Source organism: Phyllobates terribilis, unplaced genomic scaffold (assembly GCF_046119375.1).
Source record: "Phyllobates terribilis strain yellow unplaced genomic scaffold, ASM4611937v1 Scaffold_11__3_contigs__length_659146591, whole genome shotgun sequence".
Classification (NCBI taxonomy): domain Eukaryota; kingdom Metazoa; phylum Chordata; class Amphibia; order Anura; family Dendrobatidae; genus Phyllobates; species Phyllobates terribilis.
The window spans coordinates 80521396-80809753 of record NW_027362771.1 but is presented as its reverse complement, the minus strand read 5'-3'; the positions used below and the strand labels follow the sequence as shown (position 1 = coordinate 80809753).

General features: G+C 45.3%; 2 protein-coding genes across 2 annotated transcripts; both read left to right on the top strand.

The window, feature by feature from the left end:
• Positions 1–124812: 124812 nt before the first annotated feature.
• ERGIC1 (endoplasmic reticulum-golgi intermediate compartment 1) lies at positions 124813–225971 on the top strand. The gene is made up of 10 exons (XM_073651309.1): positions 124813–124971; positions 145862–145923; positions 154792–154864; positions 185055–185149; positions 189493–189617; positions 192846–192950; positions 198359–198419; positions 198924–199024; positions 200134–200256; positions 219856–225971. Exons 1-10 carry the CDS (start codon positions 124952–124954, stop codon positions 219961–219963), a joined length of 873 nt encoding a protein of 290 aa, XP_073507410.1. The 5' UTR covers positions 124813–124951; the 3' UTR covers positions 219964–225971.
• A 32300-nt stretch (positions 225972–258271) lies between these two features.
• RPL26L1 (ribosomal protein L26 like 1) lies at positions 258272–270885 on the top strand. Its single transcript, XM_073651307.1, has 4 exons — positions 258272–258387; positions 258766–258938; positions 264586–264726; positions 270720–270885. The coding sequence occupies exons 2-4, from the start codon at positions 258771–258773 to the stop codon at positions 270846–270848; spliced, it is 438 nt and encodes a 145-aa protein (XP_073507408.1). The 5' UTR covers positions 258272–258387; positions 258766–258770; the 3' UTR covers positions 270849–270885.
• Positions 270886–288358: the final 17473 nt, after the last annotated feature.

The following is a 288358-nucleotide window of genomic DNA, read 5'->3' as shown; positions in this document are numbered from 1 at the left end:
TCCAATTTTCATTTGGAAATCAAGGTCCTAGAGTCTGGAGGAAGAGTGGAGAGGCCACAATCCAAGCTGCTTGAGGTCTAGTGTGAAGTTTCCACAATCAGTGATGGTTTGGGGAGCCATGTCATCTGCTGGTGTAGGTCCACTGTGTTTTATCAAGACCAAAGTCAGCGCAGCCGTCTACCAGGAAATTTTAGAGCACTTCATGCTTCCCTCTGCTGACAAGCTTTTTGGAGATGGAAATTTCATTCTCCAGCAGGACTTGGCACCTGTGCACACTGCCAAAAATACCAATAACTGGTGTAAAAACAACAGTATCACTGTGCTTGATTGGCCAGCAAACTCACCTGACCTTAACCCCATAGAGAATCAATGGGGTATTGTCAAAAGGAAGATGAGAGACACCAGACCCAACAATGCAGACGAGCTGAAGGCTGCTATCAAAGCAACCTGGGCTTCCATAACACCTCAGCAGTGCCACAGGCTGATCACCTCCATGCCACACCGCATTGATGCAGTAATTTATGCAAAAGGAGCCCTGACCAAGTATTGAGTGCATTTACTGAACATACATTTCAGTAGACCAACATTTCGGATTTTAAAAACATTTTTTTCAAGCTGTTGTTATAAAGTATTCTAATTTACTGAGATCATGACTTTTGTGTGTTCATTGGCTGTAAGCCATAATCATCAACATTAACAGAAATAAACACTTGAAATAGATTACTGTTTGTAATGACTCTATATAATATATGAGTTTCACTTTTTGCATTGAAGAACGGAAATAAATTACATTTTTGATGATATTCTAATTTAGTGAGATGCACCTGTATATATGGATGGGGCCCAGAATAAGGGATATATACCAGGATGGGGGATATACTGTATATATCAGGATGGGGCCCAGTATAAGGGACATATACCAGGATGGGGAATATATATCAGGATGGGGCCCATGATAAGGGATATATACTAGGATGGGGGATATATATCAGGATGGGGCTTAGGATAAGGGACATATACCAAGATGGGGTATTTATATATACCAGCATGGGGCCAGGATGATGGACATATTTACCATAATGGGGGATAGATGTCAGGATGGGGCCCAGGAAAAGGTACATATACCAGGGTAGGGGATATATATTAGAATGGGGCTCAGGATAAGGGACATATATCAGAATGGGGGATATATATTGTAATGCAGCGGCTTGCTGCATTGCTAAAATGCCCAGGGGGTGTGTTCTGGCTGACTATTTACCTCCCCCTCAGGTGACTGATCACATGACTGTGACATCATCACAGGTCCTGTGTGCACAAAAGGATATATAAATCCTGGTTTTGAAACAGTTGGAGAGAGAGAGGACTGGTGAGGCTTGGTGAGGCCTGGTCAGGCAAGAAGCCTGGTCCCTGTGTCTGGGACTCCACTAGCCTGGAAGGCAGAGGCTGGATCCCTGTGTCTGGGATACCAGTAGCCTTGGAAGACACATGGCCTGGAGACCACGTCTGGGAGCCTTAAAGCCATGGCTGCGGCAGAACCGAGCTGATAGAAGCAGCTGAGACTGGGCAAAGGTAAATCGGCGCTTTAAGTGAATATTGATGCTGTACCTTGCTGAAGTCTGTATTTGAAGCCAAGCGGGCATAGCTGCTACTGAAAAGGCTCTAGGATATTACATGTGTAACATTCCTGCGAGCCACTGAGATGGACTATGTTATAAGTGGTTTATGATGTGTAATAAACTGCTGGTCTTCATATTACCGGAAAATGTTGCATGTGTGCTTTAATTGATCCGGTGAAGCGAGTACCCTCCAGCGTGATGAATAGCGCTACCTTACAATATATATATATATATATATATATATATATATATATATATATATATACCAGGATGGGGCCCAGGATAAGGGATATATACCAGGATGGGGGATATATATACCAGGATGGTGCCAGGATGATGGACATATATCAGAATGTGGGCTATATACACTGCTCAAAAAAATAAAGAGAACACTCAAATAACACATCCTAGATCTGAATGAATGACATATTCTCATTGAATACTTTGTTCTGTACAAAGTTGAATGTCCTGACAACAAAATCACACAAAAATCATCAATGGAAATCAAATTTATTAACCAATGGAGGCCTGGATTTGGAGTCACCCCCAAAATTAAAGTGGAAAAACACACTACAGGCTGATCCAACTTTGATGTAATGTCCTTAAAACAAGTCAAAATGAGGCTCAGTATTGTGTGTGGCCTCCACGTGCCTGTATGACCTCCCTACAATGCCTGGGCATGCTCCTGATGAGGTTGTGGATGGTCTCCTGTGGGATCTCCTCCCAGACCTGGACTAAAGCACCTGCCAACTCCTGGACAGTCTGTGGTGCAACGTGACGTTGGTGAATGGAGCGAGACATGATGTCCCAGATGTGCTCAATCGGATTCAGGTCTGGGGAACGGGCGGGCCAGTCCATAGCTTCAATGCCTTCATCTTGCAGGAACTGCTGACACACTCCAGCCACATGAGGTCTGGCATTGTCCTGCATTAGGAGGAACCCAGGGCCAACCGCACCAGCATATGGTCTCACAAGAGGTCTGAGGATCTCATCTCGGTACCTAATGGCAGTCAGGCTACCTCTGGCGAGCACATGGAGGGCTGTGCGGCCCTCCAAAGAAATGCCACCCCACACCATTACTGACCCACTGCCAAACCGGTCATGCTGAAGGATATTGCAGGCAACAGATCACTCTCCACGGCGTCTCCAGACTCTGTCACGTCTGTCACATGTGCTCAGTGTGAACCTGCTTTCATCTGTGAAGAGCACAGGGCGCCACTGGCGACTTTGCCAATCATGGTGTTCTGTGGCAAATGCCCTCATACCACCCTCATGGAGTCGGTTTCTAACCATTTGGCAGACACATGCACAATTGTGGCCTGCTGGAGGTCATTTTGCAGGGCTCTGGCAGTGCTCCTCCTGTTCCTCCTTGCACAAAGGCGGAGGCAGCGGTACTGCTGCTGGGTTGTTGCCCTCCTACGGCCCCCTCCACGTCTCCTGGTGTACTGGCCTGTCTCCTGGTAGCGCCTCCAGCCTCTGGACACTACGCTGACAGACACAGCAAACCTTCTTGCCACAGCTCACATTGATGTGCCATCCTGGATGAGCTGCACTACCTGAGCAACTTCTGTGGGTTGTAGAGTCCGTCTCATGCTACCATGAGTGCGCAAGCACAACCAACATTCAAAAGTGACCAAAACATCAGACAGAAAGCATTGGTACTGAGATGTGGTCTGTGGTCCCCACCTGCAGAACCACTCCTTTATTGAGGGTGTCTTGATAATTGAGCAGCGTATATATCAAGATGGGGCCAGGATGATGGACATATATGCCAGGATGGGATATCTATAATATAACCGGGGATGCGTCTCTCTGTCTGAAGCCTCGATAGACTGCGTGACGCGCAGTCTGGCTCCAGACAGAAGCAGGCATCCAGCCGTTACAGGTAAGAGGAGGTGTATGGCGCCGGAGATCACGGTATGCGTAGACACTGAACGCATACCGCGATCTCCGGCGCCATACTTGCATACTTACCTGACCAGGAGGAGCGTTGCCGCGGCGCCTCTCTTCTGGACGGAGACCGGGGGCGAAGTGAGGCGTCGGATCGGCGCGTGCGCATAGCGCTATCCTTCGCCATTTTACTGAAGACACATTTAGGGTGTGTCTTCAGCAAAATGGTGCCGGACAGCGCGGTGCTCCGGCGCCACTCTCCTCCCCCGGCCTCCCGCAGAACAGGACGCTGCAGCGCTGGAGTAGAAAGGTGAGTATAACTGTTTATTTTTTTTTGTATGTGTGTACAGTGTGAAAGGGATGAGAGGGCCACACATACCAGGATTGTGGGGTGAGGGGACCATGCATATACCAGGATTGTGGGGTGAGGGGGCCATGCATATACCAGGATTGGGGGGTGAGGGGTACCACGCATATGGGGATTGGGGATGAGGGGAGCCACGCATACCGGGATTAGGGATGAGGGGAGCCACACATACCGGGATTGGGGATGAGGGGAGCCACGCATACAGGGATTGGGGATGAGGGGTGCCACGCATACCGGGATTAGGGATGAGGGGAGCCACGCATACCGGGAATGGAGATGAGGGGAGCCACGCATACCGGGATTGGGGATGAGGGGAGCCACGCATACCGGGATTGGGGATGAGGGGAGCCACGCATACCGGGATTGGGGATGAGGGGTGCCACACATACCGGGATTGGGGATGAGGGGAGCCACGCATACCAGGATTGGGGATGAGGGGAGCCACGCATACCGGGAATGGGGATGAGGGGAGCCACGCATACCGGGAATGGGGATGAGGGGAGCCACGCATACCGGGATTGGGGATGATGGGTGCCACGCATACCGGGATTGGGGATGAGGGGTGCCACGCATACAGGGATTGGGGATGAGGGGTGCCACGCATACAGGGATTGGGGATAAGCGGTGCCATGCATACAGGGATTGGGGATGAGGAGTGCCACGCATACCAGGATTGGGGGGTGAGGGGACCACGCATACCAGGGTTGGTGGGTGAGAGAGCCACGCATACCGGGATTGGGGATGAGGGGTGCCACGCATACCGTGATTGGGGATGAGGGGTGCCACACATACCAGGATTGGGGATGAGGGGTGCCACGCATACAAGGATTGGGGATGAGGGGTGCCACGCATACCGGGATTGGGGATGAGGGGTGCCACGCATACCGGGATTGGGGATGAGGGGTGCCACGCATACCGGGATTGGGGATGAGGGATGCCACGCATACCGGGATTGGGGATGAGGGGTGCATGCATACCGGGATTCGGATGAGGGGCCATGCATACCAGTATGGGGATGAGGGATGGGGTACCATACATACCAGGATAGGGATGAGGGATGGGGTACCATGCATACCAGAATAGGGTTGAGGGGTGCCATGCATACCAAGATTGGGGGTGAGGGGTGCCACGCATACCGGGATTGGGGGTGAGGGGTGCCACGCATACCGGGATAGGGGATGAGGGGTGCCACGCATACCGGGATAGGGGATGAGGGGTGCCATGCATACCGGGATTGGAGATGAGGGGTGCCATACATACCGGGATTGGGGATGAGGGGTGCCATGCATACCAGGATAGGATGGTGGCAGCACAAATACCAGGAGGGGGGCAGCACATACCAAACATACCAGCATGAGAGACCATATACCAATAAAAATGCTCACCACCCGGGCATAGAACGGGTTCAATAGCTAGTTTATAATATAACGTTACAAGCGTCCCTCTGTCTGAAGCCTTTATAGACTGCACAAGCGTGACACGCCTGCGCAGTCTGGCTCCAGACAGAAGAACGCATGGAGCCGTTACAGGTAAGAGGAGTGTATGGCGCCGAAGATCGCGGTATGTTTAGACACTGAACGCATACCGCGATCTCCAGCGCCATACTTACATACTTACCTGACCGGGAGGAGCGTTGCTTCGGGTCCTCTCTTCTCGACGGAGACCGGGACACAGGAGTGAAGGCGTCGGAATCGGCATATGCGCATAGCGCTATCCAGCGCCGTTTTACTGAAGACACATTTGCAGTGTGCCTTCAGCAAAATGGCGCGCGATATGGGCACGCACGTACTCTGGCGCCGCACTCCTCCCCTGGCCTCCAACAGAACAGGACACAGCAGCGCTGGAGCACAGGGAAGAAAGGTGAGTATAAGTGGGTTTTTTTTGTATGTCTGCAGCGTGAAAGGGATGAGGGGTACCTAGCATACCAGGATTGGGGGAGGAGGGGGCCACCCATACCAGGATTGGGGGGATGAGGGGTACCATGCAAACTAGGATTGGGGGATGAGGTTTACCATACATATCAGGATTTGGGGGTGAGGGGACCATACATACCAGGATTGGGGGATGAGGGGTACCATGCATACCAGGATTGGAGGTGAGGGGTACCTTGCATACCAGGATTGGGGGATGAGGGGGCCACACATTCCAGGATTGGGGGATGAGAGGTACCATACATACCAGGATGAGGGATGGGGTGCCATGCATACCAGGATGAGGGGTACCATACATACCAGAATATGGATGAGGGGTGCCATGCATACCAGGATTGGGGGATGAGGAGGCCATACATACCAGGATTGGGATGAGGGGTGCCATGTATACCAGGATGAGGGGTACCATACATACTAGGATGAGGGATGGGGTGCCATGCATACCAGGATGAGGGATTGGGTACCATACACACCAGGATTGGGATGAGGGGTACCATACATACCAGGATGATAGATGGGGTGCCATGCATACCAGGATTGGGATGAGAGGTGCAATGTATACCAGATTTGGAATGAGGGGTGCCATGCATACCAGGATTGGGAATGAGGGGTACCATGCATACCAGGATTAGGAGTGAGGGGTGCCATGCATACCAGGATTAGGAATGAGGGGCGCCATGCATACCAAAATTGGGGATGAGGAGTGCCATGCATACCAGGATTGGGGATGAGGAGAGCCATGCATACCAGAATTGGGGATGAGGGGTTCCACCCATACTAGGATTGGGGATGAAGGGAGCCACGCATACCAGGATTGGGGGTGAGGGGTGCCACGCATACCAGGATTGTGAATGAGGATGCCATGCATACCAGGATTGGGGGTGAGGGGTGCCACGAATACCAGTATTGGGGACGAGGGGTGCCACGCATACCAGAATTAGGGATGAGGGGTTCCATGCATACCAGGATTAGGGATGAGGGGTTCCACGCATACCAGGATTGGGATTGAGGGGTACCATGAATACCAGGATTGGGGATGAGGGAGCCATGCATACCAGGATGAGGGATTAAGTGCCATGCATACCAGGTTTGGGGGATGAGGAGGCCATACATACCAGAATTGGGATGAGGGGTCCCATGTATACCAGGATGAGGGGTACCATACATACCAGAATAGGGATGCGGGGTACCATGAATACCAGGATGAGGGGTACCATACATACCCGGATAGGGATGAGGGGTACCATACATACCAGAATAGGGATGAGGGGTGCCATACATACCAGGATTGGGGGATGAGGAGGCCATACATACCAGGATTGGGGGATGAGAGGTGCCATACATACCAGAATTGGGATTAGGGGTGCCATGCATACTAGGATGAGGGGTACCATACATACCAGAATAGGGGTGAGGGGTACCATGCATACGAGGATGAGGGATGGGGTGCCATGCATACCAGCATGAGGGATTGGGTACCATACATACCAGGATAGGGACGAGGGGTACCATACATACCAGGATGAGAGATGGGGTGCCATGCATACCAGGATTGGGATAAGGGGTACAATGTATACCAGATTTGGAATGAGGGGTGCCATGCATACCAGGATTGGGGATGAGGGGTGCCATGCATGCCAGGATTGGGGATGAGGGGTGCAATGCATACCAGGATTGGGGATGAGGGGTGTCACGCATACCAGGATTGGGGGTGAGGGGTGCCATGCTTACCAAAATTGGGGGTGAGGGTTGCCACGCATGCCAGGATTGGGGGTGAGGGTTGCCACGCATACCAGGATTGGGGGTGAGGGGTACCATGCATACCAGGAAGAGGAATTGGGTGCCATGCATACCAGGATAGGGGGATGAGGAGGCCATACATACCAGAATTGGGATGAGGGGTGCCATGTATACCAGGATGAGGGGTACCATACATACCAGAATAGGGATGCGGGTACCATGCATACAAGGATGAGGGATGGGGTGCCATGCATACCATGATGAGGGGTACCATACATACCAGGATAGGGATGAGGGGTACCATACATACCAGAATAGGGATGAGGGGTGCCATGCATACCAGGATTGGGGGATGAGGAGGCCATATATACCAGGATTGGGGGATGAGGGGTGCCATACATACCAGAATTGGGATAAGGGAGCCATGTACACCAGGATGAGGGGTACCATACATACCAGAATAGGGATGAGGGGTACCATGCATACCAGGATGAGGGATGGGGTGCCATGCATACCAGGATGAGGGGTACCATACATACCAGGATATGGGGTGATGGGGTACCATACATACCAGGATGAGAGATGGGGTGCCATGCATACCAGAATTGGGATGAGGGGTGCAATGTATACCAGATTTGGAATGAGGGGTGCCATGCATACCAGGATTGGGGATGAGGGGTGCCATGCATACCAGGATTGGGGATGAGGAGTGCCATGCATACCAGGATTGGGGATGAGGAGTGCCATGCATACCAGGATTGGGGATGAGGAGTGCCATGCATACCAGGATTGGGGATAAGGGGTGCCACGCATACCAGGATTGGGGGTGAGGGTTGCCATGCATACCAGGATAGGATGGGGGGACAGGATGGGGGCAGCACAAATACCAGGAGGGGGGCAGCACATACCACACATACCAGCATGGGAGACCATATACCAATAAAAATGCTCGCTACCCGGGCGTAGAATGGGTTCAATAACTAGTACATATATGTATCAGGATTGGGCCCAGTATGAGGGACACATACCAGGATTTTGCCCTGGATAAGGGACATATACCAGGATTGGGGAGATATATACCAGGATGGGGCCCAGGATAAGGGACATATACCAGGATTGGGGAGATATATACCAGGATGGGGCCCAGGATAAGGGAGATATATGCCAGGATGGAGGACATATGTATATATCAGGATTGGGGGCCCCGGTCCAAATTTTGCATCAGGGCCCCTCTGACTCTAGTGACACCACTGCACCTCACATCAGAATATTTCCTTTTTTGGGATTTGTCACTTGACATTAGAAAAAAAATATTTCAGTAAGATTCTATTGCGTGATAAAAATGTGAAATTAATGACTTTGTCATGGAAAATATTTTTATTTGATAAGAAAATGAATAAAACAAAGCTAATCTTTAGTTGTTTTTTTTTCGTTTTGCTATTTAGTTTTTCTGTAACCAGATCTCATCCTTCTTTTATTCTAAGAGTCCAAGAACAAAATATGTCAGCTCACCGAACATTTGGATATATTTTACAAATGAGGCAAAAGTTCCCAGAAAACATGAGGCTTTGTTGCTGAGCTTTGGGGTTTTTTCTCGTTTTGAACTTTGTGTCTCCAGCGTGTGGTAATAACAGTACACGTAACCGGGCTGGGCCGTGACGGAGCGAGCGCTGGACTCCAGCGTGTCATGTAACCCTTGCCATGCCGTCACTAATGCAAATTACGGACTTGGAAGCACGCTTGTTAGCTCGACCCCTTGCTGACAAGACTTGCATTGTTCTTCTACGACTAATTTAGGACACACAACTAGTTGCTGATCAGCCTAGAGAATGTTATATAACTTTACACAGTTTAGGGAAAAACCTAACACTTCCTCTTACCTGTACTCCTATGTAATATACAGTATATACTTCCTCTTACCTGTACTCCTATGTAATATACAGTATATACTTCCTCTTACCTGTACTCCTATGTAATATACAGTATATACTTCCTCTTACCTGTACTCCTATGTAATATACAGTATATACTTCCTCTTACCTGTACTCCTATGTAATATACAGTATATACTTCCTCTTACCTGTACTCCTATGTAATATACAGTATATACTTCCTCTTATCTGTACTCCTATGTAATATACAGTATATACTTCCTCTTACCTGTACTCCTATGTAATATACAGTATATACTTCCTCTTACCTGTACTCCTATGTAATATACAGTATATACTTCCTCTTATCTGTACTCCTATGTAATATACAGTATATACTTCCTCTTATCTGTACTCCTATGTAATATACAGTATATACTTCCTCTTACCTCTACTCCTATGTAATATACAGTATATACTTCCTCTTATCTGTACTCCTATGTAATATACAGTATATACTTCCTCTTACCTCTACTCCTATGTAATATACAGTATATACTTCCTCTTACCTGTACTCCTATGTAATATACAGTATATACTTCCTCTTACCTGTACTCCTATGTAATATACAGTATATACTTCCTCTTACCTCTACTCCTAATGTAATATACAGTATATACTTCCTCTTACCTGTACTCCTATGTAATATACAGTATATACTGCCTCTTACCTGTACTCCTATGTAATATACAGTATATACTTCCTCTTATCTGTACTCCTATGTAATATACAGTATATACTTCCTCTTATCTGTACTCCTATGTAATATACAGTATATACTTCCTCTTATCTGTACTCCTATGTAATATACAGTATATACTTCCTCTTACCTGTACTCCTATGTAATATACAGTATATACTTCCTCTTATCTGTACTCCTATGTAATATACAGTATATACTTCCTCTTATCTGTACTCCTATGTAATATACAGTATATACTTCCTCTTACCTGTACTCCTATGTAATATACAGTATATACTTCCTCTTACCTGTACTCCTATGTAATATACAGTATATACTAATATTTGCCTCCTGTACTGCACGTTTCCCCAGCACATACAGTAGATTAGGCCACGTCTACATTTGTTATATGAGCTGGATTTCAACTACATGCGGACACTTAGACCCCGGCCTCACTATCAGTATTTGGTCAGTATTCAGTCAGTATTTTTTCTCAGGAGTGGGAGCCAAAACCAGGAGTGGGTGATAAATGCAGAATTGGTGACTTGTGTCTATTATACCTTTTCTCTGATTGTTCCTCTCCTGGTTTTGGCTCCCACTCCTGAGAAAAAATACTGACCGAATACTGACCAAATACTGATAGTGGGGCCGTGGCCTAAATCTGACTTGTTGTCTTTTAACTTCTTTTCTTTTATACCGCATTAATAATAATGTAAGAATAGCGTACGCTACATTTTCTAGCAAAATGTATTTTTCTTACAAAAAGGGGAAAAAGTTGCTTAACTTTTTGCAATTGCGTTTTAAAATACAGGCTCAGTGTTTTGCTATGGCAATTGATTTCTCCAAGGGTTGTTCAGGATTGGAAAAACATTGTTGCTTTCCTTCATAAAACAGCATTCCCCCCCCATTGTATAGGGTATTGCAGTTCAGCCGCATTTACTTTAAAAGAGCCAACCTGTAATACTCAACACAAGCCACGGACAGATGTGGCGCTGTTACTGTAAAGGGAGCGGACATGTTTTCCTAAACCTACCAGCATTTTACAAGACACACATGAAACGTTGATCCTGTTCAATATCCTCCAAAAAGAGGCTACCAGGCAATTGAAATGTACTCACCTACCTTGGTCCAGACCAAACTATTCTCTGCAAGTTTACGATCATTAACCCCTTCACGACCTTTGACATATAGTTACATCAAAGGTTGTGTCCCGCATCTGTCCCCGCAAATGACAGCTGGTCTGATCAGCTGTCATGTGCCTCTAACAGCCATGGGGGGATCCAAGATCCACCTGCGGCTGTTAACAAGTTAAATGTCACTGTCAATCACTGACAGCTGCATTTAACACGCGTCGGGCAGAAGCACATCACAAGTCCAGCCTATCGGTGACACTGTCACGTGATTGGGGGTGCTGATGAGTCATGACAACTGAGGGTCTGCAGAAGACCCCCGTGCCTGTCATTATGAATCTCGTGGCCGGCATTCATAGGAGATTTTGATTTTTGCTACATATAGCAGTGCTGAAGCCTTGCTATGTGTAGCACAGGCGATCATTAAAAAAATAAAAAAAACCTCAGAAGTTCAAATCACCCCTCTTTTGCTCCATTGAAAATAAAACAATAAAAAATACACATATTTGATATCGCTGCAATCTATCAAAATATGAAGTCAATTAATCAGATCATTAAATGGCGTAGCAAGAAAAAAAATGGAAATGCCAGAATTATATTTTTATTCCAATAAAATGCAATAACGGGTGATCAAAACATTGTATCTAAACCAAAATGGTATCAATAGAAACGTCAGTTCGGGGCACAAAAAATAAGCCCTCACCCAGCCCCAGATCATGAAAAATGAAAACACTATGGATCTTGGAAAATGGTGATATAAGCAAAAAAAATTTTCTTACAAATTTTGGATTTTTTTTCCACCACTTAAATAAAAAAGAACCTATACATATTTGTTATATGCGCACTCGTAATGACCTGGGGAATCATATTGCCCGGTCAGTTTTAGCATTTAGTGAACATGGTAAATAAAAAACCCAAAAAACAATTGTGGAATTGCTCTTTTTTTGCAATTTTACCAAACTTGGAATTTTTTTTCCGTTTTCCAGTACACTATATGGTAAAATCAATGGTGTCATTCAAAAGTATAACTCGTCCCACAAAAAAACAAGCTGTCACTTGGTCATAATGACAGAAAAATATAAAAGTTATGGATCTGGGAAGAAGGAGAGCAAAAAACAAAAGTGCAAAAAGCGAAAATCTCAAGGTCGTGAAGGGGTTAAAACCTTGGATACCTGACTATTCCTCTGAACTAACACGTACCACTAATCACTTTGCTCAAGCTACTTTACCAGACCATTGGCTCTACCAACTTTGCTGAGGTCTCTTCCCATTACTGTATACCTGTATTTGCAGAATTCATATTGCTGACTTCTGGGCTCCCTGACCAAATTTCTGTTTCCCCATCTCTATTTGATTCCCTCCCTGGAAGACTTAGAGACTTTTTATACATGTTGTTGCCCATATCTTTACTTCCATTAGGTCTGAGTCCACTTCTGATAAGTTTTATTGAGGAAATCAATTGTCAAAATCAACAGTTAAAGGCACCTCAGTGACATGTTGTAAGGATTTAAAGGGAACCTGTCAATAGAGTCATGCTGCCCGAACTACAGTCAGCCTGAATCAGGGCCTTGCAGCGCCGTCCAATGACGTCCCTGGCAAGCTTCCCCCCCTCCCGCTCCAGGTGATTGACAGGTTTCTATAATGTTTATACATGAGTAGTCGGGTCTCTCCCTATAGACACTGACCAACATATGAAAGTACGATTTCTCTGAAAGGCAAATCAAACTAAAACATACCACAACCTGGAAATCTGCCACCAGGTTTTTGCCACCCCATCTGAGAGCACATGATTTAGGGGCAGAGAACCTGATTCTAGCGATGTGTCACTTACTGGGATCCTTGCTACAATTTTGATAAAATCATTTTATCTGGCTGCAGATTTACCAGTTCTCTGAAAACTGAGCTCTGTATAACCCCGCCCATACCACTGATTGGCAGCATTCTGAGTACACTGTGCATAGGCAGAAAGCTGACAATCGGTGGTGGTGCAACGTTATGCAGAGCTCATGCATTTAGAAGACTGCATGGCAGGTGGTTTACTAGTCCCCTAGTGATGATTTCCTGTTGATGAAGTAATTTTATCAAAACTATAGCAAGCAGCCCAATAAGTAACATATCACTGGAATCAGGGTCTCTGCCCCTACATTATGCTGTTCTCAAACTACATGGCAAAAAAACTGATGACAGATTCCCTTTAATGCATTAGCTGAAGGCAGACAAATTTATAGCCACCTCTTATATTGGCCATCATATGTGAGTGAGAACCAATAACTCATACATACAGAACATTGATAGCAGCTTGCAGGTTGTAATAAATCTTTCTTACATACTACTACTTTACATGGAATATACAACACATTTTAGACCTGGCTTGTTTATTAGTAAAGCTTGGTGTATGGTGGAGTCCATCTCTTATGTTTTTTATTGTTTGATAATTATATACATAGAGATGGAAAGAAAACATAATGCGAGAATGATATAAAAAGGGAGAGAGGAAAGGAAGGAAAGGGGGAGGGAAGGAATAAAGAAGGAAGAAAGGGAGAAAGAAAGAAAGAAAGAAAGAAAGAAAGAAAGAAAGAAAGAAAGAAAGAAAGAAAGAAAGAAAGAAAGAAAGAAAGAAAGAAAGAAAGGGAGAAAGATAGAAAGAAAGAAAGAAAGGGAGAAAGAGGGAGAAAGAAAGAAAGGGAGAAAGAAAGGGAGAAAGATAGAAAGAAAGAAAGAAAGAAAGAAAGAAAGAAAGAAAGAAAGGGAGAAAGAGGGAGAAAGAAAGAAAGAAAGAAAGAAAGAAAGGGAGAAAGAAAGAAAGGGAGAAAGAAAGGGAGAAAGATAGAAAGAAAGAAAGAAAGAAAGAAAGAAAGAAAGAAAGAAAGGGAGAAAGAGGGAGAAAGAAAGAAAGAAAGAAAGAAAGGGAGAAAGAAAGAAAGGGAGAAAGAAAGGGAGAAAGAAAGGGAGAAAGAAAGGGAGAGAGAAAGAAAGGGAGAAAGAAAGAAAGAAAGAAAGAAAGGGAGAAAGAAAGAAAAAAAGGGAGAAAGAAAGGGAGAAAGAAAGGGAGAAAGAAAGAAAGAGAAAGAAAGGGAGAAAGAAAGAAATTAAGAAAGAAAGAACGAAAGGTAGAAAGAAAGAAATTAAGAAAGAAAGAAAGAAAGGGAGAAAGAAAGGGAGAAAGAAAGGGAGAAAGAAAGAAAGAATGAAAGACAGAAAGAAAGGAAGGGAGAAAGAAAGAAAGAAAGAAAGAAAGAAAGAAAGAAAGAAAGAAAGGGAGAAAGAAAGGGAGAAAGAAAGGGAGAAAGAAAGGGAGAAAGAAAGAAAGAAAGGGAGAAAGAAAGAAAGAGAGAAAGAAAGGGAGAAAGAAAGAAAGAAAGAAAGAAAGAAAGAAAGAAAGAAAGGGAGAAAGAAAGAAAGAAAGAAATTAAGAAAGGGAGAAAGAAAGAAATTAAAGAAAGAAAGGGAGAAAGATAGAAATTAAGAAAGAAAGGGAGAAAGAAAGGGAGAAAGGAAGGGAGAAAGAAAGAAAGAAAGAAAGAAAGAAAGAAAGGGAGAAAGAAAGGAAGGGAGAAAGAAAGAAAGGAAGGGAGAAAGAAAGAAAGAAAGGGAGAAAGAAAGGGAGAAAGAAAGGGCGAAAGAAAGAAAGGGCGAAAGAAAGAAAGAAAGAAAGAAAGAAAGAAAGAAAGAAAGAAAGAAAGAAAGGGAGAAAGAAAGAAAGGGAGAAAGAAAGAAAGAGAGAAAGAAAGGGAGAAAGAAAGAAAGGGAGAAAGAAAGGGAGAAAGAAAGAAATTAAGAAAGAAAGAAAGGGAGAAAGAAAGAAATTAAAGAAAGAAAGGGAGAAAGAAAGAAAGAAAGAAAGGGAGAAAGAAAGGGAGAAAGAAAGAAAGAAATTAAGAAAGAAAGGGAGAAAGAAAGAAAGAAAGGGAGAAAGAAAGAAAGGGAGAAAGAAAGAAGGGGAGAAAGAAAGAAAGAAAGAAAGAAATTAAGAAAGAAAGAAAGGGAGAAAGAAAGATTCTTGTGTAACTAAACATCATTTGTTTGCATGACTATTTTAATGGACACTTGTAGATGTTAGAATGCACTATGTAGAGAAAAGTATTGTGCCCTTACACATTACACCTACAGGAGCTTTTATGACATCCCCTTCTCAGTCCAGAGTCATTAATATGCAGTTGGTTCCCCCTTTACAGTTCTATCAGCTTACGCTGTTTTAGGAAGACTTTCTGTAAGATTTTGGAGTGCGTCTGGATTTTTTTTCCATTCATCCAGAAGAGCATTTGGGAGGTCAGACATTGATATTGGATGAGAGGGACTCGTTCGCAATCTCTGCTCTGGATTTCATACAGCGGAGACAATGGGACCGAATGAAAAATCTGAATTCAATGATTAATCGGTTTGCAACGGCTTTGTGCAGTGCAGCCTTATATTTACGGTTGGTATTTACCCGGCAATTAGGTCCCCCACAGATCTGACACCTCCAGGATCCCACTGCTACAGTAAATGCTGATTTTGAACGGTGACATCATAGAAATTGGTTCAAAACAGTCATCTTGTTCAATAGTTTGATATGGAATAAGACTATTGTCAATACCAGTTGTCCAAAGGCAAAAGAGGACCCTAAATTGCCAAGTCATTTAAGACCTAACTTTTACTAGAGATTATTAAAATGAGAATCTATTGAATGAATGTGAATGTACAAGGTACGTAAATTAATAAGTGCAATTTAAAAACATGCATACCCTAAGAGTCAATATTATGACTTTCACTATTAATATTATTACCAGCCTAGCTGTCAGTGTTTATTTCCAATTTACACCCGACTTTGTGGGCCGAACCCCAGGGTCCCGGAACAGTGTCTGCAGGTGGCACCATAGCTTCTTCCGCTGTTGTGCATGCAAGCCAATCCCCTGTCCATGGTGCAATCGAAGTTGCCTCCTGCCCTGCACCTGTCATTGCACACTCTCAAGTAGCAGCATCAGGAAGCACGTCCATGTCCTTGTCGCAGCGCAGCGTTCAGTTGTCCATACCCCAGGCCTTGGAACGCAAGCGCAAATATGCAGCCAATGCCCCACAGGCCACACTACTAAATTCCCACATTTCACGACTGCTTGCACTCGAAATGTTGCCTTTTAGGCTCGTGGATTCCGCAACCTAATAGTGGCGGCCATCCCTTGGTACTCGGTCCCCAGCCGTCACTATTTCTTCCGGTGTGCCATCCCCACATTACACAAGCACGTGTCCCAAAACATTAGCCATGCCCTCAACAACGCAGTTACTGAGAAAGTCCACCTAACCACGGACACGTGGACAAGTGGTTGTGGGCAGGGATGGTACATCTTGCTGACGGCACACTGGGTTAACATAGTGGATGGTAGCGGGGACCCAGTCGGACCTTGGGACGGAACACGTCCTCCCGACGCCAAGGATTGCAGGCCCTAAGTCAATCAGGGTTGCCCCCACAGTCTACAGCTCCTGCATCTCATACTCCTCAGCTTCGTCCTCCTCTTCAGCCTCCATCTCCGAAATGACCACATCAGTCACAAGCTGGAAGCACTGCGACACTGCCTCGGCCAAGCAGCAACAGGCTGTGCTGAAGCTAATATGCTTAGGTATCAAACCGCACAATTCTGAAGAGTTGTGGACAGCTCTGAAAGAGCAGGCAGATCTGTGGCTCACACCGCTGAACCTACAGCCAGGCATGGTCATGTGTGACAATGGCCGGAACCTGGTGGCGGCTCTGAGGCGAGCTCACACAAGTACCATGCCTGGCCCATGTGCTTAACCACGTGGTTCAGAGGGTTCTCAAATCCTACCCGGAGCTGCCGGATCTGCTTGTTAAAGTATGCTGCCTGTGTGCCCATTTTAGAAAGTCACCTAAAGCTTCTGCCGCCCTTGCCGTGTTTCAGCAGCGTTTGCAGCTTCCGGCTCACAGACTGGTGTGTGATGTCCCCATGCGTTGGAACTCTACACTACAGATGTTGGGAAGGATTTGTGAGCAGAAGAGGGCAGTTGTTGAGTTCCAGCATCAACAAGGCCGTCAGTATTCAGTTCAGACTACACACATAAGACCTCAGGAGTGGACATGGATGTCAAACATATGTACCATCCTCCAAAACTTTGAGGACTCCACCAAGATGGTGAGCGGCGATGACGCCATAATTAGCGTCACCATCCCGCTTCTCTGTCTTCTGAAATGCTCTCTGCTCACAATCAAAGAGGATGCATTGCAGGCGGAGCACGATGAGATGGAGCAAGGAACCATACAGGGTGATTAGACACAGCCCAGCCTCATCTCATCCCAACGTGGATTGGGTGACAATGAGGAAGAGGAGGAGGAGGAAGAACAGGAGCTAGTTTCATGCACTATAGACACTACTACCTGCACAACTGTCATACCGTCTGTTCAGCGTGGATGGCCAGAGGACAGAGAGGAGGAGGAGAGCATGGTCAGTCATCCTCTTGGTGAGGACACGGAAGTCTTGCCTATTAGCAATCTGGCACGCATGGCTGAGTTTATGTTACACTGCCTTTCCCATGACCCTTGAGTTCACAAAATTTTGGGTGACAGTCATTATTGGTCGGTGACACTTCTAGACCCACGCTACAAGGAGAACTTTATATCTCTTATTCCTGAGGCGGACAGGCCTTCAAAAATGGGCTGTACCAGAAGGCCCTTGTTGCGGAACTATTAAAAAAATTCCCAACGGAAAATGCTGGTGGCAGAGGTCACAGGTTGTTGGACAACCAAGGAGTACAGGCGAGAGAGACACAACTTCAATCCAGCAGAGGCAGGGGAACACTGTCAAAGTTCTAGGAGAATTTTCTCACCATGTCCCATTGCACAAGCCCTGAGGCGCGGGGTACTTTGACAATGAGTGCAAAGTTTGGGAAGATGCTGAGGGAGTACCTTGCCGACTGTATCAACGTCCTCCGTGATTCCTCTGTGCCTTATAATTATTGGGTATCCAAGCTGGATACGTGGAATGAACTGGCTCTCTACGTCTTGGAGGTCCTGGCCTGCCCTGCCGCCAGCGTTTTATCAGAGCGGGTTTCTAGTGCCGCTGGTGGAATTATAACTGATAAGCGCTTCCGCCTGTCAACTGAAAATGCTGACAGGCTGACTCTTATAAAAATGAACAAGGGCTGGATTGGGCCAGACTTCTCAACACCACCGAATGATAGCAGCGTAACATAAACTCAAATCCAGTGTCTTTTTTTGGAAGGTGTATTATCATGCACCTCTTCACACTCACACATGGGTATACGCTTCCTGATTTTGGCTATTTGCTCTTGTCCTCCTCCTTCTCCTCATCCTCATCCTCCACCACCATATCACCAGGGTGACCGTGGTCTGTGATGCAACACCCACATAATTTTTTTAAAGGGTGTTTATGATGCCCGTAAAAAAAAAAAATTATACAGTATGTTCATGTATACCCCCCAGGGGTAAATGTTTGTCGCCCATACACTTAGTGCATGAGCATTACAAGTATAGGAGGCCCGCTCCTTTCTAATGAGAACATTTTTTTATGAGGCCCTCCTCCACGTCTCTTCCAAGGGGCATTGAAGTGCCTCCCAATTTTTGGCAGCCCTTGCATTCACTGCATAGGCCAATACTATGGGAGACCCACTTCCTAATAATGGGAACATTTTGATACTTTCCTTGATTATCAGGAAAAAGTCATTGAAAATCTTGTTTGCAAATAAAGGTTCTTTAAATACATTACAGTCTGAAGATATCAAAGGACTCAATGAGCAACACTTTATTGCACTAATTCTCTCAACAGAGACGAGAAAGAACCCCCCAGAGAAGATGTGTCCATACAAAGCGAGGAATACTATGTGATACCTGTTATTATTGTCCAGATTGCCCATCACTGCCAGCCTTATGTTTTATTGACTGCTTTAAAATCTTCCACACGTACCACGTATGTCCTATTTCAGACACTCAAGCATATGATTTATTTACTAAATTATTACATAATTAATCCTGGGAATAGAAATTTATTTTACATCCATCAGCCATTTGCTCCATAAAGAACCCTGGCCAACAAATATGAAATAAAAATGACAAAATGCAAGCTAAAAACCACAATGCACACTTACTGTCGTAGGCCCTGAAAAATGCCCAAGTATTGGATAATGTGGACATATGGGGTATCCCCATGGTCAGTACAAGCAGTTATTTCACAACATAGTGTACTGAAAAATGGGAAAAAATTTCCAAGTGCGGTGAAATTGTGAAAAAAGCAATTCTGACATTGTTTTTTGGGAATTGTTTTTACGGTGTACATTTTGTGCTAAAAAGGACCAATATGATTCTCTTCATCAATACGATTACAGTGATAACCAACATGTCCATTTTTTTTTATTATTTTAGTGTTGAAAAAAAATCTGAATTTTGCCCAAAAAATGTTTGTGTTGTGTCGCGATTTTCAGAGACTCGTAATATTTTTATTTTTAGGCCGATGGAGCTGTGGGATATCTTATTTCTTGCAGGGCGAAACAACGTTTTTAATTACTGCCATTTTGGGATAGATGTGACTTGCTGATCACTTGTTACAACATTTTTTGTGGAACTGCGGTGACCAAAAGACCACCATTTTGACATTCTTTAATTTTTTTTATGGTGTTTACAGATCGGATTCATTGTACTTATATTTTGATTGATCTGACTTTTCTGAATGAGGTGATACCACATATGTGTATTTTTTTCATTTTTTTTTTATATCTACTTTCAATGGGGGAATAGGGAAGATTTGATCTTTTATGTTTTTTTAATTTTTTTTAAAACCTTTTTTGTTTACTTTTCATTACAATTCTTAGCAGCAGATCCTGGCTGTAAAACACAGCCATTACCTGCCGGGTATGGGGCGAGCTTGCTGCATGAGCCCGCTCCATACACCTGCTTCCAACTTTGTGCCGTATACGGCGGATGTCGTGGTGGGGTTAATTACTTTTTCTTCCTTTAAAAGCCATTTAGGAAAACAAGAGAAGTACCAGATAATAACCAAGTACAGTAAAATTATGGCCCATGGTCCTGGGCTTTATCCGCTCACCATTGTAAATGTATGGAGCAGGGTTAATGTTCCTGGACTCTAGCAGGAGCTGGTCTGGTCCCTGGCTGTCAGACACAGCCGGGACCCTGGGGAGAAGATAGAAGAGGTTTATTACTGTTGTTAAAATTTATGGGGATGTAGCCCCTTTATTTGGCTGACAGAAGGGGTTCCCTTGGGGGCTGAACACTACAATAGAAAATTAATGGTCTATACTAATCACCCCGAACACATTAAATAGCAGTTCATTCATCTGATCATTCGGCCGGCAGCTATCTTGTCCTCGCTTAGCCAAGTGCTCCTGTCTTCTCTCTAAGAGAGTATCTGCCAGGCATCTCAAACCAGGGCTGTGGAGTTGGTAAACCAAACCACCGACTCCTACTCCTCAATTTCCCTGACTTCCGACTCCAACTCCAACTCAGCGACTCCACAGCCCTGCCTCACTACTGAGCGTGTACATAAAGTGCAGCACAGATTCATCTCACTGCCTCACTACTGAGCGTGTACATAAAGTGCAGCACAGATTCATCTCACTACTGAGCGTGTACATAAAGTGCAGCACAGATTCATCTCACTACTGAGCGTGTACATAAAGTGCAGCACAGATTCATCTCAACTAAAAGCCAAGATCCTTAGATCAGGAATAGGACAGACATTTAGAGGACATTTATAGGACAACTCCAACTCCGACTCCACCAAAATGAACACCGACTCCATGACTACGACCCCGACTCCACAGCCCTGTCTCTAACGGCTGCTTTTCTCTTACATAATAAAAAAATGGGCTGTCTGAAATCGGACATGCTAGATCATTATCTACCCCGACATCATCACTCAGGGGAGAGTCAGAGGCCCCCATACACATAAGACTGCAGATATCAAGCTTAGCTGATGCTAGTTCAATATGTATGGGGCCTTAAAGTTAGGGAATCAATGTTTAACCCCTTCATGACCTTGCACAGCCGATTCTTTTTGTGAGGTAAAACATTATCCAGTCTGTTTTTAAAAAATTCTTTACCTCAAAGAATTATTTGTGATCCCCTGCTGTAATGTCTGTATACTTTTTTTCTTCCTCCCCTGCCCAGGAGCTGTGGTATGATCAGACCATGCTCCTGCACGATCAGACACAGCCATTACACAGTACACAGCAGGGGCATAGTTATAAGATTATCTCAGGACAGGGACATTTTATTTAAACACATCCAATTGTGGAAGTTATTATTATTCCAAGATCTATTGATTAAAATTAACTTTATTCGTAGGAAACCACTTTAAGTAGTGAAAAAAAAATCCAAAGTTTGGAAGAAAAAAATGGGGCAATTTTCCGAGACCTGTAGCGTCTCCATTATTCGGGATCTGGGGCTGGGTGAGGGTTTATTTTTTGCCAAGATGATGTTTTTATTGATACCATTTTGGGGTAGAGAGAATGTTTTGATCACCTGTATTTTTGCAAAAATATGTAATTCTGGCATTTCGATTTTTTTCTCGTTAAGCTATTTACCAATCTGATTAATTTAGTTTATATTTTGATAGATCGGGCGTTTCTGAACGCAGCAATACCAAATATGTGTATTTTTTATTATTATTATTATTATTATTGTTGTTTTATGAATGGGGCAAAAGGGGGTTGATTTGAACTTTCATATGTTTTAAATTTTTTCCCTTAGGAGACTTGAAGCTGCGATCATTCAATCGCCTGTGCTACTCATAGCAGGTCTTCAGCCCTGCTATGTGTAAGCCCTGCTATGTGTAGCAGAAATCAACATCTATGAACGCTGGCCATGGGCTCGTGTTCAAAGGAGATCTGCAATAACAAGCTCAGGGGTCTTCTGCAGACCCCTGGCTGTCATGCCAACCCATTGCCCCCTCGCGATCTAGTGACAGGGGTGTCGATGGGCTGGTCTTGTGACGTGCTTCCGGGGCACTCCAGTTAAATGCCGCTGTTAGTAATTGACAGCGGCATTTAACATGTTAACAGCCACAGGTGGATCACTATTCCACCTGTGGCTGTTAGGGGCATATGACAGCTGATCAAATAAGCTGTCATGTGCCAGGAAAGATGCGGGCTCAGCACCAGGGGCCGCATCAATGGGAGAGACACAACCTATTATGTACCTATATGACCCCTTTAAGCCCTGGATAGCACTTTGGGACTCCAGTATCTGCCCCCCTGCTGGAATGTGCAGTGGTGCACCGCTTACTGGTTGAAGTTGTCAGTGGTGCCTATATTTATCACTAGGTGTGAATAGTTACCACTTTTTTTTGCACGTCGCACAATGCTATGCTTTAGAGCCAAACTGATCTTTACCCTGCAATTAATGAGGGCTTTCCTGTTAAATTTACAGACTAGACCAGAATAAACTGGTGAAAAGTGATGCTTCCCCCCTAAAGGCCAGAACTGGACCCTGTCCTGGAAAACGCACATCCATGTAAACACGTATTACCGGTAAACAGGTGATAGAAATAATAAAGGAGTTGCTGGGGAAGGAGGTGCAATGATCCAGAGCAGGACAACACTTCCAGTCCTGTTCCTTTATAGAAAGAGATACCTCTGGTTCCCACACAGATTAGTGAGGAGGGGCGGGGGGCAGGAATTGCATGATATTTCCTATTGCGTACGAAAAAAAGCACATTTCGTTCTGATGGCAAACATAAAGGAAACGGGAACTGTGATGATATCTAACCTTTTAGTAAATGCAAAGTGTAAACAATGTGGCTCTGTGAAGACTGATGGGTTTACAGTCACTTGTGTGTACAGCTGCTATGTGGATTATGGCCGGGCAGCAGACGTAAATGCTAGTGCTGCAAACAAGATACACTGCTGGGGTTATCATACTGAAGTTTAAAGGGGTTATCCACCTTTGGAAACGTTGTTTTCTTATTTAAATGTATGTTTTGTAATTGAATTTTATTAAGAAAAATGCACAATTTTCCTTCTATGGACTGTGTTGCATTGTGTAATGCTGGCTGCAAAATGAGTTAACTGAGAATGTGTCAGTGAGCTCATTCTGAAATCTAATGGGATAGTTTTTAACTATTTTATCTTTATTTTTTCTGAGCTCCTTTCAGCTGATTTATGACCACAGACCACATTAAAGTTGAATGTGCAGGTAAACAAGGAGCCTGCAAAATTTTTTATGAATCTGAACTGCATAAATGTTCCCAGCAAATACATGAATTTAATTTAAAAATAAATACTTAACCTGTGCTATACAATAACACAGGAATATCTGTTGTGCTAGCCCATCCCTGCTAAAATCCAATAAACCTCTACTATTTCTGGGATTTTGGGTGAAGTGACTGACAGCTTTCTTTGTATAAGTGTGCATACAGAGATAACTGTCAAACACTGATAGAACAGCCCACTGGGCCGAAAATCCCAAAAGAGCAGAGGAATAAGTGATTAAAACACAGGTTATACTAAATATTTTCTCACAAATCTATCAGTATATATCATTCTGCTCAGTTTCCCCTGCTCTATAACATGTTACCTGCAAATTGGATGGCATTTTCAAGGTGACAGGTTCCCATTAATGTGTTTAATGTGTCTAATCACATATAAATGACTTATACAATAGAGAAAAGCCAACCATACTGCCATATTTCAGACCGCTCGACCATTTAATATATACAGTGTTCAGCATAAATGAGTACACCCAAACAGATTTGTCAGAAAACCTTTAGTTTCCTTTCAGAAGCAACATTTTCTATGGGATGCCGTACTACAAAATACTCCCACTTATATAGGCTACAAAACTACAAATTTCTAAAGAACAAGAATTCAACCACAGGTAAGTTTAATTATTCATTAAACAGGTGTCCAGCAGACAATTGAATATAAAAGGGCATTACTTAACAAAGAAAACTGCTTCCCATTTCATGCTGTCAGAAATGGCACCACATGGAAAAGAAACGTTACAAGATCTGAGAAAGAAAATAATGTCTTTACATAAGAAAAGTGAAGGCTACAAGATCAGCAAAGCTTTACTTACCATGACTGAGGAATGGCTGACCCGTGCCTTTTAACCACCCAAACAACCTCCCCCTTTCCAAAATTCCCTTAACTCCAACTTACCCTCCTCCAAAGAATAATGACAGAAACTGTGACTTTGATGAAAATGGCCACAGCAGCCTTTATTAAATAACATTAACATTATCCATAATATATTATCAAAATTGACTCATTCTCTGAATCTCTTCTCCCTCTTACAGTCATAAGTTCCTTGCACAGTGCAGATGCTGCTGCCGCTTTATATAACACCACAACAGCTGCAGCTCTTGGATCACACATACCAAAGCTTGCACAATCAACAGACAACCCTGGCACACAAGCCTCACTAAAGAACTGAGACGGGCTTCCAGGGTTGCTGAGTGGAGATGGAAAAGGTCCCACTCCAATGAGCACTTCATCGCATTCAAACAGTCCCTCACGACTTTCAAGCCTGCACTCACTGCAGCAGAACAAACATACTTCTCATCTCTCATATCCTCCCTGTCTCACAACCCTAAACAGCTATTCAGTACTTTCAATTCTCTCCTCCGTCCCCCAACGCCTCCTCCCTCTCCTCTCATCTCATTTGATGACTTTGCCTCATTCTCCAAGCAGAAGATTGACAACATAAGGCAAAGCTTTTGCTTAAAGTCCACACAGCCCCTCCTCATAGCTACTCAACCCTCCTGCTCCAAAACCAGCTTTTCCACCATTATGGAAGATCAACTTTCCTCTTTGCTCTCTAAATCACATCTCACCACCCGTGAACTTGACCCAACTCCGTCCTACCTCATCCCAAACCTTACCACAGTCTTCATCCCAACCGTAACCCACCTCTTCAACCTATCACTAACAACTGGTGTCTTCCCTTCATGCTTCAACATGCCTTGATCACACCCATCCTCACAAAGCCCTTCCTTGACCCATCCTCTCTGTCTAGTTATTGCCCCATATCACTTCTCCCCTATGCCTCAAAACTACTGAAACAACATGTCCATCTTGAACTGTCCTCTCACACTCTCCTTCTGCTCCCTCTTTGACCGCTTACAATCTGGGTTTTGACCCCACCATTCTACTGAAACTGCCCTGACTAAAGTCACCACTGACCTACTAACTGCCAAATCCAAGCAACACTACTCTGTCCTACTCCTCCTGGACCTGTCATCTGCTTTTGACATAGTGGACCATTCCCTCTTACTACAGATTCTCTGATCTCTTGGCATCACAGTCTTGGCCCTATCTTACATCTCTTCATACCTAACAGACCGAACATTCAGCGTCTCTCACTCACACACCACCTCCTCATCTCACCCCCTATGTGAGGGTGTCCCCCAAGGCTCAGTTCTAGGACCCTTTCTCTTCTCCATCTACACCTTCGGCCTGGGACAGCTCATAGAGTCTCACGGCTTTCAGTATCACCTCTGTGCTGATGACACACAGATCTACCTCTTTGGACCTGACATCACCTCCCACAATGTCTATCCGCTATTTCATCTTTCTTCTCTACTAGATTTCTAAAACTTAACATGGATAAAACTGAATTCATCATCTTTCCACCATCTCACTCAACCCCCCCAACTGACATATCCATCAAAGTCAATGGCTGCCCACTCTCTCTTGACTTTGATCTCTCCTTCAAACCTCAAATCCAAGCTCTTTCCACTTCCTGCCGACTCCAACTGAAAAATATCTCCCTGATCCACACATTCCTCAACCAAGAATCTGCAAAAACACCAGTGCATGCCCTCATCATCTCCCGCCTCGACTACTGCAACCTCCTGGTTTGTGGCCTCCCCTCTAACACTCTCACACCCTTCCAATCTATAATAAACTCTGCTGCCTGACTAATCCACCGATCCCCTCACTATTCTCCGGCCTCTCCTCTCTGTCAATCCCTTCACTGGCTTCCCGTTGCCCAGAGACTCCAGTTCAAAATCCTAACCTTGGCATACAAGGCCATCCACAACCTGTCTCCTCCATATATCTGTGACCTAGTGTCCCGGTACTTGCCTGCACTCAACCTCCGATCCTCACAAGATCTCCTTCTCTACTCCCCTCTTATCTCCTCTTCCCATAATCGCATATAAGACTGCAGTAACCCTCATTCAACCATACCACTGCATGACCAGCTCTGCCATCACACACTGTATCCTCACCCATCCATTATAGAATGTGAGCCCTCACGGGCAGGGTCCTCTCTCCTCCTGTACCAGTCGGTGACTCATTTTTGTTCAAGATTATTGTACTTGTTTTTTTGCTATGTATACACCTTTTCACATGTAAAGCGCCATGGAATAAATGGCGCTATAATAAATAATAATAATAAATTGACCTGAATATGAGTAACGGGTCTTTGAAAGCCAGAGTATAAAACCTGACATGATCAGCTGCTACTCTTTTGCCCCCAACCGCAACGTGCCGATTCGGGGGCCCTCCTGCTGAATGGTGCCCATACATTTTCCCTCTGAGACCTTAGCACAGTAGAGACCCTGAGTATTTTTTACGATTTGCCAAAGGAGGGAGGTGACCCTCCCAAAACAGCCCCCCCTTTACCATACCATCACTTGGCTTTCCAGATACCGGATCCCGCAAGCTGCTATGACATGAACTGTAACCCCTAGCAGTTGCACCATTCCTAATTCTAAGCCTTAAAGCTGAATACCTATAGAGTCAGCTAAATGTAGAGGCAGGGAGGATGGGACAATGATCTTCCAACTGGCTGGCCCAATACCGCCCAGGGAGCTCTATATACCCAAGACACTGTAGCCAATCAGGTATAGCCATGGCTACTCAATTTGCCCTCTAGTGGATGTCCCCACCCTTCACTTTGAAAGTGACCCCAAGGATACTGCCAAAATGCCATCTTCGGGTTCTTAAAATTCAATACCACTAAATGGTCTCCTTAACATTCCCGGACTCTAGCATACATCTCAGTCATCGGGGCCCTGCTTTTTAGACCCTTTGGGTCACAGTACGGGCCTTGTGTCAGAATACTGTAGTGATAGTGATACAAAACTTTTACAAAGATGGAACTGCAAACATATCACAGTGGTGTCCAGACTGGTCACAGAAGTTGACATCAAAACAGGAGCATCTTCTGATGAGAAGGATTGAAGAAAATCAACATACACGTTTACTGGAGTTAGCTAAAGAAGTAAAAAGCCAAATCGGGGTGAGTGTTTCCTGCAACACAATACAGAGTACAGTGCAGAGGACTGGCATGCATGGGTGTTGTCCATGAAGAAAGTCTGTTCTAAGGCTATGTGCCCACGATGCAGAAAAGCTGCATATTTTTTCCGCTTTTCCCTGGCAGGAATAACGCATGCGGATTTTACATGCGTTTTTCCCGCCAGGTAGAAGCGTTTGTCAAGCGTTCTTCACATGCATTTCTGCATGCGGGTTATCAAGCGCTTTTCCAAGTGATTTTAGCATCACTTGGAAAAGTGCTTGACAACTTGTTCACACTATATAAATCCATGCAACCGGCATGGATTTATAGTAGTGTGACCAAGTTAGTTTGAAAAAAAGGATAAGAATGGTAAAAAAAAAAAAAATAAAGATTATACTTACCTTCCGATGTCCTCCCGGTGTTATCTCCGCCGCGTCACATGACTCAATGACGCCTTCACAACAGCGCGAGCAGTGCAAGAGACCGGACGCGGCAGAGATAACACCAGGAGGACATCGAAAGGTGAGTATAATCTTTATTTTTTATTTTAAATTCTTTTTTTTTCAGTTTCTATTGTACCTGGGTCTGGATGAGAGTCTCCTCTCCTCCAGGTCTGGGTACCATCCGCACATTGAACTGTGTGATATCCGCCTATCCACATGTAGTGATGCGGATGTCACGCGGTCCAATGCAAGTCAATGGCGGCGATTACGCTGCGTGTCCGCAAAATTAATGGACATGCTGCGGATTTTTGAGCGCAGCACAAACGCTGCGGAAAAATCCACAGCATGGGCATTGACATTGCGGCTTGTCATTGGGGACCATGGGGGGCGGATTACCAAGTGTTTCCCAAGCGTTTACGCTGCGTAAATTCCACAGCATAAACGCTTGGAAAATGCTTCGTGGGCACGCAGCCTAAAGCCCATGCACAAAAAAACCCACCTCTAATTTTCCAGAGCCCGTGCTGAAAAATATGAAGACTACTGGGATTCTATATTCTGGAGTGATGAGACAAAGATAAGTGTTTTGGAACTGATGTCAAACTTTTGGAAACTGGTCTTGTGTTTAGTGAGATATTGATTAAATCTTACTTTTAAAAGGGGGTGTACTCATTTATGCTCAGCACTATATATGTAGGGGCATCCTGAAGCCCCCCATACACATTAGACTAAGCTGATAACGATGTGTTCGTCCAACACTTTAATGTGTATGGGAGCCCAAGACCATTTATTTCGGAGGAGTTAACTATCCAACATGTCCTATTTTGGCGTTCTGATCATTTTGTTCTCTTTAATATAAGCCTTCGCCAGAGTCTGGTAGCGGTTTTCTCATTGAAAATACAGGAGCACTCGGACAAATGAGCGCTCCTGTGTATAGGAGAGACAGATGAGATTTGTGACAATGGTGGAAAAAAACTGGACTCACGTGCAAAGTATACCAGCTTCTCGAGGTATGGAGCTTATAACCCTCACACATGCTTGGAAAGTTTTTTTTTCTTAAAGCTGTAATCCTATATTATGTTACTTTTGGATCAATTAATTGTTAATCTCTTTTTTTTTTACCACCTACTGCCAGGATTACACGAATGTCATTTCTTTTTCTCCAGGTGGCTGAAATTGCAGGCATAACTGTTGCGTTTGTAGATTTCCACTGCTGTACGTGCAGTTTAGTGGCCGTCCTGCAGCAGCTTCTCTTGTATGGACTCCTCCAGGACATAGCTATTGAGTGGCATGACCTCACTCCTGGACTAGAGTGCTCTTCTGATATTTTGGTCATCAGCCCTTCTCCCCTGCACAGAATGGTAAACAGTCTCTCTTGACTTTCCTTTCTACGCTTAAGGACTGTGTTATTTTTAGGCGTGACACTCAGCTGTCCCTATGTCATCTAAGCAGACCAGCCTGCGCCAGTCCATTTGTTCAAGCTGGATATCTCTGGATCCCTTACAATAGCAAACACATAAAAGCACAGCACAACTCATGTTGTTTTCTCTGGTCTGTCACTTGGATCGCCTTATGTCATCATTAATTTATGTTTACTTGTCAACCTTCACAAAATTTATTACTAGGTTAAAGCCACAGGGATTCCTTTTTGTACATAGACAAAAAAGGACTTAAAGGAGTCGTAAAAACATATTTAATATGTTAATTAATAAATCCACTGCATTTCTGGGTTTGTTCCGACACATAACGCGTGAGTTTCCTCTTTGTATCAGAAAGCGTTATGTTTGTAGAAGGGACTGAATGTCTGAGCCAGCCCACTTCTTTAAGGCAGAAACAGAGAAGTGGACTGGTCTAGGTATTGCACTGCACCTAAAGACCCTCATATATAATAAAGTAGTCCAAACCCTCTGATTTTGGTGGGATCGGCCAACCATGTACTGTGCATAAGGGTTTCCCGACTGTCACTAGATTATGTCAGGGGACATAAGAATTGGGAGGTTGGAATTTAATCGCTGATCCTTTTGTTCGGTGGAGAATTAAGCCACTGCCATATGATTCTGACACAATGTCTCTCGTGGAGAACACTAAACACAGAAAGGCCGAGCAAAACTTTGCAGTGTTGGGGGGGAGTTTGGAGGAACAGCTGTCAGCAAAAAAATTAGTTCAGAAGACAGCTATCTAATGCGTATGGCCATCAATGGTGTAACTTGAAGCTCATGGTCCCCATGGCAAAATTTCCATCAAGACCCCCAACAATCATGGGTCTTTAATTATATTTCTCTTCTCATATGGGCCAAGGGGACCTTCTGGGACCCCCTAGGTTTCAGGGCAATCCTTGAACTTACTATAGTTATGCCCCTCATGGATAGCTTAACAGCAAGCTCCTTTCATCATTAGACATGTGCCAACTCATAGAGGCTGGGAGAAGTTCTCTTTCTGTGTTGGAATGAATTTCAAAATGCATCAGGACGAATGGAGAATTAACATTAAAAAAGTGTGATAGTACATTTTACCAATTAGCATTTTAAACATATTCCTTTCCCTAATTTTTACAGAGTTTCTACCCTGCAAACACAACAGGATAAAGATCTCTCATACAAGTTGCCTTGAATCACATGCCAATTTGAAATCCAGTTAGTGGAATATGGCTAAAATAGAAAATGACCTGAGAAGGAGACGCAATGGGTCAGCAGGGCTTTGGGTGTTACCAAAAGAAACTTTTTGAAATAATTTGTAGATTGCTGTTAGTCACTTTCCTTCTATTAGCAAATATTTATTTGTTATAAACATATAATTAGTTCTGCCACTGTTGTAGATTACTTTAAGAAAACATTATTTAATAAAATTATATTGAAAATAGAGAAGGGCAGCTGTGTAATTCTAGTTATATATCCTTGTGGGCCATAAGAGACTTAGTCGTAAGCATATTCCAATAAAACCTTAGCCTTTATTAGATATACAGCATATTACATTTCTACTAAATCCATAATGGACCCTGACATGATAAGTAATAACCAAAATATATCAGATTGAAATTGTAGGGTAAGTGATCAGGGATAATAGTGTAAGCAAAACATAGGACCAGGGTTCAATAGGTAACATACATGTAAGTCTAAAAATGTGTGCGATATGCACTAAAGATACGGACATAATAATACACAATAAGGAGAAAATATAAAGGTGTCTCACCTTGTTATACCCTAAAAATGGCCTTCCTGACCTCGGAGATTGGTGCCCTAACAAAACTTAATGTGGCGCACCCGCTCAAAATTTTCTTAATTATGAATGCACTTATTAATCATTGCAGATTTATTAGAATATTAATAGACATCTAATAAAGGTTAATGTTGGGGATTTCTTGCTCTAAGTCACATTACTTTTGGCCCCCTAGTGTTCTTTATCATTATTTTTTTGTGGTCTTTTCTATATCCTTGTGGGTTCCTGGAGCTATCATTTACTCTATAGTTTATTGATAGGCTGTCAGAGAAACTCCTATGAAATCTCCTTACTGTCCTGCCTATCTCTAGATCAGTCCTTCGGCTAATGCTGGAGCAAATACTTTAAAGGGAACTTGACAGCTGATACCTGCTGCCCTATCCAGGGGCAGTATGACTTCAACCATATATGTTTAACTCTGAAACACTGTGGAGATTCAGAGACAAACTTAATTTTAAAACCCACCGAGCCGCAGGGGAGACTAGTCAGACAGGTGAGTCCCTGGCTGCTCCTTCCTGCCGCTGCCCTGGTGTGACAGATCTCTCCCTATACATGTATGCAGGGAGAGACCTGTCAGTCACTGACAGTGGGCGGGGACAAGCCTATCCAATTAGTTTCCAGTGCGGCTTGGTCCCCGGCGGCTTCTAAAATAAAGTCTTTCTCTGAAAACTGTTTCAGAGGTAAAGACATATGGCTGAAATCATGTCGCCAGCTTCAGGCAGCATATATCAGCTGTCAATTTCCCTTTAATATCTAGAAAGTGCATTTACTTAATATGTAAATGTATTTATATTTGGTTTTATAGGGCTTGTTTTGAGAAAAGTTACTTATGTGACATAACGTGGAATACTGAAGCAGCAGCGCTAAATACAGAAGTGACCATGACCTCACCATCACAGGTGTGTGGCTGGATGCCCATATGATATAAGCCTAGCACTGTATGAGCAGTGACAACTTTACAACCTCCGCTGATTATATGTTCTTAACAGCACAGTATATGCTATCAACATGTATAAATCTAGCACTGAAACATATCAATCAGCTCATAAGCCTGAATGGGACAGTCAATGTGGGTGAAAGCATGCTGACCATTAGCTAACGCATCGCTTCACATGAATTGGATTTTAGCCCTAAGCTCTCCAAACCATTGTACTTCAAGGAATTCACTCCAAGCCTGACACTGCTGTATATTGGGAGACTGAACAAGCCTTAGCACAACATGACTTTTATAACTTTCTGTTTGCTTATACAAATATACTTTTCTACTAATTTGTTGTTTTTTCCACTACTCTTGAATAGTTACCCTCAAAATAATATTATTATGAACGCATACTGTGCATACGAATTAACTAGTGTTGCGCGAACATGCTCGTATGAGGTGCTTTTCGAGCATTGTTGCTATTATTGATTGGATTAATATAGTTATATCCAGTACATACTACAAAAAGAACACAGAGAAGAAACCATAAAGAGGTGAGTTGAAGGGTTAATTCTAGTGTTGCGCGAACGTGTTTGGATAAGGTGTTTTCCAAGCACGCTTGGGTGCTAACAGAGTATCTTCGGCGTGCTCGAAAAATATGTTGCTGTTGCCGCGGCTGCTAGACACATGTCGGGATTGCCTGTTTGTTAGGCAATCCCTGCATGTGTTGTGTCTGTCTAACAGCTGCGAGACATGCAACGCCGGAGACTGGAATATAGTTTTCGAGCATACCGAAGATACTCTGTTAGCACCCAAGCGTGCTCGGAAAACACCTTATCCGAACACAATCGCACAACACTAGAATTAACCCTTCAACTCTCGTCTTTATGATTTCTTCTCTGTATTCTTTTTGTAGTATGTACTGGATATAACTATATTAATCCAATCAAAAATAGCAATAATGCTCAAAAAACACAATATATATGAGCATGTTCGCGCAACACTAGTTAATTCGTATGTACAGTATGTGTTAATAATAATATTATTTTGAGGGTAACTATTCAAGAGTAGTGGAAAAAAAAAAACAAATTAGTAGAAAAGTATATTTGTATAAGCAAACAGAAAGTTATAAAAGTCATGTTGTACTCGAAAAACACCTTATCCGAACACGTTCGCGCAACACTAGAATTAACCCTTCAACTCACCTCTTTATGGTTTCTTCTCTGTGTTCTTTTTGTAGTATGTACTGGATATAACTATATTAATCCAACCAATAATAGCACCAAGTCAATGGTCATAGTAATTAAGAATTCTAGATCCATTATATACAGATTATCTGGCTGCATAGAATTTTTTTTAACCACAGGTCTCTAAAGTGGAACTTGGAATTAGACCCGAGACCACCACAACCACCAACCATAGCGAGTTAAGTTTACAGTCACTATGGTTTATAAGTCCCGTGAGTCTTTTTCTTTTTTATTTTTCAAGTGACTTACTTGGATATTTCCTATGTCTGCTTTCACTCTCCACTTTTATTTGTTTGATGAGTGGAAACTGGTACAGTATGTTCGATTGCTGCCCTGCTATGCCTGCTACACTGGTAGTTATGCCATGAGACAGCTGTGTAAATGGTTATTGGAAGGAAAAACATAGGATTGTTTCTTGTGTATTCAATGGTGATAGAGAAGAAAATTGCAGCCAGACAGCTTATCTTCCTGAAAACCCCCCCAAAATATCATGTCTGGGGGGAGAGTCGAGAGGTGACCGTATACATTAGATGGTCGGCTGGTCCCACCGAAACCAGCAGGTTCAGTTGACTCTAAAGCCTCATTCAGACATATGTGATTTTTATTGTACATGACAACATGGACCGTTGTTCTTCAGTATTTTGGATCCAAATTTCATCTAAGACCCAAAGACCTGTGTGGGTAATTTTGATCCATTACTCAGATTAAAAATGGACATGTCTCTATGTTTTTTTTTGGGGATAAAAATGGGCTGCAAAAAACACAGAGATGTGAATAGCACCATTGATTTTAATAGGTAGGTGTTCTACCTGTGAAAATCATGGACAGAATACTTACGCGATTCATGGATATCTGAATGAGGACTAACTTGAAGTGCTGTCCAAAATATGATTTAATTCTCTGTTCCCATGCATACCCAGCCTCACTTATTAATGATATAAGACGCAAATTCTTCTTATACATTTTTATTCCTCCTAAATTCACATTTAGATTGTATGATTATATGGAAAATCTCCATCTCACTTCTCTTACCACTTGTTGGTGGCTTGTACTTTTTTCCATGTTTATTGGAATATATTAGTATTATATCTGTAAATGTTATAAAAAGCCTAAAATTATTGTTATAATTCTTAGTCATTTAAGTGGGAATTCTGAGCAAAAAAGGCCAGAAATGCCGCCTTATATATTTCTTAGTATGACCATTGTCCCATAAGGGACTTTTTACCCTTTGTGTTACAGACTCCTCTTACTTCATGTCTTGGTCCTTTCTGAAACTGGATTTTACCAAGTCATTGTACGGCATAAAGTTAAGCAAAATATTTTTACTTTCCCACAAGATAGTCTAATATTACGTTAGTTCCCCTTTTTGGTGACTTATGCTAAAACGTGTCATCGTTAAGAATATTATACCGTGACTACATTATATTTCCCAGACAAGCTATGGAAAATGATGATAAAATCACAAGGTTATAAGACTAAGATTTCAACACCTACTTTTAAGACAATTAAGAAAGTTTCAATGAAGTAATAGGAAAAGGAGCAACACAACTTGATAGATCATGTATGAAAAAAAGACAGTATTCTCCATTACATTTAATATTGTCTTAGTTTCATCACAAAATACAAGGCTGCCACATAGAGTGGACTAAATGTGCCTTAGAGTGGACTGTTGAACACTTGTTCGGTCAACAGCTCTTTTCCTCTCCACACGTGAATACTTGGCTCTTGGCCCACTATTTATGTGTTTTCATTGGGGAGAAAAACTTTACCAGATATTTTTGGCGTTGGCTTATCTGTTGGGACGTGGAGCACTTGATATCATCTGTTATAGGAGAATCTGGAGACCTCCTTACACCTTAGATGGCTGGCCAGTCCAGCTGAAGAAATCGGTGGGTACAGTCGACTTTATTATGTACAGATGCTTTTAATGATGAAGTGACTGTGTAGTTGTGTTGGGATTTAACACCTACGATAGTTATGAAAACAGCCAAGTAGAACCACCTATCATTCTCATAAGTGAGACAATATTTGTCCTTTAGATTTGCCATAAATGTATAAGGTGGGAAAACTTCTCTAAATATCATACCGTCTAATGCGCTAGACTTGAACATGATATACTCTTAAACCATTGTTGGGCTTGTATTCAGGTTTTGTCATGAGAAGGTTAACGGGAAGCAAAAGGAGGAAGTGACTTCAACAAACCACATATTTGCATCATAAGCGCAAAATGAGTTTATTTACATCTCGTGAGGATGACGCATAGGGGAAACATAGGAAGTCAGTGTCGGGTACAGTAAAGACATACACATTGCTCTCACATACCAAACAGAATCTCTTTTTATGTTATACATGATTTATAAGTTATACATCATGGTGGATCTTGAATGGTATGAACATTTATACAAGCACCACATCACATACTTATCAGACATTTATATTAGGTAATGATCATATCTAGATATGTTATCTTAATGTGATAGTTCTATTAATTACGACAACGTCAAAGACTTTTTAGCATACAAAATTTAACAGTATTGGATCTTGATGAATTAGGCAACAAGGGTTCTATATGTGTATGAATAATAGAGTTATGGCAAAGACTAGTAACATTTCCACTGGCTCACAAAGGGAACTTTAGGCTAGATTATTGAAATGAGTCTGTGAGTCATGGAATTAACTCTTCCTGCTTATACAGTGGGGAAAATAAGTATTTCATACACTGCCGATTTTGCAAGTTTTCCCACCTACCAAGAATGGAGAGGTCTGTAATTTTTATCGTAGGTACATTCAGGGCCGGACTGGGACTAAATTCAGCCCTGAATTATGGCCAATTTAGATGAGCCAATAATCATGAAACACCGGTATGTGTTGGTAGGAGCCTTCCTGATTATTGGCTCATTTAAACAGGTCAGTAATCACCTGATATAAGAGCAAAATGGTTACTCGTCACGTGCGACGATTTTTAGCCAGCTTAAAAATCATGGTTCTTGGTAGCACATTGCTCCCGGTAAACAGGACATGTGCTCCTGAGAACATGACATTGTACGTGCACACAACATGTTAACAATCGCTCTGTGCGCAGAGAAGTGCGGACCTCCTGTGTGAATAGGCCCTATAGGACGATGACTGGCATGTATATAGCTGATCGGTGGCCATGTACATGTTATAACAACCAGGGAGACTACAGCTGCAGCGCGCGCCGTCCTGCTCTACTCCTGGCACATGTAATGACGGTCATGTCTCATTCAGACATCTGTTTCTCATGTACATGTTCCATCTGTGGTTTTCATGATTTCATTTCCATTATAGTCTATGGTCCTGTTCATATGCCCATATTTTATTGCAGACTGTGTCTCCCCCAAAAAAAAATCAGAGACATTTTCGTGTTTTATCAGCGTCCCAGAGAAAATCACCTCTACAAGTCTATGGCCCTGCTGTGACAGTCATGGACAGCACACGGGTAGCACAGTGCACAATCCGTGTGGTCCGTGATTAACACTGTAATGTATAGGACATGCTTTGTAATTTATTTATTTTTTTCATATGTGAAAATCACTAATGAAATGCTGATGGTAAAAACTGAAACGCTGATTAAACTAGGACCATTTTTGAGTACATGAAAAATCAATGATACCTGAATGAGGACTAAGTGGGGGATTGAGATGTAAGCTAAAACCCCCATAATGGAGAGGAGAAATTAAAAATATATATGTTTTATTTAGATCTTCAGCCTCTTTATCATGATGTGGCCAGTCTAGGATGTAAAAATGGTGAAACATCCTCTGTAAAGGGGTTGGCCCATGGTTTTTGTGAAAGCCTGCAGTTACACTATGTGACTGCAGACTTGTGAAGCCTCGCACCGTGCACAGCACACTGTCAGGATTCTCCAGTGCCGGGAGCGAGACCGAGCAGTCAAGTGACTGAAAGTAGGCGATATGCATAATCCTTGCCACATTCTGACTAGAAAAACAAGCCGGTGCCTGATACACCCGGCCCACAGATCGGTACCATGTATCTGCTGTCAGGTGTACGTAAAAGGAGCAGAGGCCTCTGTGATTGGGTGAAGACACAGGAATATAGTATATTACATAGTAAGGATGTGTCCCACTGCCTGCTTGTCATACAGGCAGACATGCCTTACTGTTGACTCCACATTTATCTATATAATTGTCTTATCCCATCTGTCTGTCTGTCTTTCTGTCTGTCTGTCCTGGAAATCCCGGGTCGCTGATTGGTCCGACGGCGGCCAATCAGCGACGCGGCATTTCAGAAAAACATGGCGGCCATTAGCGGCTCATGTGTGGCACGGAGGTCAGCGGCGATGCATCCGGGAGATGCTGCCGGCTGCTCGCAGCATAAGTCCCCCAACCGCAGGCGCCGCTGACCTACATGCGGCTATCGTCGGAAGATCAGCGGCTTATCTCCCGAGGACAAGTGTGACGCCCCTCCCCTCCCCTCCTCTCCCCTCCCCTCCTCTCCTCTCCCCTCCCCTCTCCTCCCGTCCCTCCCCCCGCTCGAGCCGGACCCCGGCGTCATACTTACCCCCCTTCTCCCCTCCTCTCCCCTCCCCTCCTCTCCCCTCCTCTCCTCTCCCCTCCCCTCTCCTCCCGTCCCTCCCCACGCTCGATCAGGACCCCGGCACCCGGCGTCATACTTACCCCTCCCCATGCCTGCGCAGCAGCTCCTGTGTCTTCCACTGCAGCTCTGTGACGTCTCAGGTCAGAGGGCGTGGTGACGTCTTTACACCGCGCTCTCTCCTGACCGGTCACAGCGCACAGCGTGAAGATGCCGGCTACGCTGTAGTCCAGAGAAGCAGTGAGGTGAGTATTGGATTATTTTTTTTTTGTATGGGGCCATAGGGGACCTGCATGGGGCACTATGAGGGGATGGGACATCCTGCATGGGGTATTATATAGGGGGGATGTGACAGCCTGCATGGGGCATTATATGGGGGGAGAGGTGACATCCTGCATGGGCCATTATAAGGGGGGAGAGGTGACATCCTACATGGGGCATTATATGGGGGAGAGGTGACATCCTGCATGGGGTATTATATAGGGAGGATGTGACATCCTGCATGGGGCCCTATAGTGGGATGTGACTTCCTGCATGGGGCATTATATAGGGGGGATGTGACATCCTGCATGGGGTATTATATGCATAGGGGTATTATATAGGGGGGATGTGACTTCCTGCATGGGGCATTATAAAGGAGGGTCGGGAGACATATGCTAGAATACCCGATGCGTTAGAATCGAGCCACCATCTAGTTAATCATAAGCAGCTCTACTATGCTCAGATTAAGACCATGTTCACACGTTCAGTATTTGGTCAGTTTTTTACATCAGTATGTGTAAGCCAAAACCAGGAGTGGATCAGAGGAAAAGTATAGTAGAAACTCGTCCCCACTGCTGTATTTATCACCCACTCCTGGTTTTAGCTTACACATACTGATGTAAAATACTGACCAAATACTGAACGTGTGAACGCGGCCTTACATTCACACTTGTGTTTCCTATTCACACAGAGTTTTTTAGTGTTCAGATTGCTAACAAAGCTCTGCTTAAATTTCTGTAAATGTATTGCATGTTTTTCCAACAAAGGTTTAAAGAAGTTGTCCACTACTTTTTTCAATTGCCACAATGTCCCCCAATGTATTGACCATGTGCCCGTAAGTCTTTTTGTAATTACCTTTAGTTGTATTTTTTGCCTGTAAGTGGCGCTATTGCTGGCCGTTCACAGGCATCACGTGACCCCTGGCTGTAGCCTGCTCTGACATCCGCTGATGTCACGACAAGTCAGGTATGACCCAGTGACGCGGTCCCCGAGGTGGATGCTGGGGTGTAGGTGGGGTTACCCCGTGCGTCACATACGGCATCCACCGCGCGCTCTCCCTCTCCCCATTCATTGGGAAAGCGCGTGGTGGATGCTGGATGTGACGCACGGGGTAACCCCACCTACACCCCAGCATCCACCGCGGGGACCCCAGCGCTGAGTCACGCCTCACTTGACGTGATATCAGCGGAAGCAAGAGCTGGCTGCAGCCGGGGGTCACGTGAAGCGGTAAAATACAAGTTGCAGAGATAAGAGGTGGTTGGCATCCTGGGGGTCTGCAGGATTAGAGTACATACACACACATATACAGTACTTAAACACATAAGGTACATATATACACATACAATACATATATATTTTTATAAATACTGCATATATACACGTATACATGAACTACAGACATGACTTGCACATATACACACTTTACACATTGAGCACATATATACTCACTCTTTTCTGCAGGCAGCTGGATTTCTTCATCATGTGATATTACATCTGATGCGCCCCCTGGGCCGCGTGGGGAACCCGGAACCGGGCCTTTTTGTAGATGCTGGCAGTTGCAGTCACCGTGGCGGTGACCCGGTCCCGTGGCTCAGGGTGGTCATGTGTCACCCTGGCCTGGATGCCACAAATTGTATTAAAGCTGTGTCTGAGAGCAAGGGGGAGGTTCTCTAGTCAGGGGAACATTAGCATGCAATGCCTCCTGTCTCAGGCCAGTAGGGGGAGCAGGCTGCCCCTATAAAAGCTGGTGCTGGGGGCAGGGTTAGAGAGAACTTGATGGCCTGTCTCAGCACTGAGACTTGTCCCAGAGCAGAACAGGGACAGACAGTTGCACTGCACCTAAGAGGAAGTGTGGCAGGAGGAGAGCCACAAGCCAGAGACAAGAGGCGAAGAGAGCCTGTCTTGGCAAATCAGAGACTGACCTTACCAGACTTTGGTGTCTGAGGCTGGAAGGATTCCACATCCCCCAGCAGAGAACCAGTCCGCAAGGGACTGTATATTCCTTGGCCTAAGAAGCCTGGAGGCCCTGCCACAACCGAAGGGACCAGTAAAGCCGTACAAGGCTGGGAGCAGAAAGGAACCCACGTCGCAGGCCATACAGGCGAGAATTACACGGAAAGCTTGGAAACGTGGGCTGTTACCCTATAACGAGGAGATAGCCAGAAGGAGCGCAGAAAGCACGGTAGGCCTACACCCTCACCCTGACCAGGGCCAATTTCCCCGTTGCTCTCAGACATCCAGGTCCCCTCCTAGCTGGGACTGTTTATGGGTCAGTTTACCTGTTTCAGTAAAGACCCTGGACTGCAACTTGTTGTCTGTGTGCTCCTTGCTCCTCCAGCACTATCAGCACCGGGACTCTCACTACCATCACTCCCACCATCCACTATACTGCCCTGGGGCCGCACTCTTCCCGTGGGGAGTCACACTACCCTAGCTGCACACCTCATCAGCCCCAGCGGTCTGCATGCAGCGGCGGTTCCTAATAACCGCAAATCCACAGGTGGCGTAGTCGGACATAAACCTCAGCACATAACGGACTACCATTGGCCTGACCACCCTGAGCCACGGAACCGGGTCGCCACTACTACCCCCATCGTCTCCCTATTGCCCGGATCCGAGTGCCCCACGGCCCAGGGGGCGAGTCAGCTTTGGCGTAGTCGGCAGGATTTCGTGCCCGCAACCACCGGGTACTGCGTGCCTGAAAAAGACTTTTGTAACTTACCTGTGGCGAAGTTTCCCGCCATCCAGAGCCGAATCCCACCATCAGACGCCATCTTGGACCATTTCCCGCCGTCTTCTGCCGTCTTCCCGCCATCCGCAGCTGCTTGACGCCATCTTCAGGACGCCGCGGGGAAGAAGAGGGGCGTGGACGTCGAAACCGCGCGAGATCCGAAGCTCCGCCCCACGCACCGACGCTGCGCAAGGTCCTGGAAGGGAGAGAGAGCGACGCTGACGTCATCAGGACGCGACGCCAGGTCCTCGTCCATAGCAGCAGCAGCGGAGCCGCGGCCTACAGAAGAGGATCGTCGGAAGGTAGGCCACGCTTAACTAGGGGGGAGGAAGATGTCGGACACAGAGGCGCCCACTACCACCAACGCGGCTGCAGCAGCGGTGATGCCCTTTTCCCTGCCCTACATCCCTGGAGCGGCCTGGCTGCCCAAGTACTCAGGGGAGCCCCATGCCCTAACTGACTTTAAGGAAAGGCTGTACAGTTTGTTCCAGGTTTACCCCCTGACAGAGGAACAGAAGGTCAGCATATTGACAGGGCAGTTAACTGGCGCAGCCCAAAGGGAGGTAAAATCATGGCCCACTGAGGAGAAAAGGACTGTGAAGGGTATTCTGGCCCGGCTGCGGGTTACCTTTGATACACGTACCTCCGCTGAGATTAAAATGAGGTTCTATGGATGTAAGCAGCGGGCACAGGACAGCATCAGAGACTATGCCCTAAATATGCAGGAAGCCTTGAGGGCTATTCAACAAACTGACCCTGGCAGTGTGCAGGAAACGGATAAGCTGCTAACAGAACAATTCATAGAAGGTCTGCTGTCTAGCGCCCACAGGGCCCAACTGCGCCTCATGTTCTTTCAGAACCCTGACCTGACCTTTGCCCAATTTAAGGACAGGGCCATAAGGGTGCTCCGTGAATCTGCAACCAGTGGCGCTATAAACCCCCGGCGCCCTGCTCTCACCTACCACCAGGAGGCGGCGCCCTCCTCTATGGACCCCGTGGGGGCTGATGCACAGGCCCTGAACCAAGCCCCGCCGAAAGACCTGCACCACCAAGTCCAGGAGCTGACCAGGAGCGTCGCGGCGTTGACCAGGAACGTCCAGGCGTTGCAAGTGGACCCGTCAAGACCCATCGAGCTGGCTTCAAGTCCGGAGGATGTCCCGTGGCTTCGACAGAGGAGGATCCCGTCGTTCCGAGGGAGGCCCACAGACCGCTACGCAGAGGATGGACAGCCCATTTGCCGTCGATGCAACCAGCCCGGACACATTTCCAGGTACTGTAATTTAAACGGGTCCAACCTGGGGCAGAGGGCCAACCCTCAGGCATAAGATCACCAGGCCCTTACAATTGGCGTAATAAGTACGTTGGGGGGTGCCCGGTTTTACCCGTGGTGCTGGACGGTATCCCCATGAGCGCCTTGCTGGATACTGGGTCGCAAGTAACCACTATCCCTTATGTACTTTTTAAGCAGTATTGGACTGATGCTGATATCACATGGTATCCACACAGTAACTTGAGCATCATCGCCAGTAATGGCTTACCCGTGCCGCAGATGGGGTTCAAGGAGATGACCATTAAAATTGGTAAAGTTGAACTACCGGCACAGGGAGTGATTATTGCGGACATTGACCGTTGTGAAAGTCACCCTAAAATAACTGTGGGTACTAACGTAATTGAAAATTGTCTTTCAGAGGTAATTGTAATCTTACAACAGGTGGCGGTGAATGCTAGTTCCAGCCAACAGAGAGTCCTCAACAAGGAGATAAAAGCCCTGATGAGACGGCAGCAGGTAGAACTGTCTGGTGGTGAGATCGGTAGCGTAAGACTGAGTGACCCATTCCCCATTTCCATGCCTCCCAAAAGTGAAATGATGATCTGGTGTCGGACTGCAATCGGGTTGAGAGGTAGAGACTACCAAGCCATGGTAGAACCCGTGTACTCAGACAGCAGGCCCACCATTTTGACAGCCCGGGGGGTGGTTGATGTCCATCATGGGAGGGTGCCCGTCCGCATCCTCAACATTGGGGAGAGGGAAGTACACTTACCCAGGTACGCTACACTCGCCAAACTGTTTGTTGTCGAACACAAAGCTATCAGGGCCATGGAACCCTTGCCTCCATCTCCTCAGGCGGAGGGTAATGGCTCCCAGAAACAAAAGGAGGACTGGTGCCAGAAACTCCATGTGGGTGCTGACTCCACTCCCCTGCACCAAAAACAAGGAGTCTACCGGGTGGTACAGGAGTACGAGAGAGTCTTTAGTAAGAACCCGCTGGACTTCGGCAGAGTAAAGGGGATAGAACACCACATCCCCACAGGGAGCCACCCACCGATAAAAGAAAGACACAGACCTGTACCCCCTGCACATTATCAGAACGCAAAGGGCATGCTAAGAGAAATGAAGGAAGCTGGGGTTATTAGAGACAGCTGTAGCCCCTGGGCAGCCCCCTTGGTTCTGGTCAAAAAGAAAGACGGCACCATGAGAATGTGCGTCGACTATAGAGAAATCAACCGTATCACCCACAAAGACGCATATCCGCTGCCTAGAATAGAGGAGTCTGTAGCCGCACTAAAATCAGCTAACTTCTTTTCTACTTTGGACCTTACTAGCGGGTACTGGCAGGTTCCTGTGGCAGAGGCTGACAAGGAGAAGACCGCCTTCACCACCCCGATGGGACTGAGTGAGTTCAACTGTATGCCCTTCGGGCTCTGCAATGCACCAGGGACCTTCCAGCGGCTGATGGAATGCTGTCTAGGGCACCGAAACTTCGAGACGGTCCTCCTTTACCTGGACGACGTGATCGTCTATTCAAAGACCTACGAGGACCATCTAAAGCACCTGGCCGAGGTGTTCGAAGCCCTGGCAGGCTACGGCCTGAAGGTGAAACCATCGAAGTGTCACCTGTTGAAACCAAAGGTCCAGTACCTAGGGCACGTGGTAAGCGCGGAAGGAGTGGCCCCCGACCCTGACAAGGTCACAGCAATCAAGAGCTGGCCAAGCCCCTCGAACATCAAAGAGGTGAGACAGTTTCTCGGGTTGGTAGGCTACTACCGAAGGTTCATCCCCGGGTTCTCCAAGATGGCAGCTCCTATGCAGGACCTCCTGATTGGACAGTCTAAGTCCAGAAGTCAAAAGCCACCCTTCAAGTGGGATAAACCGGAAGAGGAGTCCTTCCGCCAGTTGAAGATGGCCCTCACTGGGGATGAGATCCTGGCCTACCCTGATTATGGCCAGCCTTTTATTCTCCACACGGACGCCAGTAATGTGGGACTGGGAGCCGTACTGTCCCAAAACCAATAGGGCAGAGAACGGGTGATCGCATACGCCAGCCGGAAGCTGAGGCCCACCGAGAGGAACCCGGAGAATTACAGCTCCTTCAAGCTAGAATTCTTGGCGGTGGTGTGGGCCGTGACGGAACGCTTCAAGCATTACCTGGCCTCCGCAAAGTTCACCGTGTACACGGACAACAACCCGTTGACACACCTGGACAATGCAAGACTGGGTGCCCTGGAACAGCGGTGGATGGCCCGTCTCTCCAACTATGACTTCGTGATCAAGTACCGGGCAGGCAAAACCAATGCCAATGCGGACGCCCTATCAAGGATGCCTCACTTACCTGAAGGTGACGAAGACCCAGAAGAGCTGGAGGAGGTAGAACTCCCCGCGTTTCACCGGTATGGAGCCGCTCAATACTCTCACCGCGTGAAGGAGGAGGATCTAACAACTGTGATGATCAATCCCCTACCTCACCACAGCTGGGCCGAGACCCAAGATAGTGACCCTGCAGTCCGCCTGGTGAAAGATCTGCTGACCCGGGAAGACGCCCGCTTAGATCCAGATGCCCCAGAGGAAGCCAAGCAGCTATGGAAGGAGAAGAGCAAGCTGTTCCTCTATGAAAGCAAGTTGTGCAGAAGGATTGTCAACCACCGGACGCACGAGCTGACCTGGCAAGTCGTGGTCCCAAGGCGGGATGCAGCTATGGTCCTGGGGGCTTACCATGACAGAGCGGGACACTTCGGTTGGAAGAAACTGGAGTTCCTACTAAGAGGAAGGTTCTTTTGGGTCGGCATGAGAGGAGCTGTAGAAAAATTGTGCAGAGACTGTGGCCCTTGTCACCTAAGGAGGAAGGACCGTGCCAGCCAGAAGACACCCTTGAGGCCCATCGTCACCACGCAGCCTCTTGAGCTGGTAGCTCTGGACCACGTCAAATTGGCTCCAAGCCGGTCTGGATACATCTATGCCCTGACAATCGTGGACCACTATTCCCGTTTTCTAGTGGTGGTCCCGGTAAAGGACTTGACAGCCCAAACAGCGGCCAGAGCCTTCCAGCAATATTTCTGCCATCCACACGGGTATCCGGAACAAGTCCTGACAGACCAGGGTCCAGCGTTCGAGGCTGAAATCTTCCAGGAGTTCTGCAACCTCTATGGCTGTAAGAAGATTCGTACAACGCCTTACCACCCCCAAACCAACGGGATGTGTGAGAAGATGAACAATATAGTCATTGATCTCCTGAAGACGTTGCCCCTGGAGGAACGCAGCCTGTGGCCAGAAAAACTGCCGGAACTGATAGACCTATACAACAATATCCCGGTGAATGCTACAAACTGCACCCCGGCTTACCTGATGCGAGCTAGACCAGGTAAGCTGCCCGTAGACCTGGAGATGGGAGTCCTAATACCTGAGGACACCTCCCCGGATGCGAACTGGGATACGGAAAGGCAACTGCAGTACAAGAAGGTACAGGAGAGTGTGGAGAAGAGCCTGGCCCAGGTGAGAGAGAGGCAAGAAAAACTCTTCAACCAACACGCCCCTGCTGGTCCCCTAGAACCTGGTGAGCAAGTCCTAAAGCGAAAAAGAAGGCTACATAAGTTGGACGACCAGTGGGAAAGGGAACCCTACACCGTACTGCAGTCTGACCACGACAACCCAAAGGTGTGCGTAATCACCAAGGACGGAGGAGAAACCACTAGTGTCGTCTCCAGAGACCACCTCAAAAGGTGCCCCGAGCAACTCCGTAGTGCAGAAGGGGATCAGAGTGACCTTGAACCCGCAGAGGACAAGGAAGAAATGATCAGCACCGTTCTCGGAGAGTTCCCTCAGTCCTGGACTCGCATAAATGATGCCATAGTGGTACCCGTCCTGCATTTCCTGCAACCGGCACAGCAACAACCAACACCAGAGCCGGAAGGTGAAGAGGAGCAAGCGGTTCCAGAGGCAGAAGAGCCTGTACCAGCAGCCCAGGAGAATCAACCCTCTGCTGACAGTGAGCCTGCCATGCCTGCGGTAAGCCAAAGGACCCGCAGACAGCTGCCTGCCTTACCTGTACACCCAGCTGGTAGCTGTGCCCCTAACGCTAGTGGGGAAAGCCAGGTTGGTCCACCACCAGACAGTGGGCTACGTAGGTCAACCAGGAGCACAAAGGGGCAGATACCCGCTCGCTGGAGAATATAGGATGTACTAAAAGTGTAAATAACCCTGTTGCAAAATGTTGAAATGTTTGCCAAGTTACCTGCGTGATTATTAATAGCGTGTTTCAGTTTCTTGCAGCTACCGTAAGGACTCAAAGGTTATGGACTTTTTATAACCGGGACCTTGTATGGACTGCGTTCGGAGCCTAACCAAGGAATGAACTAAGACTGTAAAGGACTTGGGGTAGGACAGACCCCCACCTGGTTAAGGCTCCCCGTTGTGCTGGTGATATGGACACCCGGTCACAGGCCACACTGTGACCTTAAGAACTCAATTTGTGCGTCGTCTGTCTATTAATGTTTTATTGTTATGCATATTGTCTTTGTTTACTGTTTAGTCCCGGAATACTAAATTTCACTAGGGGGGAATGTGTCACCCTGGCCTGGATGCCACAAAATGTATTAAAGCTGTGTCTGAGAGCAAGGGGGAGGTTCTCTAGTCAGGGGAACATTAGCATGCAATGCCTCCTGTCTCAGGCCAGTAGGGGGAGCAGGCTGCCCCTATAAAAGCTGGTGCTGGGGGCAGGGTTAGAGAGAACTTGATGGCCTGTCTCAGCACTGAGACTTGTCCCAGAGCAGAACAGGGACAGACAGTTGCACTGCACCTAAGAGGAAGTGTGGCAGGAGGAGAGCCACAAGCCAGAGACAAGAGGCGAAGAGAGCCTGTCTTGGCAAATCAGAGACTGACCTTACCAGACTTTGGTGTCTGAGGCTGGAAGGATTCCACATCCCCCAGCAGAGAACCAGTCCGCAAGGGACTGTATATTCCTTGGCCTAAGAAGCCTGGAGGCCCTGCCACAACCGAAGGGACCAGTAAAGCCGTACAAGGCTGGGAGCAGAAAGGAACCCACGTCGCAGGCCATACAGGCGAGAATTACACGGAAAGCTTGGAAACGTGGGCTGTTACCCTATAACGAGGAGATAGCCAGAAGGAGCGCAGAAAGCACGGTAGGCCTACACCCTCACCCGGACCAGGGCCAATTTCCCCGTTGCTCTCAGACATCCAGGTCCCCTCCTAGCTGGGACTGTTTATGTGTCAGTTTACCTGTTTCAGTAAAGACCCTGGACTGCAACTTGTTGTCTGTGTGCTCCTTGCTCCTCCAGCACTATCAGCACCGGGACTCTCACTACCATCACTCCCACCATCCACTATACTGCCCTGGGGCCGCACTCTTCCCGTGGGGAGTCACACTACCCTAGCTGCACACCTCATCAGCCCCAGCGGTCTGCATGCAGCGGCGGTTCCTAATAACCGCAAATCCACAGGTGGCGTAGTCGGACATAAACCTCAGCACATAACGGACTACCATTGGCCTGACCACCCTGAGCCACGGAACCCGGGTCGCCACTACTACCCCCATCGTCTCCCTATTGCCCGGATCCGAGTGCCCCACGGCCCAGGGGGCGAGTCAGTCAAACTGAATGGCAGTCTATATACTGAATGTCCGACTACGCCACCTGTGGATTGCGGTCAGAGTGAACCGCCGCTGCAGGGCAGACCGCTGAGGCTGGTGTTGTGGGTGCAGCAGAGGATAGTATAACTCCCCACAGGAGGAGTATAGCCTCAGGGCAGCAAGTGTGGATGTTGGGGGTGATGGTGCGCGGGAGCAGCAGTAACGACACAGAGTCCTGTAATGCAGTCCAGGGTATTTACTCACAGTTCTTTATCCACGTTACTACAGCTGGTCATAACGTCCCTCATCGCACTGTGCTCACCAGGTGAGGGGCTCGGCCTATTCCCAGATAACTTTGGAGCGTTTCACAGGACTCCCTTTGTGTGTCCTTTCTCTGGCCTGTCGTACCCCGCCAGTGACCTCGCTTCTGTCCGGCTGCCTCGGGCCTTCTCTGGTAAACCTTGGTGCCAGTTTCACTGACCCTATATGGTGCCTTCCTAGCGGGTGTAGCGGGGGGCTGCGCCACGTGAAATTTCACAGCCTCCGGTTTCTAGCTGAGGGTAGTTCCCCGCCTCCACTAGTTTCGGGGACCGGTCTCCCCCTTTGGCCTGACCCTTCTACGCAGGTAGATTCGGGCGTGCGGTGGCGACTCGCCGGTCCACACCCCTGGGGTCCCTTCGTTCCTTGTTCCTGGAGCCTCCTCCGCTCCTCTTCCTTCCTTCTGCTTCCTCCAGGCTCCGGCCTCTCTCTTAGGCCTGCCTGTGGAGCAGAGCCCATGCAGAGCCTCTGCTCCGGCCTCTTGCTCCCTCCTCTTCTCTGTCTGAACTTCTCTACTTCACACTGTCTCTAAGATGGTGCCCACCTTTTATACCTCCTTCTAGGTGCACCCAGGAACTGCCCTCTCCCTCCTATTCACTACAGGGTTCCCCCTTCCTCGGTGTTCCCTCCCCCCACTCCAGCCAGGGACAGGGACGGTCGTGCTCTACTTGGAGCATATCGGTCGCACTGTCTCCCGGAAATGTGGTGTAATGCATTCAGGTGTCGGGGTCCTGATCCACACTCCATCCTTACCTGGAAGTGAGATATCGCACATCTGGATGAGATGCAATACCTCTGTAGCAACCGAACCCTCAGGGCGCTACACATCCTATGAACTGGGGGTTTCAGGGCAGTTGCTAGGGTGGTGGTTGTGCACACAGGCCTGAGCCCTCCTGTCCTGCTCTCAGCCCTCCCGTCCTGCCCTGAGCCCTCCTGTCCCACTCTGGCCCCACCCGTCCTGTCCTGAGCCCTCCCGTCCTGCTCTCGACCCTCCCGTCCTGTCCTGAGTCCTCCTGTCTTGCTTGCGGCCCTCCTGTCCTGCCCTGAGCCCTCCCGCTCTGCCCTGAGCCCTCCTGTCCCACTCTCAGCCCTCCCTTCCTGCCCTGAGCCCTCCCGTCCCGCTCTCGGCCCTCCCGTCCTGTCCTGAACCCTCCCTTACCGCTCTCGGCCCTCCCGTCCTGTCCTGAGCCCTCCTGTCCCGCTCTCGGCCCTCCCGCCCTGTCCTGTGCCCTCCCGTCCCGCTCTCAGCCCTCCCGTCCCGTTCTCGGCCCTCCCGTCCTGCCCTGAGCCCTCCTGTCCTGCTCTCGGCCCTCCCATCCTGCCCTGAGCACTCCCATCCTGCTCTCGGCCCTGCATCCTCCAGCCCTGACCCTCCCTCACTCTCTCTCACCCGTCTCGACTGCTGGTGCCATTACAGCAGAGGGGGGTTGGGCCGGAGCTGCTATGGGAAGAGCTCAGTGCTGGAATCTTCCATAGTCTTGTTCTCCTCACAGCACTGGCCCCACCCACCTCCTCTCATTGGTTTCTGTAGCTCCCCTGCTTGATTTCATTGGATGGGAGCTACAGGCAGCAGCTGTGCAGGAGATTTGTATCTGATGCGGCCTCTTAGTGCGGTGAGGTATGTAAATTAGCCATGCCGGCCCAGAGCAGGAGCTGGGAGAGCAGCCCGCCCCTGCCCCTCTTCCTTACTACCGACTTCTGTCTCACTGCTGGGACCAGAGAGGTCTCGCTACTGTGGCGCCCTGCTGCGCATTGGTGCCACAGAACCCAGAAGGGTGCACAGATGGACTTCTCCACAAGAGGCCCTCACACATTCACACACCTCCACCCTACCACCTCAGACCAGCAGAGGGAGCCCGTTAGGGATATATATATAGGGAGGGTGGAGCCAGGCAGCTCAGTTAGAGTTTAGTGTGCTCAGTGAGAGAGCAGCACGCAGGCTGCTGTGTGAGGCAAGTTGAGGCCTACAGCACGCACTGAAGCCTAGTGAGGGCCCCTAGAGTGGCCGAAGGCAAAGAGGAAAGGAGAGAGGAGTTGAGGGGGCAGAGGAGCGTACCAGGCTCACCCGAAGTATACACCGGACACCGGGTCCACACCTACAGGGACCCTTTATACCCAGTAGGGACCACCGTAACCCCTGGAGTACTACATGTCCCAGGTTTACCAAACGCTGACTACAGTACCAGGGCTAGGAGTCACGGAGGCCCCAGCGTCCAGGGAGAGTGATCTTTAGGAGAAAGCCCTACCACCAGGTCAGCAGGTGCAAGGGAGAGAGAGACAGTAACCAAGCTAGGCCTAGCTCCAGGCCAGAAGCTTAGCGAGTAAAGCAACGGATCAGGAGGCCCTATACCCGCTCACTGGGGAGAGTCCAAAAGTGAGCCCTTCGTCCGGAGTACCCTGGACCGTACCTGCATCATCACCAGTAAAGGTACTGAAGCTTACCCCCGTGTGAGTGTCCGTCTTTCCTCAGGGACCATCCTGCCGTCTCTCCCCAGCATCCACCATCTACCCCTACACTATCCTGGAGCTAGCTCTACCTGTGGAGAGCCACACCATCCCTGCTGCCGTAACACCAGCTCCAGAGGACTGCTCCGCAGCGGCGGCACCCTTTAGCCGCAGTCCACAGGTGGCGTCACGAACACTTTCCAAATCCCCTATAAATTATTCCCCCTTTTACTGACCACCCTGGGTCAAGGACCGGGCTAGCTACCGTGATATCTCCCAGCAACCAGAGGCCAGGCTGCCGAGTACCCCACGGCCCAGGGGGCGCATCACTACTGCTGCTGCTCAGATGAGAAGACACGTTGAGGCCGCGCCTCCTTCTCCTGAGCTGCTCCCTTCCTGAAACCACATCAAAGGGGATCAAGCAGAGTGAGCGGCCCACAGCAGGGGGCGGCCCCTCTGGCAAATGCCAGAACTACCAGATGGGCAATCTGGCCCTGGGTACACTTCACCTGTGAGAGTCAGAATTAAAAAAAAAATCCAGAAAATCACATTATATGATTTTTACATAATTAGCAGTTTATTGCATGAGATAAGTATTTGATGCAATAGAAAAACAGAACTTAATATTTGGCACAGAAACTTTTGTTTGCAATTACAGAGGTCAAACATTTCCTCTAGTTCTTGACCAAGTTTGCACATACTGCAGCAGGGATTTTGGCCCACTCCTGCATACAGATCTTCTCCAGATCTTTCAGGTTTCGGGGTTGTCACTGGGGAGACAAGATATTCTATTGGGTTCAGGTCTGGAGACTGGCTAGGCCACTCCAGGACCTTGAAATGCTTCTTACGGAGCCACTCCTTAGTTGCCCTGGCTGTGTGTTCTGGGTCATTGTCATGCTGGAAGACCCAGCCATGACCCATCTTCAATGCTCTTACTGAAGGAAGGAGGTTGTTGGCAAAATCTCGTGATACATGACCCCATCCATCCTCCCTTTAATACGGTGCAGTCGTCCTGTCCCCTTTCCAGAAAATCACCCCCAAAGTATGGTGTTTCCCCCACCATTCTTCACGGTTGGGACGGTGTTTTTGGAGTTGTACTCATCCTTCTTCTTCCTACAAACACAGTGAGTGGAGTTGATACGAAAATGTTCTATTTTGGTCTCATCTGACCACATGAACTTCTCCCATGCCTCCTCTGGATCATCCAGGTGGTCATTGGCGAACTTCAAAGGGGCCTGGACATATGCTGGCGTGAGCAAGGGGACCTTGCGTTCCCTGCAGGATTTTAATCCATGACGGCGTAGTGTGTTACTAACGGTAATGTTTGCGACTGTGGTCCCGGCTCTCTTCAGGTAATTTATCAGGTCCTCCCATGTAGTTCTAGGCTGATTCCTGACCTTTCTCAGAATCATCCTTACCCCACGAGTCGAGATCTTGCATGGAGACCAAGGAAGATTGACAGTCATCTTGTGTATCTTCCATTTTCTAATACTTGCGCCAACTAATACTTGCCTTCTCAGTAAGCTGCTTGCCTGTTGTCCTGCAGCCCATCCCAGCCTTGTGCAGGTTCACAAATTTGTCTCTGGTGTCCTTAGCTTTTTGGTCTTGGCCATGGTGGAAAGGTTGGAGTGTGATTGATTGAATGTGTGGACAGGTGTCTTTTACACAGGTAAAGAGTTCTAACAGGTGCAATTAATACAGGTAATGAGTGCAGAGTAGGAAGGCTTCTTAAAGAAAAACTAACAGGTCTGTGAGAGCCAGAATTCTTGTTGGTTGGTAGGTGATCAAATACTTATTTCATGCAATAAAATGCAATTTAATTATTTAAAAATCATACAACGTGATTTCCTGTTTTATTCAAAACTCATGTCGACAGAAGTGTGTTTGCAATATAAAACCAGTAAAACTAGTGAGTGGTTTTGGATATACATTACATTTTTATTTATAGTAGTGCCCTCTAGAATATTGTTCCATGTTCAGCGGTGGATGCAAATGCTCAATAGCTTCCCTGCCCTCTCCCTCTCCTTCATGATGTGTAGTGATCTGGCAGTGAAGAGGCTGATACTATGTGGTAATGGAAGAAGAAATGCAGCATGTTAGGTAGCTCCAACAAGTGGGGACTAAAGAGAGGGATGTGATTGGCCATGGCGATCAGTTATATGGAACTGTGTGTCATCAAAGAAATATCAGAAGATGAGCTGTTCCTGGCAGATGACCACTACAGCCAATCACAGGCTTCAGTGGTCCTATGACATCTGGAGTGGCACAGTCATTACTTCAAAGCCATAGCTAACTACTGGAGATGCCTGTACTGGATCCATAGGAGTGTCGCTGTTCTGTTTGTTATTTTTCTACTGATCAATCCTAAGAATTTTTTTTTAATGTCATACAAACACTTTAAATTTGTATTGTAGCATTCAAGCTGTTCATGTAGAATAGTGTGCCGCCACCAGGGCATTACTACCATTACTGGTGTATGGGGCCCGGTGAGCAGAGGGACCCGAACAGGGCCAGGCAGCCTCGGGGCCCCAGCAGCCGCGGGGTTCCCCCTCTGCTCACCGGGCCCCAGGGAACTGAACTTGCGTTCTCGCTCGGACGCAGGTTGACTTTAAAGCTATTTCCATGCGGGAGTCTTCTCGTGCGGCAATAGTGTGGCACCCCAGGTCTGGTCGCCACAGTGGCAGCAATGTCATGTCTGAGAGAAGGTGGGAGGTTCCCTGGTTGGGGACAATTAGCATTCAGCACCTCCTGCCTCTGTCCAGGGAGGGGAGAAATCTGCCCTTTATAAACTGGATCTGGGGCGGGGTTAGTGAGACTAGTTCCAGACCAGGTTCCAGTGAAGTTGCAGATAGGGACAGGTCAGCAGCAGGCTGAGGAGTCCCTGTAGGCAGGGGAGGAACACGAGGCCAGGAGGGGAGCTAGCAGAGCTCATCCAGGCAAGAGACTTACAAAGCCGGACACTGGAGTTCGAGTGAGGGTTATAAGCCCAGCAACAGAAAACCACCACGCAGAGGACTTCAAGTCCTCTGGCCCAAGGAAGCCCGGAGGCTCAGCCACACGAGAGGGACCACTACTGCCCCGGAGGGGTGAGAAGTACGAAAGGCCCGAGTCGCCAGTCATACAGGCGAGAACAACCCGGTACACTCAGAGACGTGGGCTACCACTACACTACAGCGGGATAGCCAAGAAAGAGTGAAGTCAGCACGGTAGGCCTACAAACTCCCCCTGACCAGCGGGATTTCCCAGTTGCTCTCAGACTGACCAGGCCTCCATTGTTAACCTGTATTCCGGACGGGTCCCTTAATACCGCCAACAGTAAAGACCCTGAATTGCATGACAGACTCTGTGTGGTTACTGCTGCTCCCACGCACCATCACCACCAATATCCCTATTTACTGCCCTGAGGCTATACTCCTCCCGTGGGGAGTTATACTACCCTCTGCTGCACCCACAACACCAGCCTCAGCGGTCTGCCCTGCAGCGGCGGTTCACTCTGACCGCAATCCACGGGTGGCGTAGTTGGACATTTAATCACAAAACCCTATAAATAGACCACCATTTGGGTTGACCACCCTGAGCTTCGGGACCGGGTCCCCGCCACGCAAGGACTACAACCCCCAGCATCCAGAAAAGATCCGGTTCCGGGTATCCACACACACACACGGCCCAGGGGGCGCGTCAATAGTTAATGACCGACAGCCAATCACAGGCAGGCAGCTGACGTCACGCGCATGTCGCTGGAGTATGATGTCAGTGCCGGCCTGTGACTGGCTGACGTCCGCGCTTCAAATCAAGGAAGGAGCGTCGCCGCTGGAACGGCAGTAAGGTAAAGAGGAATGGTTTTTTTTTGTAGACATGGGGTGCAGAGTTGAGACATGGGGGCAGAGCTGAGACATGGGGTGCAGAGCTGAGACATGGAGGGGAGAGCTGAGACATGGAGGGGAGAGCTGAGACATGGAGGGGAGAGCTGAGACATGGAGGGCAGAGCTGAGACATGAAGGGCAGAGCTGAGACATGGAGGGGAGAGTTGAGACATGGAGAGGAGAGCTGAGACATGGGGGGAGAGTAGAGACATGGGGGGAGAGCAGAGACATGACAGGAGGGGAGAGCGGAGACATGACAGGAGGGGAGAGCGGAGACATGACAGGAGGGGAGAGCGGAGACATGACAGGAGGGGAGAGCGGAGACATGACAGGAGGGGAGAGCGGAGACATGACAGGAGGGGAGAGCGGAGACATGACAGGAGGGGAGAGAGGAGACATGACAGGAGGGGAGAGCAGAGACATGACAGGAGGGGAGAGCGGAGACATGACAGGAGGGGAGAGCAGAGACACGACAGAGGGGAGAGCGGAGACATGACAGGAGGGGAGAGCGGAGACATGACAGGAGGGGAGAGCAGAGACACGACAGAGGGGAGAGCGGAGACATGACAGGAGGGGAGAGCAGAGACATGACAGGAGGGGAGAGCGGAGACATGACAGGAGGGGAGAGCAGAGACATGACAGGAGGGGAGAGCAGAGACATGACATGAGGGGAGAGCAGAGACATGAAATGAGGGCAGGATGAAGTCACATGGGGCCCAGAATGGTGTACATATGGGAGCAGGATGTGGGACATTATTACTGTAGGGGCTAATTATGGATATTATTATTGCTGTGATGTATTTTATTTTTGAGGATACTGTTTTCAGTGGGGGGAGGGTCCTGTTACTGTGCAGGGCTACACTATGTCACTTTTTTTCTTCATCTGGTGTAGTGTAGAAGTTGGGGAAAAAGTGGGGAATGTGCTCTGTAAACTGCTGTAGATAACTGTGTACTAATTTCTGCAGAGACGAGTCCTGGCTGAAAGAAGTGGTGGTCTGTGTTGGATGAACAAGTAAAGCTAAGATGAAGGACTTCATCTACAGACGTCACCGGTGAGTCAGTGTATTACCTGTACACTGACACCATACACTACATACTATACACAAAGCTCCTGTGTATAATGTTACTGGTGATCCCTGTATTATTTGTACACTGACACTATATACAGAGCTCCTGTGTATAATGTCACTGGTGATCACTATTACTTGTAAACTATTTACAGAGCTCCTGTGTATAATGTCACTGTTGATCACTGTATTACCTGTACACTGACACTATACACAGAGCTCCTGTGTATAAAGTCACTGTTGATCATTGTATTACCTGTACACTGACACTATATACAGAGCTCCTGTGTATCATGTCACTGGTGATCACTGATGATCATGTCACTGGTGATCTGTACACTTACGCTATACACTGTATATTTTATGCTGAGCTCCTGTGTATAATGGCACTTATGGTAATATTAGTATTGTGTTCTTTTATTAATGATCAGTATTGTAGTGGTCAGTCACTATGTCATGGTAATATGTGGTCAGGCCATGGCGTGGCAGTATTTGTTCCTTGTTTGTGGTATTATTTGCTCACTATGTGGTGGTAAAATGTGGTATGGTCATGGTGTGGTGGTATTTGTTCCTTGTATTATTCAGTCACTATGTGGTGGTAATATATGGTCTGATTATGGTGTGGCGGTATTCCTTGTATGTGGTATTATTCGGTCACTATGTGGTGGTAATATGTGGTCTGGTAATGGTGTCGCAGTATTTGTCCCTTGTACTGTAAAGGACATATTGATATTCATTCTATGGCAACTCCATTTTGTCTGCCTGCTTCAAAATCATGTTATTATACTCTTAGCATAACATACATTCTTTCCTTCCTTCCTCTTGATTCACATACAACTTTCCCACACTAACCTTTTCTCTCAGGAACATTCTATGAGACACCCTGCTCCTGTTATCTAGCTAGTCTGAGCCGGGATGTGTAACCTTGTAACTTTCCATCGTACACCTAACTGACGATAATATGACCATATGTGTATTTCAAGCCTGTAGTATGGCTGTAGGTGATTGGCCATTGATAAACTCAAAACAATATAAAATGCTAAGTAGAAATAAACGGGGTTAGAGATTCTCGAATCCCCCCATACAGAGCTTTGCCTCCGTCTGGTTTTCTATTGGAGTGCGCAATCAACCTTGTAACATAATAATTTGACACTCACTTGGTCAACCGTGAAGGGTCATTACTGCCCTCCCTCAACAGTACGTGGTATTATTGGTCATTTTTAAAAAATGTACAGTATGTGACACATTCCCTTAAAAAAATATACTTAAAAGAGTATTGGGTATTATAAGAAATGTTTAATAGGTTAGAGTAGAGTAGGGCCATGCCAGAAGAGTCTACCTTGTCCTTGTAGCGGCTTAAGAAATCTTTTGGCCAAAACAAAAGCTGCTGGCTATGTGTGTGATCTGGTGTTCAATGGGAACTGTTAATGTGTGATTGGTGAGGACGTGGTGCAGGAGTGGAGTTTTTCCAAGAGTGGGTGGTGGGACTGCGGAAGGTTTAAGGGGTGGAGGCGGAGCTGGGGTGGAGCCTGGGGCGGGGTCTCATGGGGGCCCGAAAATGTTGCCAGTATGGGGCCCTGAAATTCCTAGTGGCAGTCCTGGTCATGGTACTATATCTGTATGAAAGACAGTGATACTGGATCAAGCAGTAACCAAAGCATCTCCACCACTGCCACTGACTTGACGCAGGGGTCATGTGTCGTCCATGTCGAAAGCAGATATGAGATGGCTGGCGGAGGACACAGCCAACAGAGCAGAGGTGGGGGATCAAGAGTGTAAGTCCATTTAATAAAAAAAAAGTAGAAAACTCCTTTAACATTATAATTGTTCAGCTTCAGTAGACATTTCCAAACTAACTATTGTGTGCTATTGTCTCACCTAAAAAGATTAAAAGATGATGTTAAATAGAAACAGAGCAGTAGAACATGGCAATGTCCAGGTCAGTATTAATAGATGTTGGGAGACAGTCAAGCTGCTTCCCATTCATGTTAGATTACCAAATCATCTAGCTAAAAGAAGTAGGTTCAGGTGACATTTATTTAATGAAAATTTAATGAGGGAATTATGTACAGTAGGTAAAGGGTACACAGCTTGAGGGGGAACTCCAGGAGATCAAATATTTTTGTACTGTCTCTGCCATTTGTGAGGGATCAGCTCTCGGGTAGACGCAGGTTCACAAAGGAATGCAGTTGTTACGAGTCCGGGTCGTGGGACCTCTGTGGTTCGGTGCAAGGAGGGACCAGAGGGGCATGACTAAGTGTATACTCGCCCCGACCAAGGTCACACTGCGGCTTAGTCGACTCCGTGAACCAGGGAGGAACCGGGCAGGTGGACCAGGTGCCACTCTGGGACTGACCTTGTGTGAGAGCAGGTGACTCCCATGGGCCAGATGGCAGGAACTGACCGGTACAATGGATGAGCACGGCAGGAAGGCTGACGGGTGGACTGGGTAGATAAGCAGGCTGGTTCGGCAGATAGCCAGATGGGTGCTCCGGGTAGGCGAGCAGGCGGGCACGGCAGGTAACCGGCAGGTGCTCCGGGTAGACTGGCTGGCGGGCACGACAGGTAACAGGCAGGTGCTCCAGGTGGGCAGACTGGCGGGCACGGCAGGTTACAGACAGGTGCTCCAGGTAAGCAGACTGGGGGGCACAACTGTAGACAGACTGGAGAACAGATCTGTTAGACAGGCTGGCGGTCTGGACTGACAGACAGGCTGGCAAGCAGGACTGACAGGCAGCGGGACCTGAGGGCTGGAGCAAGTGTTTAGCACACAGAACAACAAGCTTGCTGTTATGATCTGCTACAGGGACTAAGGAAAGACAGGAGAACTGTCCCTACAATAGAACTAAACTAGATCCCTACGATATAACGGGGAACCTGATCCTGCGATCAGACCCGCTAAAGTCCTCGGCTAGTCTGAACGAAGACCTATAGATGTGAGGGAGGGATCCCTACAAGAACTAGGGACTGGGATAAGTTGGACACCTCCTAGCAGAAATAGTAGCAGTCAAAGACAAACACACAACAAAAAGCATAGAGGTCAGAAGACCTAGCAAAACTAACAGAGAACGGCAACAGAGCACCAAGCTAGCTCAAGAGTAGTAAATACAATGAAGTCCAGCAAGACCAGGAGGGCAGAGCCGGATTAAATAGGCAAAAATGGTCATGTGACCAGCAAACTAAAAAAAAACTAACAGGAGAGTTCTAACAGTACCCCCTCTTCTAAGAGGATCCTCCGGATCCCCAAGGCCCAGGCTTACCAGGAAACCTCCTGTGAAACGCTCTGACAAGTCTGGAAGCAGAAACATCATCCGCCCTCACCCATGAGTTATCCTCAGGTCCGAAACCCTTCCAAGCGACGAGATACTGCAAACTCCCTCTATACCGTCTAGAATTTAGGATGCGGGAAATTTCATATTCCCCGTCCTCCACCACCGGAGGAACAGTGGCAGAGGCGTCACCATCAGACACATCAGCTTTTTTCAACAGAGAAACATGAAACACCGGGTTAATCTTCCAGGACGTAGGAACCTCCAACCTAACAGCAGATTGGTTAACTATCTGAAGCACCTTAAAGGGCCCTACGAACTTGGGACCCAATTTTTTAGAAGGAATCCTCAATCGCAGATTCTTAGAGGACAACCAAACCATGTCACCAACAGCAAACAAAATCTCTTGCCGTTTCCTATCAAAGTACCTCTTAGATTTTTTGTTAGCCTCCTGAAGATTACCATGCACATCCGTCCAAACTCTCTCCAAATCACCGGAAAAACTCTCCTCCTCAGGCACAGCCGAAACCAATTGGAGAATGACCCAAAAGACGGATGTCTCCCAGAACAACAAAAAAAAGGCGAACACCCAGCAGAAGAGGATGTATGGTTGTTAAGAGCAAATTCAGCAAGTGGCAGAAACTCAGACCACCCCTCTTGATTGTCTGCCACAAAACAACGCAAGAACTGCTCAACATCCTGGTTCTTCCTTTCTGTCTGGCCATTAGACTCAGGATGATATCCAGATGAAAACGACAAATGAACTCCCAACCTGTCACAAAAGGCACGCCAAAAACGAGCCACGAACTGAGGTCCCCTATCAGAAACAATGTCAGTAGGAACACCATGTAGTCTGACAATTTCCTTGACAAAGGCCTTAGCGAGTGTCTTAGCGCAAGACAGTTTGATGAAGGGAACCAAGTGACACATCTTGCTAAAACGGTCCACGACCACCCAGATGACTGTGAAACCTTCAGAGGGGGGAAGGTCAGTAATAAAGTCCATAGCCAGATGTGTCCAAGGTGCACTAGGAACCTCCAGAGGGCAAAGCAACCCCGCAGCAGGAGCATGCGAAGACTTGGATCTAGCACACACAGTACATTGGCGCACCCACTTAATGACTTCCTTCTGCCATCCAGGCCACCAAAAACTGCGACCCACAAGTCTCTTGGTCTCAGAAATTCCTGGATGACCTGCCAACCGAGACTCATGACACTCAACAAACAAATCTCTCCTAAAGGTCCTAGGCACAAACAACCTCCCATGGGGAGTGTTAGATGGGGCATTCTCCTGAGCTTTAAGAATCTCATCCTCCAAAACGGAGTCCAAAGCAGCAATCACAACACCTTCTTGTAAAATGCTCTCCTCTTCCTCCTCAACACCAACCATGGGAGAAAAGCTGCGAGACAAAGCATCCGCTTTAACATTCTTGGTACCCGGGATGTAAGTAACAGAAAAATTAAACCGAGAGAAAAAAAGTGCCCACCTAGCCTGATGGGTATTCAAGCGCTTGGCAGCATCAAGATAGATCAGATTTTTATGATCAGTGAAAACCTGAATGGGAAATTCAGCACCTTCCAAGAGGTGACGCCAGTGTTCAAATGCGAGTTTAATCGCTAGCAATTCCCGATTACGAATATCATAATTAAGTTCAGTCTCAGAAAATTTTTTTGAAAAAAAGGCACAGGGATGTACTCCATCCTTGTTTTCCTGAGACAACACCGCACCGACCCCCACCGAAGAAGCATCAACCTCAACCAAAAACGGCTTAGTCACATCAGGCTGCATAAGGATAGGAGCAGAGGTGAACCTCTCCTTTAGAAACAAAAAAGCTTCAATGGCCTCAGAAGTCCACTGAACCGCATTAGCACCTTTCCTGGTGAGATCGGTCAGCGGTTTGACAATAATAGAAAATTTTTTTATGAATTTTCTGTAATAATTGGCGAAACCCAAAAACCTCTGTATCGATTTCAAACCAATAGGCCTAGGCCATTCCTGCACAGCTTGAACTTTAACCGGGTCCATCTCAAAACCTTCACTGGAGATAATGTAGCCCAAAAAACTAATTCTCTGTACAGCGAACTCACATTTCTCCAGCTTAGCAAAAAGCGAATTGTCCATTAATAACTGTAATACCTCACGTACGCTCCGCCAATGAGACTCCAAATCAGGCGAATAAATCAGAATGTCATCCAAATACACAACCACATTTTTGCCGATTAAAGGTCTAAGGATGTCATTAATAAGATTCTGAAAAAATGCTGGAGCATTGGTAAGACCAGAAGGCATAACCAGATTCTCAAAATGACCCACAGGAGTGTTAAAAGCAGTCTTCCATTCATCACCCTCCTTCATGCGCAACAAATTGTATGCCCCCCGGAGATCAATTTTAGAGAACCACTTGGCCCCCACTAGCTGGTTAAATAAATCAGGAATCAATGACAGTGGGTAAGGATTGCGTACAGTAATTTTATTAATCTCACGAAAGTCCAGACAAGGACGTAAACCGCCACCTTTTTTTTTTACAAAAAAAAATCCAACAGCCACAGGAGACTTGGAAGGCCTAATGTGACCGGCGGCCAAGCTTGTCTGTATGTATTCCTCCAAAGCCTTTCTCTCAGGAATAGTAAGATTAAATAAATGACTTTTAGGAAGAGTCGCTCCAGGGACAAATTCAATGGTACAATCATAGTCTCTATGGGGAGGCAAAATTTGTGACTCCTCCTCAGAAAAAACTCTCCAAAAATCCTGAATAGGTACAGGCAATTCCCCTTTATCCACAGCAGCAATACGTCCGTTACAACACTTGTCATAACACTTAGGGCTCCAGGACTTAATTTCATTGGTAGACCAATCCAGTACAGGATTGTGCAATTTTAACCAGGGTAACCCCAATATTACTGGAGAAGGCAAATTATCCAATACCACCAAATCCAAATTTTCTTGGTGAATACCATTAATAGTGAGGGGAAATTCACAGACCTTATGAGTAACACTCTTCAAGGGAGAGCCATCAACAGAAACCACAGCAATAGGGGATGACAAAGTTTTAGGTTCTAATCTAAGTTTTTCCAAGAATCCCCCATCAATCACATTCAGAGTAGAACCACAATCCACAAATACCCAAAATTCAATTAATTCATCCTGAGCAGCAGTAGTGGCAGATAGGAATACTCCCTTAGAATTTAAACAGGCAATACGGGCATAACTGAACATTTTTTTTTCTTTCTTCAAACGAAGCACACAGTTCTTAATAAAATGACCAGAATTTCCGCAATAGAAGCACAAGCCTTCAGAAAGCCTGCGATCTTTTTCCTGAGAGCGGGGTGTCATCGCTCCAATCTCCATCGGCTCTTCATTGTCAGCACAGACCCTCTCAAGACTCGGAGCTGACATAGCAGAGGATTTGCTCTCATTAACCCTTGCACGCAGTCTCCTGTCCACCCGTATAGCTAATTGCATAGCCTCCTGCAAGTTTCCAGGTGTGGGATAAGCAATCAGTAAATCCTTAACCCTTTCACCTAGCCCTGCAAGAAACAAGCTTTTCAAAGCTGAATCGTTCCACCCCACCTGGGCAGACCACCGACGGAAGTGAGAACAATAATTTTCCACATTACCTGATCCCTGCCTCAAACGTCTCAATTCAGACTCAGCAGATGAGACACGATCAGAATCATCATACAACAAACCCAAAGCAGAAAAAAAACTATCCACTGATCTAAAGCACGGATCACTAGGTTGGAGAGAGAAGGCCCATCCCTGAGGATCTTTGCGCAAAAGTGACATTATGAACCCTATGCGCTGTGATTCATCACCAGAGGATCCGGGTCTCAAACGAAAATACAATAAACAAGCATTTTTAAAAGAAAAAAAATCTTGTTGTTCGCCAAAAAATAAATCAGGCAGACGTACCTTTGGTTCCACAAAATGTGCTCCAGAACAGCTACTCACGTGTTGTTGGAGCTTGGCCACCTCCAGAGAGAGTCCCTGCAAGCGTTGAGCCAAATCTTGAACCGAGACCATGATGGAAAACTGGAGGTCTTTCCTTAGAGAAATTTTTTTTTTTTCTTTTAGGGCTGGACTTACTGTTATGATCTGCTACAGGGACTAAGGAAAGACAGGAGAACTGTCCCTACAATAGAACTAAACTAGATCCCTACGATGTAACGGGGAACCTGATCCTGCGATCAGACCCGCTAAAGTCCTCGGCTAGTCTGAACGAAGACCTATAGATGTGAGGGAGGGATCCCTACAAGAACTAGGGACTGGGATAAGTTGGACACCTCCTAGCAGAAATAGTAGCAGTCAAAGACAAACACACAACAAAAAGCATAGAGGTCAGAAGACCTAGCAAAACTAACAGAGAACGGCAACAGAGCACCAAGCTAGCTCAAGAGTAGTAAATACAATGAAGTTCAGCAAGACCAGGAGGGCGGAGCCGGATTAAATAGGCAAAAATGGTCATGTGACCAGCAAACTAAAAAAAAACCAACAGGAGAGTTCTAACACTTGCACAGGCACCTCCATTTTGGAGGAGGTGCCTTATATAGGGGAAGTTCTCCGGCCATTGGCTGGGGACTCTATAGGACGGCTCACGCGGCCCCTTTAAGAGGGAGAGAGCGCGCGCCCTAAGCACAGTGCCTGGGAAGCTGCGCGCGGTGCGCGCCACAGCAGCTGGGGAGCGGGAAGACGCTGGACCTGGACCGCAGAGGTGAGGGGAACGGCGTCTCAGCTCGGCAGGAGGCAGAGACGCCGATGTACAGCATTCCTCAGGTTCCAAAACAAACTGGTGGTCTATTCAATGTCCATAAACCAGCAAGGAAAACAAAACATAACAGCCTCTTTCTGGTATGAAAAGGTATAACAAAACTCAAAATACAAAGTCCAAACAGCACGGCCTCAGCCATTTAAATGAAGTGCTTTTCTCTGCCTTCAGCAGACTCTGAGCAGCACATGCAAGGCCTGCTCACCTTGCACAACCCACAGCCAGACTGAGACAGGTGCAGCTGTCTTAAATCAAGCCTTCCAAGACCTGGACTGGAGGTAAGTGAGCAGCTGATCCCCCCAGCTCTTTCAGCTGCTCGTAAAACCGGGCCCTTTAATCTGGGCCCATTAACTACCTCTCAGCACTATGTGTGCTGGAGCCTGCTTCTCCGGGTTCTACATCACCGAAGCTTGGCACCTCGGGGACACATACCTCCCGTCCACAACCTGTCCAGCTGCAACCTTACACATCATAAACTATAAAGATGAGATGCCCAGTGAACTTCTATCATGTTTGTAACACTTGTAATTCAGTATGACAGGAGCTGCTCCTCACTGCTCTGCCCTCCCGTCTGGGACAATACATCACGCAGCAGTGGGAAGCTCTCCGCTGTAACAACCAGTCCAAGAAGAGAGGGCATGGTGGAGGCGTGGCCTGCACCTCGCTTTTAGTAGCAGCAGCTAGCCCCCTGATATTTCCTTCACCCCAGCTTCTAATGTCTCCTTCACTGCAGGGCTACTAGAAGGGAGCAGACCACGTCCCCCTTCTCAGACTGGTTGTTACTCATAGCAAGGAGTTTCACACTGCTGTATGATGTACTGTCCCAGATGGGAGGGGGAGCAGTGAGGAGCAGGTCCTGTCACACAAGTGTTATAAAGATAATAGAAGGGAACAGGGCATCTCATCTTTATAGTTTATAAAGGCAGGGACAGTATAAAATGTTTTTTTTTTTATCTTCCTGGAGTACCTCTTTAATGAACGATTCTTTCACAATACGGAATATTTTTTCACACATAGTCTCAATTCCTTCCTCGTTACTCGTTCATTCTGTATATCCACTGTTTCACTTCCCTTCACCACCATTCTGTATCTCCACTGTTTCACTTCCCTTCACCACAACCCAGCTCAGTACCACAGTCCAGTTGGCAAGTGTCCTATTCTCAACCCTCGGTTCCACGTCTTCTTTAACCTCAAGGGAATTATGTTACCAGTATGGCCAGTACTTAAAGGGGTTGTCCACTACTATTAATAATTGACCATTCTATTTTTATGTTGAAAATAAGTATCTTTGTAAATACCTTGCTTTGTAGTTACTAAAAAAAGAGGAGAGTAGATTCAGCTCACCTGATTGCTGTAGGCTTTGGAAGGAAGCACGGGTACGTGTGGCCTCACGTGTTTGCATGAAAAAAAAGTTGAAGAAACCAGCTTCCAAAAGTGCAAATATTTATTGAAGCAAATCCACGCAGTTTAAAAATTTCCAAATTACATCGGGGAATCTCACATGGAAAAAACGCAACGCGTTTCGAACACAGAGCTGTGTTCTTTGTCAAAGCTAACATGCATATGACACTCTATAGTATTATATCCAATAACAACCAATCAGATCGATATGCTTGGTCACATGAGAGTGTGAATAGGGTGCATAATTAGTGTGAGCCAATCACATAAAATGGAAAAAACAATAAAACCATTATGGAGAGAAAGAACAAAAAAAAAAGAGATAAAATTCATTTTAACATAGAATGTTACATGAAATAAATAAAATAAACTGACAGAAACATGAAGTAGAATCAATAATGAAGCATGATTTCACGGCGTGCATTGAGTCCGTCTGGGAAACGGGATCCAAGGTTGTAAATCCAGAATGCTTCTCTGGTGAGTAAACGGTGTCTGGAATCTCCTCCTCGATGTGCAGGTTTAACCCTCTCTATACCAATGACCTGTAGAGAACTGCACGATCTCTGGTGAAATTGAATAAAATGCCTAGAGGCATGTGAAATATTACGGTTGGTACTAGAAAGAGAAGATATATCAGTTAAATGTTCTGAAATGCGAACTTTAAGATTTCTTGTTGTGCAACCAACATATATAAGATCACAAATTTTGCATAGAATTATATAAACCACATTCGTGCTGTTACAATTTATGTGTCCTTTGATTTTGAAAGTTTCTGTGTGGTTATAATTGAAAAATTCTTTAGTAGCTGATGTATATTTGCATGTCCGACATCTATTTTGGCCGCACTTATAGAAACCAGAGTAATTTAGCCAAGTATTACTTTTTAAATTATTAGAGGAGAAAAAAGATGGTGAAACGATGTTACCAATAGTGACACCTCTCCTTGCTACTACAGAGCAATTGGATTGTAAAATTTTAGATAAAGTTGCATCCTCATACAAAATGGATATGTGTTTGAAAAAAATAGATTTGATTATATTAAACTGAGGGCTATACTGCAATGACAGGACTAGTCTATTAGAATTATTGTGAACAATACGTGGTCCCAAATTTTGGTGTCTCTTGTGTTTGATTATATGTTTGGCTCTACTCAGGGTCCATTTAGGATACCCCCTTTCTGAAAGTTTGGACCATGTATGTGTAAGTTCTGTAGATAGAGTGTTTTCATCATTGCAGTTCCTTGCAACACGTGTGAATTCACCCACAGGTAATGCTTTGATAGTATGGGGCGGACTACTACTTGCATGCAAAATAGTATTTCCAGACTGTGGTTTACAGTAAGTACTAGTCAATATGTGTTGATCTGGAATGCCCCGCAAATTCAAATCCAGAAATGAAATGGCAGAAATTTCAACCCTATACGTAAATGTCAGATTGCAATGATTGACATCTAAATATTGCACAAAGTCGGGTATGGCAGACACATCGCCCGACCAAACGAACAGTAGGTCATCTATGTACCTGCCATACCAAACCAGGTGTTTGGTAAAAGGATTATCAGCACTGTAAAGATAACCTTCCTCCCAATAGGCCATAACTAGATTGCTAATGATGGAGAGTGTTTAGTGACGCGCCCCCTGGGCCATGTTGTGCAGCGTTGCGCATGCGGGGAATACCCGGAGCCGGATCTGATAGGGGTAGTAGTCCTCGTGGCGGTGACCCGGTCCGTGCCCAGGGTGTCAAACCAAGTGGCAGAACTTAGAATAAGATGTGATAGAGTTCGACTACGCCACCCGTTGAATGCGGTTATGAAACTGCCGCTGCAGGGCAGACCGCTGAGGCTGGTGGTACGGTTGTGCAGCGTGGATAGTATAACCCCCAACGGGAGGGGTATGGCCTCAGGGCAGCGGACGTGGATGATGGGGGATAGCAGAATTGCACGCGGGCACCAGGAACCACTCAGAGACGGTGCGGTGTAGTTCAGGGTCTTTACTGGTGGCAAAGGTAGACCCTCCCGGGAGTACTGGCTAGCGATCGGGGCCTGGTCAGTCTGTGAGCAGATAGGATCTCCCCTGGCCAGGCGGAGTTGTAGGCCTCCCCAACTATTGTACTCTTCCTGGCTACCTTGCTAGAAGCGGGTAGAAGTAGCCCACGTCCCTGAGTGTACCGTGTGGTGCTCACCCGTATGGCCGGTGACTCGGGGCCTTCTGGTAGCCTCCGCTCCACGCCGGCGGTGCTGGTCCCTTGCGTGTGACCGTGCCTTCGGGTTTCTTGGCCAGAGGACCTGAAATCCCCTGCCGGTCGGTTTCTGCTGCTGGGTATGGATCAGTCCCCACAGCCTCGGACTCCGTGTCCGGTGAGATCTCTTCAGTCAGGATGAGCTCTACAGCTTCCAGTCCCTGACCCCTTCTATCACTGCTCCCACAGAGCTCCTGATCTACTTTCCCTGTATCTGCTCCACTCCAGACCAGACTGTGTCTCTGTCTGGGACTCCTCTTCTTTCTCCTCTAACCCTGCCTCAGCCCCCAGTTTTTATAGGGGAAGTTCTTCCCCTCCCAGGACTGGGCAGGAGGTGTGGCATGCTTAGGGTACCTGACCAGGAGACCTCCCACCTGCTCTCAGACGTAATTGCTATTACTGTGGTAACCAGACCCCTGGGGTTTCACATTCCCCCCTAGTAAAATTTAGTACTCCGGGACTAAACATATTTTTGAAAACATAACAGGGTATAAACAGGAACAATACAATAAGGAAAAACACGTTAGGGTGGTCACGGCGTGTCCGCAACCGGGTGCAGTTTTTGAAGCAATAAGGGTGTCCATTTCACCAAAGAACAGGGAGCCGTAACCAGGTAGGGGTCTGTCCTGCCCCGAGTCTTTAACAGTCTTTAGTCCGTTCCTGGGTTACGCTCCAAACATATATACAACAGAGTTCCGGTTACTCCACAAAAGACACCTATAAAATAACTGGAAAAACATAATTATTTACAAGCAACAGTAAACAGGTAAATACCAATAAAACAGTCTGAACACTTTAGATCCTCCAACGTACTGGCAACTGGCCTCTAGTGGCCCTAGTAGACCTACGGAGCTTACTGACCGGTCCTAAGCTACAGGGTGTAGGAGCTGTCAAAGGTAAGCTGGGCAGCTGTCTACGGGTTTTTTGGCTCACTAGGGGCACGGCAGGCTCACTATAAGCAGAGGGTCGATTCTCCTGGTCTGCTTGTGTGGGGTCTTCTGCCTCCTGGACCGGCTGCTCTTCCAGCTCTACCTGTTTTTCCGTAGGCACTTGGGATGCTGGCTGGAGGAAGGTGAGGACGGGTACCACAACAGCGCCATTTACTTGTGTCCAAGACCGAGGGAAGTCTCCGAGTACAGTACTGACCATTTCTTCCCTTTCCTCTGCGGGTCGAGGGTTTTCTTGATCTTCTTCAGGGTTTCGTAGCTGCTCGGGACACTTCTTCAGGTGATCTCGGGAGACAATGGCTGTGGTTTCTCCTCCATCCTTACTGATTGTGCAGATTTTTGGGTTTTCATGGCTTGATGGCAGTACGGTGTACGGGTCCTTCTCCCACTGGTCGTCCAACTTGTGGAGCCGTCTCTTCCTTTTCAAGACCTGCTCTCCAGGTACCAGGGGAACAGCGGGAGCATACTGGTTGTAAGTCTTCTCCTGTCTTTCTCTTGCTTGACAGAGACTTCGCTCAACGCTCTCCTGTACTTTCCGGTACTGCTGCTGCCTCTCTGTGTCCCAGTCTGCTTCTGGTGAAGTGTCCTCGGGTGTCAGGACTCCCATATCCAGATCAACAGGCAGCTTACCAGGTCTTGCTCTCATTAGGTAAGCCGGGGTACAGTTGGTAGAACCTACAGGGATGTGGTTGTATAGGTCCACCAGATCAGGCAGTTTCTCAGGCCACAGACTGCGTTCTTCCAGGGGCAACGTTTTCAGAAGGTCTATCACCACCTGGTTCATCTTCTCGCAGAGTCCATTGGTTTGCGGATGATAGGGTGTTGTTCATATCTTCCGGCAGCCATACAGAGTGCAGAACTCCTGGAAGACTTCCGCTTCAAAGGCAGGTCCCTGGTCCGTCAGCACCTGCTCTGGGTATCCGTGTGGACGGCAGAAGTGCTGCTGAAAGGCTCTAGCTGCTGTTTGAGCCGTTAAGTCCTTGACGGGGACTACAACCAAGAACCGGGAGTAGTGATCCACGATGGTTAACGCATAGACGTAGCCACTTCTGCTGGGGGTCAGTTTTACATGATCCAAGGCTACCAGTTCCAACGGCTGCCTGGTGACGATGGACTGCAGGGGAGTCTTCTGACTGGCACGGTCCTTCCTTCTTAGGTTGCATGGGCCACAGTCTCTGCACCACCTCTCGATGGTTCCTCTCATGCCTACCCAGTGGAACCGCCCGCGAAGCAGGAACTCCAGCTTCTTCCATCCGAAGTGCCCAGCTCCATCGTGGTATGCCTCCAGTACCATAGCCGCGTCTCTTCTTGGCACCACTACTTGCCAGATCAGTTCATGCGTCCGGGAGTAGAGATGAGCGTTGTTCTACTCGAACTGTTCGCCAATCTCAAATTCGAGCTGTTTTGGGCGGTGTTCGAGCCGGTCGGCGAACACGAACAATTTGAGAAAAATTCGGCTGTTCGAGGTTATGTTCGATAACTGTTCGTGCACCAAAATCATAACTGGATTTTTTCTCAGTAATGATGAAAATTAATGTTAATACGCAGTTTGAGTGTACAGCGGGGTGGGGGGAGGGACAGGGGATGGATCTCTGCAGGAACAATGAAGATCTCCATTTTTTTTTCTCTTTCCCGCATTTGCAGTGGGGAGGTGCAATCTGTCAGCCTATCAGCAGCGCACACACGGAGCGAAGTGCTTTTTTTCACACAAGCAAGGGCATGTGTGATTGGCAGTGTATGTCACATGTCCTTGCCCTATAAGACCAAGCCATTTTCCCCGTCGCCACCATTTTCTCACTGCTGCAGCTGCGTGTTAGACGGCACCGCTGTTGCTGTGTGCGCTATACCTTGTTAATTTCAAGCCAATTTTCGCACAAATATACAGATAGCTTGGGAGTAGGGAATAGTTGTGATTGCAGTCCTTTTAAGGACTAGGTTACAGCATTTCCTACGACTTTTATCAGGCAGGTCTGTGCTCTTAAATAGATAGATTGTGGGAGTAAAGACTAATTGTAATTGGAGTCCTTTTCAGGACTAGGTTACATCAGTTCCTATCAGTTTTTGCCAGGCAGGTCTGTGCCAGTGCTGTGCAAGTTTTTTTCACAGCATTTGGCTGAATCTAGCAAAGCTAATCCTTTTTGGCCTATTGCAGAGTGTGTTAGTCAGTGGAGTAGCCTATCTGTGTTGCAAGATATACCACCTGTGTATAGAATACCAATTTTTTTACTGCACCTAGTGAAGTAAAATCTTTTGGGCATAGCATCATTCTATTAGTCCATCTATACTGACCTCCATCAGGTTGCAAACTGAATATAATTTTTTTCTGCATCTAGCTCTGAAAAAATATTTGGGCTTCTAGCAGTGTGTGGGACTTGGTCTATTAGTCCATCTATACTGACCTCCATCAGGTTGCAAATTAAAAATAATTTTTTTCTTCATTTAGCTCTGAAAAAATATTTGGGCTTCTAGCAGTGTGTGGGACTTGTTCTATTAGTCCTTCTATACTGACCTCCAGCAGGTTGCAAATTGAATATAATTTTTTTCTGCATCTAGCTCTGAAAAAATATTTGGGCTTCTAGCGGTGTGTGGGACTTGGTCTATTAGTCCATCTATACTGACCTCCATCAGGTTGCAAATTAAAAATAATTTTTTTCTGCATCTAGCTCTGAAAAAATATTTGGGCTTCTAGCAGTGTGTGGGACTTGGTCTATTAGTCCATCTATACTGACCTCCATCAGGTTGCAAATTAAAAATAATTTTTTTCTTCATTTATCTCTGAAAAAATATTTGGGCTTCTAGCAGCGTGTGGGACTTGTTCTATTAGTCCATCTATACTGACCTCCATCAGGTTGCAAATTAAAAATAATTTTTTTCTGCATCTAGCTCTGAAAAAATATTTGGGCTTCTAGCAGTGTGTGGGACTTGGTCTATTAGTCCATCTATACTGACCTCCATCAGGTTGCAAATTAAAAATAATTTTTTTCTGCATCTAGCTCTGAAAAAATATTTGGGCTTCTAGCAGTGTGTGGGACTTGGTCTATTAGTCCATCTATACTGACCTCCATCAGGTTGCAAATTGAATAAAAAAAATTTCTGCATCTAGCTCTGAAAAAATATTTGGGCTTCTAGCGGTGTGTGGGACTTGGTCTATTAGTCCATCTATACTGACCTCCATCAGGTTGCAAATTAAAAATAATTTTTTTCTGCATCTAACCCAGCCAATAGTTTTGGCCTAATACCACAGTTTGGCCACTCAGCTCTGCTCGGTTACCATCCATTGTTTTTTTGTGCAAACAACTCCAGAGTTGTGAATTAGTTAACCACCAAAATGAGTGGAAAAAGGCCTGCTGCTGGTGGAAAGGGGAATAGGCGTGTTGGGAAGGGGAAAAAAGGTTGTGTCCGTGGGGTAGGTGCAGAAGAAAGACTATCTTCCAGCCAAACTAAAATGTCTACTTCTTTTAGCGGACAATGTGATAAGATCCCTTTCTTACGGCCACGCCAATCGCTACAAATTCCAGATGAGGCACAAAAACAGCAGGTGCTTCAACGGATATCAAGTGCTCCTTTAAGTGGGCTCTCCTCCACATCAACTTCAACATCACAAATACTCCAGTCCTCAAAGGTGTCACCCAAATCGCACTTGCTTCCTCACAGCTCCCAAATCTCCAGCTGCCCGTCTGAGTATGAGGTAGAACAGATGGTTGAGTCTGCAGAGCTGTTTACTCATACTATAGCCTGGGAATCAGAGGTCGACTCCAGCGCTTCTGTGAATCCAGACGAGGAAATGATCTGCACTGATGCCCAGAATCTTTATGAGTCGGATCCAGGACCAGACGCAGAAGGTTCTGACCATAATGTAGACCCTCATTCCCAAACTGTAACTCCTGTTGGTGGAGACAATGAGAAAGACGATGATAAGACTCAAATACCTGATTGGAGCGACAACTTTAGTTTTTTGTCAGGGCAGGAACAGGTTGGCTCTGAGGACGACGGGTGTGATAACGCACAGGGTGATGATGATGAGGTCGGAGATCCCACTTACTGTCAACCCACAGTCAGCCAAGAGATGAGGTCAGCAGAGGAGGTGGAGGAAGATGCTAGTGACGACGAGGTCAGGTTGCGCCTTCCTGGACAGAGACGTAGTACTGGAAGCACGTCAACAACTGCATCCTCAAACACAACTCTGCCTCTCACCACAAGTCGTGGTGGCTCTTCAGGTCGCATGGGTGCTAAGCCTTGCATAGCCTGGGCATTTTTTCAGATCGATAAAGATGACCCAACTCGTGTTATCTGTAACATTTGTCAGCAAAAGCTAAGTAGAGGCCAAAAAATACATAGTTTGAGTACTTCATGCATGAACCGGCACATGGACATGAAGCATAAGTTGCAGTGGGAAGCTCAGTGTGCTACAATGCGGTCTAGCCGGCCGGGCCAACCACCGTCTGCCATATCTTGTGCATCCGCGGCCTCTTCATCCTCTGTGACTGGGGGGACAGCAGTCACACCTGTTTTGGGGCGCAGACCTGCCACCTCTTTACCCGCAACAGCCAGCGTGATTGGCAGGTCATCATTTTCTTTGGAGGTGGTAACACCAGCTGGTCTTGAGCGCTGTCCGACATCGATAGCACCACCTTTGGATCAAGGCAACCTAACATGTCCGCCTGCATCTTCCTCACAGACCGGCAGTTTGCCGGGGACACCCTTATCAACCCCGTCTAAGCACAATAGCCAGCCCTCGGTCCCTCAGATGTGGACAAGTAAAAGACCATTTCCTCCTAGCCATGAGAAAGCTAAGAGGTTGAATTTCACCATCTGCAAGCTCTTGGCTACAGAAATGCTGCCTTTCCGCCTGGTGGACACAGAGGATTTTCGAGACCTTATGTCCGTCGCAGTGCCCCAGTACCAGATGCCCAGTCGGCACTACTTCTCAAAGAAAGGTGTGCCTGCGCTCCACCAGCATGTCGCACACAACATCACCGCTTCTTTGAGAAACTCTGTGTGTGACAGGGTGCATTTCACCACAGACACTTGGACGAGTAGGCATGGACAGGGGTGTTACATGTCGCTGACTGGGCACTGGGTAACTATGGTGACAGCAGGACAAGGGGCTGCTGTCCAAGTCTTGCCGTCCCCACGAGTTGTGCGTCAATCCTCTTTATGTCATTTTTCCTCCACTGCTTCTGCCTCCTCAACCTCCTCTCGGTCTTCCACCTGCACCCAAAGCCTGTCTGGTCATGCCACAAGCTTTCTAACTGCGCAGAAGGGATCCTGCACACCTCCTTACTATGCTGGCAGTAGGGCTCAACGTCATCAGGCGGTTTTTACATTGAAATGTCTGGGAAATGTGAGTCACACAGCTGAGGAGTTGTGGTCAGCTCTGGAGAACCAATTTCATGAATGGTTGTCTCCACTGGACCTGAAACCAGGGAAGGCCGTGTGCGACAATGCTGCAAACCTGGGTGCGGCCCTTCGCCGGGGCAATGTCACACACGTGCCTTGTATGGCTCACGTGTTGAACCTGGTTGTCCAGCAATTTTTAGCCCACTATCCCAGACTAGATGGCCTTCTGCAGAGGGCACGGTCGCTGTGTGCTCACTTCCGCCGTTCGCATCCCGCAGCTCAGCGACTTACATCTCTACAGAAGTCGTTGGGCCTGCCACTTCACCGGCTAAAATGCGATGTGCCTACCCGGTGGAATTCAACTCTGCACATGTTGCAGCGACTGTGGCAGCACCGACAAGCCCTGGTGCAATACGTTCTGACGTATAGCCTGGGCCAACGAGATTCAGAGGTGGGGCAAATCACGCTGGAGGAGTGGTCTCAGATCAGGGACCTATGCACCCTTCTGCACAGTTTTGAAATGGCGACGAAGATGTTTAGTGCTGACGATGCCATTATCAGCATGACTATTCCGGTGATTTACATGCTGGAGCACATGTTAAACAGAATTCGGAGTCAGGTGGTGGCACAAGAGGAGGTGGAGGAAGTAGAGGAGGAGGAGTTGTATGCGGAAGGGCTAACATCTGCAAGGTCCAGACGGTCGGCAGCACCAGGGCGGCAGGCATGTGAGGGTGGGGGAGATGATTTTACCAGGGCGCATGGTAGCAGCCAAACTAGTGAGGAAGGTGCAGGAGCCCAGGAAGAAGTGGAGGACGAACTGATGGAAGACTCATCAGATGAGGGAGACCTTGATCACATTTCTGTTGTGCGAGGTTGGGGGGAGAGGACAGAGGAAGGAAGCATGATTGTTACCTCGCCACCAACACAACAGGGACTTGGTGCTCCTGGATGCGCAACACACATGAGTGCCTTCTTGCTGCACTACCTGCAACATGACCCTCGAATTGTGAGAATTAGAAATAATCCTGACTACTGGGTTGCCACACTGTTAGATCCCCGGTACAAAAGTAAATTTGCAGAAATTATTCCTGCCATAGAAAGGGATGCACGCATGCAGGAGTATCAGCAGAGACTGTTGCAGAATCTTACATGTGCTTTTCCACAAAATACCAGTGGTGCACGTAGTGAATCTCACAGTTCCAACTTGCCAACCGTGGTCTGTATGGAATTGTTCAATAAAGGGCCCAAAATTAAGATAACATAGATGGGAGAGGTCTCTATGAATAGGAATTCCTAAGTATTTGATACCCTGTGAGGGCCAGGCAAAGGGAAAGTTGGACTGGATGGAATCCTATATGGATTTAGGGAGGGAGACATCGAGGGCCTCAGACTTCGCTGCATTGATTTTAAAATTTTACCATGTAACAAAGTGATCTATTTCAGCCATAACAGCAGGGATGGATATATGTGATTGAGTGATATATACTAGGACATCATCAGCAAATAGAGAGCACTTGTACTCGGTGCCTCCCACCTCAATCCACCTAATATTGGGGTTATGGCGAATTGATGAGAGCAGGTGCTCCGTCACTAGGATGTATAAGAGAGGGGACAGAGGACATCCCTGCCTTGTCCCATTGGTGATTGTGAAAGGTGATGAAAATGTTCTGACGCACCCCCTGGGCCTTGGGACACCCGGAGCCGGACCCTTTTTGGTGGATGCTGGTGGTTGTAGTCTTCGTGGCGGCGATCCGGTTCCGTGGCTCAGGGCGGTCAAACCAGTGGCGGAACTATTTATGTGGTTTTGATATTTAAATGTCCGACTACGCCACCCGTGGATTGCGGTCAGAGTGAACCGCCGCTACAGGGCAGACCGCTAAGGCTGGTGTTGTGGGTGCAGCAGAGCGTAGCATAACTCCCCACGGGAGGAGTATAGCCTCAGGGCAGTGTATGCGGAGGATGGGGGTGATGGTGCAGGGCAGCAGCAGTAACGACACGGAGTCAGTGATGCAGTTCAGGGCCTTTACTCACAGTTCTTATTATCCAGACCACGTCTGCAGGTAACGGCTGCCCACGTCGTACTGTGCTCACCAGGTGAGGGGCTCAGACAACTCCCAGATAACTTTGGAGCGCTTCACAGGACCCCCTTTGTGTGTCCTTTGTCTGGCCTTTCTTACCAACACTTCTGTCCGGCTGCCTCGGGCATCCTCTTGGTAAAGTTGGCGCCAGTTTCCCTGACCCTATGTGGTGCCTTCCTAGCGGGTGGAGCAAGGGGCTGCGCCACATAAAATGTCAGAGCCTCCGGTTTCTAGCTGAGGGTCGTTTCCTGCCTCCACTAGTTCGGGGACCGGTCTCCCCCTTTGGCCTGACCCCTCCACGCAGGTGGATTCGGGCGTGCGGTGGCGACTCGCCCGTCCGCACCCCTGGGATCCCTTCATTCCTCGTTCCTGGAGCCTTCTCCGCTCCTCTTCCTTCCTTCTCCCTCTTGCAGGCCTGGGCCTCTGTTACTAGGCCCGCCTCCGGAGCAGAGCTCATGCAGAGCCCCTGCTCCCTGCCACTTCTGCTCAGACTTCTCTGCACTGAACTAAGATGGTGCCCACCTTTTATACTCCCTTCTCAATGCACCCAGGAACTGCTTCCTCCCTGCTCCTGCACTGCAGGGTTCCCCTTCCTCAGTGTTCCCTCCCCCCACTCCAGCCAGGGACTGGGACTGTCGTGCCCATCTCAGGGGCATATTGGTCGCCCTGCCCCACGGCAATGTGGTGTAATGCATGCAGGTGTCGGGTCCTGATCCACACTCCATCCTTATCTGAGAGTGAGATATCACACCTCTGGGTGAGGTGCAATACGTCTGTAGCAACCGAGCCCTCGGTGCTACAGTTCCATTTATCTTCAGCCTAGGTGACGTATTGTGATACAGGGCCGTGATTTTGGCTATAAAAGGGTCCCCTAGACCCCTACCCCAAGCTTTTTAAGAGAATCATATATGGCGTGCCAGGAGACTCTATGGAATGCTTTCTCAGCATCCAACGAGAGTATCTACTTACAAATTTTTAACTGCATCTAGCCCAGGAAATACTTTGTGCCTAGTAGCAGTGTCTGCTAGTCAGCGGATTATCCCGGCTGTTAAGCAAGCTACACCACCTGTAGTTTGGACACTTAATTTTTTCAAAGGAAATGCTTCGGGACCACGGGATACTTAGTGAAGAGCATCAGGAGGCACCCCAAGGCATAGGGGCTGGGACTGGCACTAGGATGCCTTGCGGTGGACAGCCGAGCTCGATCCTTATAAAAGCTTTTTAACTGCAGCAGCTTTAGTGGACGCTACTGGAGCTGGAATTACGCGGCTGCTGGCATGAGACTTGCCCTCCAATAGATCCTTGTAAATGGATTTAAAGTGTATTCATTCAAATTAGAGGGACAATTTAAATTAAAAAGCTTAGAGCTGCCTCCACCACAGGGGGGCTCTCTCGACCCACCAGCGGACAGGCACCAGTATTGGGAGAGGGGGGCTGGCCGTCAGGGTTCACCGCGGCTCTGGCACAAACCCGGCGACACGGAGGTGGCACGGGCAGGAGCGGACTGGCCGTCTCGGCTTCTCACTTTTTGGATTTTAGAAGGGCATGACATGCCTATATCTGTGTCTCCCCCTCCTTTTACTCCTCCACCTCTTTTCTTTTCGCATGACTATATGTACTTGTCACTTTTCCATGTGTTAGTTGTGTCTTCTGAGCAGTTTGTCAGCTTTTGGACACCTTTGAAGGTGTTTTCTATGTGTTTCTATGTGTTTTTGTTTGCCTGCCATTGGTTTTAACGGTGTTCGAAGGTGTTCGACGAACAGTTCGACGAACAGTTCGGCGAACACACGGGTGTTCGACGAACCGAACCGAACTCGAACACTACGGGGGTGGCTCAACACTATCCGGGAGTTAACCATTCTACGGCACAACTTCCCCTTGTAAAGGAACAGTCGACTCTTCTCAGCCCACAGTTGCTTGGTTTCCTCCGGAGCGTCTGGGTCAAGGCGAGCATCTGGCTGAGTCAGCATCTCCTTCACCAGTCGGACGGCGGGGTCACTGTCTTGCGTTTCCGCCCAGTTGTAATGAGGTAAGGGGTTGAACGTAACGGATTGCTTACCCCTTACACGGTGGGAATACTGGGTAGTCCCATGACGGTGGAACGCGGGGAGTTCAACTTCTTCCAGTTCCTCTGGATCTTCCCCTACGTCCGGTAGGTTTGGCATTCTGGACAAGGCATCCGCGTTGGTATTGGAGCGTCCTGCCCGGTATTTGATCGTGAATTCATAGTTGGACAGGCGGGCCATCCATCTCTGCTCCAGGGCACCGAGTCTTGCAGTGTCCAGGTGTGTCAACGGGTTGTTATCCGTGTACACGGTGAACCGGGAAGAGGCGAGGTAGTGCTTAAAGCGTTCGGTGACTGCCCACACCACTGCCAGGAACTCTAGCTTGAATGAGCTGTAATTCTCAGGGTTTCTTTCGGTGGGTCGCAGTTTTCGGCTGGCGTAAGCAATTACCCGTTCTCTCCCCTGCTGGATCTGGGACAGTACGGCTCCTAGCCCGATGTTACTTGCGTCGGTGTAGAGGATAAAGGGCTGGCTGTAATCAGGGTATGCCAGGATTTCATCCCCCGTGAGGGCCATCTTCAGCTGGCGGAAGGAATCTTCTTCCAGCTTCTCCCATCTGAAGGGCGGCTTCTGGTTCTTGGCCTTCCTGGACTGGCCTATCAGGAGGTCCTGCATAGGAGCTGCCTTTTTGGTGAAACCGGGAATGAATCTTCGGTAGTAGCCTACCAACCCGAGGAACTGCCGTACTTCCCTTACGCTGGAGGGTCTTGGCCATTCCTTACTCGCGGTGATCTTATCAGGGTCGGGAGCCACTCCGTCAGCACTCACCACGTGTCCCAGGTACTGCACTTTTGGTTTTAGCAGGTGACACTTCGACGGTTTCACCTTCAGACCGTATTTTGCCAGGGCTTCAAACACTTCCGCCAGGTGTTTCAGGTGGTCCTCGTAGGTTTTGGAATAAACTATAACATCGTCCAGGTACAGCAGGACCGTCTCAAAGTTCCGGTGTCCCAGACAGCATTCCATCAATCGTTGGAAGGTTCCTGGTGCGTTGCAGAGTCCGAACGGCATGCAGTTAAACTCGCTAAGTCCCATCGGGGTGGTGAATGCAGTCTTCTCCCGGTCCGCCTCTGCTACAGGAACCTGCCAGTACCCGCTAGTGAGATCCAAAGTGGAGAAGAAGTTAGCAGATTTTTAAGCAGCCAAAGACTCCTCTATCCTTGGTAAGGGGTACGCATCTTTGTGTGTGATACGGTTGATTTTCCGGTAGTCTACACACATTCTCATGGTGTTGTCTTTTTTTTTAACCAAGACTAGTGGAGCTGCCCAGGGACTACAGCTATCCCTGATTACCCCAGCCTCCTTCATGTCTCTAAGCATCCCCTTGACGTGTTGGTAGTGTGCAGGGGGTACGGGTCGGTATCTCTCCTTTATGGGAGGATGGTCTCCCGTGGGGATGTGGTGTTCTACCCCCTTTACTCGCCCGAAGTCTAACGGGTGTTTACTAAACACTCTCTCGTACTCTTGAACCACCCGATAGACTCCCTGTTTCTGGTGTGAGGGAGTGGAGTCAGTACCCAAATGTAGTTGCTGACACCAGTCCTCCATTTGTTGCTTAGAGCCGTTACCTTCCTCTGGTTGAGATGGAGGCAAGGGTTCCACGGCCTGTACAGAATTCTGGTTTATGGTGAACAATTTGGCTAGCGTGGCATACCGGGGCAGGTGTACTTCTCTCTCCCCGATATTTATGATGCGAACGGGCACCCTCCCATGGCGTACATCGACCACCCCCCGTGCTGTCAAAATGGTGGGCCTACTGTCTGAGTAGACTGGTTCTACCATTGCCTGGTAATCTCTACCTCTCAGACCAATAGCTGCCCGGCACCAAATCATCATTTCACTTTTCGGGGGCATGGCAATAGGGAAAGGGTCACACATTCTCACGCTACCAATCTCACCACCGGAGAGTTCCACCTGTTGCCGTCGCATCAGTGCCCGGATCTCTTTTTGGAGCACTCGCTGCTGACCGGAGCTGGCGTTCTTGGCAACCAGCTGTAAAATGAGAATCACCTCTGCAAGACAATTTTCAATCACATTAGTTCCTAGAGTTATCTTTGGGTGACTCTCGCGCTTGTCAATGTCCACAATGATCAGTCCCTGTGCTGCCAGTTCGACTTTACCGATTTTAATGGTCACCTCTTTAAATCCGATCTGTGGCACGGGCTGACCATTGCTGGCGATGATACTCAAGTCGTCGTCAGGGTAGCGAGTTATATCCGAGTCATTCCAGTACTGCTTGAAGAGCACGTACGGGATGGTGGTGACCTGTGACCCGGTGTCCAGTAGGGCACTCATAGGAATGCCATCCAGTACCACAGGCAAGACTGGACGTCCTCCCACATATTTGTCACGCCAGTTCGATGGGCCTGGTGATCTTATTCCTAGGGGTTGGCCCTCTACCCCAGGTTGTGCCAGTTTAAAGGACAGTACCTTGCCATATGTCCGGGTTGATTGCAGCGGCGGCAGATGGGTTGTCTGTCCTCATTGTATCGGTCGCTGGGTCTTCCTCTGGCCGGTGGGGTCCTCCTTGGTCGTCGCCACGGGATATCCTCCGGTCCGGATGCCAGCTGAATCTTCCCTGGAGTAGAAACCTGTAAAGACTGCACAGTTCGGGTTAGCGCAGCAACGCTTTTAGTTAGCTCTTGGACCTGATGGTGCAGGTCTGTATCTGGGTCATTGTTTAAAGCCTGCGCATCAGCTCCCACAGGCCCTGCCGACAAGGGCGCCGTCTCCTGGTGGTAAGTGGTAGTAGGGCGTCTGTGGGTCACAGCGTCACCTGGTGCCGGTTCTCGGAGCACCCGGATGGCTCTGTCCTTGAACTGTGCAAAGTCCAGATGAGGGTCCTGTAAGGCCATTGCCCGCAACTGGGTTCGGTGGGCATTGCAATGTAGACCCTCTATAAATTGTTCAGTCAACAACTTGTCTTCGTTTCCCACGCCGTCAGGGTCGGCCTGCTTAATGGCTCTCAGGGCCTCTTGTAGGTTTAGTGCATAGTCCCTTATATTCTCATGTGCTCACTGCTTGCACCCGTAGAATCTAAGCTTGATCTCGGCTGAGGTATGGGTATCAAAGGTGTCCTTCAGCCGGGCTAGTATCTCTGCGACAGTCCTCCTCCTCCCAAGTAGCCAGGACTTTACCTCCCTTTGGGCTGCCCCTGTTAATTGAGCCACGAGGATGCTCACTTTTTGCTCTTCTGTGAGGGGGTACACCTGGAAGAGGCTATCCAGCTTTTCTCTGAAGTCAGTTAGGGTATGTGACTCCCCTGAGTACTGGGGTAGCCAGGCTGCCCCCGGGATATATGGCATAGTGAAAGGCATGACCGCAGCAGCGGTGGCGCTGGCGGTGGCTGTGGCAGTGAAGCTCTCCTCTGTATCCGACATTCTCCTCCCCCCTAGTGGACCGTGGCCTACCTTGCGATGATCCTCTTCCGTAGGCCGCGGCTCTGCAGTGGATCGTCAGGGTTGAGGACCTTCCGTCGCGCTCCTGTGACGTCGGCGTCTGCTGGGCTCCTTCCAGGAACTTACGCAACGTCCGGACGTGAGGCGGAGCTTCAGTTCTCGCGCGCTTTCGGAGTCCACGCCCCTCTTCTTCCCGCGCGGCGTCCTCAAGATGGCGTCCAATGGCGGGAAAACTCCACGGATGGCGGGAAGAAGGCAGAAGATGGCGTCGGATGGCGGGAAAACTCCACAGATGGCGGGAAGAAGGCAGAAGATGGCGTCGGATGGCGGGAATCTTCACCACAGGTAAGTTTAACAGTCTTTTTCAGGCACGCAGTACCCGGTGGTTGCGGGCACGATATCCTGCCGACTACGCCAAAGTTGACGCGCCCCCTGGGCCATGTTGTGCAGCGTTGCGCATGCGGGGAATACCCGGAGCCGGATCTGGTAGTAGTCCTCGTGGCGGTGACCCGGTCCGTGCCCAGGGTGTCAAACCAAGTGGCAGAACTTAGAATAAGATGTGATAGAGTTCGACTACGCTACCCGTTGAATGCGGTTATGAAACCGCCGCTGCAGGGCAGACCGCTGAGGCCGGTGGTACGGTTGTGCAGCATGGATAGTATAACCCCCAACGGGAGGGGTATGGCCTCAGGGCAGCGGACGTGGATGATGGGGGATAGCAGAATTGCACGCGGGCACCAGGAACCACTCAGAGACGGTGCGGTGTAGTTCAGGGTCTTTACTGGTGGCAAAGGTAGACCCTCCCGGGAGTACTGGCTAGCGATCGGGGCCTGGTCAATCTGTGAGCAGATAGGATCTCCCCTGGCCAGGCGGAGTTGTAGGCCTCCCCAACTATTGTACTCTTCCTGGCTACCTTGCTAGAAGCGGGTAGAAGTAGCCCACGTCCCTGAGTGTACCGTGTGGTGCTCACCCGTATGGCCGGTGACTCGGGGCCTTCTGGTAGCCTCCGCTCCACGCCGCGGTGCTGGTCCCTTGCGTGTGACCGTGCCTTCGGGTTTCTTGGCCAGAGGACCTGAAATCCCCTGCCGGTCGGTTTCTGCTGCTGGGTATGGATCAGTCCCCACAGCCTCGGACTCCGTGTCCGGTGAGATCTCTTCAGTCAGGATGAGCTCTACAGCTTCCAGTCCCTGACCCCTTCTATCACTGCTCCCACAGAGCTCCTGATCTACTTTCCCTGTATCTGCTCCACTCCAGACCAGACTGTGTCTCTGTCTGGGACTCCTCTTCTTTCTCCTCTAACCCTGCCTCAGCCCCCAGTTTTTATAGGGGAAGTTCTTCCCCTCCCAGGACTGGGCAGGAGGTGTGGCATGCTTAGGGTACCTGACCAGGAGACCTCCCACCTGCTCTCAGACGTAATATTGCTATTACTGTGGTAACCAGACCCCTGGGGTTCCACATTTAGCACCCATTGACACGCCTCTAGATTGTAAATAATATTGGCCATCAAAAGAAAAATAATTACATATCATAAGAAAATTGACCACTTGTATAATAAATGTACATAGGTCTTCCGCATAATCACTATATTTTTTCAGATGATATGAGAGTGCTTCCACTGCAATTTCTCGGGGGATTGAGGTATATAATGCCGTTGCGTCACAAGCAATCCATGCAAAATCTTGTCTCCAAACTATATTAGAAAGTTGTCCCAATACATCTCCAGTATCTTTGAGAAAACCAGCTGTTCGTTGTGATAATGGTTGCAAAAGCGAGTCAACCCACTCACTTAATCGTTCAGTGATTGTAGTTGCTGCCTGTGAGCGGCGCTATCACTGGCCGCTCCCAAGCATCACGTGACCCCCGGCTGCAGCAGGCTCTGATATCTGATGATGTCACGTAATGTTCCAGATGCAGCCAGGGGTCTCTCTCTTCTGCGTTCCATGGTGGATGCTGGGCTGTGAGCGGGGTTACCCCGCGCATCACACCCAGCATCTACCGTGCGCTTTCCCTCTCCTCATTCATTGGGAAAGCCCGCGGTGGATGCTGGGTGTGACGAGCAGCTAGATTCGCTGACATCACCAGAAGTCCTGTTGATACCTCGCTTGCGGCTCCTAACTCCTCCATGGTACAATGGAGACTCAAAGCTGTTTCTCTAACTTCCTCCTTCACACGAGCCCCCGGGAATGGGGGAACCAAGACCCTTGGGACAGGCACCTCCGCACAGGGTTGCACTGCCGTGGACAGTCTTTCGGTCCCTGGTCCCATCTTCATCCTAGAGATGGCCACCACGAATCACCCTCTCAGACCGCCTTCCTTTAGAAACCAAACCCACTCCCCAGGCTGTAAACTTTGGGCATGGGAGGGAAGAGGGCTGTGCCATACAGAACGAGCATTCACATATACCGTGTGCTTGGTGCACTCCTCTTCCAGGAAGCCATACCCTCTTTCACGGTCAAAGAATGGGAGCATTCCCTTCATCATATGCTAGACCAAGTCCTCTCCTCCGGGACTGTCCAGCTGAGCTCACACCCGTTCCTCCCTTCTCTTTTTGTCCTGTATCACGTTCGTGATCCACTGTGCCTTGATGGTAGGGGGTGCTCGCTCAGTGGTGGGGTCTATTTTTGGGGTCAGCGGGGAACCCACCGGCGCCTGGACCCGTAAGACTTCGAGCCACTTGGCCATTCCACAGGCCCTGAAACAAACCAAAGTTAAGGGCTCAACTTCTGGCTCACATCTGGCCTCTGGCTCTCCTCCAGGGGACCCAGTGACCTTCCCTGCAGGCCACCCAGCCTCACTTCTTCCTCCATCAGTGCCATTAATTGCCACAACCAACCGCGTCCTATCCTCTCATGATACGGCTCATTGAGCGCAAGGCCTCCCCTTGCCAACAAGAGCTCCCATTCCACCATTATACAACACTGTGTGTATGTGGACCTGTGTCATAGGGGTGTTACGTCCTTACAGGCCGCATGTTACCGATGACGGTAGTTGGCCAGGACCAGATGTTGAGGACTTCAATGAGGGAGACCACCAGTCGAAAATAAACTTTTTACTTAACGATAACTTTGTGGGAATTATGTTCAGTAGGTAGCGGGTACACAGCGTAATGAACGTTTTTTTCACAATACGGAGCATTTTTCACACACAGTCTCAATTCCTTCCTCATTACTCATTTGTTCTCTATCTCCACTATTTCACTTTCCTTCACCACAACTCAGCTCAGTACAACAGTCCAGTTACCAAGAGTCATATTCTCAACCCTTGGTTTTGCATCTTCTTTCCCCTTAAGGGAACTATGTTCCCAGTTTGAGCGGTACTTAACTTCTCTGTCAATGACACCTTGGAACTTCTGCCCTGGGCACTCTCTTCATCTCACGTTCTCTGTTCTGTCTTGGTCCGTTACCTCTTATAAACTTTAGGCCATATTGCTAGGCGTCCTCTCCAATGACCTGTCTCCGTTTGATTACCCTGTCCTCCTGACGGTTTTCCATTTCTCTTTAGTCTGGTTCACGCTAACCACCGTTTTGGTCTCTCCTCACTTCAGGACACCCACGTCATGTGGCACAGATTTGATTGCAGAGATCTATTTTAATGGGCCTTGCTCATGTACCATATTCATACACCGCGTGCAGAATTATTAGGCAAATGAGTATTTTGATCACTGGAGTACAGAAACGCCTCAGTAACATTAAAATAAACAAATCACCAGGACCTGATGGCATACACCCACGGGTACTAAGGGAACTAAGTAATGTGATAGACAGACCGTTATATCTTATATTTAAGGACTCTGTTGAGACTGGGTCTGTACCACTTGATTGGCGACAGGCGAATGTAGTGCCAATATTCAAAAAGGGAGCGAAAAGTGACGCCGGAAACTATCGGCCGGTGAGTCTGACGTCCGTTGTGGGCAAAATTTTTGAAAGCTTCATTAAAGAGGCAATTACGGAGCATCTTGATGCTAATAATCTTTTAATCTCGAACCAACATGGATTCATGAGGAATCGCTCCTGCCAAACAAACCTGATTGACTTCTACGAGGAGGTTAGCTCTCGAGTAGATCAGGGGGAACCAGTGGATGTCGTGTATCTCGACTTCTCAAAAGCGTTCGATAGCGTGCCACATAATAGGTTGGTATACAAAATGAGAATGATGGGGCTGGGGGAAAATGTCTGCAAGTGGGTAGCTAACTGGCTAAAGGATAGAAGGCAGAGGGTGGTTATAAATGGAATATACTCAGATTGGGTAAGCGTCACTAGTGGGGTACCACAGGGGTCTGTACTAGGCCCAATGTTATTTAATATCTTTATTAACGACATAGTCAACGGGATAAATAGTAAAATATCAATATTTGCAGATGACACAAAGTTATGTAAAACAATTAATACAAAAGAGGACAGTGCAGACCTACAGAGGGATTTGGATAAGCTGGGTAGGTGGAGCATTAAATGGCAAATGAGGTTTAATGAGGAGAAATGTAAGGTCATACATATGGGAAGGAAAAATGGAAGTCACCAGTACTCACTGAATGGGAAATCATTGGGGAATTCAGAGATGGAGAAGGACTTGGGCATCTTGATTGATAGCAAACTAAATTGGAGTGCCCAAAGTCAAGCCGCTGCTGTAAGGGCAAACAGGGTAATGGGATGTATCAGAAGAGGTATAGCTGCAAAGGATGAGAACATTGTTCTTCCACTGTACAAAGCACTGGTCAGACCACACTTGGAATACGGTGCTCAGTTATGGGCCCCAATATATAGAAAGGATATAAATGAGCTTGAAAAGGTACAAAGGAGGGCAACAAAATTAATAAAGGGAATGGAGGGACTGCAATACCCAGAGAGGTTGGCAAAACTAGGACTATTCAGCCTGGAAAAGAGAAGGTTGAGGGGGGACATAATAAATGTGTACAAATATGTTAGGGGACAGTATAGAGATCTTGCCCGGGATTTGTTCAAAAGGAGGGATATTACGGTAACAAGAGGGCATTCACTAAGACTGGAAGAGAAAAGGTTTCAGCACCAGCATAGGAAGGGGTTCTTTACGGTAAGAGCAGTGAGAATATGGAATTCACTGAGTGAGGAGACGGTAATGTCGGATTCACTACACCAGTTCAAGCGGGGACTGGATGCATTTCTAGATACCAGGCAGATTTCAGCATATACTTAAAAATAAAATAAAATAGGTTGATACAGGGATTTATTCTGACTGCTGGTTTCAGAGTCGGGAGGGAATTTTTCCTCAGGTGAAGATTGGCCAAATCATTTGGGGTTTTTGCCCTCCTCTGGATCAACTTTAGCAATTACAGAACTAACAGTTCGAACTTGATGGACGCAAGTCTTTATTCGGCTTTACAAACTATGTTACTATGTTACTATGATACTTTTTATACATGTTGTCCTACTCCAAGCTGCATAGGCTTGAGAGCCAACTACCAATTAAGTAAATCTGGTGATGTGCATCTCTGGAATGAGGAGGGGTGTTGTCTAATGACATCAACACCCTATATAAGGTGTGCTTAATTATTAGGCAACTTCCTTTCCTTTGGCAAAATGGGTCAGAAGAGAAGATTTGACAGGCTCTGAAAAGTCCAAAATTCTGAGATGTCTTGCAGAGGGATGCAGCAGTCTTGAAATTTCCAAACTTTTGAAGCGTGATCAACGAACAATCAAGCGTTTCATGGCAAATAGCCAACAGGGTCGCAAGAAGCGTGTTGGCCAAAAAAGGCACAAAATAACTGCCCATGAATTGAGGAAAATCAAGCGTAAAGCTGCCAAGATGCCATTCGCCACAAGTTTTGCCATATTTCAGAGCTGCAACGTTACTGGAGTATCAAAAAGCACAAGGTGTGCGATACTCAGGGATATGGCCAAGGTAAGGAAGGCTGAAAAACGACCACCTTTGAACAAGAAACATAAGATAAAACGTCATAAGAATGGGCCAAGAAATATCTTAAGACTGATTTTTCAAAGGTTTTATGGACTGATGAAATGAGGGTGACTCTTGATGGGCCAGATGGATGGGCCAGAGGCTGGATCAGTAAAGGGCAGAGAGCTCCACTCCGACTCAGACGCCAGCAAGGTGGAGGTGGGGTACTGGTATGGGCTGGTATCATCAAAGATGAACTTGTGGGACCTTTTCGGGTTGAGGATGGAGTGAAGCTCAACTCCCAGACCTACTGCCAGTTTCTGGAAGACAACTTTTTCAAGCAGTGGTACAGGAAGAAGTCGGTATTGTTCAAGAAAAACATGATTTTCATGCAGGACAATGCTCCATCGCATGCATCCAACTACTCCACAGCGTGGCTGGCCAGTAAAGGTCTAAAAGAAGAAAAAATAAAGTCATGGCCCCCTTGTTCACCTGATCTGAACCCCGTAGAGAACCTGTGGTCCATCATAAAATGTGAGATCTACAGGGAGGGAAAACAGTACACCTCTTGGAACAGTGTCTGGGAGGCTGTGGTGGCTGCTGCACGCAATGTTGATCAAAAACAGATCAAGCAACTGACAGAATCTATGGATGGAAGGCTGCTGAGTGTCATCATAAAGAAAGGTGGCTATATTGATCACTAATTTTTGGGGATTTTGTTTTTGCATGTCAGAAATGTTTATTTCTAAATTTTGTGCACTGATATTGGTTTACCTGGTGAAAATAAACAAGTGAGATGCGATTATATTTGGTTTTTATTAAGTTGCCTAATAATTCTGCACAGTAATAGTTACCTGCACAAACAGATATCCTCCTAAGATAGCCAAATCTAAAAAAAAACCACTCCAACTTCCAAAAATATTAAGCTTGGATATTTATGAGTCTTTTGGGTTGATTGAGAACATAGTTGTTGATCAATAATAAAAATAATCCTCTAAAATACAACTAGCCTAATAATTCTGCACACAGTGTAATTTAGAGCAGGGATCTCCAGTCTGTGGCTCGGGAGCCACATGTGGCTATCAGATTCATTAGCACCAGGTCCAGCAAATAGCTATGAAGAGGTTTCAAGATGGTGAGTTTTCTGAGTAGCCCTGCACAGAAGAGAAGATCTGGATGCTTATATATTGAGTGGGGAGGAGATAAATATGATAAGCTGGAGATTGAACGATCTATAACTCTCAGTGTCATTCTAACGACTGTATTTTCGGTCTGAGTGCTATCCGTGAAAAATACGGACAGCACTCTGACCAATGTTATTTAATGGGGCAGTGCAGAAGAGTGATTTTTTTTTAACTGATGAACCTGCGTGTAAAAAAAATCACAGCATGCACTAGTTGCTTCCGTAAATGGGATGAGACTCATTCAAGTCTATGGGTGCGTAAACAAGTTGGATACCATACAGGGACGCAGTGTAGCATCTGATTTTTACGGAAACATTTTACGGATTGCATACAGACTGCACACGGATGACAACTGAGAAAAAAAATCGTCCCACTTTTCTGGATGAAACTCTGAATGATTTTTTGTACACTCGTGTGAACCTATCCTTGGAGAGAGGTGCTTGAAGCTGGAAGCAATAGTGTGGTGATTATGCCGGATGCAAGAATACTGATTGGAGGTAATATGGACACTCCTGGATATGAGTATCCTGCCTATAAAGGATGATGCACAAAATAAACTTTTTACTTAACGATAACTTTGTGGGAATTATTTACAATAGGCAGCGGGTACACGGCTTGAAGGGGTACTTCAGGGAGATAAAAAAAAAATTTGTACTGTCGCTGCCCTCATAAACTATAAACTATAAAGATGAGATGCCGAGTTCACTTAGAGTATGTTTATAACACTTGTAATTCAGTGTGACAGGAGCTGCTCCTCACTGCTCTCCCCTCCCGGGGAAGCTTTGGTTGTCTTTATACCAGGTTCTGGGTGTCACTTGTATGGAAGGACAGGGCACTGAATGTGGCTCTCATGGCAAAAAAGGCTATGGACCACTGATCTAGAGTATTGGATAGTAACGCAATTGAAAGGTAAAGCATCCAGAGTCCAGCTTTCTCCTAGCTTTCTCTTTGCAATTTTAATGCCTTGCAAACATGTTATTTCAATAAAAGATAAGCGATTACCACACACCTCTGCTTATCTTTGAGAGATGCAGTATCTTAAATTTGTTAACATCCATACACATTAGATTGCAGATTTATCCAACCACGATAGTCCGGTTCTACCAACAAATAAGAAATGCTCAGATTAACTTCTCCATTTTGGTATTTGTTTATCCTTACTGAAGTCTTTGTTTGTCATTTTGTGTAATAAAAGGGTATCCATTTGTTCAGAACACAATAAGAAATAGGACTGAACGTCTCATGAATGCTACTATACAATAGTATGACACTTTGGCCACTATGAACCTAAAATTTGATAAGTATAATGTTTGTGTTAGAAGAACTCCATGGTAGCTGTGAAGGCTGACTTTGTTTTGCACTTTGAAATATCATACCTTCCCTCTGCACTTTCCCATAGAAACCGGTCAGGTAACACAGGCACATGTCCTGCTAGCTTTGTGCTTCTGGTGTGAAACCAGAGATCAGTGAAGTTGGCAGCTAAATGCAACATTTTCCTTTGGCGCCTTAGACTCCAGGAGGAAACGGTGCTTTGTGTTACATCCTGCACAAATGTTTACCTACCCTCTCTAACTTGTCATTATGCTTTATGTTTTACTGAGTTTAATACATTTCTGTGCATGAAGACATTTTAACAAACCGTGAGGAATTTGTTATGAAGAAAAAGTCCTATAGATAACAGTCAATGCTGGCAGAGTAGATCCTGCAAAGCCTGAAATTTGAGATACCAGCTACAAATCTGGAATGCTGATGGTACCTGTAAAGAGAAAGACTTGCAAAAAAACAAAAAAAACAAGTACTCTACAGTAATTATTCAATATGTCGCTGGTTTGGCTTAGATTTTATGTGACTACAGACTTGTGAATCCTCACATCGCGTGAACGGCACGCTGTGAATATTCTCCAGTGTCGGGAACAGGCAAGTCATGTGACCACAAATGTGTGATTTGCACACTTCCGGCCTACAGTGGGTATGGAAAGTACTCAGACCCCTTTAAATTTTTCACTCTTTGTTTCATTGCAGCCATTTGGTAAATTCTAAAAAGTTCATTTTTTTCTCATTGAAGTACACTCTGCACCCCATCTTAACTGAAAAAAAAACAAATGTAGAATTTTTTGCAAATTTATTAAAAAAGAAAAACTGAAATATCACATGGTCATAAGTATTCAGACCCTTTGCTCAGACACTCATATTTAAGTCACATGCTGTCTATTTCCTTGTGATCATCCTTTAGATGGTTCTACTCTTTCATTGGAGTCCAGCTGTGTTTAATTAGACTGATAGGACTTGATTTGGAAAGGCACACACCTGTCTATATAAGACCTCACAGCTCACAGTGCATGTCAGACCAAATGAGAATCATGAGCTCAAAGGAACTGCCCAAGGAGCTCAGAGACAGAATTGTGGCAAGACACAGATCTAGCCAAGGTTACAAAAGAATTTCTGCAGTACTCAAGGTTCCTAAGAGCACAGTGGCCTCCATAATCCTTAAATGGAAGAAGTTTGGGACCACCAGAAGTTTTCCTAGACCTGGCTGTCCAGTCAAACTGAGCAATCGTGGGCGAAGAGCCTTGGTGAGTGAGGTAAAGAAGAACCCCAAGATCACTGTGGCTGAGCTCCAGAGATGCAGTAGGGAGTTGGGAGAAAGTTCCACAAAGTCAATTTTCACTGCTGCCCTCCACCAGTCAGGCCTTTATGGCAGAGTGGCCCGACAGAAGCCTCTCCTCAGTGCAAGACATATGAAAGCCCGCATAGAGTTTGCTTAAAAACACATTGAAGACTCCCAGACTATAAGAAATAAGATTCTCTGGTCTGATGAGACGAAGATAGAACTTTTTGGTGATAACTCTAAGTGGTATGTGTGGAGAAAACCAGGCACCGCTCATCACCTGCCCAATACAATCCCAACAGTGAAACATGGTGGTGGCAGCATCATGTTATCTTTTTCAGCTGCAGGGACAGGACGACTGGTTGCAATTGAAGGAAACATGAATGCGGCCAAGTATAGAGATATCCTGGATGAAAACCTCTTCCAGAGTGCCCTGGACCTCAGACTTGCCCGAAGGTTCATCTTCCAACAAGACAATGACTCTAAGCACACAGCTAAAATAACAAAGGAGTGGCTTCAGAACAACTCTGTGACCATTCTTGACTGGCCCAGCCAGAGCCCTGACCTAAACCCAATTGAGCATCTCTGGAGAGACCTGAAAATGGCTGTCCATCAACGTTCACCATCCAACCTGACGGAACTGGAGAGGCTCTGCAAGGAAGAATGGCAGAGGATCCCCAAATCCAGGTGTGAAAAACTTGTTGCATCATTCTCAAGAAGGCTCATGGCTGTACTAGCTCAAAAGGGTGCTTCTACTCAATACTGAGCAAAGGGTCTGAATACTTATGATCATGTGATATTTCAATTTTTCTTTTTTAATAAATTTGCAAAAATTTCTACATTTCTGTTTTTTTTCAGTTCAAGATGGGTTGCAGAGTGAACTTTAATGAGAAAAAAAATGAACTTTTTAGAATTAACCAAATGGCTGCAATGAAACAAAGAGTGAAAAATTTAAAGGGGTCTGAATACTTTTGGTACCCACTGTAATTCCGACTAGACTGTGTCTGGCCTCTCTCAATACACTTGCATTGAGTGAGGCAGCGCCCATCTAATCATCATATGACCGCATGTATGCAAATAACATATGCTGACACTGGAGAATCCTCGCAGCAAGCAGTGCACACAATGTGAGGATTCACAAGTCTGCAGTCACATAGCATGACTGCAGACTTATAACCTAAGGCCGGGCAATTGGGTTTTCCCATTTTGGGCATTTATGCATATTGATAGGATGTAGAATGTTTGTTATAATATTGCATTAACATGATTAAAGAAACACTCACATAAAACCTTTTATTTCTTAAACCTGTGTAAAAGTATATGTAACGTAGTGTAAGTCCATTAATATACTCACCAATCATCATCTTCACTGGTTTCCAGCGCCGCTCTGCTCCTCTTCTAGGTCACGTGACTGCAATTCCGACTTGGTGGGTCACACTTGGGTTTCTGTGTGATCCAAAAGTAGCTTTTACAATGTAAACTGTTATGCACACGCCCGGACTGACTGGCGTGTGCGTGTTTAGTGATCCCACTGGACCATGAACCGGAGAGTGCCTGGAGGGGCGTAGATAAGTATCTACCCGATCCGACCAAGGTCGCACGACGGCTAACGACGCCAGTGCACTAGGGAGGAACCGAGCAGAGGGACCAGGTGCTACTCCAGGTCAGACCCCGGACATGGCTGTTGACCCACACCGGAGAATACAGGAACAGGCAGGTTAGGCTGGCACACTGACTGGTGGGTATAGGCAGGCACGGCTGGTATGCAGACAGGCGGGCACTGGTAAGCACGACTGGTATGCAGGCAGGGGGTACTGGCAAGCATGGCTGGAGTGCTGACAGGGAGGCACTAGCAGGTTGGTGTTAGAACTCTCCTGTTAGGTTTTTTCTATCTTGCTGGTCACATGACCTTGTTTGCCTATTTAATCCTGCTCCGCCCTCCTGGCCTTGCTGGACTTCATTGTAATTTCTACTCTTAAGTTAGCCTGGTGCTTAGTTACCTTTCTCAGTAAGTTTAGCTTGGTCTTTGGACCTTTATGTTCTATGTTGTGTGTTTGTCTTTTACTGCTACAATTTCTGTTAGGAGGTGCCCAACTTTATCCCAGTCCCTAGTTCTTGTAGGGATCCCTCCCTTGCATCTATAGGTCTTCATACAGACTAGCCGAGGACTTTAGCGGGTCTGATCGCAGGATCAGGTTCCCCGTTACATCGTAGGGATCTAGCTTAGTTCTATTGTAGGGACAGATCTCCTTTCTTTCCTTAGTGCTTGTAGCAGCTCATAACAGTAAGTCCAGCCCAAAAATATCTCTAAGGAAAGACTTCCAGTTTCCATCATGGTGTCGGTTCAGGATTTGGCTCAGCTCCTGCAGGGACTCTCTCTGGAGGTGGCAGAGCTCCAACAACACGTGAGTAGCTGTTCTGGAGCACATTTTGTGGAGCCTAAGTTACGTTATTTTCCTTTAAAAATGCTTGTTTATTGTATTTTCGTTTGAGACCCAGATCCTCTGGTGATGAATCACAGCGCATAGGGTTCATAATGTCACTTTTGCGCAAAGAACCTCAGGGATGGGCCTTTTCTCTCCAACCTAGTGATCCATGCTTTAGATCAGTGGATAGTTTTTTTTTCTGCTTTGGGTTTGCTGTATGATGATCCTGATCGTGTCTCATCAGCTGAGACTGAATTAAGACATTTGAGGCAGGGATCAGGTAATGTGGAAAAATATTGTTCTCACTTCCGTCGGTGGTCTGCCCAGGTGGGGTGGAATGATTCAGCTTTGAAAAGTTTGTTTCTTGCGGGGCTAGGTGAAAGGGTTAAGGATTTGCTGATTGCTTATCCCACATCTGGAAACTTGCAGGAGGCTATGCAATTAGCTATACGGGTGGACAGGAGACTGCGTGCAAGGGTTAATGAAAGTAAATTCTCTGCCATGTCAGCTCCGAGTCTTGAGAGGGTCTGTACTGACATTGGAGAGCCGATGGAGATTGGGGCGATGGCACCCTGCTCTCAGGAAAAAGACCGCAGATCTTCTGAAGGTTTGTGCTTTTATTGCGGGAAATCTGACCATTTTATTAAGAACTGTGTGCTTCGTATGAACAAAGAAAAAGAAAAGGTCAGTTACGTCCGTATTGCCTGTTTAAATTCTAAGGGGGTATTTCTTTCTGCTACTACTTCTGCTCAGGAAGAATTAATTGAATTTCGGATATTTGTGGATTGTGGTTCTACTCTGAATGTGATTGATGGAGGATTCTTGGACAAACTTAAATTAAAACCCAAACCTTTGTCATCCCCTATTGCTGTGGTTTCTGTCGATGGCTCCCCCTTGAAGAGTGTTACTCACCAGGTCTGTGAATTTCCCCTCACAATTAATGGTATTCACCAAGAAAATTTGGATTTTGTGGTATTAAATAATTTGCCTTCTCCAGTAATTTTGGGGTTACCCTGGTTAAAATTGCACAATCCTGTACTGGATTGGTCTACCAATGAAATTAAGTCCTGGAGTCCTAAGTGTTATGACAAGTGTTGTAACGGACGTATTGCTGCGGTGAAAAAAGGGGAATTACCTGTACCTATTCACGATTTTTGGAGAGTTTTTTCTGAGGAGGAGTCACAAATATTGCCTCCCCATAGAGACTATGATTGTACCATTGAATTTGTCCCTGGAGCGACTCTTTCTAAAAGTCGTTTATTTAATTTTACTATTCCTGAGAGAAAAGCTTTGGAGGAATACATACAGACAAGCTTGGCCGCCGGTCACATTAGGCCTTCCAAGTCTCCTGTGGCTGTTTTTTTGTTAAAAAAAAGGACGGCGTTTTAAGTCCTTGTCTGGATTTTCGTGAGATTAATAAAATTACTGTACGCAATCCTTACCCACTGCCATTGATTCCTGATTTGTTTAACCAGTTAGTGGGGGCCAAGTGGTTCTCTAAAATTGATCTCCGGGGGGCATACAATTTGTTGCGCATGAAGGAGGGTGATGAATGGAAGACTGCTTTTAACACTCCTGGGGTCATTTTGAGAACCTGGTTATGCCTTTTGGTCTTACCAATGCTCCAGCATTTTTTCAGAATCTTATTAATGACATCCTTAGACCTATGATCGGCAAAAATGTGGTTGTGTATTTGGATGACATTTTGATATATTCGCCTGATCTGGAGTCTCATTGGCGGAGCGTACGTGAGGTATTACAGTTATTAATTGACAATTCGCTTTTTGCTAAGCTGGAGAAATGTGAGTTTGCTGTACAGAGAATTAGTTTTTTGGGCTACATTATCTCCAGCGAGGGCTTTGAGATGGACCCTGTGAAGGTTCAGGCGGTTCAGGAATGGCCTAGGCCTATTGGTTTGAAATCGATACAGAGGTTTTTGGGTTTCGCCAATTATTACAGAAAATTCATTAAACATTTTTCTATTATTGTCAAACCACTGACCGATCTCACCAGGAAAGGTGCTAATGCGGTTCAGTGGACTACTAAGGCCATTGAAGCTTTTGTGTTTCTAAAGGAGAGGTTCAGCTCTGCTCCCATCCTTATGCAGCCTGATGTGACTAAGCCGTTTTTGGTGGAGGTTGATGCTTCTTCGGTGGGGGTCGGTGCGGTGTTGTCTCAGAAAAATAAGGATTGAGTACATCCCTGTGCTTTTTTTAAAAAAAAAAAAATTCTGAGACTGAACTTAATTACGATATTGGTAATCGGGAATTGCTGGCTATTAAACTCGCATTTGAACACTGGCGTCATCTCTTGGAAGGTGCTGAATTTCCCATTCAGGTTTTCACTGATCATAAAAATCTGATCTATCTTGATGCTGCCAAGCGCTTGAATGTCCGTCAGGCTAGGTGGGCACTTTTTTTCTCGCGGTTTAATTTTTCCGTTACTTACATCCCGGGTACCAAGAATGTTAAAGCTGATACTTTGTCTCGCAGCTTTTCTCCCATGGTCGGTGCTGAGGAGGAGGGGAGCATTTTACAAGAAGGTGTTGTGATTGCTGCATTGGACTCTGTTTTGGAAGATGAGATTCTTAAAGCACAGGAGAATGCCCCATCTAACACTCCCCATGGGAGGTTGTTTGTGCCTAGGACCTTTAGGAGAGATTTGTTTGTTCTGAGACCAAGAGACTTGTGGGTCGCAGTTTTTGGTAGCCTGGATGGCAGAAGGAAGTCATTAAGTGGGTGCGTCAATGTACGGTGTGTGCTAGATCTAAGTCTTCACATACTCCTGCAGCGGGGTTGCTTTGCCCTCTGGAGGTTCCTAGTGCCCTTTGGACACATCTGGCTATGGACTTTATTACTGACCTTTCCCCCTCTGAGGGTTTCACAGTCATCTGGGTGGTCGTGGACCGTTTTAGCAAGATGTGTCACTTGGTTCCTTTCATCAAACTGCCTTGCGCTAAGACACTCGCTAAGGCCTTTGTTAAGGAAATTGTCAGACTACATGGCGTTCCTACTGACATTGTTTCGGATAGGGGACCTCAGTTCGTGGCTCGTTTTTGGCGTGCTTTTTGTGACAGGTTGGGAGTTCATTTGTCGTTTTCATCCGGATATCATCCTGAGTCTAATGGCCAGACAGAAAGGAAGAATCAGGATGTTGAGCAGTTCTTGCGTTGTTTTGTGGCAGACAATCTGGAGGGGTGGTCTGAGTTTCTGCCACTTGCTGAGTTTGCTCTTAACAACCATACATCCTCTTCTGCTGGTTGTTCGCCTTTTTTCTGTTGTTCTGGGAGACATCTGTCTTTTGGGTCATTCTCCAAATTGGTATCGGCTGTGCCTGATGAGGAGAGTTTTTCCGGTGACTTGGAGAGAGTTTGGACGGATGTGCGTGGTAATCTTCAGGAGGCTAACAAAAAATCTAAGAGGTACTTTGATAGGAAACGGCAAGAGGTTTTGTTTGCTATTGGTGACATGGTTTGGTTGTCCTCTAAGAATCTGCGGTTGAGGATTCCTTCTAAAAAATTGGGTCCCAAGTTTGTAGGGCCCTTGAAGGTGCTTCAGATAGTTAACCAATCTGCTGTTAGGTTGGAGGTTCCTACCTCCTGGAAGATTAATCCGGTGTTTCATGTTTCTCTGTTGAAAAGAGCTTATGTGTCGGATGGAGACGTCTCTGCCACTGTTCCTCCGGTGGTGGAGGACGGGGAATACGAAATTTCCTGCATCCTAAATTCTAGACGGTATAGAGGGAGTTTGCAGTATCTCGTCGCTTGGAAAGGTTTCGGACCCGAGGATAACTCATGGGTGAGGGCGGATGATGTTTCTGCTTCCAGACTTGTCAGAGCGTTTCACAAGAGGTTTCCTGATAAGCCTGGGCCTAGGGGATCCGGAGGATCCTCATAGAAGAGGGGGTACTGTTAGAACTCTATCTTGCTGGTCACATGACCTTGTTTGCCTATTTAATCCTGCTCCGCCCTCCTGGCCTTGCTGGACTTCATTGTAATTTCTACTCTTAAGTTAGCCTGGTGCTTAGTTACTTTTCTCAATCAGTTTAGCTTGGTCTTCGGACCTTTATGTTCTATGTTGTGTGTTTGTCTTTTACTGCTACAATTTCTGCTAGGAGGTGCCCAACTTTATCCCAGTCCCTAGTTCTTGTAGGGATCCCTCCCTTGCATCTATAGGTCTTCGTACAGACTAGCCGAGGACTTTAGTGGGTCTGATCGCAGGATCAGGTTCCCCGTTACATCGTAGGGATCTAGCTTAGTTCTATTGTAGGGACAGATCTCCTTTCTTTCCTTAGTGCTTGTAGCAGATCATAACAGTTGGAGCACAGACTGGATAAGGTCCAGTACAGACTGGGACTCAGGAACAGAACCGCAGATGCGGTGAGCAAAGGCAGAGCAGAGCGAGACCGCCTGGAGCGGTGAGCAAAGGCAGAGCAGAGCGAGACCGCCTGGAGTGGTGAGCAAAGGCAGAGCAGAGCGAGACTGCCTGGAGCGGTGAGCAAAGGCAGAGCAGGCAAGAACCGCCGGAGCGGTGAGCAAGGCAGAGCAGGCAAGAACCGCCGGAGCGGTGAGCAAGGCAGAGCAGGCAAGAACCGCCGGAGCGGTGAGCAAGGCAGAGCAGGCAAGAACCACCGGAGCGGTGAGCAAAGGCAGAGCAGAGGGGACAGGGCTCTGTTCACACGGAACAGACTGGAAGGGAAAGGCAGAACCAGATACACACAAGATACTTGCAATGAAGTAGCGAGTGGACTCTAAACTCACAAACGGGAGTACAGGGACAACGAGTAGAAGTTAGGTACGGGTTCAGACAGGAAAAGGGAAGGTACGGACATAGAGAAAAACAGGTAACAGGCTAGGAGAGTATTCAGACAAGAACAGACACAGCAGCAAGATACAGGAGCGGGTCTAGGTATGCGGCCCCTAGAAGGCGGAACGAACAGGCTAGGAGCGTGTTCACACTGGCCTGGAAATACAGCCTCCAGGATAGGCAGAAAGACAACAGGCTAGAAGATAGTTCAGAGAGGACCTGGCACATCAGCAGCGAAAAGCCATCTGACAGAGCGCATTGCTCAGGCACCAGCTTGTATGTGCAGCTGGTTTAAATATCCAATGACTGACAGCAATAAGCTGAGGACGCATTAGGGGTGTGCCCACAGCAGCTACAAGAAACAGGAAGTGACCGGGCCGCCGCCCTAAGCAGCCAGAAGAGAGGCAAGCAGACAGCATGGAAAGAAGCCATGCTAGCAGACTGGACTGATGATCAAGTTTGCGATCTTGCATAGTGGGAGATGGTGCCCTACGCAAGAACGCCGCCAGGTATGTTACAGTACCCCCCCTTTACGCCCCCTCTTCTTCAAGCCTGCAAGAGTGTTCCGCAGAGAATTTGGAGGCCAATCATTCTCTTCAAGAGGACTACCTCTTCTGTCCACTAGAGGAAACGAAACTGATCTCATCATCGTGGTAACTACGATGCTTCCTCCCATCAAGCCATCCTCAGCAACAGATGAAGTGGGTGAAGTACCAGGAACAGCCCACAAGAAAGTCTCTCTCCATTTATTATCAGATAACACCCCGGTGGATTCTGGAGACAACTGGAGGTCCTCCGCCTGGTTAGAGGGGTGCGGAGACTCGGAGGTCATTACTGCTTCGAAGTACATTTTGCCAAGCTTACTAGATGAAGTAGGCACAGTACCAGGTACAGGGTGTAAGAAAGTCTCTGTCCATTTGTAAACAGGTAGCACCCCGGTGGCTTCAGGAGACAACTGGAGGTCCTCCACCTGGTTAGAGGGGTGCAGAGACTCGGGGGTAACCACTGCTTCGGGGAACATTTGGTCCGGCTCACTGGATGAAGTGGGCGAGGTATCAGGTACAGGGTGTAGGAAAGTCTCACTGCAATTGTTACCAGGTAGCACCCCAGGGAATACAGGAGACAACTGGAGGTCCTCCGCCTGGCCGGAGGGGTGCAGGGACTCGGGGGTAACCACTGCTTCGGAGTACACTTTGTCAAGCTCACTGGAAGAAGTGGGCGAGGTATCCGATACAGGGTGTAGGAAAGTCTCTCTCCATTCGTTAACAGGTAGCACCCCGGAGGATTCAGGAGCAACTGGAGGTCCTCCGCGAGGTTAGAGGGGTGCAGAGACTTGGGAGTATCCTCCGCCTCGATGGACGTATCACCAGATTCATTAAAGATCTAGAGTCCCTGCTTAGGGACCATCTTCAGTCAGGTTTCTGGATGGTCAGCAGTCTCTTCAGGCAGGAGAACTGGTGCGCTACCCACACACATGACCCATCGGGACTGCTCCGGGACACTGGGAAGGGCAGCTTCAGCAGAGTCCCCAGGATTAGGGTCGTCGATGACCATTAGAAAGGCCACCAGGAAGGCCTGCAGGTCAAGGACGATAGGATCCCATGCTTCCCATAGGGGGGTGACCCATTTCAAGGCATCACCCGCTAGGTAGGATAACATAAATGCCACTTTAGACCAATCGGTAGGAAAATAGAGAGGGTAGAACTTGAAATGCAGCATGCATTGCTCCACAAACGCACGGCTTTGTTTAGGATCCCCATAGTACCGTGGCGGATCCGCAGGAACGGGTGCAGAAAGCTCCATTTGAACTGGTGCGTACATCGCCTGGGCCATACCTAGAGAATTTTTTTTATTTATTTATTTATTTTTAATGCACATATTCGCTGGAAACGGATTAAAAATGTCTCAGAGAGCGAAGGGCCGTGGGGCTCAACGGGAACCATGGCCTGAGCAAAACTGTTATGCACACGCCCGGACTGACTGGCGTGTGCGTGTTTAGTGATCCCACTGGACCATGAACCGGAGAGTGCCTGGAGGGGCGTAGCTAAGTATCTACCCGATCCGACCAAGGTCGCACGACGGCTAACTACGTCAGTGCACCAGGGAGGAACCGAGTAGAGGGACCAGGTGCTACTCCAGGTCAGACCCCGGACATGGCTGTTGACCCACAACGGAGAATACAGGAACAGGCAGGTTAGGCTGGCACACTGACTGGTGGGTATAGGCAGGCACGGCTGGTATGCAGACAGGCGGGCACTGGTAAGCACGACTGGTATGCAGGCAAGGGGTACTGGCAAGCACGGCTGGAGTGCCGACAGGGAGGCACTAGCAGGTTGGAGCACAGACTGGATAAGGTCCACCAGTACAGACTGGGACTCAGGAACAGAACCGCAGATGCGGTAAACAAGCAGAGCAGAGCGAGACCGCCGGAGCGGCGAGCAAAGGCAGAGCAGAGCGAGACCACCTGGAGCGGCGAGCAAAGGCAGAGCAGAGCGAGACCGCCTGGAGCGGCGAGCAAAGGCAGAGCAGAGCGAGACCGCCTGGAGTGGCGAGCAAAGGCAGAGCAGAGCGAGACCGCCTGGAGCGGCAAGCAAAGGCAGAGCAGAGCGAGACCGCATGGAGCGGCGAGAAAAGGCAGAGCAGATCGAGACCGCCTGGAGCGGCGAGCAAAGGCAGAGCAGAGCGAGACCACCTGGAGCGGCGAGCAAAGGCAGAGCAGAGCGAGACCGCCTGGAGCGGCGAGCAAAGGCAGAGCAGAGCGAGACCGCCTGGAGTGGCGAGCAAAGGCAGAGCAGAGCGAGACCGCCTGGAGCGGCAAGCAAAGGCAGAGCAGAGCGAGACCGCATGGAGCGGCGAGAAAAGGCAGAGCAGAGCGAGACCGCCTGGAGCGGCGAGCAAAGGCAGAGCAGAGCGAGACCGCCTGGAGCGGCGAGCAAAGGCAGAGCAGAGCGAGACCACCTGGAGCGGCGAGCAAAGGCAGAGCAGAGCGAGACCGCCTGGAGCGGCGAGCAAAGGCAGAGCAGAGCGAGACAGCCTGGAGCGGCGAGCAAAGGCAGAGCAGAGCGAGACAGCCTGGAGCGGCGAGCAAAGGCAGAGCAGAGCGAGACCGCCTGAAATGGCGAGCAAAGGCAGAGCAGAGCGAGACCGCCTGGAGCGGCGAGCAAAGGCAGAGCAGAGCGAGACCGCTTGGAGCGGCGAGCAAACGCAGAGCAGAGCGAGACCGCCTGGAGCGGCGAGCAAAGGCAGAGCGAAACCGCCTGGAGCGGCGAGCAAAGGCAGAGCAGAGCGAGACCGCCTGGAGCGGCGAGCAAGCAAGAACCGCTGGGGCGGTAAGCAAGGTAGAGCAGGAACCGCTGGAGCGGTGAGCAAGGCAGAGCAGGCAAGAACCGCTGGAGCGGTGAGCAAGGCAGAGCAGGCAAGAACCGCCGGAGCGGTGAGCAAGGCAGAGCAGGCAAGAACCGCTGGTGCGGTGAGCAAAGGCAGAGCAGAGGGGACAGGGCTCTGTTCACACGGAACAGACTGGAAGGGAAAGGCAGAACCAGATACACACAAGATACTTGCAATGAAGTAGCGAGTGGACTCTAAACTCACAAACGGGAGTACAGGGACAACGAGTAGGAGTTAGGTACGGGTTCAGACAGGAAAAGGGAAGGTACGGACTTAGAGAAAATCAGGTAACAGGCTAGGAGAGTATTCAGACAAGAACAGACACAGCAGCAAGATACAGGAGCGGGTCTAGGTATGCGGCCCCTAGAAGGCGGAACGAACAGGCTAGGAGCGTGTTTAGACAGGAACAGGCAAGATATAGGAGCGGGTATAGGTATGCGGCCCCTAGAAGGCAGAAAGAACAGGCTAGGAGCATGTTCACACTGGCCTGGAAATACAGCCTTCAGGATAGACAGACAGACAACAGGCTAGAAGATAGTTCAGAGAGGACCTGGCACATCAGCAGCGAAAAGCCATCTGACAGAACACATTGCTCAGGCCCCAGCTTGTATGTGGAGCTGGTTTAAATATCCAATGACTGACAGCAATAGGCTGAGGACGCATTAGGGGTGTGCCCACAGCAGCTACAAGAAACAGGAAGTGACCGGGCCGCCGCCCTAAGCAGCCAGAACAGAGGCAAGCAGACAGCATGGAAAGAAGCCAGGCTAGCAGACTGGACTGATGATTAAGTTTGCGATCTTGCATAGTGGGAGTTCTGAATTCGTTCTGAAACTCCCTAGATTTCCATTGTGAAATCGACTTCTGGTTCACACATAAACCCAATGTGAGAAGGTAAGTCGGAATAGCCATCATGTGACTGGAGCGGCACTGGAAGCTGGGGAAGAGGGTGATCGGTAAGTATATTCAGGCACTTACACGAGATTACATCTAGGCTGCGTGCACGCGATGCGTTTTTCATGCGTTTATGCTGCGGAATTTCGGCAGCGGAAACGCATCAAAAACGCATGGTAATCCGCACCCCATGGTCCCCAATGGCATTCCGCAATATCAATGCACATGCTGCGGATTTTTCCGCAGCGTTTCTGCAGCGCTCATAAATCCGCAGCATGTTCATTAATTTTGCGGAAGCGCAGCAGAAGCGCCGCCATTGACTTGCATTGAGACGCATAGAATCCGTGTCTGTACATTTGTACACGCGAATAATATGCGATTCAATGTGCGAATGGTACCCAGTTCTGGAGGAGAGGAGACTCTCATCCAGACCTGGGTACCATAGAAACTGTGAAAAAACAAATAAAATAATAAATAAAGTTTATATTCACCTGTCCGGCGGCCCCTGCAGCGCTTCTCCTTCCAGGACCTGAGATGATGTCGCGGTCATGTGACCGCAGGCTGTCTCGCGAGATGCCGGCAAGCCAGGAAGGAACCAGGAAGGAGCGCGACAGCACACGCGGCGGCATCGGAGGTAAGTATAGCTTTATTTTTTTATTTTACGGTCACACTGTATAAATCCATGCTGTTTGCATGGATTTATACAGTGTGACCTAGTTGTCAAGCACTTTCCAAGTGATGCTATCGCCTGGAAAGTGCTTGTCAGTCCGCATGCGGAAACACATGCGTTAACGCATGTGGATACGCATGTGAATCAGCATGTATACCCATGTATTCTGCAGGAAAAACGCATGCACAATCTGCATGTACAATCTGCATGCGTTATTTCTGCCAGGGAGATGCAGAAATGCTGCAGAAATTTTCTGCTTCATTTCTGCATCATGGGCACATAGCCTTAAACAGGTTTAGGGCATAAAAAGTCTCGTGGGAGTGCTTCTGTAATGTACAGCTCCTGTAGACATTTCAGCAAATTTTCAAACTAAGAGGTGGGACCTGCGTCAACAACGAGGCCCCGGCACCTGTTCCCATAGAATGAAGCACATGTGTCTCTTTCTATTCATTTCTATTAGAGCAAATAAAATGCAGAGAAAACAAGATTGGCAATTTTTCAATCCCCATAGGAAAAAATGGAAAAAGCAACCCTTGAGCATCCACGTCCCTATTCTGTGAGGGCATGCGCCCACCCTTGAGATATATGCAGAGATGGGAACCACATCTTATTGATATGTCATAAATGTTTCAGAGGTAACAACCCCTTTAGGTATCTGTCCAAACAGCTTAAAGCCTTTGGCCAATGTATTAAAATACGGATAGGCACTGGCAGCAATTAACTTGCTAACTCTCCTGTGATCTGATCTTTTCATTTTCATTCTTTACAGCTGGTTGCCAAGGGAACCGGTCACCACTGCAGTTTCAGAGCTGTGGCAACACATGCGCTGTTGCGTCAATATTGTTTATGCTGAGGTTAGCCGAGGATCTTGAGTGCGTTAGCCCCTGAACCTAACCAACTCTATCCTGCACATTCATTTCTATAGAACCATGTATACTTTGTGGCGCACCATATAGGGCCATGTATACAGTACAGAGCACTATGCGGGGTCATGTATATAGTACGGAGCACTATGCGGGTCATGTATATAGTACGGAGCACTATGCGGGGTCATGTATACAGTACAGAGCACTATGCGGGGTCATGTATATAGTACGGAGCACTATGCGGGGTCATGTATATAGTACGGAGCACTATGCGGGGCCATGTATACAGTACAGAGCACTATGTGGGGTCATGTATATAGTACGGAGCACTATGCGGGGTCATGTATATAGTACGGAGCACTATGCGGGGTCATGTATACAGTACGGAGCACTATGTGGGGCCATGTATATAGTACAGAGCACTATGCGGGGTCATGTATATAGTACGGAGCACTATGCGGGGTCATGTATACAGTGCAGAGCACTATGCGGGGCCATGTATACAGTACAGAGCACTATGCGGGGCCATGTATACAGTATGGAGCACTATGCGGGGTCATGTATACAGTATGGAGCACTATGCGGGGCCATGTATACAGTACAGAGCGCTATGCGGGGCCATGTATACAGTACAGAGCACTATGCGGGGTCATGTATACAGTACGGAGCACTATGCGGGGCCATGTATACAGTACGGAGCACTATGCGGGGCCATGTATACAGTACAGAGCACTATGCGGGGCCATGTATATAGTACGGAGCACTATGCGGGGCCATGTATACAGTACGGAGCACTATGCGGGGCCATGTATACAGTACAGAGCACTATGCGGGGCCATGTATACAGTATGGGGCACTATGGGGGGCCATGTATACAGTACGGAGCACTATGCGGGGCCATGTATACCGTGCGGAGCACTATGCTGGGCCATATATACAGTATGGAGCACTATGCGGGGCCATGTATACAGTATGGAGCACTATGCGGGGTCATGTATACAGTACGGAGCACTATGCGGGGCCATGTATACAGTACAGAGCACTATGCGGGGCCATGTATACAGTACAGAGCACTATGCGGGGCCATGTATACAGTACAGAGCACTATGCGGGGTCATGTATACAGTACGGAGCACTATGCGGGGCCATGTATATAGTACAGAGCACTATGCGGGGTCATGTATACAGTACGGAGCACTATGCGGGGCCATGTATACAGTACAGAGCACTATGCGGGGCCATGTATACAGTACGGAGCACTATACGGGGCCATGTATACAGTACAGAGCACTATGCGGGGTCATGTATACAGTACGGAGCACTATGCGGGGTCATGTATACAGTACGGAGCACTATGCGGGGTCATGTATACAGTACGGAGCACTATGCGGGGCCATGTATACAGTACAGAGCACTATGCGGGGTCATGTATACAGTACGGAGCACTATGCGGGGCCATGTATACAGTACGGAGCACTATGCAGGGCCATGTATATAGTACGGAGCACTATGCCGGACCATGTATACAGTACGGAGCACTATGCGGGGCCATATATACAGTATGGAGCACTATGCGGGGCCATGTATACAGTATGGAGCACCATGTGGGGCCATGTATACAGTACGGAGCACCATGTGGGGCCATGTATACAGTACAGAGCACTATGTGGGGCCATGTATACAGTATGGAGCACTATGCGGGACCATGTATACAGTACAGAGCACTATGCGGGGCCATGTATACAGTACAGAGCACTATGCTGGGCCATGTATACAGTATGGAGCACTATGCGGGGCCATTTATACAGTATGGAGCACTATGCGGGGCCATGTATACAGTATGGAGCACTATGCGGGGCCATGTATACAGTATGGAGCACTATGTGGGGCCATGTATACAGTACAGAGCACTATGCAGGGCCATATATACAGTACAGAGCACTATGTAGGGCCATGTATACAGTACAGAGCACTATGTAGGGCCATGTATACAGTACGGAGCACTATGTGGGGCCATGTATACAGTACGAAGCACTATGCGGGGTCATGTATACAGTACAGAGCACCATGTGGAGCCATGTATACAGTACGGAGCACCATGTGGGGCCATGTATACTGTGTGGAGCACCATGTGGGGCCATGTATACAGTACAGAGCACTATGCGGGGCCATATATACAGTACAGAGCAATATGCGAGGCCATGTATACTGTGTGGAGCACCATGTAGGGCCATGTATACAGTACAGAGCACTTTGCAGGGCCATGTATACAGTACGGAGCACGCTGCGGAGCCGTGTATACAGTACAGAACACTATGCGGGGTCATGTATACAGTACGGAGCACTATGCTGGGCCATGTATACTGTGTGAAGCACGATGTGGGGCCATGTATATAGTACAGAGCACTATGCGGGGCCTTGTGTACAGTACGGAGCACTATGCAGGGCCATGTATACAGTACAGAGCACTATGTGGGGCCATTTATACTGTGTGGAGAACCATGTGAGGCAATGTATACAGTACGGAACACTATGTGGGGCAATGTATACAGTAAGGAGCATGATGTGGAGCTGTGTATACAGTACGCAGCACTATGCGGGGTCATGTATACAGTACGGAGCACCATGTGGGGCCATGTATACTGTGTGGAGCGCTATGTGGGGCCATGTATACAGTACAGAGCACGATGTGGGGCCATGTATACTGTGTGGAGCACCATGTGGGGCCATGTATACAGTACAGAGCACTATGCGGGGCCAGGTATACAGTACGGAGCACTATGCGGGGCCATGTATACAGTGCGGAGCACTATGCTGGGTCATATATACAGTACAGAGCACTATGCGGAGCCATGTCTACAGTACGGAGCACTAAGCGGGGCCATTTATACTGTGTGGAGAACCATGTGGGGCAATGTATACAGTACGGAGCACCATGTGGGGCAATATATACAGTACGGAGCACGATGTGGGGCCATGTATATTGTGTGGAGCACGATGTGGGGCCATGTATACAGTACAGAGCACTATGCGGGGCCATGTATACAGTACGGAGCACCATGTGGGGCAATATATACAGTACGGAGCACGATGTGGGGCCATGTATATTGTGTGGAGCACGATGTGGGGCCATGTATACAGTACAGAGCACTATGCGGGGCCATGTATACAGTACGGAGCACCATGTGGGGCAATGTATACAGTACGAAGCACGATGTGGGGCCATGTATACTGTGTGGAGCACCATATGGGGCCATGTATACATTACAGAGCACTATGCGGGGCCATGTATACGGTACAGTGCACTATACAAGGCCACGTATACAGTACGGAGCACTATGCGGGGCCATGTATACAGTACGGAGCACTATGCTGGGTCATATATACAGTAAAGAGCACTATGCGGGGACATGTATACAGTATGGAGCACTATGCAGGGCCATGTATACAGTACGGAGCACTATGCGGGGCCATTTATACTGTGTGGAGCACTATGTGGGACAATGTATACAGTACGGAGCACCATGTGGGGCAATGTATACAGTACGGAGCACGATGTGGGGCCATGTATACTGTGTGGAGCACCATGTGGGGCCATGTATACAGTACAGAGCACTATGCGGGGCCATGTATACAGTACCGAGCACTATACAGGGCCACGTATACAGTACGGAGCACTATGCAGGGCCATGTATACAGTGCGGAGCACTATGCTGGGCCATATATACAGTATGGAGCACTATGCGGGGCCATGTATACAGTACGGAGGACTATGAGGGGCCCATTATTCTGTGTGGAGGACTATGTGGGGCCATTAAACTGTATGGAGCACTATGTGAACCCCATTATTCTGTATGGAGGACTATGTGGGGCCCATTATTCTGTATGGAGCACTATGTGAGCCCCATTATTCTGTATGGAGGACTATGTGGGGCCATTATACTGTGTGGAGCATCATGTGGGGCCATGTATTCAGTAAAGAGCACTATGCGGGGCCATGTATACAGTACAGAGCACTATACGGCACCATGTATACTGTACGGAGCACTCTGTGGGGCCATGTATACAGTACGGAGCACTATGCTGGGCCATATATACAGTATGGAGCACTATGCCAGGCCATGTACGGCGCACTATACTGGGTCATATATACAGTACAGAGGACTATGCGGGGTCATGTGTACAGTACAGAGCAATATGCGGGGCCATGTATACAGTACGGAGCACTATGTGGGGCCATTTATACTGTGTGGAGCACCATGTGGGGCCATGTATACAGTACGGAGCACTATGCGGGGCCATTTATACTGTGTGGAGCACCATGTGGGGCCATGTATACAGTACGGAGGACTATGTGGGGCCATTTATACTGTGTGGAGCACCATGTGGGGCCATGTATACAGTACGGAGCACTATGTGAGGCCATTTATACTGTGTGGAGCACCATGTGGGGCCATGTATACAGTACGGAGCACTATGCGGGGCCATTTATACTGTGTGGAGCACCATGTGGGGCCATGTATACAGTACGGAGGACTATGAGGGGCCCATTATTCTGTGTGGAGGACTATGTGGGGCCATTATACTGTATGGAGCACTATGTGAGGCCCATTATTCTGTATGGAGGACTATGTGGGGCCATTATACTGTATGGAGGACTGTGTGGGGCCCAGAACACTGTATTGGGGACTCTTTGTGGCCATTATTCTGTATGAAGGACTCTTTGTGGCAATTATACTGTATGAAGGACTCTTTGTGGGCATTATACTGTATAGAGGACTATGTGGGGCCATTATACTGTATGGAGGACTATGTGGGGCCCTGTATACTGTATGGAGGACTCTTTGTGGCCATTATACTGTATGAAGGACTCTTTGTGGCTATTATACTGTATGGAGGACGCTTTGTGGCCATTATACCGTATGGAGGACTATGTGGGGCCATTATACTGTATGGAGGACTATGTGGGGCCCTGTATACTGTATGGGTGACTATGTGTGGTCATTATACTGTATGGAGGACTCTTTGTGGACATTATACTGTATGGAGGGCTGTATGGGGATTACAGTTGGAGAATCATACTGTGATGGGGTCACGTGTCATCCTACCATTTATCAAATTGGTGAAACATCTGGGACGTAATGGATGAACACATGAAGTTGATGTCATATATTATCTCCATGTAACAGCTGTTTTATATGATTCAAAACCTACAAAAGACAAAAAATATATCACATACCCTACCATCATTATATATAAATGTAAAGCAAAGTTGCATATGAAATATAGGGTACTTAGTGAACTATTTTTGATCAAATAAAGTTATACAAGCCGTCCCACCAGCGACAAGGTGACCCTAATTGGGACGGTCCTACACTGTCTATATTAAAAACCTTACTGTATATCAGAGTTGAAGTAATGCATATAAAAGGGTAGACAAATAGAACCGGGTCCCAATATCAGACCACCTAAGCCCATGGTAAGCTACATATATACTGACCAGCTCAACAATGGGGATGTCACACCCCTAATTTGCACAGAATGCAAACAAGACAAAAAAACAAGCAATGTGAACTGAAGTCTAAGATGGTACACATGCAAGAAATAGGAGCATGTTCACACTAGCAAAAAGATCCAAAACCTACAAAAGACAAAAAATATATCACATATCCTACCATCATTATATATAAATGTAAAGCAAAGTTGCATATGAAATATAGGGTACTTAGTGAACTATTTTTGATCAACAAAAAGTTATACAAGCCGTCCCACCAGCGACAAGGTAACCCTAATTGGGACGGTCCTACACTGTCTATATTAAAAACCTTACTGTATATCAGAGTTGAAGTAATGCATATAAAAGGGTAGACAAATAGAACCGGGTCCCAATATCAGACCACCTAAGCCCGTGGTAAGCTACATATATACTGACCAGCTCAACAAGGGAGATGCCACACTCCTTATTTGCACAGAATGCAAACAAGACAAAAAAACAAGCAATGTGAACTGAAGTCTAAGATGGGACACATGCAAGAAATAGGAGCATGTTCACACTAGCAAAAAGATACAATACCTACAAAAGACAAAAAATATATCACATACCCTACCATCATTATATATAAATGTAAAGCAAAGTTGCATATGAAATATAGGGTACTTAGTGAACTATTTTTGATCAAAAAAAGTTATACAAGCCGTCCCACCAGCGACAAGGTGACCCTAATTGTGACGGTCCTACACTGTCTATATTAAAAACCTTACGGTATATCAGAGTTGAAGTAATGCATATAAAAGGGTAGACAAATAGAACCGGGTCCCAATATCAGCCCACCTAAGCCCGTGGTAAGCTACATTTATACTGACCAGCTCAACAAGGGGGATGCCACACCCCTAATTTGCACAGAATGCAAACAAGACAAAAAAACAAGCAATGTGAACTGAAGTCTAAGATGGTACACATGCAAGAAATAGGAGCATGTTCACACTAGCAAAAAGATACAAAACCTACAAAAGACAAGGAGTATCCACTACACTGACTTTGAAATTATGTTGATTTCCTTTGGCCATTTCGTTCGGCTCATATGTTTCTATGCTTATCCAATACTGTGTTTTTTCACAGCTTCAGGATCCGAACGTATGGATCACAAGGCCCGTGAGCAAACTTGGCTTACAAAGCTTAATAAGGTTTTTGGTGAGGAGTCCACTGTGGTTTTAAGTACCAGGGAAAATGATGACCTGATTTATAAATTGAAGGATCTTCTTAATAAGAAAACCCGCCTTTGGTGGAATAAGTCCTTTTTAGAACGTTACGTGACAAAGGGACTGATTCCAAGGGGCCTCCGTATACAGGTTTTTCCGGCAATTATTTTTGAGGATGATGTATTGAAAAAACAGTGGGAGGATTTATCCTCCACCTGTTAGCGGGGTTTTATGGAATTGCTGATCAAATCCAATGAATCATCATTACGGGAAATTGAAGCAGAGATAACCTTGGTTCAAGATAATCTGACTACCAAATTGACAGCAGATGCACTAATTAAACTCAATCAGGAAATAGACGCTGAGTTCCTTAAATGGGAGAAAGATATAGCGGCCGTCAAAACCAAGAGGTATCAGAGAGATATCTCTGATTATAATAGAAATCAGGTATATAAGTGGAGGGGCAGAAAGGGCCCAAACAGATCATCATCTTGGAATCGTTGGAATTCAGTTTCATCCTTGTTATCAATGGATGAAGAATCACTCAGAGACAGTCAACCCGGCATGACTGGTGAAAGACTTGGGGTTGGGAAACAACGGAAGGGAAAATTTACGTATAAACGGAAGTTAACCCCCCCACAATCTCTGGAGAAAAAATCTAAAGGAAACAATCTTGAGGTAATTAATCTCTCGAATCATATTTTATCTAAAGCTCAAAAGGAGGTGTTATCATTGGGATTGACCTTTGTTCCAACCAATAATTACAACTTTTTTCTAGTTATGGAGGATTTACAACTGTTTCTGAGAAAGGTGATTCTACGCAAACTTCATACCAAACCCAACCCTGATGATAATCTCAACACCACTATGGAAAGAGAAGCTTTGTCTGTCCTGGAGGAATTGGAAACAGAAAGCAATCCAGCTCCAACAAGTACTTTCCCCACTTCTGTCCTGGCCAGGTCCACCTCCCCCCCCCCCTTTTCCCTTTGCCAGCAGGTTGAAATCTTTAATAAACTAATGTTGAATGATCTAAAGACACTTACCGGCATGACCAGAAGGGATAACTTGACTCATACACAGCGGAATGCATTAAGAGAACTACAATCACTTAAGGATGTGGTATTCAAACCTGCGGACAAGGGGGGAGTGTGGTGGTCTGGCCTGCGGCAAAGTATGAGAAGGAAGCTTTCAGGCAGCTCCGTGATCAAGGATCATATATTTCTTTATCTGAAAATCCTCTCACGGCATATTCCGCTGAGCTCTTTGAAATTTTGGATAGGGCCTTTAGTCAGGGTATTATCCCTGAAAAGATTTTTGATGGTCTCTGCGTCAAATGCCCTGTTGTTCCTACCTTCTACCTACTACCAAAAATTCATAAGAATCCTGTAGAACCCCAGGGCATCCCATTGTCTCTGGCATTGGGGGGCTATGCGATCCAGTTTGCAAATTCATTGAATACTACCTCCATCCATTGGTTGAGACATTGCCCTCCTATGTCAGAGATACTGGTGAAGTCCTTAGGAAGGTAGATGGTCTATGACTAGATACAGACATGCTTCTTGTTGCAGTGGACATTGAAGCCCTATATACCAGCATTGGGCACGAGGATGGGCTTCAGGCTGTGGAGTTTTAACTTGGCGCTAGTGATTTGGACATTTCACTACGTTCATTGATCTTAGAACTATTACAATTCATACTCACACACAACTTTTTCACATTTAAGGACAGATTTTTCTTGCAAAAACGGGGAACTGCGATGGGCGCAGCGTGCGCGCCGTCCTACGCTAATCTCTTCCTCAGTTATTGGGAGAGGGAGATTTTCGCCGCTTCCCATGCGCAGTGTTGGTACAGGTTATTGATGACGTGTTTATCATTTGGCAGGGTCTCGAGTCTGAGCTTCACGATTTTATCAATACACTTAACTGCAATCAACGGAACATCAAACTCACGTATAGGTGTGAGAGGAATCAAATTGATTTTCTGGACATTAGGATTATTGTCCAACCGGATGGCCTGATACAAACCGATGTCTTTCGTAAGGAGACATCTGTCAATGCCTTACTGCATGCAACATCTGCACATACATTTTATACTATTCAGGCCATTCCTGTTGGACAATTCTTAAGATTGAAACGTATTTGTTCCTCAGATGGGATCTTTGAGGCTCAGGCTCGGGATTTAGGCCATAGATTTAGGGAATGTGGTTATAGTAACCGCAGTATTAAGAGAGGCTACTTGCGTGCAAAGAGAACTCCACGACCTCAACTACTCATCAATTCTAACAAACAAACTGAAAAAGATCCCCCAATTAGATTCATTTCTACTTTTAACAATCGGTGGTCTGATATACACCAGATCCTGACCAAACATTGGTCGGTACTTAAAACAGAGCCAACATTAAATCGCATTTTACTTGCTAGACCAATAATGACCGCAAGAAAAGGAAGGAGTCTGAAGGATTCCTTGGTAAGGAGCCCTTACGTCGCTCCATCCCCTACTCTGTTTGGTGCCGGGAAACAGAGGTGGGGATTCTATCCTTGCGGATCATGTCTGGCTTGTAAGAACATGATCCGTGCCACTTCATTTACATCTGCAGATGGAACTAGGAAATTTAAAATCACTAGCTATATTTCCTGTAACACCGCGTATGTTGTGTACCTAGCTACGTGCTCCTGCAATCTTAATTATGTAGGACTAACATCAAAAGAACTCCGCAATCGTGTACGGGAGCATATTAGGGATATTGCAGCAGCACAGGGGGTAGAAGATGTGACGACCCTTAAGACCAGCCCACGTCATTTTAAGCAGTGTCATATGTGTGATCCCACCGACTTTAAATTTCGGGGTATCGATCGAGTGCACCTTGGTAGCAGGGGTGGAGATTACAAACGGATTTTGGCACAGCTTAAATGCCGTTGGATGGTAACTTTGGATACATTATCTCCACGAGGCCTCAACGAAAAACTCACCTTTGCCCCCTTCTTATAATCATGGACATTTTTTATTTTCCCTGTTTTTAATTATGTGTCTAATTTTAATTTTCAGTAGTATCACATAATTTGGATCCTTGCCTCTTGTATCTGGCTCACCTTTAAGGCTTTCTGGAATATTCCTATCATTGAGGGACAAGCTCTTCACATCCCCTACCTCTTTCACGTGTCATCCTACCATTTATCAAATTAGTGAAACATCTGGGATGTAATGGATGAACACATGAAGTTGATGTCATATATTATCTCCATGTAACAGCTGCTTTATATGATTGTGCGGACTTTGGATTTCAATATAATTATTTATATTTCTAAGCCTAAATTTGTAGCATGTTTGGTATTGTATACCTTTTCTCTGTTTACTTCCCCTTCTTTCTTATATCTTCATATATACTCACCAATATATGTGGCTTTGTCCTCAAATTGTCCCTCTTTAGAAATGACTGCCACCAGCTGCGCATGCACTGTGGGGCTCCGGTCCGGCCGCGTCGCATAAGGCTTCCGTACGGGGGTGGCGTGTGTCATTGACGTCATCGGAACATTTGTTCCTACCCACGCCACTGCCGGGAAATGGCTGGAAGTGACGCGGCGGACGGAGTATCGATCCACAGCGCATGAGCTCGGATGCAGATGCGCGCCACCTGTGAGCTGGGTATTTAAAAGGGATTCCTCTACACATAAATCCACAACGCCCCTTGAGGAAGCACACGCGAAACGCGTGTCGGGGCTTCAGCCCGGCACTAGTCCTGATCAACAGTATGGGTGAGTTGGGCACTTTGCTCCCTTGTGGTACTACTTGATTATTGCCCCAGCTTTCTGCTTTTGACTTTGGCTACATCAGTATAATTTAAACTGTTTCTATGCACTTTTTTGGAGTTGGGCATCTTGCTCTTTTTGCCCCACTCTGACAGCACTGCTGTTATATATACAACCCCTGGCAAAAATTATGGAATCACCGGGTTCGGAGGATGTTCATTCAGTTGTTTAATGTTGTTGAAAAAAAGCAGATCACAGACATGGCACAAAACTAGAATCATAGAATGGTAGAGTTGGAAGGGACCTCCTGGGTCATCTGGTCCAAACCCCTGCTCAAAGCAGTATTCAAACCCCTGCTCAAAGCAGTATTCAAATGGCAACTTTATGGCTTTAAGAAATACTAAAAGAAATCAAGGAAAAAAATGTGGTACTCAGTAAGGGTAATTTTTTTCAGACTAAGCGGAGGGAAAAAATGATGGAATCACTCAATTCTGAGGAAAAAATTATGGAATCACCCTGTCAATTTTCATTTCCAAAACTAACACCTGCATCAAAATAGATCTGCTCGTTAGTCTGCATCTAAAAAGGAGTGATCACACCTTGGAGAGCTGTTGCACCAAGTGGACTGACATGAATCATGGCTCCAACACGAGAGATGTCAATTGAAACAAAGGAGAGGATTATCAAACTCTTAAAAGAAGGTAAATCATCATGCAATGTTGCAAAAGATGTTGGTTGTTCACAGTCAGCTGTGTCTAAAATCTGGACCAAATACAAACAACATGGGAAGGTTGTTAAAGGCAAACATACTGGTAGACCAAGGAAGACATCAAAGCGTCAAGACAGGAAACTTAAAGCAATATGTCTCCAAAACAGGAAATGCACAACAAAACAAATGAGGAACGAATGGGAGGAAACTGGAGTCAATGTCTGTGACCGAACTGTAAGAAACCGCATAAAGGAAATGGGATTTACATACAGAAAAGCTAAACAAAAGCCATCATTAACACCTAGACAGAAAAAAACAAGGTTACAATGGGCTAAGGAAAGGCAACTGTGGACTGTGGATGACTGGATGAAAGTCATATTCAGTGATGAATCGCAAATCTGCATTGGGCAAGGTGATGATGCTGGAACTTTTGTTTGGTGCCATTCCAATGAGATTTATAAAGATTACTGCATGAAGAGAACATGCAAATTTCCACAGTCATTGATGATATTGGGCTGCATGTCAGGTAAAGGCACTGGGGAGATAGCTATCATTACATCTATCTATATAATTGTCTTATCCCGTCTGTCTGTCTTTCTGTCTCTGTCTGTCTGTCCTGGAAATCCCGGGTCGCTGATTGGTCTGGCCGCGGCCAATCAGCGACGCGGCATTTCAGAAAAACATGGCGGCCATTAGCGGCTCATGTGTGGCACGGAGGTCAGCGGCGATGCAGCCGGGAGATGCAGCCGGCTGCTCGCAGCATAAGTCCCCCGACCGCAGGCGCCGCTGACCTACATGCGGCTATCCCTCTGCTTGGTCTGAAAAAAAATACCCTTACTGAGTACCACATTTTTTTCCTTGACTTTAGTTTTGTGCCATGTCTGTGATCTGCTTTTTTTCAACAACATTAAACAACTGAATGAACATCCTCCGAGCCCGGTGACTCCATAATTTTTGCCATGGGTTGAATATTAATATGGATACTTTGTGCATATGCCTATGCCATTGAGATTGCTAATACCTAAATAAAGTAGTATTCACATATGCATACATCCTACACGGACTTAATTGGTGGCTGTTCTGGTTTGTGTACCCCCCACTGATGACCTGCTATTTTATTTATACTGTCTGTCCTTTTTAAGAATGATGTTCAATAAAAAATTATTTTTTACTGCAAATCAAGTAGTATTGATATGATTCCATTGAGGGTATTTCACTCCATTTTTTCTGTAGGTTTCATAGCCCACTGCTGTATGCTTGACCCCTAGACCAACATTTGCCAACCAGCCCCTGCTGCTAACCATACTGTCTCCTCATATATCTACCCCTTCACTCTCCATACTGCCTCCTCACATATCCCCCCTGACTTCCCATGCTGTGTCTGCACCCATCCCAACACCCTCGCTCCCCATACTGTGTCCGCATACATTCTTTCCCTAGCTTCTCATATTGTGTCCGCACCCATACCCCCACTCACCATACTGTGCCTGCACCCATCCCCCATACTGTTTCCTCATACATGCCCCCCATCTCCACCTTGCTCCACATATTGTGTCTTCAAATTTCTCCCACTCCCCATATTGTGTCTGCACCTGTCCCTTCCTTGCTCCCCAAACTGTGTCCTAAAATCTTCCCTTCGTTACTCTAAATCTACCCCACCCCTCCACTACACTAAATCTCTCCAACACACTAAATTTCTCACACACTAAATACTCCCACACACTAAATCACCCCACACACACACACTAAATCACCCCCACACACACTAAATCACCCCCCACATACAAAATACCCACACACACATGAAATACCCCCACACACACAAAATACCCCCACACACACTAAATCACCCCACACACTAAATCACCCCAAACACTAAATACCCCCATAGACACTAAATCACCCCCACACACTAAATCACCCCACACACACTAAATACCCCCACACACACTAAATACCCCCACACACTAAATCTCCCCCCATTACACTTAATCTTATGAGTCTTCAGCTCCACAGGAGTTCTTACCACCAATGTTCTGCGCGTCAGCAAGTGACGTCAGCAGTGTGATCACAAGACCTGATCACGCGGCTGGTGTTGCCCTGACCTGGAGGTCAGAGTTTTAATTATCCAAAAGAACTGCAGACTCCCAGTCCCGGAGGCGGCAAAATGCAGCCGCCGGGGGAGACACATCGGAGCTCCGCATTAGGTGGCCCGATGGCGCCTTGCTGCCGGCTGCGCCCGGGGCACATGCCCTGCCTCATCGCCTCTGGCCCTGAGCTTCGCTGGGTCCCAAGCTCACGTTGGTAAATGAAGATCACTTGCAGGATCACACTAGTGCAATTAACTCTGAAGCCTCCCACACTTTGGACTAATGTCGGCTGAACCCTAATGTGTAGGGGAAAATATCGATCCACCATGTCCCATATCTGACTGCTGGTCGTACTAGCTCCCAGAGATAAATGCCGCCAGACATGTCTGTGAATGGCTCTCATAGGGAACAAAGGAGCGCTCAGCCAAATAAGCACTCCTGTGTATGGGAGAACCGGCTAAAATGGCATCCGACAGCCATCCAATGTGTATGGCGGGCTTGAGGATTGATGTTTTGGCTTCTGGTTATTGTATGGACACAATGGCTATGCCCGCACAATAAACTTGAAGCTGGTATCTTGGTGCTTTGGGTCCTTGATTTACTATGAAGTGAGATGATTAAAAATCTTTTTATGTAACACTAGTAGACATTTTACTTTATTATCCCTTAATTGCTCCGTATATTAGATCACCTTTTCTCTTCTTATGCCAGGAAAATGAAATCAATAAGGTGGTGATAAACATTAAACAGGAGATAAATGACTGACTCAGCAGGGTTATTATGCGCAAACAACTGATAACCTATGTTTTCATGTGTTGGATCCTTTCAGCTGGTAATCGGCAGTAACCTGGAGATAAAGGTGGGAGCAGCCAGTTTATTTCTTCTGACCGCAGGTAATCCTAGATGATGTGTGTCTGGATGACAAGCTTGTGAAACTTTGTGTTGTACCTTTTTTTTAAAAGGGGCTGTCCAGTACTTATATATTGATGGCCTTTCCTCAGGATAGGTCATCAATATCAGATTGGTGAGGGGGCGACACTTGCCACCCCTGCCAACCAGCTGTTCCCGATGCAGGTTATATGTGTGTAATCAGTTGCAGGGTGGAACAGCACAGGGCTATCAACTGTATAGTGGGCACAGCGGGGTACTACATATCCACGCCCATCCATTCGAGTAGGGGGCGGATGTGCAATCCCGGCTGTGGTCACTAGACTGTTGATGGAGCTGTGTGGTGCATCTCTGGAACTGATCACATCCCACCGCCGCCATCACCAGCTGATAGGTGGTAATGCCGGGGGTTGCAGCCCCACCAATCTGATATTGATGACCTATGCTAAGAAAAAGCAATCAATAAAAAAAGCACTGGACAATCCCTTTAAGAAATATGGCTGGAGTACACTGCAAAACAGGCACTCTTTACCCCTACTTCCGCCTAGATTGTAAGCTCTAGTGAGCAGCGTCCTCACTTTTGTCTGTATTGTTAGCTTGTGACTCTTTAATGACTGACAGTGTTTGTACTTGTATCAGTTACATTATAAAGTACTGTGGAATATGTTGGTGCTGTATAAATAAAGATTATTATTGTCAATGTTTGTTTAGCTATCAGCCTGTCAGGTGATTTACATGTCACCATATTTTGCGTTTCCCATTCTTTTTTAAAAAATCCACAGATAAATAACATTGGTGTGTCTACCGCTAATCTTGGAGGAACACAGGAGCACAGTATGGGCCCATAGCACAGTGGCGGACACAGAAGGAAGAGGGACCCTGTGTAAGAACAGTATACGGGCCCTTCTTTGTGTCTGTGACAGAACCTGCTCGCTGATTTGAAGATGAAAGTGGCTACCTTACTTCTTGGGCCCTTGTGTAAGAACAGTATACGGGCCCTTCTTTGTGTCTGTGACAGAAGCTCCTCGCTGTTTTGAAGATGAAAGTGGGCCCCCTTACCTCTTGGGCCCCTGTGCAAGAGCAGTATGTGGCCCTTCTTTGTGTCTGTGACAGAAGTTGCTCGCTGATTTGAAGATGAAAGTGGGCCCCCTTACCTCTTGGGCCCTTGTGCAAGAGCAGTATGCAGGCCCTTCTTTGTGTCTGTGACAGAAGCTGCTCGCTGATTTGAAGATGAAAGTGGGCCCCCTTACCTCTTGGGTCCATGTGCAAGAGCAGTATACGGGCCCTTCTTTGTGTCTGTGACAGAAGCTGCTCGCTGATTTGAAGATGAAAGTGGGCCCCCTTACCTCTTGGGCCCTTGTGCAAGAGCAGTATGCAGGCCCTTCTTTGTGTCTGTGACAGAAGCTGCTCGCTGATTTGAAGATGACAGTGGGCCCCCTTACCTCTTGGGCCCCTGTACAAGAGCAGTATGCGGGCCCTTCTTTGTGTCTGTGACAGAAGCTGCTGAAAGTGGGCCTCCTTACCACTTGGGCCCCTGTGCAAGAGCAGTATGTGGCCCTTCTTTGTGTCTGTGACAGAAGCTGCTCGCTGATTTGAAGATGAAAGTGGCCTCCTTACCTCTTGGACCCGTGTGCAAGAGCAGTATGTGGGCCCTTCTTGGTGTCTGTGACAAAAGCTGCTCGCTGATTTGAAGATGAAAGTGGGCCCCCTTACCTCTTGGGCCCCTGTACAAGAGCAGTATGTGGGCCCTTCTTGGTGTCTGTGACAAAAGCTGCTCGCTGATTTGAAGATGAAAGTGGGCCCCCTTACCTCCTGGGCCCCTGTGCAAGAGCAGTATGCGGGCCCTTCTTTGTGTTTGTCACAGAAGCTGCTTGCTGATTTGAAGATGAAAGTGGGCCCCCTTACCTCTTGGGTCCATGTGCAAGAGCAGTATACGGGCCCTTCTTTGTGTCTGTGACAGAAGCTGCTCGCTGATTTGAAGATGAAAGTGGGCCCCCTTACCTCTTGGGCCCTTGTGCAAGAGCAGTATGCAGGCCCTTCTTTGTGTCTGTGACAGAAGCTGCTCGCTGATTTGAAGATGACAGTGGGCCCCCTTACCTCTTGGGCCCCTGTACAAGAGCAGTATGCGGGCCCTTCTTTGTGTCTGTGACAGAAGCTGCTGAAAGTGGGCCTCCTTACCACTTGGGCCCCTGTGCAAGAGCAGTATGTGGCCCTTCTTTGTGTCTGTGACAGAAGCTGCTCGCTGATTTGAAGATGAAAGTGGCCTCCTTACCTCTTGGACCCGTGTGCAAGAGCAGTATGCGGGCCCTTCTTGGTGTCTGTGACAAAAGCTGCTCGCTGATTTGAAGATGAAAGTGGGCCCCCTTACCTCTTGGGCCCCTGTACAAGAGCAGTATGTGGGCCCTTCTTGGTGTCTGTGACAAAAGCTGCTCGCTGATTTGAAGATGAAAGTGGGCCCCCTTACCTCCTGGGCCCCTGTGCAAGAGCAGTATGCGGGCCCTTCTTTGTGTTTGTCACAGAAGCTGCTTGCTGATTTGAAGATGAAAGTGGGCCCCCTTACCTCTTGGGTCCATGTGCAAGAGCAGTATACGGGCCCTTCTTTGTGTCTGTGACAGAAGCTGCTCGCTGATTTGAAGATGAAAGTGGGCCCCCTAACCTTTTGGGCCCCTGTGCGGCTGCACAGGTTGCATCAATGATATGTGTTTATGAGGAATAATGCTATTTCTGACCATTATATGACTTGTATTCTGCATTTCTCACTAGTTTTCCAGTCTACAAGCTCTCTCCAATTGTCAGCTAGTGGGTTGAGACTAGGTGCTATATCTCACGTACACACAGACATGAGGGGTTCCTGCTCCCCCATCTCTCTGTGAATCCAGCACTGTGTGACATAATACTAGAAGCTTAGCACAGTTTCTGTGTCTCTACACCTCTGGGTTACTGGGCTCCTACTTTCTCCTCTCTCCATAGACTTTTCTGGGCAACATGTAACCTGATTCCTCAGTGACTTAAAAGTCTGTCAGGTCTCAAAACAGATTTTACCTGTATTTCAGGGAGAATGATTACTTCAGGAGGTAGATGGGAGGCTAGTACGAGTGGCTAATAAATGGAAAAGAGGCATTTATAGTACAAAGTTTCTACACTTGTTCTCAGGATATATTCACACACAGAAGATTTCCTGCAGGAATCTCAGCAGATGAAAATCAACAAATCTGCCACTTGTGAATTCACCTTAGGCCGGGTTCACACATCTGACATTCACAGTCCGAATATAGACAACGATGTCCAGACCGGCAGCGGGTCGCCTGCCACAAGCTTAAAGGGAAAGTGTCATGTCCCCAAATGCTATTACCCTGCAGATATAGAGTTAATCTGCAGGTTATTAGCATTTCAATGCTGTCTAGCCGCCTCACTGAATGTGCGGCTACTGGGAGAAAACTAACTTTATTCCTCCCGGGAGTCGCCAGCTTTCAGTAATGGCGATGTGCACGAAGCGGCCACAATCACTGCTACAGTTTAACAGCATTTGGAGACATGACAGATTCCCTTTGCCAGCTTCATAAGCATATGTGTTGCTGATGAGGTCTATTTCAGAGACCCACAGCTGGCCTGGACTTTGTGGTGGTACTTAGACTGCGAACGAAAGTAATATGTGTGAAAACGGCCTTAGACACATTGAAACATACTATAAGTTCAATTAAAGGGGTTTCCAGTTTTAGCCCAGTGAACCCGAAAAGCTGTAATAACCTAAAATAATAAACAGAGCAGGTACTCCCCCTTCTTGGGTCCAGCACCACCACCTCGCTGCTGCTGGGTTCTTATTGTCTAAGCGCGAGTTCACATTGTGCTTATCTGCACGTTCGTGGGTTCCGTTGGGGCTTGTGTCCGAACCCCCCGCAAAACGAGATTCAGACGTATGTGCCAACAGGGCCATAGGTTATAATGGTGCCGGCAGAGTGAACGTGCTCTGCCGTGTATCATTTTCGGGCGTGTAACCCTACTGGAGACGAACACCCAGACGTAGTCTACTACATCGGAGTGTCCCTCTCCAGTAGGCGTATACACCTGAAAATGATGAACAGCAGAGCACACGTTCGCTCTCTCGACACCATTATAGTCTATGGTTTCGTCGGTGCATACGTTCGAATCCCGTTTTATGAGGGAGTCGGACTTAAGCCCTGACGGAATCACTGAACGGGAGCCTGAAAGCAGCGTGAAAGCACCCTTGGCTTACCTGGGCCGAGATAGGTGGCACAAGCTGCTGAGCTCAATGATTGGCTGCAGCGGTGAAGCAAGCTGTCAATGTTGTGTCACCACTGCAGCCAAAGCACTTAGACCCGAGCAGTGTTGGCGCTGGATCTAAAGAGTGTCAATACTTGCTTTGTTATTTTAAAGAGTTTAGTTTCCACTTTCCTTACAGTGGAAAACCACTTTAGGGTTCATTAGTTAGACGCAAATTTAAAAAATAAGTGAAATTAGTTATTTTGTAAAGTTCTGTTAAAAGAGACTTCTAAATGCCTTGTAGCCTTGTATGCCCTCTGCATACTATACCATCTTGGCCAATAAAGCGGCCAGAGTGGGTGCACTTAGAAGGTAGTGGAGGCGCAGCGCTGGTCCATTACAGGGCGGCTAATGCACTCTCTGCAGCTCAGTACATAACACATGAATGCACGCGCTGACAGCCGCTCAGTGGACCCTAGAGAGACGACAGCTACTTGTCACAGACTGTTTACCCTGGGCAAGATAGAAAATCACTATTAGACAAACAGGAGTGTGTGTGTGAAATAGCGGCCCCTTCTAGCTGCCCGCCATATAATCGCCACATGTGCACTAGTTATTCTCCTCACTGATGTTTTACTATAAACGCTACACATATACTTTTATTATCATCGCTGTGTGGGCAGCCCCTGATGAGGAGTGGGCAGACTCTGATGACGAGTGGGCATCCACTGATGACGAATGGACATCCTCTGATGATGAGTGGGCATCCTCTGATGATTAGACATCCTCTGATGATGAGTGGGCAGCCACTGATAAGTGGGCAGTCTCTGATGACGAATGGGCATCCTCTCATAATGAGTGGGCATCCTCTGATGATGAGTGGGTATCCTCTGATGATGAGTGGGCAGCCTCTGATGAATGGGGAGCCTCTGATGATGAGTAGGCATTCTCTGATGATGAGTGGGCATTCTCTGATGATGAGTGGGCAGCCTCTGATAAGTGGGCAGTCTCTGATGACGAGTGGGCATTCACTGATGACAAGTGGACCGCCTCTGATGACGAGTGGGAAGCGTCTGATGATGAGTGGGCGGCCTCTGATGACGAGTGGGCATCCTCTGATGATGAGTGGGCATCCTCTGATGATTAGACATCCTCTGATGAGTGGGCATCCTCTGATGATGAGTGGGCAGCCTCTGATAAGTGGGCAGTCTCTGATGACGAGTGGGCATCCTCCGATGACGAGTGGACCGCCTCTGATGACAAGTGGGCAGCCTCTGATGACGAGTGGGCAGCCTCTGATGACGAGTGGGGAGCCTCCGATGACGAGTGGGCATCCTCTGATGATGAGTGGGCATCCTCTGATGATTAGACATCCTCTGATGAGTGGGCATCCTCTGATGATGAGTGGGCATCCTCTGATGATGAGTGGGTATCCTCTGATGATGAGTGGACCTCCTCTGATGACGAGTGGGCAGCCTCTGATGAGTGGGGAGCCTCTGATAATGAGTAGGCATTCTCTGATGATGAGTGGGCATTCTCTGATGATGAGTGGGCAGCCTCTGATAAGTGGGCAGTCTCTGATGACGAGTGGGCATTCACTGATGACGAATGGGCATCCTCTGACGAGTGGACCGCCTCTGATGACGAGTGGACAGCCTCTGATGATGAGTGGGCAGCCTCTGATGATGAGTGGGCATCCTCTGATGATTAGACATCCTCTGATGAGTGGGCATCCTCTGATGATGAGTGGGCAGCCTCTGATAAATGGGCAGTCTCTGATGACGAGTGGGCATCCTCCGATGACGAGTGGAGTGCCTCTGATGACAAGTGGGCAGCCTCTGATGACGAGTGGGCAGCCTCTGATGACGAGTGGGGAGCCTCTGATGACGAGTGGGCATCCTCTGATGATGAGTGGGCATCCTCCGATGATTAGACATCCTCTGATGAGTGGGCATCCTCTCATGATGTTCAGCTCCTGGACTTTGGTGTAGAAAGACAGTTTCTGGACTGGGTCTGCATGGGTAACTTTCTTTAAATTGCTGCTGCTCTGGCACCATATTAAATAGGATAGGGTTAAGGGGAACCTGTGAACACGTCTTTACATATGGCAGTAGTGATATGGCTGTAGAGGACCTTGTGCCCCAATAAAAGAGATCTGATGTGCCAGTCTTGAGAAATCTAATGTAGAAGCCATATGCAAATCAGGCAGGAAGTACATAGGGGCGTTTCTATGCACTTTGATGAGTGAGCCCAAACACAGTGACACGCCCCTGTGCACTTCCAGCCTCATTTGCATATGGCTTCTACAATAGATTTCTCATGACTGGCACATTGCTACAAAAAAGATATCATTTTAATGGGGTGGGGGCAAGAATCTATACAGATGCCACTACTTCTATATGTAAATGGGTGCTGACATGTTCCCTTTAAATAAAGACCCCGTATGAAGGCAAGAACCCCTTTTGCAGATCAGATGTAAGATATAGTAGTGGTGATATGGACTTCTCATTATTTAGGGGCATCTCTAACAATCCCTACTAAAAAGGGACAAAGCAGAATTCCCAATGCCATGTTACAAGCACACATAGAAAGTGATCAGTTTAATCACACCTAGGAATGACTGATAACTGAGAACAATAGCTGTTGGTATTACTCCTGGTAAACAGCACTACACTACAGAGCGATGCCTGCTAGCTTTATGGCTGGCTGGCAGGCAGCTCGCATCCTCTGTGCCAGCAGCGATCCCGGAGCAGGAAGCAGGATGCCAGCAGTCAGGGCACCCCACGTGGCTGCAGCCGGGGCCGGATGTGCTCTCCTCCAATCACAGGCCGCTCGGCGAGCTCTGCTGACGACAGTTCCTTTGTGTCTAGCCGGCAGGCTTGAAGAGGATTGTGGCACCGGCTGCTTGGACCCGTGGAGCGGCCCCTTTAAATCAGCGCCCTTGGCACTGGGAGGCGGTACACCATGCCCTTTGACTTCAGGAGGTGAGTGGTGTGGGCACCGTGCACTGTCAGGGAGGGCTGCTCTCTGCAGGACGTGGGCACCATCCTGCAGCCTGTGCCACCAGCTACCCTGGCATTCTCCCTCCGGGGTATAGCTTACTCTTATTTCATTCATTCATTTTCTCCATGCACTCTGGTAAACCCTATGGTGCCATTGTATTGTGTGCCAGGTATATGTGTAACCACAGACAGATGAGCCCACATAGAAGAGATCTGGAGGGGCTGGCTATAATGGAGGACCCCTCTAAGGCAGAAGATGTGCATATAATCAGTACAGAGAGATCCATCCTATACATCCTATTGGGGCGACTGTCTGCAGCATGTGCATGGACTTCTGCAAGCCCCATATAGGTGACTGGGCGGCCTCGGAAATCTGCGAGGAATCAGTGTTGTGTGTGGTAAGGGGGTTATCGCTAGTTATTCATAGTTAGAGGCATTCTCTGCCGAAGTCATGGAAAATTCAAGCTGGGCAGATTGCAGGTGGCACTGGGCTATATATATAATATATATATATATATATATATATATATATATATATATATATATATATATATACACACACGTTACAGTAAATGGCAGCATTCCCACTTTTTGGCTGCAGTGCACCTTTTGCCACGGTCTAGAACCACGACCTGTGATTTATGGTAAGTTGCCACAAAATTATACATTTTTGCCCTGACAAAGAAAACCAAAACACTACAATGCCGCTACAAGGCGTTTATTCCACCTCAGCTCCGCTAACCTCCAGCACTATCAGTATGTCCAGTATGGAAGCATAAGTGATGGGGAGGAAGGTGAGGAAACAGCAATGCCACCCCCATAGATAGAGCGGCCAACAGAAGTGCATAGAAATAATTAGTCATTCTCTTGGCCATACGGTCGGTCGTGAAGATAATATTAATATAATCTTGTATATTTTGCCACATGAAGGTTTTGATCAGACTGTGCAGAATAATGTCACCAGAGATCACATTGTAAGATCGCTTGGGCTGGATTGTCTGCAGAGATTCTCCGCAGCAAATCCGCCAAAATCTGCAGCTACAAACCCACATTTTGTTGCTGAGAATTCCAAGAACTAATGATGATTATTTAACCCCCCCCCAAAAAAAAAAAAAAAAAATCCTTGTCCTGGGAGGTAAGGTGAGAACAATGATTTTATAAAGAGATCCTCTGCGCAGTTCACTGGTAATCCGCATCATTCCAATGCGGATTGTCACTTCCTCATTGGAGTCAATGGAGGAAAAACTGAAAAAGGTTTGCAACCAGAATCGATCTGCTGCTGATTATAGACTCCATACCGCAGGCTAATGGTCGTGCAGAAATATTTTGCAGCACGTGAATGATGTTGGGTAACATCCCCTCCACTTGCCTGATCTGTCTGGTTTCAAATGATAAATTAAACCTAAAGCTGCAGATAGTATTATAATTTCATGCAATTTGGAACTTTTAAGAATTTTTCTCTTTTTTTTTACACCCGAAAAAGTTAAGGGTTTACATACATATATAGTCACACTTAGCACCTCCCTGATCTGGTTAATATATTGGGTATACAGTTGTATATTTTAAAATGTTTCCGTGTGTGGGGGTTGAGTAGTCGTCTCATATTGCAGCTCCGCCGCATTCATTCTCATGGATTAGTGGCATTTTGGTTTGACACATCCCCAGCTATAGCTCTTGTATCTGGCTGGCTCATACATTAGTTTTATCGACCTGTTTTAGTAATGAGTCCTATAGAAGTGGACGTGTCACATCAGCAGTTTGGACTCTTGTAATCCTGATTGGTTCCCACTATTTAAAGAGAGTGTCCGCTACTTTTACATTGATGGCCTATCCTTAGCATAGGTCATCAATGTCTGATCGGCTGGGGTCTGACACCCGGCACCTCTGCCTTTCAGTGTCGGCAGCAGTCGCCAGCAAGAAGTACTCCCTTGCGGAGCTGTTTTGTCTTCTGGTAGTGGCCGCCGCAGGGTACTATACATCCGCCTCCTATTGATTTGAATAGGAGATGGATGTGCAGTACCCTGCGGCGGCCACTACAGATGGAGTAGCAAGTGACTACTTCTGGCTGGTGACTTCTGCCGACACTAAATGGCGGAGGTGACGGGTGTCAGACATTGATGACCTATGCTAAGAATTGTCCATTACTTTTACATTGATGGCCTATCTTTTACCTTGAAAGCTTCTTTTTTTTTTTTTTTTTAAAGAGATTTCACAAGCGTCTGATTTGTTGCAGAAATATCTGTCACTTATACAATTTTGCATTTACTGATATTCAAGTCTTTGCCATCAAAACAACCTCCTTCATATAAACTATATGGACAAGCGTATTGGGACACACCTGTTAATCACTGAATTCAGATTTTTCATTCAGTCCCATTGTCACAGGTGTATAAAATCCAGCCCCTAGTCGTATGTTGTACCTTAAAATATATTTGTGAAAGAATGGCTTGTTCTAAAGAGCTCAGATACCAGCGTTGTCCTGTAATAGGGCTCCACCATTGCTACAATCAGAAAATGCAATGTCCTCCCTCCTAAATATTCCACCATCAGCTGTGAGTGGTAGTGTTTGGGAACCACAGCAGGACAGCTGTGAGGTGGCAGACCACGAGGGGTCACTGAGCTGGTGCCATAGTGCAATGTTCTTCTGACAACCAAAACCCCTCAGATATTAACATCCGCATAAAACCTGTGCCGGGAGCTTCATGGCTTAGATTGCCATGGCCGAGCAGCTGCTTACAAGCCCTACATCGCCATGCGTCTGATGGAGTGGTGTAAAGCACGCCGACTCTGGAGCAGAAGAAGCGTGTTCTGTTCAGTATTTGGTCAGTATTTCACATCAGTATGTGTAAGTCAAAACCAGGAGTGGGACAATCAGAGGAAAAGTATAATAGAAACTCGTCACCACTTCTGGATTTATCACCCACTCCTGGTTTTAGCTTACAAATATGGATGTAAAAAAACTCACCAAATGCTCAATGTGCACGTAGCCTAACACATTTTGACAAGTGTGTGCTTCCAACTTTGTAGGAACAGTTTGGGGAAGGTTCTTTTCCTGTTCCAGCACCAATGTGCCCCGGTGTGTGAGAAGGAAAGTCAGCAGGCACTCTGTAACTGCCAAATTGTGCAAGTGTGTGATGTGCACACTGTCACGATTCCCCTGTATCTCCTGTGGGGGTGGGCAGTGACCTGACCACATGTATGCAATTTGCATAAACGCAGTCACGTGTTGATTAGTCTCATCTGGCTTCTCTTGGTTAGCTGGCACGTGACCACAAGTATATAAATGACACATATGTGGTCATGTGACTGCACACCGACACAAGGAATATAGGGGGATCGTGACAGCGTGCAAATAAAGGGACTGACTGCAGACTGTTTTTCTTAGACTGGACAAACCTTTTAAGTTATTACACAGCAGATTTTGCGGTTTCACTTTTTGCACCAAAAAATCTGTATCACCCCCCCCCCCCCTCTAAATGTAGTTATTTGGCTCCGCATAGACTTTTTTCAATTTATTCTAGAACTCTGCAAGAGGAGTTAACCAGTGGAAATTCCATATATTTGACAGCTGCGGACCACATATAGAAATTCCAGCTCACTGTTTTTAGTTAGGATTTAGACACTGAAATTAAGCGGGTAGATAAAATACAGCCAAGGATAATAGCTATTCCCCTGATCCTAGATTATATTGCTGCCACAGTCTCACTGCTAATTTGGATAATTATTGATATATTGAAGTGCTTATGCTTTTTCATAAGTATTATTCAATATAGATCTTGGGGATGCCGTCGCCCATCTTGGGGATGCCGTCGCCCATCTCGGGGATGCTGCTGCCCTGCCATTGCCTTCTGGAATATTGCATATTTTGCTACTGGTGATAATTTTCTTATATTGTTTTAATTTTTGGTCCCCTCGCATGAGCTACCAGTTCATTGTAGTTTTTGCTTTTCGCTCTGGGTATGGTATGTGCACTTTTTATGTGGTGTAGCTGTACTAGAGATTTACATTTAAGTATTCCCGGCAGTAGTTATGTGGCGTCTTCTTTCTGGAAGGAGGCATAAATATGTACCATTGGGTATATTTGGATGTAGTTAAGCAGCAAGAAGACGCTCCTGAGACCCCAATGTTTGTGGACCCACTGTAGAGTATGAATCCAAGGAATGTTAGAAATGCCACATAGTTGTGAAAAAAAACAGTCAGGCGGCCGAATTAGATGTTGCCTCATTCTAATCCCCTAGGATCTGGCTGTTGGTAAGTAATGGGAACATTTACTTTGCAGTGGGCTGTAAAAGAATGTAAATCAGAGTAAACTTTGACTGTAGGGATAATTATCATGGGGTGTCTGTCTAGTTTTCCTTCCTTTGTTTCCAAGCATATTTGCTCTGCGTAAGGCCGGTTTCATAACGGTATAATACAGGGATTTCAAACACACAGTGGGCCAAAATGAAAAACTTGGACAAAGTCACTGGTCAACCGGTATACAGTATAATGGGCCCCACAAGGTTCTCCATACAGTATAATGGGCCCCACAAGGTTCTCCATACAGTATAATGGCCCCACATAGGGGTGGTGGTTCTGGTGTCGTGCGCCAAATAAAACCCCCCTGCCGGCCAGATTTGGCATGTATGGTATAATACATCCGTATTTCAATGTCTGTAAAACCATTCTTTTCCGCAGCTATTCATGTATTGATGGTAGACAATATCTATATCATAAGTACCCGGTGAGTAATGTCACTTCATTCTGAAAAGTGAAAGCTAAGGTTTCAATAAAGATATTTAAGAGAGAAAATTAATTTTAGGATGAATTAATAGCCAAGGGGAGCTTTATAGTAAATTGGCAAAAAAATATTTATCCTAATTTCTATAGATATATTATATATGTAGTAACACAGCCTCTGCTGTAATCGCAGAGGTCTACTCACTACTACTCATAGTATTCTTGCATAAAACACCTTGAAATGTCGCAAAAAATGTTGACAACTTTTGGCGTTTTAACGCCAGTCTCGGCCAGCTTTGCAAAAGTGGGGCGGAATATGATGAAGTCCGGCTGGCAAATTCATCAAAAGCTATAATACGGATAACTTATGCCACAAATGGGCTCCAGTCCCTGATTCGGGTAACATTTCTCGAGGAGGCGCATACTACTTGCAAGTTGTGCCTAATTCATTAAGTGGCATGTGCCACATCTTCCTCCAGCGATCTGTTCATTAAGACTGGTGTAGTCTTAATGAATGGGGCAGTTGGTAAGGGAGGTGGTACTGATGTGGTGCTGACCCATCCATGTCAGACTGCTGGGCGGCTCAGGTATATGCCAGCCATATGCACATGGGAAAACTCCTCTTATTGGCACTTGGCGGATGTCGTCTGACGACGCCCAACTTTCCTATTCTGCTTCTACTGGGTTCAGCCAGCCTTCTCTAATGTGTACTGCCAACTCCGCAGCTTGATATATACATTATAAACTGATTTTTTTTTCTCCTATGCAGTCATTGTAGATTTCTGAGTATTTGATTATAGGAATAGCTTATATGACTTACAAGTAATCCATTGTGTAATAATTCTGCTATAGGTGTCTACTTTCCATGCACTGACGTGTATTACACATCCATTATTGCAGTTGGTAGCAGGCAGTGCCGTCTCTGCTCCTGTTACTACTATTGTATACTTTATTCCCCATTTAGCTGATTATGGTGAACAAATATCCTAGATCCGTGAAGGAACATTATTTGCAGTTGGATGAAGCCATAAGTGCACTTTAACTAATCTAAAGTAGGAGAAAATACACACTGTTCCCTTTTACCATTAATTAGGAAACGGCACTAAGAAATGGATCTATTTTAAGTGTAATTTATGCCGTATTATCTAGTCTGGTCTACATCCGATGATACATAAAGCACTGGCACTAAATAATACTAGCTTGTACTTGGAGTTTTTCACTGTATAATGTTTTTGACCACAAGAATGTTGCAGGAAGACATGGATTGGCATCACTCAGCCGCTCCAAGCCACTCCTGGCCTCCTCATAATGATGCATAATTGTCATTGCCCAGGTGACGTTTGGCTGGTAAATGGCATGGAGCGTGTGCCACTTTAAAACTTAATTGTATGGATTTTGCTGCAGTTGAAAAAACATACAAGGGCATGTTTGGAAATGTCACGTCATTTGTTTCTACATGATGGTTTGCATTTACTGTCTGTTGCTGACTGTAGAATGAGTGAACTGAGAATCAATCAGTGAACTCCTTCTGCCTGAGAATTTATACCTTTTTATCTGTCTTTGGATACATTCAGATTAGCCGTTGTAAAACCTGGGCCATTGATATTCACAAATTGCAGACATGATTGACTACAGCTCCGTCTTCCCGTCCTCAAACCAAACGAGCCCAAACGCTGCCTACTAATTACATGCACTAGTCTTTACTGTGAATGGCACCTTAAAATCGTCTACATTCTGGTTCACAGCAGATAACACGGAGTCCGTGTGCTGTCCATTTTCCACACCGGCAGAAAATAAGTTAAAGGGAACTTGTCACGTCCTAGCTGCCCTCTACACTGCCCCCATAGTGTTGTTAGTGCAATGTGCATCACTAACAAGCTTTTTTCATTAAAATTGTTGGTATAATGATTTTATAACCTTTTATATACTTTATCATACCTGCTAGTTTTCAGTCATAGGGGTGTGATTCTCATATCCAGTCAGTGCTGGCGCGGCCCATATATTTGGATATTGCTCCCGGTAAGCGCTATTATTGAGGGGCGCATGCGCATTTAGACATGTCTGGCCGCTGGTCCCGCACCTGTGCATCGCTAACAACGCTATGGGGGCAGTGTAGATGGTAGCTAGGACGTGACAGGTTCCCTTTAATCTGAAAGTTCCCCAGCCCTTTATTTTATATCATTTCTGTAGTCATACAGGTGTAATAAAAACCTTAATTTTTCTTAATTTCCGCAAGTGCAGCCCAGGTACTGCAATCTCTATAGTTATGTAGCTTATATATACTGATCAACCATGACAATAAAACCGCCGACAGATGAGGTAAGTAACATTGGTTATTAGATGACTACTCCACATGTCAAAGGTTAAAATATATTAGGTAATGGTGGAAATGGACAAGCGTAAGTGACTTAATTGTTGAAGAATTGTGAAGATTGCATGACTGGATCAGCGCTGCCGGTCTTCAGGGGTGTCCTCAGTGTGCAGTGGTTAGTACTTACAAAAAGGGGGACCAGAAAAGGACAAACCGTGAACTAGTGACAGAATCATTGACGCATGTGATGACTGAAGGTCAGCCTCTCTTGCCCCTCCCGGGGACAGCACAGATTTCTGGAAAACCCCAAAGGGGTTATTTGTTTAAAACACGTTATCACCTATTCGCAGGATAGTTAATAACTTGATGGCCGATCTATGTCCCAACGATGGGACACACACCAATCAGCAGAAGGTGAATTTATCCTTGATGGGGAATTTTTTTTTTTATCCCATTACAAAATGGAATGGCAGGTGTAAGATGGCCACCGGACATGTCCTTGAAGGGGGATATGTATCACTGCGGTTGGTAACCTCAGTGATGTAAAACCAGGAAAGAATGCTCCTGCACAAGTAGTGCTAAGAGGGTTGATTAGGTATATCAAGGCTGTTTTTTACCAGCAGTCATAAGAGATGGGGGGGATTGGCTGCTCACATATCCCCACCCCAGGGTGTGTGTATAAAATGGAGACCAAGTGTCTGGCTGGACGTGTGGAGACCTCCAGAGTGTTTGTGCAAAAGGACACTGACCGTGAGTGGGCGAACCCACCATCTTGTGTGGACTGTTTATTTTCTGTTTTGTTACACTGTGCCGGACAAGGTTTTCTTTTGTTTACTTCTAAAAGTGCGGTTAATGCAGCGTAATAAACCTGCCTTGGACATTTTTAAAGAAACCGTATCCTGTGTCTACCTCTAATGCAACCAAACCCTACACAGGTCAGACGCCTAACCTCTACTTCATTCATTCCCTATGGGGCTGCCGGAGAAAGTGCTTGGCAGCCCCATAAATAAAGAATGGAGCTCTGGTCCAGTATGCGTACTGCCGCTCCAGTCGAATGGGGATAAAAGTTTGCCATTCTGCAGGTCCGAGCGGTCAGACGCTCCCCGATCAATAAGCTATCACCTGTCCAGTGGATAGCTGATAACTTGCTTTAAAAGTCCTTTAAAGCTGGCCATGATAGGTGCTAGAACACACAATGCATTACAGTTTGCTACATATGGGGAAGCATAGCCGCAGATCCGTCAGAGTGCCTATAATGATCCCTTTCTGCCATCATAAGCGCTTATAATGGACACATATAAATATGGAGAGTGGAGTTTCCTCTACGGCACCTGAAGTCCAACAGTGATCTATATCCTCTGTGATTTAAAGTTCTGACGTGTCTCTGACTTCTAGATGTTTTTGTAAAATAATATTTAACAGCGTATGTACTCTACTGTTCATTGCAATATCTTTCTTTTGTTTGCACCATAATAGGCAAACTTGGAACGGCTCCGATTGCTCTTACTAAATCTCCTCTATTGTCTTCGTCGGTCTTTTCACAATAGAATACAATTTGGCAACACCATTGATTTTAATATGTTGAAGGGTACAGACTTGTCTGTATAGTGTTCCACAATGATCTGTAATGTCCCTATATGAATTATGCTTTGTAGACAGTCATTTAGGTGGCCATCATTAACTGTAAGGACACATTTAGATATATCTGCCTGAAGAACAAGTGACCATATACAAGTTGATCAGTGCTTGTTTAAAGGCCCATCCACATGAGTTTATATAAAGTATATATGGACAGAACTATATGCTGCTGGCATAAACTAGCCAATCAGCCAACAAAAAAGTGTTCTGCCTGTTCCTTGGCTGGTTGACGGCATGTTCACACCGGTTGATGACCGGGAATAAGTGTTCTTATGGGTGATCTTTTGCTGATTATTGGCCTGTGTGAATGGACCTTCATTGCTAGAATCCCCCATAGTGAGCTTTTAGCCGTAGGGTAAGTGGTCGAAGAAAAAACACCTTTGACTTATGGAGGGGATTTCGATCAAGGAAGCCCACCCATTGTCCTAATGGGTCATCTGCAGTAATATTTTAACGAGTCAACCCTTTATATATCTAAATGAAGTAAACTAACTTTGCGCTATATTTGGATGAGTAAAAATAACCTAGTCTGTGGCTAACTTCACACCTCGTTCCTGCCACATGTTTGTGGCTCCATCGGGGTTTCTATCTGAAGCACTGAGAAAGGGGATTTGAGGAGGAACCATTCACTACAGTGAATCCGATGGCATCACTCCTACTGATCTCCTTTCCGGTGATGTCCATCTTTGTACGTGGATGTAGAAGCGTGGCCTACCACACTTTTGGGCCATTCTAAAAGAGACGGACTCTGCTGGAATGGAGCACAACAGATTACAAAGTGACTCGGGTTCTGTCCAAATCCCTTTTTTCAGGGCTTCAGACGGAAACCCCGATGGAGCCACAAATGTGTGGCAGAAGCATGATGTGAAGTCAGCCTAAAAGTAACCTTTGACCACAAATCTTACGCCGTCTTCAAGGAGCATGAAATTTGTTGCTCTAAACTGCCCAAGCTGGAGACGCGTCATGGAAAATGCTTGATCTGTAAATATACACTACATGTATGTGTTTAATGGGGCCATTGATTCTGAATTCGGAGAAAGACTTGGGTAAGTGGTTAAGTAATGTTTTTATTCCTTCAGGCTGTAGTCTTAGATCTGTCAAACAGACAATGATTGCATTGTAATTTGACCGGGATGTCACTTTTTTTTTTATTTTTCCATACTTCAAAGTAACAATGAGCTCCTTTTTTGCTTCCTGACTTAAAATATTTTCTTGATCTAATTTCCTCCTATTAACGTTCAGGAGAGTTCTTACTGGCGCCCCTGTCCGCCTTGCTGCTTATCCCTCTAATTTTCTGGTTTAATGATGATCGCAGTCATAGGACATCCTCATGTTCCTAGTCTTTGTCATAGCTGGCTTGTGGAGTGACTAATTACATAATAATTCTGAGCGACCTGGAGGAGCCTCTGTTTTTTTTTTCTTTGCACAAGCATTGCCGTCAGTGTTTATACAGTGTAACACAAGTGTTCCTATTGTGCATCTTCCAATATAGAGTGATGTCTACCAACCCGTAGGGAAAGTTACCTGTGGATCTGTGATTAATAGTGGTAGACAAGTTTAAGAAGTTTTCACTTTTACGCCTTTCCTAACTTTTCTGAGTGGTCCGTCAGTGCAAGATCTGTTGGGGGTTTTAAATCCTCTTTTAGCTATGGCCTCATTCTGGTCATGTTGTGTGAATGAGCTCTAAAGCAACATGTTCACATCACCTTAAGTATACTTGCATTTCTTTTAAAACTTCCTCTATTTCGAGCCATGAGGACACATACATTTTTTATTTTTTTAGTGTGTGTGTGTTTTTTTTTTTTTTTTTGTTTAGTTTTGCTTATCGCTTTTAATTCTGTTTTGGAGGCTTAGTGGCCAAAGTACTTTTGCTGCACAAAAGTTGTAGCGTCTTACAAGTCCAACAAAATAGATTGGATATAAGGGGACATCTCACAAAGTTTAGAATATCATCAAAAAGTTAATTTATTTCAGTTCTTCAATACAAAAAGTGAAACTCATATTATATAGAGTCATTACAAACAGTGATCTATTTCAAGTGTTTATTTCTGTTAATGTTGATGATTATGGCTTACAGCCAGTGAAGACACAAAAGTCATTATCTCAGTAAATTAGAATACTTTATAACAACAGCTTGAAAAAAATGTTTTTAAAATCCGAAATGTTGGCCTACTGAAATGTATGTTCAGTAAATGCACTCAATACTTGGTCAGGGCTCCTTTTGCATCAATTACTGCATCAATGCGGCGTGGCATGGAGGCGATCAGCCTGTGGCACTGCTGAGGGGTTATGGAAGCTCAGGTTGCTTTGATAACAGCCTTCAGCTCGTCTGCATTGTTGGGTCTGGTGTCTCATCTTCCTCTTGACAATATCCCATATACAGTGCCTACAAGTAGTATTCAACCCCCTGCAGATTTAGCTGGTTTGATAAGATGCAAATAAGTTAGAGCCTTCAAACTGCAAACGAGAGTAGGTTTTATGAACAGAAGCATAAATCTTACAAACCAAAAAGTTATGTTGCTCAGTTGAATTTTATTAAATTTTAAACATAAAAGTGTGGGTCAATTATTATACAACCCCTATGTTTAATATTTTGTGGAATAACCCTTGTTTGCAATTACAGCTAATAATCGTCTTTTATAAGACCTGATCAGGCCGGCACAGGTCTGTGGAGTTATCTTGGCCCACTCCTCCATGCAGATCTTCTCCAAGTTATCTAGGTTCTTTGGGTGTCTCATGTGGACTTTATTCTTGAGCCCCTTCCACAAGTTTTCAATTGGGTTAAGGTCAGGAGACTGTCTAGGCCACTCCAACACCTTGACTTTTTCCCTATTGAACCAGGCCTTGCTTTTCTTGGCTGTGTGCTTTGGGTCGTTGTCTTGTTGGAAGATGAAATTACGACCCATCTTAAGATCCTTGATGGAAGAGCGGAGGTTCTTGGCCAAAATCTCCAGGTAGGCCGTGCTATCCATCTTCCCATGGATGCGGACCAGATGGCCAGGCCCCTTGGCAGAGAAACAGCCCCACAGCATGATGCTGCCACCACCATGCTTGACTGTAGGGATGGTATTCTTGGGGTCATATGCAGTGCCATCCAGTCTCCAAACGTCACGTGTGTGGTTGGCACCAAAGATCTCGATCTTGGCCTCATCAGACCATAGAACCTTGAACCAGTCTGTCTCAGAGTCCTCCAAGTGATCATGAGCAAACTGTAGACGAGCCTTGACATGACGCTTTGAAAGTAAAGGTACCTTACGGGCTCGTCTGGAACGGAGACCATTGCGGTAGAGTACGTTACTTATGGTATTGACTGAAACCAATGTCCCCACTGCCATGAGATCTTCCCGGAGCTCCTTCCTTGTTGTCCTTGGGTTAGCCTTGACTCTTCGGACAAGCCTGGCCTCGGCACGGGAGGACCCTTTCAAAGGCTGTCCTGGCCGTGGAAGGCTAACAGTAGTTCCATAAGCCTTCCACTTACGGATGATGCTCCCAACAGTGGAGACAGGTAGGCCCAACTCCTTGGAAAGGGTTTTGTACCCCTTGCCAGCCTTGTGACCCTCCACGATCTTGTCTCTGATGGCCTTGGAATGCTCCTTTGTCTTTCCCATGTTGACCATGTCTGAGTGCTGTTCACAAGTTTGGGGAGGGTCTTAAATAGTCAGAAAAGGCTGGCAAAAGAGATCTTTAATCCACACATGTGAAGCCCATTATTCTTGGTGCCTGAACTACTTCTTAATACTTTAGGGGGACCAAACAGAATTCTTGTGGTTTGAGGGGTTGAATAATAAATGACACTCTGAATTAACTTTTTACGTTTAAAAAAAAAAAAAAAAAAAAATTGCTGCAGTGCATTTCCCACTTCCAGGCTGATCTACAGTACAAATGTCACAATGCCAAGTTAATTCCGCATGTGTCAACCAGCTAAATCTGCAGGGGGTTGAATACTACTTGTAGGCACTGTATTCTCTATAGGGTTAAGGTCAGGCGAGTTTACTGGCCTATCAAGCACAGTGATACTGTTGTTTTTAAACCGGGTATTGGCACTTTTGGCAGTGTGAACAGGTGCCAAGTCCTGCTGGAGAATGAAATTTCCATCTCCAAAAAGCTTGTTAGCGGAGGGAAGCATGAAGTGCTCTAAAATTTCCTGGTAGAAGGTTGCGCTGACTTTGGTCTTGATAAAACACAGTGGACCTACACCAGCAGATGACATGGCTCCCCAAACCATCACTGATTGTGGAAACTTCACACTAGACCTCAAGCAGCTTGGATTGTGGCCTCTCCACTCTTCCTCCACACTCTGGGACCTTGATTTCCAAATGAAACGCAAAATTTACTTTCATCTGAAAACAACACATTGGACCACTGAGCATCAGTGCAGGTCTTTTTCTCCTTGACCCAGGTAAGATGCTTCTGGCATTGTCTATTGGGCATGAGAGGCTTGACACAAGGAATATGACACTTGTAGCCCATGTCCTGGATACGTCTGTGTGTGGTGGCTCATGAAGCAATAACTCCAGCAGCAGTCCCCTCCTAGTGTATCTCCCCCAAAATTTTGAATGGTCTTTTCTTAACAATTCTTTCAAGGCTGCGGTTATCCCGGTTGCTTGTGCTCCTTTTTCTTCCACACTTTTTCCTTCCTCTCAACTTTCCATTAATATGACTGGATACAGGACTCTGTGAATAGCCAGCTTCATTAGCAATGACCTTTTGTGGCTTACCCTCCATGTGGAGTGGGTCAATGACTGCCTTCTGGACATCTGTCAAGTCAGCAGTCTTCCCCATGATTGTGGAGCCTACTGAAACAGACTAAGGGCCATTTTTAAATGCTTAGGAAGCCTTTGCAGGTGTTTTTTGTTAATTATTTTAATTTACTGAGATAATGAGTTTTGTGGTTTCATTGGCTGTAAGCTGTAAGAACTGAAATAAATTAACTTTTTGTTGTTATTCTAATTTTGTGAGATCCTGGGCTCTTCCTAATATATATGTTCCTCATCCTGGGCTCATCCTGTTCTTGAACGCATAGATAAAATAAACGATTCTACTCGCCTTCCCTCCACTCCAATGCCGCACGGCGTCCTCTTCTGTGGCCAGCAGCTGACTTCAGCGTGCAAGCGAGGGGCAACGCATGATGTCACTGCCATGCGCCCCTAGTCACAGGCACGCTGAAGTCTTGCAACGTAGGGACCTAGTGGTTCTCTGCGTTGCAATGCATTTCAGCTGAAATTTGCATCAGTGGGCCCCTCTCCTGCACAGGCTTGGTCTTAATCACACCCTCTGCAACCACGATCATTACGCCACTGCTGTCATGTATTGTTGTATCGCATTTTGAAAACCTTTTGCTTCATTACAGGTAATAATGATATGCTGACGTCTCAGGAATCGACATGTCTAATAGATGCGAATGCTCATATTCATCATCACATTCATCATCTGTCATAATGAAAGCATTTCCTAGTGATCTGCTCAGGAAACCGGAGTGAAATACATTCCTTCAACCCATCCTGTTCTCACCTTCTCTGCTGGCTTGTTTGTCTGGAGGAATGGCTTGGAGCCGCCACCGGGCGTCAGCTTCAGCATGCAGGAAGTCCAGTTCTTTCCTCTGAGCAGAGCCATGATGTCATGGTTGGCAGCAATGTAAATAGTGTGTGATGGAGACTCGGAAACTGCTGCCACTTTATGATTTAGATGTGAGAAGGGGCGCTTAGGAGAACCCATCTGGACCTTTATATATTTCTGTTTTGTCCCTCACCATTTTTAAGATCTCTAAAGTCTATTATCTGTTTTTCTTCTTGTACAATTACTACAACTCTATGAACTTGACTTATAAATTTACAGACCCTGACAGAGATATAGCACCCGCTATAAATGTTATCTTGTAATTTAATATACTTTTAAATAAAAATAATAAAGTTTTGACTTGACTAGTTTTTAGGGAGGGACAGTTTAAGGATATGGATTATAGGTGTCAGCGCTCTTTTGTAACCTAAAATAGCGTCAGGAAGCAGGTCTTTCCTGGCGGCAGTAGTGAGGCCATGTATTTTAGCGTCCATTTTTCTTTTGTTTGCATGCGTATGTCATATTATTATAAGGGTTATTATCGTACCCTGGAGATCACAGCAGGTGTTGGCTAACACAAAGGAATATGTATTGGTGGGTCTACTGTATAAACCAAAATTTAATGGGTTACTGCCCACTACAACTTCACTACAGTACTACACAGGCGAAATAGTTTTACACTTTTTTTTTTATTTTTTTTTTACTTCTGTGGACATCAGTGAATGAGCCCCAAGACTTTCTATGCATATTAGTTATAGCATACGTGTCAGACTCCGGCCCATGGGCCAAATCTGGTCCGCAACACCTGAACCACCTCCCCTATGTGGGGCCATTATACTGTATGGAGGACTATGTGGGGCCATTATACTGTATGGCAGGCCATTATACTGTATGGCGGACCATGTGGGGCCATTATACTGTATGGCGGACCATGTGGGGCCATTATACTGTATGGCGGACCATGTGGGGCCATTATACTGTGTGGAGGACCATGTGGGGCCATTATACTGTGTGGAGGACCATGTGGGGCCATTATTCTGTGTGGAGGACCATGTGGGGCCATTATTCTGTATGGAGGACCATGTGGTGCCCATTATTCTGTATGGAGGACCATGTGGTGCCCATTATTCTGTATGGAGGACTATGTGGGGCCCATTATTATGTATGGAGGACCGTGTGGGGCCCTTATACTGTATGGAGGACCGTGTGGGGCCCATTATACTGTATGGAGGACCGTGTGGGGCCCATTATTCTGTATGGAGGACCGTGTGGGGCCCATTATTCTGTATGGAGGACCATGTGGGGCCCATTATTCTGCATTGAGGACTATGTGGGGCCCATTATACTGTATACTGGTTGGCCCGCGACTTTGTCCAAGTTTTTCATTTTGGCCCTCTGTGTGTTTGACACCCCTGAGTTATAGCAATTGATATCTCTCCATTTTCACTTACATATGTATGCATTGCATGGCCCAGCTAAGTATGTATGTTTTCTATTATGGGGTGAGGAAAGTAAACTATTGCCAGACCCCACTAGCGGTAAATTATCTCCTTTGGAAAAATAGGATCATGAATGTTGATCTCTGACTGCCTGATTTTTTTTTTCTCCCCAACATTTCATTAGGGGAGAGGTAACTGCCCAAAGTCCCATGAACAAAGCCCTTGTTTGCTTGACAATTGCTCTAGTTTCCCAGGGACTCCAGGACCCCATTAGCTGGAGTAACTCCGTTTACAGCAGTCCATTTTATACACTATTGCATGATACAGACACTCGCAAGAAGACTTCACCGCAACTTTCACATTCAAGTCGGCTTTCACGTCTGCTAAACAGCTGTGCTTCACAGCGCTCGTATCTTCTTTATCCCACAACCCCAAACAGTTATTCAAGACTTTCACCTCCCTCCTCCACCCACCATCTCTTCACCTGTACGACTATTTATATGTCTCATATGAATCTCAAATGAAAAAGTTATTAAAAAATGAACTGTCGTTTAGTGTCTACAGATGCTATGCAGACCTGTGTGTCTTCATGGTAACAGACACATTATAGTCTGATCCTGTCATTCCATTCCCATCTATCTCTCTTCCATATCTTCACAATGGAAGTTTATAAACTGCGGACACAAAACAGTAGTAAATGTTTAACCCCTTCCCGATATGCGCCATATATGTACGGCCCATGTCATGTCTCCCCCTTTGATGCGGGCTCCGGTGCTGAGCCTGCATCTTTCCGGGCACATTAAAGCTCATCTGATCAGCTGTCATGTGCCCCTAACAGCCGCGGGTGGAATCGCGATCCACCCACGACTGTTAACATTTTCAGTGCCGCTCTCAAAGTCCGGAAACACATCACAAACCATGCCTATCTGTGCGCCCGTCACATGATCATGGGTCACCAATGGGTTGGCATGACAACCCGGTGTCACGCAAGGAGTAGGAAAGACATAGTGCAACACAAAGGGAGCTCAGACTCTAGGGAAAGGGGGGAAGTTGAGACCTCCTTGGCTTATCTATCTTCACCCTGTCTCCCCTAACATCCCTGTATTGGCTCTTCACCAATTGCCGCACGCGTGCCTCGCCCTGTCTTTCCCTGGCGTATGGCTAATGTTAGGGAAGGGAGGAGATGAGCACTAGTCGATCTCCACTAAACACTATAGACAACAGGGGTGGACAAACAGGGGGAAATTGCTTAGCTTTAGACGAACTCCAGACAAATGCGCACACGTCCTCAAGTTCCAGAGAGGACAAAGTACTTCTCTTGCTAAAGCTTTCACAAGTAGTAATGAATATAGCTGGCACCTCCCTCTAGAATACAGCAGGTATTTATACACCCAGGCCAGGGAGTTAATTAGCCAGAGGGAGGTAGGCGCTGGGTCCTAGAGACAGCCTCTATGAAGAAGTCTGTAATGCCAAATGTAGAGATCTCTTGCAACCAACTGCAGGGCGACTGTGTGTCACCTCTGACACACCCGTGACACCCGGGGTCTGCAGGAGACTCGTGGTTGTCCTAGCCGATTTGCTATGAGCGCCACACAGCAGTCACAGCAAATAAGCACTTTTGTTGCACACAGCAGGACTGAAGCCCATGGAAACTATTGAAGCTAGTATAAAGTGAAAAAAAATATATATATAAAAGTTCAAATCACCCCCCCTTCGCAACATTCAAAATAAAACAATAAAAAACCCCAGAAATAAACGTATTTGTTATCGCCGCGTTCAGAAACACCCGATCTATCAATATATATGAAAATAATTAATCCGATCAGTAAACGGCGTAAAGAGAAAATAATCAAAACGCTAGAATTTTATGTTTTTTTTTTTGGTAGCCGCAACATTGAGATAACAGGCGATCAAAACATTATCTACCCCAAAATGGTATCAATAAAAACGTCAGCTCTGCATGGAAAAAATAAGCCCTCACCCGGCCCTATATCCCGAAAAATGGAGGCGCTAGGGGTCTCAGAAAATGGCACCATTAGTTTTTTTTTCACCACTTAAAAATAACCTATACATATTTGGTATTTGCAAACTCATAATGACCTGGAGAATCCTAACGGCAGGTCAGTTTTAGTGTTTAGTGAACATGGTACCGAAAAAAAAACAATTGTGGAATTGCACTTTTTTTGCAATGTCAGTTGATTTGCGATAAATTCATCACATGATTTGGGCCTTTTTAAAACTTGTCTTTTGTTTAGTTAGATTTCTGATTTTTATGTCAATGTGGCTTTTCCAGATGTTTTAGATTGATTTATCAAATGCAAGTTAAAAAAAAAAAAATCTTTACATTTTGGCACAAATGTTCTCCAGCCACCCACCTCCGAGTGATTTATACGTAAGCCGGTTATTTTGGTGCAATTTTTGAGCCATTTTTCAAATTGTGAAACATTTTGTTACAGAACAAGTCAAAGACAGAAACATTTTTTTTTTTCTTTGCGCAAAGTTCACGAAGCATGTGTGCCATTTTGAAGGTTTTCGTGCAAAATCAGCAACAAAATCACAAGGCCAAAAAGGAAAGGGACGTGATAAAGAAAAAACAAAAATCCCAATTGATGATTTGGGCTTGAGTATTGTGTTAACCGCTTTAGTAGTACAACAGCTGTCTCCAAATGTAATGTTAGGAAATATGGTAGGTAGGTTTAGGTCCGGCGAATTATTGTTTTTTTTTTTTTTTACAGATATGTAAAATTAAAAATGTTTGACCATTTAATAGTCAATTCTCCATTATTCTTCTGTACCTGGTAAATAAAAAAAAAAGTATATAACAACCTAACAAGGAAGAGAATGATAATTCTCAATGGTGAAAAATTTCGAATTGTAGAAATTTTGCATGGAAAGTTACCAATACAGTAACCAGATTGATGGTATAGTAAATGAGCCTTCCTAGGTTTAATGCAAGCTGCAGGTTATGGCTTTGTCGCTAAGGCCCTGAAACCACTTTTCTAAGAGTGTTTATTCAGTAATGGATTATCTCAAGAGGTTTAACCCCGTGGCCCACTCGCTGCACACCCCAGATTAAGGCTCTTTTAACAAGCTCCAATTGTATGCTGTTCTTCATTTGTGAAACACATGTGCTTAACCTTGGGATAAACTGCCTTCGCAATGGCATGTCAAAACCTTTTATTAAAGTCTATGCAGGTTTATGCCAAATCAGCTCCTTTGGCTCCGAGCCCGTGCAGTCAGCTATCTGGGCAATTTAATACATTTGGCATGGAGGGAGTTGAATGGCGTGTTGGTTTTGGAAAGGGAAGTGGAAAAAGAAAGCAGTATCTTGTATTCTTACAGCTTTCAGTCTGAGATACTTTTTAATTCATTAGGAAATGGCGTATATGTGTCGTGCAAATTAATAATAGTGGTGGAGATAAATACAGTCGAGGCCAAAAGTTTTAAGGCCGACACAAATGGTTTTCACAAAGTTTGCTGCTTTAGTGATTTGAGACTATGAATGTGTAGGATTGCTCATCATACGAAGGAGTGGGCCAATTCACAATTTTGCCGAAGAACATTGCCATGAATATAGAATGAAACAAACATTTTCCAAAAGCAATTTCTCCCAAAGATCCAGGAGCAATTTGGTAATGAACAAGGCTTTTTCTAGCCAGATGGAGCACCATGTTATAAGGCAAAGTATTAAGTAAATGGTTCGGTGAGCAAAACATTGAAATTTTTAGGTCCATCACCAGGAAGCTCCCCAGATCTCAATCCCACTGAGATACTGTGGACAATTCTCAAAAAGCGGGTGGAGAAACAAAAAACACAGAAATTGTGATAAACTCCAAGCACTGCTTAGAGTAACGGGTGTGTCAGGTGTAATACTGTTGCTTTGGATCTGGCTGTAGAAGGTCACTGCGCTTGGCATTGCAGACAGCTTCTTAATCTTTCTTCCTTTAATACCCAGTGGCGACGTCCCTCCTGCTGATGATTGACACACCCTTGCATGGGATTTAAAAGCACTCAATTTGCTCCAGGGAATTTCCGGTGATACTTCTATATACCTTTGTGCATGCTTGGAGTAGTAGCTGTTGGCTGGCTTCTTCTCTGGTGCCCCTGGAGGACAGTTGGCGTTACTTCTCTGGTGTCTGCTCAAGCTAAGTTTATCCCCTTTGTTTGTCTACCTTGTTGTCTTTAGTTTGTAGGGGGGCCTGACCAGTGCTCACCCCTCCCTCTCTAGGGCCAAGATCTAGAGACATGCAGGGTTTAGGTTCCTGCTCAGCGATAGGTGTGGAACCTATATAGGCATGGTAGGGTAGGCAGGGTGTTATTAGATCTGCCTAGGGGGTCTCCACTCCCCCTTTCCCTAGTGTTTGGGCTTCCTCCCCCGCTTCCCTTCATGTTGCACTTAATCTTTCCCACACCTTGTGTGACACTCAGGCAAGAATGGGTTGCCATCACTAATGATTTGCCCCAGAAGCTGATAACCAGAATGCCAGGCGAATTGCAGAAGAATTTTAAAATAAAGGTCAACACTGTAAAAAAAAAAAAACTTGATGTATATTTTAATAAACATTTAAAAACGTATAAAATGCTTATAATTGTATTTTAGTAACCCTAGAAACATCTGTCTAAAAGATATACAAATACTAAAGCAAAAAACTTTGCGAAAGCCAAAATTTGTTAGACTCAAAACTTTTGGCCACGACTGTACACTTTGAAGCTTGTCTATTCCCCTAACCCTGAATGTGCTCCTGTGATATATGGTAATTATGTGATGACTTTCTGCATAAGCTTAGGCCATGCATTGGTATCTGGGCATATGCTAAGCATTTTCGTGACAGCACAGTTTCATATGTGTGTGTATAGTTTTTGTATCTTATCCTGAAATTGCAGTTACTGAACGGAAAATTAAAAGGAAAGTTATATAGTAGACAAATATTTACTTGTGATTCCTTCATGTGTGTTGGTCTGCCCTCCACCTTCTGATCATAAAACCTCAATTAATAAAATGATGAAAGCATGGGCTATATGCATCCTAGTGATGGCAGTACCATTTGCAATTAAATGTACAACCATGAAACCTAAAAATTTATAGGTTTTCCAATGACATAGTTATACTTGGGCCAACATTAAAGGGTCGGGGATGCTATAAATTTACAAAAGCCCCCTTACTCATCTGTTTAGTCTTTTATTAACATTTTTTATTTTTTGACACTAGGTTTGACATCTACCGGAAGGTGCCTAAAGACCTAACACAACCCACCTACACTGGCGCTATCAGTAAGTGATCTGTGTTCTATACATATGTTTCATAATTATTTAATCACTTTAATGACAAAATTAACCAACATAGAAATGATGTATGTGTGTTCTATCATTATTCTGAAATACAGCAGAGGAATAGAGGATGATGAACTTTTACTGGCCCCTGCCCAATTTATGATAATACTTGTTCTTCAGGTGTTCCCCGTATGTTGGTACCCCCATTCCAGATGACTAACGATAATTTACGAATAGGTTTGCTCTAATGAAGAGACATTTTAATAATAGTGTAAATGATGCTGTTGCATTAAAGAAGTTGTACAGTACTTTATATTATCCCCCCGGGGCCCCTAAGACTTCTTGTAAATACCTTATGTTGCTGTTTCTGCCTGTGAGTGGCGCTATCGGTGGCCGCTCACAGGCATCACGTAACCCCGCGCTGATGTTACTACAAGTGATGCGTGACTCAGCGCTGGGGTCCCCGCGCGCTTTCCCAGTGAATGAGGAGAGGGAGCGCGCGGTGGATGCCAAGTGTGACGCGCGGGGTAACCCCGCCCACAGCCCATCACTCACCGTGGAACGCAGAAGACAAAGACCCCCGGCTGCTGCCAGCACTTGTCGTGACATCAGCGGATGTCAGAGCCGGCTGCAGCCGTGGGTCACGTGATGCCTGTGAGCGGCCAGTGATAGCGCCGCTCACAGGCACTGTCTGCATCGTAAGGTAATTACAAAAACTCTTAGGGGCCCCGGAGAAATACATTAGGGGGATAATATAAAGTACTGGACAACCCCTTTAACACCTATCAGTGTTTGTTAGCCATGGGCTAAGAATACCGAGATCACACCATATTCATGAGGAGTCAGGTGGTCAAAAGCCCTCTGGTAACTGCTAAAGACCTGCAACAAGATTTGTGAGCAGCAGATGCTGAGGTTTCATTTTGCACAGTTAGGGCTCATGCAGACGAGCATATTTTCGGTACGAGTGCGATCCGAAAAAAATAGGATCTCCCTAATGTTAGTCTATGGAATCTTGCACATGTCTGATATTGATATTTATATTTTTATATATATATATATATATATATATATATATATAGTACAGACCAAAAGTTTGGACACACCTTCTCATTTAAAGATTTTTCTATATTTTCATGACTTTGAAAATTGTACATTCACACTAATGGCATCAAAACTATGAATTAACACATGTGGAATTATATACTTAACAAAAAAGTGTGAAACAACAGAAAATATGTCTTATATTCTAGGTTCTTCAAAGTCGCCACCTTTTGCTTTGATGACTGCTTTGCACACTCTTGGCATTCTCTTGATGAGCTTCAAGAGGTAGTCACCGGAAATGGTCTTCCAACAATCTTGAAGGAGTTCCCAGAGATGCTTAGCACCTGTTGGCCCTTTTGCCTTCACTCTGCGGTCCAGCTCACCCCAAACCATCTCGATTGGGTTCAGGTCTGGTGACTGTGGAGGCCAGGTCATCTGGCCTAGCACCCCATCACTCTTGTTCTTGGTCAAATAGCCCTTACACAGCCTGGAGGTGTGTTTGGGGTCATTGTCCTGTTGAAAAATAAATGATGGTCCAACTAAACGCAAACCGGATGGAATAGCATGCCGCTGCAAGATGCTGTGGTAGCCATGCTGGTTCAGTATGCCTTCAATTTTGAATAAATCCCCAACAGTGTCACCAGCAAAGCACCCCCACACCATCACACCTCCTCCTTCATGCTTCACGGTGGGAACCAGGCATGTAGAGTCCATCCGTTCACCTTTTCTGCGTCGCACAAAGACACGGTGGTTGGAACCAAAGATCTCAAATTTGGACTCATCAGACCAAAGCACAGATTTCCACTGGTCTAATGTCCATTCCTTGTGTTCTTTAGCCTAAACAAGTCTCTTCTGCTTGTTGCCTGTCCTTAGCAGTGGTTTCCTAGCAGCTATTTTACCATGAAGGCCTGCTGCACAAAGTCTCCTCTTAACAGTTGTTGTAGAGATGTGTCTGCTGCTAGAACTCTGTGTGACATTGACCCGGTCTCTAATCTGAGCTGCTGTTAACCTGCGATTTCTGAGGCTGGTGACTCGGATAAACTTATCCTCAGAAGCAGAGGTGACTCTTGGTCTTCCTTTCCTGGGGCGGTCTTCATGTGAGCCAGTTTCTTTGTAGCGCTTGATGGTTTTTGCAACTGCACTTGGGGACACTTTCAAAGTTTGGCCAATTTTTCGGACTGACTGACCTTCATTTCTTAAAGTAATGATGGCCACTCATTTTTCTTTACTTAGAATTTGTATTATGGCAAGAAAAAAGCAGTTAACAGTCTATTCAGTAGGACTATCAGCTGTGTATCCACCAGACTTCTGCACAACACAACTGATAGTCCCAACTACAATTATAAGGCAAGAAATCCCACTTATTAAACCTGACAGGGCACACCTGTAAAGTGAAAACCATTTCCGATGACTACCTCTTGAAGCTCATCAAGAGAATGCCAAGAGTGTGCAAAGCAGTCATCAAAGCAAAAGGTGGCTACTTTGAAGAACCTAGAATATAAGACATATTTTCCTTTGTTTCACACTTTTTTTGTTAAGTATATAATTCCACATGTGTTAATTCATACTTTTGATGCCTTCACTGTGAATGTACAATTTTCATAGTCATGAAAATACAGAAAAATCTTCAAATGAGAAGGTGTGTCCAAACTTTTGGTCTGTACTGTGTATTTTTTTTTTCCCTTGGACAGAGACTGTCCAAGGAAAAAATTGCTGCATACTAGAGTTTGATCCAATATTCGGTTTGTACTTAGCAATGCAAGTCAATGAGTGAAATGAAACTCTGTCTGCACTTGAATGATATTTGAGTGCAGTCCGATTTCTGCATACTGATAGAATGGAGAAAAACATTTTTTGTCTATCTTTTCCTCATCTGAGAGAATCAGAGCACACTATGCTCACACTCCGATCAGAGTTTGATGAGAGCGACATTTGTATTATCGGCCCAAATATTTCAGATGAGAGAATCTATGGTCGTCTGTCCCTATGCTAAGGCTCATACTAAACGCTGAAGATCTATATCTGGACTCCAAGACATACACATGTACCGATCCAAAAGTACAAGAAAAGTCAGCTTCAGTATCCTCAAAACCAAATAAATAAACAACAGACTTTAGAGATTCTGTCCAGTGGAGCAATGCTATTTTGTTGGAGCTTGTGGATCCGCAGCATGTCTGGAGGAGGAAACAAATAAGCATACGTTGAAAAGAACAACCGCCTACAGTGAAGAATGGTGGTACTTGGTTATGCTCTGGGGCTGCTTTGCTTCTTTTGATCTTGGAAACCTGCGGTATGTGGAGGGAAAGATGGATTTAATCAACAAAAACATCATCTTGTCAAGAGGCTGAATCTTGGATTCCAACAGGAGAGTGATTACAACCATACCTCAAGTCCACCAAGGCTTGGTTTTTTGCCTTTCACAGTTGTCTTTATTAAATCATATAGAAAATCTGTGATGGGATTTGAAGAAAGTGGTTGCAGCACCCAAACCCAAGAACTAAAAAATATTTGAACTTGGGGCCATTGCCCATGAGGAATAGTCTTAAATTCTTCAGGAACACTCCCAGAAGGTTGTGTCTGGCTATGCATCATGTTTGCTGGAGGTCATAACAGTCAAAAGAGATCGAAGTGCTAAAAAATCTTGTCATGAAGGGATTGAATTTTTCCGAGAGTGCAGTAGTCATTAAGTAAGGCATTTTGTGCTGAATTTGGAGACACAATTTGTCATATTGGTTGTGTTGAGCTGATTAAATTGTTCTTGTTTGGTTTAATACAAAAAGCAGAAAGTTTGGAAATTTTTATGATAAACCTAAATTTCAAGGGGGTTTAGAGGGTTTTGAATAATTTAGGTTCAGCCTGTATATGTGGTTTAAGTTGTGTATGTGTGTGTGTATATTGAGTCTATATGTATTGGCTTTCAGTGTATAAGGATAATGAACAATGGCAATCACACTGGTTTCCTCATTGCCAATATACATCAGTGCGTTCATACGTATGCTGACGGCTACGGCATGTGCATGTTGTAAAGTTGCTCTTCTTTCTCCACGTGTGATAAGACATTGAACTGAGCAGGTGTCATCTGCCAGCTATTCTGTTTCCTGATGACTGACAGAGTTCCTATCATCATGTGAAATCTCCTTCTTTGCTTTAGATGAGAAGGCTGTAGGAGTCATCCAGAAGATCTGTTACACAATTGTTTAATCCTTTTTACCTAGAAGATCTCATATTTTTGTGTTTGAGATTTCCTCTGATCTGACTGCTCCTTAGATCTCCTGAGTTTCCTTACCAAACCAGATTGGGTTTCCTGTGTCCCAGAATGATCCTATGGTGGTCAAATAAAATCCAGTTTTAATTTTCCTGGAATGTTGTCTGAAGAGCAGTTTTAAAGGAGGGCTTTTAGGTTTACTAATAAATAGAAATGAGCTTTATAATTTAGTATGAATTCACATTGTAGTCACATGCTGGCTAAGACGTTTCTTCCTGGTATTTATTTCCTCTGACATCAATGCAGATTTGCAAAATACTGATACGGTAACAATGCTCTTTTGTGTCACACACACACTATTCTTTCAGGTCCTGCTTATCCATGGTCACCGGGCATAGTGATTAGTCTGTTTCATTAACTGTTTTATGATTTAAGAAGAAATTTGTTTTGGTGGTTTTCATTGAACCATGGAATTATAGGGTTTGTCCTATGAGCAACATGTATCACCTACCTACAGGACCGCTAAAAATGTACAGTATGTTTGTTGGGGAATCTGGCTGCTGAGACGCCAATGAATCCCAAGAACGGGGAAGGGACCCCTGAGGGAATAGTGTTAGTGAGCCTGTGTGACCACCATTCCTATATGTTCACTACTGGGATCTTTGGGACCTCCATTATCATGATCGGTGAGGGACCCACCTATACTTTGGATATACATGGTGATATATGTTGTTTATGGGTCAGCCCCTTTAAGTTCTGCTTGCCATATTGGTTTTGAAATCTGCAGGAAACCATTTTGCTATGCCTTTTTTCTGATCAGTAAGGGAGGTCAATGGTTACTGCTGAATGAACCAACTAGATAAATGGGGTACTCTGCTATTGAGTGGAGCCCAATTCTCGTTTGCTCATACTTGCTCTTATGAGTGGTAATTCAATCTTATGTGCACAGTATGAAAATGTTCAATTGTTCAGAGCAGTGATACATAGGTTACATGTTTGCCATCTTCACAGCTCCTATCACCACAACTCTGTGATCTACTAGATCCTTTTTTAAGTCAATGAATGTAAAAAATGAAACCAATGATATGGTGCCTGTGACTTTCTGTGGACATGCATCATGTTGCCCTCCTTGCCTCTCTGTTGTCCTGCTGATTTTATATATTGTCGAGTCCAACGTATCAGTTATTCTGCTTACAACACTGATCTGTAAATTACATTTATTTCGAACAAGAGTCTTGTATGGGTGCACTATTCTAAGAGTAAAGGATTCAATACACATAAGATAGCCGTCAGCCAAATTGTTCAGCTATCTCTCCCGACATACACGAGCGTTCTGTTCAGCCAAGTGGTCCTTTGTTTTCTACAGTGAGTCACTGCCAGACTCCTAAAGCAACCGGTTAACTTCCCGCTAAACCAGAGGATCCACTGTTGAAATGCCATTGGCCAGGTATTTCGCTCCCCTAACATCATCTGTCAGGGCTGAGACTGGAGGCCCCTAAATACATTCAAATATTGTCTGATCCTGCCAATATTGGCGGGTTCGGCTTTCTTTAGTCTTGTGTGTGTGGGCACCTTAAGGCTGGCCTTACATATAGGATAGCTGAAGGCCGAGTTCTCATTCAGCCATTAGTTCTCTGTTCCAATTCCACCATACACATGATCTACCAGGTCGGTCAAATGTTCATGTGTTTTCAAAGGAGAGAGCAGAGAAAGCTGTTGCTAATCGTTTTTGGCAGCAACTTATCTCCTGAATGACAAAAGGACCAGACCAGTTGACCCTTATCTCCTCCAACATCCTCTGTCAGAGGAGAGATTGGAGGTCCCCATACACATTAGATGACCGGCAGAAATCCGCGGTTTCAACTGAGTTTAGTCTAAAAAGTAGGGGACCCTTAAGTTACACCATGATTACACTAATTGGTCTATTGGGGTCTAAATCCCTTAACCTCTTCTTATCAACAGTATATTGGGGCTTTTGGCACCTGGCAGCTCTACATAGGGCTTCCAAGGCCAGGATTTAAGCTAGCTACTCCAACTATCAAGTCCCAGAGGAGCCTTGGCTTCAAAACCTTTAATTCCTGTACAGGAATGTGAACTTACAGTGGCCCATGTTTGAGTCCTTGGTGTAGCTGCTGGCTGGGGGGACTAGGCTGGCAGGAATGGTTAGATCTCGGAGTCAGAACCAGGAAGGAAGATGAGGAACAAAATTGGAAGTCAGAAGAATCGTCCGTAAACAGGCTAAGATCAGAACGAGAATGGGCTAATATAAACTAAGATTGGCAGTGGGGAGAATGAGTCTAAGGCCACGGCCCCACTATCAGTATTCGGTCAGTATTTTTTCTCAGGAGTGGGAGCCAAAACCAGGTGAGGAGCAATCAGAGAAAAGGTATAATAGAAACAAGTCACCAATTCTGCATTTATCACCCACTCCTCGTTTTGGCTCCCACTCCTGAGAAAAAATACGGATAGTGGGGCCGTGGCCTAAGGAGTTTAAATAGAGAGCAGCTCAGCCCTGGGCTCACACCAGGAGGAAATTCTAACTTTCCATTAATGAACGTCTGAGCTTGCAGGCTGGGTGGTATCACAAGTCCCAGTAGTAAAATGAGGCTACCATGTAGTCACCTGGTGAACAGAAGTGGAGACAGATGACAGGTACTGTCATGGATGTTATATTTTCTTCCAATATGGTGCTGTGTACTTTGGCAATTAGATGAGTTTCTATGCCTGTGATCACCATATTTGTAACTTTTGTAAAAATTTACAATATCCATCTTTTTCCTTTTTTAATCTAATATTGCACTGCAGTTTCCACGGATCATGTACGGTCATATTAGTTCTTGTGCCTTTCTCCATGCCATGTTTTATAGCTTCTACCTGAATACATTACAATTTATTTCCATCGCTACGTATGCGATCTCATTCAATGGGACCAAGGACTTCGTCAGCCGTGAGCGCTGCTCTAATACCTGAGCCATGTAAGTGGCTAATCGGCTTTGTTGGGATTTTGTGCAGGCCGGAAGTCTTGCTACCTCACCATGTTAATGAACTTAGTTTCTTAACCCCTTGCCTCAAAGTTATACAGGCGGGGGATTGTTCTTGTTATGTTGCAGACATGATGTCTTGTATTTTCAGCACTTCTAAAATGTATTCATCCACTCAATACAAAAGCAGAAGCACAAGGTCACTTTTATTAAAGGTGTCGATGATTTGGAACATCTCCATTTTCTCTAAATCCCAATCTGGTCATTGCGATCAGGTTAGGACCCAAGCTAATGGGTCGACCCCTGAGTGAACTGGTTGAGACCCCAACAATTTGCTGGTACAAGTTTGGCTGGGTTCATATGAGAGTATGTAAAATAGTCTGTTTTTCATCCCTATTGTCATCTAGTTTTTTGTAATACTTTTGTATGGCCTCCAGTTTTGGCATTCAACGATTTAAAAACTCTTGCAAGGCTCAAACAGTTTCCTATTTTATTAATATCCAAGGGGTAATTGTTTCTCCTTGTGGAAAGTGACATGTTAAGTATATCAAGGTGAGAAGACTTTTTAAGCCACAATGCTCCTCTGGGAAATATGCCACCTACAGGAAGTAGCAATCCTGAAAGTCGATATCGACTCTTTAAAGAAGTTGGCCACAACTTTTTATTATGCCCCCAATGTATCTCCCCGGGGACTGTGTTTCGGGGTAATGCCCCTCGTCAGTGCAAAGTGTGAGTTCTGGTTTGGCTGAGTGAGAGGCGTCAGACTGGTATCCAAGGGGTAACGTTTCTCCTTGCGGAGAGTGACATGTTGATGCCTCTCACCCAGAACTCACACTTTGCACTGACGAGGGGCAGTACCTTGAAACACATGTCTGCAAATTGAGTTGCTGGTTCTGGCTTTTATCCTAAGTCATATGACAAGGCTTGCTAAAGGGTCGATATTGACTTTTAGGATTGCTACTTCCTATAGGTGGCACTACAGTTCTAGTTCTCTTCCTCTATTTTATTAATTGCTGTTGATCCATTAAAATGGTATCTGTATGTTTTAGCACTCAACTTAATGGGTATGAGTTAGTGAAATCATGGTTTGTAGCAAGTGCCGAGGCTGGCCTGTACTTGCCCATCGGACCACCTGGCTCTTAATACTCTCAATATACAGCAAGCAATGTATAAAAATCATTTCTAGTGGCATGCTGGGCTACAGGGGCGCACAGGACAGCTAATTCTCAACTCGCTGGCATCAGTTTATTTACAGGAAACCTGATCACTAATTCCCTTTAATATCCAGCCACATTAGTGGGACAATACATTGTAGGTTTCTGGATGATTCTGTAACTGTATTGATGTTGTTCTATATAAATGAGCATGACCATAAGGAGTTGGGATTCCCCGTATCTGAATGACTGTGCTTCTCATACTTGAATAGTACCACTAACCTATAACTTCAAAAATCATGGCCTCTGGCGTCATATCGAATTTTACGCGCTGCTGGGATGTAAGTCAGTCATGTCTGCTATTTTTGTAATGTTTTTATGTGAAACCCATGTTGACATGTGTCCTGCTCCATTCCCGTGATTGTGACTGTACGGTGGGTATGCTTTGGTTCTTCCAGTAACACTCTTGATGTCTTCTTTCTTGCAGTTTCCATTTGCTGCTGTTTCTTCATCACCTTTCTGTTCTTGTCAGAGTTGACTGGTTTCATTGCCAATGAAATGTGAGTATTTAGCACAGATAACCCAGTAAAGCAAGTGTGGGATGCTGTGGTGTGCTTGGGGAACTAAATATGTGACTGAGGTCAAGTATATATGACCCAACCAACTTGTGACTTGCTTTGTCCTACTACCATGGACAGACTGTTAGTCAGGGGACTTTAATAACCCTAAAAGATGGCGAAAATGTGCAAATGTGGTAAATCCCTCTGACTGGTATTGACTTGACACCTTTGCCCACTGGTGAACACAGAACAGGGCCCCTGTGCAACAACAATATATGGGCCCTTTTGCAGAAAAAGAACTCCTAAAATGCAAAATTGCACCAGCTTTGGGGGTAGAAATGGGCCCCCTTACCTCTTGGGTCTCTGTGCGGCCGCACAGGTTGCTCCAGTGATATGTCTGCCCCTGCCTTTGCCAAAAAGAACTTGGTGTTACTTGCCTAACCTTTTGTTCTTTGAGATTTTTTTTTTTATGATTATGTGCAATTGGCCTAATGTACACTGCTCAAAAAAATAAAGGGAACACTTAAACAACAGAATATAACTCCAAGTAAATCAAACTTCTGTGAAATCAAACTGTCCACTTAGGAAGCAACACTGATTGACAATCAATTTCACATGCTGTTGTGCAAATGGAATAGACAATAGATGGGAATTATTGGCAATTATCAAGACACCCTCAATAAAGGAGTGGTTCTGCAGATGGGGACCACAGATCACATCTCAGTACCAATGCTTTCTGGCTGATGTTTTGGTCACTTTTGAATGTTGGTTGTGCTTTTACACTCGTGGTAGCATGAGACGGACGCTACAACCCACAGAAGTTGCTCAGGTAGTGTTGCTCATCCAGGATGGCACATCAATGCGAGCTGTGGCAAGAAGGTTTGCTGTGTCTGTCAACGTAGTGTCCAGAGGCTGGAGGCGCTACCAGGAGACAGGCCAATACACCAGGAGACGTGGAGGGGGCCGTAGGAGGGCAACAACCCAGCAGCAGGACCTCTACCTCCGCCTTTGTGCAAGGAGGAACAGGAGGAGCACTGCCAGAGCCCTGCAAAATGACCTCCAGCAGGCCACAAATGTGCATGTGTCTGCATAAACGGTTAGAAACTGACTCCATGAGGGTGGTATGAGGGCCCGACGTCCACAGATGGGGGTTGTGCTCATATCCCAACACCGTGCAGGACGCTTGGCATTTGCCACAGAACACGAGGATTGGCAAAGTTGCCACTGGCGCCCTGTGCTCTTCACAGATGAAAGCAGGTTCACACTGAGCACATGTGACAGACGTGACAGAGTCTGGAGACGCCGTGGAGAGCGATCTGCTGCCTGCAACATCCTTCAGCATGACCAGTTTGGCAGTGGGTCAGTAATGGTGTGGGGTGGCATTTCATTGGAGGGCCACACAGCCCTCCATGTGCTCGCCAGAGGTAGCCTGACTGCCATTAGGTATCGAGATGAAATCCTCAGACCCCTTGTGAGACCATATGCTGGTACAATAAAAGTACACATATTTGGCATCGCCGCGTCTGGAATGGCCTGACCTATAAAAGTATCCCACTAGTTAACCCCTTTAGTGAACGCGGTAAAAAATAAAAATAAAAAACAAAGCAAAAAACAATGTTTTATCATCATACCGCCAAGCAAAAAATGGAATAACATGCGATCAAAAAGACGAATGTAAATAAAAATGGTACCGCTGAAAACGTCATCTTGTCCCGCAAAACACAATCTGCCATACAGCTCCATCATCCGAAAAATAAGTTATAGCTCTCAGAATAAAGCGATGCAAAAAAAAATATTTTTTTTGTAAAATAGTTTTTGTGTAGAAGCGCCAAAAAAAGATATAAATGTTGTACCGCTGTAAACGTACTGACCTGAAGAATAAAGCTGCCTTATCAATTTCACCACACGTGGAACAGCATTAAAAATAGAAAAACATTTCCTGAATTGTTGTTTTTGTTTTTTCTGCCTCCCAAAAATTGGAATAGAAAGCGATCAAAAAATGTCACGTGCCTGAAAATGGTACCAATAAAACATCAACTCATCCCGCAAAAAGCAAGCCATCACATGACTCTTGTCTGCCAAAATATGGAAAAATTATAGCTCTCAAAATATGGCGATGCAAAAACTAGTCTTTGCAACAAAAAAGCGTCTTTTAGTGTATGACAGCTGTCAATAATAAAAACCCGATATGAATCTGGTATCGCTGTAAACTCTCCGACCCGAATAATAAAGTCATCTAATCACTTATACCGCACGGGGAAAGGCATAAAAATAAACTCTAGGGTTGTGTTGGGGTTGGGATTTTTTCAAAAGTAAAGAAAAAAAAAAATGACGATATGGCACCAGTGTTGAACGCAAGTGCTCGCTACTTGAGTTTGCATTGGGTGCTCAGGTATGCACAGAGTATCACGGGTGCTGGAGTGACATGCTTGAATCTCCGCCCCATATCCTTCGCGGCCAAAAAAACCTTGCCTGCCATGCACGAGTGATCCACGCATGTTTTGTTTTGGGTCTCTAACAACCGTGAAACATGCGGGGCGGGGACTTGAGCATGTCACTCGAGCACCCGCGATACATGGTGCATACCCAAGTACTCGATGCAAACTCAAGTAGTGAGCACTTGCACTCAAGACTAATGACAACTTATTCATTATGATGACCTAATGTTATCAAATTCTGTGTCGTACCTCTGGGTTCAAAATGTTCGCTATGCCCCTTGATAAAATCCTTGAAGGGTCTAGTTTACAAAATGGGGTCACTTGTGGGGGGTTTCCACTATTTAGGCACATCAGGGGGCTCTCCAAACGCGACATGGCTTCCGCTCTCAATTCCAGCCAATTTTTGTTCAAAAAGTCACACAGTGCTCCTTCCCTTCTGAACCCTGCCATGCGCCCAAACAGTGTATTTTCCCTACATATGGGGTATCAGCGTACTCAGAAGAAATTGCACAAAAGTTTTTGGGGTCCATTTTCTCATATTACCGTTGTGAAAATAAAAAATTTGGGGCTAAAACTTAATTTTTATGGAAAAAGTTTGATATTTTTATTTTCACAGCTCCATGTTATAAACTTCTGTGAAGCACCTGGGGGTTCAGGGTGCTCACCACACATCTAAATAAGTTCCCTGAGGGGTCTAGTTTCCAAAATGGTGTCACTTGTGGGGGTTTTCCACTGGTTAGGCACATCAGGGGCTCTCCAAATGCAACATGGCGTCCGCTAATTATTCAAGCAAATTTTACATTTAAAAAGTCAAATGGCACTCCTTCACTTCCAAACCCTGCCGTGCGCCCAAACAGTGGTTTTCCCCACATATGGGGTATCTGCTTACTCAGGAGTAATTGCACAACAAATGGTATGGTGCAATTTCTCCTGTTACCCTTATGAAAATGCGAAATTGGGGGCTGAAAAACATTTTTGTGGGAAAATTTTATTTTTACGGCTCAATGTTATAAACTTCTGTGAAGCACCTTGGGGTTCAAAGTGCTCACCACACATCTAGATAAGTTCCCTGAGGAGTCTAGTTTCCAAAATGGTGTCACTTGTAGGGGGTTTCCATTGGTTAGGCACATCAGGGGCTCTCCAAATGCAACATGGCATCCGCTAATTATTCAAGCAAATTTTACATTCAAAAAGTCAAATGGTGCTCCTTCCCTTATGAACTCTGCAGTGCGCCCAAACAATGGTTTTCCCACACGTATGGGGTATGGGTGTGTTCAGGAGGAATTGCACAACAAATTTTGGGGTCCATTTTTTCCTGATACTCTTGCGAAAATCAAAAAAATTGGGGTCTAAAGTAAAATTTTTGTGAAAAAATTTAAATGTTCATTTTTTTCTTCCACATTCCAAAAATTCCTGTGAAGCACCTGAGGGGTTAATACACTTCTTGAATGTGGTTTTGAGCACCTTGAGGAAAGCAGTTTTTAGAATGGTGTCACTTTTGGGTGTTTTCTGTCATAAAGGCCCCTTAGAGTTGCTTCAAATGTGATGTGATCCCTAAAAAAAAGTTTTATAAATTTTGTTGGCAAAATTAGAAATCACTGGTCAACTTTTAACCCTTATAACTTCCTAACAAAAAAAAAAATTTGGTTCCAAAATTGTGCTGATGTAAAGTAGACATGTGGGAAATGTTATTTATTAACTATTTTGTGTGACATATCTCTCTGATTTAAAGGCCTGGAAATTCAAAGTTTGAAAATTGCGAAATTTTTCACAAATAAACGCAAGTGATATTGAAGAAATTTTAGCACTATCATGAAGTACAATATGTCACGAAAAAACAATCTCAGAATCAGGGGAATCCGTTGAAGCGTTCCAGAGTAATTACCTCATAAAGTGACAGCGGTCAGAATTGTAAAAATTGGCCTGGTTATTAACGTGCAAACTTCCCTCGGGGTTAAAGGACCGGACACGGGAGTCAAAAATAGCCCTAGTGGCCACTGAGAACACTGCTAATTGCTAATTTAATTTTTTACTTAACATTGTGATTATGATGAAAAAAAAATTACCCATTTTTTTTTATAAAAAAAATACATTAATGTGTAAACCTCATTTAAACAATTGGTAATTTTCTGATCGCTTCCCTTTTAAGCAGTGTGCATTACAAACATGCAAAGATATCCACACTAATTATATAGCCATTCAGGAAGAGTACGTAGTCAATTATTACACGTCACATATTTTAATATCCTTATGGTTGTAATATAGACAGACATCCCAACAATGTGCGGTGAATCACAAGTAAGCCTTGTTTTTTATATGTCCCTCTCACCAATGGTTAACTCTGTAAAGTGGAAAACATGACTACCACCATTAAATTTATGACGTGTATGATCCTGATTAGTGATGAGCGAGTATGTTTTGTTAACCCTTTCGCCGAGTATGCTCGGGCCGAGCTCCGAGTATTTATAGCTGCTCGGTGATATGGTTGAATCACTCCCGTGTGTATGATTTGCAACTGTTTGACAGTTTTAATACATGTGAGGAATGTGTAAGAAATAGACATTCCTCACATGTAATAAAGCTGTCAAACAGTTGCAAATCATGCACACGGGAGTGATTCATGCATAACACCTAGCAGCTGTAAATACTCGGAGCTCGGCCCGAGCATAATCGGCGAAAGGGTTAACAAAACCTAATCGCTCATCACTAATCCTGATGGTTAGGGCAGATTTCCGTAACTCAGTCTGTACATACACTCTTCTATCCATATGCTTCCTGGGCCCCCTTTTTGGGAGTTTTCAATATATAGGGCCCTTAAAGTCCATTTAATAGGTCTCTAAAAAAGAAACAGGTTTTGGAAATTTCTTGCAAAATGAGAAATTGCTGCTAAGGTTTCAACCCCTCAATCATCTTGGCAATTTATTTTGTTGTTTGAAAAATGATGCAGATATAAAGTAGACATATGGGAAATGTTATTCATTATTTTGTACAAGATGACTGACTAACTGGTTTAAACATGAAAATTGGAAGTTTGAAAATTGTGAATTTTTCAACTTTTTTGCCAAAATTCCAATATTTTTACAAATAAACGCAAAACAGATCAACCTAAATCTACCATTAACATAAAGTACAATGTGTTACGAAAAAACAATCTCAGAATCAGTGGTCAGAATTGTAAAATTTGGCCTGGTGATTAAGGTTAAAATTAGCTCCATCACTAAGGGGTTAAAACCGAATAGTGGAAAGCTTAGTAGATACAGGTGCACATCCCAGGGTGGATGTGCACCTGTATCTACAAGAAGTATTGAGTGCACCTGTATCTACAAGAAGTATTGAGTGCAAGAAGCTAAAGCAAAACCTAAATGAAGGACTAGCATTCACATTAGTATAAGTGTAATATGCAGGTTCAAATGTATTATGGCCATTAACAAACAAATAGAACAGATGTGCCAAAACAGACCTGCATTGATAAATGGCTCAATTTACTCCTAATATAATTTGTATTCAAGTCTCTGGCTAAACCAAATTGGAACACGTAACAACAACAAATTCCAGCAACAGCCCACAGTACACCGTGGTAAAATTTGTTCTATATGACTTGTGTTTATGTGTGAAAAAAATGGAAATTTGGTGAAAATTTTGCAATTTTCAAACTTTTATTTTTTATGCCCTTAAGCCAGAGAGATATGTTACACGAAATGGTTAATAAATAACAATTTCCCATATGTCTACTTTACATCAGCACAATTTTTGAAATTTTTTTTTGTTAAGAAGTTATAACGGTTAAAAGTTGACCAGCAATTTCTAATTTTGCCAACAAAATTTACAAAACTTTTTTTAGGGGCCACATCATATTTGAAATGACTTTGAGTTGCCTATATGACAGAAAATACCCCAAGTTGACACCATTGTAAAAACTGCACCCCTCGAGGTGCTTAAAACTACATTCAAGAACTTTAGTAACCCTTCAGGTGCTTCACAGGAAATGAAGCAATGTGGAAGGCAAAAATGAACATTTAACTTTTTCTCATAAAAATTTAACTTTAGTCCCAATTTTTTTTTTATTTTCACAAGGGTAACCGGAGAAAATGGACCCCAAAATTTGTTGTGCAATTTCTCCTGAGCATGCCGATACTCCATACGAGGGGGAAAACTCCTGTTTGGGCGCACGGCAGGGCTCGGAAGGGAAGGAGCACCCCTTTACTTTTTGAACGCAAAATTGTCTGCAATCGAGAGCGGATGCCATGTCTCATTTGGAGAGCCCATAATGTGCCTAAAGAGTGTAAATCCTCTAGAAGTGACCCGATTTTGGAAACTAGACCCCTCAAGGAATTGATCTAGATTTATGGTGAGCACTTTGAACCCCCATGTGCTTCACAGAAGTTGAGCTGTGAAAATAAAAATTGTAGTTTTTCCCACAAAAATGTTCTTTTAGACGAAATTTTTTTTTATTTTCACATGGGTAACATGAGAAATTGCACCATACAATTTGTTGTGCAATTTCTCCTGAGTACATCGATGCCCCATATGTGGTCAAAAACTACTTTTGAGGCACAATGCAAATTACATTTTTACCGCTAAATGCTGTTTTACCCAATTTTTTTTATTTTTATAAGGGCTAATAGGAAAAAATGGATCTTTCAATTTGTTGTGCATTTTCTCCTCAGTACACCAATACCCTACATGTAATCGGGAACTACTTTTGAGGCACAGTGCGAAACTCAGAAAGGAAGCAGCGCCATCATTTAGTGCAGATTTTACTGTTATGGTTTGCAGGTGACATGTATTCACCAACTTAACACTTGTATATGAAAATGACATTAAATATAACCTTTTTATGCTCATTAAAATAGTATATACAGGAAAAGTAAAAATATTGAAGCCCACAGGTCATCGCTAATCAAATAGGTTAACTCAATAAAGGGGACAGACAATACCTTATTTTATTACTACTGTGTCCTATGACCCACTGGGAGAGCCCCTGAGGTGCCAGAACAGCAGAACCCCCGATAAGTGACCCCATTTTTTACAAACTACACAAATGAATTCATCTAAGGGTGCAGTGATCATATTGACCGCGGGTGTGTCGCACAATTTTATACCATTGTGCAGTGAAGAAAAAATTAAATTTTTACAGCAAAAATTTTGTTTTAGCCTCAGATTTTACATTTTCACAAGGGGAAATGGGTAAAAATGGCACCAAAATGAACCGCTTTTTTTTTTCTTTTTTTTTTTTTAAACTTATCAGAAATTGTCAAAAAAATTTCACTCAATGCTGATTCTTCTTTTAGGATGTTTTTTTTAATTAGTTTATTTTAACATAGAAAAAAGGGGATGATTTCAGTTCTCTTTTTTTTTTTTTAAGCCCATCCTTAGGGAATTTGAACCTGGAATTGTTTGATCGCTTGTTCGACATACTGAAACACTACTTTATTGCAGTTTATAGAACAAATTATGTTCTCTGGACTTCACAGGAAGACTATGATGGCAGCAATAGGACCCTAATCCAGCCTCTGACTGCCACGATAACTTATTGGTACCTCAATGTGATTGTCTGTGACTTCTAAATGGTTAAACATCCCATACCAGAGCAAACTCTAGTCCCTGCCTTCAGGCAGATGCCGGTTGTGAAACACAAGCAGCATGTGGCCTGTATGGTGTGGGCTCAGTTCTATACATGGGAGCCTGACGTAGAACGTACAAGTACAACCTACATCGGGAAGGGCTTCATGAACCTAGCTTTACAAGTCACTGCACTCTCAATGGCCTGATTTTCGGTTCCCTATAAGTACAGGAAAAAGGAAACACATCCATCACATGGCGCAAACCGCGCGACATGGACTCCGTTGACTATAATTGGTTTCACTTGATGAGGGTGTCCATTTTTTTAACGATAAAGAAGCAGGGCATGCTGAACTCTTCTTTCAGAAAATGTTTTGACGGAGCCTCCTAAAAGGTTGGGCTGACACTTTTGTTTGAGCCTGTAGGAATCATATCCTTTTTCTGTCTGCGTATGTATACTCGGGGAATATCTCTTGACTTGTGTGGATAATGAATGCCGTGACAAATGTCTAAATCTAAGTATATTTTGCCCAGTGAAAACCTCATTCATAGACTACCGTGTGAAAAAAAGACATTCTCAGAAGATGATCCTTCCCGACTCACTGGATTCCTATTCACTGTTTCTTCCTTTCTTTAATCACTGATTCACACTAGTTACACACTGAAATCATCTTTCGATAGCTTGAGTATCTGATTAGTTATAATCCCCATGGCATCAAAGCCGCCATTGTCTCCTAGGAACCATAATAATGCATAGCTACTATTCTAATAAACACAGAATATTACATTACTGAAATATGAGCTGTCAATCCTCTAAGAGTATGTGGTAACTCGAAAGATATGCTAATCGGCGTGCCCTACTAACACCGCAGAATCAGTTCATACTCGAGGGCGCAGTCACTTCCTGGGTGTTACATGGGGATTCCAGGCAGCTTATTACAGCATCAGTACTCCCACCCCAGGACAAGTCTACTTTCATTTTGCATCTTGTTCATGTAGAAGTTCTATATAATTGCGTTCCAGAACTCCTGCTGTAAAGTTTCTAATCAAGCAGATACTTTGCTTATATACACAAGTTAGTGTGTGTGTGTGTGTGTGTGTGTGTGTGTCTGTGTGTGTGTGTATATTACAATGCCTTGAAAAAGTACTCATACCCCGTAAACTTTTCCACATAGTTTTCTAATTGTTTTAAAAATTATAAATCTGAAAATTGTGACGTGCATTTGTATTTAGCCCCCTGTAGTCTGATACCCCTAATCCCGAGAGACCAATTGCCTTCAGAAGTTACACAATAAGTAAATTGAGTCCACTTGTGTGTCATTTATTCTCCAGTATAACTACAGCTGTTCTGTGAAGGTCTCAGAGGTTTGTTTGAGAACTTTAGGGATCAGACGGAATCCTGAAAACCAAGGAACACACTAGCCAGGTCAGGGATAAAGTTGTGGAAAAGTGTAAAGCAGGGTTAGGTTATATTTAAAAAAAGATAAAAAAAAATAGCCCAAGCTCTGAACATCTCACGGAGCACTGTTCTATCCATCATCCACAAATAGAAGGAATATGACACAACTGCAAACCAGCAAGACAAGGCCATACACCTAAACTGATATCCCAAGCAAGGAGAGCACTAATTAGAGAAACTTACAAGAGGCCCATGGTTACTCTGGAGGAACTGCAGCAATCCACCGCTCAGGTAGGATAATCTGTCCACAGGACAACTATTAGTCATATACTCCACTCTCTGACCTTTATGGGAGAGTGGCAAGAAGAAAGACATTTTTGAAAGCAAGCCATACGAAGTCCTGTTTGCAGTTGGCAAAAAAGCTGTGTAGGGGACAGCTAGCGTGTGGAAGCAGGTGCTCTGGTCAGATGAGACCAAAGTAGAACTTTTTGGGCTAAATGCAAAACGCTATGGAGGAAAACGAACACTGCACTTCACTCTGATAACACCATCCCCACCGTCATACATGGTAGTGGCAGCCTCATGCTGTGGGAATGCTTTTCTTCAGGAGGGACAGGGAAGCTAGTCAGAGTTGATGGGAAATTGGATGTGGTTAAATACAAAGCATTCCTGGAGGAAAACCTATTAGAGGCTGCAAAAGACTTTCAAACTGGGGTGTAGGTTCGCTTTCCAACAAGACAACGACCCTAAACATACTGACCAGAGCTACAATGGATTGGTTTAAATCAAAGCAGATCCATGTGTTTTGAATGGTCCGAAGTCCAGATCTAAATCCCATTGAGAATTTGTGGCAAGACTTGAAAATTTCTGATCAGACTCCTCCATCCAAACACCGAGCTACAGCTAGTTTCCTAAGAAGAATGGGCAAAAAAATCAGTCTCTAAATGCGCAAAGCTGGTAGAGATATACCCCAAAAGACTTGCAGCAGTAATTGCAGCGAAAGGTGGTTCTACAAAGTCTCACTCAGGGGGGGCTGAATACAAATGCACGTCACAATTTACAGATTTATATTTTTAAAATATTTAGAAAACTATGTATACCGTAGTTCTCTTATGATAAGACACACTTTTTTCCCCCCAAATAGTGATGCGTCTTATAATGCAAAATGTATAATCTGAAGCGCTTACCGGCGTTGGTGGAGCAGGGTCCCAGGATCGCTGCTGCTGGAAGCTTCTGCTTTCTGGCAGAGGCAGGAGTCGGAAGATGGATGCGGGCCCCTTGCTTGCAGTAGGTGACCGGTGGTGCGGGGTCTTTGCCGACATTTTGTAAAAACCAGAGCTCGGTAACTTCCATACTGTTCTATGTGGCAGCCTCCGGGAAAATAGCCGCCGGTGGAGGCACATATGCAATTGAGATCTCGGTGCCGAGATCTCTGAGCTTGCGCCGCCTCTGGCGGCCATTTTCCCGGAGACCGCCACATGGAACAGTATTGAAGGTGCGGGGCTCCCGGTTTTACTATGTCGGCAAAGCCCCTGCACCACCGGACACCTACTACAAGCAAGGGGCCCGCAGCCATCTTCCGACTCCTGCCTCTGCCGAAGGCAGAAGCTTCCGGCAGCAGCGATCTCCCGACTCCTGCCTCTATCCTGCCACCTGGGACCCCGCACCTCCAACTCCTCAGCCTCCCAGGTAAGCTGATTATAACACGCATCGGTTTATAAAAAAACATACATTTTTTTTCCTGTTCACCTCCCCAAAATTTGGGGCGCGTCTTATAATCCGCAAAATACGGTAATTTCCTTTACACTTCACACATACTTGCTACTTTGTGTTGGTAAAATCCCAATAAAAACATTAATGTTTGTGAGTGTAACGTGAAAAAAAAGTGGAAACGTCCACAGGGTCTGAATCATTTTTAAGGCACCGTATATACAGGTGCTTCTCACTAAATTAGAATATCATCAAAAAGTTAATTTATTTCAGTTCTTGAATACATAAAGTGAAACTCGTATATTATATAGAGTCATTACAAACAGAGTGATATATTTTAAGTGTTTATTTTTGTTAATGTTGATGATTATGGCTTACAGCCAATGAAAATACACGAGTCATTATCTCAGTAAATTAGAATACTTTATAACAACAGCTTGAAAAATGTTTTTAAAATCTGAAATGTTGGCCTACTGAAATGTATGTTCAGTAAATGCACTCAATACTTGGTCAGGGCTCCTTTTGCATCAATTACTGCATCAATGCCGCGTGGCATGGAGGTGATCAGGCTGTGGCACTGCTGAGGTGTTATGGAAGCCCAGGTTGCTTTGATAGCAGCCTTCAGCTCGTCTGCATTGTTGGGTCTGGTGTCTCATCTTCCTCTTGACAATACCCCATAGATTCTCTATGGGGTTAAGGTCAGGCGAGTTTACTGGCCAATCAAGCACAGTGATACTGTTGTTTTTAAACCAGGTATTAGTACTTTTGGCAGTGTGGACAGGCGCCAAGTCCTGCTGGAGAATGAAATTTCCATCTCCAAAAAGCTTGTCAGCAGAGGGAAGCATGAAGTGCTGTAAAATGTCCTGGTAGACGGCTGCACTGACTTTGGTCTTGATAAAACACAGTGGACCTACACCAGCAGATGACATGGCTCCCCAGACCATCACTGATTGTGGAAACTTCACACTAGACCTCAAGCAGCTTGGATTGTGGCCTCTCCACTCTTCCTCAAGACTCTGGGACCTTGATTTCCAAATGAAATGCAAAATTTACTTTCATCTGAAAACAACACCTTGGACCACTGAGCATCAGTCCAGGTCTTTTTCTCCTTGACCCAGGTAAGACACTTCTGGTGCTGTCTATTGGTCATGAGTGGCTTGACACAAGGAATCCGACACTTGTAGCCCATGTCCTGGATTCGTCTGTGTGTGGTGGCTCTTGAAGCAATGACTCCAGCAGCAGTTCACTCCTTGTGAATCTCACCCAAATTTTTGAATGGCCTTTTCTTAACAATCCTTTCAAGGCTGCGGTTATCCCGGTTGCTTGTGCACCTTTTTCCACCACACCTTTTCCTTCCACTCAACTCTCCATTAATATGCTTGGATACAGCACTCTGAACAGCCAGCTTCTTTAGCAATGACCTTTTGTGGCTTACCCTCCTTGTGGAGTGTGTCAATGACTGCCTTCTGGACATCTGTCAAGTCAGCAGTCTTCCCCATGATTGTGGAGCCTACTGAAACAGACTAAGGGACCTTTTTAAATGCTTAGGAAGCCTTTGCAGGTGTTTTTTGTTAATAATTCTAATTTACTGAGATAATGACTTTTGTGCTTTCATTGGCTGTAAGCCATAATCATCAACATTAGCAGAAATAAACACTTGAAATAGATCACTCTGTTTGTAATGACTCTATATAATATGAGTTTTCACTTTTTTGTATTGAAGAACTGAAATAAAGTAACTTTTGGATGATATTCTAATTTAGTGAGAAGCACTTGTATACACAGATCAACCATAGTATTATGGTTAAGAACTGTTAAAGGGAATCTGTCACCAGGTTTTGTTACCCCATCTGAGAGCAGTATGATGTAGGGGCAGAGATCTTAATTCCAGTGATGTCACTTACTGAGCTTCTTGCTGCCATTTTGATAAAATCAACGTTTTCTCTGCTGCAGATCTAGCAGTTCTCTGAGTGCTCAGTTCTGTATAATGCCGCCCACATCAGATTGGCAGCTTTTTGCCCATGTACAGTGTACACAGCAAGCTGCCAATCAGTGGTGGGGGCAGGGTTAGTCCGAGCTCATGAATATTGAGGACTACATGGCAGGAGGTTTACTAGTCCTCTAATGATAATCTACTGGTGATAAAACTGTCATTTTATCAAAACTATATAGCAAGAAGCCCAGTAAGTGACACATGACTGGAATCAGGGTCTCTGTCTCTACATTATGCTGCTCTCAGATTTGGTGACAATAACCTTTTGACAGATTGCCTTTAATGGGTAGCTGGTGTCAAGATTTTAGCAGCGGGACCTTTTTAATTATATTAGTTTCAAGGTAGGGTGTCCATGGATTGGACTAGTCGCCACTGCACATCCCACACTGATAATTAATGGTATTTAAGGGGTTGGTTGTCCCTTTTTTAGTCCCCAGGCACAGAAGAAAATATAAAACAAGAAAAAAACAAACTGCTGTTTACTCACAGTCACCGGCATTGGCTGCGGTGCTGATGTTGCGTCGACAGCACTGCAAACAATCAGTGAGCTCAGTAGCGGGGGGTGTTCCTTGTACATGAGCAGAGCCACTGAGACCACTGATTAGCTGTCAAAATCATATCTGCTCCATAGCCAATACTGGAAATCAGGAGAAGCGTCAGAGTCTAAGGACTGGACTTAGGACTGGTGAGTAAAGAACTTTTTTTAACTTTTTTCTTATTTATTATTATTATAATAAAACTGTAGCTGGAGGCAAAGATTTTGTGAAAGGAGGCAACCTGTTTAGGATCTGGTAGCTTTGAAAGACAATTTAAAGAACACATGATTTATTAGACCTGGACACATTGCTCTCTTGTGATGGTCTGCTGACCACTTTAGGTTCTTCTGGATGTAGGCACAGCTCAGCTTGGCACTCTGGCTGGTGTGCGGCTATAATGCCTCATACACCGCAGGCAGTGATGCTTCATACACCGCGGGCAGTGATGCCTCATAGACCGCAGGCAGTGGTGCCTCATGCACCGCGGGCAGTGGTGCCTCATGCACCGCGGGCAGTGGTGCCTCATGCACCGCGGGCAGTGGTGCCTCATGCACCGCGGGCAGTGGTGCCTCATGGACCGCGGGCAGTGGTGCCTCATGCACCGCGGGCAGTGATGCATTGTGTGTTCTGATATTTTTCTTAGTATTCTTTGCTATCAGATGAGACTGGCTGGCATTTGCTTCTCACACACGTTGGTGTGTTTTTGGTGCCCATGACCTTGTCACTGGTTCCCAAGTTGTCATTCCTTGCAACATATTTGCTAGGTAATAACTGTTGAATAATAAAAAGAAAAGAAGCCCATACTTTTAGAGATTGTATGACCCTGTTGTCTTGCCATTAAAATCTGGTCTTTGTCAAAATGGTTGAGATACCTTTTCCTATTTATTCCATGATCAACTTTGAGTGGTATTATTGAATAGTGGAAGTATTTAGGAGTTAGAAGAACCTGCCCTCGAAGTGGCAGACCATGTTAAGTTATAGAGCAGGGCCACCTATTTCTGATGTTCATAGAGCATAAAAATCAAAACTGTGCTGATTCAGGAACTGAAGAGTCCAAATCTCCTCTGCCATTAACAACTTCACAAAAAGTGTACCCTGGCATGGGTCTGTATGGCTGAGCAGCTGTATGCTATTGTTAGGCCATGGCCCCACTATCAGTATTCGGTCAGTATTTTTTCTCAGGAGTGGGAGCCAAAACCAGGTGAGGAACAATCAGAGAAAAGGTATAAAAGAAACAAGTCACCAATTCTGCATTTATCACCCACTCCTGGTTTTGGCTCCCACTCCTGAGAAAAAATACTGACCAAATACTGATAGTGGGGCCGTGGCCTTAGATCACCAAGCTCAATGCCAAGTGTTGGATGCAGTAGTGTAAAGCATGCTTCAACTGAACTTTGGAGCTGTAGTAATGTGTTCTGTGGAGTGACGAATCGTGTTTCTCTATCTGGCAGTCTGATGGACAAGTTAGGGTTTAGTGAATGTTAGTAGAACATTACCTGCCTGAGAGCACTTTGCCAAGTGTAAAGTTTGCTGGAGAAGGGATTTGCTGTGGAGTTGTTTTTTTTAATGATTGACCTATGCCGTTTAGTTCCAGTGAAAGGAAATCTTAATGATTCAGCATACCAAGACATTTTGGATAATTGTATGATTCCAACTTGGTGAGAACAGTTTATGGAAGGCCATGTTCTGTTCCAGCATAATTGTGCCCCAGTGTACACAGCAAGGTACATAAATGCATGGTTGGGTGAGTTCGATGTGGAAGAACTTAACCTCAACTCCATGAAACACTTTTGAGATTAACTAGATTGGAGCTTGTGAACCAGGAATGCTTCTCCAACACCAGTGTCTGACCTGGATGAATGGGTGAAAATTCCCACAGACTCACTCCAAAATATTGGCGAAGCCTTCCTAGAAGAGTGGAAGCGGAGAGCAGCTTCATAGTAATACTCAAGGATTTCCAATATTATGTCAATATACGTGTGTGCATATACTGTTTATTATTGATAATTAGTTTACCACATCCCATCAGCTCATTGGCTTTTGTGGCCATACCAATTTCCATTAGGATGTGGAAAAAAGTGAATCTTCAAACATGAATGGTGTTCCCGGGGATAAGGCTGCCTTCAATTTCCCCAACTAACAAAGATTTAGCAATAGGAATTGAGCGCTGTCAATGTTTGCAGTGACTCCATTAACTCTTTACTTGCTGCAGTCAATTGAGACCGATGCTGGGAAGGAGTATGACAGAATGAGATCATTTCCTCTGTGACTCCATCTGCTCCAAGCAGCACAATTGCGGGGTGACAATAGTTGCTATGGCAACTCAAGGCCTAGCAATGACCTCCCAGTCTGCCATTCATTAAGGCCTATTAGACCATATCCAAGTCATGGTTTATTAGGCAGGTGATCAGTATAACACTGATAGGCTATAAAATGCCCTGAACTACATAAGTTATATAGGTTATTATCAATGCAATCAAGGGATCGAGTTTTCAAGTCCTTTTGTGGGACTAAGGCCATGTTCACACGCTCAGTATTTGGTCAGTATTTTACATCAGTATGTGTAAGCCAAAATCAGGTTTAGGTGGAAAATACAGAAGTGGTGACGTTTCTATTATACTTTTCCTCTGATTGTTCCACTCCTGATTTAGGCTTACAAATACTGATGTCAAATACTGAACATGTGAACGTGGCCTAAAAGGTATAGAAAAAAACTAGATACGTTTTCAAGTTTAAAAGAATTGAGTACAATTTTTCAGAGTAAAAAGTAGTTTTGTCTAATGAAAAACAAATACCATCGAAAAAGACAGCTCTGATGTCCTTATGTTTGTAACGACCAGTATAATAAAAATATATGGCATCAAGAAAAATTACAACTATTACTCAAAAAAACAAGCCCCACTTAGAAAAAGATGGAAACCGTTATGGCTCTCAGAATATTTTTCAAGAAGTGATTTTCACTTGCAAAGTAGGAAAACCTAAAAATGTTATGAATTGGGTATCATTGTAATCCTATCAACCCTACTATGAAATTACTGTATGTCATTATTTATTCTGCTTAGAGATTGCCAAAAAGAAAAAAAAAAAAGTACATAAACTAAAATTAAATTTATTTATTTTTTGTTCAACCCAATCATATTTATCCAAAGATGGCACGAGTTTAAACTACAGCTTATTGCATCGACCTGCAGAAAAGATGCAGCATGTTACTTATTCTGAATAGTGCGAGGTGTTTAAAAAAAAAAAGGCAAATTCAGTATTACTACTTTTTTTTAACTCTTCTCCTCCCAAAAAGTATAATGAAAAGTCATGTGTACCAAAAATGGTTTGGACAGCAGAAAATAGGAAAAAACATTTTTCCTATTAATTAAAACTTCCTTGGCGGTGTAAAGTGGAGGGGTGATTTTCACTCATTTTAATGTTTTAGGGTAGATTAGGGAGGTAATAAATCTATTGTTGTTTTCTCTCTACAGTGTGTATTTGTACAATGGGCTGGCTACAATTTATAATCAGGATATGAAGGTCACTACAGAAACTACTGCCTCGCTCTTTATTATAGCTGTCCATCAATAATAAGATCCTCTACTGTACCTCTGGTCAATTATGATATAAGGGACCTTGGCTAGTGTTTCCCTAAGCTATGTAATACCCTGATACCTGTATACTGAGATTTTAGTGGCTCACAATTGCATAGCGAATAATACAATTCATCAGAATGCAACAGTGATCCAGTCTAAAGGTACTGAGTATATGATGTCTTAGTATTAATTTTAATAATTCTAATCACATTAGCTTTAAAAAGAAAATGTAATTTTAAATATAAGAAAGCTATATTTTAATCACATACATATTCCGTCTTAACTTTTCATACATTATATACACCTATAGAGACACAGCTCTGCTACATGCATGTTTACACACACTCTCACACTATACAGTGGGTACGGAAAGTATTCAGACCCCTTTAAATTTTTCACTCTTTCTAAAAAGTTCATTTTTTTTCTCCTTAAAGTACACTCTGCACCCCATCTTGACTGAAAAATGACAGAAATGTAGAAATTTTTGCAAATTTATTAAAAAAGAAAAACTGAAATCACATGGTCAGAAGAATTCAGACCCTTTGCTCAGACACTCATATTTAAGTCACAAGCTGTCCATTTACTTGTGATCCTCCTTGAGATGGTTCTACTCCTTCATTGGAGTCCAGCTGTGTTTAATTAAACTGATAGGACTTGATTTGGAAAGGCACACACCTGTCTATATAAGACCTCACAGCTCACAGTGCATGTCAGACCAAATGAGAATCATGAGCTCAAAGGAACTGCCCAAGGAGCTCAGAGACAGAATTGTGGCAAGACACAGATCTGGCCAAGGTTATAAAATAATTTCTGCATTACTCAAGGTTCCTAAGAGCACAGTGGCCTCCATAATCCTTAAACGGAAGAAGTTTGGGACCACCAGAAGTTTTCCTAGACCTGGCCATCCAACCAAACTGAGCAATCGTAGGAGAAGAGCCTTAGTGAGAAAGGTAAAGAAGAACCTCAAGATCACTGTGGCTGAGCTCCAGAGTTGCAGTAGGGAGATGGGAGAAAGTTTCAAAAAGTCAACTATCACTGCAGCCCTCCATCAGTTGGGCCTTTATGGCAGAGTGGACTGACAGAAGCCTCTCCTCAGTGCAAGACATATGAAAGCCCGCATAGAGCTTGCTCAAAAACACATGAAGGACTCCCAGACTATGAGAAATAATATTCTCTGGTCTGATGAGGTGAAGATAAAAGTTTTTGGTGATAATTCTAAGCGGTATGTGTGGAGAAAACCAGGCACTGCTCATCACCTGCCCAATACAATCCCAACAGTGAAACATGGTGGTGGCAGCATCATGCTATGGGGGTGTTTTTCAGCTGCAGGGACAGGATGACTGGTTGCAATTGAAGGAAACATTAATGCGGCCAAGTACAGAGGTATCCGGGATGAGAACCTCTTCCAGAGTGCTCTGGACCTCAGACTTGGCCGAAGGTTCACCTTCCAACAAGACAATGACCCTAAGCACACAGCTAAAATAACAAAGGAGTGGCTTCAGAACAACTCTGTGACCATTCTTGACTGGCCCAGCCAGAGCCCTGACCTAAACCCAATTGAGCATCTCTGGAGAGACCTGAAAATGGCTGTCCATCAACGTTCACCATCCAACCTGACAAAACTGGAGAGGATCTGCAAGGAAGAATGGCAGAGGATCCCCAAATCCAGGTGTGAAAAACTTGTTGCATCATTCCCAAGAAGACTCATGGCTGTACTAGCTCCAAAGGGTGCTTTTACTCAATACTGAGCAAAGGGTCTGAATACTTATGACCATGTGATATTTCAGTTTTTCTTTTGTAATAAATTTGCAAAATTTCTACATTTCTGTTATTTTTCAGTCAAGATGGGGTGCAGAGTGTACTTTAATGAGAAAAAAATGAACTTTTTAGAGTTTACCAAATAGCTGCAATGAAACATAGTGAAAAATGTAGAGGGGTCTGAATACTTTCCGTGCCCACTGTACATTACCACATCTTAGTTTCTGATCGGGACCTGAATGGAGGCTGCAGGACCTTCCACACAATTAACTCAAGGAACTTTCAGGTGGAAAGTCCTTTAGCAGTTCAGCTCCAAAGCCTCCGTTCAGGTCCCAGTAAGCTTGCTCTCCTGCTCTGCACTGATCGCATAGATCCGTGCAGAGCAGGAGAGAGGGCTAGACGCTGTTTTGTTTTTTTTTGAGGATTTTTTTTTAATCAAATTAAGTTGATAAAAATCATATATTAGGGTTTGTAGCCCAAAATGGCGCCACTAGTCAATACAACTCGTTCCACAATAAACAAGCCTTCATACAGCTATGTGTATGTGAGCAAAAAAAAAAAATTATGGTCCCCATGAATATAACAATGACAAAGCCCCCAAAAAAGTGTGGACATAAACGAGGACCTGACACCAAGACACAAGTAGTCAGATTTTGCTGTTCCCCTGGGTGTTTTTTTTTCAATAAATCAACCTAATGCTGTGGAGATATGGGTCTTATTATTTAGTGCTAATTTTCATGGCCTTTACTGAGGGGGCGTGGGCGCGGTGTAATGGTGCAGAACAGCCTGAAGACACCGTCCCACACCGAGACTCCTGTGAGCAGCGCCCCCTTGGTAAGGGTCATAAAAATGACCACTAAATAAAAAGGCCCATATGTTTGGAAGTATATGGTGGATTAAAAAAAACAAAAAACCTGAATTTCTCAGGGGAGCAGTGAGAATAAAATAAGGGTAAAAACTGACCACTTCTGACCTAGTGCCAGGTTCTTTTTAAGACCAAATTAGTCTTTGTTCTTTGGAACGTAACATGTAGGAGTCATGGTTGCCAACTTGACTTTATTTTTTCTGAACAGCTTATCAAAAAATCATGGACTGATAATATTTTTAACAGACACATTGAAAAACCATAATAAATTCTTATGACAAGTGATTTAGGTCTATATCTCATAATTCTCATATGAAGATATCAGCTCAGTTCAGTGTAAAATGATAAGTACAGTCAAAATAATCTATAAAAGTTTCTTCAGCTTCAAAAAATGGGACCCATTACTTTTTTTACAGACAGGGCAAAAAAGTGCCCAATTTTATGGACTGTCCAGGAATTATCTGGACGGTTGGCAACCCTTGTAGCAGTACAGGTATACAGGTAACATTTCAATAAAGCGTTGCTTGACTGCAGTAACAATAGGTCTGTACTGATCTCTGCAGGCTGATTTGTGGACAAGAAGATGCAGCCAATCCAGCAGCAGCCTGCTACATCGGGGCTCTGCTAGCACCCGTCTAGTGGATAGTAATTTTGCTTTGGAAAGCCATTGTCTGCTCACTTGTGACCTAGGCCCTAATAAGTGACTTCTACCTCTTAGGAATGTTTTACTTGCTCCTCAGTACCTGAAAGAAAACCAAGGATAGCGTGTATCTTATCAGGATAGCGATGAAGCGCTTTTTACATTCTTATGTTATTACATTGGTATGCAGCTTTTGAGGAGCTTGTATGCTTCAGATACTTGACCTATTTTATACCAGTTCATTACATTCCAAAGTAGAAAACGGTGAAGCTATGACCAATTTGTTTATGTAAGTCTTCCCTTTTAATTAGGGGACCTGCATTGCTAATGGCTAATTAGTATCCCTGATATAGGTTTCATTTTGAATTGCCTCATTATATGGTCTTGTCTCCTAGTCATTCCTTTTTTTCTATTCCCTTTATTACCAAGTGATGGACACCTTCTGTGAGTATTGGTAGTTTGGTATTAGTGAGGCTAGAGGAAGTGCAGCCGTAGGTTTCTATAGATTTCTTGTCTGTACGTAGAGTCCTGTCAGTAATAACATGAGGATGATTAACATGCACTATAATGGGGCTGATTATTAAAAGCCAGTTGTAAAAAGTGTCATTAACCAAATAATGGTATGTGCACATTGAGGGTTTTTGAAGTGCCTTCTGGAGCCTGAAAATTTTGCTGGTCATATATTCCATCTTTTGAGAATTTTTCTTCTGCTGCTGGTTGGGAAATACACCTGATTTAAGATCATGTCGCTTCTTTTGAAGCGTCGTCTTATATACGAAGGTGTAAACTGGACAATGGGCAATCAAAAGACTGCAAACTTGTGCGCGGGCGCTGGGAAGGCAGAGTGACTCACCAGCGCCTGCGCACAAGTTCCCTGCTGCAAAACCCTACACTGACGGCAGGAAGAAGAGCGCCGTCCGTATAGAGGAAACAGCGCAGGCGCGGGATCCAGCCAGGAACTGCTCATCACAGGGCCCTGTGCAGGGGAAGTGGGGTGAGTATGGAAATAGGGCTAATAAATAATTTAATAAAAAAGCTATTTCACAACAACCAGACCGCTAATATGGGCCATACAGGTATGTATAGATTCACATTTCTATGACCTGTATGTCCATATTAGCGGTCTGATATCTCTCAGTGGGTGACAGATTCCCTTTAACCCTTTCGCAACCCTGGGATTTTCCGTTTTTGCATTTTCGTTTTTTGCTCCCCTTGTTCCCAGAGCCATAGCTTTTTATTTTTTGGACAATATGGCCGTGTGAGGGCTTATTTTTTGCGGGACGAGTTGAACTTTTCAACGCCATTACTAGTTTTACCATATCGTATACGGGAAAACGGGGAAAAGAATTCCAAGTGCGGTGAAATTGCAAAAAAAGTGCAATACCACAATTGTTTTTTTTTTTTTTTTTTTACCACGTTCACTGAATGCTAAAACTGACCTTCCATTCTTATTCTCCAGGTCATTACGAGTTTGTAGACACCAAACATGTATAGGTTGTTTTTTATTTAAGTGGTGAAAAAAAATTCCAAAGTTTGGTAAAAAAAAAAAAAAGCGCCATTTTCTAAGACCTGTAGCGTCTCCATTTTTCGGGATTTGGGGCTGGTGAGGGCTTATTTTTTGTGCACCGGGCTGACGTTTTTATTGATAACATTTTGGGGTAGATCCGATGTTTTGATCGCCCATTATTGCATTTTATTGCAATTTTGCGGCGACCAAAAAACGTAATTCTGGCGTTTAGAATTTTTTTTCTCGTTACGCCGTTTACCGATCGGATTAATTCTTTTTTTATATTGATAGATCGAGCGATTCTAAACGCGGCGATACCAAATGTGTATGTAGTTTTTTTTTTTTTTAATTTTATTTTGAATGGGGCGAAATGAGGGTGATTTAAACTTTTTATATTTTTTATTTTTTTTTATTATTTTTAAAACCTTTTTTTTTCACTTTTTGCATGCTTCAATAGTCTCCATAGGAGACTAGACTGCTACATACAGATGATCAGCAGATCACCTGTATGTAGCAGAAATGGTCCTGTGCTATGAGCGCCGACCACTAGGTGGCGCTCATAGCGACCAGCTCATGACAACCACAGGCATCTGCTGCAGACCCTGGGTTGTCATGCCCACCCATCGGTGACCTGCGATCACGTGACGGGGTCACCCATGGGCGGGGCTTAGGACGCGCAGAGATTGACAGCGGCATTTAACGTGTTAACAGCCGCGGGTGGATCGCGATTCCACCCGCGGCTGTTGCGGGCACATGTCAGCTGTAATAATCAGCTGGCATGTGCTCGGTTCAGTGCGGGCTCACCGCCAGAGCCCTCACTGAACCAGGGGATTACAGCCTGTGCGTACTAATACTTCACAGGCTGTAAAGGGGCAACTGCAATGCCCTGCACATGGGGTAAGTGAAAATAACGAATCAGAAGAACTATACTACATTTCTAATTGGAGGTATTTGCTAATATTATTATTATTATTACACCTACTACATATTGTGATAGGATCTTGGAAATGGGAATACCCCTTTTAAGTCCAATTTTGAGACCTCTCATGACTTTTACACAGACCTGACTGTAGAGAGTCAGGTAGAGTCTGGCAGAACACTGAAAGCAGCTATGAAGGAGAAAGAGGCATGCTGTAGAGTTGGTAAATAATATTGAGGTGAGGGATTTGTAAAGTTTAGTAAGCTTTCAGCATCAACCTGCTAATACACCCGAAACCTAACAAAATGGAGACGAACTGCAGTAAATCAATGACATAACATTTAAAAAAAATGTTGAAATTAATGAGCATCTTTAAGGGGTTGTGTGGTGAAAACAAACAAGTTATCACCTATCCATAGAATAGGTGATAACTTGCTGATCGATAGGGGTCGACTGATGGGCAGAACGGGACACTTTTATCCCCGTTAGAATGGAGTTGCAGTGCGTATGCTCAACCACCGCGCCATTCATAATCTACGGTGCAACTGGGCACTGCCCTCGTTTTGTTTCCGGCAGCCCCATAGAGAATGACTGGAGTGGCGGTTGGGAATCTGACCTGCCATTCCATTTTGTAATGGGTTCCAGCGGTGGGACACCCACTTATGCTTTGTATAGGTGATAACGTGTTTTAACTGGACAACGGCTTTAACAAACAGTTCATTATGTGTGGCTGTAAAAAATGTGATGCCCCCTGAGTAACATGCCAATGTGAATAGAGCCTTTGAGGCTTATATTAAATGAGAATCTAAACAACCTTGATTCTTCTACTTATTTTTTTTGCATAAATACTTGTATTTTTCACTTTTGTGCACTACTTTCTTCAGTTTTAGTTCAGTGGTGACATGTAATTACTGGTCTTCATGACCTTTTCAGCATAAAATCAAGTTAATTGAGAGTGATTAAAGGTTAAACACTGCGGTATGTTCTAACCTGTGCTGGTACAACATGATTATGGGCCGTGGTGATCTTCCAGTGCATGGTCTCTGCTGATGACTAGGTTTCAAAATCCTAATCTGTTCCTCCAAGTCATGATCTCTACTCCCACTAACGTCTCACTTGCTGATATGTGGTTTCCCTATAATTAAATGTAATTATTATCAATAACCTAGTTTCCATGATAATTACAACCTTTACGGACAGCCAAATAAATCTGTGCCAGTATAAATACTATATGTAAATGGTTATATAAGACATTTTGTGGATTTATTAGTCTATTCTGTGAAGGTGTGTCTTGCATAACGCAAAATATTGGTGCCAGCATTTAGTTGCATAAGTTTGGGGACCTTGAATTACACCTGCTGGCTAAAGGCCAACGACTTCTCTTCTTCAAACTTTCAGAATAAAATTCCCAAAGAGAAGTAGAAATATTACATGAGCCATATCCTTCTAGATCAGAGCTGGGCAGTGTGGCCCGCGGGCCACATCTGGCCCTCTTGTTGCTCCAGTCCTGCCCACAGACTGTGACCGCAGGAAACAGTGGCACATGGGCCGCATCATGCCCTCGCCCACTTCCCACTGCTATGAATACATTTTGCGGAGGACGGAGCCGAGGCTCCTTCTTCCACAAATCAGCTTGTGAGACAGCAGTGCAGCGGAGACTGGAGCAGTGCGAGGGGGGAATGGGAGCGAGGTATAGTGGGGAAAATAAGTATTTGATACACTGCCAATTTTGCAAGTTTTCCCACCCACAAAGAATGGAGAGGTCTGTAATTTTTATCGTAGGTACACTTCACCTGTTAAAAATAAAAACTAGAAAATCACATTGTATGATTTTTAAATAATTAAATTGCATTTGATTGCATGAAATAAGTATTTGCTCACCTACCAACCAGCAAGAATTCTGGCTCTCACAGACCTGTTAGTTTTTCTTTCAGAAGCACTCCTACTCTGCACTCATTACCTGTATTAATTGCACCTGTTTGAACTCATTACCTGTATAAAAGACACCTGTCCACACATTCAATCAGTCACACTCCAACCTCTCCACCATGGCCAAGACCAAAGAGCTGTCTAAGGACACCAGGGACAAAATTGTAGACATGCACAAGGCTGGGATGGGCTGCAGGATAATAGGCAAGCAACTTTTTGGTTTCAACTCCACACGCGTGTTTGGAGGAAGAGGGAGGAGTACAACCCCAAGAACACCGTCCCAACCGTGAAGCATGGTGGGGGAAATATCACACATTGGGGGTGCTTTAAGGGATAGGATGAATGCACCATATTGAAAGGAGGATGGATGGGTCATGTATTGCAAGATTTCGGCCAACAACATTCTTCCTTCAGTAAGAGCATTGACAATGACCCGAAACACACAGCCAGGGCAATTAAGGAGTGATTCCGCTGCAGTGTTTGCAAACTTGGTCAATAACTATAGGAAACATCTGACCTCTGTAATTGCAAACAAAGGTTTCTGTACCAAATATTAAGTTCTGTTTTTCTATTGTATCAAATACTTATTTCATGCAAAAAAAAAATGCAAATTAAATATGTAAAAATCATACAATGTGATTTTCTGGATTTTTTAGATGAGGGTCATAAATGTGGGACACCCATCTATTATTGTCACAGTAGGCTATATTGATTCTGATATCTATTTATTATTAATACTTAGAAGCTGCTGCAAGTTATCCATGTCTAGGCTCTTATATAGTCCTACGCCCCAGCCACTAAAAAACACTAGATCCACTAAAGACATCTAAAGTCAAAACTGCATCTTGTGAATGAGATCATGGCGATGACGTGCCGGCCAGAGAAGATTCCGTCGTTTCCATGCAAGCTGGGATTTTTCCAGTCATGAAATTGTTCTACTTGTTCCAGTTTTTCTTGGTATCATTAAAAGTTGCGTTTAGTTCATCAAGCATGACAGACGTGTCAGCTAACCAGATGTTTGATATGTTCTCAGCTTACACATGTAACTACCCTCAGGTCATGTCGTAAGATGGCAATAGTGGGTCTAGCATTCAGTCTGCAGCCTGTTATAATAAGCTGATGGATGCAGCCCCACTAATGTTATTGAATTTCTTTACTATGTAATGTCTATAAAGCATCAATACACAAAACTATAAAGGGGTTGTTCAGTAAAAACAAGGATAGGTGCTAAATTGATTGGCGGCAGTCCGTTCTCTGGGACCTTCAAAAATTTAGAGGATGCATCACTTTACCCCCATTAGAATGCATCCTGGCTGCGCTCAGCTTTTTCTGCCAGCCCCATAGGATATGATTAGAGCAGCGGTTGGGGGTCCGACTTGCCTTGCTATTTATTCACACCAATCAGCAAGTTATCACCTATCCAGCCGATAGGCAATAACTTGTTTTCACTTGACAACCCCTTTAAGAATTCCCTATTTTTTGTTAATTTAGTTTTTTTTACTGAATAGATGGTCATACATTTCCACATTGCTCTACCTACTATCCTGAAATTCTTCTACATGAGCGCCTCCCAAGGGTAGAGTCACACATGGGATATTTTTTTTTAGCCATGAATGTTAAACATCTTACTGGGTCGTCTACATTTATCATATCGTTCTCTCCACATAAAGGTGCCCATAGTGGAGTTGTTGTTTTTTTGTTTTCTTTTTTGCTTTATAACTCAGATTTTCCTTTCCTTCTAGTGGTCGTCCCAAAAATTACACTGTTCTTTCTGGAGTAAGGCATTATCAATGATATTTTTTTAATCTCCGGACCATTGTGGTTCCATCTATTCAGTAACCACAAACATTAAAAAATTTTAACATAAAAATGTAAAACAGCTTTGTTTTCATACATCTGTTCATGGGCATTACATTAGCTGTAGCAGCTGTTGTGGGGTCCAGAAATTGAGTGGGCCCTACTAAATTGGTAAAAAAAAATAGTAGGGAAAACCACATAGGTGATACTATCTGGCAATATTAAGTAGGCTTTCTGATATACACTGCTCAAAAAAATAAAGGGAACACTTTAATAACATATCCTAGATCTGAATGAATGAAATATTCTCATTGAATACTTTGTTCTGTACAAAGTTGAATGTGCTGACCACAAAATCACACAAAAATCATCAGTGGAAATCAAATTTATTAACCAATGGAGGCCTGGATTTGGAGTCACCCCCAAAATTAAAGTGGAAAAACACACTACAGGCTGATCCAACTTTGATGTAATGTCCTTAAAACAAGTCAAAGTAAGGCTCAGTATTGTGTGTGGCCTCCACGTGCCTGTATGACTTCACTACAACGCCTGGGCATGCTCCTGATGAGGTTGCGGATGGTCTCCTGTGGGATCTCCCCCCAGACCTGGACTAAAGCATCCGCCAACTCCTGGACAGTCTGTGGTGCAATGTGACGTTGGTGGATGGAGCGAGACATGATGTCCCAGATGTGCTCAATCGGATTCAGGTCTGGGGAACGGGCGGGTCAGTCCATAGCTTCAATGCCTTCATCTTGCAGGAACTGCTGACACACTCCAGCCACATGAGGTCTGGCATTGTCCTGCATTAGGAGGAACCCAGGGCCAACCACACCAGCATATGGCCTTACAAGGGGTCTGAGGATCTCATCTCGGTACCTAATGGCAGTCAGGCTACCTCTGGTGAGCACATGGAGGGCTGTGTGGCCCTCCAAAGAAATGCTACCCCACACCATTACTGACCCACTGTCAAACCGGTCATGCTGAAGGATGTTGCAGGCAGCAGATCGCTCTCCACGGCGTCTCCAGACTGTCACGTCTGTCACATGTGCTCAGTGTGAACCTGCTTTCATCTGTGAAGAGCACAGAGTACCAGTGCAATTTTGCCAATCCTGGTGTTCTGTGGCAAATGCCAAGCGTCCTGCACAGTGTTGGGCTGTGAGCACAACCCCCATCTGTGGATGTCGGGCCCTCATACAACCTCATGGAGTCGGTTTCTAACCGTTTGTGCAGACACATGCACATTTGGAGGTCATTTTGCAGGGCTCTGGCAGTGCTCCTTCTGTTCCTCGTACAAAGGCGGAGGTAGCGGTCCTGCTGCTGGGTTGTTGCCCTCCTACGGCCCCCTCCATGTCTCCTGGTGTACTGGCCTGTCTCCTGGTAGCCCCTCCAGCCTCTGGACACTACGCTGACAGACACAGCAAACGTTCTTGCCAGAGCTCGCATTGATGTGCCATCCTGGATGAGCTGCACTACCTGAGCAACTTCTGTGGGTTGTAGAGTCCGCCACATGCTACCACGAGTGTGAAAAGCACAACCAACATTCAAAAGTGACCAAAACATCAGCCAGAAAGCATTGGTACTGAGATGTGGTCTATGGTCCCCACCTGCAGAGCCACTCCTTTATTGAGTGTGTCTTGATAATTGCCAATAATTTCCATCTATTGTCTATTCCATTTGCATACCAGCATGTGAAATTGATTGTCAATCAGTGTTGCTTCCTATGTGGACAGTTTGATTTCACAGAAGTTTGATTTACTTGGAGTTATATTCTGTTGTTTAAGTGTTCCCTTTATTTTTTTGAGCAGTGTATTATTATTATTATTATTATAGCGCCATTTATTACATGGCTCTTTACATCTGAAAAAAGGGGTATACATACATGAACAATTACAATGATCTTTAACAAAACGTGACGGTGACTGGTACAGGAGGACCGAGGACACTGCCCGTGAGGGCTCACAATCTACAAGGAGTGGGTGAGGATACAGTATGAACACCTTTTAGTTATTTGTTACTTGTGCCGCTGTTTCAGTCTCCTCTTCTCATTTTGCTGTGGGGACCGGAGTTCTTGTTACGCCTTTGTATCTGTCAGACTAGCTTCAGGTTGCATTTTTTTCCCCGAGTGTTTTGTTGTATTTTGCATCCATTCTAACGATGAGTTTCACTGTCATTTTCCTTTTTGACCCAGTTTATTTTGTAATCACCTTGTGAGTAATGATTGGAACGCACCCATTTAACCCACCCAAAATAGTCCTAAAGTAGCAGAACACATTTATCCATCCTGCTGTGATGTTGCATAATTGTTTTATTGCCTCCTTCCCATCAGTTTCACACCCAGATCTGCCAAATGAGATTTAGCAAAGTAGATTTCTACTAGATACAATTTACCATGGCTGATTGTAGAAGAAATAATTCTATGCTTTACAAATTAGAAACGTCTGTAAATTCTCAGCCCAGTATTATTGAGTGTGAATGGACATTTGATGCATTGTGTGGTTTACAAAATTGGCGGATGTTGTAAAGCAATGATCATGGATGGATAAGGAGAAAATATTGATGTAGTCAAGCCCTATAGATGTGTGCATGCAAACCTAGGCAGAACATGAGCTGAGACTGGAGACGGCAGAGTTTTCATCGGTGACCAAGGTCTGTTGTCCACCACTCTGTCTGCTGAAATCACCATAAGGGATTTAGACTCGACCAGAGACCCACACTGCTGATACACAAAGGCTGAATATGACCCCTTGAATGTCGGTTGGACATCACTGGGCTCCACATTAAAATCATGACTTTTGCTTAGAGACGTGTCCTAAAATCATGACTTTTGCTTACAGACGTGTCCTATTCTTTACACTGCACATGCGATGGCGCATCCTAAATTTAATCATACTTGAATTGCATTTCTTTGAAAATGTGTAAATTTAAAAAGTTTTTTCTATTTTACGCTCAGGAATTCTTGATATTTTTCATAAATTCACCTTCATTACATAGTCATCCGAGTTTTGCTCGGAGACATGTCCTCCTATGCTTTCTGATGGTTTACACTGCGCATGCGCTGGCACATCCTAGATTTGATCATACTTGAATTGCTTTCCATAAAAATGAGACTGTTTTCTATTTTACGCTCAGGAATTCTTGATATTTTTCAGAAATTCACCTTCATTACATAGTCATCCGAGTTTTGCTCGGAGACATGTCCTCCTATGCTTTCTGATGGTTTACACTGCGCATGCGCTGGCACATCCTAGATTTTATCATACTTGAATTGCTTTCCATAAAAATGAGACTGTTTTCTATTTTACGCTCAGGAATTCTTGATATTTTTCAGAAATTCACCTTCATTACATAGTCATCCGAGTTTTGCTCGGAGACATGTCCTCCTATGCTTTCTGATGGTTTACACTGCGCATGCGCTGGCACATCCTAGATTTGATCATACTTGAATTGCTTTCCATAAAAATGAGACTGTTTTCTATTTTATGCTCAGGAATTCTTGATTTTTTCCATAGTCACCGTGATAACCTAGTAGCCAGTAACATTTTGGCATTTTCTCTTTCAGTGTTAATGAGCTGTACGTAGATGACCCCGATAAAGAGAGTGGTGGCAAAATAGATGTGAGCCTGAACATCAGCATACCCAACCTCAACTGTGAATGTAAGTAAACATTTCTCAAGGGCAATAAATAGAATTGTCTTACAAAAAATTTCCCGAAAATCACTTCCTCTAAGCAGTACAGCAACAGGCATCTGATTTATGGATAGGCATCTCTTAATCTGAGGGCCTCCTGATGAACCAAAAGCACAAAGGGGAAATGGGTTGAGGCACAGTGTGTGATCAAGATTAGGAGTATAGACACATGCTGGAAGTTTTCAATCTAATGTATTGTTAAAGGGATCCATCCAATTTTTAGTGGTGACCAACATAAGCCAAGCTGATGTTTATGTATATCCAGTCCATTATCTGACTGTCAATCTGAGACACTTAAACATGTATTATTAATACTGGACCTGTAATTACTATGGTAATAGGGAAACCCAGAGGCCCATGGGGTCATCCTTCGAGGAACTGAGGCGCCATCTACTTGTATTTTAGGGTTCCATCCTGTGTGGCTTATGTAGGGCCATATACTATTAGGGAATACTAGGAAGAGAATCTTACCCTCCAATTTCCCACTGCCCACAAGTGTGTGTGTGTGTTTTCCCACTGCCCACGTGTGTGGTGTGTGTGTGTGTGTGTGTGTGTGTATATGTATATATATATATATATATATATATATATATATATATATATATATATATATATATATATATATATATATATATATATATATATATATATATATATATATATATATATATATATATATATATATATATATATATATATATATATATACACACACACACATACATACATACATACATACATACATACATACTAGATGGTGGCCCGATTCTAACGCATCGGGCATTCTAGAATATGTGTGCGACCGACCGGGCGCGACTAATCAGCGAAGCAGTGTTTAAATGGGTTGTGCACTACTTTAAATTAACCCCCCAATATATCCCCCCGGGGCCCCTAATGAATTTTGTAATTACGTCATGTTGTCAATACTGCTTGTGACAACATCGCTGAGGACGCACAGCCAGCACGTAATTCCCCCGGCTGCAGCCGGCTCTTGCTTCCGCTTACATCACAACTATTTGCGGCTGCAGCCAGGGGTCTCCTCTTCCGCGTACCACGGTGAATGACGGGCTGTGGGCGGGGTTATCCCCCATCGTGTCACACCCAGCATCCACCGCGCGCTCTGTCAATGAATGCGCGTGCGGTGGATGCCGGGTGTGACGGGATGGGGGATAACCCCGCCCACAGCCCGTCATTCACCGTGGTACGCGGAACAAGAGACCCCTGGCTGCAGCCGCAAATAGTTGTGACATAAGCGGAAGCAAGAGCCAGCTGCAGCCGGGGGTCACATGCTGCCTGTGCGCGGTGACCCGAGTATAAGCCGAGACCCCTAATTTTACAACAAAAAACTGGGAAAATTTATTGACTTGAGTATTTCCTAGGGTGGGAAATGCAGCAGCTACTGTTAAATTTCCATATCCTGGTATGTATGGCTCCCTCATCCCCTAATTGTGGTTTGTAAGGCTCCGTCATTCCCCTAATCCTGGTTTGTATGGCCCCCTTATCTTGGCTTGTATGGCCTCCTCATCCTGGCTTGTATGGCCCCCTCATCCTGGTGTTGTATGACCTCCTCATTCCCCCATCCCCACAGCACAGTTAAAAAGCTAAACCCTAATACTCACCTTCTTTCCTTACCTCTGCTCCAGCGCTGTCTGTCTTGTCTACAGCAGCTCCTGGCAGGATGTGAGGCGCAGCACGCGCTCTCAGATACTGCTGTGATTAGCTGCTGTCTGTAGATTCGCTGCTTTCCACGCCGGGACTAAGTGCGTGGAGAGGCGCAAATCTGCATTCACTTTAGTAGCACATGCTGCAGATGCCGCTATGAAGATTTAAGAATAATGCAATGAATACACAGGATTTTCTGGGTAAAATAATACTTTATCATTAAATATTATTGCTTATAGAACTTAATAGAACTGAACGAAATTATTAAACAGATGATCAAAATATATAAACTATTACATCAATATCTAACTATATTTTTAAATAAATCATCAGACTAAAGAAGTACGACCCTATAATATATTTCTTAACAATATCAACCCAAAATGGCTAGGGCCGCTGATCTCCCGACGGCAAGTGTGAAGGGAGGAGCGAGGCCGCCGGTCGGGGTACTTCTGCTGCGAGCAGCCGGGAGATGACCGGCTAGCACCGGTCAAGTGTGAAGGGAGGAGCGAGGCCGCCGGTCGGGGTACTTCTGCTGCGAGCAGCCGGGAGATGACCGGCTAGCACCGGTCAAGTTTGAAGGGAGGAGCGAGGCCGCCGGTCGGGGTACTTCTGCTGCGAGCAGCCGGGAGATCTCCCGGCTGCATTGCCGCTGACCTCCGTGCCGCTAACGGTCGCCATCTTGTTCTGAAATCCTGCGTCGCTGATTGGCCGCAGCCGGACCAATCAGCGACGTGGGATTTCCTGGACGGCCAGACAGACGGGATAAGCCGATTATAAGATTATAATAAATAAATAAATATATATACATGCATACATACTACCTCTTGAAGCTCATCAAGAGAATGCCAAGAGTGTGCAAAGCAGTCATTAAAGCAAAAGGTGGCTACTTTGAAGAACCTAGAATATAAGACATATTTTCAGTTGTTTCACACTTTTTTGTTAAGTATATAATTCCACATGTGTTAATTCATAGTTTTGATGCCTTCAGTGTGAATGTACAATTTTCATAGTCATCAAAATACAGAAAAATCTTTAAATGAGAAGGTGTGTCCAAACTTTTGGTCTGTATTGTACCTCCCCTCATATACCATACCAGTGACTCTGTATATTATATAACTATATGAATTAACTTATTGTTTGTTTGTTTTTTTAACTGTATCAGAATAAAGAAGTGATTTTAGGGGAAGAAGTGGGGCCCCTATAGCCACTGGGCCTCTATGCGGCTATGTTCACCTCTGCCCTAAATAACTAAAAGCAAACACTTTACTCAGTCAGTACTCCTATAACTGGGTGTATGCATTTATTAAAGAAGAACTCCCATCAAAGTTTGTATCCTCTTAATATATTGCACTCATCATATTATATGGCACTGTGTACTTACAATTGCTCATTTTGCCTTTCTACCCAGCTAATTCTTCTCTCTCCCTTTTAGGTCTGACTTCACGTGATTAAAAACTGACTAGTTGAATCCTTCTAATCTCTATGTAGAAAAAGGAGGTCAATTTTCCCTGTATGAGTCATAAGTCACAACACCTGGGAGTCAGGAATTGTAGAGGGGAATGATAAATGCAGGGACAAGAGACTTCCTGTTTCCACACACAGCAGAGAAGAATTAGTTGGGTAGAAAGGCAAAATGACCAATTGTAAGTACACCGTGCTATATAATATGATGATTATAAAAGTGTTGCTTTTTTGTTTTTTTTACAGCAAATTCACAGCTCTAAAATAGTGGCAAGTTGTAGACAAATTGCACAAATGTTTTTGGTTGTGTGACTTGTCAAGAGAATTTCTTTGGAATGACACAAGCCGCCGTATAGCCACAGCTTTATTCATACCTAGGGGGTCCTTAGGGTGGTGAGAAGACTGATTGACTGCTATCTCTGAATGCATGCTCCTGCAGGGGTGGCTGTCAATCAATGCTTGTGACCGCCCACTGCACTCATAAGAATAGAAAAACCAGAGATTTCAATCAAGTTAGACAATGTCCAGCAAAAAATATGCATGAAGTTGCTCAGCTCCTGTCTCTACAATATGCTGCGGGTAGATTAAGCAGCTCCTTTATAGTGACCAATTCATATTAAAGTTTTTTCTTTTTGTTTTGTTTTTTAATGAGACAACACCCATTGGACTGAGGGGTTCTGCAGATTTTAAGCAGCATTGCTTGGACTGATGGGGTCTGCAGATTTTCAGCAGCGTTGCTTGTACTAATGGGGTCTGCAGATTTTAAGCAGCATTGCTTGGTCTGATGGGGTCTGCAGATTTACAGCAGCCTTGCTTGGTCTGATGGGGTCTGCAGATTTACAGCAGCCTTGCTTGGACTGATGGGGTTTGCAGATTTTCAGCAGCCTTGCTTGGACTGATGGGAACTGCAGATTCTCAGCAGCCTTGCTTGGACTGATGGGAACTGCAGATTCTCAGCAGCCTTGCTTGGACTGATGGGGTCTGCAGATTTTCAGCAGCCTTGCTTGGACTGATGGGAACTGCAGATTTTCAGCAGCGTTGCTTGGACTGATGGGGTCTGCAGATTTTCAGCAGCGTTGCTTGGACTGATGGGGTCTGCAGATTTTCAGCAGCGTTGCTTGGACTGATGGGGTCTGCAGATTTTTTATGTTACAATAATTGTGTGAACATTTCTCTTTTCTTAGTGGTGGGGCTGGATATTCAGGATGAAATGGGCAGACATGAAGTTGGACACATTGATAACTCTATGAAAATCCCTCTGAATAATGGAAATGGATGTCGATTTGAAGGCCGCTTCACTATAAACAAGGTACTGTGCTTGTGCTATACTTACTAATGTCCCTTGTAATTGTACTGTGAGTAGGTAGTAGTATTTTACTACAAGCTCCATCCTTAGTGATTTGCGTAACACATTCCTCCCCTCTACAGCCGCGTTCATATAAATGGTGTATTTATATAGCTGAATCCATTCTGCGGCAGAGACTATGTGGAATTCCTGACATAACCGGGCTGTGCGTTCACCGTTACCTTTGTGATGAAATCTAATTATATATGGGTCTTCAAATGATGCCTGGATGAATTGTTAATAATTGATAATATATGGATGTGGGTTATGTGAAAGCTCATGCCGTAATATGGGTGGCACATAAATCGTACTGGAATAATTGTACATAGATAGGAACTATTCATTGTGATAGAACAGTCTGGAGAGTTGGAGCGGAGCCAAGTATACAAGTCCCTTCATGAATGTAGAATAATACGGTATATATCAAGAGAAAGAAATAGGTCATGAGAAATAATAATACTGCTTGGACTTTTATTGTACATATGCTATCTACAGGTAGAGTTGGTGTTAAATAATGCTTGCTGTCAACGTATATTTATTACACAGTGGAGGTGGGATTGACACCTTTTTGATATTAGACGAGATGCCATTTTAATATATTCACAGATTGTACACTTATAAAAACATCATTTTATTATTATTCATAAAAAATCTTAGTCGACTCACCCTAGTATTCCCTATTAACCCCTGTGTTGAATAAACTGCATCAAAATAGGACCCATATAACCCAATCCAAATAATATGTACAAAAATATAATACACTGCTCAAAAAAATAAGGGGAACACTTAACACAATGTAACTCCAAGTCAATAACACTTCTGTGAAATCTACCTGTCCAGTTATGAAGCAACACTGATTATGAATCAATTTCTCCTGCTGTTGTGCAAATGGAACAGACAACTGGTAGAAATGATAGGCAATTAGTAAGATACCCCCTATAAAGGAGAGGTTCAGCAGGTGGTGATCACAGACCATTTCTCTGTTCTCATCCTTTTTGGCTGTGGTTTTGGTCACTTTTTCAGTTTGCCATTGCTCTCACCCCTAGACGTACAGTAGCATGAGGCGGTGTCTACAGTATACAGTACAACCCACAGAAGTTGCTCAGGTAGTGCAGTTCATCCAGGATGGCACATCAGTGCGAGCTGTGGCTAGAAGGGTAGCTGTGTCTGTCAGCACAGTGTCCAGAGCATGGAGCAGATACCCGGAGATGTTGAGGGGGCCATAGGAGGGCAGCAACCCAGCAGCAGGACCGTTACCTCCTCCTTTGTGCAAGGAGGAACAGGAGGAGCACTGCCGGAGTCCTGCTAAATGACTTCCAGCAGGCCACAAATGTGCATGTGTCTGCACAAACCGTTAGAAACCGACTCCATGAGGGTGGTATGAGGGCCCGACGTCCACAGATGGGGCTTGTGCTCACAGCCCAACACCATGCAGGACGCTTGGCATTTGCCACAGAACACCAGGATTGGCAAAGTCGCCACTGGCGCCCTGTGCTCTTCACAGATGAAAGCTGGTTCACACTGAGCACATGTGACAGACGTGACAGAGTCTGGAGATGCCGTGGAGAGCGATCTGCTGCCTGCAACATCCTTCAGCATGACCGGTTTGGCAGTGGGTCAGTAATGGTGTGGGGTGGCATTTCTTTGGAGGGCCGCACAGCCCTCCATGTGCTCGCCAGAGGTAGCCTGACTGCCATTAGGTACCGAGATGAGATACTCAGACCCCTTGCGAGACCATATGCTGGTGCGGTTGGCCCTGGGTTCCTCCTAATGCAGGACAATGCCAGACCTCATGCGGCTGGAGTGTGTCAGCAGTTCCTGCAAGATGAAGGCATTGAAGCTATGGACTGGCCCACCCGTTCCCCAGACCTGAATCCGATTGAGCACATCTGGGACATCATGTCTCGCTCCATCCACCAACGTCACGTTGCACCACAGACTGTCCAGGAGTTGGCGGATGGTTTAGTCCAGGTCTGGGAGGAGATCCCACAGGAGACCATCCGCAACCTCATCAGGAGCATGCCCAGGCGTTTTAGGGAGGTCATACAGGCACGTGGAGGCCACACACAATACTGAGCCTCATTTTGACTTGTTTTAAGGACATTACATCAAAGTTGGATCAGCCTGTAGTGTGTTTTTCCACTTTAATTTTGGGGGTGACTCCAAATCCAGGCCTCCATTGGTTAATAAATTTGATTTCCATTGATGATTTGTGTGATTTTGTTGTCAGCACATTCAACTTTGTACAGAACAAAGTATTCAATGAGAATATTTCATTCATTCAGATCTAGGATGTTTTATTTGAGTGTTCCCTTTATTTTTTTGAGCAGTGTATATAAATGTCCAGTCCACTATGAAGAATTGGCACAGCCTAATCGCATTGGTTGCATCGCAGGATGTCAAATATCATGTACCAAAAAAACTCAGCCAAACAATTACTGTATATCAACCTGTCTGTCATAGAGTTAATAAATACTCCTATGACTAAATATAGATATTAATCCAATACTGTAAAAAGATGTACAAAGTGTACTGACCCCAAAATTGGAAATTTTAGAAGAAATTAGTTTAACAAATGTACAAAGTATGCTAAACTCGACGCGTTTCTCCTCAAATAGGCTCATCAGGAGTACATACGGTGTAAGTTCATGATACAGTCATTCATTTTTGATAACTGTTTTTTAATAAATCAATACTTAGCTTAGGGATATCATTGGAATAGCTCCCCCCCAGTAAGGTGTTTCAGTTCGTCAATTGGCAATGATGTCCAAGATAGGTGGGCATGCTGTTTAGATGACGGCTCATACCATGCAGTGTGTCATGGGAGTGAAATATATCACTTTATATACCTACGTTCTTAAACTTGGTTCGAAAGTTTAAGAACGCGAAACGCGTGTGGTGTTGTCAGTATCAGATTGCCAGTTTCTGTTTTTTCATATATATTTTTTCTTGTGGCTACATTTTAACTTTGATAATAAAATACCTACATTTTTTAATATGTTCTTGGACTTTGGATTGGAAGCTGGATCATCTCTCTTTTCTCCTATAATGTACAGCCTCCAGATCCATTGTTGCAGGTTGTCCACTGCTGCTTAGACCTTAGGCACATAATCTACAGTGAAGAATGTAGACAACTCCGGTAGATGAGTAGTAAATGTTTATCCATCTAATGTTACCAATGGTTGGTTTTAGGTGCCTGGGAATTTCCATGTATCCACACACAGTGCCACCGCTCAGCCTCAGAACCCTGACATGAGCCACTTCATTCACAAGCTAAGCTTTGGAGATACTCTGCAGGTAAGCATGCACATCAGCTGACTTCTGCTCCACTGCTTAGTGTATTGGGGAATGTTACAGCCATTAAAGGGGTTGTCCATTGAGGGAGCAAAGTATCGACTGGAGAAGCAGCGCCATACAGGAGGAGAGCATACGTTTTTATGTATTTATTGCCGCACACTAGGCCCATTACCATTTAACGTTTATATCAGGGGACAATCCATTTAAAGTTTGTAAGAACATCTTTAATGCTATTTTAGGCACTGCCGCAGTTAGTGAGTTATTTGATACTTGATGATTACACGAGAAGCAGTTCTCCAATATGTCATGTCTTGAGTTTTCAGGCTAATTTTAAGTTTTTCTTAATTCTTGAAGTTTGTGAATAATAAGTTCCAGTATGTCATGTCTTCAGGTTTATAAATGCCATGTTAGTGATTACTGGGACAGTTTCCATCTAGTTCTGTTTTGCTGGTCCTCTTCCTTCTACTTTAAGTTTTTACATCAGTTTGTGCCAGAAGAAGCTTTAAGAATTGTTCCCCGGACCACTTAGGAGAAAAGAATACTATGTGTAAACCTGTGATACTGGTTTCTACAGGAAGCTGCAATAAAAAATACCCCTTGTGCCGGCATAACTGATTTATGTGGTGTATTGTAGTATATTGATTTATTGAGGATTAGAAAGTTTTAAAGGGGTTCTCCGCCCAAATGGTAAATCTGCAAGTGGGGAACCATGGGGGTAAAATAATAAAAGAAGCTATACTCCCCCCCCCCCCCCCCCCCGAACCCTGCTCCAGCACTGCCACGTCGACTGACTTGTGGACCAGAAGCCATACTATAGATCATACATGTCATACTCTGGCACATGGGCCAAATCTGGCCCGCAAGGTGATTATATTTGGCCCGTGACACCAGAACCACTACCACTATGTAGGGCCCATTATTCTGTGTGGAGGACTATGTGGGGCCCATTATTCTGTTTGGAGGACTATGTGGGGCCCATTATACTGTATAGAGGACTATGTGGGGCCCATTATTCTGTATGGAGGACTATGTGGTGCCCGTTATACTGTATGGAGGACTATGTGGTGCCCGTTATTCCGTATGGAGGACTATGTGGTGGCCATTATTCTGTATGGAGGACTATGTGGTGGCCATTATTCCGTATGGAGGACTATGTGGTGCCCATTATTCCGTATGGAAGACTATGTGGTGCCCATTATTCCATATGGAGGACTATGTGGTGCCCATTATACTGTATGGAGGACTATGTGGTGCACATTATTCTGTATGGAGGACTATGTGGTGCACATTATTCTGTATGGAGGACTATGTGGTGCACATTATTCTGTATGGAGGACTATGTGGAGCCCATTATTCTGTATGGGGGACTATGTGGTGCACATTATTCTGTATGGAGGACTATGTGGTGCACATTATTCTGTATGGAGGACTATGTGGTGCACATTATTCTGTATGGAGGACTGTGGTGCCCATTATTCTGTATGGAGGACTATGTGCTGCCCATTATTCTTTATGGAGGACTATGTGGGGCTCATTATTTTGTATGGAGGACTATGTGGGGCCCATTATTTTGTATGGAGGACTATGTGGGGCCCATTATTTTGTATGGAGGACTATGTGGTGCCCATTATTCTGTATGGAGGACTATGTGGTGCCCATTATTCTGTATGGAGGACTATGTGGTGCCCATTATTCTGTATGGAGGACTATGTGCTGCCCATTATTCTGTATGGAGGACTATGTGGTGTCCATTATTCTGTATGGAGGACTATGTGGGGCCCATTATTCTGTATGGAGGAATATGTTAGGTCCATTATACTGTATACTGGTTGACCCATGGCTTTGTCCAAGTTTTTCATTTTGGCCCTCTGTGTGTTTGAGTTTGACATCCCTGCTATAGAGTAACTGGTGGTTGGTGATATCATTTCTCTATGTATGGCAGCGTTGTAGCAGGGAGCACACTGCAGAGGGGAGTATAGCTTCTTTTATTGTATTACCCCCTTTGCTCCCAACTGGTAGATTAAATATTTGAGTGGAGAACCTCTTTAAGGAGGAACTTTGCCCAGAAATTTATAATACAAACTGTGCACATTTTTAAACAGCTCTCTTAGACCTGTGGGGCTGGTGTACTTACTGTGCAAATCCATGCTAGATCGACCTTACAATCCTTTTTGAAAGCTTTCCTCGTTGATAATAAATTTACCATTTTATGAGCGGAATTAGAGCAGATTAGGCTTCAGGTCACCAATTACATTGATGACCACATATTGTTACAGTAGGTGACTTGGATTCACATTGTCTCCATGATAACTGTACAAAGAAGGATGTTATTAGAATCTGTTAGTCGTACCGACTCTGGCATTAGGCGGTATTTACACCTCAAAATAATCATGAACGACCGTTGTTAGAAACAATCATTTCTTGATTAGCTTGCCATGTAAACAGGCTGCCGATCACCTGATGAATGAGCAAAACGCTAGTTCATCGGGTCAAGTGATCTTTTGTACCACACCAAAGAAAATCCTCGTTCTCGCCGGTGCATCGTCCTGTGTGAACAGGACTCGCAATGCCAAGAACTACGGCAGCCTATGCACACTGAGCGATCTAGTACAATGCGTAGTGTTTGCTTTGATCTGCCTGTGTAAACAGGCGGTCGAACAACTGCTGATTGGTGAAAGTTCACCAATTAGCGGTCATATCATGCCGCAAGTTGATCCATGTAAACAGACCTTTATTTTTTGGTCTTTTTTTAAAGGATGACTCATGGCCTTTTTTGCATTTCCATTAATGAAGTTTTCTCATAAGCAAAACTAGTCCCTTATCCATAGGAAAATGTGATAAGTGGTAGATAGCGGATGATTCCTTTGGCAAGACCAGCAGCAACTACAAGTGTCCCCTGTTTTAGTAGAGCTGCGTTTGTGCATGCGCATTGCCCTCCATTCATGGTATATAGGACTGATGGAGATCCGCGTTAGTCGCTTAGACCTTAAAGGCGCACTGCTGATGCTTTTAAACTGGGGACACAGGACCCCTGTTCTCTTGAATGATGGTCCTCCTATGGAGAGGATGACCAGTGATCTAACACTTATCATGATGATAAATTAAATTTTTCCATCATCAAAAATTTAAAAGGGGTTTTCCAGTTTAGGAAAACCCCTGTATCCCGGCTGCAGTTTGTTTTCCAAAAAAAACAAAAAGCTCTTAACTCTCCCTACCCAGGACATGCAGTAAGTCTCCTCCGCTGCTCCCAACATCTGTTGTCGTCTGCAGCGCTGATGTCACGTCAGCAGCACTGGAGCCAATCAGTGAGCATAGAGACTCTGTCCAAGTTGACGGCATGACCGCAGAGTTCAGTTATTGCTGTCGATGTGATGACCATAATGGATAATGTTACAACGTGAGAAACTTGGCGCTGGATCCAGGTAGGTTAAATAAGGCAGTTAGTGGTTTTTTTTTTTTTAATAAAACAAACCGCAGACGAGGTAGAGGGGCTTTCCGAAAGTAGAAAACCCCTTTAACAGCAAATTTATTGAAAGACCTAGACCATGGTTACATTGAAGCAGTGTTCTTTCTTTCTGCTATGAGGCATGGAGCATCCAAGTGCTTGACTTCAGACAATATACTTTTCTGGAACATTACTGTTTACTCAAAGACTAGTTTGTGATTAAATCGCCTGAAGCGATTGCGTCACCAGAACAATGCTTGCACCAGCTTTTTAAGGATGTGGCAAGATACGGTCATGCAAGCTGTAGCTTAATGCAATCTTGGTGATCTCTTTAGTTTTCCTACATCAATGGGAGTGAGTAGTCTGAATGTGCGTCTTGTGCTGATGGTGTTTGGATGAGCTCAGTACATGACCTCAATGACTGTTTATTATGCCACCTATGTTATCTAACCTTTCCACCCACCCTGAGACACTCCTAAGCTTTAAGGGTATAATATGGGACTTGGTGTACACAACAGTCATCCAAAGAGATGGACAAATCGGAAACGTCGAGTTTTCTAATAACGTGTGTGTATATTTATATATACACTGCGATGAGAAGTGCATAACATTGCTTAGATCATCACCATGTCACCTCTCAAGAGGTGGGGTATTAGTAATGGGGAGTCAAGCTCTTTTTGATGATCTAGATCATTGGGCTCCTAAAAATAGCTGACTCTTTTCAGCTGCCAACGGATCCCAACATGTTTTCCAAAAGGTGACCACATATTTATGGTAAATCACCAATGTCTTCAGGGATTCAGTCAAGTCGGCAGCTGAACACCGTCATGTTACACCCTAGTGAGGCCTTTTCAGAGACTGTAATCGGCTGTGACTGGGGTACCGATTCCCACCGCTCACAGATGGGAGCCAGCTCTTTCTTGCGAATTGGTCGCAAACAAACCATCACTATGGGATATATTAGGCAGTTGGTAAATTTATGATGTTAATGTGTTTGAATCCAGAAAAAATGGGTAAGTATAAGAAATAAGCAATTTTGGCTAAAGACTCCATACTTGGTCACATCAACTCCAGAATCGCAGGTGTAGGGGGGTATTCCCAGTGTGCAGTGGTTAGTAAGTGATTTAAACAAGGATAACCAGTGAAATGGAAACGGGGTCAAGGTCCTGATTATTGATTTGAATAGGCAGTGAAGGCTATCCCATGCGGTTCTTCACATAGAAGAGCCACTGTAGCAGAAATTGCTCTAAAGCTAATGTTGGCCATGATAGAAAAATTTATCAAACTCTTTTTATTTAAACTCATTATGGCCTGGATTGTAGAATTTATTACAGACACCCAGAGCTGAGCAAACTTCCATAGCTGTTCTAAGATATACCCAAAGTGTGCACACTTTAAAAAAAATACTAAATTTTTTTTCTAGAGCCTTTAAAGATGCACTCGCATCAAAATTTTTATCCTCTTAATATATTAGTCATTATATTATACAGCACTGTGTACTTACAATTGCTCATTTTGCCTTTCTACCCAGCTAATTCTTCTGTTTTCCATTAGGTCTATGACATCACATAATTAAAAACTGACTAGCTGAAACGTTCTAAGCTCTATGTAAAAACAGGAGGTCAATTTTCTCTGTACGTCGCATCGAACACTGTAAAAGTCAATTGCGGGGGAGGAGGGGTTGAGCAGGTGGGTCAGGAGTTGAAGAGAGAAATGATTTCTTCAGGGACAAGAGACTTCCTGTTTCTACATAGAGCAGAGAAAAAAGAATAATTAAGTGGGTAGAAAGGCCAAATGAGCAATTGTAAGTACACAGTGCTATATAATATTATAATTGCAATATATTAAGAGGATACAAACTTTGATGGGAGAAGTGCTTCTTTAAGCCAAAATTCGGTAGTCCTTTATGGCTAACACATCCTTTCTCTTGGTCGTTATATAATTTTGCTTGCTTGTTTTTCAGGTTACAAACATTCACGGTGCATTTAATGCCTTGGGAGGAGCAGATAAACTTGCTTCTAATGGTACGTGCTGTCAATTTCTTATAATAGATCAAAACCTTTTTGCAGAAAAAAACAAAACCTGGATATGTTGGATGAAAACTGTCTTTGACCTAGTGTTGCGTCCAGCACAGGGCTTCCTGCAGTGTTGTAGTCTAAGAAATCCTCTGTGAGCTGGACAGTGCTACACATTTCTTTCCTAATTTGGACCCCAAACTATCTATAAAGACAGAATTGTATTTTCCTTTTTTACCCTTCATTTTCGCAGTAAACCCTAAGTAACTGGCTTCATTGTTGCTGTTGTTCCAAGCTCTAGGGACTGCCATATAACAGGCAATGCACATAAGAGTGGGGTCCGGAGCCCACACTATTCTCTAATATGGCAGTGACAGATCGTTGAGAAGAGGCAGCCTGTCTCATGGTGACATAAAAAGTAAAAAAAAATCCGTACATACATATATCATGTATATATTCATTTTTGCTAAGAATTTCTGTTATTTCTTTTTTTTTTTTTTCTTTTTTTTACAGCCTTGGCATCTCATGACTACATATTAAAGATCGTACCAACCGTATATGAAGAGCTGAGCGGAAAGCAGAAGTTTTCATACCAGTACACTGTAGCTAATAAGGTATGAATAAAGCTGGCAACGGGAAACACATGATCTAGAAGCATGATGTCAGTTTTATTCTTAAACTGCACAGAAAGGGGGTTGCCAGAAGGCAAGAAACTGAAAGACAGACTTCTTAAAGAAAATAAAAAAATTCCAACAAAGTTACAAAACCGAACAGTAATGTAATCCTTCGATAACCAAAGAAGGTCTCTTCTATTCTTATTGTAATTAATCATGGCGTGACTGTGCTCAGCAGTATTTCTTGGCTTTGCCTTCTTACTAAACTTTCTCCTCTCCAATCCATCCTGAATGCGGCAGCCAGGGTCGTATTTCTGTCCAGCCGCTTCACCGATGCCTCCATCTTGTGCCAGTCATTACACTGGTTACCCATTTGCTACAGGGTCCAATATAAACTCATCACTCTCACCCACAAAGCGCTCCACAGTTCTGCACCACCTTATATCTCTTCTCTCTACACGTGCCATCCGTTCCACAAATGACCTAAGACTAACATCCCCCATAATCTGAACCTCGCACCTCCGTCTCCAAGACTTCTCTCGTGCTGTGCTAGTTCTCTGGCATGCAGTACCTTAGACAATCCGATTGATGCCTAGCCCCCATGTCTTCAAGCGCGCATTAAAAACCACCTCAAATACCCAGTAAACTAACTTTCCCCTGTTCCCTCCTTCTAAATATTATTCAGAATCTGCACCCTACCATTCATCTGTCTCCAAACCCTCCATGCACATGATAACTGCACTCGATATTTGATTATTGCACTTAAACATACTGGCTGATGATACAGCTTTATATGATAATCCCTATTTATTATAATTGCCAGACCTGAAATAACAAGCACTTTTCACCTATTGTGTCCCCCCATTTCCTTGTAGATTGTAAGCTTGCGAACAGGGACCTCAATCCTTATGTAACTGTTTAAACTGTCTTACCTTATATTGAATTTATTGTCTGTACATGACCCCGACTCCCCGCTTAATTGTAAAGTGCTGTGGAATATGTTGGCGCTATATAAATAAAAAATATTATTATTATTATTATTATAAATTTAAAATGGATTATGAACATCCTGTCTATCAATATTGTGTTCTTTTTGTTTGTTTCTTTAGGAATATGTAGCATACAGCCACACGGGAAGAATCATCCCGGCAATCTGGTTCCGGTATGACTTGAGTCCCATCACCGTGAAATATACAGAAAGGCGGCAGCCTATGTATCGATTTATAACCACGGTAAGTAGTGATGGTAGGTTACCCATTACACAGTGATTTTACTTGGCTTAGTACTTGTTGCTGTTGATGAATAATATAAGTTAAGCTTGGACCAATCAAAACTCGTGTGTAACCTAGAATAAAAAAAAAAGAATGTATACCCTTAAGTAAGTAAATAGATAGGCGTAATATATGTAAAAAAAACATAAGGTACTTAGTTGACAACATAGGGTAGTTAGTTTGCTCAGAAAAAGCATTAAAGCCATCGCATAGTGACGAGGTGTACCCCCCCAATCAGGATGACCCCTAACTGTAGTAATTCACCTCGCTATGTGCCAGCAGGCCTCAAAGTGAGTGGGGGCCCAGAAAGACCCGGACTGTTTATTACGGAAAGCTAAATAGACAAGGTGCACAGCCCAACATTGTGGGGGGCACACCTCGAAATGTACAAAGAACTAAAGCAAAACCGAAAATATGGGAAAGCAGATCTGTTGGTATAAGTGTAATATGTAGGTGCACATTCACACAGTGGCCATTAACAGACAGAACTTAGAATTAAAACAATGACTGTATACCCTGCAGAAAGCAAGTAAATAGTAGTAATACATGTAAAAAACATAGGGTACATAGTTGACTTTTACAATTTTTTTTTTAAAAGAAGCTATCCCACTAGGGCAAGGTGTACCCTATTGGGAATGGTCATGAACTCTAGTAGTAATTCACCTGAAAAAAACATGTCCTAGATATTTCATGTACCAATGTAAAAAAAAAAAAATAATGTCTATTGGATAGAAATATGTTCTGTCCATTTATTCTTCATTTTTTTCTCCTTTTAACCATTGAGCTATCTATAACTTAAAGCAAAACAAAAATGCAACATCCCCAGCCAACTTCTAACTGCACTGTATAAATATGATTTAGTAAGATCTCATTCAGCGTAGTGTAATATACAGGCTACTAGAGAAAAGCAAACTCATTGTCACTTAGAGATATTTCTTTAGGAAATAACTAATTTGTAGAAGATCGATTAAAAGATGGCTAGACAATTGGCATTAAATAATTTCACAAGCTCAACCAAGTTCAGGTAAGCAGTACTGATGAGAAATTTCTTAAATGCTGAAGGGTAAAAGGATAATGGTCAGACACCTCTCACACTTTGCACTGAAGAGAGGCAGTACCCTGAAACATAGTGTCTACAAATTGAGATTTTGGTTTTGGCTATTATCCTAAGTTATGTGACAAAGCTCGTTGGAGAGTCGATATTGACTTTTTGTTGTCTGCTTTTTTTCAACAACATTAAACAACTGAATGAACATCCTCTGAGCCCGGTGATTCCATAATTTTTGCCAGGGGTTGTACATGGGGCCTCATAGGGTTTGCATTTACATGGGGCCTGCATAGGGTTTGCATTTACATGGGGCCTGCATAGGGTTTGCATTTACATGGGGCCTGCATAGGGTTTGCAATTACATGGGGCCTGCATAGGGTTTGCAATTACATGGGGCCTGCATAGGGTTTGCCTTTACATGGGGCCTGCATAGGGTTTGCATTTACATGGGGCCTGCATAGGGTTTGCAATTACATGGGGCCTGCATAGGGTTTGCAATTACATGGGGCCTGCATAGGGTTTGCATTTACATGGGGCCTGCATAGGGTTTGCAATTACATGGGGCCTGCATAGGGTTTGCAATTACATGGGGCCTGCATAGGGTTTGCAATTACATGGGGCCTGCATAGGGTTTGCAATTACATGGGGCCTGCATAGGGTTTGCCTTTACATGGGGCCTGCATAGGGTTTGCATTTACATGGGGCCTGCATAGGGTTTGCAATTACATGGGGCCTGCATAGGGTTTGCAATTACATGAGGCCTGCATAGGGTTTGCATTTACATGGGGCCTGCATAGGGTTTGCAATTACATGGGGCCTGCATAGGGTTTGCATTTACATGGGGCCTGCATAGGGTTTGCATTTACATGGGGCCTGCATAGGGTTTGCAATTACATGGGGCCTGCATAGGGTTTGCATTTACATGGGGCCTGCATAGGGTTTGCAATTACATGGGGCCTGCATAGGGTTTGCAATTACATGGGGCCTGCATAGGGTTTGCAATTACATGGGGCCTGCATAGGGTTTGCAATTACATGGGGCCTGCATAGGGTTTGCAATTACATGGGGCCTGCATAGGGTTTGCAATTACATGGGGCCTGCATAGGGTTTGCAATTACATGGGGCCTGCATAGGGTTTGCAATTACATGGGGCTTGCATAGGGTTTGCATTTACATGGGGCCTGCATAGGGTTTGCAATTACATGGGGCCTGCATAGGGTTTGCATTTATATGGGGCCTGCATAGGGTTTGCAATTACATGGGGCCTGCATAGGGTTTGCAATTACATGGGGCCTGCATAGGGTTTGCAATTACATGGGGCCTGCATAGGGTTTGCAATTACATGGGGCCTGCATAGGGTTTGCATTTACATGGGGCCTGCATAGGGTTTGCAATTACATGGGGCCTGCATAGGGTTTGCAATTACATGGGGCCTGCATAGGGTTTGCAATTACATGGGGCCTGCATAGGGTTTGCAATTACATGGGGCCTGCATAGGGTTTGCAATTACATGGGGCCTGCATAGGGTTTGCATTTACATGGGGCCTGCATAGGGTTTGCCTTTACATGGGGCCTGCATAGGGTTTGCCTTTACATGGGGCCTGCATAGGGTTTGCCTTTACATGGGGCCTGCATAGGGTTTGCAATTACATGGGGCCTGCATAGGGTTTGCCTTTACATGGGGCCTGCATAGGGTTTGCAATTACATGGGGCCTGCATAGGGTTTGCCTTTACATGGGGCCTGCATAGGGTTTGCCTTTACATGGGGCCTGCATAGGGTTTGCAATTACATGGGGCCTGCATAGGGTTTGCAATTACATGGGGCCTGCATAGGGTTTGCATTTACATGGGGCCTGCATAGGGTTTGCAATTACATGGGGCCTGCATAGGGTTTGCAATTACATGGGGCCTGCATAGGGTTTGCAATTACATGGGGCCTGCATAGGGTTTGCCTTTACATGGGGCCTGCATAGGGTTTGCAATTACATGGGGCCTGCATAGGGTTTGCAATTACATGAGGCCTGCATAGGGTTTGCATTTACATGGGGCCTGCATAGGGTTTGCATTTACATGGGGCCTGCATAGGGTTTGCAATTACATGGGGCCTGCATAGGGTTTGCAATTACATGGGGCCTGCATAGGGTTTGCAATTACATGGGGCCTGCATAGGGTAAATTAAGATTTCTGATATTGGTTTGGAGGTAGAATTTACCCACAAATTTATGATTACACTGCTATAGATGAAATCTGCTATGAGAATCCATCATAGAAGAAGGCACTGAAAATAATTCCAACAAAGATGCCCAGTTTATGTAGAAAAATAAGCTCTCCTTATACCCGGGCCTCAGGATAGAAAGTTTTATTGTGGTATAATTGGGCATACTGATGGAACTGGAGTTTTCGCAGAATGCCACATTTTATTTTAAGTACATGAACATAGCAGTTGGAACCGTACGAAACCTTTTGGTTGGGACAGATCCCAGTCATGTTATTTCAGGAATTAAAGATTCCTGCATTCGCGTCATGGAGCACTATTCCCGAAATAGGGTTTTTATGATTTCAGCTTCTGTACCATGCCAGCTAATGGAAAAAACACGAGTAAATAAGAAGTGAAGCTATAGTTTGTGCTTACTTCATTTTGTCACAAAGCAGCACTCGCCTCACCCACACAACACGCGCCATAAGAGAGCACTTATTGTGTACACACAGCAGGTTCCTGTTAGAAAAAGTTTTTTTTAATAAACCTTATTGTTGCTTGCATGACTCAGAAGATAATTTTATACTAAGTAACTTAAAATGAGCCATGGATGCCTGGTGCTGTCATTGTTGTGGAACCCTATGATCAGTAGTGCGGGGGTTTAGATTCGGGAAGCACTCATAGGATCACGGGAAGAGTGAATATTGGGCTTTTAAGGAGCTTCGGGAACTTGAGTATTTGAATAGTGAGATTTTGACGTGAGAGTCTGTTTCATGCTGCAGCTGAGGGATGAGGAGGGCCGGAAGGCTAGAGTTCTTTTAGTCTCTAAAAGGAAGAGCAATTGACAGAAATCTAAGATTAAAATGAAGCAGAACCTCAGCAGGAAGTCAGCCATATGCTTCATTAATGTTTTGATGGGTTGTGTAGATTTAGCCAGTGTAACAGGAATACTAGTAGTCATAGGGAGGTTTCCTGCACCAAACATGGAGACTGAAAAACGGGTATGTTGTGGCCGGGAAAACAAGTGGATTGCCTGATCTATCTTAAAGGAGGTTCTCCAAAAATAGAAAACAAAACTAAAAGACACATCATTATAAATGCATTTCTAAATTATTTTAATTAGTACATGAAAATCATTTTTTCCCATGGAGATAATCACTGTAGAATTAAAATGGCCACAAGGCTGATTACACTGCTGGCCTCTCTATTTGATCTAATACTGGAGATACCAGGAGTGCTGAAGAAAGAAGAGGCTGCTCACACTGCTGTCCCCCGTGTCTTTCTGATCTAAGGCTGAGTTCACACGATGCGTTTTTCATGCGTTTCCGCGGCGTTTTTGCAGTTGCGTAAACGCTGCGGAAATGCATTAAAAACGCATGGTAGAAGGGCAGCAATGTTCCCCAATTGAAATCCGCATGTGCTGTGCCCATGATGCGGATTTTTCCGCAGCGTAAACGCTGCGGTCAAAAATCCGCAGCATGTCAATTAATTTTGCGGAAACGCTGCTCTTTTGCCGCCATTGACTTGCATTAGACCGCATGGAATCCGCATCACTGTATATGTTGATGCGCTTTTTATGCGGTCTAATGTGCGGATGGTACCCGGGTGTGGATGAGAGGACTCGCATCCAGACCCAGGTACCATTAAAAAAAAAAGAATAAAAGAAAAAATACATATATTCTCACCTTCTGACGGCCCGCGCAGCGCTCCTGCTTGGTTCCCGGCACTTCGGGGTTGAATGAAGAAGGACCTTCGCTGACGTCAGAGTCATGTGACGGGTCACGTGACGCTGACGTCGGAAGGTCTTAAAGTCTTCACTGCCGGCAGCCGGGACCGAGCGAAGCGGGACACCGGGGGCCATCAGAGGGTAAAGTATAGATTTATTTTTTATTTTTTGACATTCACACACTATATAAATCCAAGCCGGTTGCATGGATTTATATAGTGTGAAGTTGTCAAGCACTTTCCAAGTGATGCTAAAATCGCTTGGGAAGCGCTTGTCAACCCGCATGCGGAAATGAAAGTGAAGACCGCTTCATTTCCGCATGTCCCTGGCAGGAAACCGCATGTACAATCCGCATGCGTTTTTTCCTGCCAGAGAGATACAGAAACGCTCAGGAAAAAATCCTGAGCATTTCTGCATCGTGTGCACATACCCTAAATAGCAGGGGTGCAGAGATAAGAAGATGCTTCTCTGACTTCTATTCACTATGTCTATCTGGTCTAATGCTGGAGATACCAGGGCTGCTGAGGAAAGAGGCAGTTCACACTGCTGTCCAGCCTGTCTTTCTGATTGCTGAGCGACTGCAGTGACCTGGAGATAACCTATACCATGTATTGTCAAATTATTTCTAGGTCACAGTAGTGGCTCAACAATTGGAAAGATTGTGGAGAGCAGTGTGAGCAGCTTCTTCTTACCACAGGACCACTGATATCTCCAGTATTAGATCAGAATGACAGGACAAGAGTGTGAACAGTGTCTTTACTCTCACTACCTCTAGTATTGTACTATATTATAATTACACTACAATACCAGAGATATTATAATATATTACTGTATGTTAGATTGCAAAGACAGGGAGAACATCAGTGTGAGCAGTTTCTTCTTACTTCTGCACCCATGATTTATCTCCAGTATTGGATCATAAAAACAAAATGGACAGCAGTGTGAGAGGCCTCTTCTTACCTCAGTACCCATGATATATCCAGTATTGGATCAGTAAGACATGGTGGACAGCAGTGTGAGAGGCCTCTTCTTACCTCAGTACCCATGATATATCCAGTATTGGATCAGTAAGACATGGTGGACAGCAGTGTGAGAGGCCTCTTCTTACCTCAGTACCCATGATATATCCAGTATTGGATCAGTAAGACATGGTGGACAGCAGTGTGAGAGGCCTCTTCTTACCTCAGTACTCATGGTATATCCAGTATTGGATCAGTAAGACATGGTGGACAGAAGTGTAAGCAGCCTCTTCTTACCTCGGCACCCTTGGTATTTCCAGTATTATATCAGAAAGGCAGAGAACACAGCAGTGTAAACAGACTCTCTTCTTATTTCAGCACCCATGGTATCAAGTATTAGATCAGAATATTCACTGGGATCACATCTTCCTAAAGGTGCTCACAGGCATCTGTACTGTTAACATTCTAAGACAAGATTTCCTTCAGCATAACAGGGCGGCAGCCATGTTAATTCTATAGCGATTATGTCACTAGACCGAACAAGTGTGCTGTTCTAATTTAAGATGTTTAGGAATACATTCATAATGAAATTTATATTTTATAAGTATATATTTTGGTTCCCAGAGAACCACTTTAAGGCCATGTTCACACGTTCAGTATTTGGCCAGTATTGTACACCAGTATCTGTAAGTCAAAATCAGGAGTGGAACAATCAGAGGAAAAGTATAATAGAAACTCGTCACCACTTCTGTATTTATCACCCACTCCTGGTTTTGGCTTACACATACTGATGTAAAATACTGACCAAATACTGATTGTGTGACCGTGGCCTAACAGTGGGCCACAAAAGATTAATAAAATATATAACAGTTCTGTCTGCTTATATAGCATTCACCGCATAGAAGTAGAATAAAAACCAAGTGCTGTGAGAAAGCGCAGTGAATGTGGAACGGACATAGATTACCTGGCTACCTGCTGATTGATTTTTTTTTTGTGTGTGATTTTTCGAATAACCGTTTTTATTCACCTTCCACATAGAATTACTGTCTGTGAATGCTATATTGGACTCTGTCTGTACTCAGCACCACACGTGAAGAAACCGCCCTCACCACTATGTGTTGTAACTCTAGTGTTGACTATATTATGTTTATCTCTAGTATTAAGCTATGTGCCCACGATGCAGAAATGAAGCAGAAAATTTCTGCAACGTTTCTGCATGTAAAAACGCTTGCAGATTTTACATGCATTTTTGCAGCGTTTTTACATGCGGATTTGCCTTTCGTTTTTCAAATGCATTGGGACCTCAAATCCGCATGCAGAAACGCACAAATAATGGACATGCTGCGGATTTTTCCGCAAGGAAAATCCGCTGCTGAAAATTCCGCAGCATTTGCACAGAACATGCAGATTATCATTGGGGATCATGGGGCACGGATTGCCAAGCGTTTTGCAAGCGTTTATGCTGCGGAAAATCTGCATCAAAAACGCTTGAAAAACGCATAGTGGGCACACAGCCTTATAGTTTTCTATCAATCTATGAAGGCTTTTTTTCCAGCATCTCCAAAATGCAACATGTGCAGATTGTTAATTTTAAAAATAAAATCTTACTTTTTTTCTATTTTTAACAAACTAGCTGGAAAACTCGGGATATGTGCACATGTACAGGAGGAGTTTTCAGGAAACACTACCTTTTTTTTACTCCTGAAGTGTCGTCTTTAGCTTTTTCTTGTGCTTTTTTCGTGTGTTTTTCAAGTACTTTTGGGGCATTTTATTTTTTTACTGTATTCAGCAATGAAGAAGACTCTAGCTGTTTTTCAAGCAAAAACGTTGGCAGAACATTCAAAAAGACTCCCATACGTCTCCATTATCTTTTCGAGCCTTCCCATTAACTTGTATTGTAAAGTATAGAGCGTCTTCAGAAAGGAAAACACCTGAAGGATGGTCTGGTCATTTCTTTCAACCGCTTGGCACCTTTGGAAAACTGAATTGATTAAAAGACACTCCAAAGCCTGCATGTATGAACAGGGAGTTGTTTTTTATGTAGAAATACTTATGTTCACTCTTTTGAGCATCGTCTTTTTTTTGTGCTTTTTCAGATGGGTTTTGGAGTGAAAAAGACTCTGTGTGCCCATACCCTTAGGGATCAGCACTAGGTTGACTATCAACTTTAGGCCACAGCCCCACTATCAGTATTTGGTCAGTATTTTTTCTCAGGAGTGGGAGCCAAAACCAGGAGTGGGTGATAAATGCAGAATTGGTGACTTGTTTCTATTATACCTTTTCTCTGATTGTTCCACTCCTGGTTTCGGCTTACAAATACTGAGGTAAAAGACTGACCAAATACTGAACGTGTGAACGTGACCTTAAAGGAGTATTTCCATCTCCAAGATCCTATCACAATATGAGGTAGGTGTAATAATAATAATATTAGCAAATACCTCCTATTAGAAATAGTAGTATAGTTTCTCTTATTTGCTATGTCTCTTACCCCATGTGCAGGGCATTGCAGGACCTTAGGTATCCATGGTTACGACCACTGATATAGTGACAGTTAGCTAGTTGCTAATGGTCCCCTTGAAGCTTACTCTTAGCTCTGTGTTCATCTGCATTAGACAGGAGAAAAACTGTAGCCTTTTAAATTCTGTCTATGGGCTGAAATCTTAGGCTCTGTGCACATTTAGCTGCCGCTTTAGATGGTAAATGTATTCACAAGGCTCCATTTAAGAAATATACAATATTGGCCTCTATCTGGGTGGTATGAGCTGACATACCTTTTTGCACTTTCCTTTATATCAGGCCACACAAATGCATTGCAAAGTGCCAGCATCCAGTTATTTAGTAAAGAAGTAGAAAAATACCTAATGTTCTGCATGGTCAATAATGGTCACTCATTCTGGCAATAGAGCCAATATGGATTTGTAGCCTTGATTAAAATTGTAATGTAATAACATGGCAACTTGTTTTATAGTAGTAAACGCTGTAAGATTCTTTATAGATGAAGAAGTGCCCACAAATGGGACCTGATTCAGTGTCTCCAGAGAGAACGGGTCATTTGGGAAATCTGTGTAGCTGCTCGGTACACGATAGATCATCTGCTTGGCTTTTATGTAGGTGACTTGGGAGTCTTTTGCAACGTCTGCTTCCCATGTCCCTATAAAGTGGATGTGGGACCAAAGGACATTAGGTAAACAAAGTCCCAGTCAGTGTGAAGCTAATAGGCGCTGTCACGTACCGGAGGGCCCTCCCCTCTTCTGATCGTATAATCTCCATCTGCCCCAATGATCCACTTTGTCTTTAGTGTGTGAACGGTCTCTGAGAGAGGACTCTGCTCTTCCACCCAACAGATGGTGTGTGGATTACTAAAGCTGGCAGATCAGGGGTGGGGGCGGTGCAGGAGCACCTGCTGTTTGGGCTGCTGCCTCATTCACAATCTCTTGTTATGTCCACGAGACCTGCAGCATATCCATTATTCCCCCATGTTTGCCAGTCAATGAGAAGAGCTGCGCAGCGAAGGAAGGGGGGGCCATAAACAGCCGATCATGACACTTCTCTTTTATATGGGAAGGAGGGACCCCCTGCTAAAAGGAAGACCGGAACAAAGAAACCATACACAAAACAGAGGGGATTCCCAGGGTCCGTTAGACATGTTGCTCCCTGGTAGGAGCAAGAAATTGTTTTTTTTAGAAATTTAAATAATGCAGTGTGGTAAAGTGTACTGCGCTCCCACCGTCCCATGGTCGATAATAGGAGGAAAAGGGGTAAGAAACCTGTACAACACCGCGGACATATGTACAAGTAAATACATTATTGATTGGAATCATGCCACATTGGTAATACATTACAGATTTTTATTTTTTTGTACCTAATCACCAGCTGAGTCAATTTATTTATTTATTTTTTAATATATCTTCCTATTTTCACCTCTGAGCCCGCTTCACACACTTTTTTTGCTTAATACATTTGCATTAAATATATATAACATTTTACAATCATGCTATAGCTGGTATTTTTGACATACAACTTTTTTTTCCATGTATTTTTCCAAAACATCACACCTAGAACATACAGCGTTAATAAAGAAAAAAAAAACACTGACCCCAAAAAATGCACAAAAAGCGAGGAAAAGACTCTGCAAAATCTTTTTAGCCCATAGATGTCAGTGGGTCGGATTTATAAAGGCAAGCATTTCGTATTCATGTTGTGCACATTTTATATATGATCGGTATCTTTGTGGAATTGTTAGGCTACGTTCACACATCGTTTTTACAAGCAAACAACGCTTCTAGAAACTTCTCCCTTGTTTGTTTGATGTTTGTCTGTTTTTAAGCCCCTTTTTGCGCATTTTTTTTTTGCGCAATTTTTTACATTTTTTTAAGCCACTTAGCAGTAAATAAGACTGTAATGTTTTGTTGAGGCAAAACTCTTAAAAAGCACTCCAATGAAATGCCTAGACATTTTTTTGTAGCCTTCTTGTATCGTAAAGTATGACATCGCTGCAGGGTGAAAAACAATTGAAGAATGGTCGGCTTACGTCTTTTAACTACTTGGCGGATAAATAAAAAATTGCTCAAAACCCTGAAAGTATGAACCGCAAGTTGTTTTCACACACAGATGAATAGGAAGAACCTTTTAAGCGTTTTCTGAATGATTTTTCGGAGTGGACCCACTAAGAAAAAGCCTGAAAAGAAATGTGTGAATGTGCTCCTACGAGGACATAATGCAAAGGTCACTGTTTCACAGCAGTCATTGACCCATCTTTTTCATCGTCCATGTAGATATGAAATAAGTATTGGTTTATGAAAGATCTAGATCTAGGTGGAATAAAGCTCACTTTCTATCACAATGCCACAATAAGGTTTTATTGTTTTGCTGGTATGTGGTACATATATGTCTAATTTTTATGCTGGTAAGTTCTGCGTCGGTCAGTCAGGGAAGGGGTGTACATATATACTAAAGATGATAATACAGTTAAGCCTACAGTGTAATCTCCCCTCCCTGGAATCGGCATGTGTCATTGTATCTCCTCACGAAGGTATATGGCTTCTCTGCTGGACGCTCTGTATCTGGGATTGGTCTGAGAACTGACGTGACCACTAATTCTCACACGTCCATTGTGTGTCCTGATTTCAAGCCTTCCTTTTAAGGAGCATCTGTGCCCCTGCTTCTTTTGTGAGCGGCCATGTAAGCACACAGTACATATCTGCCTGTATCCACCAGAGCCGCAGCTGTATGATGACAGACGAGGGGAGCGTTAACATATCGGTTATTCAATCACCACATAGAAGTTGTTTCTCTGATCACTTCCACCATTTCTGAACATAGCCGGTAGTGTAAAGTTATATGCAGATAACACATAAAGGCATATTCCCATCCCAGACATTTATCGGCAGAAGGCGGCAGCTCGCCAACATTGTGGTAGCCCCAACTTTGCGTGTTGGACTAATACAGCATAAGACAGGCTAACATTGTAGCCGAAACGTCGTTGACTAATACAACTTTTGAAGTGCTGCCTCTGTATTATATCTGCTCTTCTATGGCGGTCTGTCTGGGATTTTCCAGCAAGAGGCGTGCAGCCGGAGTAATGCTTCACAAGCCAGGACTTGGAGTGCTAAATTTATGGCATATCCACCACTAGGACTGAAACCTAACCCCAAGAACAAGGCCCCCATCTCTCGTGTGCTGTTCTTTCCATTCTCAAAATCTGTACATATCCAAGAAGGGACCAAAATCTGTCAGACATTTATGGTATATCCTCTTGAGGAAAATACTTGTTCTGTCACCAGGTCAAGTGTCCAGATTTTGCTCTTATTTTATTTCCACTGCTCCCCTGAAAGTTTTTTTACTTTTTTTTTAACTCTTTATACGGTTCCAGAGTTATAGTCCTTTTTATTTCATGCTAATTTTTATGGTCTATACCAAGGGGTGATGGGTCGCCTTTTTTATAAGTATGCCACATCTTTGGGCTGCCCATGGGCCATAATCTTCCATCTACTCAAACAAGAGCAGATTTTTCTGCTGTAATTTATACCTGTTTGTGGTATAAATTTATAGGAAATCTGACGAGGCTGTTCATGGCAGCGCCACTTTTGCTCACCCCATTTACTTTGCAAAAGGACAAAAAGTTCCAACATGTTCTCACTAAAATATACGACATTTAAATCCAGAAAGCTGGTGAAAAAGAAATCATGAATCCGTTCTCATTATGTAATGATTAAAGGGGTCATCCACTACTCAGAAACTGATGGCCTAGCCTTAACGGAGTACTACTGTACCCAATTTATTATATATTTTAGGAGCTGGAGTCGGTCCATTTTATACCGACTCTTAACTCCACCAAAATGGACACCGACTCAATGACTCCGACTCCACAGCCCTGGGAGCAGCACAGCTCTGTACATATTACTGGCTGTTCAGTTACTGCAGCTCAGCTCTTATCAGAGTGATTGGAAGCTGAGCTGAAGTACCCGACAAGGGCCACTGCACAGTGTACAGAGCCATGCTGTCCTGACTCCACACTGCTGCCAACAGCTGATTGATGGGGGTGCCAAGAGTCGCACACCTACCGATCTGATATAGGTGACCTATTGTCAGTATAGGTCATCAGTATCTAAGAGGTGGACAACCCCTTTAAACCCTATTTGCGGGAAACTGGAAATACCCTTAAAGAAAGCAAGGGTTAAATAGTTTTTCATGTGACAGGTTTGTAGAGAACTGAGCTTGATAGATGTACTGCATTTCTGTTTAATAACGCATTACTGACTTTTACCGTTCTTGCCTTTTTTCACTTGCCTCCTTATAAAATAGCATCTTCGCTGCAATAAGTCACCGGTAAATAAAAAGACTTTGGCCTCTATTCAGCCATTTCTTCGCTTTACCAGAAACCAATGTAACTAATGCCCAATAGATGCAGCGGTTTTATTTCCGGCAGAGCCGTAACCCAACTTAACCAGAGGGCTGAAAGCCAATTATATGTCACAAATAATGTGTGACGAGGGAAATATGCCGATCAGAAGACTGGAAAAGCTGGGTGGTGATCTCTAAGGCTGCTGTATGGCAGGTTCTCTTTAACGGATGACATATGGGTTCTATATTCTAATGTCTACGGTCACTGTAGAGATGCTACAACAGTATGAAAACAGCTAGATAATCTGGTTAGTTACTAGATAAAAGGAAATCCTGCCATATATAAAGTGGGATTAAACATTGCATTCTCCTGATTCATATGTCACACCATGTATGAGGCACGCTTTCCATCCGGCTCAGTGATCTGTAGCTGCTTATGCCCTGTAGCATATGATAAAGTATCTGACTTATCTCTTCATGTGAGGAATATGTGACTCCGGCCACAAAGCAATAACTTGTGCTAATATACCAACCGTATCCCCAGAACACTTCGTATTATTCTGTATGATATACTTCTATACTACTATATATTATTCTGTCTGATATACCGATCAGCCCTCACATTAAAACCATCTGCCCAATATTGTGTAGGCCAACTTTTTGCTGCTAAAACAATTCTGAGCTGTCGAGACATGGCCTCCACAAAGCCTCTGAAGGTGGTATGTGACACCAAGATATTACTAACACAGATAGAAGCAAAGTTAAATCTAGCTCATCGTAAGAAACAGTTTGGAAGTCTTAGGAGCCCGGAAACGCCGCGTCAAGGCATGGAACAATTGTAAAATAAAGATGATCCAGCTCAACGAACTGTGAATAGGCTTTTATTCACACAAAGTGCATGGTAGAGGACAAAATCAGCAATACAGCTAGACGAAATGTGACATTGACTCGTTTTGGGCGACAGCCCAACCTTGGTCATGACCATGACACTTTGTGTGAATAAAATCCTATTCACAGTTCGTTGAGCTGAATCGTCTTCATTTTATGATTGCCAACTGATCCTTTAAAGAGAACCTGTCAGGTCCTCCATACCTTCACCATCTGGTTACATTGCTGCAATCCAGGAATTGACCAAAGTCCTTGATGTCCCTGATGATCCTTCATGGCACTCTTGTACAATGCATTCTTCAAGCGTCTTGCTTCGTATCCTAATTAGCTAGGACTAGTGCATGGGGTGTTTTTTCCCCAGGCTAATTTGGCCTGAGATCCTGAAAACAAGCCTTCCTCAATGTCTCGGTCATCTCTTTAGTGCAGAACATCTTGCACGTGAGAAATAGTGATAGAGCTTCGTCAATAGGGCACCCAAAGTCACAGTAACACAAGAAAATCTCCGCACTTGCTTCACATTAATAAATGTCCTACTGTGCTTTATATCCGGTTGTGTCTTACTTAATCCTGACCCTGTCTCATGTAAAATGGTCTTAGAGGTTGTACGTGGGCTGGGCACCAGCGAGTCTGTCTTAAGAAGGAAAAAAAACAAGTAATGGTGGTCTATGTTTGATACCAAACAAGGGAAATTTCGACCCTTCTCTGGCTTTAGTGTTTAGAATGGAGACACATCCATCCTCCTCGATGGCGTTCTACATTTTAAGAAAGAAATGTGTATTTCACAAACTAACTTTCCAAATACCATCGTCCCTTCTGTTTATAGTGAATGTACGATTTACAAAGGACGTCACTGGCCGCAATGATAACGGACTGGAAGAAAGCAGGATCTCCATTTACAAAGGACGTCACTGGCCGCAATTATAACAGACCGGAAGAAAGCAGGATCTAACTTTCTATTATGTGTATAAAGAAAAAAAGAAGCGTATGCATGAGATCTCATAAGTTTCATTGATTCTGCTGGCACTGTAAAATGTGAATTTTACACTCAAAATGGGCTGCGTAAAATTTGCAGCAAAAGCGCTGCAATAATGCCACGTGTGAACATAACCTAAATTGGCCAAAGTTTCAGAAGATCATCATGCATTGATGGGCCAGCCTCTATGTTAAGGATAAGCAATCAAGTTAAAATCTAAGTCAAGTTTATTTATAAGTGTTTAACCATTTCTGAGTAATTGGAACAAGAATGTATAGCTTTTTGGCTCGTCCAAATTTAGTGTATATGTAGGAGAGCTTGGTATCTCCACTCCGGTGTGCAGCTTGTCACATTAGTTCTCAGGGCTGTGACTTGTAAAGTATGATATGGCTTCAAAAGTTTTTAACTATAAAGGTAAACTTTGTAGGTTTATATTCACTGACTACAAGTAAATGTCTCAGAGCCTGAACAATTGATCCATCAACTCTATTGGAAAGTTCTAGCATTTTTTTTTTAGCCAATAAATAAGGATTTTTTTGCCTAGTCCAGAATAAACCTTCCCTGTTAGTCTGTCCTAGTGACTGATGCCCCATTATGGAAACTTGGCTGAAACGTGGTAATCTGAAAATATATACATGTCCTGTAAAGAAGCCGAGATGAAATGCGTTGTGTGCACAGTGGATTTTAATTATTAGCGTTACACATGGAAATCGCATAGAAGAAAATCTATCTGTAAAAACAAATGACATACTGCATTTTCCACTGCAGTCCTCCGAGGACACGTCAGCTAGTAGTAATAATTCTGACATTTAAGGATAATGAGGAATGTAATAACTGTATTCCGAGCATATGACATAGTGGCAGTATGGGGCGCCTCTTGGTATTTTGTGTGGGCACTTGGATTTTAGTGGCAGCTGTTAGGTTAAGTTATGGCCATGGCATGGTTTGGGGCGTCATATATAGCTGAAACATTGCCAAGAGTTTTTTGAGTTTTTGTGCTATTTATTCTAGGACGCCAGTATCGGCTCAGTGTAATCACAACCCTGCATATATGAATGAGGAAATGTAATCCTCTAGATTTCAGCTTTAGCCTGATTGATCCATTAATTGTACACTGATAGATTCTTCGCTGAAACAGTATAGCTCCCCCCACCCCCAATACACTCACCCAAATGTCCCACAGACAGGCGTGCCTCTGCCAGCGACTTCTCTTGGAGAACTAAAGGTTCGGCGGTCCAAAATCGGACATGCCGGATCCTAACTTCTACCAACGTCATCTGTTGAAGGAGGATCGGGGGCCTCCATACACTTAAGACTGTCGGCCAAACATGTCGATATTGGCGGGCTTAGCTGGTGTTTGTCTAACGTATATGGAGGGGGGCTTTAGTCTTCAGAATAGAATATACAATGCAATTAACAAGTTTGGAGCTGTAAACTGAACACTAGATTGGACTCTCTGCATTGCATGTCCTGACATGTTTTCCTCTTCATCATCCCCTTACAATTTTTGGGTTGCTGATGAGACCTTTCCCACCCGCTGTCACTCCACATTAAGCTTTGGCACATTTTTATTTTTAATAGTGAGTCATTGCTCTGTTTCTCTAACCTAGTCAGTTTCCCCAGCTCTGCGCTGGCAGCTCTGGTCCCACGTCACTGCAGATTCTCAGCCTGTGTATAGGAACCTGTGTGTCACTAGGGCATATGCTAATGGTTAACAGCTAGTGGAGCCCCCAAGCCCACACCGACCTTGCCACAGATAATGTTCCACATTTCAGTCTTTTTTGATGAAGGCAAAATATCACCACTTACTATCTCTTCATAAGACTGATTTTTGTCAAACTGTTGACATTATAAACCGGCATGAAAAGAAATGTAATTTTACTTCTTTTTATTGCTAATTTACAATATAATAATTTATTTTGATCCTATAAAAAAAAATGGGCCTGATGCATTATAGGTGCCATTAGTAAAAAAATATCTCCGGTTCTGTTTTTTATGGGATTGTAATCTCAAAGATTATGGGACTCAAAGGGGTTGAGGCTTATACAAATGTTCCCCAAAAAGGGCACTTCTTGGGCAAAGTTTGGTGTTCCTTGGTAGATAAGGACATGGCTACAAAAAGTCCCACAAATGGGTATTCAAAATTCAAATTCATAAATTACACCTGTTTACCAAATCTTATTTTCCCAGAAATGTACTAAACTCCTAATATTTGTAAGATTTCCAAGAAGTGTTTTTAAATTACAGTCTAAATCGAAGACAATGCCACCAAAATTACCCCTTTTTGTATAGTTCCATTTGGACACCCCTCAATCCATGGAACTTTTAATGCCTTTCTTCTGTTTTTGACTTTTTAAAAAACAAATATTGGGGAGCACATTAGGAAAAGGGTTAATTATTGTGTTCCTTCATATATAACCTGGTCCTTGAAGGGGTATTTCTACCATAAAGTGATGTCTTATCGGCATGAAATACCATCACTTTCTAATGAGTGAGCGTCTGACCACCGGGACTCCCACCAGTCCTGGGAATGAGGGAGGCTCAAGCGCTAGTATAGTGATCAATCATTTGTATTATTATTATAGCCCCATTTATTCCATGTGAAAGGGGTATACAAAGTACAAGCAATTACAATAATTTTGAACAATACAAGTCAGCGACTGGTACAGGAGGAGAGTGGACCCTGCCCGCGAGGGCTCACAATCTACAAGGGATGGGTGAGGCTATAGTTAGGTGAGGGTATAACTAGTCGTGCAGTGGTATGGTGGAGCGGTGGTTACTGCAGGTTGTAGGCTTGTCGTAAGAGGTGGGTCTTCAGGGTCCTTTTGAAGATATCCATGGTAGGCAATAGTTTGATGCGTTGCGGTAGAGCGTTCCAGAGTAGGGGGGATCCACGGGAGAAATCTTGTATGCGATTGTGGGAAGAGGAGATAAGAGGGGATAGAGAAGGAGATCTTGTGAGGATCGGAGGCTGCGTGCAGGTATGTACCGGGAGACTAGGTCACAGATGTATGGAGGAGACAGGTTGTGGATGGCTTTGTATGCCAAGGTTTGAGTTTTGAACTGGAGTCTCTGGGTAATGGGGAGCCAGTGAAGGGATGGCTCACTACAGTTTCCTTGCAGAACTGGATTACCGGAAGAGGCAATATATAGGTAAAAACAGTAAATCACCATTGCGGACCCTTCCTTTTCGGGATCTGTTGGGATCAATCCATAGATAAGATTATAGCAATTTTTCTTTATTTGCCCAATTTTTAGTAAATAAATAAAAGAAACACATTCTGAAACAATGTCCTACAATCACAAGTGGGCACTTATTTTGCAATTTTTGGAATTACTTGCTCATCTTGGAAAACCCAACAGCTATATTTATCTTAATTCTCTAAAATATATTGAGAGGTTCCGCATGGTTTCCATTCAGAAGCTTTGGCTATTTATGGCCACTTTTCTCCGTAGACGTGTATGTAAGGAAGGGATCATTTCAGTTACTAAATTAGAATTCGTTGGCCAAAATTAATCAGGCCACATATTTTGCATGTCGGGACGTGGGTTTAAAAACAGCTGTTGCCCCAGGAAACAGATATGTTGTCTGTACACAGACCAAATATATGTTGTGAAGGCTACAGAAAGGATGGTCAGCCTGCTCATTCCATCTGACAAAGCACGCTAAACAGCTGGAGAACCACTTACCCTGTTTTAGAAACTCTCTTTTTACAGTCCAAGTTTGCCTTTTAGTAAAATGTTCTATGTGAACTACCGTATGTAATAGTGTGTCTGATCACTGATGATCATTAAAGTAGAATATTGCTCTCAAATCTGAGGTGCCAAGTGTTGGTAGAACATTTAAAGGGAATGTGACATCAGGTTTTGCTCCCCCATCTGAGAAGCAGCATGATGTAGGAGCAGAGACCCTGATTCCAGTCATGTGTCACTTACTAGGCTCCAGTTTTGATAAAATCGCTGTTTTATCTGCTGCAGATCTACCAGCGCTTTGAACGCTGAGCTCTGTATAACTCCGCCCACACCACTGATTGGCAAATTTGTGTGTACACTGTGCGTAGGCAGAAAGTTGCCAATCAGGGGTGGCAGCATGGTTGGCGGCAGTCCTCTAGTGATATGCTCTTGCTGATAAAACTGTGATTGTACCAAACGCAGCAGGCAGCCCAGTAAGTGACACGTCGCTGGAATCATGGTTTCTGTTTCTACATTGATTCCTTTTAAGCCCATTACTTTTGGTAGTTGTTAGAAACCATTCCACAAAAAAATGTTACATTTGTACAAATGAGTATGACCACTAAAATACCTTAGGGGTGAAAGTCCTTTTTTTAGGACAAAACAGTGCCTCATTTCTGAAAACTAGTAGGAGATGCTCACAGCAATTGATCAGGTTGTACATAGCTCCTATTTCTGCCCAAAATTCAGAACATATGAGATTAAAGTATATTGACTTATAAAACAATATGACTGGCAGAAAAATAAAAATGGGCAGGCTAAGAAATGAAGGAAAAGAAATATTCACCTTTTCAGAATGTGATTTTCCCAAGTAGAACTTTTGCTCTACACTGTGATGCATTGATGACCACAGTCCTGTTCGGATAAATGTCCTTAGGCTGGTAATGTGTTTTGTCATATTTTAATCGGGACAAGAGCAACACGGTGGCTCAGTGGTTAGCATTGCAGTCTTGCAGCGCTGGGGTCCTGGGTTCAAATCCCACCAAGGACAACATCTGCAAGGAGTTTGTATGTTCTCCCCGTGTTTGTGTGGGTTTCCTCCGGGTTCTCCGGTTTCCTCCCACACTCCAAAGACATACTGATAGGGAATTTAGATTGTGAGCCCCAATGGGGACAGTGCCCATAATGTCTGTAAAGCGCTGCTATATAAATGAGTAAAATAAATAACCAACTCCTATTTTATATCCATCGCAGGTATGTGCCATCATCGGGGGAACATTCACTGTAGCCGGCATTCTGGATTCTTGTATTTTCACCGCATCTGAAGCCTGGAAGAAAATTCAGCTGGGAAAAATGCATTAGAAATGATTTACCATCTCCCACCACCAGCAAGAACATGTGGAAGACTTTGAAGGAGTATCAAGTCGTAAAGAAATTCCTATTTTGTAGATTTAATTGAAGTAGAAGACGTGAGTCTTCATTACTGGGTGCATACAGGGACATTTTAGAAAATTCGAGCAATACTCAAACATGACTCCTGGAGCCCCTTTACGTAACAGGTACCTTGTGTCTAAGGAGGCTACCATTTTGTGAACTGATCAATTGCTTACTCCAAATGCTTTACTAGGTACTGTAAGCGGTTGATCCTATAAAATGGTTCCCGTCCCTGGAAACAGCAGGCCGTTGACCCGCATATCTTATACGTAGGGACACGTTCCAGATTATATGGTGGTTCTCTCGTTATCTGGAACCTAATGCACTTTATAATAAGTCACAGTGCAGCGTATTGTGTGCCAAGAAACTGATCCTATGACCTCGCTAGGTAGATTTTCATCACGTTACACTTTACATTGACTTTTATTCGATGAGATTTTTTTCCCATGATCCATTTTATATTTATTTACATGGTCATGCCAATGATGGATGAAGTCTATCATTTGTGCTTACCACCTCTTCACCAGCCTGTAACGTATCCTATCGACTTTTGGATATCCCGACTGTCACCTGGCAGTATATGTTGGCTTAACCAAAGGGTAGGTTCACACAACTGTAGAGTTTCAACCAGAAAAGTCGGACAATTAAATTTTATCACTTGTCATCTGAGTGCAATGCATTTTTATACAGCAGCAGTTATTAGGAATTGACAAGAGGAAATACAGTTTAAAAATGCTCATGTCCACTTAATAACATTGGTTCGAGTGTTGTCCATTTTATTACCTGATTGCATTCAGACCGAAAATACGGTAGTGTGAACTAGCCCAAGGATGAAGGATTTTAACATGCCATTCATTTGTCCATTCCTGAGATGACTAGCTGTCCAAGCTTCTTTTGCTATCCTCATGAAATAAAGCTGCCCCTTGACCGGGTATGTTTATGGGAACCCCCAGGGAGCTGTTGGCAGGCTGCTCTCTCTTCCAGGCTTCCCATAAACATGCTCGCTTAGCTCGGCCTGTCCTGTTTATATGGCCAGCTTTAGGGGTTAATTAGAAAAGGATATTCATAAACTCAGTTCTGCACATTGTGCGTCTTGATGATGAGATTTCATGATCACGTATAGGAAAAAGGGACTTCTGCAATCCAAAACTTGTGTATTGTCGTCTTGTTCCGTGATGCGCTTGTTCTTGTCCTGTCTTGTAGAGCCCACTGTTGGCTATTGTGTTATGCTTGATGCAGTCTGTCTATCTTTGGGGGTCCTGCCCACCAGTGGTTTTAACTGGATGCCTGTACTTCTAAGTGCAGATTTTCTTTTTAGTGCCCACAACTTTTTTTTTCTATGCAGCTTCTAACATCCAATCAGATTCAAGCTTATATCTTCACGTAGATTACTTTTATAATGAAACAATGATCTGATTGGTTGCTATGGGAGTCATTGACACTTTTATTAAAGAAGCTGACCACCTCTGGAGACATCCTATCCTTTTTTTATTGCATGTATTTGGGACTAAAAATACTTGTGCAATTTGCCTTTCCAAGCACTTTGTTTCGTTGCACATTCAGCTGTGATGTTACCTTTGGTGATAAATCAGCTGAGATGAGCTCAGAAAAAAAGACAGGAATAATCTACAAACCCTCCCACTGGACCATCAGAACGAGCTCACTGATGGCTTCTCGGTTATCCCATTTTGCAGCCAGTAATAGTACAATACAGAAGACAGATGTTGCAACGTTTTTAATGAAACTGAATTACAGAAATGATTTTGGCCAAAAATACATGTATTAAAGTAATTAAAAAAGTCTCCAGAGGTGTTCAATGAATCCTTTTTAAGAGCAATTTTGATACATCGGGCTCGGTGCCTTCACATCACCGTTCATAGTGTGTGATAGGTCTTGACATTTATGGACCAGGGCCATCCTCAATAAATACATCTGCCGATGAATTCCAGGCTTTCCATAGAAGGCATCTCAAGTACATCCTGTTGGAACAGATCTGAGGATTAGAGCAGGATCATTTTCATAGTAGCTGTATCCTATATTAGGGACCAACTTCGTGCCTGTCAGATGTTCTATGTATAGTCCAGTCTATCTGATTACATGTCTAAAAGTGTCCGGCGACAACAGGGTTCATATTTACTAAACACCGCCATGCCGCGGCCATCTGCCAACAGCGCCGGAGGACTGACCAGAGCACTAGAACGGACCCTGCTTTCTCATGTAACATTCCTGAAGACCAAGAATAACTTACCAAGAGCAAACATGTGAGAGTCTGTCATAGCCGCCAAGAAAAGAGCTGTACATAAACAGTGGCGAATGGTCCGAACGGTGCACAGACGGTATGTCAGAAGCCGATCGCACCCTTAAGAATGTCAAGACTTCTTCTCCATAGTCAAAATATGTCAATCAAGAATATCATCTATCGAATCACAACAGCCTTGTATTTATTCAATTTACAAAGTGCAGAATGAAACTGAAGTCTTGACCACCTAGTAGTAATCCTGGCAAGTCCACTGGATGCCACCCAACTACCAATCAGCCCCATCAATGTGTATTACCAAGAGTCATCCTAAGGCTTAGTGCCCACAATGCAGAAATGAAGCAGAAATTTTCCTGAGCATTTCTGCATCTCCTTGGCAGAAAAACGCATGCTGTTTTTTACATGCGTTTTTGACGCGTATTTGCCATGGGTTTTTCCAATGCATTGTATAGGCAAAAACGCATGTAGAAATGCACAAGAATTGGTCATGTCTGTATTTTTTCTGCGAGTAAAATCCACACAGAAAAAATCCTGACCATGTGCACAGAACTTGCAGAATGTCATAGGAAGTCATGGGATAAGGTATGCAATGCGTTTCTGGAGCATTTCTGCGCTGCAAATCCGCACCAAAAAAAGCATCGTGGGCACACAGCCTTAGCCTGTACATTTATTTTTGCAAGGCAATTTCTGTTTTGTGGAGATTTCTGAAAAAAACGAGCATAATGTTTTAGCCACCAAGGGACGACTGCAAGATCAAAACTGTGCTGTATTCACTCTTCATGGAAGTCAGTGCGGGAATTGTAATTTTTAGGTGGAAGAATTACAAAAAAAGTTACTTTTTGTAAAAAAACAAAACAATATTATGCGTCAGTTCTTGTATCTGTGCCAAGCAACAAATAGGGGTTTTCCAGAACTTTAATATAAATGACCTAACCATAGGATTGGCCATCAATATCAGATCTGTGTGGGTCCGACTCTTGGCACCTCGCTGATCAGCTGAAGGGGCTAGGCTTTGGTATATGCCTGGTTGTTATAGCTTATTTGTGCTCAGTGCAATTTAAAGTCGCACCCCACCCTGGGACTGAAAGCGACTATACATTTGTCATGGTTAATCATCCTATCTGGGGCCCTCCCGCTGCCTCTGCTAAGATTGGAGTTCCTTTCTGCCAGCTTCCAAGATGGCCACTACTGTGGGAGCACTGGCAAATCTCAACCACGCTTCCCCTGGCTCTCTTACCTTACAGCACAGAAAAGCCAGGGATGACATGGTTTATACTTAAAACTGCACCGGCCGTTTTGTAAGCAAGAGGAACGCAACACCGATATGAGTAGAGGAAACGGCGTGAGGCAAGCGGAGAACCCAAGGTAGAAATGAGAAATGTGTAGTCACTTTTCAGGCCCGGGGTGGAGGGTCACTTTAAAGGGAATCTGTCACCAGGTTTTTGCTGCCTCATCTGAGGCATAATGTAGCAAAAGAGACCCTGATTCCAGCGATGTGTCACTTAGTTTACTGGGTACAGCAGTTGGGATACAATAAGAGTTCTTAGCATGTAGCAAAGCTCAGAAAGCAAATCCCGCCCATACCATGTCCTCTATATACATTGTCTATTGACAGTGAGCTGCTTATCAGAGGAGAGGGCGGAGTCTGATGAGGGATGTAGTCAGGGCAATGATAATGTCCTAGTGATTAAACCTTCATTGTCAGTAAACAACAGCACACAGCCTGATAAGTGACACACTTCTGAATTCAGTGGTTTAACCTTTAACTCATGCTGTCCACAGATTATATAGCAAAACCTGCTGACAGATTTCCTTTATTTGGGACTGCAGTACCAGGCACAGCTACTACAAAACGTAAGGAGTTGTGTCTGGCGTCGGAGGGGTCGGACCCTCGCCTATCCGCTATTGATATCACAGTTCTTGCGTAGCACTATCAATTTGAAGAACTTATTTCCTTTAGACTTGTGCGAATAGTTCCGGTTACATGTATTTTCTGTTACAATGGTATGGCACCTGCACAGTTGTAGTGTATGCTGCGTTATATTGCTTGACATTAGTACGTTTCATAGGTTCTGCCGCCATCTCCTTCACTATTTCATAGATGGATACGAGTCTTCCACTGAATGAAACTTGACAGCATGACTGGGATGGAGATGGTGTTACCTTTTATGTTAGTTGTACTGACGAAGTTACTGATGGGTGTTTCTAGCTTAATTTGGGTGAGGTTATTGCTTTTCTAGGTACAATATGGGTATGCTTGGAGGGCTCAGTGTTATTGATTTAAGCTAGGTATAAATGAAGGTTGTCGGAGCTTGTGTTCTCCTTAAATGCTGTCGTTGTATTTATCTACCTCTTAGATGGTGAAATGTTCAATCTATTCTTATGCATTGCCTTCCAACCTACAGAACTGTGTATTTTCCAGTAGACATTGCTATGTTGGTGATTCCAGACTTTTTTTTATTTAGAAGCATTTCTGCAGTTCCAGGTTAAGTAACTAAACTTTCATTTTTATTTTCTTTATAATTTTGTCCAGCATGGGACTTTATAAAACATTTTAAGAATTTTATTAGGAGATTCATCTTCATTCCTGGAAAATAAAATTGCATGTAATTGACTTTCAAACCCTGATTTCCCCCAGTCTATTTGCCTTCCTTCAGCCGCATTGATATCAGAATGTACTTGTTTGGAGTACAGATGATGGCAGTGAAAGGTTCAGCTCCATGTCTCACTAACTCTGGAATAAGCTTCTGCAGGACACTGTTCTGATCAGCACAACACTCAGAGGAGGAGACAAGTGCTGACCCATCACTGCCATCATCTGTACTCCTAATGAGTACATTCTGATAGACTGGGTTTGGAAGCTACTTCCTTGCAATTTTATAATTAGGCTGAAGACAAGTTCACTAGTAAAGTGACAGGCAAAGTTTCCATGCTGAACAAAATTATAGAAAAAAAAAAAATGGAAATTTAGTTACTCTTTTAAGGACCACTAAGACCATCGCTTGTATGGACGGATCAAACATTTTTAAATATATAAACATGATGTCATTTTACATTGTACTGTAAAGAGTAAATTCAATATACTGAAGATGAAGGTTCCAATTCATTATTGCATTTGCGCGTTTTTTTTGTCTTATTTTTTTGTGACTTTAGACTATTTTTGATTTGCGCTAAATGCTTTTAATTTTGATCTCTTATTAGGGTGATTTCACACCAGGTTTTGGCACCTGTCCATTGATCCCGTCGGGGCTTACGTCCGAACCCCCCCCCCCCCCCCCAAAACTGGATTCGGGCGTATGTGCCGACAGGGCCATAGACTATAATGGTGTCAGCAGAGTGAACGTGTGCGCCTATGAGGGACGGACACCCAGACGCAGTTTACTACTTCTGAGTGTCCACCTCCCGTAGAAGTATACACCCGAAAATGGCGTACGGCAGAGCACACGTTCACTCTGTCGGCACCATTATAGTCTATGGCTCCTGTTTTGCGGGAGTTCGGACGTAAGCCCCGACGGGACCAACGAATGGGTGTCAAAACGCGCTGTGAAAGCACACTTTTTTTTTTTTCTTTTAGGGTTTTTGGTTAGCCATTGTGGGCATGTTTTTTTTTTCCTCCAGAAGTTTACGGCTGATTCACGACTTTTTAAAATATTGCAACATTTTGCACAAAGGTACTCCAGTCTTTCCCTGGAGTGATTTTTTTTCGGGGGGGCACGCTATAAATTTTTTGCGCAGTAGAGTTCAGCTCAACATTTTAATGGAACATGCAATGTTTTGCTATAAAAAGGCACAATAAAGCTTAATGACTAAAATAACATTTTTCTTTTTGCGCAAAAATCATTAAAGGGGTTTTCCCATGAACAAAATTTCATTTTAATCAATAGATCAATAAGTTCCACAATTGGATGTGATTAAATAAAATGTTCCTGTGCTGAGATAATCTTATACATGTGCCCCTGCTGTGTACTGTGTAATGGCTGTGTCTGACTGTGTACAGAACACGGTCTGATCATACCACAGCTCCTGGGCAGGGGAGGAAGAAAAAGAGTATATAGACATTACAGCAGGGGATCACAGCTGATTCTTTCTGTGAGGTAAAACATTTCACTGCCTGTTTTTAAACAATGTTTTACTTCAAAGAAAGAATCAGCTGTGATCCCCTGCTATACTATCTATATACTCTTTTTCTTCCTCCCCTGCCCAGGAGATGTGGTATGATCAGACCGTGTTCTGTACACAGTCAGACACAGCCATTACACAGTACACAGCAGGGGCACATGTATAAGATTATCTCAGCACAGGAACATTTTATTTAAACACATCCAATTGTGGAAATTATTATTATTCCAAGATCTATTGATTAAAATTAACTTTTGTTCGTGGGAAAACCTCTTTAAGTGCATGCACCATTTTGAACAATTTGTTACAAAATATATCAAAGAATACTTCAAGGTGAAAAAATAAGTGACTTACAAAACGCACAAATGATGAATCAGGCCTTAAAACCCTGACAATTTTATATAACTGCAATTCCAGATTGGGGCCATGTTACACGACTAAGGGCTGCATATTTATATAGAATATGGGTTTGCATTTGCTTGCAGACTATGCGGACACAGTTTTTTGGTTTCTTTTGGGAAGAATGTTAAGTTTTTTTCTTTTTTTTAATTATTATTGTAAATGAAGGGAATGATGAAGTAGAACGCTGTGGGAAGATAGTGGAACTTTGTGCAATTTGTTCTGAGTTTTTCTGTTTTTGTAAACCTTGAAATAAAAAAAATATTTTAAACCATTCTTTACTGCTTTTCTCTTCATTGATCTATTTTATTTCAATGGTATCATATGGTATTCCATCTGATAGAACGCTCCGGCCCCAAAATGAGCACAAGAATGGGGTCATTCTCATTATTGCATTAGTCATAACTCCTCCTGGAAACATCTGTGCATGGTTTACAGGTCAGGGTGAGATTGCAGCCGGACTGAGTCAGGCAATTTAGACAAATGGTAAAACTGGGACATTGTGCACAATAAGTTGGAGTATTGTAACCTGCTTTACTGATTTAATCACTGAAATCATTTTAAGACAAGGTGGTTGCCCCCCACCTCTCCCAGGAACTAATTTGTTCAAGGGGGCTTAAATAATACAACTAGAATTTATTGCATATGGGCCTCCATACACCAATATCGGCGGTTTTCGATCGATGCTCTAGTCTAGTATATATGGGGGCCTCCCGACTCTCTGATAGGTGCAGTTGGGGGAGATGAAGGTCGGGCGGTTTGAATTTTAATGTTTGGCCCTATTACTCTTCAGGAGATAAGCCACTGCCATAACCATTTGGCAGCTTCTTTCTCTGCTCTCCCCTTTAAAAACAAAAAATGTTAGGCCTTGTCAAGCATCCATGTGTTTGGGGAGTATCAGACTGCCAAGTCTTCATTTGGCCATCAGCTATCGTATGTGTATGGCCAACTTTAAAGGGGTTGACCCCTTCTTGATCTAAATGTTTGGCCCCGATAAAATAAAAAAGCCTATACTCACCTCCCGTGCTGGCGCCATTCCTGCGGTGTCAGCACTCGCTCTCCCCAGGGCCCTAGTGCTGTTGTTGTGACACGTGACGGCGGCGCCCAATCAGCACTGGTGTCACTGGCCCCGCCTTCGGACAAATGGAACATGAAGAGGAAGTCCGGGCTGCGTCTGATCTCTGACTTCCTCTTTATGTTCAGTTAGACAGGAGGCGGAGACAGTGACACCAGTGCTGATTGGTCACCGGCGTCACGTGTCACAACAACAGCACGGTAGCCCCGGGGAGAGCAAGTGCCGACACCACTGGAACGGCGCCAGAAAGGGAGGCAAGTATAAGCTTTTTTATTTTATTGGGGCCAAGTGTGAGGGATAACAAGGAGTTGTCCAAGTAGTGGACAACTTCTTTGAGCCTCCACTTGGGTGATCCAACCAATTGTACATCAGTGCTGATTGTCCTGTAAACAATTTATAAACCCGTTCCCACTGCAGTCAATCAGTGGCCTCAGCGGTCTCAAGCCTTCTGTCATCACTGCTGAGCCCAGTTATTGACAGCAACTAGTTGACCGTGCGGCAGCCCTCTAAACAAAGGCCGGTCGGGGAACTCAGTGGAGATGGCGCTGGGTCGTCAGGCAATTCAACTGGTAAGTAATGATTGTTTTGTCTCTGTAAAGCATTACCAGCCTGTGACCCATTTTTTTGTGAAAATTGACAAATCTCTTTAAGATGGTTTGCTTTCCTGATGGCTTATGTTAGTGGGCACAACGTCTAGTATTGGTTTTGATAATTCTAAATTGTAAAGTGCTATGGAATATGTTGGTGCTATATAAATAAAATGATTGTTATTTATTATTCTGTTATTATTATGCCCCTATTAGAGATACCCCTAGAGGCCCCATATATCTGTCTGTAGGATTCAGGATGGATCATCTACCAGTATGGGAAAAGCCCTGCATAGAGCAACATTCTTTGGAGCAGTATAAGTTTCTTATACAGGTACTATACCTCTCTTTGCGGGTTTTGCTGGTCTATGTTTACATTGACTGACTTACCATTTACAAAATGTGACCTCTGCTGCCAATCAATGGTCTCACGGTCTCTAGCCTTCTACCTTGGCATCACCCAGCTACAACAAGATGACAGTGGTGCAGCCCTGTAAACAAAGGTTATTGGGGAGCAAAATGGAGGTGATGCTGGGGTGAACCACAAAAAACTGGTGTAGTACCAAACAAAAGCTGTGAAATATTAATGGTCCTTCAGAAGCAAGATCACCCGTCGGTGATTACCCTTCCTTTTGAGATCACTTTGTGCTGAAAACTCCCTATCATTTGGATCTCTGCAAGGGGAATCCATATTTTTAAAGAGGAAAATTAGCTTTGTTAATCTGGTACAGCAATTCCTGTAAATTGGGACTTTGTGCTGGATGTAGGTGCTCCATATCTAATGTGTGGTGTGATATCTAACACATGGCAAGATGTGGAATGTTTCAGCATATGGTTTCATCTTCACTTTCCTTTGACATTTCCCCAGTGTGCCGGGATGATATTTCTGGCATGCTGTTCACCCTTCTAAGGAAGATTGGGTAAATATAATGACGTAATTTAATCCCGGATTGTCAACCTTACTTTTTGTGCTACTTAACTACTGTATTACACATCTGATATATGTGCAAACGGCTGTCAAATCCATCCCCCTCACTCCTGGATCAGCAAGAAAAAATGTGCAAGACTAAACAATATGGATTCTTTTGTCACTTTTTGGCATGACATGTGAAATAACACAGCTGGAGGGGCTACAGTAAAGTATGTGTGATACAGTGAGCGCGGTACGTTCTGACTTGACAGCATCGCACCCACGGAGGAGTGACGTCTCTGTATAATCAGATCTACATCAATATCCCATGGTGTCGGGCAAAGATGTTTTAAGCGTGCAATCATTTCTTTCCGCTATGCCTTTGTGCATAATGGACAGCCTGGTACTATACCATACTGTGAACTTGCAGATGTTGGTGACCCTGCTTACTGCTTCTGTAGCTCCTGGCATGCCGTCAGGGAAGGGTACTGTGACATTAGGTGCCCAATTCACCTGGCACTCTTCTGCTGCTGCTAATGATGAGCCAGAATAAGTGCTCAGTGACTTGCGTTATAAAGCTAAAGTAACAAAGGGTTAGGCCACGGCCCCACTATCAGTATTCGGTCAGTATTTTTTCTCAGGAGTGGGAGCTAAAACCAGGAGTGGGTGATAAATGCAGAATTGGTGACTTGTTTCTATTCTACCTTTTCTCTGATTGTTCCTCACCTGGTTTTGGCTCCCACTCCTGAGAAAAAATACTGACCAAATACTGATAGTGGGGCTGTAGCCTTACTCCCATCTCAGTTTCTCATCGGTGAGACTGGAATAACTCCTTCCAGGTGCCGATACAGGACTTTGGGCCAGGATTGACTGAGATATTCTGTTTCTGTATCTCCCATAGAAATGAATGGCAGTTATGGAAACTGCTTAGACCTGTTTCACACCATGCTTTTGTGGTGTGCTTGACCTATCCGTTTGTAGTGGTATAAAATATGTACTTAAATGGATATGGTTGTATGTACATAGAATACAGAAAGAAAAATCAACTCGAATGAGTATCAGTATGACATACATTTGTGCATATATCCATTTCGATAAGTTTTTTTACAGGATCCAAAAAAACGCAGTCTGCTGCCCTTTCTAATCCTTAAAGTGACCCTGTCAGCAGGATTGTGCAAAGTAAACTACAGACAGTGTCAGGTTGCTGCCGTTACACTGATTAAAATGATACCTGGGGTGATGGAATCTGTCCTGAGGTTGTTGTTTAATGTGTATTTGCAGTTTGGAGATAACGATATGCTCGTGCTCTGGGGACGGGTCTTTTATTTGGGCTCTGCTTACATACTCATCCTTATGGGCTTAAATGACAGGTCACTGAACCTTCAGGGACCTGCATCCTATCTTAAATACTGCGCTTGCGCAGTTCATTTTGTGGTCTTTTAAAAAAAAAAATTTATCTCCAGCAAAATGGCACCAGCGCCCGCACAGTAGCATCTATCGGCAAGCGGCAATAACAGTGCAGTCTGTGGAAAACGTGTGCAGATGAACTGTCAAACGTTTCCATCCAACCCCCACCCCAGAAAACAACTCCCATGATCTCCTGACACATGATATCCTAAAAAAAAAAAAGCTATTTATTAAAGTCTCGGTTATCAAAGGCTGAGATTGGGATAACCCTTTAATTTTCATCAGTTACAGATATGAAAGGCATTGGAGCCTCATGCAGTTTTAAGTGGTGCTGGCTCATAGAGAGGTTATAGTTCATGTAGTGGGAATTAGTGCCCCAGGAAAGCCAGTGCTATTGATCACCAGTGATGGAAGGTGTGGGGGGCATGCAAAGCCAGTGGGCGGAATAGCGCACAGAGCCTCTTGGCCACCCCATGGGTGCACTGAGCACCTTAGTTAGCATGTTTGATTAAACTTCAGTTTTTGCAGAACAGAGGCAGTGATTACAGCGATTAGAACACTATGGGTATATTCACACTGTGCTACTGAGATATGCTTTCTGAAATTACAGGAAAAAAATGCTGCGTTTTAACTATGATTTTGGAAAATTGCTGCAAAAGTAATGCATTTTCATACATTATATATATTTTTATATAGATGTGTGTGTAGGCCTAAGTATTAGGGCTCGCTCGCACTTGTGAATAAATCGGACAAATGCTATTGCATTCAGTCCAATGTTATTCTATGATTGTGTGCTTTTTTTTTTTTCAGCTTTGATCGGATCGAGATTGGACTAAAAAAAAAAAAATTGGATGCGAAATTTGGATCGCATTCACCCATATAAGTTTATGGGTGTGTGTGAAACATCGCGCTGCACTCGGATGTCACCCGAGTGCAGTGCGATTTCCACAGACGCCGGCAATGGAGGAGATGGATAAATTACCTTCTCTGTCCCCTGCACAACTGTGCTGCGATTCTCTGATGCAAGAGGATCAGAGCACTGACACTTGGGTCACACTCGCAGCAGAACAGGAGCCGATGTCATTAGCATGTAGTATCTGAGGCTCTCGCATCGGATGCCATACGCTAGTGGCACCCCGGCCTTAGAGTTTCAAAAATAATTAAATAATTCTTATTACGCAGAAAAAGAATCTTAACCTTAAATGAAAACGTTTTAGTCAAATTCTTTTATACACAAAGGAAAAACTAAATGATCTTTAGAAAATATTTTAGGCAGATTTTAGTAGGTTTATACCAAAAAAATAAGACCACAATAAACTGTTCAGTCCTGTGATCTGAGGTGTTACTGACCCTGGTGATTGTAAACCAGCAGTAATTTGCTTCTATGACAGCAGATGGCGCTATATTGAGCAGTAGTAGGATGCTACAGGCTCTTCATTCCTCTGTATTATGTGCACACGGCTGAGAACTGCAGGTGAGCGCAAAAAAGCGACTACACAGTGAGCGCTGCTGGGCTATTCGTTGTCTGAGATCAGTGGGGGTGACTGGCGTCGGACCCCCATTGTTCTGATACTCATTATGCATCATTTACCCCCAAATGTGGCAGAAAAGATCATAAGTTTTTTTTCTTGCATATTAGCAGTGAATCTGAAATAAAATGTGTATATGTATTTTGTAGATAAGCGACAGAAAAGTGAGTGGGCACGCAAGGTAAGCACCTTGTCAGGTCAATGGGGCGAAAAGCTTCATGTGAACCCTCTCAACCACAAGGAGAAATTGCATAAGAGTTTAAAGGGGCTGTCCAGGCTTGTGGTTCATGTCACCCTATAGGACTGCAGACTTGTCCTCACAGTGCGCTCTGTCATGATTCCCCGGAAGCGAGAGAAGGCGGACGCGTGAACCCAATTATGTGATTTGCATACATGTGGTCATGTGCCGACTAGACTTGTACAGCCTCGCTCTATACAAGTGAATTGAGCGCGGCTGGATGTGTTTAGTTGGAATGTGGCTGGAAGTATGCAAATCGCATGACTGCCCGCTCCCAGTGCCGGCACAGGAGAATCCTGACAGTGCGCACTGAGAGGATTCACAAGTTGGCAGTCATAGTGACTTAACCCAAAGCATTGACAACCCCTTTAAGTGACCTTGAAATCTTTCAGCCCAGAGTCCCTTTTTAGAAGGGAATCTTTAAGAAGTTGTACATTTTCAACTAACTTCAGCATAGGCTCAGTGACGTACAAAGAAAAAAATAAATGGATCTTTTCTTACCCTCCCCAGGTCCAGCACTGCCTCTCTGCTGCTGTTGCAGCCTTTGTTGATTGGCACATGCCAGGGGGGCTCAGTGATTGGCTACAGCACTGTCACGTGACAGTTCCAGCCGAGACTGGAGGAGGGTGGAAGAACGGGGTTAAATAAAGTGGAGTTTATTTTCTATACATCACTGAGCCTATGGGCTAAAGATTGAAACATGATAACACCTTTACAGTTCAAAGACAACAGATAAACCCTTTAACAAGCCCTCGAAATATAGAGCTGTCAGGTGACTGAAGCTCTTAAAAGGACTGATGTCACTTTTCCTGGAGCGAGTGCACCCTCTACTGCTTTAAAGAGGCAAAGCACATAATATGTACTGGCTATACATTCTGCCATTCTGAGAACTATAGGGAATAATTCCATCATCTGGATGAAAAAAGACTGTCCATCAAGTGCAACTGAGGGATGGGAAATGATAAAGTAATAAACAGGAATGAAGCAAAGAAAAATGGAGAGCAAGTAACCAACGGCACCAGGTACCTTCTTAAAAAATGTAAACTAGTATGAATACTCACTTTTTTTGGGGGGGGAACAGCCAATATGTCCCCCACGTTGATGAAGAAAGTATCACATCCAAGTATGAAGCTCCGACAGACAGTGAACATACAGTGGGCACATCATTTATATTGTATTTATTCAGTAATTAACACATTCCTCAGTGTCCTGAGGAAGGGTGAAGCCCTGAAAGTGTAGATGCCCCTATGTATGTATGTTTTTATGTAATTCTTGTTGTTAATTACCAGATAAATACATCTTACAGGCTGATGATGTGCCCACTGGAGGTTCACTGCCAATCGGAGCATAGTATTTGGATTTGATACGTTCTTCGTTGAATTGGAGGGTTCTTTCATATAAAGTGAGTGTATTCATACTAGTTTGTGAAAATACCTTAATGTTTTTGGTCCCTTATTCTCCATCTTTCTTTGCTTCATTCCGGTACATTGCTTACACGGTCCCTGCATTAGAGAGGATACTGCGGTTGTCGATTGCAGTTGAGTAACCAGTTCATTTTTCAAAGGTTCTTGTTGGATGAGGATGTGAGTAGCAGTTACTTGTCACAGAGTGTAAGTAAAGATTGCTATATACAGTGGGGAAAATAAGTATCTGATACACTGCCGATTTTGCAAGTTTTCCCAACTACAAAGAATGGAGAGGTCTGTAATTCTGTAATTTTTATCGTAGGTACACTTCAACTGTGATAGACAGAATCTAAAAATAAAAAACAGAAAATCACATTGTATGATTTTTAAATAATTAAATTTCATTTTATTGCATGAAATAAGTATTTGATCACCTACCAACCAGCAAGAATTCTGGCTCTCACAGACCTGTTAGTTTTTCTTTAAAACGCCCCCCTACTCTGTACTCATTACCTGTATTAATTGCACCTGTTTGAACTCATTACCTGTATAAAAGACACCTGTCCACACATTCAATCAATCAATCACACTCCAATCTCTCCACCATGGCCAAGACCAAAGAGCTGTCTAAGGACACCAGGGACAAAACTGTAGACCTGCACACAAGGTTGGGATGGACTACAGGACAATAGGCAAGCAGCTTGGTGAGAAGGCAACAACTGTTGGCATAATTATTAGAAAATGGAAGAAACACAAGATGACTGTCAATCTTCCTCGGTCTGGGGAAAGATCTCGCCTTGTGGGGTAAGGATGATTCTGAGAGAGGTCAAGATTCAGCCTAGAACTACACGGGAGGACCTGGTCAATGACCTGAAGAGAGCTGGGACCACAGTCTCGAACATTAGCGTTAGTAACACATTATGCTGTCACGGCTTAAAATCCTACAGGGCACACAAGGTCCCCCTGCTCACACCCACATATATCCAAGCTTGTTTGAAGTTCGCCAATGACCATCTGGATGATCAAGAGGAGGCATGTGAGAAGGTCATGTGGTCAAATTAGGCCAAAATAGACCTTTTTGGTATCAACTCCAATTGCCATGTTTGGAGGAAGAAGAAGGATGAGTACAACCCCAAAAAACATCGTCCCATCCGTGAAGCATGGTGGGGGAAACCTCATACTTTGGGGGTGCTTTTCTGCAAAGGGGACAGGACGACTGCACCGTATTGAAGTGAGGATGGATGGGGTCATGTATCGCAAAATTTTGGCCAACAACCTCCCTTCCCTCAATAATTAAAGATGAGTCGTGGCTGGATGTTCCATCATGACAATGACCCGAAACACACAGGGCAACTAAGGAGTGGCTCCTTAAGAAGCATTTCAAGGTCCGTGGCCTAGCCAGTCTCCAGACCTGAATCCAATAGAAAATCTTTGGCTGGAGCTGAAACTCAATGTTGCCCAGCAACAGCCCCAAAACCTGAAAGATCTGGAGAAGATCTGTATGTAGGACTGGGCCAAAATCCCTGCTGCAGTGTGTACAAACTTGGTCAAGAACTAGAGGAAACGTCTGACCTCTGTAATTGCAAACAAAGGTTTCATTACCAAATATTACGTTCTGTGTTTCTATTGTATCAACTACTTATTTCATGCAATAAAATGTAAATTAATTATGTAATAATCATACAATGTGATTTTCTGGATTTTTTTTAGATTCTGTCTCTCACAGTTGAAATGTACCTATGATAAAAATGACAGACCTCTCCGTTCTTTGTAGGTGGGAAAACTTGCAAAATCGGCAGTGTATCAAATACTTATTTTCCCCACTGTAACAACATCACAGTATTGTATCATCATTCTGCTCAGAAGTGCTTCACCAAAGGTGAATGCGGTATATTTACAATCAAAATGCATTATCCAGTCCAGCCCCAAAGAAGTAATCTTTCCTTCCTGATACCAGTTGTCGATTCCATGAACCAAACATTGACAAAATAACTTTACACATTTCCATGATTCTTTATTTTCCTCTAATCACCTTCCATGACAGCATAGGAGGTTGTCATCACGCCCTAATGGGGGACAGGAAACACAAAGAGGTAAAAAAACCCTCCCAATTGCCAGTGTCTTTCTATTCCTTGCTGCGTGGCCGGCTTATGTAGCATGGATAAGTTTAATACCTGCCGGGCAGCGGTAGTGATCGGCTTGCCCTCCTGCCCCGTGCTGCTCACGTCTCTTAGGGACTCGGGACCATTCCTGGCCTTCCTGCGCTCCCTGGTGGGGTAAAGTGGGCCAGAGTACTAGGACCGGAGGCCTCCCTGAGCTCTCCGGTCCTCTCCTGCTTCGAGCGTGCTTCCCTGTCGGCGCGACCTGGAAGGTGCGTTCACTTCCGGGTTGTGCGTACCACGCTGGAGCGCACGAATTGGCAGGAGAGCACGCTTGACTCGTTCCCACTATGCTGGGGCCAAAGTGTGCGGTCTGTTTTAAGAAGCTGCCCCCCTCTCACAATAAAAAGTTATGTCAACCCTGTACAGATGCAATAGTCAGGGAGGAACATCCTTCCCTAATTGACGAGCTCCGTAATATGGTGAAACAGGAGATACAATCCTCCCTCCATCCTGCCCCTGCTCCTAAACCAGTTCAGGACCCTCAATCCCCCACCCCCCCACCCCCCTCTTCAAGAGGAAATTTTAGGCAGACTTGTCTAGCCAGGACTCAGGGGACTCTGATCACGTAGGCTCTGCTTCTGATGGGGAAGGGGAGGGCTCTACCCTTCGCATAACGGGGAATAAAAAATTCTATTTTTTCATGGATGATATGGAGAACCTGTTAAGTGGAGTTTGATGCACCATGGGGATAGAAGAACAGGTAGCCCCATCCGTCCAGGACAAAATGTTCGGGGGTCTCAGGCCTAGCAAACCTGTTGGGTTTCCTATCCACAAGAATATACAATCCTTGATTTCGCAGGAATGGGAGCTCCCAGAAAAACGATTACAGACTCCCTCCGAGTTTAGACATCGATTGCCCTTAGAAGGGAATACAAGTAAATGGGAAGTTCCCAAAGTTGATGTACAGGTGGCTAAGAAGACGGCTCTTCCCTTTGAAGATTCTTCACAATTTAAGGATCCAATGGATAGAAAGATTGAAAGCCTCCTTAAAAAATCCTGGGAGTCTTCCACTGCCTCTTTACGCTCCAATATTGCCTCCACCTGCGTGGCCAGATCTTTATTCAAGTGGCTGGCCCAATTAAAAGACCACTTGGCTCAAGGTACCTCCAGGGAAGAGCTCCTGGACTCCCTACCCCTACTTCAAAAAGCCACCGGTTTCCTGGCAGCCTCCTCTGACGGAGTCTGTATCTCTGCCAGATCAGCTGTTTTGTCTAATTCCGCAAGAAGAGCCCTTCGGCTCAAACTCTGGAGCGCGGATGAAACGTCAAAATCCAAGCTTTGCGCCATCCCCTTCCAAGGTGAATAGGTCTTCGGTCCTTCCCTAGACGACATCTTAGACAAAGCCTCTGACAAAAAGAAATCGCTCCCTGAACAGAAACCTCCTAGTAAGCGCTTTTTTCGCCCCTCCCAGTCACAAAGTCAGGGCGTAGGAGTTATTAAAAAGGGGGAAAAGCCAAGAATATCTTTGTCCCCCAACAATCGCAAGATAAACAATGACTCCTTCCAGGTAGGGGGTCGTCTTTTATCTCCAGTGGCAGTCAATCTCCCGCTGCCAGTGGGTCCTCAATATCATCTCGGAGGGCCTACTAATAGAGTTCAAATCCCAACCTTCTCAAGGAATGAAGGTCACCTCCCTTCCCTCTCGGGGGCTCAAGACCTTCTCACTACAGAAATACAAAATCTTCTGAAGGCAGGTGCAATCTCTCCGGTCCCGGCGCAACAGTCAGGAGGACATTATTCTAGCCTCTTCATTGTACGGAAACCATCCGGGGCCTCCCGGATAATTATAAACCTGAAAGAACTGAATCAACATGTGGTCTACAGAAGATTCAAGATGGAATCTGTAAGGTCCGTAATACCCTTAGTCGGCCAGGGATATGTAATGGCCACAATAGATTTACAGGATGCCTACTATCATGTCCCGATCCACCACAGGCAATTCCTGAGGTTCGCAGTTTTTCAGAACCATCAAGTACAAAGTTACCAATTCAACATACTTCCCTTCGGCATCTTGTCGGCACCTCGAGTTTTCTCCAAACTCATGGCCGAAGTAGTTGCCTACATTCGTCACCAAGGGATATGTATCGTCCCCTATCTAGACGATCTCCTTCTGATTGCACCAACTGCCTCGGTCCTCAGAGATCACATCTCCGAGGCCCTTTGAATCCTTCGGAGTCTAGGTTGGATCCCGAATTTGAAAAAATCCGAGCTGATTCCCTCAACAAGACAGTTTCTGGGTGTCACTTTTTAGATTCAGTGAAACCGATGTCCTTTCTACCAGAAGATTATCAGAAAGACCTTATGAAGAAAATCTCCTCCTTCCAAGATCAACGGTCGCCTACACTGAGAGCAGCCATGTCAGTCCTGGGAACTATGACATCCTGCATCCAGTCTGTCTTATGGGCACAGGCCCACGCCAGAGATCTGCAGAATCACATTCTTAACTCCTGGAATAGACATTCAGACTCTCTGAACAAAAAGGTTCAGACTTCGGGTCGGGTGAAAGCTTCCTTAGCCTGGTGACTGAACCCCAGGAATCTTCGCAGAGGGGTGGTAAGGTTCCAGTCCCCTCTATTAACAGTGACAACTGACGACAGCCGGAGAAGTTGGGGTACGGTGGTATCCAGAATTCCCTATCAGGGTCTCTGGAGTCCTCACATAAGGACCAAATCTTCCAACTTCAGAAAACTAAAAGCGGTAGAGGAAGCACTCCTGATCGCAGGAGACCTTGTATCGGGAAGCCACGTCCCAATCTTCTCAGACAACGTGACTGCAGTAGCACACCTCCGTCATCAGGGAAGTATGAAGTCCAATGATCTAAAAGCAATATTCAGGAGAATATTTGCTTGGGCGGAAAGACACCTGCTGTCTCTCACAGCCGTACATCTGAAAGTATCATCCAACGCTCAGGCGGAGTTCTTGTCAAGAGAGGACGTCCACCCAGGAGAGTGGAGCCTGAACCAGGATGTTTTTCTTTCTCTAATAACAAGATGGGGATTGCCAGAAGTCGATCTCTTCGCCATCCACAGGAATGCGAAGGTGGACACCTTCTTCTCCCTGGAACCAAAAAAGGGGTCTTCAGTGATAGATGCCTTTTCCCCTCCATGGACCGTCTGGCTAGCCTATGCTCTTCCCCCGATTCCGTTGATAGCCAGGACTCTGCAGAAAATCAGAGAAGATCAGGTCAAGACAATTTTGATTGCACCTACAGTACAGACCAAAAGTTTGGACACATCTTCTCATTTAAAGATTTTTCTGTATTTTCATGACTTTGAAAATTGTGCATTCACACTGAAGGCATCAAAACTATGAATTAACACATGTGGAATTATATACTTAACAAAAAAGTGTGAAACAACTGAAAATATGTCTTATATTCTAGGTTCTTCAAAGTAGTCACCTTTTGCTTTGATGACTGCTTTGCACACTCTTGGCATTCTCTTGATGAGCTTCAAGAAGTAGTCACCGGAAATGGTTTTCACTTCACAGGTGTGCCCTGTTAGGTTTAATAAGTGGGATTTCTTGCCTTATAAATGGGGTTGGGACCATCAGTTGTGTTGTGCAGAGGTCAGGTGGATACACAGCTGATAATCCTACTGAATAGACTGTTAGCTGCTTTTTTCTTGCCATAATACAAATTCTAAGTAAAGAAAAACGAGTGGCCATCATTACTTTAAGAAATGAAGGTCAGTCAGTGTGAAAAATTGGGAAAACTTTGAAAGTGTCCCCAAGTGCAGTATCAAAAACCATCAAGCGCTACAAAGAAACTGGCTCACATGAGGACCGCCCCAGGAAAGGAAGACCAAGAGTCACCTCTGCTTCTGAGGATAAGTTTATCCGAGTCACCAGCCTCAGAAATCGCAGGTTAACAGCAGCTCAGATTAGAGACCAGGTCAATGCCACACAGAGTTCTAGCAGCAGACACATCTCTTCAACAACTGTTAAGAGGAGACTTTGTGTAGCAGGCCTTCATGGTAAAATAGCTGCTAGGAAACCACTGCTAAGGACAGGCAACAAGCAGAAGAGACTTGTTTGGGCTAAAGAACACAAGGAATGGACATTAGACCAGTGGAAATCTGTGCTTTGGTCTGATGAGTCCAAATTTGAGATCTTTGGTTCCAACCACTGTGTCTTTGTGCAACGCAGAAAAGGTGAACGGATGGACTCTACATGCCTGGTTCCCACCGTGAAGCATGGAGGAGGAGGTGTGATGGTGTGGGGGTGCTTTGCTGGTGACACTATTGGGGATTTATTCAAAATTGAAGGCATACTGAACCAGCATGGCTACCACAGCATCTTGCAGCGGCATGCTATTCCATCAGGTTTGCGTTTAGTTGGACCATCATTTATTTTTCAACAGGACAATGACTCCAAACACACCTCCAGGCTGTGTAAGGGATATTTGACCAAGAATGAGAGTGATGGGGTGCTACGCCAGATGACCTGGCCTCCACAGTCACCAGACCTGAACCCAATCGAGATGGTTTGGGGTGAGCTGGACCGCAGAGTGAAGGCAAAAGGGCCAACAAGTGCTAAGCATCTCTGGGAACTCCTTCAAGATTGTTGGAAGACCATTTCCGGTGACTACCTCTTGAAGCTCATCAAGAGAATGCCAAGAGTGTGCAAAGCAGTCATCAAAGCAAAAGGTGGCTACTTTGAAGAACCTAGAATATAAGACATATTTTCAGTTGTTTCGCACTTTTTTGTTAAGTATATAATTCCACATGTGTTAATTCATAGTTTTGATGCCTTCAGTGTGAATGTACAATTTTCAAAGTCATGAAAATACAGAAAAATCTTTAAATGAGGTATGTCCAAACTTTTGGTCTGTACTGTATGTGGCCCAAGAGGAGCTGGTACTGTCTGAAATCGAGTCTCAGGCTGGACGGCCCAATCACTCTACCTCAGGACCACAATCTCCTCTCTCAGGGCCCTCTGTTTCATCCAGACCCTCAACACCTCAAATTAGCGGCATGGTTACTGAAGCCAAGGTTTTGCGAGCTAAAGGACTCTCAGAACATGTGATCTCAACTTTACAGAAGTCTCGTAAACCCTTAACCAATGCTATATATGGTAAAGTGTGGAAGACATTCTCCTCTTGGTGTGCTCCTATCACCTCGAATCCCTTCCACCCTAATATCTCTCAAATACTAGATTTTCTTCAGAGGGGTTTAGAAATGGGTCTTAAACCTAGTACTCTGAAAGTGCAGGTCTCTGCTTTAAGTGCTGTATTCGATCAGAACTTAGCCAGTCATAAATGGGTTAGACGCTTTGATTTCTGCTTCTAGACTCCGTCCTATCCTTCGGTCATTAGTCCCAACTTGGGATTTTAATATAGTCCTCAAGGGTCTTTCTCAACCTCCATTTGAGCCTTTAACATCCTGCAACATCCAGAATCTCTCCTACAAAACGGTTTTCCTTATTGCCATTACCTCAGCTAGACGGGTGGGAGAACTACAAGCCCTTTCCATAAAGGAACCCTATTTAAGAATCTTAGAGGATAGAATTATTCTTAAACTAGATCCATCCTTCTTACCAAAAGTTGTCTCCCCCTTTCATAGATCTCAGGAGATCATCCTGCCGTCCTTTTGCTAAAACCTGTCCAATAGTAAGAAAGAAGAGTTTCATTCCCTAGACGTGGGTAGGGCAGTAGTACACTACCTTAAGCTTACCAAATCCTTTAGATTGGACCAAAACCTTTTGATCCAGCCCTTGGGTAGAAACAATGGTAAAAAGGTGTCAAAAAGCACAGTTTCCAATTGGATTAAGCGAACTATTCGTATAACCTATATAATTCAAGGACTATCACCTCCAGAAAAACTGACCGCTCACGCCACATGATCCATGTCAGTATCCTGGGCCGAACATGCAGACGCTTCAATCGAGTCGATATGCAGAGCCACTACATGGTCCTCCATTAATACGTTCGTCAAACATTATCAGCTAGATCTCTCATCAGTTCAAGACTTGGCCTTTGGCAGAAAAGTGCTTCAGGTCGTAGTCCCTCCCTAAGGTAATAGGTTGGTATTCCTCCTATGCTGTCGTGGAAGGTGATTAGAGAAAACAGAATTAGACCTACCGGTAATTCCATTTCTAAGAACCTTCCACGACAGCCCCATTTCCCTCCATGCTTCTATTTTCTAGATTTATTCCTGGATTTAGAAGTTTCTATGCTATGGTGATGCGTTATAAGACACTGGCAATTGGGAGGTGGGAGGGTTTTTTAACCTCTTTGTGTTTGCTGTCCCCCGTTAGGGCGTAGTGACAACCTCCTATGCTGTCGTGGAAGGTTCTTAGAAATGGAATTACCGGTTGGTCTAATTCTGTTTACTTCTAAAACCGCATCCTAGTCTTTTATTAAACCATAGATGGTTCCTTCTGTGACCAGCTCCTGAGGCAGACTATTCCACAGAATAATAGTTGTCATAGCCCAATCTTATAAAATTCTGTGAAGCACCTGTGGGTTCAAAATACTCACTACACCTTTACATTAAATCCTTCAGGGGTTAGGTTTACACTTGTTTGGGATTTTTGCTGTTTGGGCACCTTTTGTGCTCTGCAATTGCAACATGGTGTCTACTCCAGCCAAAATTGTGTTTGGGAGAAATTGTATAACAAATTGTGGGTTTGATTTTCTCCTATTACCCATTGAGAATGAAAAATTTAAGTCTAAGGTAACATTTTAGTGGTTGTGACCCATACAATCGTTTCCATGAGCGAAGCGGCCGTCATCCATGCGCATCCTACTAGCTCCTTAGCCATGTGTTTTTTAAAGGTGGTTTAATAAAAGTATATTTTATTGATGGTAAGTGCCGGTTTCTACATTGAATGGAACATCGGAACTATCATATTTAAGTAGAGCACCACAACATCCAAAATAGCCGTATGGTGAGTCCAGGATCCTTCTTGCCCTCAGCAATTTGAATTTGCCAAGTGATTTATTTCTCTGCTATGTTTCTATTATTTAAATGTGTATATCTATATATCTATCTATCTATCTATCTATCATATCTATCTTTTTATTTTCAGGGGCGCAGTTAAAATTGTGGCAAACTGTGCAGTGACCAAATCACGACTTTAGGATGTTGATATGAAGGTTTGACAAGATAGAGAAGAAGCAAACAAAAATGGCTCTAATCAGGCGAGATGTCTGCGGTAAGTTGCTGGATGCAAATATTTTTTCTGTATCTAAAATCTATAAGGGTCCATTTACATGGACAACTGGTGGCACTAAATATCCAAACCATTACTGATCATCAGTCATTTAACAGCCTGTTTACACAGAGAGACCGCCATAAACTATGTGCATTAAGCTATCTGCAATAAATTGCTCAGTGCACATAGACTGTCATAATTCTCGACAGTACGAGTACTGTTTACACAGAATGAAGCATTGCTGAGAACGATGATCTTTTGCACTGTCACGGTTATCTTTCAGTGTAATTGCAGCTTGTAACGAACTGGGTGATGGAACCACTGTGCCGTGATTCAAGGAAAACCTGGAGGGACGTGACTAGGCACCTCTGAGGAGTCTGACCTCGGATGCACGGTGGCTGACGATACCACAATGTGGGGAGAGACGAGGGAGGCAGGACCAGATGCTACACCGGGACTGACCTCGGGTGGATGGCAGACAGAAGGCAGGAATGGCCCGGAATGGTAGACTTGGCAAGCACTGGCTGGCACAGCTGGTATAGTGACTGGTACGACAGACACACGGACAGGCAGGTACTGGCGGGCACGAATGGTATCCAAGCATGCGGGTGCAGACAGGCAACACTGATAGGCAAGCAGGTGGGCATGACTGATGTAAAGACAGGCAGGTGCTGCCGGGCACGAATGATATACAGGCAGGCAGGTGAGCTGGAAGATATAACTGTAACACATGCACGCACAACAGGCGTGGAATCAGGGCAGGTATACGAGCGCTGGGGACCTGAGAACTAGCAATCGTGTTAGTTTGTTCCTAACACACACAGGCACCTTCCTGCAGGTGGAGGTGCCATAAATAGGAAGTGTCTCCCAGCTATTGGCTGAGGACACATTAGGAAGGTGCGCACACGGCCCTTTTAAGAAGGAGGGAGTGCTCACACGCCCAGGGATCTTCGCGCTGTGCGTGTACCCCAGAAAGCAGCAGAAATGGAAGAAGGAGGAGTGGGACGGGGGTCGCGGCGGTGAGTTAGTCGGCATCCCTGCCGGGGGAGCGAGGCAGCATGCAGGGGCGCCGGCGCTACAGTAACTCCCTTTTATGCCCCTCTTTTTCAAGCCCATAAGAAATCTCTCCAGGAGGAGAGGGGCATGGATGTTCTCCATGGGCTCCCAAGACCTCTCCTCAGGACCAAACCCCTTCCAATCCACAAGAAAAAAAGGTTCTTCCTCTTACTCTATTGGTGGCCAGAATGTTCTCTACCTCAACCTCAAACATGTTATCCGTTCGGAAGCAGGAGTGATACTGGGATCTTTGAAAAAAGGACTGGGGATTGAGTAGAGACACATGAAAAGAATTGTGGACCTGTAAAGAGGCCACAAGTCTGAGCTTGTAGGCTACTGGATTGATCTGTTTTAGAACCTCAAACAGTCAGATGAAGTGAGGACTCAGTTTATAGGATGGTACCTTGAGTCGGACATACTTAGACAACAACCAGACCTTGTCCCCAGGACGAAACAGAAGCGGATTCAGACGTTTCTTGTCTGCGTGTCTTTTCATCCATTCCGAGGACTTCAATAATGTGGACCTGGTGTCCTCCCAGATTTGAGAAAAAACCCTTGACAAAGGGATTCAGCAGCAGGAATATCGGAGGTAGTAGAAACAGGGAACGGAATATTGGGATGTTGACCGTAGACTACAAAAAAATGAAGATTTGGCAGAAGATTCACTCATGTGGTTCTTGTACGAGAATTTGGTCCATGGCAGGAGTTCAGACCAGTCACTATGGTGGACATTGATGAAGTGCCGCAGGAAGTTGGTCAGGATCTGATTGACCCGCTCTACCTGGCCATTGGATTGAGGGTGGTAGGCAAAGAGAAATCCAGATTGACATTAAGTAATCTGCAGGTGGTAATCCAGAAGCGAGAAGTAAACTGGACGCCTCTATCCAAGACAATATGGAGCGGAAGACCATGGAGGAAAATATGTCGAATTAACTCCTCTGCAAGCACTGGAGCAGATGGGAGACCGGACAGTGGAGTGAAATGGTCTATCTTGGAGAAGCGATCCACAGCCACCCAGAGAACGGTACACCCGGCCGATAGTGGAAAATCGGTGATGAAATCCATTGCAATATGCTGCCAGGGAGCAGACGGTACGAGCAGAGGAAGTGACCGACCTGTAGGAAGCTGTTACAGGGTTTTGTTCTGGGAGGAGAGCTGTTTTCTTTTGACTGGCATAACCAGCCACCTTCGACAAGTGACCCCACAAAAGATCCCGCTTCCTATCTGGTTCAGCCACATAGGTCTTTCCGGAAGGGAGCGAAGACAAACTAGGAAAGTGATCATAAAAATTTTGGAGGGCTCAATGATGTGTTGGGGCTCCTCCTAGTCAGAAGACTGGTAGGATCTAGAGAGAGCGTCTGCCTTGAAGTTCTTATCTGCCGGCCGAAATGGAGAGTGAAGCTGAAGTGGGTGAAGAACAGAGAAAAGCTAACATGTCATGGGTTAAATTGCTGTGCAGACTGCAGATATGCTAGATTTTTGTGGCCCGTGTACATGACCACTGGATGCATAGCTCCTCCTAGCAAGAAGTGCCACTGTTCCAGAGCCAGTTTAATCACTAACAGTTCTCGATCACCTATAGAGTAATTGCGTTCTGGAGCAGAGAAGATCTTGAAAAAGAAGCCGCAGGTCACCATGCGACTGGAAGAATACTTCTGAGTAAGAACAGCTCTGGCTCCTGAAGAAGCATCCACCTCCAGAAATAACTGCTTGTTATTGTCCGGACGATGCAGCACAGGAGCTTAGGAGAAGGCCTGTTTTAAAGACACAAATGCGTTCTCTGCCCCTGGAGTCTCTTAGGATTGGCCCCCTTGCAGGTCAGGGCATAAATAGGAGCAGTCCAAAAGGAGAAATGTGGCATAAACTGGAGGTAATAGTTTGCAAATCCGAGAAACCGCTTGATGGCTTTCAGACTGACTGGACGGGGCCAATTTAAGACGGCTGATACCTTCTCGAGATCCATTTTCAAGTCGGTCTCCGAGATGATGAACCCAAGAAACGGAAGATAGGTCTGCTCGAAGATGCACTTTTCATATTTGGCGTACAGACGGTTATTTCTTAATCTCTGCAGGACATGGCGAACATCCCTTTGGTGTGAAGCCAGATCGGGAAAACACACCAAGATGTCATCTAAGTATACTACCACACACGTGTAGAGAAGGTTCCGGAAGATGTGATTCATCAGTTTTTGAAAGACGGCAGGGGCATTACAGAGCCCAAAGGGTTTTACCCGATACTCATAATGGCCATCTTGGGTATTAAAGGCCATATTCCATTCATCTCCTTGACTTATTCAGGTTGTATGCCCTGCGAAGGTCAAGCTTCATGAATACTCTGGAACCTTTTAAGACAATCGAACAACTCTGAGATGAGAGGCAGAGTGTATTTATTCTTGATTGTCATTTGGTTGAGACCCCTGTAATCGATATAGGGTCGCAGAGAACCATCCTTTTTCTTCACAAAAAAGAAACCTGCTTCAGCCGGGAAGGAAGATTTCTGGATAAATCCCCAGGCAAGATTATCTTCAATATACACGGACATGGCACGGGTCTCAACCTGCGACAGGTGGTAGATTCGGCCTCGTGGAGGGGAAGCGCCTGGTAGAAGGTCGATACGACAGTCATATGGCCTATGAGGTGGTAGAGTCTCGGCCTCCTTTTTATCAAAGATGTCAACGTTCGTCCAGTATACAGCAAGCCAGGCAACTTATATGGAGAAGTCGGAAGTCAAGCAGGACGAATGGGAACTAGACATTTGTCGTGGCACTCCTGTCCCAGCGGAGTACCTCTCCGGATTTCCAATCTAAGGTTAATTTCTTCGCAGCCATGGCAGGCCTAGAAGAAGAGGGTGAGGCAGACCCAACAGCACATAGAGAGGAATCTTCTCCAAGTGTAGCATTCCAACTCAAAGTTCCACAGGCTCGGTCACGAAAAGAATGGTTTTGGAAAGAGGTTTTCCATCCACTGAAGAAACCACTAACGGATCCGTAACACGTTGGATTAGGGTTTGATACCGCTCCACAACGGCCTGTTGAATGAGATCACCTGCAGAACCAGAGTCCAGGAAGGCCAACAGATGCTGCCACAGGACACATACACTGACAGAGTCAGCCAGCGTTGGAGAGGAGTAATTTTCACCCAGGGTGACCTCTCCAACAAACCCTAGGCTCAGGCATTTCCCGGTTTCTCTGGGCAGGAGCTGATTACATGCTCAGGACTGCCACAATAGAAGCACCTTCCCTCGGACTGGCAGACCTCCTGACGATGCTTTGTCAACTTCACCTAGTCTACCTGCATGGACTCAGGAGAGTGTGCCGGAGCTGAGGCTTGCTGCATGACCGGTCTTTGAAAGGTTGGAGCCAGGTGTACAGGTCTTCTCTCGCTGTTCACCTCCTTGGAACGCTCCTGAAACCTGATGTCTATCCATGTTACTAGAGACACCAGGTCATCCAGTGAGATCGGTATATCGCGTCCGGATAGGTTGTCCTTGATTCGCCCAGACAGGCCTGCCCAGAAGGTGGCTACCAGAGCCACATTATTCCAGGAGAGTTCAAACAACAGAGTGCAGAAACGTACAGAGTGCGGAAACGTACAGCATAGTGGCCCACTGCCCAGGTTTCACTGGTGCAGTCTAAGAAGAGAAGATGCTACTGAGGAAACTCGCCCGGGCTCATCGAAGACCTTACGGAAGGCCTCTAGAGAGAACTGGAGGTTTGACACTGGAGGATCCCCTCTCTCCCATAGGCGGTTGAGCCATGCGAAAGGCTTGCCAGTGAGATGGGACATAATGAAGGCCACCTTGGCCCAATCTGAAAGGAACTGATGAGCCAAGAGTTTGAAATGTGGTGTGCACAGATTAATGAACCCCCGACATAGAGCACGGTAACCCCCATAGCGTGGAGGAGCTGAAAGACAGGTCCTAAGCCAGGTACAGAGCTGGCAGACTGTTTAGGCACATCCAATGTTGTTGCAGCTTGAGTAGATGCGGATGCGGCCGGAGTTGTCAGCGAGTCTAGGCCGGTGTTTACTGTCCGTATGTAAGATAGGATCTTGTCCTGTTGGTCTTTCTGTCGAGAGACCTCCTGGTACGAGTCAGAGATCGAGGAAGCCTGAGAGCCAGCGTATTCCATGGCCTGTGCAAACTGTAATGGACTGGGTGGTGGAACCACTGTGCCGTGATCTGAGGAGAGCCTGGGAGACCTCGGATGCACAGTGGCTGACGATACTGCAATCTGAGGAGAGACGAGGGAGGCGGGACCAGGTACTACCCCAGGACTGACCTCGGGTGGATGGCAGCTGACCCAAGGGACAGGAGGCAGGAACGGCCAGGAATGGTAGACTTGGCAAGTACTAGCTGGCACAGCTGGTATAGTGACTGGCACGAGAGACACACAGGCGGGCAGGTACTGGCGGACACGACTGGTATCCAAGCAGGCGGGTGCCGGCAGGCACGGCGGATGTACATTCAGGCTGGTGCAGATGGGTATGGCAGATATACAGACAGGCAGGTAGACATGACTGATAGACAAGCAGCAGGTGAGTTGGAAAATATAACTGTAACACAGGCAGGCTCGGCAGGCGTGGATATACAGGGCAGGTATACTGAAATACGACCACTGGGGACATGAGAACTTGCAATTGTGTTAGAAACAAACTAACTACGTTGCACAGGCACCTCCATGAAGGTGGAGGTGCCTTAAATGGGAAGTGTCTCCCAGCCATTGGCTGGGGACACATTAGGACAGTGCGCGCGGACCCTTTAAGAAGGAGGGAGCACATGCCCTAAGCCCAGTGCCTGGGGATCTGCGCAGCATGCGCGTATCCCGTACAGCAGCAGAGAAAGAGGAATGGATGGGGGCTGCGGCGGTGAGTTAGTCGACGTCCCTGCCGGGGGAGGGAGGTAGCATGCAGGGACGCCGGCACTACACAGCTATACTAGAAGAGACATGATGGGATTAATGCTATTGTTTGTAAAAGAAACTCAATTATTATGTATAATGCAGTCCCTTAGTATACAGTGCCTTCTCTTGTTATGTATAGTACTGTCCCTTATTATATAGCATCATGTCTTATGTATAGCGCCATCCCTTAGTATTTAGCATGTTCTCTTGTTTTGTATAGAGTAATCCATTATTAAATAGCATCCCCTCTTATAATCTATAATACTGTCCCTTATTAAATAGCATTCCACTCTTATTATACTGTATATAGTCCTGTCCCTTAATAAATAGTCCCTTGTTCCATAAGCGTGGTGGTCTTCCTGTCTTTTTATATCTGCAGATGTACACTAGAGCATCTGTATGTTCACATGATCTATCACATGACCTACAAAAAAAAAACCATCATTTGATTTGTCACATGATACATTGGGTGTTGGGCTGACACATTCTAAACTGGCCAGGGCCCTAAATACCCTTTATCCACCCCTGGTAGGGATATCATATTGATGTAATAGGGTATGGATGATTTATAGAGAGTTTTGGCCTATACAATTTGGATATCATCTGGGTCCAAGCTCATTGACCATTGCTGATAAAAATCCTCTTATATGCCAGAGGCCATTAGGTGGCATAGCCTTTTACATACTGTTTCTGTCTGCAAGCACTAACTCCTTCCTCTCCTCTGTTGGAAACTATTTCTGAACCTAGAAACCACCATGCTATTTTGGCACAGAGATGGTATGGGCACAGAAGTGTGCCAGTACCATCATTTTCAGGTGCCAGGTGTATAATACAGCCAACACCCATTCTCACATATAGCTCATTCATGGTGGTTAAACCCCTTAGATCCTGCAGTTAATAGTGGGATGCCAATGTATTGCTATCACAGCAATCTAATAACTAAGGCTACCTAGTTTGCCATGACCTCACATCCACACCGGTTTTCTCAGCTACATGTGGATTTTGTGTTGAAAATCTTTATCTATATGTAATGTAAATTGGCATGGATTATTACTAGACACCTGACACATCCTTTTTTTGTGAATAGCATATTTTATACACTGCTCAAAAAAATAAAGGGAACACTTAAACAGAATATAACTCCAAGTAAATCAAACTTCTGTGAAATCAAACTGTCCATTTAGGAAGCAACACTGATTGACAATCAATTTCACATGCTGTTGTGTAAATGGAATAGACAATAGATGGAAATTATTGGCAATTATCAAGACACATTCAATAAAGGTTGGTCAGGTGGGGACCATAGACCACATGTCAGTACCAATGCTTTCTGGCTGATGTTTTGGTCACTTTTGAATGTTGGTTGTGCTTTCACACTCGTGGTAGCATGAGGCAGACTCTACAACCCACAGAAGTTGCTCAGGTAGTGCAGCTCATCCGGATGGCACATCAATGTGAGCTGTGGCAAGAAGGTTTGCTGTGTCTGTCAGCGTAGTGTCCAGAGGTGGGAGGCACTACCAGGAGACAGGCCAGTACACCAGGAGACGTGGAGGGAGCCGTAGGAGGGCAACAATGCAGCAGCAGGACCGCTACCTCCGCCTTTGTGCAAGGAGGAACAGGAGGAGCACTGCCAGTGCCCTGCAAAATGACCTCCAGCAGGCCACAAATGTGCATGTGTCTGCACAAATGGTTAGACACCAACTCCATGAAGGTGGAATGAGGGCCCAACATCCACAGAAGGGGGTTTTGCTCACAGCCCAACACCGTGCAGGACGCTTGGCATTTGCCACAGAACACCAAGATTGCCAAAGTTGCCACTCGCGCCCTGTGCTCTTCACAGATGAAAGCAGGTTCACACTGAGCACATGTGACAGTTGTGACAGAGTCTGGAGACGCTGTGGAGAGCGATCTGCTGCCTGCAACATCCTTCTGCATGACTGGTTTGGCAGTGGGTCACTAATGGTGTGGAGTGGCATTTCTTTGGAGGGCCACACAGCCCTCCATGTGCTCGCCAGAAGTAGCCTGACTGCCATTAGGTACCGAGATGAGATCCTCAGACCCCTTGTGAGACCATATGCTGGTGCGGTTGGCCCTGGGTTCCTTCTAATGCAGCACAATGCCAGACCTCATGTGGCTGGAGTGTGTCAGCAGTTCCTGTAAAATGATGGCATTGAAGCCATGGACTGGCCCTCCCGTTCCCCAGACCTGAATCCGATTGAGCACATCTGGGACATCATGTCTCGCTTGCACCACAGACTGTCCAGGAGTTGGTGGATGCTTTAGTCCAGGTCTGGAAGGAGATCCCACAGGAGACCATCCGCAACCTCATCAGGAGCATGCCCAGGCGTTGTAGGGAGGTCATACAGGCACGTGGACGCCACACACAATACTGAGCCTCATTTTGACTTGTTTTAAGGACATTACATCAAAGTTGGATCAGCCTGTAGTGTGTTTTTCCACTTTCATTTTGGGGGTGACTCCAAATCCAGGCCTCCATTGGTTAATAAATTTGATTTCCATTGATGATTTTTGTGTGATTTTGTTGTCAGCACATTCAACTTTGTACAGAACAAAGTATTCAATGAGAATATTTCATTCATTCAGATCTAGCATGTGTTATTTGAGTGTTCCCATTATTTTTTTGAGCAGTGTATATTAGTAGTTAGTCTATGCTCACTATTAGGCTTCATTCGGACATCCGTGAATCATGTACGTGTTCTCTCTGCATTTTTCATGGATAGAACATATAGTTGTATAGGGCTGTTCAAATGTTTTTTTTTATAACAATCACTGATCAAATGACCCATACAAGTCTATGGATCCATATAATGGCTGACAGCGCATATGGTCATCCATCTACAATCCGATTTTAACATTTGTAAGGTAGCGCTATTGATCATGTTGAGGGGCACTCACTTCACCGGGTCAATTAAAGCACACATGCAACGTTTTCCAGTAATTATAAGTCCTGCAGTTTATTACACATCATAAACTGCTTATAACATAGTCCATCTCAGTGGCTAGCAGGAATGTTACACATGTAATATCCTAGAGCCTTTTCAGTGGCAGCTATGCCCACTTGGCTTCAGGTACAACATCAATATTCATTTAAAGCACCGATTTACCTTTGCCGGGTCTTAGCTGCTTCTATCAGCTCTGTTCTCCCACAGCTGTTGATTAAGGCTCCCGAGACGTGGTCTCCAGGCCACGTGTTTTCCAGGGCTACTGGTGTCCCAGACACAGGGATCAGGCCTCTTGTCTTCTAAGGCTACTGGTGTCCCAGACACAGGGATCAGGCCTCTTGCCTTCCAAGACTACTGGTGTCCCAGACACAGGGATCAGGCCTCTTGCCTTCCAAGGCTACTGCTACTGGTGTCCCAGACACAGGGATCAGGCCTCTTGCCTTCCAAGGCTACTGCTACTGGTGTCCCAGACACAGGGATCAGGCCTCTTGCCTTCCAAGGCTACTGCTACTGGTGTCCCAGACACAGGGATCAGGCCTCTTGCCTTCCAAGGCTACTGCTACTGGTGTCCCAGACACAGGGATCAGGCCTCTTGCCTTCCAAGGCTACTGCTACTGGTGTCCCAGACACAGGGATCAGGCCTCTTGCCTTCCAAGGCTACTGCTACTGGTGTCCCAGACACAGGGATCAGGCCTCTTGTCTTCCAAGGCTACTGGTGTCCCAGACAACAGGGATCAGGCCTCTTGCCTTCCAAGGCTACTGGTGTCCCAGGCACAGGGATCTGGCCTCTTGCCTTGCAAGGCTACTGGTGTCCCAGACACAGTGATCAGGCCTCTCCAGGCTAATGGTGTCCCAGACACATGGACCAGGCCTCTTGCCTCTCAAGGCTAATGGTGTCCCAGACACAGGGACCAGGCCTCTTGCCTCTCAAGGCTACTGGAGTCCCAGACACTGGGACCAGGCCTCTTGCCTCTCCAGGCTAATGGTGTCTCAGACACAGGGACCAGGCCTCTCCACTGTTTCAAAACCACCAGGATTTATATATCCTTCTGCACGCACAGGACCTGTGATGATGTCACAGTCATGTGATCAGTCATGTGATCAGTCACCTGAAGGGGAGGTATGTGGTCAGTCAGAACACACCCCCTGGACATTTTAGTAATGCAGCAAGCCACTGCATTACACATGGTAATAGGCAGGAGAAGGTACAACAAAATCAGTGATGATAAGAATGGGCACACTGACTGAACACTGATGAAAATCGGTCATTTTTTCACATACAAGAAAAAAAACAAATGTGTGAATGAAGTCTAATCTTTAGTTCAGACTGTAAAATAATTAGCACATCCAGATGACACTGTTTGGCATTTGTTATAGTCCATATTAGCCAATACTACCCTTTTTACAATGATGCAAGATTCTGCAGATAACAGAGAACAATGCCCTGCTCTTGGATGTATAGTATTGTGAACATTAGAGGTCAAGGACATTTTAAGCTTTGCTGCCACCTAGTGGTCTCCAAGTCATCAGCTCAGCCCCAGGGTACTGACACTGAAAGGGAGGAAAACCTTCATCTACTTTCCGATTTACTTGCAAACCTTTGACCACTAAGATTCCAAGTCATGTTGTCTCACTGAACTCTGGCATAAAGACTTTAGTAAACTTCTAAATTACGACCTTCGCTGAATCACATTTACCCTATGGAAAAACTCGAGTGGAACCCTCTTAACCTGGGATTTTGTAACCAAAAGCAACATCCAGGGTATATACAACTGCATCACTAACGAGCCACTGTGCGCAGGCACTGTCAGCTATTTTGGAGAATTCGGAGAACTGTCTTTGGGCACCTAGTGACTCATCCATATAACAATGCTTCCATAATCCTCCTCCGGGTGGAAATTGGCACTGTGACATCACATGTAAAAAAGCAGCATTGCATTTCTCCTGGATTTCCTTTTTTGGGTTTTTTATATTATGATATTGCACATGTACAATCAAACAGATCATTATCAAGCATAACCCTCTAAATAAAGCCCTCGCATCAAAGTTTTTATCCTCTTAAAGGGGAACCTGTCACCAGGTTTTTCCCATATAAAATAGGGCCACCACCTGTAAGCCCTATGTGACAGCATTCTAGAATGCGCTCTCCATAAAACAAAAATAGCTTTTATTATACTCCCCTACAGCGCCTCCTCTCTTGCTTCGTGTGGATGACGCGTTCTAATTCATCCACATAGCATCCTCCATCACGCTCATGTGCACTTCTCTACACTGCTGAGGGCAGAACAGAGTATTGTAGGGAGCAGCGTCAGCGCTCTTTGCCCCCCCCCACCCCCCCGCATGTACATCACATCACATTACATTACTTCGCTCTGGCCTCGGCATGGTAGAGAAGTGCGCCTGCGCAGGAGCACGATAGAGGACATTGTGTGGATGATGTAGGGACGCGTCATCCAAGCGAAGAGAGGAGGCAACGGAACAAGATCAGCAACAGCAAACGGACCGGATGCCTCATAGGTGAGTATAATAAAAGCTATTTTTTGTTTTATGGTAAGTGAAATGGTTACATATATACAGCATTCTATAATGCAGTATATGAGGGCTTACAGGTGCTGGCCCTACTTTATATGGGAAAAACCTGGCGACTGGTTCACTTTAATATATTGCAATCATCATATTATATGGCACTGCATATGTACAATTGCTCATTTTGCCTTTCTACTCAGCTACTTCTTCTCCTTTCCCTGCTTTATGTAGGCTCTTGTCTCTGCACTTATCATTCCCATCTTCAACTCCTGACCCAGATCCTCCCTTCTTCCCCCTACCAGGGACTTTTGCAGTGACTGATGACTCGTGCAAAGAAAATTGACCTCCTGTTTCTACATTGAGCTTAGAAGGATTCAGCTAATCAGTAAAGAGAAGAATTAGCTGGGTAGAAAGACAAAATGAGCAATTGTAAGTACAGAGTGCCATATAATATGATGAGTGCAATATATTAAGAGGATAACTATTTTGATGGGAGTATGGGAGGGCTTATTTAATAAATTGGGTGCATCTCAGAATATCAAATCAGATTCACTCTATAATTTATGTAATTTACAGAGAATCATGAAGGAATATATGGTCCAGAGAAAATATATAGAAAATATATCTTTATTCCAAAAAAAGTGTATTAAAATACACCTACATGCTTCTCACCCTACCTGAGCATTTGGATAAATATATTTTTTTTCACTCAAAAACGGGGTCTGTCACATTTGTGTGTGTGTTTGAATAAGACAAATACTGCCAGAAATGTGTCTTCATGGCTCTGCCAGGTGAGGACTATGTTGGGGCTCCCACTGGAACCCTATTTTTCAGGCAAGCCCTTTTTATGTGTGATACTGGCACAGGTTATGGAGACACTTTAATGGCATAGTGCCAGCACTATTGTTTATTGTGGTATTCTTCTGGTTGGATGGGGCACAATGTTAGTATAGTGATGGTAGCAGGGAGGGGATAAGTCATCGCTATCAGATTTTTTGTAATCTCAGCAGTCTGGCAGGTGGATGTAATCATTCGCTATGTGATGACTGCTACAGAACGGCTTCTATTGAAGAACATATTGAATGTTTACATCCAACAGCCGGAGCTGCTAGCAGCTGATTGAGTCAGACGCCCTCCAATCTGATGTTTATCACCTACATTACAGGTCATCAACACCATATTCCCTGAGAACCTATTTAATATAGGCTATGACAAACACAACACTCCCATGCCACTGTGTTCTACATGATAGCCATAATGGTCCTCTCATACTTATTTATTTAGTGCCATTAATTCCACAGCGCTTTACAGACATCATGGGCACTGTCCTCACTGGGGCTCACAATCTACATTCCCTATCAGTATGTCTTTGGAGTGTGGGAGGAAACTGGAGAACCTGGAGGAAACCCACGCAAATATGGGGAGAACATACAAACTCCTTGCAGATGTTGTCCTTGGTGGGATTTGAACCCAGGACCCCAGCGCTGCTAACCACTGAGCCACCGTGCTGCCCCCTTAGTAGTCACGATGCCATCCTTATTGGCAGCCACGGCCTCTTTTCCACAAGTCCGGCCCCTGCTTCCCTGTAATGCTGATTGCTTCTCCAAAACAGATCTTGTGTTGAGGGAGGTTTGCTTTTCGGAGAGTATCTGTGGCACCCTTTCTGGGCAGAGCTGTCATGTATCTTGTTTAGTGGGGGCACGCCACTGGCACTATTAGGGTGCGTGTGTGGTGCCCCTGAGGGTTCAGTCGCCACAGAGATACTGCACCTCACAGTGTGGTGTCTCCCTTCTCTCAGGTAAGGAGGGAGTGCTGCACAGAACCCCAACCACCTACATCCAACACTACACTGCTCCAGGCCAGCAGAAGGGGCAAGACGCAATGTAGTTTTCTGCTGAGCCCTGGCCCTGGCTGGAGTAGGGGGGAACCAATAGTGGGTGTGGGTGGAGGAAACAGTCACACGGAGCACATATACAGTGAGTATATAATATGAAGCCATATTAGGTCTACAGTGCAGTGAGTTCAGTACAGTCCGGGAGCAGAGGCTCCGTCAGAGCTCTGCTCCACAAGTTAGGGCCCAGGATAGAGGCCCCGGAAGGGAGCAGGCTCCATTCTACGTAAAGGATCCCAGGGGGTACGGCGCGTGCAGGACGTCAGGAAGGATCGATCGCTACACTCAAAACCCCAGGGGGTCAGGCTGATCCCGGATCCGACGTACAGGAAGGACTGCAGCATACCCGAGCGGGAAAGAGAGTGGGCAGCGTAGGGCAACGGTGAGAAGGACCAAGTGTGAAGGTCAAGTTAGGCACATCTGAAAGTGGGGTTCTGCCAAGCACCCCTAAGCTGCTTGAAGGAGGACTGAACCCTTGCCCGGTGAATGCAGCGCGACTGGGGAGGCTATCACCTGTAAGCGCACATGTGAATTGCCTTAAAGAACTGTAAGTAAAGCCATGCATGACTGCACGAAGTGCCTGTGTCTGTTTCTTTATTGGCGCCAACTTTCCTCACCGCACCACAGCGCCCAGCGCGCCCAGCGCACCCACCACCCATCATATATCCATCCTACACTGCCCTGAGGCCTGCTCCACCTGTGGGGAGCCGTCCCATCAAAGCAGTCCCTAACATCAGCCTCAGTGGACTGTCGCAGCGCTGGTAACCTCTTACCAGAATCCACAGGTGCGTCACGAACTTTTATTTTCATTTTTATTAAACCCCTTTTTTTTGCGCACTGTCCGCCCTGGGCCAGCCACCGTGATATACATATATACTGATCCAGACAGTAAGGCCCCACCGGGGGCGAGACACGTGCACACGGTCAGTGTTCGCTGCGGATTGGACGCAGAGCACTAGCGCTGTGTGCAATCCGCAGCGACCAGATGTTACAGCTTAGTGGATGGGATTTATACAAATCCCATGTCCACTATGCGTCTGCGGATCACCTGTGGAGATGGACATGCGGCGCGTCTTTCCAGAGACATTCTATCAGTGTAATGTATAGGATGCGGTGAATCCGCGTGGTTCAATGAACACATGGGGATTCACCTGCATGCAGATCTTTGGACGCAGCATAAAGTATACTGTGTTCAAAGTGCTGCCAGTACGGATAGTCTGCACATACCATTAGGCCACATTCACACAGTCAGTATTTGGTCAGTATTTGACCTCATTATCTGTAAGCTAAAACCAGGAGTGGGTGATAAATACAGAAGTGGTGACGTGTTTCTATTATACTTTTCCTCTGATTGTTCCTCACCTGGTTTTAGCTTACAAATACTGATGTAAAATACTGACCAAATACTGAACGTGTGAACATTGCCAATTCTGGCTGTGTATCTGGCTTACATAGAAAAAGACAGTTCTGATATTCTGTACTAAACATCCCATGAGTCCAGGTGTACACTATTAACCCTTTCTAGTATCGCCATTACCAGACTGCACGTGTTTCCTCTCATTAGCTCATTCCGCAGCAGGGACTATTGGAGATATTAGATATAACTAAAGCCAATCTCCTGCGCCTCTTCCTGGCGCCGCCAGGGGTCGCCATATTCCGGCCTCTCTTCCGCGGATATTTCCATTTCTCGCGAGAGTTCTATAGTCGACTAATGTGAGCGGAAGTGGCTGCTAGTTCTCTTTTCCGGCGGCCATAGTGGTCCGTGCAGCTGGGTAAGGAGCTCTGGAGGCGAAGTGAAGTAGAATCCACCGCCATCCTCTCCCGCAGCGCGCTCTTTTCCCCTCGCCGTGGTCTCAGTGTGTGGCCGAGGCGTCCTCGGTGTTCGGATGGAGACTGTGTGTGGTGGCGGTCGGAGTGTTGGGGAGTTTGGGTGAATGGAGCCGTCCGCCTGTGTGTGACATATACGGCTCGCGGCCTGTGGTGAGCGTGTATCCCCCTGGCCGTGTTGGTGCGGTCTTACTCCGTGCGGTGTGTGGGGGTGCGCGGCGCCGTCCTGTGCGCGTGTACCCGGAGCGTACGCTGCAGGCCGTGCTGAGCCGCTATCACTATGGTGGTCACCGCTAATGTCCCTATGTCCCTTATTTCCTCAGTCACCATGAAGTTCAATTCGTTTGTCACCTCAGACCGCAGCAAGAACCGTAAGAGGCACTTCAATGCCCCCTCTCATGTGCGCAGGAAGATCATGTCCTCCCCCCTGTCCAAAGAGCTGAGGCAGAAGTACAACGTCCGCTCTATGCCCATCCGCAAGGACGATGAAGTCCAGGTAAGTGCCACCCGGGTGTGGGAGCAGGCTGCTATAGGGGCAGGAAGGTGATGGGCATCACTAGGGTGTAAACTGGTGACCCCGGAGATCCAGGGAAAGAGGGGAATGTAGTGCTTCTGATCCTGCATTGCATAGAGACCGTCGCAGGAATGGCGCGCGGGGGCCTGTAGGTGAGACCGTCGCAGGAATGGCGCGCGGGGGCCTGTAGGTGAGACCGTCGCAGGAATGGCGCGCGGGGGCCTGTAGGTGAGACCGTCGCAGGAATGGCGCGCGGGGGCCTGTAGGTGAGACCGTCGCAGGAATGGCGCGCGGGGGCCTGTAGGTGAGACCGTCGCAGGAATGGCGCGCGGGGGCCTGTAGGTGAGACCGTCGCAGGAATGGCGCGCGGGGGCCTGTAGGTGAGACCGTCGCAGGAATGGCGCGCGGGGGCCTGTAGGTGAGACCGTCGCAGGAATGGCGCGCGGGGGCCTGTAGGTGAGACCGTCGCAGGAATGGCGCGCGGGGGCCTGTAGGTGAGACCGTCGCAGGAATGGCGCGCGGGGGCCTGTAGGTGAGACCGTCGCAGGAATGGCGCGCGGGGGCCTGTAGGTGAGACCGTCGCAGGAATGGCGCGCGGGGGCCTGTAGGTGAGACCGTCGCAGGAATGGCGCGCGGGGGCCTGTAGGTGAGACCGTCGCAGGAATGGCGCGCGGGGGCCTGTAGGTGAGACCGTCGCAGGAATGGCGCGCGGGGGCCTGTAGGTGAGACCGTCGCAGGAATGGCGCGCGGGGGCCTGTAGGTGAGACCGTCGCAGGAATGGCGCGCGGGGGCCTGTAGGTGAGACCGTCGCAGGAATGGCGCGCGGGGGCCTGTAGGTGAGACCGTCGCAGGAATGGCGCGCGGGGGCCTGTAGGTGAGACCGTCGCAGGAATGGCGCGCGGGGGCCTGTAGGTGAGACCGTCGCAGGAATGGCGCGCGGGGGCCTGTAGGTGAGACCGTCGCAGGAATGGCGCGCGGGGGCCTGTAGGTGAGACCTTCGCAGGAATGGCGCGCGGGGGCCTGTAGGTGAGACCGTCGCAGGAATGGCGCGCGGGGGCCTGTAGGTGAGACCACTGATACAATCACTTTGTGAGGTGGAAATACCCCTCTGTTACCATATTATGCAGTGCTGTGGAGTCGTTAAGCCAAACCTCCAACTCCTCAATTTCCCTGACTCCACAGCGCTGCCTCACTACTGAGCGTGTACATAAAGTGCAGCACAGATTCATCTCAACTAAAAGCCAAGATCCTTAGATCAGGAATAGAACAGACATTTATAGGACATTTCATAACTTTCCCAAATTCTTATGAAAACACTTACAGCACATACTACATTGAACTACTGTACCCAATGTATTTTATATATTTTAGGAGTCGGTCCATTTTATACTGACTCCTCAGCTGTGGTATCATGCACTGTTGTCTTCATAGTGACTGCCTGTATATACCTCCATGTCATGTACTAGTGTAGAATAACATGAGAAACATCTATAGATGTCAAGTCAATGAGTGATAAACAGGGCTGTGGAGTCGGTATTAAATGGACCGACTCAAACTCCTAAAATGTATAATAAATTGGGTACAGTAGTTAAATGCAGTTTGTGGGGAATATTTTTTTATAAGAATTTGGGAAAGTTATGAAATGTCCTATTCCTGATCTAAGGGTCTAGACTTTTAGCTTAAATTTATTACTTAAACACGAGCCATGTATGAGGGAGTCGGAAGTTTGGCTTAGGGTATGTGCACACGATGCAGAAATGCTCAGGATTTTTTCCTGAGCGTTTCTGCATCTCTCTGGCAGAAAAAACGCATGCGGATTGTACATGCGGTTTCCTGCCAGGGACATGCGGAAATGAAGCTGTCTTCACTTTCATTTCCGCATGCGGGTTGACAAGCGCTTTCCAAGCGATTTTAGCATCACTTGGAAAGTGCTTGTCAACTTCACACTATATAAATCCATGCAACCGGCATGGATTTATATAGTGTGTGAATGTCAAAAAATAAAAAATAAATCTATACTTTACCCTCTGATGGCCCCCGGTGTCCTGCTTCATCGGTCCCGGCTGCCGGCAGTGAAGACTTTAGGACCTTCCGACGTCAGCGTCACGTGACCCGTCACATGACTCTGACGTCAGCGAAGGTCCTTCTTCATTCAACCGCGAAGTGCTCGGGAAGCCGGCAGGACGCAGCGCGGGCCGTCAGAAGGTGAGAATATATATATTTTTTATTTTATTCTTTTTTTTTTTTAATGGTACCTGGGTCTGGATGAGAGTCCTCTCATCCACACCCGGGTACCATCCGCACATTAGACCGCATGAAAAGCGCATCAACATATACAGTGATGCGGATTCCATGCGGTCTAATGCAAGTCAATGGCGGCAAAAGAGCAGCGTTTCCGCAAAATTAATTGACATGCTGCGGATTTTTGACCGCAGCGTTTACGCTGCGGAAAAATCCGCATCATGGGCACAGCACATGCGGATTTCCATTGGGGAACATTGCTGCCCTTCTACCATGCGTTTTTCATGCGTTTCCGCGGCGTTTACGCAACTGCAAAAACGCCGCGGAAACGCATGAAAAACGCATCGTGTGAACTCAGCCTTACAGACTCCACAGCCCTGCTGATAAATCCATTATATACCAACAAAAGATGTTTCCAAAGCGTAAATATTGTCACTTGTCCAATTTTTTGGCCCTTACATGTGCACAATGAAAAACTATGTACTCTCCCTCCCCGGGTCCAGCTCTGCCTCGCCACCTTTGCTGTGGTCTTCATTTACTGGCTGCACATCAGCCAATAACTAAGCTCAGGGATTCCTGCTGTCTTTATCAGATAGTACTGAACTCACTGGTTATTTTAAACTAGTTCACAGCTATGGGGCAAAACATCGAACAGTAACAACTCTTTAATCCCTGTATAATGAAGTGTTATGCACCTTTCTCCTGCTTTGCTTATATGGTATCCACAACCCTTGTACTGTGTTTAATAGCACTCCTGTAACCCCTTCATAAAATCACAGCTCACCTGCATAACTAAGAAAATGTCTTTTCTAATTATTCTTCTCTATATGCTAATTGGCACTGCTTGGTCTGATTGGCGACTATTTATTATGCTTGGCACAATGTGTTCCCTGCAATAACCTTCTCTCCCGCCTTGATTGAGGTGGCTGAGGTCATCTGATAGTCTAAAGCCCCCGCCTCACATAGCGAGATCGCTGCTGTGTCACGGTTTTGGTGACGCAACAGCGACCTCACCAGCGATGTCGCTATGTGTGACGCTTTGAAGCGATCAGGCCCCTGCTGTGAGGTCACTGATCGCTGCAAAGTGTCCTGGACCATTTTTTGGTCGTTGCTGATAACCATGATAAACATCAGGTTACTAGGGGCACACGCGCACCTAGTAACCCATTGTTTATCATGGTTACGAGCCTGCTAAAGTGAGCGGTAACCTCCCGCTCACCGTAGCAGAGTGGTAACCATGATAAACAACGGGTTACTAGGGGCACGTGTGCCCCTAGTAACCCGATGTTTACCATAGTTACCAGCCTGCTCCTGCTTCAGCAGGCTCATAACCAGGAGCATCGTGGATGTCGCTGCTCCCCTGATCGTTGGTGAGCCTGCCTGTTTGACAGCTCACCAGCGATCACATAGCGACGCAGCAACGATCCCTGACAGGTCGTATCATTGTCGGGATCGTTGCAGCGTCGCTAAGTGTGACAGGGCCTTAACTCACACCTGCACAGTAGGGAATAAACCCGCGCAGGCACAGCCCTTGTGTGGATGACATCAGCCATGTCAATCAAGACTGGAGAGAAGGCCATAGTGTGGACAGAGGAGGCACCAATTGGCATATGGAAAGGAACAATTATGAAAGGTGTTTCTTGGGTATGTATGCGGGGATGCTGTGATCTTAATGAAGGGGTTGTAGGAACGCCATTAAGGACAGCACAACGTTGGTGGATACAGTTTATATAGGAGAAATCTGGTGAAGGGTTCCCTTAAACGTTTGTTTTCAAGAACTATTGTGAAGGATACCATTGTATTTTCCTTATGTCGTGTCTGTCATTTGTCCTGATAGACCTAAACTTACAGATGCCCTCACCCTTCTCACAGCTGGCAGGTTGCTACAAGTATGTCCTGACTAGAGCTGCCTCCCTATAGCTGCACAACCTGGACCGTAAACATTATTGATGGCCTTGATATAGTAGGGTCGTACCAGATTCTCAGCTGTGAGAGGTGTGGGATACATATTTGAATATATGGATGTAAACAAATCCGGAAATGTTAAGGAATTTACAAGGAATATTGAATTTTTTTTAAGTGATCGTCCAAGCTGGAAAACCTTCCCAGCTATTTCAGCAGTATGGTAAACCATGTCATACATGAGTTCCCCGAGCTAGCCTGTGATACTGCACTGTTATATACTGTGCACATTACCTGAGCTCTTGGTCTGCTTAGGCTGTGTTCACACGATGCGTATTTCATGCGTTTCCGCGGCGTTTTTGCAGTTGCGTAAACGCCGCGGAAACGCATGAAAAACGCATGGTAGAAGGGCAGCAATGTTCCCCAATGGAAATCCGCATGTGCTGTGCCCATGATGCGGATTTTTCCGCAGCGTTAACGCTGCGGTCAAAAATCCGCAGCATGTCAATTAATTTTGCGGAAACGCGGCGATTTCGCCGCCATTGACTTGCATTAGAACGCGCCAATTCCGCAAGACTGCATCTGTACTTGCGTAATTGGTGCGTTCTAATGTGCGGATGGTACCCGGGTGTGGAGGAGAGGAGAGTCTCATCCACACCCAGGTACCATTAAAAAAGCTGTAAAAAGAAGAATAAAATAAAAAATAATGTATTCTTACCTTCTGTCGGCCCGCGCAGCGCTCCCGCTTGGTTCCCGGCACTTGCAGTGAGTTGTAGGACCTGCGGTGACGTCAGAGTCATGTGACGGGTCACGTGACGCTGACGTCGGCAGGTCTTTCAATTCAAAGTTGCCGGCAGCCGGGAGAACGGAGTGAGCAGGACAGCGCGGGCCATCGGAGGTAAGTATATACACTCTCTCGGTTCACACTGTATAAATCCATGCTGTTTGCATGGATTTATATAGTGTGACCTAGTTATCAAGCACTTTCCAGGTGATGCTAACATCGCCTGGAAAGCGCTTGTCAATCTGCATGCGGAAACGCATGTGAATCTGCATGTGGATCCGCATGTATTCTGCAGGAAAAACGCATGCACAATCTGCATGCGTTTTTTCTGCCAGGGAGATGCAGAAATGATGCAGAAATTTTCTGCTTCATTTCTGCATCGTGTGCACATACCCTTAGAGTACTCAGCGTCCAGCTGGTCTGCGTTAAAAGCTACTTTTTTTTTCTTCTTTTAAATAATGAGTAAACAATGATATTAACCAGTTAGTGTGGCCGCTGTCCCCTCTCCTGAGACATTCCCGTCTATACCTGTGTATGAAGGGTTTGTTGTGGGGAGGTAGATTAAATCATCTGATTTGGAGCGGTGTCTGTCCTGTGATTTCACACCTCATGAACAGATGGAACAAGCAGCCGTGTTTCTTTCATCCTGTGCTTGTTTAATGTGTGTGTGGACTGCTTTCTAACACTTTTATACTTTTGCAGGTGGTCCGTGGACACTACAAAGGCCAGCAAATTGGTAAAGTTGTCCAGGTGTACAGAAAGAAATATGTGATCTACATTGAACGTGTGCAACGTGAGAAGGCCAACGGCACCACTGTTCATGTTGGTATTCACCCCAGCAAGGTGCGTATTGGTCAGGTTTACAGAAAGTGTTTTGATTGTGAAAGCCTAAATGTTTGGCAATACCGAGGAATGTGTAAGGGATTGGTAATGTTAAAAGGCTACAAAGCCAGGTAATGATGCAAAAAATGTGCATTACCTGTCTGCTGAAGCCTCTGCAGATCTTGTATTGCCTCTCTTGCTACTTTCTGGGCCCAGTGATTTTTTCCTAACAAAGAACTCTAAAGAATTGACCTTGGAGTGAGTGGAGCTTCAAAGGGCAGCGGATGTTGGTTTTGTTTTCAAGCATTACAAAGCCTTTTTTCCCCTTCAACCCTTTCACTCCCAGGCAATTTCGTGGTTTTTTGTTTTTTCTCCCCTTCCAATAGCCATAACTTTTTTTTTTTTTTTCAGCCATATAGCTGTATGAGGGCTTGTTTTTTGTGGGACAAGTTGTACTTTTGAACGACACCTTTCATTCTGCCACATAGTATACTGGAAAACGGGGGGAGGAGGGAATAAATCCAAATGCGGTGAAATTGCAAAAAAAAAGTGCAATTCCACAATGTTTTTTTGTTTTTTTTATTTACCTTGTTCACTGTATGGTAAAACTGACCAGGCAATATGATTCACAAGGTCAGTACGAGTACACAGATACCAAACGTGTAAAAAAAATAGCTTTTGTCGCCTTTTTCACAACCTGTAACGTTCTACGTTCTCATTTTTTTAATTTGGAATATGGGGCTGTCATTTTACATATTAATTAATGTTCAGAACTCTAGTTCTCCGTTACAACAAGTCTATGGCTAAGAAATGTCACAATGCATATTTAAAATATCTTTTTAAGATTTCTGTTGCAGAAATCTGTCCTATAATGTGACTGCCGGCTTTATGTACTGCTTTTCGGGTGGACCAGACGAGAGCAAAGGGAGTGTGTTACACTCCTAGTGCATACATAATTAGAAGCTGGCAGCTATTTTACAGAAGTAAAGAGTGTACTGCGGGAGAAAGCTGAAAAAAATGAAGGCATTGGAAATTAACTAGGACTGATCGCCTTTTCTCGGGGTCAAGAAGGAATTTTTCCCCTTGATTCAAATTGGCTGAATGTCTCCTGGGGTTTTTGCCTTCTTCTGGATCAACAGATTTAGGCACAGGGATTTTAGTAATACCTTTATTCGAATCACAGGAGTCATACAAAATTATAAAACTAAAAATATATAAATGGCTTGATTTTTAAATGTAATAGTGCAGCAATAATAAAAATGGTAATACATTTGTGAGGCCTAGTCCCAGTGAGTTAGTGTAGGGAGTACAATAGGGGGAGAAAGGTTGAACTGGATGGACCTAGGTCTTTATTCAACCTATGTCACTATATTTAACTATGCAGTATGCTTTTACTGTGACATATTTTTTTTTATTATGAAGCTGATTGTCGCTCTAGAAGTAAAGCCAGACACTTCAGTGGTGTGACGCAAGCAAAGTAGATAAAAACTATGCAGTTGGCGGCATCTACAAACATGCTGCATGACCCAAATTCAATATGGGCAATTTAATGTAGAACACCCTTGGTGATGACCAGTCTGACCAGCATTCAGACAACCTACACTGTGTAAGCAGATTTGTTTGTGTAAAAACTGTATGAAGTCAACTGGACACTTTCTGATTGTGTACAATGCAATCTGTGCCGTCTGGCCTTACCCCAAAGAAATACATTGGGCTTCCTGCAGGACCCTTGGGGGCTGGAACATGTGAAATGGATTTAATAATAAAAAGCATTGTCAATTCATTCATTGCATAAACACCTTGAGCTCAAAATGAAGCGTAACACTTCAGCACATATGTTAAAGCCACTATCATAGAAAAGAATGTATTGTGTATTTTGTGCCTTATTTAATTACTTACTGATGGCTCAAAGCTACTGCTGGCTACTGTCTTCTCTCACTACAAGCCCCCTATTAAACACTTTCATCTAATCTGAAAATGATATGCAGTACATACAGAAGAAGTTGCAGGTTTATTTGGCTTCTCTGCTTACGAGTAGTACCAAGGGGCACTCGCCCACCACCCTTGGGAGACCTGGTCTTCATATGGATTGTGTCCACTATTATACTGTGGCTCATTGGCATGGTGGAACTGTTGCCTTGCAGGGTCCTGGATTTAAATCCCACCAAGGCCACAAACTGCTTGCAGATTCTATGTTCTCCCCGCGTTTGTGTGGGTTTCCTCCCACACTCCAAACACATACTGGTAGGGAATTTAGTTTGGGGACAGTGATTATGTCTATAAAGTGCTGCGGAATATCATGGCACTATATTAGTACAATAAATTATGTCCCATCATTGCCCGCCTGCAGTTTCCGTCCTGCCACAACTCTTACTGTAAGAGGGGTATTAGAATGAGTGCATTGTTGTAAGGAACTGTATTAAGCCCACTTTGAAAATTTAGTATTCGGAGAATTGCCAGCTTCTAATGTAAATTTAGGTGGGTTAGATGCAGTTAAGACATAATCATCCATTAGTTTTTTTTTAAAGGGAATCTGTCACCACATTTGAGCGATCTGACCTATTAAGATATACAGGTTATAGACTGCTGAAAAAAGTGATACCTGTATGCCTCATAACAGATATCTTGTGGAAAAATCTTTTATCACTATGTAAATTAGTTCTCCCAGGCTATAGAGCATACGATGCCTGAAAGATAGCTGCCTCTGCCTCCTCACTTCATTATCCGGTCTTTCTCCTCCCACACCCTTAGTGTCCCTGTGATGTCAGGTGGGCTTCCGGAAATTCTGCGCCTGCGCATTCCCACTGCTGTCCATCCTCTTCACTGTTCCGCCCTTTTATGGGCATTCGTTTCACTTTTGTTCTGCACAGGTGCCAGGGAGTCACTGTCACTAACTTGTCTGCATGTTGGTCACCAGGAAATGAAGTGTTCTAGGATATTCTCCACCTCTGATCCCCCTTCTATACAATCTGGTCTTTAAAAGTTTGGGCACCCTTGGAGATTTGTGTGCTCAGATAACTTTGACCAAGGTTTCAGACCTTAATTGGCCTGTTAGGGTTATGGCTTGTTCACTGTCATCGTTAAGAAAGGCAAAGTGATGCGAATTGCGCAGTTTTATAACAACCCAGCCTCCTCTAACCTTGTGCCAAAAAACATCAGCCATGGGTTTTTGTATACAGCTACCTAACACTCTGAAAATGAAAATGGTGAATGCCCACAAAGCAGGAGAAAGCCATAAGAAGCTAGCAAATTGTTTTGAAGTTGCCCGTTCCTCAGTTCGGAATGTAATTAAGAAATGGCAGTTAACAGGAACAGTGGAGGTCAAGATAAGGTCTGGAAGACCAAGTGAAATTTCAGTGAGAGCTGCTCATAGGATTGCTAGAGAGGCAAACTAGAACCCCGCTTGACTGGTTGGTGGGAGGAGGGGCTGGTGCCAGCGCTGGTTGGCAGTGTTCTGAGAATACAGAGCGGCAGCTGTAACTGCACCCCTGGCCCTGACTGACACTCGTTCTGCATTGGGGCCAGCTGTAGGTCAGGGGCGCGGGTACAGCTGTCGCTTTGCGTTCTCAGAGCGGTGACAACCGGCGCCACTGCCGAGGAGAATGAAGTTCATTTTCTTGCCGCAGTGTTTGACTAAGTGCAGGCATCGGGCAGGTTAATAACGCTATTAACCTGCAGATTAACCCCATATGTACAGGTTAATAGTGTTTTTTTCTGGTGACAGGAGGCAGCACTGGTGGTGTGACCTAATCGGCACAGCTGAGACACAATGCCAGCTCCTAGCTGTTTAATACACTATCGGGCTCTACTTAGAAGCTACTTGCCCATTATGTGAGCAGCAGAGGAGTATGACAGTCCCTGCTTCCCTCTTCCTGAACGATCCTGCAGAAGATTGAGCAGCTCTGCAGCCACACATCCACCAATGACAAGATTGTGCCCATGGGGAGCAGGGCTACAATGAGTGACAATTCTGAGAAAAATCTGAATCGTAGATCAGTCCCTTTCCTGCCCTCTGGCTGTGCCTGTCAGAGAGTCAGATGTGGCCCGCGGGCCGCAGCTTGCCCAGGCCTGGGTTAATGTAATCATGTCCTAGTCCTCAGTAATAAGTTTACTGTACAGGAGGTATTTAGGAAATGACTGCCTCTTCTGGTGCATGGCATTCTGCAAACAGGTACAGTAGTACACCACTACATGTTGGGATTTTGCTGTTGTCTACTCCAAAATCTAAAATTGTTCAGCTGTACAGGGACAATATTTGCCCCAAATGACTAACATCTTGCATCATATTGCACATTGGCCTTCTTACTTTCCATTCAAGCCTAGTTAATAGCTGGGCTAAGAAGATATTCAATCTTCATTCATTGTTGTGTAAGGTCTCATTGCTTAAAACACCACTCCAGTGTTTTTCTTCTTTGACTTTTTTCATTGCAGCGCTGGAGTGGTGACACCAATGTAAGTTCCCTGCCCCTAGTATTATACTTACCAGACGCTGTCTTCTTCTATCAGCACTGCTTTGGTCAGTCGTCTGCTGGTTGTAACCTGCCAGCTCCCTCCAGTGTTTGCTGGGCCACCTGGAAGTACAAACTTAATGTAAGTCTATGTAGGCTAGAACAATGAGACTCCCATAGACTTACATTGAGAGCTTACAGGCACATTTGGAAATGCAAGGTCTTATTGCCAAGGTTTAAATGGATCTGCCCACTACACATTGTAGTGGACAACCTCTCAGTCACTTGCTGCTTTTTGATATTGATACTGTAGAATTAAATTCTGCTGTTTGAGAGTTTTTCATATTTAGCAGGAAACAATTAAAATACAGTTAGGCTGTGTGCCTGCGATGAATTTTTAAGCGTTTCCGCAGCAGCAAAAAAGCTGCAGAAACGCTTAAAAACCGCTTGGTAGAAGACCTGCCATGTTCCCCAATGATGATCTGCATGTTCTGTGCACATGCTGTGGAAATTTCCGCTGCGGGTTATCGCGGAAAAAAACGCAGCACTACCAATTTTTTTGCGGAAGTGCTGCGTTTTTGCCGCCATTGACTTGCATTGGAACTCTTTGATTATGCATCACTGGAGACTCTCCTCCGGACCCGGGTACCATAGAACCTGTAAAAAAAAATAAAAAAAATAAATATTATTTACCTTCTGATGGCCCCCTCTGCGCTTGTCCTCGCTTGCTAGCAGATCGCGGTGGACTGAAGGACCTGCACTGACGTCATCTAGTCATGTGACGGCAGGTCCTTCAGTGTAGTGTACTGCGAGCTGCCGGCAAGCCCGGACGGATCGAATAAAGACACTCAGGGGGCCATCAGAAGGTAAGTATAATATTTATTTTTTGTTTTTTACCATTCTTTTACAGTCACACTATATAAATCCATGCCGTTTGCATGGATTTATATAATGTGACCAAGTTGTCAAGCACTTTCCAAGTGATGCTAAAATCGCTTGGAAAGCGCTTGTCAACCCGCATGAGGAAATCCATATGAAGAACGCTTCACATCCGCACGTCCCTGGCAGGAAAAACGCATGTACAATCCGCATGTACAATCCGCATGTACAATCCGCATGCGTATTTTCTGCCAGGGGAGATGCAGAAACGCTCAGGAAAAAATCCGGTGCATTTCTGCATTGTGGGCACATAGCCTAAGCCACTTGTTTCCATTCCTCATCGTTCTTTGCTACTATGTCATGTAAAGGAGAAAATACTGTGGTTTTTTTTTTTTCTGTTACAGGATCAGGTGACCGGTACAGGACTAATAAATCAGTGGTGGTTATGTAGCTATATATTTGGCTTCAAAGATATAATTCTGACGTTTTCCACTATTGAGTGACAGCTTTACAATTCATTTAGTATTACCAGCATAGCTCACTAAAATGAAAAAAAAAAAAATAGTAAAATTGCCAGTATCTCATGATTATCAGACTTTGGCTGCTGCTGTTTTCACTAGCTACAAACATTTTTAGGTTATCTGTTTGACAACTTTCACTAAATTAATTTTTCTTCTCTTCTTTCAGGTGGTGATCACCAGACTAAAACTCGACAAAGATCGCAAGAAGATCTTGGAGCGCAAGGCCAAGTCTCGCCAAGTTGGCAAAGAGAAGGGCAAATACAAGGAGGAAAGCATTGAGAAAATGCAGGAGTAACTTCATCAATAAAAAACAAACTGTTCAGTTTCTACAACGTGTGGCTCTTTTATTAGGACCTTGTTAATTTTTACTGGAAGTTCAGAACCTTCGTCCTTTGGGTTGTCATGTACATTCCACAAGTTATTTTTGCTTTCTGCAAAGAAACTCCTCCCCTTTATCATATGTTATAAATCAAGTTAGCAGCGAACAAAAAGTTGTAGAGATGAGTCCCAGCACAGGCTCACCGCAGAATGCTGCTTTGTACTAATGGGTAAATCAATACAGGCTGCTTTAGACCCCGGGATCTGAATCTGAGCAGTGTTGGTTCGGAGTGCAGAATACACACTGCAGCTTTGTAGAAGGTAAATATATCCGGGATGGAGGGGGTTTAAATACTGTAGGTTGTCCCATCTTGGACGTTTCTGGTATATAGTAAGTTCCAGGGTGTCTATTTTATTGTATTGAGGATTTTTTGTGTGCACCCCCAAATAACGGAGAGCTGACTGAATTGTACTACTTTATGACACAGGATATGCCATAAATGTCTTCATAGCTCACGCCAGACCCAGATCCTTTGTCTTTCAAGTGGCTGTGAATGTCTATGTAAGACGATCACACAGAAAATGAAAGCAAATTAGTATCTGGTGCAAATTTCTGAATAACTCTGCCCTATTACTCATGTATTGTGCTCTTGTAGATGACTTAACAGGATCTTTCAGGGCTGTATTGAGACAGGATTAATTTGGGCATGTATGTGGACACTTAAAGTTGAATAGCCTAAAACATTAGTTAACCCCCCCCCCCCCATCATATGGGCTGTTTTGGTGATTGAGATTGTGACTCTCTTCATAGAACATAGGTATGTAATTACTGGAGAAGTCCACGTGAGGTCACATGAAATAACTGAGGAGATGGAATCAATGAATGACTGTTTGGGTAGAAGGGAACAGCCTAATAAGGGAGGTGAGAACTGCTGCTGTTGTGGTCTTCTGCATGTCCAACTGGTATGCTGCATGGGTCCTATTCTAATAGCATAGATGAAATATCTAAGAAAAGCATTCTGCTCCCTTCTGTGGAGATAGGTGACATCACGTCTGATACCTGCTAATGGTGCATGAACCTGGTGGTAGGCATTGTTAGTGTGCCCCTCTTGCTTACTGGTGCAGAAGTCAGTGGGCACAGAATATCCCTTTGCATGCTTAAGATACAAGGCTGAAATGTGTTTGGGTGGGGGGGTTGATGTAAGCTGGAGCACCTTTCTTACTTTGGTCATTAGCTCAAGGGCAAGTGATTTGATTCACATTCATATTTTATTTTTTTTTTTATCTATGGTAAGGCAATGTGTGACTATACAGGTATTTTTTTCACATGATGACTGGTGCTGGTATTGGTTGCTGCTGTATGGCATCCAGTGGAATATCTGTTTAACATACATCCCAGCCAATATACTGAGAGGATGTCTAAATATGATGTGAACGTAGCTGAAGTCCCTTGGATTTTGATGAGGAATGACTGTCTTTACTGTAAAACTGGTCAACTTACAGGAAACCGGATGACCCTCAATATGAAGCCATCCTAAGATGCTTCCAAAGTGCAACACAGTTATGCTCTGATCGCATTTGAATCCATTGTAATGAGGTCTAATGTGTATGGGGCCACGTGAACTAGTAAGATCATCCCTATGACTGCAACCATTGCTCTTCTCAGTATCCAGCAGGTGCTAGGGCCCACTAAACTTGGAAGGAGGGGAGCACCCAGGGTAATCCAGGTAACATTGCTTTATGTTCATCAATCTGAATAAGGGTTTAGTGCTATGTTCACATGGGGTGTCTGGCAGTACCAGCATTTTGAAGAGAAAAATCTAGTGTAAATTTATCTGTGCTGCAGATTTCACATCTTTAAAGGAACCTATCATGTAAAAAAAAAAATAAACACTAATAACCTGCAGACAAGGAGTTAATCTGCAGGTTAATATTTATTTTGAAGCCGTGCTGCTGCAATGAAAGCCCCATGCCCTGAGGAAATGGACTTTATTCCTCTTGGAGCTTCAGGCTTTTAGTCCTATGGCTGGGCCGTTGTGGCTTCAGTCACAGCTTGGCATTAGAGCCGGCTGTCAGTCAGGGCTGGAGTCCGTTAACAGCCGCCGCTCACTGCACTGAGCAGTGACTGAAGCCGTGCCACCGCCACTCCTGTGACTGAAAGCCTGAGGTTGCAGGAAGGAATAAAGATAATTTCCTCCTGGCAGTGAGGATCTTAGTACGGGTGCCAGGCAGCTTCAGAACGCTATTAACCGGCAGAATAACCTCATATCTGCTGATTAATAGCATTTTTTTGACACACCGCTCAACAGTACTAATATAACAAGTGGTTTCTCCAAATTGTCAAAAACTGCCACTTTTATTGACTATTGCAGTCTGAGAATTGTTCAAACCTTTCATGACCAGCATCTTCAGTGCTGACAAGAAAATCTTAGGCTATTATCTGCTGCAAACGGGATGTGTACCCAGACGCCATCTTCTAGCAGCGTTTCTGAGGCATTAGTTGCCCCTTCCTCATGGCCTCCAGTTCACTAATATTCTTAGGTTTTGTGTGCTGCAACCTCTTCAAATACCATCAAGTTTTTGTGGGGCTCATAATGTCAGGTGACTGATGGGCACTCCAAAATCTTCTACAACTTCTGAAACCAAGCTTTAATGCACTTTGAGGTATGGTTGAGATCATTTTCCAATTGGAAAGTCAGATGTCAAATCTTCAGCTTCGTCATGGAAAACATGATGTTTTCTCTTAGGATTTCCTGACGATTGAATGCACCTTGCTCTCCACACACTGGATTTCCTTACACGAAGAAGTATCACAGCCCCAAACCATCACTGAGTACTGCTGCCATTTCTCACTGTATGCAGTGTTTTCACTCTTCACTTGCTCCTCCAGATGTAACGCTGATCCATAGGCATGAAAAGTTCCAATTTTGTTTTATTCCACAGAACAGAATTCCTAAACTAGCTTATTATAGCTTCTGTATCAGCAGAGGTGTACGTCTTGGAGTTTAGTCATGGAGATCTTCAGTGTAAGCATCTTACAATGCAAACTGATACCTCAGTGCCGCTGCCACCAAATCTTGCTGTAGGTCGTTTGCAGTCACACAAGCGTTTTTAACCTCCTGCGTCCTCTGGAATCTAGTGACGGTCTATCACTGTGTTCCCCAACTCCAGTCCTCGAGCCATCAACAGATTTTGTTTTCAGGATTTCCTTAGTATTGCCCAGGTGATAATGCCATCACTTGTGAAATACTAAGTCCCGAAAACATGATCTGTCTGTTGGGGAACACATACAGTGAGAAAAAAAAAATAAGTATTTGATACACTACTGATTTTGTTTTCCCACCTACAATGAATGGAGAATCTGTAATTTTTATCGTAGGTACACTTCAACTGTGAAAGACACAATCTAAAAATAAAATCCAGAAAATCACATTGTATGATTTTACATAATTAAATTGCCTTTTATTGCATCAGATAAGTATTTGATCACCTACCAACCAGCAAGAATTCTGTCTCTCACAGACCTGTTAGTTTTTCTTTCAGAAGCCTTCCTACTCTGCACTCATGTCCTGTATTAATTGCACTTGTTTGAACTCGTTACCTGTATAAAAGACACCTGTCCACACACTCAATCACACACCAACCTCTCCACCGTGCGCAAAACCAAAGAGCTGTCTAAGGACACCAGGGGCAACATTACAGACCTGCACAAGGCCAGGATGGGCTACAGGACAATAGGCAAGCAGCTTGGCGAGAAGGCAACAACTGTTGGCACAATTAGAAAATGGAAGTGTGGCACCCCTGAGGGTTCAGTCGCCACAGAGGTACTGCATCTCACCCAGAGGTGTGGTATTCCACTCTCCGGTAAGGATAGAGTGCTGCCTGGGACCCTAACACCTGCATCCAACACATCCACTTCAGTAGGGCAGGGCGAGATTGCTCCTAAGGGAGAGCACAGTCCCTGGTCCCTGGCTGGAATGGAGGGGAACCATGTAGTGGGTGTGGGTGGAGGAAGCAGATCAGGGGAGCACTTGTGAAGGAGTTATATAAAATGAGAAGCCATCTTGAGAGAGAGTGTGGTCAGTTGGAGGAGGAAAGTGAGGGGAGCAGGGGCTCTGCTCCAGAGTGGGCCTAGTGAGAGAGGCCCAGAAGAGAGAGAGAGGAACAGGAAGGAAGGCTCCAGGAGGAACGAGGGGATCCTAGGGGTACGGGCAGTGCTGGAGGCCACCCGTACGCCCGAATCTACCAGGTGTGGCAGGATCAAGCCGCAGAGGGGACCGGCCCCTAATCTAGTGGAGAACTACAAGGCTCAGCTAGGAACCGGAGGCTTCTGTACTTCTAAGGTGCAGTTGCTACAGCCACAATTACATCGCCGAAAAGGTGGCAGAGAGGTCACAGAGGATCCAGGGGACTGCAGGTCGCCCGACAAGACCCGAGGCTACCGGATTGGGACGCTAATTGTGAGGTGCAGGGCAGGAGGGCGAGAGCCAGCGCAGGAAGACGACTGAGGAAGGCACATGGAAAGGGGTCCTGTCAGGCACTCTTGAACTACCTGAGGGATTGCTAAACCCCTGCCTGGTGAACGCAGCGTGACATGGGAGGCTGTAATCTGCACAGTGCAGCCTGAGGAACTTAACAACTGTGAGTAAACTCTGAGGACTGCACCCCACTGTCTCTGTGAATTACTGCTGCGCCATCACCCCCTGCACTACAACGCCCAGCAACATCTACACTGCCCTGGAGCTAAGCTCTACCTGTGGAGAGCTAAACTAACTCTGCTGCGTCAACAACAGCTCCAGAGGATCTGCACCGCAGCGGCGGCTCCACATAGCCGCATACCACAGGTGGCAACACGAACTTTATATAAAGAACTATAAGTCCCATATAAATATTCCCCTTTTGATTGACCGCCCTGGGTCACGGTCCAGGTCACCGCCACTGTGACATCTCCCCAAGCAACGACAGGCCCGGCACCCACGGCCCAGGGGGCGCGTCAGAAGAAACACAAGATGTCTGTCAATCTTCTGTCTGGGGCTCCATACAAGATCTTGACCTCCAGGGTCATCTGGTCAGACCCCCTGCTCAATGCAGGATTCACTAAACCATGTCAGACAGATGTCTGTCCAGCCTCTGTTAGAAGACTTCCATTGAAGGAAAACTCGCCACTAGTGATAAGCGAACATGCTCGCCACTGTTCGGTACTCGCCCGAGCATCACGGTGCTCGGCAAGTATTTCCAGGTTGCTCGGGCAGGAACTCTGGTCCCCACCCTGCATGTTTGGTGATCTTTAGAGAGCTAATGAACATGCAAGAATTGCTTGCCACGCACTGTAATGCTGTAGCCATATTGGTTGTGGGCATTACAGTGATTGGCTGGCCACACAGCATCATCGGGTCTATATAAGACCTGGTGCAGCTATACTCGTCACAGTCTACCCCAGAAACAGGCAGAGTAGGGAGTGCTGCTGCTGAGCTAAGGAGAGATTTGGTTGTTTAGAGTTAGTATAGGTATTCCATAACATATATACACTGCTCAAAAAAATAAAGGGAACACTGAAATAACACATTCTAGATCTGAATGAATGAAATATTCTCATTGAATACTTTGTTCTGTACAAAGTTGAATGTGCTGACAACAAAATCACACAAAAATCATCAATGGAAATCAAATTTATTAACCAATGGAGGCCTGGATTTGGAGTCACCCCCAAAATTAAAGTGGAAACACACACTACAGGCTGATCCAACTTTGATGTAATGTCCTTAAAACAAGTCAAAATGAGGCTCAGTATTGTGTGTGGCCTCCACGTGCCTGTATGACCTCCCTAAAACGCCTGGGCATGCTCCTGATGAGGTTGCGGATGGTCTCCTGTGGGATCTCCTCCCAGACCTGGACTAAAGCATCCGCCAACTCCTGGACAGTCTGTGGTGCACGTTGGTGGATGGAGCGAGACATGATGTCCAAGATGTGCTCAATCGGATTCAGGTCTGTGGAACGGACGGGCCAGTCCATAGCTTCAATGCCTTCATCTTGCAGGAACTGCTGACACACTCCAGCCACATGAGGTCTGGCATTGCCCTGCATTAGGAGGAACCCAGGGCCAACCGCACCAGCATATGGTCTCACAAGGGGTCTGAGGATCTCATCTCGGTACCTAATGGCAGTCAGGCTACCTCTGGCGAGCACATGGAGGAATGTGCGTCCCTCCAAAGAAATGCCACCCCACACCATTACTGACCCACTGCCAAACCGGTCATGCTGAAGGATGCTGCAGGCAACAGATAGCTCTCCACGGCGTCTCCAGACTGACAAGTCTGTCACATGTGCTCAGTGTGAACCTGCTTTCATCTGTGAAGATCAGAGGGCGCCAGTGGCGACTTTGCCAATCCTGGTGTTCTGTGGCAAATGCCAAGCGTCCTTCACGGTGTTGGGCTGTGAGCACAACCCCCATCTGTGGACGTCGGTCCCTCATACCACCCTCATGGAGTCGGTTTCTAACTGTTTGTGCCGACACATGCACATTTGTGGCCTGCTGGAGGTCATTTTGCAGGGCTCAGGCAGTACTCCTGTTCCTCCTTGCACAAAGGCGGAGGTAGCTGTCCAGCTGCTGGGTTGTTGCCTTCCTACGGCCCCCTCCACATCTCCTGGTGTACTGGCCTGTCTCCTGGTAGCTCCTCCAGCCTTTGGACACTACACTGTCAGATGTATCTCACATATAACGGTGTTCCAAAATCAGCCATTTCTGCCTTCCATTTCGTTGCAGTGTGTCGGTCAAGCTATGCACACTAGGTCTCTGTGAAGAATAGTATTAGTAAATTACAGGCCTGCTTTTTAAAACTGTGATTCTCTGTCAGACGTATCACATATAACTGCGTTCCAAGATCAGACATTTCTAGTGAATGTGGAAAATATTGTCCTCCATTTAAAATGCGCAAGGTGCGTGGCAAGGGACGGGGAAGTGGACGTGATGGTGCATGCAGAGGCTGTGGGCAAGCTGAAATTGTGCCACAACAAACACCCACATCTTGTTGCCCGACCTTGTGGCGCCCCGAGGGTTCGGTTGCCACAGGGGTATTGCACCTCAACCAGAGGTGTGATATTCCACTCCCAGGTAAGGATGGAGTGTGGACCAGGGCTCAGTTAGCTGCATACACACACTCACCCCATTTCCGGGGGACAGTTCGACGGTGCTCCCATTTATGCAGGCACAACTGACCATGTCCCTGGCTGGAGTGGGGAGGGGGGAGAGAACCCAGTGATGTAGGAGCAGAGGGGACGGTTTCTGGAGCATAGGAAGGAGCTCATTGGGTGCAGGTCACCTGAGCTCAGACACACAGAAGCAGATAAAAGGTGGGTGCCATCTTAGAAGTTCAGTTTGGAGTTCAGAGAAGCAGAGTAAAGGAGTAGAGAGCTGACAGGGAGCCGAGGCTCAGCCTGAGCTCAGCTCCACGAGGCAGGCCTAGAGAGAAGGCCGGGGCCAGAGAGGAGAAGAGGAGAAGGAAGGAAAGAGGAGAGACAGAGGAGTAGAAAGGCTCCAGAAACAAGAAGGCAGAAGGGACCCTAAGAGAGCAGAACGGACAGCAACCGTTGCAAACCCGCGTTATATCGGGTGAAGGGTCAGGCCGTGGAAGGGTACCGGATTCCCAAGTTGGTGGAGGTAAATCATCCCTCAGCCAAGAACCGGAGGTCGTGATCATTTATTGGTGCGACCCCTTGCTACACCCGCTAGGAAGGCACCACATAGGGTGAGGGAAACTGGCGCCAAGTTTTACCAGAGAAGGCCCGAGGCAGCCGGACAGAAGCGTGGTCACTGGTGGGGCACGAGAGGCCAGAGAAAGGATAGAAGGGGGTCCTGTGCCACACTCCTGAGTTGCCTGGGGGTTGACCGAGCCCCTCACCTGGTGGATGCAGCACGGCTTGGGCAGTCATTGCTGACAGAAGTGACTTGGATAACAACTGTGAGTAAAAACCCTGGACTGCATCATTGGACTCTGTGTGATGTCTGCTGCGCCAGCACCATCACTCCCATCCTCCCTATACACTGCCCTGAGGCTACACTCTTCCCGTGGGGAGTTATCCTACCCCTGTGCTGCACACCAACACCAGCCTCAGTGGTCTGCCTTGCAGCGGCGGTTATCCCTGACCGCAATCCACGGGTGGCGTAGTCGGACATTCAAAACACTGATAAATAGACTGCCACAGCATTTGGTCTGACCACCCTGAGCCACGGGATCGGGTTGCCACTACTACCCCCAGCATCGCACAGAAGCCCGGTCCCGGGTGCCCCACGGCCCAGGGGGCGAGTCAGCTTTGGCGTAGTCGGCAGGATGGTGACCAACCCGCCACAAACGGGTATTGCGTGCCTGAAAAAGACTTTATACTTACCTGAGTGACGTTTCCCGCCATTCGGGGCCATTTCCCGCCAAAAGGCGCCATCTTCGGGACGCCGCGCGGGAAGAAGAGGGGCGTGGACACCAAAAACCGCTCGAGACCTGAAGCCCCGCCCTACGTCCAGACGCTGCGCAAGGTCCAGGAAGGAGATCTAGCGGACGCCGACGTCATCACCCCGCGATGCAAGGTCCTCACCCAGAGCATCGCGAGCGGAGCCGCGACCTACAGAAGAGGATCGCCGGAAGGTAGGCCACGGTTAACCAGGGGGGAGGAAGACATCAGGAATGGAGAGCAAGATGGCGGACCGGCAGCAGACTAAGCTGCCCAGCATCGGCAGTGCCCTAGAAGTCGCGGGTCCCGACCAGCGCCAGGAGAAGATGCGTGACGCAGGAGCGGTCGCAGGTAAGAGGAGTCTCCCTGTCCCGGACGCTGCCAGCGTCAGCCTGCTCCCGGGCCCCCTGGTGGAGCCGCCGATCCCAGGCGTCATCAACAGCGGCCCTCTCCAGGCCCCGCCGCAAGGCCTACTGCACCGCGGCGCAAGGGGTGGGTATGCCCTCAACATCCACCGGGTGGGCGCAGAGAGTCACACTGTAGATGACCCGGACGGGTCTGGAGAGTATGGCGAGGAGGAAGAAGGTGCGCAGGGAGGACACCGCTACTAAGGAGTGGCAGCGTACCAATGTACATAGTTGCCCGTCAGGGTGAAGGAACTGTTGCAGAGAGTTGCCCGGTATCAGGTCAGTTAAAACCGGCTGAGGACTGGGAGCAGCCAACTTATTGAACTATCCGGCCGAGGACTAGGAGCGGTCAATCTTGTACATAATTGCACTTCTTAAAGTGCCCCCTACTGGTTTTATAAGAGACTACAACAACAACTGACCTCAGAACAAAAACCCGTTAGAGGTGGCTGAAGAAGAGGTCCAGCAGCTGGATCAGCTACGCCCTGCAGCCACCCCAGGGCCTTCGTTGAGGGTTTACGAACGGGTCCCTCATGTTTGTGTTTATGTGTTTGCACTTAATAGAAAGATGGACACCTGGTTGCAAAGTACACTGTGACCAGTTAACCAAAGTTTTACATGAAGAATGTTTACAAGAAAAATGTTTTATATGTGACAGATGTGGTTATAAAAGTGAAAAGAGTTTTATAATGTTTTATATACGTGAAGAAAGTCTTATAATAACTGCTGAAAGAGAAAATGTGCCAGTAACGTTAAAAGAGAAGAATTGCCTCCCATAAAGGGATGAGTTATAATGGTTTATAATCTTATATGTGAATGCATTCTAAAAAAAACCTGCATGTTTCTGAATGGTCTTTTGCTTTGTTCCAGCCCGAGGACGCGCTGTGGTTTACCAGGGGGGAATGTGGCGCCCCGAGGGTTCGGTTGCCACAGGGGTATTGCACCTCAACCAGAGGTGTGATATTCCACTCCCAGGTAAGGATGGAGTGTGGACCAGGGCTCAGTTAGCTGCATACACACACTCACCCCATTTCCGGGGGACAGCTCGACGGTGCTCCCATTTATGCAGGCACAACTGACCATGTCCCTGGCTGGAGTGGGGAGGGGGGAGAGAACCCAGTGATGTAGGAGCAGAGGGGACGGTTTCTGGAGCATAGGAAGGAGCTCATTGGGTGCAGGTCACCTGAGCTCAGACACACAGAAGCAGATAAAAGGTGGGAGCCATCTTAGAAGTTCAGTTCGGAGTTCAGAGAAGCAGAGTAAAGGAGTAGAGAGCTGACAGGGAGCCGAGGCTCAGCCTGAGCTCAGCTCCACGAGGCAGGCCTAGAGAGAAGGCCGGGGCCAGAGAGGAGAAGAGGAGAAGGAGAAGGAAGGAAAGAGGAGAGACAGAGGAGTAGAAAGGCTCCAGAAACAAGAAGGCAGAAGGGACCCTAAGAGAGCAGAACGGACAGCAACCGTTGCAAGCCCGTGTTATATCGGGCGAAGGGTCAGGCCGTGGAAGGGTACCGGATTCCCAAGTTGGAGGTAAATCATCCCTCAGCCAAGAACCGGAGGTCGTGATCATTTATTGGTGCGACCCCTTGTTACACCCGCTAGCAAGGCACCACAAAGGCTCAGAGAAACTGGCTCCAAGTTTTACCAGAGAAGGTACGAGGCAACCGGACAGAAGCGTGGTCACTGGTGGGGCACGAGAGGCCAGAGAAAGGATAGAAGGGGGTCCTGTGCCATACTCCTGAACTGCCTGGGGGTTGACCGAGCCCCTCACCTGGTAGACGCAGCACGGCTTGGGCAGTCATTGCTGACAGAAGTGACTTGGATAACAACTGTGAGTAAAAACCCTGGACTGCATCATTGGACTCTGTGTGATTTCTGCTGCGCCAGCACCATCACTCCCATCCTCCCTATACACTGCCCTGAGGCTACACTCTTCCCGTGGGGAGTTATCCTACCCCTGAGCTGCACACCAACACCAGCCTCAGCGGTCTGCCTTGCAGCGGCGGTTATCCCTGACATAAATCACGGGTGGCGTAGTCGGACATTCAAAACACTGATAAATAGACTGCCACAGCATTTGGTCTGACCACCCTGAGCCACGGGATCGGGTTGCCACTACTACCCCCAGCATCACACAGAAGTCCGGTCCCAGGTGCCCCACGGCCCAGGGGGCGAGTCAACCTTCCTGTCCAAATTGCTAGGGGACCGCAGCACACCACTATTGAACCCAAAGCAATGTCAAAAGCAGATAAAGCTTCCAGTCACTTTGTCATCACCACTACCACCCTGTCTTCCACACGGTAAAGTCTCAGTAGCCTTGAGTCTGTATCGCATATTCCTCACCCTGATCCTCCTTCCTCCACCATGCCGAGTGCCCGGAGACAACTAGGACACTCAGAAGAGCTGTTCACTTTTCCATTTGTAGATTCGGGCCTCTCGCCCGGCCAGCTTAAGCGAATCATAAGGAGAACGCGTGTAGTGATGCCCAAATATTTGAGCAGCCGCGATCATACGAAGGCAAAGGTGGGAAAGTGCAATTACCGTTGCAAGAGGTGGATGATGATGATGAGACACAATTGCCAGAAAAGATGAGGACCAGGGAGAGAAAGAGGAGGACCAGGGAGAGGAAGTGGAAGACGAGGTGGTGGATGATATAGTAACTGACCCAACCTGGCAGGGGGACATGCAGAGTGAGGACAGCAGCACACAGGAGGAGGGAGACGTAGCACCACAAAGCGCAGGAAGAAGAAATGTGGTTGCTGCAGTCACAAGGTGCTAATGCGTTCCCCGTAATACCAACACGACAGAAGTTGCTAGTACAACTGTTAGGTCTTCCCGAGTCTGGTTATTTAATAAAGACTCTGCCGATAACCCCAAAAAGGCCATTTGCACCACCTGCCAGGCCAGCATCAGCAGGGGTAGCAAAACTAGCAGCACGACCACCACTAGCATGATCAGGCACATGGCAGAAAAGCACCCTACTAAGTGGGCGGAACCCCAGGGTCTAGGAACAGTGTCTGCAGGTGGCACCACTGCTTCTTCCTCTGTTGTGCGTGCACGCCACCCCCTGTCCATGGCGCATGCAAAGTTGCCTCCCGCCTGCTCGTGTCATTGCACACTCTCAACTAGCACCATCAGCAAGCACGACCATGTCCTTGTCTCAGCGCAGCGTTCAGTTGTCCCTACCCCAGTCCTTGGAACGCAAGCGCAAATATGCAGTCAATGCCCCACTACTAAATTCACACATTTTGTGACTGCTCTCGAAATGTTGCCTTTTAGGCTCGTGGAGACGGAAGCTTTCTGCAACCTGATGGCAGCAGCCGTCCCTGAGTACTCGGTCCCCAGCCGCCACTATTTCTTCCGGTGTGCCGTCCCCGCATTACACGAGCACGTGTCCCACAACCTTAGCTGTGCCCTCAACAATGCAGTTACTGGGAAAGTCCACCTAACCACGGACACGTGGACAAGTGCTTAGGGGCAGGGACAGTACATGTCACTGACGGCACACTGGGATAATATAGTGGAAGCCGGGACCCAGTCAGACCTTGGGACGGAACACGTCCTCCCGACGCCGAGGATTGCGGGCCCTGGGTCAATCAGTGTTGCCCCCACATTGTACAGCTCCTGCACCTCATCCTCCTCTTCAGCTTCCATCTCTGAAATTACCACATCAGTCAGAAGCTGGAAGCACTGCAGCACTGCCTCGGCCAAGCGGCAACAGGCTGTGCTGACGCTAATATGCTTAAGTGACAAACCGCACACCACTGAAGAGTTGTGGACTGCTCTGAAAGAGCAGGCAGATCTGTGGCTGACACCAATGAACCTACAGCCAGGCATGGTCGTGTGTGACAATGGCCAGAATCTGGTGGCGGCTCTGAAGCGAGGCGAGCTCACACATGTACCATGCCTGGCCCATGTGCTTAACCTTGTGGTTCAGCGGTTTCTCAAAACCTTCCCAGATCTGTCACATCTGCTTGTCAAAGTATGTCGCGTGTGTGCCCATTTTAGAAAGTTAGCTACATCTTCCGCTGCCCTTCCTGTGTTTCAGCAGCATTTGCAACTTCCAGCTCACCGAATGGTGTGCGATGTCCCCACACGTTGGAACTCTACATTGCAGATGTTGGGAAGGATTTGTGAGTAGAAGAGGGCAGTTGTTGAGTACCAGCATCAACACCGCCGTTGGTATTCAGGTCAAACTCCACACATAAGACCTCAGGAGTGGACATGGATGTCAGACATCTGTACCATACTCCAAAACTTTAAAGAGTCCACCAAGATGGTGAGTGGCGATGACACCATAATTAGCGTCACCATCCTGCTTCTCTGTCTTCTGAAACACTCTTTGCTCACGATTAAAGAGGATACATTGCAGGCGGAGCACGATGAGATGGAACAAGGAACCATACTGGGTGATTCCACACAGCCAAGCCTCATCTCATCCTAACGTGGATTGGGTGACAATGAGGAGGAGGAAAAACAGGAGCTAGTTTCCAGCGCTATAGACGGTACTACCTGCACAACTGTCATACCGTCTGCTCAGCGTGGATGGCCTGAGGATGGAGGAGAAGGAAGATGAGGAGAGCATGGTCAATAGTTCTCTTGGTGAAGACACGGAAGTCTTGCCTCTTTGCAGTCTGGCACACATGGCTGAGATTATGTTACACTGCCTTTCCGGTTCACACTGTGCTTCTGCAGCGGTCAGCTATCATAGCCCTGTTCACACTGCGATTCTGCAGCAGTCAGTTATCAAAGCCCTGTTCACACTGCGCTCCAGCAGCGGTCAGTTATCAAAGCCCTGTTCACACTGCGCTCCAGCAGCGTTCAGTTATCATAGCCCTGTTCACACTGCGCTCCAGCAGCCGTCAGTTATCATGGCCCTGTTCACACTGTGCTCCAGCAGCGGTCAGTTATCATGGCCCTGTTCACACTGCGCTCCAGCAGCGGTCAGTTATCATAGCCCTGTTCACACTGCGCTCCAGCAGCGGTCAATTATCATAGCCCTGTTCACACTGCGCTCCAGCAGCGGTCAGTTATCATAGCCCTGTTCACACTGCGCTCCAGCAGCGGTCAGTTATCATAGCCCTGTTCACACTGCGCTCCAGCAGCGGTCAGTTATCATAGCCCTGTTCACACTGCGCTCCAGCAGCTGTCAGTTATCATAGCCCTGTTCACACTGCGCTTCAGCAGCTGTCAGTTATCATAGCCCTGTTCACACTGCGCTCCAGCAGCTGTCAGTTATCATAGCCCTGTTCACACTGCGCTCCAGCAGCTGTCAGTTATCATAGCCCTGTTCACACTGCGCTCCAGCAGCAGTCAGTTATCTTCGCCCTGTTCACACTGCGCTCCAGCAGCAGTCAGTTATCTTCGCCCTGTTCACACTGCGCTCCAGCAGCGGTCAGTTATCATAGCCCTGTTCACACTGCGCTCCAGCAGCGGTCAGTTATCATAGACCTGTTCACACTGAGCTCCAGCAGCGGTCAGTTATCATAGCCCTGTTCACACTGAGCTCCAGCAGCCATCAGTTATCATAGCCCTGTTCACACTGAGCTCCAGCAGCGGTCAGTTATCATAGCCCTGTTCACACTGAGCTCCAGCAGCGGTCAGTTATCATAGCCCTGTTCACACTGCGCTCCAGCAGCGGTCAGTTATCATAGCCCTGTTCACACTGCGCTCCAGCAGCCGTCAGTTATCATAGCCCTGTTCACACTGCGCTCCAGCAGCGGTCAGTTATCATAGCCCTGTTCACACTGCGCTCCAGCAGCGGTCAGTTGTCATAGCCCTGTTCACACTCCGCTCCAGCAGCGGTCAGTTATCAAAGCCCTGTTCACACTGCGCTCCAGCAGCGGTCAGTTATCATAGCCCTGTTCACACTGCGCTCCAGCAGCGGTCAGTTATCATAGCCCTGTTCACACTGCGCTCCAGCAGCGGTCAGTTATCAAAGCCCTGTTCACACTGCGCTCCAGCAGCGGTCAGTTATCATAGCCCTGTTCACACTGTGCTTCAGCAGCGGTCAGTTATCATAGCCCTGTTCACACTGTGCATCAGCAGAGGTCAGTTATCATAGCCCTGTTCACACTGTGCATCAGCAGCGGTCAGTTATCATAGCTGTGTTCACACAGCGCTCCAGCTGCGGTCAGTTATCATAGCCCTGTTCACACTGCGCTCCAGCAGTGGTCAGTTATCATAGCCCTGTTCACACTGTGCTCCGGCAGAGGTCAGTTATCATAGCCCTGTTCACACTGCGCTCCACCAGAGGTCAGTTATCATAGCCCTGTTCACACTGCGCTCCAGCAGCGGTCAGTTATCATAGCCCTGTTCACACTGTGCATCAGCAGCGGTCAGTTATCATAGCCCTGTTCACACTGCGCTCCAGCAGCGGTCAGTTATCATAGCCCTGATCACACTGCGCTCCAGCAGCGGTCAGTTATCATAGCCCTGTTCACACTGCGCTCCAGCAGCGGTCAGTTATCATAGCCCTGTTCACACTGAGCTCCAGCAGCGGTCAGTTATCATAGCCCTGTTCACACTGCGCTCCAGCAGCGGTCAGTTATCATAGCCCTGATCACACTGCGCTCCAGCAGCGGTCAGTTATCATAGCCCTGTTCACACTGTGCATCAGCAGCGGTCAGTTATCATAGCCCTGTTCACACTGCGCTCCAGCAGCGGTCAGTTATCATAGCCCTGATCACACTGCGCTCCAGCAGCGGTCAGTTATCATAGCCCTGTTCACACTGTGCATCAGCAGCGGTCAGTTATCATAGCCCTGTTCACACTGCGCTCCAGCAGCGGTCAGTTATCATAGCCCTGATCACACTGCGCTCCAGCAGCGGTCAGTTATCATAGCCCTGATCACACTGCGCTCCAGCAGCGGTCAGTTATTATAGCCCTGTTAAAACTGTGCATCAGCAGCGGTCAGTTATCATAGCCCTGTTCACACTGCGCTCCAGCAGCGGTCAGTTATCATAGCCCTGTTCACAGTGCGCTCCAGCAGCGGTCAGTTATCATAGCCCTGATCACACTGCGCTCCAGCAGCGGTCAGTTATCATAGCCCTGTTCACACTGCGCATCAGCAGCGGTCAGTTATCATAGCCCTGTTCACACTGCGCTCCAGCAGCGGTCAGTTATCATAGCTCTGTTCACACTGCGCTCCAGCAGCGGTCAGTTATCATAGCCCTGTTCACACTGCGCTCCAGCAGCGGTCAGTTATCATAGCCCTGATCACACTGCGCTCCAGCAGCGGTCAGTTATCATAGCCCTGTTCACAGTGTGCATCAGCAGAGGTCAGTTATCATAGCCCTGTTCACACTGCGCTCCAGCAGCGGTCAGTTATCATAGCCCTGTTCACACTGCGCTCCAGCAGCGGTCAGTTATCATAGCCCTGTTCACACTGCGCTCCAGCAGCGGTCAGTTATCATAGCCCTGTTCACACTGCGCTCCAGCAGCGGTCAGTTATCATAGCCCTGTTCACACTGAGCTCCAGCAGCGGTCAGGTATCATAGCCCTGTTCACACTGAGCTCCAGCAGCGGTCAGTTATCATAGCCCTGTTCACACTGAGCTCCAGCAGCGGTCAGTTATCATAGCCCTGATCACACTGCGCTCCAGCAGCGGTCAGTTATCATAGCCCTGATCACACTGCGCTCCAGCAGCGGTCAGTTATCATAGCCCTGTTCACACTGCGCATCAGCAGCGGTCAGTTATCATAGCCCTGTTCACACTGCGCTCCAGCAGCGGTCAGTTATCATAGCTCTGTTCACACTGCGCTCCAGCAGCGGTCAGTTATCATAGCCCTGTTCACACTGCGCTCCAGCAGCGGTCAGTTATCATAGCCCTGATCACACTGCGCTCCAGCAGCGGTCAGTTATCATAGCCCTGTTCACACTGTGCATCAGCAGAGGTCAGTTATCATAGCCCTGTTCACACTGCGCTCCAGCAGCGGTCAGTTATCATAGCCCTGTTCACACTGCGCTCCAGCAGCGGTCAGTTATCATAGCCCTGTTCACACTGCGCTCCAGCAGCGGTCAGTTATCATAGCCCTGTTCACACTGCGCTCCAACAGCGGACAGTTATCATAGCCCTGTTCACACTGAGCTCCAGCAGCGGTCAGTTATCATAGCCCTGTTCACACTGAGCTCCAGCAGTGGTCAGTTATCATAGCCCTGTTCACACTGAGCTCCAGCAGCGGTCAGTTATCATAGCCCTGATCACACTGCGCTCCAGCAGCGGTCAGTTATCATAGCCCTGTTCACACTGTGCATCAGCAGAGGTCAGTTATCATAGCCCTGTTCACACTGAGCTCCAGCAGCGGTCAGTTATCATAGCCCTGTTCACACTGCGCTCCAGCAGCGGTCAGTTATCATAGCCCTGTTCACACTGTGCATCTGCAGTGATTCCGGGGCGCCGTCTGAACCACCGAGGGGTCCAAAGACTGCAACTCTGGGTTGCACTGTGGAAACGCTGTGTGAACAGGACCTTAGCAGTACAAAAAAAAGTTGTGCAGACAATATGTCTTTGTCCAGCTAAAAAAAACGCACTGCAATTAGATCTGTTTCATTTTTTAACAATGAAGTCTATGGAAAACGGATCCGTAACATTGCCATCCAGTTTTCTTCCATGTGACACGGATCCATTATTTTCTTACTACAA

Coding starts and splice junctions, on each gene's coding strand:
- ERGIC1 (XM_073651309.1), top strand. CDS start 124,952: ATGCCCTTTGACTTCAGGAG. Junction 189,618..192,845: donor GCCGCTTCACTATAAACAAG/GTACTGTGCTTG, acceptor GGTTGGTTTTAG/GTGCCTGGGAATTTCCATGT. Junction 192,951..198,358: donor GCTTTGGAGATACTCTGCAG/GTAAGCATGCAC, acceptor CTTGTTTTTCAG/GTTACAAACATTCACGGTGC.
- RPL26L1 (XM_073651307.1), top strand. CDS start 258,771: ATGAAGTTCAATTCGTTTGTCACCTCAGACCGCAGCAAGAACCGTAAG. Junction 258,939..264,585: donor GCAAGGACGATGAAGTCCAG/GTAAGTGCCACC, acceptor ATACTTTTGCAG/GTGGTCCGTGGACACTACAA. Junction 264,727..270,719: donor TTGGTATTCACCCCAGCAAG/GTGCGTATTGGT, acceptor CTCTTCTTTCAG/GTGGTGATCACCAGACTAAA.